The 282,370-nt window shown below is 50.8% G+C and overlaps 6 protein-coding genes and 1 long non-coding RNA gene across 33 annotated transcripts; 5 read left to right on the forward strand and 2 right to left on the reverse strand.

Moving 5' to 3' along the window:
- The first annotated feature begins 1,857 nt into the window (after positions 1-1,857).
- On the forward strand, positions 1,858-24,103 carry PPP2R2D (protein phosphatase 2 regulatory subunit Bdelta). Of its 2 annotated transcripts, XM_069020296.1 has the most exons (10): positions 1,858-1,974; positions 2,202-2,297; positions 12,439-12,536; positions 14,731-14,896; positions 15,948-16,060; positions 17,999-18,176; positions 19,312-19,476; positions 20,826-20,995; positions 21,075-21,166; positions 22,103-24,103. In XM_069020296.1, exons 1-10 carry the CDS (start codon positions 1,968-1,970, stop codon positions 22,380-22,382), a joined length of 1,365 nt encoding a protein of 454 aa, XP_068876397.1. In that variant the 5' UTR covers positions 1,858-1,967; the 3' UTR covers positions 22,383-24,103. The 2 variants fall into 2 exon arrangements, with proteins under 2 accessions (XP_068876397.1, XP_068876398.1); XM_069020297.1 differs by lacking the exons at positions 1,858-1,974; positions 12,439-12,536; positions 14,731-14,896; positions 15,948-16,060 and having other exon boundaries at positions 2,219-2,297.
- Positions 24,104-25,257: 1,154 nt separating this feature from the next.
- Positions 25,258-32,494, reverse strand: BNIP3 (BCL2 interacting protein 3). Its single transcript, XM_069020298.1, has 6 exons — positions 32,387-32,494; positions 30,043-30,226; positions 28,896-28,980; positions 27,120-27,226; positions 26,879-27,028; positions 25,258-26,199 (listed from the first exon to the last, which is right to left on the reverse strand). Exons 1-6 carry the CDS (start codon positions 32,421-32,423, stop codon positions 26,148-26,150), a joined length of 615 nt encoding a protein of 204 aa, XP_068876399.1. The 5' UTR covers positions 32,424-32,494; the 3' UTR covers positions 25,258-26,147.
- A 17,540-nt stretch (positions 32,495-50,034) lies between these two features.
- On the forward strand, positions 50,035-108,738 carry JAKMIP3 (Janus kinase and microtubule interacting protein 3). 19 transcript variants are annotated; one of them, XM_069020301.1, is made up of 26 exons: positions 50,035-50,178; positions 55,239-55,375; positions 60,792-60,938; positions 61,575-61,789; positions 62,904-63,401; positions 76,558-76,773; positions 78,373-78,492; positions 78,913-79,059; positions 79,486-79,617; positions 80,116-80,151; positions 81,207-81,266; positions 82,861-82,989; positions 84,396-84,524; positions 86,328-86,411; positions 87,074-87,136; positions 87,526-87,624; positions 87,925-88,023; positions 88,113-88,172; positions 89,766-89,831; positions 90,240-90,308; positions 90,401-90,478; positions 93,329-93,532; positions 93,859-93,924; positions 94,863-94,904; positions 95,631-96,847; positions 106,962-108,738. In XM_069020301.1, the coding sequence occupies exons 4-25, from the start codon at positions 61,655-61,657 to the stop codon at positions 95,793-95,795; spliced, it is 2,697 nt and encodes an 898-aa protein (XP_068876402.1). In that variant the 5' UTR covers positions 50,035-50,178; positions 55,239-55,375; positions 60,792-60,938; positions 61,575-61,654; the 3' UTR covers positions 95,796-96,847; positions 106,962-108,738. The 19 variants fall into 19 exon arrangements, with proteins under 19 accessions (XP_068876402.1, XP_068876401.1, XP_068876400.1 ...); XM_069020300.1 differs by lacking the exon at positions 50,035-50,178 and adding an exon at positions 50,193-50,367; XM_069020299.1 differs by lacking the exon at positions 50,035-50,178 and adding an exon at positions 50,193-50,288.
- Positions 108,739-109,829: 1,091 nt separating this feature from the next.
- DPYSL4 (dihydropyrimidinase like 4) lies at positions 109,830-122,299 on the forward strand. The gene is made up of 14 exons (XM_069020486.1): positions 109,830-109,908; positions 111,622-111,710; positions 111,991-112,175; positions 112,973-113,137; positions 114,515-114,576; positions 114,668-114,748; positions 116,242-116,310; positions 116,396-116,516; positions 117,163-117,319; positions 117,535-117,676; positions 118,694-118,864; positions 119,528-119,707; positions 120,694-120,865; positions 121,464-122,299. The coding sequence occupies exons 1-14, from the start codon at positions 109,870-109,872 to the stop codon at positions 121,553-121,555; spliced, it is 1,725 nt and encodes a 574-aa protein (XP_068876587.1). The 5' UTR covers positions 109,830-109,869; the 3' UTR covers positions 121,556-122,299.
- Positions 122,300-125,270: 2,971 nt separating this feature from the next.
- On the reverse strand, positions 125,271-194,475 carry STK32C (serine/threonine kinase 32C). Of its 7 annotated transcripts, none has more exons than XM_069020326.1 (12): positions 194,300-194,475; positions 153,598-153,653; positions 136,487-136,638; positions 134,745-134,918; positions 134,251-134,288; positions 133,494-133,583; positions 132,789-132,892; positions 132,581-132,697; positions 130,998-131,123; positions 130,718-130,849; positions 130,018-130,085; positions 125,271-126,796 (listed from the first exon to the last, which is right to left on the reverse strand). In XM_069020326.1, exons 1-12 carry the CDS (start codon positions 194,382-194,384, stop codon positions 126,607-126,609), a joined length of 1,332 nt encoding a protein of 443 aa, XP_068876427.1. In that variant the 5' UTR covers positions 194,385-194,475; the 3' UTR covers positions 125,271-126,606. The 7 variants fall into 7 exon arrangements, with proteins under 7 accessions (XP_068876427.1, XP_068876425.1, XP_068876426.1 ...); XM_069020324.1 differs by lacking the exon at positions 125,271-126,796 and adding an exon at positions 126,894-129,217 and having other exon boundaries at positions 194,300-194,470; XM_069020325.1 differs by lacking the exons at positions 125,271-126,796; positions 153,598-153,653 and adding an exon at positions 126,894-129,217 and having other exon boundaries at positions 194,300-194,453.
- A 6,764-nt stretch (positions 194,476-201,239) lies between these two features.
- LOC138112894 (uncharacterized) lies at positions 201,240-219,069 on the forward strand. Of its 2 annotated transcripts, none has more exons than XR_011151903.1 (3): positions 201,240-201,323; positions 215,887-216,463; positions 218,575-219,069. It is a non-coding gene; the product is annotated as an uncharacterized lncRNA (long non-coding RNA). The 2 variants fall into 2 exon arrangements; XR_011151904.1 differs by lacking the exon at positions 201,240-201,323 and adding an exon at positions 205,179-205,260.
- Positions 219,070-220,523: 1,454 nt separating this feature from the next.
- PWWP2B (PWWP domain containing 2B) lies at positions 220,524-239,036 on the forward strand. Its single transcript, XM_069020327.1, has 3 exons — positions 220,524-220,701; positions 226,746-228,393; positions 238,515-239,036. The coding sequence occupies exons 1-2, from the start codon at positions 220,535-220,537 to the stop codon at positions 228,373-228,375; spliced, it is 1,797 nt and encodes a 598-aa protein (XP_068876428.1). The 5' UTR covers positions 220,524-220,534; the 3' UTR covers positions 228,376-228,393; positions 238,515-239,036.
- Positions 239,037-282,370: the final 43,334 nt, after the last annotated feature.

A 282,370-nucleotide genomic window follows, 5' to 3' on the forward strand; every position in this document is an offset into this window, starting at 1 on the left:
AGAGACGATTTACAAGAGCCTGGAGTGCCAGGACAAGGGGGAAGGACTTCCCACTGCCAGAGGGCAGGGTTTAAAGACATTCTTTGCCCTTAAAGATGACCCTCCTATAGCTACAGAGGAGACAGCCAAGAGACTAAGTAAAAAATCATTTAATTTAAACACTTGATACACAACACACAGCATAAGGAATAAACACAAATCAAGTAATGAATTCATAAATGGGCACAGATGTCATACCAAGAGATTAAATAAGGAAAGCTTGAGTCAAACACATTTCTGTATCTAAATTACCAAGAAAAGGCTGCAAGCCCAGAGCAGAAATGTCTCTGAGAGGAACCATCCTGAACTCAGGCAAGTGCCAGACTTCAGTCCTTCCACAGGAAAGTCCCGAGGAACCTCTAGGTAAAATTCCATTCCGTAACATAAAGACTCCCAGCAGAGAGCTTTACTTGTCCCTAACAAGACTTTTACTCTGTAAGAGGATGTTCTTCACTCATCTGTGCTCAAGATCACAATTAACCATGTCTGTTCATCAGCCACTTTCCTTGCATTTTTTACAACCAAGAGGATTCAGGACACCACTTCAGACTGAGACAGGACAATGCAGACCTGTTACCTTTCCAAGCACTTAGGCCTTCCCTGGAAGCAGTTGGGCTTTAAAGTTCATTAAGCTGTACCACTTTCTGAGGGACTTAGAGATCAGGAATACCTCAACACAGGGATTTTGGGGCAAACAGAGAATTCATTTTGATTTCTTTCTGCTCTTTCAGACTTAGGGGCAGAAATTGCGTCTTCACAACTTCCAGTGTCCGTGCTTGGAAAAGAAGCAGTCGGTGTAAGAGGCCAAACTCAACGCAGCACCAGGAATATTCAGTTTCTGAGGCAGGAGATTCGGGAAAGAGGCAGTGCCTGCGCCCGGGGTTAAACAGCTGCACCCCAGGTGCAGGTGCCAGGAGCGCAGTTCCTGAGGGATCGCCCCCGGCCGTGTGTCCCTGCCCCGAGCTCCACACCCGGCCAGGCACAGCCCCAGCGCACGGTCCCGGCTCGGGGCTGGATCCCAGATCCGCCTCCTGCAGCGAGGGGAGCGGGCACGGCCTCGGGCTGAGGCACGAGAGTCAGAGCGGATCTTAGACAGCGCTTTCACTGACAGGGTGCTCGGGCCTTGGCACGGCTGCCCAGGGAGGGTTGGAGTGCCCATCCCTGGAGGTGTCCCAGGAAGGCCCGGAGGCGGCACTCAGAGCTCTGCGCTGGGGACAAGGTGGGGATGGGGCACAGCTTGGACTCGATGATCCTGGAGGTCTTTTCCAATCTCAGTGACTCTGTGATTCTGTGATAAATCTGCCCCAGAGCAGCGCTGACCCCCCTGAGCCCCCGCTACCCTCCTTCCCCTCACCCGGCTCTGGCGCTCGCTGAGGGCGCAAACGAGTCAGAAGCACGTTCTTCTTTATTATTATTTTTTTTTTTCCTCATCACAATTAACCCTTCAGGGAGCGGGCAGAAATAAAAAAAAAAAAAAACATCGGGAGGCACAGCGTTATCTCCCCGCTGTGGCGGTCCCGCCCCGTCCCTTCACGTAAAGCCGCGTGTGGAGCGGCGCGTGTGGAGGCGCGTGTGGAGCCCCTGCTGCCGCCTGGGGAGCGCCTCCGCAGCCGCACCACCAAGACCACCACTTCTTCCTCCTCCTCACGCTCATCCTCCCGCTGCCGCTGCCCTGCACGCCCCGCATCCCGCCAGGAGCGTGCCGGGAGGGTACCGGGACGGTGCCGGGATGGTGCCGGGATGGTGCCGGCATCACCGCCCCGCTCGCTGCCCGGCCCGCCCTCCCTGAGGGGAGCCGGCGGTGACGTCACGGCCGGGCCGCCCGGCAATGGGCGCCATTTTGAAACCGCGAACCCTCCCGCGGCTCCGGGCGGCTCCGTCCCGCTCCCGGCCCCGCTCCCGGCCCCGCTCCCGCGGCTCCCCCCGCTATGGCAGGTCGGTGTCCGCGCTCCGCGCTCGGCTCCGCGCTCGGCTCCGCGCTCGCGCCGGGATGGGCCGCGGGCCGGCTCCGTGTGGCCGCGGGAGCCGGCCGCAGGCCGGGCCGCGCCGGGCGGCACCGGAGGGTGATGCGGGAGCGCGGCGGCCCCGAGGGGTCCGAGCCGGGGGTCGGCGCGGGGTCTCCTCTCTCACTCCCTTTCTCACCGCCCTTTCTCCCTCTGCAGGAGTGGCGAGAGCTGGAGGCGACGGCGGCGGCAGCAACGAGGTGCAGTGGAGCTTCTTGCAGGTGAAGGGGGCGATCGACGAGGACGTGGCGGAAGGTGAGGGGAGCCCCGACACGCTGAGCCCTCCCGGGCGGCCGAGGGGCAGCTCCGCAGCATCCCTGGCCGTGCCGGGGGATGTGTGCCATGACTAAGCGAGCTCCCACCCGTAGAGCATCACAGACCAGTCACGGCGCTTTTCTTCAGGTCTTTAGCGCGAATCCCAGAATCCCTAGAATAGCTGGGGTTGGAAGGGACCTCTGGAGATCACCCAGTTCAGGGCGCTGCCCAGGCAGGGTCACCTGGAGCAGGTGACACAGGAGCGTGTCCAGGAGGGTTTGGGATGTCTCTGGAGAGGGAGACTCCAGCCCCTCCCTGGGCAGCTGTTCCAGGGCTCTGCCCCTCCATGGAAAGAAGTTTTTTCTCATGTTGGGCTGCAACTTGCTGTGGTTTAGTTTCTGGCTGTTGCTCCTTGTCCTGTCTCTGGCACCGCTGAACAGAGTCTGGCACCATCCTCTGACAGCCCTTGAGGATATTTGTATGGATTGATGGGATCCCCTCTCAGCTTCCCTTCTCCAGACTGACCAGGCCCAGCTCCCACAGTCTCTCCTCATCTCAGAGATGCTCCAGTCCCAAAATCATCTCTGTGGCCTCTGCAGGACGCTCTCCAGTAGCTGCTTGACTTTCTTGTCCTGAGGAGCCCAGAACTGGGTACAGTTCTGGGCTTAGGATAACTGTCTCCAGTTCTGGGCTTGGGATAAAAGGTAACAACAGTGATACAGTACAGGGAGAGGAAAAAAAAAGAAACACCAGTGGAGTCTGTCAGGCTTGTCAAGTTTTGCTCTGACGCACAGAGAGTGCAGCTCTGTCATTTGTGCTGCATGAAAAGTGCAGTTTAAAGGGTTCCTGCAGCTGTGGAGAGATTTGATTCCCACTTGTTAACGTTTGGGAGCTATAAATAGGGATATTAAGCAGGGAAAAAGGGCACACCTTCACATTTCTCTGAAACTTTCCAAGCGTGGCGTGTTTTGGACGGAGTAGAAAACAAGAAATGTTTTAACTGGGAAAAGTGTTTTCTGTAGTGTGCAGACCAGGGTGGAGTTTTGCTTGACTCTGATGAGAAAGTTCTTTTTTTGCCCCTAAATTTCCTATGTTCTAACTGGGCTGGCAACGCTCCCTTCTAAAGTGTGAATTGACTTGCAGCGCCGTGTGTGCTCAGCTTGGGTTTGGGATTTTTTTTTTTTTTTTTTTTTTTTACTGGATGCAGTAAATATTTTTCCTTGCTGCCTGCTATGGGGAAATTGTGCTGACAGTGTTTTCATTTTCATGCCACTTGTTTGGCATTCCATTTAAAATAATGGCCATGGGAGGGATAGACTGGAAAACTGCTAGACAAACTAGACTCACTCAGTTGTTTTCTTCCTTTTCCCCCCTCTATATATTTTGTAGCTTGCTCTGAAGTTCCCAGAATTCTTGTAAAAATAGCTTTTTTGTTTTTCACATGGTTCTTTTTCCTTGGGTCTGTCACCTGTGTGACTAAATTCTCCATGTGTGAAGGATGTCGTCCTGGGGGCACCTTGCTTCCCAGGTAATTCCTGAGCAGTGTGGATTTGTGCAGAGCGGGAAAGTTCTAGGAATCATTCAGTGCCTGGTTTTGCAAAACTACCACTAAAGTTTCATTTTCCTATGGGAATACCAGAACTATTTATAGGCTTTGTGACTTTTTGGTTTTATTTTGATTTGTGGCTTTTTTCCTCCTGTAACATTTTGCCTTGAAATTGGAATTAAATATTAAAAATACTCTGTTTATTTGCTAATAATTGCCCAAATGTAATTCATTAGTAAGAGTACAAATACATTGCTAGATTTTGGGCCTCAGTTAGGGACATACTTACCCGTTACCATCTTTTAAATCCTCTCTTACCAAACTGCACACCTAAACCTGCTTGATGGGCAGCTGTTGCCTTGAAAAAGCCTTCAAATTGCACGTAAGTTTTTGCAATAGTGGAAATTTGCTACTGCTTTCAATTTTTGGTCTGTTCAGTGAAAAATCAGCTCTCTAGAGGAAGAGGACACCATGAAGTTGCTGTCCCACCTATTCCATGCGGAGTGTTTTGCTGAATTTTCTTAGAGGTTTATTCAGGAGTTGAAACTGCTCAGCCAGGCACCTTTGCCAGTAAATCCTTTCTTTTACAGTGCAGTTCTAACATACATTTTATATTCCATAGTTGTTTCTCAGGTGTCTGGCTTTAACACAAGCACTGTGATAAGTGGCTGTATTAGATTGGCAGCTGGATTTTCCTAACTGGGTCATTAATACAGAAAAATCACTGTCTCCTCTTTGTCTTGTCTGTGCGCTGCCTTTCCTCAGTGAGTAATCCGTGACCTCTCGACAGGCTCTGTGTCACGAAAGAGAAGGGCACTGTTCAGTCTGACCATTTCTGAAAGACCAGGATGATCCATCACTTATTGAATATGGATTTTGTAAAGGATTGGATATGACTTTTCTAGAATGGGAAAGTTTAGTTGGATTCAAGGAAGAGGACTGGAGGATAGAACAGAGATTAAGTGAAAGATTTAATATTGGGGATGGCAACAATCATAATTTAAAAACAAAGCTAATTAAAGATTGTGATGTAATTTTTTTGTTAGTGTTAACCATGTGACTCCAAAACTTGCACTGATTGCCCATGGAACTTGTAATTCTTGGGTTGCTTTTTCTGTAGAAAGACCTTTCTAAATAGAGAATACAAATGCTGCCAGAGACTTTATCACTTCCATGATTTCAGTATTGAATTTGTTCTGCATGTTCAAAATTGTCCTGTTTTGGCTTTTTTTTGGGGGGGGGTCCCAAGTAAAATATAAATCTGTTTATTAAATAATGTACAGATAGGCCCAAACGATCTGCATCTAATCCATGACCACTTCTGGGTGCAGTTCTGTATCTCCAGTTAATGATCCAAGAAATAAACTTTCTTTTTTTAAATTCTCCAGATAGTGACTGGTGTTGATTGACTGCCCTGACAAACTGAGAGATCCCTTGTTACCATCACTTCAGCCAACTCTCCTCCTGCTTTTGCTGCCTGTTAGGTGCTGGGTCAGACACCTCACCACTTTGCCAGGAAGCAGAACACAAGGAGCAAAGACAACCACAATCTAATAAAAAAATACTAGCCTGTAATCCTGTACCTGTTTGAAAGTGCAGCTACAAGTGATTTAGAAATGTTCTTAGTATTAAGTTGCCTTTACAAATCAGTGGTTTAAAACATTCTTGTGCGGTTCAGGAACTCACTTGGCCTATTCTCACTGTTCTTAAAGGAAATTTTGGCATGATTCTGTGCTTTTAAAAAAACTCCAGCAGTAGAGGTGCAGCTCTGTGACATCTGGTTCAGTTGCATGAAAGGAGTTGCAGAGCTGGTTGGTAGCTTTAAGCTTTAATATTGTCTTTTTTTCTGAAAGAACTGGAAAATAGGGAACTGATGACTACAGAGCCATGTGTGCTGTTTGCTGTCACTGTAAATCACTGGTTGTGCCTGGAGGTGACACTTGCTGCTGCAGTGGGGCAGAAGTTGGGGTGTAAGCTGAGTTTTGGGCTGGGTTTTTTCCTTGAAAGCCAGTGCTTTGCTGTGAGCAGGACTGCAGATGCCTCTTTGCCCTCCCTGAAACCTGAGGGTTGCCCAGAGAAGCTGTGGCTGCCCCATCCCTGGAAGTGTCCAAGGCCAGGTTGGAGCAGCCTGGGACAGTGGAAGGTGTCCCTGCCCATGGCAGGGGTGGCACTGGATGGGCTTTAAGGTCCCTTCCAATCCAAACCAGGCTGGGATTCCATCATTGTATTTTGATGAAATATGAAGCTTTGGTAAGATGTGGTTTATGAATGGTGAAGAGTTTGAGTAAGCAGTGAGTATCAATTGCAGAGTTGTATGTGGGAATTTACAAAACAAAGCAATTGGAGTAGTGGGAATACAGGAATTAGTGCAAGTCTTCCTGTGTGAGCAGTGGGACCCACTGGATTTGTCCCTGCAGAAGGGCAGGCTGGGTGCAGAGGGAAAAGCTTAATGAAAAATGACAAAACCCAGTAATTTTTTAAAGGAGAGGGAGGTGTGAAAGCTTCAAGTGTAAGGAAAATTTTATTTTCTTACCATGTTAAGACTTTTATGAACTCCTAATAGAAGTACACCCAAAACCATCACAGTGAGCTACTTAGAAAAAACTAACAATAGCATGAATTAATTAAATACACTTCTAGTAGGAGAAAGCTTATTGGAATTAGTCTTCCAAAGGTTAAAAAATAATACCGAGGCAGTAGATTTGCACAAAGAATCCTGGATTATGTCACGAATCTTAGAAACAGCCTCCGTGATTCTCATGGCTTGTAGGGAAGGCAGGGCAAGCTCTGCAGGCAGGAGGGGAACACATCTGTGCACTGAGCTCTAGCTTTGCTGCTCCCTTTTCGTGCCATGCTCCCTTTATGCTGGTCTTGCTTTCCTTTGCAGTGACACGTGCAGACAGCTCCGTGCACTCCAAACTCAGAGAAGACAGCTTTTTCAGGATACAATTCAGAGGACTTCAGTATCAAGTCACAGTCCGGTTCCATTGACAGGAAAACACAAATTTAGCTAAGTGAGGGAATGGCACTCGTTGTGTGTCATGAGCTGGAGCTCTGGGGTGCTGTCACCCCTGGGGGGTTGGCTGGGGGTGCTGGGCAGGCTGGGAGCAGGGTGGCACCTGGTGCTGCTGCCTGTGCACCCTGGTTCAGCGCTCCCAGCAGAGCGGCCTGAGCGCGCCTCCAGGAGCCAAGTGGCTCAGCTCCAGGCATCCAGGACACACAGGAGCTGGCAGGCTTTCCCACAGAACTCCAAACAAGATGTTTGGAGTTTGCCATGGCCTGTCAGCAGCAGCACTGACCTCAAACAGCTTCTGCTTCCCGGCTGGCTGGTGCCCTGCGCGTGCTTTCCCTTAAATCTGCTCAAGGATTTAAATTAGTCCCAAAAGGAGAGTTATTTTGGACTAAGTTAAACCCTGCCAGGTGCCTAAAGGCACTTTGAGCCATTTTACAAGTGATTTGAGTATTAGGACATAAAAAAATTGTTAGACTTTATGGATATTTTAGATTGGCAGAGTGTTTAGCATTGTAAGCTGGGAGGGGTTTGGTCTGGGCAAAACCATACCCCTTGGGTTTATTCTCCTGATTTCTGGTACACATCACTCCTACGTTAATTCTTCAAAGAAACCTAAAAGTGGAAATGTAAAAACTGAGTATATAAGGAGGCATATTCTTAAAAACAGGTGATTTTGAGTATGTGTTATGTATACTGTCAGGTGGTTATTGGCAGCTGTAAAGTTTGGCTCGTGTTTCAGTACAATTGTGATTTCTATCAGCTGTTAAGAAACAGCATTTTAGGAGCGCTGACAGCAGCAGTAGTCGGTCCCTCCCTGCTGCAGAGTGACCCTCTCTGTTCCATTGGCTGTTCTGGCAGCTGAAGGGGACAGCCCTCCTTCACCTAGAAACAAGTCAGTGACATGTACAGGGAGGGGGGAAGGCTGAGGGGTGGAAGTGAGTGCTGGACTCAGAATCCTGCAGTGGCTGCAATTGCAGCACTGCCTGCCTGCCAGCACGGGGAGGGTGGGGAAGGGTCTGCTGGGAGCAGGGTGCTGCCAGCAGCTCCCTGCGCTTGCCTGGTGTGGTACCTGCAGCCATCCCAGCTGAGAACTGTCAGACTTCACACCTCTGGTTCCCTCTGCCCACCCCAGAACCTTCCCGTGCAGCTGCATATCCGTGGGAATGTTTGGGAAGTGCAATTACTGCCAATCAGTGACAAGCAGTTCTGAGGCCCTGTGGGTCTGGAACTTGTTATGCTCCAATAGGATTTTGGTTTTTAAACATTTTTTCTATGATTTGCTCTTTAGCAGGTGTTGGTCTGTAAGTTGCTTCATTTTCTTTGGTAATCTCTTCCCTCTAAAGGGGCTCTCTGTTTTTTTCACTGATCTTATTTGCTCCTATTATATTTTTTATTTGAGGAGTCTTTCCTGAGTCACTCTGAAGTGACGGTTCCTTGCTGTTCTCCACTGCCCACATTTGTCACCTGTGGTCCCTCAGAATGGTCTGTTGTCCCTGCCTGCTGCAAAGAGAGTTGTGTTTGTTGTGATTCATGCCACGCCATTCATCACAGCATTCCAGGGAGATCCCAGTGTCTGCTTTCTGAGTTAGGAGCACATAACCTCCACTGATCCCGTCTGCACACACTGCTTGCTTCCCATCCACTGTGGGAGACCTCTCCCACAGCTTTGTCCAGCCAGAGGATAATTCCAGCTGTGTAGGATAACAGTGTTGGAGGGAAAGGTGTGTCACCTTTGAGCTTGATCATAGGCACAGGAATACTCCGTCTGTGCCCGGTTCCCACTGACAGTCTGTGGCAGCCTTCCGCCTGCAGGCCAATCCAGCCATTTCCTCTCAAAGTGGAGCCTCTGCAGAGAGTTCCCTGGGCCTCACTGCAGTTCTTGCTTTGGTCCCAGGATGGGTCATGGAAAATGGGGCTGTGCATTCAGACTCCTCTCCGGGGAGCACGACAGGAGCCAGGTTTGAAGGCAGGTGTTGTTCAGGCTGGGTGTTGAAGTGGTACACTATCCATTACATACTTGGAAAATTCTAAGTTAAAATCCCCTGGAAGCTGGAGCAGCCTCCTTTTTAGGTGCTGTTGGAGAGATGTGAGTGTTTGGTTCCTTGTTCACCACAAGTCTGAGGAGTGGGTTTGTGGCACAAGGTTCTGAGCAGCTCAGGAGGATGAGAGAGGGGCTGGTGTTGACCACGTCTCATTAGTGTTGGTCCTGAACATGAGCTGCAGCTGCAAATTCCTTCTCTCCTGCATGAGCCATCAAGTAATTCCATGTTTTCAGGTTTGGGTTTTAACCAGAGCAGCAGTGCACAGCCAGCTTAGAGAGGAAAAGTTCACAGGAGCTAATTTTAGGCACCTGATGTAGATGTTGTGGATCTCTTTGCATTCTCCATTACCTCAGTGGAGAGCCCGGGCGTTGATACCGGTGTCAGAAATACCCAGGATGAATCCTGGAGGGATTAAGTTAGTTTGCAGGTATAAGCTTGCTGTCATCTCCAAATTCTAACAAAAGCTGGTCTCTGCCACCCCAGCCCCCTTCACTCCCAGCAGACCTTGCCCAGAAGGCTCTGGAGGCTTCCCAGAATTCTGGCAGGAGTTGTTTGTAGGGAGGTTCACACTCAGCAGGGATGGTGAAAGGCTCAGAGCACTCAAACTGAACTTTGACATCTGTCAGGGCTTACAGGGCTGTCCTGACTCGGGGAATGGGCTCCACCACATTACTGTAGAGCTGGATATTTGTGGCCTCTGATGTGTTGGGGTGGCGTTTCCTACCCATGGGAGTGCTCAGTGCTCTTAAATTTGGGGATGCTACAGAATCACAGTGTAGTTGCCAGCAATCCTTTTAATCCTTTTAATTCACCAGCTGTGAAAACAACTCGGAGTTTCTCCTCTGGATGCAGAGTGTAACCAAGTTGGAACTCATTTCCAGAAGTGAGGCTAAACATGAATTTTTCATGTCTGGAAAGAAATATGCCAGCCTCGTATCTTACTGTGAAGTCCCAGGGATTGCTGCCCTCCCTGGTTACAGGAGGAGGATTTACATGGATGCTTGCAGAGCAGGTCCCAGCCCCACAGGAACAGAACTGGAGGGACAGTTGGACAAAGCCCTGATTCTAGAAAAGCAGTACCTGAGAAGAGAGCTGTGGGATGCTGTCCATGAGCAAATATCACACTGGTTTGGTTTGGCTCACCCTTTCCCACATTCCATTGGGAGTTACTCTGCTGGCATGGAGAAAAGGCTGAAAGTAAGGCAGGGGAATAAGACTGGTGCTTGTATACCTAGGGAGGAGTTACAACATCTAATAAAAAAGCTTAGAAATCCCAGGGTTAATGTGATGATGAAGAATCTGCAGAGGTTGGCTTTGTTCTTTCCTAAAAGTTTTAAGCTGACTTGAAGTGAAGAGCAAATGTAGGTGGGTGAAGTGTTGAGCAGAACAGGGATGGTTTGGAATTCATTCTGTGCTTTACTTGGAGTCTTGTAATTTTTTTTTTTATTTCACCTGCTTTGAGCTGGTAGAGTGCTGAGGATAGTGGGTGGAATGATTTGGGGGATTGATCTGCTTCAATTAAACATGCTTATAGGGAAAACTTTATAATTCATACATTTATGTATAAAACAGTTACAGTGCTCTTGAAAGAGGTGATTGCTCATATTCCAAAGTTTGTTACTTAGCAAATATTTGAAGGAAGCTTCTCTGTCCTGCTGTGCCCCCCCAATTCCCTCCTCCCTAGAGCAATGTTGGTGGCAGACTATTTCAGTGCATGTTTTTTACCCTCCTATCCCTGCACTTTTTGTTTCAAGCCATGGAATTTGGGTAGTGTCTGTGTTTTGATGTGATTCCACCCAAGAGTGTTTGTCTGGATAGCACTGCTGGGGAATAATGGCTGTCTCAGCAGCTGGTTTGGGCATTTTTGGGAAACAGAAATGATACACAGATTATTTTGAGCAAATAATTGTGTGAATACTCCAGTAGAAGATGGGAGACGCTAATAATAACTTTTTTGCTTTCTGAAACAAAATGGAAAAGTAGTTTTTGTGACTTCAAAAGAATTGCATGTGTTAAGGAGGCATTTATTCCTGCTAGGATGGTCACTGAGTCTCCAAGGGTAAAAGGGATCCTTGCTAGAAGGGCTTGCAGATGGTGGTGGTAGTGGAATATTAGTTTTGCTACTAATAAACTTTCATAACTCAAGGGCTTCTTCATATCTGAGCATGGAAAATGTCATAAAATTGCTCTGTGAAGTCACTTCACTGATTGCTTACCTTCTCAGTTTGTTTCTTTTTTGTGGTTTGCTACTTTTCCTGGATGTCTTCTAAAATCCCTGTGTGTAATTGATAATAACTGGTAATTGACTGGTAATTCCCTTTAAAGAAAGGTGACTATAAAACTGGATGTGTCCAAAAGCTGGTTAGTAATGTGATACTGAAGGCTGGCATAAATCTGCAGAAAGATGATATTTACTCATTTATTTAGTTGTTCTAAATAATTATTTTTTTAATCCAAGAAGGTAAATCATTATCTCTACATACTAGGAAAAAACTTTTAAGGGCATCATTGATAAGTGATGAAAAAGGAATTTCTATTGAGAAAACTGGTTAGGGTTTCTCATAATCTTCCTTGTGAGAGTGGGGTGTTACTGAAAGGAATTTCAAAGATAGCACATGAAAATCAATACAGGAAAGGAGCTTCCAGGGAGTCTCCAATTGCACACTCTGGAACTAATTGATATCATACACTTCAAACCTCAGAATTTTGCTATCTGCATCATAAATGCAATATTTGATGTGAGCAGGCCCAGCAGGAGCAGTGTTTGCTGAGTGCTTTGTTGTGTTTGTTACCATCTGCCCCAGCCCCTGGACAGACATCTCCAGCTCCTTATCTCAGCACCCCTTGGCTGGGGGTTGTTCAGTGGCAATTAGTTCTTTATTGCCCAGCAGGACTGAGGCTGCACTGGGGGATGAACACCCCCAAGGGCACTGAGGCACTGAGCTGTGGGTCCTGAGGGCTTTTCCTTTGCTCTCCTGCTTTCCTCTGTCCTTGCTGCTGCTTCTGCACGGAGCTGATTCAAGAAGCTCAGCTGGAAGAATTTTATTTCCATTTTTCCCCTTTGGCTGAGGGGAGCTGCCTGTTGTGGGCTCCTGAAGTAACTCCCTGAGTGCTCAGCTTGGGAAAGGCAGGTGTGCCTCTGCCTCACCTGGATCAGGGCACGCTGCTCCATGGGAACACCACACCTGGCAGGATGCACACAGTGGGGTGGGATCCCAGGGGGGAAGCTCAGAGCGGGGGTATCCCCGTGGGCACTGCGGCTTTGCTGCCCACAGGCAGCACAGACACCCTGGGTTCCTAAGCCAGTGTGCCTCTGGTGACCAAAGGCTCCCAAAGCCTGCACTGAGGAATGAATAAGTGTTTTATCTTGTCAGTAAAATTGTGTTAGGCTTTGAAACATGGCTGCATTTGGGGATGTAAATGAAGAATTGTGTCATTGCATTAATGCAAGTTGTAATGCTTTTTTTTGTGCTCAAGTCTTGGAACTCCTTGATTTGCTTTCCACATTACAGTGCTGGTTTATTTCTGTTCTCTTTACAGCTGATATAATTTCAACAGTTGAATTTAATTACACTGGTGATCTTCTTGCAACAGGAGACAAAGGTGGCAGAGTGGTTATATTTCAAAGGGAACAAGAGGTCAGTGACTCAAAAAACAAAAGTGTTGTTACTACACTGTTCTTGTGTTGCACAGTCTCACTTCATCTGTTCATGCCCTGAGGTTTAAATGGTTTAAATGGAGATTTTTCTCAGAAAACCCCAAGTTAGCCAAATTTCTAAACATCTGCCTTGTGCTGTACTTGGTAAGTTGGTCTGGTGAGCGTTCCCCTCCCTCCTTCAAAAAAAAAAAGGTCCCCAAAATCCAAGTGAGCTCTTTATATGTCCCTGGTGTGCTCAGTGGCACTTTGCAGAATTTGGACATTCTCCTGAATTTTTCCACTGGGTCAGGCTGATCTGAGATAAACCACAATGCTTTGGGAGAGAATGTAAAAGAAGTTCAGAAAATAAGCTGCAAGGACAACAGGATAAGGTGGTTAAAAATTGTTTGAGGACTCAAAACCAGTGGGAACAGCCACTTCTCTGGAAGCACTTGAGCATTTGCCATCAGGAGGGTGGGAGCACTGTCCCTCCTGCACTTTACAGCTCCTCTTCATGGACATCAGCTGTGTAACAGTGCTGTAATGTTCCTGTGTGTTCGTCCTGAGCCACATCTCTGAGCTGGGATACCCCGAGCAGCATTGGGGATGGGAAACATGCACCAAGTGCTGAAAACTAATTGTCATGTCTGGGAGGAATCCGGGATTGTGTTCTTTAAAAAGTCGGTATTCCACATGGCAGTTCTCACCAAAGTGTCTGCTTATCCTGTCCTTTAAGGAGCTGAGGGGAATTTGAGGGTTTGAGCACTCTCCTGGATCAGAAATACCAGAATTGATCATGGAATTTTAATTCAGCTTGTCTGTGCATGAATATTACAGATCTTCAGGTACTGTGGGATTTCTCCAGCAGAACCCTCTGCTCTCCTTGTGGGGCTCAGATGATGCTCTGTTCATGAACACCTGACCAGTGTTTTGCATTTCTCCTCACCGTGCTGCTGTTCACAGCCCCCTGTCCCAGGGGTGCCCCACTGGTGGTACTGGGAGGCTCTGGAGCAGGGCGATGCCAGCACTGCTGAAATGTTACCCGGCTGCCCCCAGACAGCTCCGGGCTCATTCATCTTTTACTCAGGGTGACCAGAGACTTCACTAAGGCCCAGAGATAAGGTCAGAAGTGCCTCAGGAGCATCCCAAGCTTCTCAGGATCTCGGACTTGCCTGACGTGGAGGCAGACTATTATGGGTTGGCTCTCAGTTGTTCCCTAAGGCAAAACCCACCTGTCATGGCACTTCCTCGGAGGGTGGGGAAAAACAAACCCCAAGTCAGACTATTCACAGGAATATTCAGCTGTCTCCTTGGGAACACATGGAAACTGAGGGAAGAGTTGGGAATGAGGGACATTTCTTTTGTCATATGCAAAACTGCAGGAAAGAATCTAAAATAAGTGTGTAATACTGGAGCCTTAAAATCTAATAACCACATTTTTTACCCAGTTTGGATTTAAGGCTAGATTAACTAGGTCAGTGACAATATGGGGTGGTTATACAGTTCTTCAGACACTTGGATTTGGGAAGGCACCCTGGAATGCTCTAAATCATGCCCTGGGCTCATATGACTTGACTTCACTTGCAAGCAGCCAATTACTCCAGCCAAATGTGTGAGTAGAGAGGAAAAGCACCAGTGCCAAGGCAGCTCACTCCGAGTGCAGGGAACTTCTGGATGGGGTCAGGTGAGAGGATCCTGCCCAAAATTCTTACAAGTCAATGACATGTAGGGAGTAAAATTATGTAAAGTCTCAGAGTTAACTGAGAGTATGGAAACTCCACAGCCGTGAGACACTGCAGGGCAAACGGCACCCCTGGGGCTGTTCTGCAGCACGAACCACCAACACTGACTGACTTGGAAAGCCTGATAACAAGTTGCCTCAAATCTGATAATGCAAATCTGGGGAACCTTGGGACTTTGCTCTCTGTTCCTTGCTCCCACACCCACCACACGAGGATAGCAAAGCCTGAAGGGTGCACAGATATTTATACATAAAGCTACATTTTTAAAGAGGAAGGCTGTGTGCGCTGTATTGATGCTAAACTGGGTACAGTATCACGGAGTGAAGATGTAAAGTCCAAGACCTGTTGTAAAAGCTGCCATTCTGATTGACAATTTCTAGTCATTGATTTGTATGGGCCATTTCTGAGGGACCTGGTGACATCAGCCTCAGGAAATGCTCTGTTTTCTTGCAGACTAAAAGCCGTCCTCTCTCTCGGGGAGAATACAATGTTTACAGTACCTTCCAGAGTCACGAGCCTGAGTTTGACTACTTGAAAAGTCTAGAAATTGAGGAAAAAATTAATAAAATTAGGTGGTTACCACAACAGAATGCTGCTCACTTCCTGCTGTCTACAAATGGTAAGGGCCCTTTCTTTTGCAAAGGAACTTTGTCATTGGAATATTGTCTCACCTGTTACACACTTGGGGTTTTTTTCTGACATGTTTTGGTGTTGTTTTAATGTCTTCTCTAATTACATGCAGAATATGTTTTGATTGTAATGTTGGGTATGAGGGCTGTGTGAATATTGGGTCTGTTTAGTTTTGGTGCATCATGGAGCATCTGTAAAGGAAATTGAAGAACTGGGGACATGAGTTAGTGGGAGCAGTTGGACTCGTGTCTTAAAGGTACTTTCCAACCTAAACTACTCTATGGAAAAAACTTGCTCTTGTTATCAGGGGAATACACTTACTCCTAACAGTTTGGATCATTTTGGGAGGTCATGATGAAATTTTAAAAGCAGGAGTGATTTCTGACCGCTGGTCTGTGCAATTAAAATCATTTCCTCTGATAGAAGTCCTAATAAAGCATCCCTTAAACTGTGTCCTCTTAAATGCTCTGCAGGAGTTTGGGGAGGAGAGGTTTGGTGCCAGTTGGCCAGGGATCTCACTCTTGGGTGATACAAGTGTGCGCTCCCTGGCTGCACTTGGAACACTTCCCTGGTAACACCTGGGAGGTGCATTCCTTTGGAACCCTAAACCATGGGGCAAATCCTGATCTCTGCCTTTGGTTGGCTCTGACCAGGTAACTGGGACAAACCTGGTTTCCTTTAGGACAGTTAGTGCAAGGAGTTCATGTGTTTGTTGGGTTTGGTCCCTAGCAGTGGTCTGTTAATATAATTGAGGTAATCGTGCAGGGCTTAGTGGGGAATTTGGGTAATTGGTGTGTGAAACTCCCCCCCCGGCAGTGGCATTTGGGTGAGTGGGAGGCACAGGGCCTTACTGCTCAGGCACAAATTGGGATTTTATTCAAACTGCACTTCACATTGTCAGTAAAGAACTCCATAACGATCCTTCTGCTGCAAGCAGTGGAAATCCAGACAGGTCACTCACGTTCACTCTGCTGAGTCCATATTTAGTGATTTGATTTTGTATTCAATTCATTCTTAAGCATGTGAATTTTTGGTTTTAGATAAAACTATTAAACTATGGAAAATAAGTGAAAGGGATAAAAGAGCCGAAGGTTATAATTTAAAAGACGAAGATGGAAGACTTAGGGAGCCTTTCCGAGTAACAGAACTACGGGTACGTCTCTGCTCTTTGACTTCGTGTATCTTTCTGCATGCTCTTCTCTACCTTTGTGCTACCAAACTGAAATGTGCTAATCAAAAATGGTGTTTGGGTCAGGGTCATTGAAAACTTTCAGAAAAAATGGAGACACTTCATTTTCCTACATATAAAAACTATTAAAAAAAGTTCCTCTGGAAAGCTTGAGGGAAACTTCAGTCATTGCAATATTGTATTTCTAAGAGGATGACTCAGAAATTGGAACAGGGTATTCTGTGGCTGGGTAAAGGTGTGTTTGTTAGAGGCAAATCCAAGCATTTGGATAACCTAATGTGCACTGGAATAGTCTTGGACATCATCCTGTAGTGGTAGGGGTAGTGCTCCAAACTTGGAGACTCATTCAGAGCAGGAGCCCAAGAAATGAAACCTGGGGTTGGGGTTTCTCCTGAGGTTTTATGTTGTTCACCATCAGCAGGAACAGAACTGAGGCTCTCGCTGCTCTCAGAGCCACCCCTCCACTGCAGGGATTTCAGCTGGGGGCGTTTCTTGGGGTTTTGTCTTGCTTTGGCTGAAATTGAACAGAAGCTTTGGGTATATGTAATATGTTGGGAAAGGATATCCACTGCTGGAGCAGCCAGGGAGTTGGTGAGAGCAGGCACGGGCTGGAGCACTGGAGGAGCACCTTGGGCTCCTGAAGGCACTGTCCTGCATGAGGGGAGCAGTCAGTCCCCTGCACTTGCTGCTGCTCTGGGACAGGGAGGGTGGGCTGGGCTGCAGCCCTTGCAGGCACTGCAGCCTGGGAGAAGGGCTGATGGATGAGCCAGGTCTGAACAAGAGCTGGCAAGAGGAAAAGCCTCACCTGGAGGTACCTCCGTGTGTTAAAGTGCTCAGGGTTTGGAGAGCCAGAGTGTACCTGGGGCTTTGGGGCTTTGTTGGCAGGTTTTATTACAGATACACAATGCCCATGTTCATGGGGAAGTGGCCATGGAGGAGAAGCAGCACTTTACACAGAGACCGTGGCATTTCCAAGTCCCATTCCTGATCTTTCCCATTAGTGCGTCTGTGCTGCCACAGCCAGGCTGGGAGCACTCTGTAGTGAGATAGGACAGTGCCTGATAAAAAGTAATGGATTAATTGTAGTTGTTGGTTGGTTGGATGTAAACAGACTGGGAGATACAAACCGGGAGAGCAGTTAGGGAGCTCCGGGATGAATCAGTCCCTGTTCCAGGAAGACAGGTTATCCTGGGCACTGCTGAGCTCAGCTGGTTGTGGGAGCAGGACATCCAGGTGTGCCTGAATTCCTGCTGGCTGTTCATGAACAATTTGGGAATTGTCTTGGAGACTGTTCTTGCCAGTTTCCTGAGCACCCGTCTGAGATCTGAGGCATTTCTAAGGGCTTGTTTCTATAACCTTTGGATGTCATTACAAACATTACAAACAGCCCATGTGCTGCTGGGTGAGGCACCAAGGGCTGCCTTTGACAGGGGAGGTTTTCTGTTGGCAGTGTCCAAAGTCAGCATCCATGCACTCTTTCAGTATTTTTCATGCTCAGTGGACTTCAGAAGTGTTTAGTCACCGAATCAATACAGAAATCTGTGCAGTGCAATTAATTAATTGCCATTAAACCACCTGTGGGGTTCAGGGCTCAGTGTTGGCGCCAGTTTTGTTTAAGGTCTTTATTGATGATCTGGATGAGGAGATTGAGGGGAGCCTCTGAGTTCACGGAGCATGGAAGGTGAGTGGGATGTGGATCTGCTGGAGGGCAGGAAGCTCTGCCAGGGGATCTGGACAGGCTGGATTCGTGGGCCGGGGCAGGGGTGGAGGAGGGGATAGTGGTGGCCTCAGGAATGCCCAGGGAGTGGACTCGATGTGGAGGGTCTTTCCTAACCCAGCTCTGTGCGTGGGTGGTGTGTGGTGGGTCAGCAGGGAGTTGTGCCCAGCTCTGTGTCCGTTCAGGTGCCAACGCTGAAGCCCATGGACCTGATGGTGGAGGCGAGCCCGCGCAGGACCTTCGCCAACGCCCACACCTACCACATCAACTCCATCTCCGTCAACAGCGACTACGCCACGTACCTGTCTGCAGACGACCTCCGCATCAACCTCTGGCACCTGGAAGTCACCAACAGGAGCTTCAGTATCCTTTTGTGCCCTCTGCACAGCGGGTGCAGCTCAGCTGCCTGTGTTTAAGAGAATCACTTTAATGTTACTAATTAGAGTGGGCGTTGGAATCCAGGGATTAAAAGAGGATTTTGAAGTCTGGAGGTGTAATGCAGTGAAAGCAGGCTTTGGGATGTTCAGTCATTCCTGAGGGCAAGCATGCCTCCAGCGGAAAACCATCAGTAGAAGTATCAGAGAAGGTTTGATTTCTAAGGAGAAGTTGAGGAAATGTGGAGTTCAGTCAACTTAAAAATAAGAGTTGTTGGATATGAACAATAGGTCCTTTGTTACTGTGGATGCTTCTTCCAAAGTCTGTGGTCTCTTAACCAAGTGACACTTCTTTTGAAACCAAATCTCAATATTTTTTCATGCCAAGTGACATCATTAACTGCAGAAGTACTTTCCAGATCTTTTTGCAAACCTGTGCATCCAGAACTAGCAATGTGTTTTACATTGATAAATCTGCAGTAAAATAAAAGTTGTGGTACTGACTCCAAAATAGGTGATTTTCTAAAGTTTTAGGTCAGGTTTTTCAAAGCTTTAGATAAAGAGATGAGGTTTATTTGGTGTGCAGTAGGAAGCACTGAGAAGGAGGCTTGTGGAGACTTGCTGGACTTAGATTCTTGTGGGATATTCTTTTCACTCTGGGAGTCTGAAATTGCCCAGCATCTGTAGATTTGAGATGGAGAGAGCTGGAGAGACTCTTTTTAAAGAGCGTGTAATGACAGGCCAAGGGGGAATGGCTTCCCTCTGTCAGAGGGCAGGGCTGGATGGGATATTGGGAAGGAATTGTTCCCTGGGAGGGTGGGCAGGCCCTGGCACAGGGTGCCCAGAGCAGCTGGGGCTGCCCCTGGATCCCTGGCAGTGCCCAAGGCCAGGCTGGACACTGGGGCTTGGAGAAATCTGGTCCCTTCCAACCCAGACCATTCTGGGTTTCTGTGACCTGTCAACTCCAGACTTCCCCAGGCTCTCCCCCACTTTGTGTACCTTGCACACGGTGGAAAGGAAGCTCTTGCCCCAGTTTCCTCCCTGGCGTTTTTAAGCTCTGTCCCCGATGAGCTGCCAGAGGGGCTGGAGTGCGCAGCGTTGCAGGCCTTGACCAGCTGTGGCAGACATCGTGGACATCAAGCCGGCCAACATGGAGGAGCTGACGGAGGTGATCACGGCGGCCGAGTTCCACCCGCACCAGTGCAACACCTTCGTGTACAGCAGCAGCAAGGGCACCATCCGCCTGTGCGACATGCGCTCGTCAGCGCTGTGCGACCAGCACTCCAAGTGTGAGTGCCCTTCCTGCCTTCCTTCCTGCCCTCCTTCCTTCCGTCCTGCCCTCCTTCCGTCCTGCCCTCCAGCCGTGCTGCTCCGTGTGCGTGGGACCCCCCGTCCCTGGGGAGCGACAGGGCCATGCTGGGAGTGCTGGGGGCATCTCAGTTGTCTTCTTCTAGACCAGCACTGAGCACGAGGGTAGCGTGAGGCACCACCTGACCGCTCCTGTTGGCCCATTCTTGCCTCATAAAGTGATGGGAACGAGTGCTTTGGGCACCAGTGAGACCTGTCTGCTGGCCACACTCAGGCCTGGTGCCTCTCAAGGTGTCTGCTCATCATGTGCCAGTTCAGGGCAGCTCTTTGATCTCTGTGCATTGGAAACTGGGCAGATGGTGCCAGAATTCCGTCGCCTGTGACCAGTGCAGCTGCTAGGAAAGGATGAATCCTTAGGAATATGTCCTAGAAGATTCCAGTGGTTCAGGGTGGCTGCTCCTTAGGCTGCTGAGCCACCAAAGCACGAGCAGGTGAGGAAGGAAAGCTTTGCTGTGGAAGCCATGAGGATCCTGCCCAGGCCTTGCACACAGCCACGTGTTCCCTGCTGGCAGAGCTGTGCTTTAGCAGTGTGCCCAGCCCTGGGGGGTGCCTGCCACACTGACACTGCCAGGCCAGCTTCCTGCAGTGCAGAGAGGGGTTTCTTGGTGCTAGAAGGAAATATTTGGGCAATGGGAAGTGATGAATGTGAGGCCACCCCACTGACCTAGTTCAGTGTTGCATTAAATCACTTAAAAGCACTTTAACTGCTTGTGACTGAATCACGTCCTGTTATAAGGGGTCTGTCAAAAATGAACAAGATCTGGGTAGCCTGGGTCAGGAATCTCTGATTTCAGAGGTTGCCTTGTGGATTTAAACAACACATATGCTGATCTGCTCTCTAAAATCACACAAATTGTGTTGCAAATGTAGCTGCTCACATGTCAGTAGGTTGTTTAGTACAGCTGTGGTTCAGATCTAAAGACAAGTACATTGTGCAGTGGTGTCCTCGTGTTTGGGTCCTGCTGTTTGCATCTGCTCCTGTTGTGTGTGATGTGTCCATCAGGTGTGATACAGTACCCACTGCTGTTGTCGCTCTGTGACTTGTGGTTTGCTGGTGCTGAGCACCAGTTAAATGTTGGAGATGGACATCTGGCAATCTGATGACCTAGAACACCACATTGCTAAAAAAGATTATTTCTGAAAAGCGTCTAACAGCAACTTTCTTCAAAAGGAAGCTAGTCAATTGATTTAAAATTTTCCAATACTGCAAACATTGGAAGCTGTAAGAGCTGGCGTTGGTTTCATGTGGAACTGTGTGTTCTCTCTGCAGTTTTTGAGGAACCTGAAGATCCTAGCAGCAGATCATTTTTTTCAGAAATAATATCCTCGATATCTGATGTGAAATTCAGCCACAACGGGCGATACATGATGACAAGAGACTACCTGTCTGTCAAGGTGTGGGACCTCAACATGGAGAACAGGCCCGTGGAGACCTACCAGGTACGGCACTGGCGTGTCCCGAGCTGTCCCTTGTGTCCCTGTGCCCCGTGTGCGTGTCCAACGCGTGTCCTGTCCCCAGGTGCACGAGTACCTGCGCAGCAAGCTGTGCTCCCTGTATGAGAATGACTGCATCTTCGACAAGTTCGAGTGCTGCTGGAACAGCCCTGACAGGTGAGGGGCTGAGGGGGCTCGGGGTGCCTCGGCACCAGGAGCTTGGGCTCCAGCCTGGAGAGGGCCCCAGCTGGGGACTCTGAATGGGAGGGTGCAAACGGCTCCAAGTCACCGAGGGCAGAAACCCAGAAATGCTGCTGGAGCAGGCAGTTTGCACAGACAAGATTGCCAGGGCTATCCCTGCCCCTGTGCTCAGAGCTGGGGCCCAGCACAGGAAGGAGCTGGAGCTGCTGGAGCCAGGCTCCAAATGTCAGAGGGATAGAGCAGCTCTGCTGGGAGGGAAGGCTGGGAGAGCTGGGGGTGTTCAGCCTGGAGAGGAGAAGCTCAGGGTGGCCTAAGTGTGGCCTCACAGCACCTGAAGAGGCCAACAAGAAACATGAAGAGAGACTATTCACAAGGGCCTGGAGTGCCAGGACAAGGGGGAATGACTTCCCACTGCCAGAGGGCTGGGATAGATGGGATATTGGGAAGGAATTGTTCCCTGGGAGGGTGGGCAGGCCCTGGCACAGAGAAGCTGTGGCTGCCCCTGGACATTGGGGCTGGGAGCAGCCTGGGACAGTGGGAGGTGTCCCTGCCCACAGCAGGGGTGGCACTGGATGGGCTTTGAGATCCCTCCCGACCCACACCAGTCTGTGACTTCTGTTGACATGGGACAAAGGGGTAGAGGGGCACCAGGAAAAACCTGCTTTGCTCATGTTCAGATGAACAAAGTGTAACTGCAGCTGAGCACCAGTGGCAGGAGGGGAGACCAGGGAACACCTGCTAGAAGAGAAGTGGTGCAGTGGAAGCAGTGCTGAAGTCCCAGAGGAATTGAGCAGGTGTCCAGAGGAGAGGAGAGGAATGCCATGGAATGCCATGAACGTGGTCTGACAGGTGTGAGAGAGAGGAGTGGGTGGATTTTATTTCTAACAAGATCTGCCTTTTTCCTTGAACCAGTACAATCATGACTGGATCTTACAACAACTTCTTCCGGACGTTTGAGCGGAACACGCACCGGGACGTCACCCTGGAGGCGTCCCGGGAGAGCAGCAAACCTCGTGCCATCCTAAAGCCACGCAAAGTGTGCACAACTGGGAAGAGGAAGAAGGACGAAATTACCGTTGACAGTCTGGACTTCAACAAGAAGATTCTGCACACAGCATGGCACCCCTCGGAGAACATCATCGCTGTAGCTGCCACCAATAACTTGTATTTATTCCAGGAAAAGATTAACTAAGGATGGCTGCCCGCGGACAGAGTCTTGTCTCGCATAGTTCAGCTCAGTTGTTTATCTGTAACAGAAGGCCTTGTTGTCCTGTCAGTGAGGAACATTGATGCACTTACTTCCCTTGAGCTATCGGAGAGCATCTGGCCTGGCTTTGAGTTCCTGGCATGGTTCTGCCTTCGGTGGGGTGGGAGCGTCCACGCGGCTTTTGGGGAGGACCCTCCGAGGCAGAATTGGTGGACAGTGCTCAATGAGGCCAACACTCAAAACAAATGTATTTATTGATGTCTGAGCCTTCCTTTCCAGTTTATAGACCAAAAAATTTAACACCTGAGAAGAAAAGTTGTCATAAAAGTGTAATTTCTCTCTCGCGCGCTCTCTGCTGTAATATTTGGGCCTTCCAGAACATTTCTCGTGCTTGATGCCTGTACATTCCTCCTCGGGCCTGGGGCCAGGGTCTGCCCTCGGAGCACGGCGGCAGGGCTTGAGGTGGGGTCTAGGCAGGCGTCCCTGGCTATTTACTCACCAACTGTACCTATAACCACACCTTCGGTGGAAACCACTTAATAAATAACAGCCTCTCAAACGCGTTCTTAGAGCTGGAGGGATGTATTCAGTCTTCTTTTTGTATTGCATGTCCTGAGCTGGTGCAGAACAGTTCTGGTGGTACCTCTGACAGGGTTTGCCCCAAAACACCGAGTTTTGGCAGACTAATACAGACTTTTTTGTGTAGTATTTCAGATTCTAAATTTAGAGTTTCCATGGCATTGTCATAGAGTTGGAGTTGCACTGGATTTGTTGTCAAAGGCTCTGTGTGTGCCAAGTAGGAGATGGAAAGGGTCCTAGAAACATCCACAGCCTTAACCAAGTGTCGGCCTTGCACGGAGGGAACCGAAACATCGACACCTTCTCTGCTTTGAGGATAAAAATGCAGCTTCTCTGGTGCATCTCACCCACAGCCAGAGACAGACCTGACGTGCATTATGGTTTTTAACCTTTTTAGTATTTGTCACGAAGGGAACACTTTTATTTTAAATATTTGGCGTAGTATCTTGTATTTCCCACTGCAGCTCTGGAGCCATTCCGGGCTGTGCCGCGGCACAGCCGGGCTGGGCTGCCCAGGGAGGGCCACGCCGAGCCCAGGCTGGCGGGACAGCGGCTGCTGGAGCTCTCTTGCTCACTTGTTTTAAGCCTTAGGTACTGTTTCTTTTTTTGTTGGGTTTTTTTTTTCTTCCAAAGAGGCCTAAATCACATCCCCTGCCCCCGGATGAGCCCGGGGCCAAAGGGCCCTGGAGCTGCCGGCACGTCCAGCAGCCCCCAGCAGCCAGAGGCTGCACTCTGCCATGTGCCTGCAGCCTGGGAATTCCTTCCCAGAGCCCCAAGCTTTCCCCCAGCAAGTCCCACGTGTGGTTACACTCCGTTTCCCTGGAACAAAGGCGTGTTCCAGTCCCAAGAGCAAACCGTGGCCGTCCCACCCCTCCCGGTACCGCCCCCCGAGCCGCTGGGTCCCCAGAAGGTGGGAAGGACAGACCCAGGAAAGGTTCAGTTCAGCCAGTCCTATGCTGTACAGTGGTTGTGACACTTTGGAACGCTGGAGATGTGGAACTGGGGGGTTGCTGAAGCGTTGATCCGACCGCATTCCCAACGCCCGCTCGAGCCGATCCGTGGGGTTGTACATAATTGTTCAGTTCTTTTGACCAAAAAGTTTAATAAATTTTAAATGTTTACCTGGCCGTGCTCCCTGTGTTTTGACGTTTCCTTCTGTGGGGGAGGGAGGTGGCTGGATGGGCCGAGCCAGGGGGGGTGTGTTTCCAGTTGGGATGGTTGGTTTGGAGTGGCCAGAGCTGCTGCCCTGCTCCAGGACACAGCAGCGCTGGCTGGTGTGGATCTATTCTTTCAGCAAATATAAGTGGAATATCAGTAAAAAGGATATGATGGAATCTCCTATTCTATAGCCCTGTTTGCTTGTACCACTTTCAATTAGTTTTTGGCTATTCTCATGGAATTTTTATTTTTCATTTTATCTAAAACCAGATTTTAGTGTCAAGTTTGATAAAACTGCTGCCTAGTGGAGCACCCTGGTCTAGTGAAAGACTGTGCCCCCCATGGCAAGGGGTGGAACTGGATGGGCTTTAAGGTCCCTCCCAACCTAAATCCTTCTGGGATTGTGTTTCTGCCCCATGGCTTTGGGCAGTCCCACCCGCAGAAGGTCAAGGACGTGGGCTCAGCCCCTCGGTGGTAATCATGCCATGAAATTCTAATTAAAATCCACATCAGTGAGGGACAGTGGCAGTGAAAAAGGGACACTGTAGTTTGTTTAATCCCTTCCCATCTCCAACCAAAGCCCACTTTGCTCAGCAGCGATTTGCTGCTCTCAGTCCCACAGGAAACTGAAGCAGCACTGGAGCGCTGGGGGGGTTCTGATCCCACCTCTGCTTTTGGCTCCAGCCTCAGGGGCAGGGTTTGGATTGGGGATCCAGTAAAATTCCTTCCTGGAAAGGCTGCCCAGCCCTGGCACAGCTGCCCGGGGCAGCGGTGGAGTCCCCATCCCTGGAGGGATGTAAAAGCCCTGTGGCTGTGGCACCTGGGGACGTGGGGCAGTGGTGGCCTGGGCAGTGCTGGGAAAGGCTGGGCTCGATGGTCTCAGCTATTCCAGCCTCAACAATTCCAGGGTTTTCAGCTCCTCAGGAGCATCACGCCCCTGTGTGTGTGAGCAGTGAGTGCAGGTTGCCCAGGGCCTGCTGAGGTTTGTTTGATGCTGTTTCTATGGAAACTTCTCAATTCCGTGTCAGTGACGTGACCAGTGGGAAAGGGGCAGGTGGAGGCCAAAAGCTCCATCAACCCCTTTCAGCTGTTACTGGAGAAAAAGGAATGAGGAAACTCTGAGTTCACCAGGAACCTTTTTATTTAAATATATAAAACATGGTATTTTGGCAAACATTCATTTTCTCATTAAATAAGGTAAAATCACTGAAGGGAAAGGCATTGCTTCAGTAAAAACCAAGGAGAAGCCACCCTGTGGTTCATCTGCCCAGGGCTGGGGTCAGGTGCAGACTTACATGGGACAGGGAAAGCCTGTGAAGCGACAGCCTGCGGTAGGTACAGCAGAGAACTCGGAGTAACTTCTAGGGGTGAAATAAATGTCCTGGCAAAAGCAGCTTTTAGTAGGCACTAAATCCAAATTCTACCTCTGAACTAGGACAAACTGATGGAGTTTTTACCCATGTGCTCATCTCTCTTCCCACTGTGTCTCAACACTTTACACCTCCCACCGAAGTGAACTAAGCAACAACTACCAGAGGAAAAACTGCCCCAGGGCCAGTGACAGCCCCTGGGAATTCCTGTATCGATCTGTAAGGCCACTCGTAGTTTGGGCTAATCCCTCCCTGTGGGGACTGCAGGAGCAGTGCCAACGTTCCCACCCCAGGCACAGGAACAGGAGCGGGCAGGATGGACACGGCCCAGCACAAGGGCTGCTGAAAGCTGGGATTGCTTTAAACATGGAGCTGCTCTAATTCTCAGGTACTTCACTACAAAGCACTAAGGGACATTACAGCATCTGCCACGTGCTCTAGGGATTGATCCAGCAGGGATTGATCCAGAAGGCTCTATGTGACACAGGAGCTCCAGCGTCTCCCTTCCCATTTTTAGACTAAACTAAAACAGGACACGGACAGGACACACACACGACGGCGCCACGACCAGCTCCCCCCTCCTCTGCACCTCCTGCGCTCCAGCTGAGTCTGCCTTGCTCCAATTCCTCGATCCCGGGTGCCTCTAGAAGGTGCTGCTGGAAGCTGTGGTGGTCAGGCGCCTCCCGATGTAAATCCTGCGGGGCAGAGCACACGGTCAGCCAGAGCTGCAGTTTCTCTCAACCAGGTCACTGCCTCTGGAATTCCCAGCAGGAGCAGCACTGCCAGCTGTAACCAAACAGGGACAAAACTGCCCTGGAGCCCAGTCCCAGTGATTCTGCCCCTGCTCTGGCACCGCTCCCCAGCCCCAGGGCCAGCACGTCCCCCCACACTGATGCTGGAAAGGAAACCTCCATCGTGTTTAATTGTCTCAGTCACATGTCCCCCATCCTTCCCAGGAGGGAATTTAAAAATATATTAAATAGTTTAAAATAATATTAAGTATTTTTAAATCTGTGTCAGTGGAATTTTAAAATCTATTAAATATTAGCTTTTTCCTTTGCTGATCTCCTAATTTTGAGATTAAGAGTCTCATCTCCAGCAGAGCCAAGTGTTGTGTGACTACAGTTCCAGTGTATAGAATTCCACATTTCCCTGGCGCTTAATTGTTCTGAGAAATTCCCAACCAGTGAGAAAATCAGAAAACTTCCACCATCCAGCAATACCACAGGCAGGAAGCACTTCCTGAATAACCATCTCTCCTCCTTCATGGAGAAAAGTTACTCTTCTCTTGGGCAAAGAGGGAATTGGGAATCAGAATCAGGACTCGAAGAAAGCAGGTAAAAAAATCTACTTTTTTTTTCAATTGAACCTTACCCCAGTCCAATGGCCAGCAGGTGAGAGAGCAGCAGGGATGGGAGGAAAACCTTCAGGAATTCCGCCGAGAATATCCCCCCTTTCTTCATGACACTGGTGTTCCTCATGCTGAGCGTGGCTGTGCGCCGGGGGTGTTTGAAGAGGAATTCCCTGGATTTGGGGAAGAAATGGGAAGTGTGTGTTCAGGCCTGGAGAAGGAGAAGCTGCACAGAGCTCACCCAGCAGCTGTGCCAGCACTCACTTGGGTGGGATGTTCTCGGGCCGGCTGGACCAATCCCAGATCCAATCCGCGTTCTTCCTCAGCAGCCGCTCCACCTCCCTCCTCCTTTCCAGGAAATCCTCCTCAGACTGAAACCAAGAGCCACCATCAGACAGCACCCAGAGCCAGGACAGCTGAGAGCTGCCAGAGCTCCTGCTCTGCAGCCAGGACCACTGCCAAGGCCAGCTCTGACTCTCACCTTCCCACCCTTTCCCATGTCCCTTCCGTGGAAGTGTTCACATCCCAGATCAAGATGGGGAGCAGGGAGATCCATCTTCAGAGTGGGATGTGAATGGCAAAGACCATATCCCATATCCCATATGTGCCTACAACAAGACTGCCCTGGCAATGAAATCCCAGAGCCCAGCGTTTAATCCTCATGCACAGACCGAAAATATCCCCAGCTCCCAGCTCTGATGGACACTGGGCACAGGGATTCCTGCCTTATCCCAGCCCCCAGCTCTGATGGACACTGGGCACAGGGATTCCTGCCTTATCCCAGCCCCCAGCTCTGATGGACACTGGGCACAGGGATTCCTGCCTTATCCCAGCCCCCAGCTCCGATGGACACTGGGCACAGGGATTCCTGCCCATGCTCAGAGCTGGCAGGTGTCACTGACTCCTTGTCCAGCTCCTGCAGGGAATAATTCCAGTCCCTGGGCCATCCCGAGCAGGCAGGTGGCCCTGGCCAGGTGTGTGCTCACAGAACAAGCCCCCCAAGCCAGGCTTTGGTGCAGTTACAGCACAAACGCTGAGTAAGGGCAGAGCTCCTGGCTCAGCTCGCTCCATTCCATGCAGCCAAGGCCTTGGGATAAAAATAGATCCTGCTCCCAGAATTCCAACAGCTCTTGATGCACAGACACACGGGACAGAAATAAAACTGTCCAGGCAGCTGCAATTCTGATGGCTTTCTAACTTGGGGTTATTTCTTCTCAAAGTCTAAATAATGATCTTTAAACAGCTGAAGGGTGTTTCTGACAATATAAAAATATTCATTTCCAGTAATAATTAACTTGCAGTACCATATTTAGCTAGCCTAAAGCTGGGTCCTCAAGAGTCTGGCAGGAGTTGTAGAGATGATGCAGAAAAATTCACTTCCTTGAAATACTTCCCTCCTCAAAATGTTTTTTAAGTAATTTTTTTCATATTAAAAACTAATTTATTACACTGAAGACTTCCGATTTCAGCCTGTCATCCTGCAATAAACCCAGTATTGATAAAATATGGTCAATGTACGTCCTTTCCCCCACTCTTGTTTCAAATGTGTTTATTCACTTTCCTTGCAAGGTAAACACACCTACAAAATGAAATCAGAACAGGGAGTGTTCCAAAGCAGCATGTACTCAGGTTTGGTATTAATTGTTAGAACACCTGGAATCAAAGCTATGGCAGGGCTTGGAAATTGTGTATTTTTGGCTTCCATGTTTAAGTGACTCTAGAAATTCTTGCTGCTGTCAAAATAACTTTTAAAATTCCTACTAAATTGGTGGAGGTGCATTTAAACATTGGTGGGGGATGTAGGAAATGTACCCAGTCAGCAGCCAAAGGGGGAGGGGAAATCCTTCTGAAAAATCTCAGTTACAGACTGGAAAGACCAAACCACAACATCCCCACGTGTCAGGAGCAGACACAGCCAGCCCGGCCCTGCCAGGGTTACTGAGAGTTATGGAAGTCTCTGCTTTAGCAGCTTCCCCTGTTACTCGCCAGCAGCACAGAGAGCCAGAGCTCCCCTCTCCCACAGCAAGGTGAGGATTTTACCTGGAAGCTGTTCTTCTCCCCACTGCTGTGGCTCTCTACCTCCAGAGCTCTGTGACTGTCCTGGGGGGTCTGGGAGCGAGGAGGGCTGGAGCGAGACAGAAGCACAGGGAAGGAAGGGGGTGAAGCTTTCCGTGACACAGATCCTACAGCAGCAGCCACCCCGGGAGCTGCTGGGCTCGCTCTGCCCCCGAGTGCCCTGACCACGACCCAAGGGCTGGATGGGGCCATGCTGCCACAGCCCAGCCACCACAGTCACATCAGTCACAGCTGATTCCCAACCCTCTGCCCACACTCCTGGTGGGGCCCTGGCACTTCCACAGACACAACAGGCAGCAAACTGGAGTGGAAGCGGGGTTTGGTTTGAATCCCCACCATCCAGGCCAGACCAGGCCAGACAGTTCCACATCCCGCTGTGGAGTTTTGAGTCCTGGAGTTTGGGTTTTTCTAAACACGATTTAGGCTGGAGACCTCACAGTCCATCAAAATCCAAGAAATGCATTAATGGCACTGCCTCACCACCTGCCCCAGGGCTGAGCTGTTGCGTGACACTCCTGGAAACCTGCTCTGGTTTCTCAACAAGGCACAGGACAGCTCTTCAGCCAGAAGCTGTCTGCCCCTCTCCCTGCCCCTCCTGTCCCAGGCAGCAGTGCCCAGAAGGGCAGCACTGCCAGCGCCAGGCCTGACCCACAGCTGGCTCTGGAGCGGTTCATTCCCCAGGAGGAGCTGCCTGCACACACTCCCAGGGCAGGGCAGCTGCTGGGAGCCTCAGCAGGGACACAGCAAAATCCCTCCATGACACGGGAGAAGGATTCTGGAGTCAGCTTCCCTGTAACTCCCTCCCTGCAGGGCAGGCCTGATCCCAGCACTGCTGTGGATTTACACACCAACCTTTGCAGGAGAAGCGTCCCTCTGTGTGTGCACACGTGTTCACGTGTAAACACACATGTACATCTCTAACACTCCCCCCACGTGGACGCGCGTGCGTGCAAACACACACACACACACACACACACGTATGGAAACGCACACACACGGGAATACACCGTGCACCATTTCCACCTTTGCCTCTGGGGCATCCAGCTGTCCTCGGGACCCCGCGGTGACCTTGGCAGGGCCCTCCCTGTGCCCGGCAGAGCTCCCTGCTCACCTGTCACAGTGCGAGCTCTCCCTGGAGCTGCTCCTGCCCGACTCGTGCTGGGCGTCCAGCAGGATCTTCTCCATGTCCCCGTTGTGGATGGAGAGGGAGGCCGGCACCTGCTCCTGGCTCCCCGCAGAGACAGAGCTCCCACTGCCACTCCCATTGCTGCTGAAGTGCAGTTCCACCCAGGACCCTGCTTGGCAGAAAGGAGAGCTGAGCCCCAGGAACCTGAGGGGTTTGCTACGGGCACGCGAGCAACGACCCTGGGGCTCCGGAATGACACTGCAGGGACGCAGAGCCAGCCCAGCCTCCCAGCTCATAAACAGCATGGAATGCAAAGTGCAGGGAGCCAGGAGCGAGCTGGGAAGGCTCACAGGGCTGGGAAGCAGCTGCTCAGTACATTGTGTTTCTCTCTGCACATAGAGATCTTTTATGTTGGGATATATTCAGAATTTATTGTTCAACACAGGTGGCAGTCAAAATAATCTCAAGGACTTTTGCTGCCAAAGTTCAATTATTCATTTATTGAAATTATTTTGTGCTCCAGAGCCCAGGGACTGTCTTGTTCAGCCTTTTTTCAGTCCCATTTGTAGGTGTTGCTGTTAAGCAACAGCAGGAGTGTGGCAAGGGCTGTCATGGGTTTGCTCCTCGCAGTATATTTAACACGGTCACATGGGCTTTGTTTTCCTAAGGGAGGGAATAACAACTCCCTCCTGGGCAGGGACAGCTCACTGCAGGGGCTGGAGCTGTTCCCTCTCCTATAGAATCCTGGAATGGTTTGGGTAGGGAGGGACCTCAAAGCCCATCCAGTGCCAGCCCTGCCATGGCAGGGACACCTCCCACTGTCCCAGGCTGCTCCCAGCCCCAATGTCCAGCCTGGCCTTGGGCACTGCCAGGGATCCAGGGGCAGCCCCAGCTGCTCTGGGCACCCTGTCCCAGGGCCTGCCCACCCTCCCAGGGAACAATTCCTGCCCAATCTCCCATCCAGCCCTGCCCTCTGGCACTGGGAAGCCATTCCCTGTGTCCTGTCCCTCCAGCCCCCTGTAAATGAGCTCAGGGAACAGAAAACATCTGAATTACACAAATGCCAGAGGAATCCTGCTGTGGAACACGTGTGGCCCAGCCACAGGAGTGCACAGGGAACAGAGCAGTAAGGACAGCAGGAACTCCCCGAATTCTGGGGAAGGATGTCTAAGGAATAAGGAGGCAAAGGAAGAGACGCAGGTAGTGGTGCTTGGGCTGTTCCTGCCCGCCGGGCACAGCTCGGGGAATGAAGCCATAGCAGGAACAGCTGGAGCTGCACGGTCTGCAAGGTCCCTTCCCAGCCATCCATGGCTGAAGGAGCAGCATCACAGGAATGCAGGTGGGGAGAAGCCAGTGCAGGGATTTAGTGTGAAGCAGGAACATCACACGAGCAAAGATATCCCAGACATCCTGCCTGGGAGGAGACTGAGGGCTCCAAAATTAAATGGGAACAGCACAAAACCAAACTGCCTCATAGCCATGAATAACACGACTATCTCCCTTCTAAATACAGAAACCACCATCTGGACAGCCAAGGTACCACACAACCTGCTGGATAAAAACATTCCAGGCCACCGAGTTTGGAACAGACACTTTTCTTCAAAAACCCTTTTCCTTCACAGCTGGTTTGTTGTTGTTTGGGTTTGTCTGGGAATCTTCCCCTCCACATGACAGTGCCTGGTATGTGGCAGGGAGTGTGTTTAGAGCCAGACAAATCCTTCCCTACCCTTTCCCCCGAAATTTATGGAAGCTCAAGCTGTTACCAAAGAACGATCACAACCCCCGTGTTTTCACGAAGCTGGAAACACAAGCAGACGAAAGCCCACGAGAGGCGATGCAGCCCGGACAGGGCAGTGACGGGGATGGACTCAGGACAGATCTGACACGGCATCCCAGCCCAGCACACAGGTGCGGGCACAGATCGGCATTACCAAGTACTGGATCAGCACTGGAAAGCCTCATTTCCTTAAGATACAGCTTTCAGTGCTTGAAATAAAGACGGGGAATGCCACAGAGAGTGAGAATGTCCCCATGAATCGCTACAATCACCGTGCCAATCCCACTATTTGTGGGTGCGCTCGGATTTTTCCCTTTCCCGGCGAATTCGGTGCTATGTAACACCTGATCCCTACGACGGACCCTATCCCTCCTCACAGGCACATCCACCTGCCCTCTTCCCTGGGACAAGGGGGGATGGACACGCACTGCAGCGCACTCATCTATCACAATATCGAATATCGCGACCTAGAAGGGCCCCGCGCTGGCGCAACCCGCAGCGCCCGGGCAGCGGCGCGCCCCTAGCCCCCAGCCCGTGTCCCGGCGGCCTTACCCTGCAGGTTCTCCTCCTGCGGGCTCTGTCGCGACATGGCGGGCGGGCGGCGGGGCACGCACTGACCGCGACACCGCCCGCGACACCGCCCGCGCGCGCCCGCCGCGCCGCCCGCCGTGACGTCAGCGCCGCGCCGCCCTCCCATTGGCCCGCGCGGCGGGGCGGGGAGCGCGCGCTCCCACAGCGCCCCCGGGGCCGCCATGATGGCGGGGCAGGCCCGGGGGGAGGCCGGGGGAGAAGTGGGACAGCGGGGATGGGACAGCGGGGATGGCTCCCGTGGGAGAGCCCTCATGGCCCCAGCGGGACAGCGGGGATGGCTCCCGTGGGAGAGCCCTCATGGCCCCAGCAGGACAGCGGGGATCGGACAGCGGGGATGGCTCCAGCGGGACAGCGGGGATGGGACAGCGGGGATGGCTCCAGCGGGAGAGCCCTCATGGCCCCCGCGGGAGAGCCCTCATGGCCCCCGCGGGAGAGCGGGGATGGGACAGCGGGACAGCGGGGATGGCTCCCGTGGGACAGCGGGGATGGCCCCAGCGGGACAGCGGGGATGGCTCCAGCGGGAGAGCCCTCATGGCCCTCGCGGGACAGCTCTCATGGCTCCAGTGGGAGAGCAGGGATGGCCCCCCCGGGACAGCCCTCATGGCCCCGCAGGAAATCCCTCGCCCTCCCGCTCTCCGGCCGCTCAGCGCCCGCCCTCGGCCCCCCGCCCGGCGCTGCAGAGTCACACGGGGCGCTCGGACACGGAGGGGATTTCGGAGGAGACACGTCGGGTTGCAAAATCACAACTTGTTGCCGCTGAGCCAGCCCTGACGGCGAATGGTAGATGGCCTTAAAACAGATAACGATCACAGAATGGTTGAGTTGGAAGGGGCCCACAAGTATCATCGAGTCCAACTCAGCCCTGCTCAGAATAGCCCCAAGAAAATTAATAAATAATAAAAAATAAATGATAAATAAATCTTCTCCTTTTGGTCTTTAATTGATGCGATGCCATCAGGGCTCTCGATAGCAGGAACCTCTTGTGTTGTCATCTGAAAGCAGATACTGATTCACTGCTGGGACTTAAGACAAATGCATAAAACCTGATTTTATTTAGCCAAAGTACAACTTAATTAAAGTATGCAAGCTTTTTGTCTTGGCTGGAGTTGTTTTCACTTGTGCCTTTCTGCAGCCGAGTCACAAAGCCCAGTGAAATACATCATTAAATTGTCCGTGAATTACTGCAATAGTGAGGAATATTGCCTTATAACCTTCCCAGAAGGACAAGGTCAGGATGTTGTGGATGTGGGCATTGCACTCTGCATAGCTGACGGATTGTTGGATAAAGACAAGGAATGGTTTAGCCCATGAAGACATTTTCAGAGTCAGTTCTCCAGCTTTTAGTCATCCTTAACACACCATTTTTCACACCTCAGTCTTAGGCCCCCTGGGACTTTAGTTTATGGCCAGACACTAAAAAACAAGAAATTTCACTTCAATAGGAAGAAGTTCTTTCCATGGAGGGGCAGAGCCCTGGAACAGCTGCCCAGGGAGGGGCTGGAGTCTCCCTCTCCAGAGACATCCCAACCCTCCTGGACACGCTCCTGTGTCACCTGCTCCAGGTGACCCTGCCTGGGCAGGGAGATGGACGGGTGATCTCCAGAGGTCCCCTCCAACCCCAGCTCTTCTGGGATTCTGTAACAGAGAGCTGTAAGTGGGACCTTATTCTTCCTTTCCATAGAATCCCAGACTGGTTTGGGCTGGAAGGGGCCGTAAGGACCGTGTTAGTTGTTCCAAGCCCCAATGTCCATCCTGGCCTTGGACACTTCCAGGGATCCAAGGGCAGCCATGGCTTCTCTGGGCAACCTGTGCCAGGGCCTGCCCACCCTGGCAGGGAAGGATTTGTCCCTGTATAACCTCAGGGCAACTCTCCAGGCTCCCGGGGCAGAGGCCCTGGCAGCCTCACAGGTGGGCACAGACATCCTGCTCGCAGGTGGGCAGGCACAGTGAGCGATCATGTGCATAGATCCTCTCACAGATCTGCCCCTCCAAGCATGGAGTGTCTAAATTATCTTCCCTTGTGCCCAAGCAGAGAAAATCTGCAGAGAAAATTGTATTTTGTTTGGATCATTAAAAACCAATTCTGTTCTACAAAGGAACTTAGGGAAGAACTGTCCAGGGCAGAACAAAACACCTACTGTGACTGTCTGACTGTCCGAGGAGCAGGCTCCTCGTGTCGGTGTGTTTATTCCCGCTGTGCCCCGCTCCGTGCTCATCCCGCAGTGCTCTGCTGCTCTCTGCTGCCCACCAGCCTCCCCTCCTCCGGGCACGGAATACGGGGCCGCTCCTCGGGAAGGTACAGCAAGGTCTCCCTCCCAGAATGTGCTCCTGTCCCCAGTCAGTACTAATCTGGGTGTGTGAGGAACGGGAGGCTCAGCACTGTGGTCACATAACAAGGGCTGCCTGGCCCAGGAGGGACGTGGGGATGACAGAATCATGGAATCACAGAATCCCAGAAGGGTTTGGGTTGGAAGGGACCTCAAAGCCCATCCAGTGCCACCCCTGCCATGGGCAGGGACACCTCCCACTGTCCCAGGCTGCTCCCAGCCCCAATGTCCAGCCTGGCCTTGGGCACTGCCAGGGATCCAGCCACACATTCTCATCAGTCATTGGGTGAATGATTTTATTTTCATGTAAAATTTGATGGCAAAAAGTTTGGGGTTATTGACAGAAACACTCTATGCTGTGATCAGGAAAAATTGTAAATTTTCCTGTTGTTGGATGAAGTCTTTGCAAGGTTATCGATTTGTTACACTGCGATCCTCTTCACATCTGGGACTCACTCTAATCTTATTTTCTTGCAATCTTATTGACTTGCATGTCACAGACCAATAATGTATTGATTAATTCCTTTTAAGCCAGAGACAGTGACCCGTCTCCTGCACAGACTAACAAAGGCGATGATTTGGGTACAAAGTCACGCTTGCTGCTCAGACAGCTTCAACTTTGTGTTTGGTTTTCAGCCTGTGGGTTGGCCTGACACGAGGGCTCAGCCCAGTTGTGAGGGACAGGTATTTCAGGCATTGCACAGAAATTATTTGTAATCCCAAAACGGTGATAAACTTGCATTAATTTAAAAAAGGATAGTATTCATTGAAGTTTTTTTGGTTTCTTACTAATAAAAATCAAAGTAATCTACCCTCTTCCTAGCAGCACAGTGTAAGACAGCAGGAATTTCAGGACTGATTTGGGAAAATGTGCCTACAACTCCCTGGCAGGAGGGGGCAGCCGGGGGGGTCGGGCTCTGCTCCCAGGGAACAGGGACAGGAGGAGAGGGAACGGCCTCAGGCTGGGCCAGGGGAGGCTCAGGGTGGGCAGCAGCAGGAATTTCCCCATGGAAAGGGAGGTCAGGCCTTGGCAGGGGCTGCCCAGGGAGGTTTGGAGTGCCCATCCCTGGAGGTGGCACCCAGGAATTCCTGGAGGTGGCACTCAGGGCTCTGGGCTGGGGACAAGGTGGGATGGGGCACAGCTTGGACTGGATGGGCTGGGAGGGCTTTTCTAACCCAAATGATTTGGTGAGTCCCTGATTTTTGCTCACCTGTGCAGACACAGGTCTCAAACCCTGCTGAAATCTCAGCACCTCCTGTCTCCATTGCACCAAGGCTGGTCATTAACCTTCCTGGCTGCCTCTGGAAATTGAACCGTGTGTGTATTTCATGGTGTGCATTTCTTGGAATAAGGTTCATCATTAACCACCCAGCTGCTCTGGTTCCTTTCTGAGCTGCTCCTGCTTACCCCAGCTGTTGACATGGGGCAGTGGAAGGTGTCCCTGCCCACAGCAGGGGAAGAATGGGATGAGCTTTAAGGTCTCTTCCAGCCCAAACCCTTCTGTGATTTTCTGATTCTGTGCTTTTGTTCTGTTTGGAGAGCTAATAAAGAAGCCGTGTCTGTGGTGTGGCTGCTGCCGTGGCAGGGCTGTGCTGAGTGTCCTGGGCCAGGTCTGTCACATTCCTCAGCAGCCCCCGCACACTTTGTGCCCTGTTTCTGTGGTGGCTGCACAGGGGGATCCCTGCCCTGCTGATCCCTGCCTCCACTGTCACAGTGAGCTCAGGACCGTGTGCTGGCACAGCTGAAAGGGGGCACAAACCAGGGTTTAAACCAAACCTAGGGTGCTGCTGGTTTGCTTTTCAGTCTTACAGTGGAAGAAACTCTGACCACTTCCAGTGTGAAGCAGAAAAGAAGAGCATGAAAATTCTTTCAGCTCTTCTTTACTTACTAGCTTTAAGCTTTTAAAGTCCATTCCCATTTTTGTACAGCTCAGCCCATGGAAGTTGCCAGAGGAATGCTTGTCCTGAGCACTTGCCAGCTGAAAAACAAACCCCAGTTCTTCAAGTGATGCAAACCATTGCTGGGCTCTTGCTGTAGGTCGGTTACAACATTGCCTGCAACGTGACTTGTTTTGCTTACAAACTCCTACGAAGTGTTGCAATTCAGTCCTAAAAATAGAAAATAGTTTTATTTATCCCAAAGCCGTTGTTGTCACAGCTCTCAGAGCCACAGCCAGTCCTGCTGTCTCCAAGTGCCGCTACATGTCCCTTTGGCAAAGGATAACTGAACCACCGAGCAGGGAAGAGGCAGGAGAAACACAGCATTGGTTATCCACAAACACAGGAACAGGTTTCTAAGGAATCTGGGTGGCAGTCACATGTTTCTTGTCCTGCACAGTCGTGAGCTTTGGATGGAGGGAAAATGAAGATTTTCAATGGAAAGTGCCAGATACTCAGCTACTGTTTAAGGGGAAAAAAAACCCCAGACCCTCCTTTCTAAAACTGAGACTGTGCTCCAGGGGAGGTTTCTCCTTCCCAGCCCTGCACTCAGATCCCTCTGTCATTCCTGTCAGCAGTTCATGGATATACACTGGGAACAGTTCCCAGTCTTCTTCCCAGTCTTCACTGTTTCTCATGTTAGGAAAACACAAAATCAAACAAATATGCCCTATTTCCTCTTTGCTTGTAGAGAACTTTGTGGTGTGGGGCTGTTAGAAGTATCTAGTACCCAAATGCATTTATTTTATGTGTATTTGTGATTTGTTCTGATAGAATAGGGAATTTTCAATGGGCAAGTGTGAATATTGGCAATGGTATTTCCTCAGGTATGAGGAGTACTGGGACACAGCACACTGGGTGTTACAGACCTGCTTTATATCAGTGAGTTTTAGTCCTCATTTCGTACCTTACAGGGCTTTGGAACAACACCTGCATTTTCCCAACTTCCCACCACTCCCACGTGACTTCAGAGCACGCTGGTACCCAGGAATGCCATTCCCATAGAAGATAAACCCCAGTGCCTGGCCCTGCACTTCCACAGGTGTGGATTTCCATAGAACATGGACCTGCTGAAGTGAGTCCAGAGGAGCCCCTCTGCCCTAGAGCCAGGCTGGGAGAGCTGGGGGTGCTCACCTGGAGAAGGGAAGGCTCCAGGGAGAGCTCAGAGCCCCTTGCAGGGCCTGAAGGGGCTCCAGGAGAGCTGGAGAGGGACTGGGGACAAGGCATGGAGGGACAAGGCACAGGGAATGGCTTCCCAGTGCCAGAGGGCAGGGCTGGATGGGAGATTGGGCAGGAATTGTTCCCTGGGAGGGTGGGCAGGCCCTGGCACAGGGTGCCCAGAGCAGCTGGGGCTGCCCCTGGATCCCTGGCAGTGCCCAAGGCCAGGCTGGACATTGGGGCTGGGAGCAGCCTGGGACAGTGGGAGGTGTCCCTGCCCATGGCAGGGGTGGCACTGGATGGGCTTTGAGGTCCCTTGTAACCCAGAACAGCCTGTGATTCCCTGATTCTACAGCTTGATCCCATCCCCTTTGCTAGGAGCAAGTGCAAAGGCTGGTAGCTGTTTTAAATCCAAATGCCCTTCAATCCCTCCCTGCCCGTTTCAGCAATGCAGCCCTGCTCGAGCAGCAGCTCCGAGCGGGCTCCAGCTGTGCTGGATGCAGAGCTTTGGCTTCCTCGTTCAGCTGGAAATGCCGATCCTTGCAGGCGCCCGGCGGAGCGCGGGCCCTGAGCGCTGGAGGAGCGGGTTTCCAGCAGCATCCTCGCCGAGGCTCGGCAAGGGAGGGCTCTGGAGCCAGGAGCGGTGCTGACGTGCTGCCGGAGCTGCAGTGGCTCCGCAATGGCTGAGGCTGCCGGCGCTGAGCTCAGCCCGCCGCCCCGCAGCGCCCGGACCCCGCAGCCTGCCGGGGAAACCTGTCCTTAGCTCCTCCGCCTGCTCGGATCCGCGCTCGGGGGTACGTGGTGAGCACATTTTACTCTATGCTTGGGGGATTTTTAGTATTTTTTATTTTGTTTTCCTTCTCTGTCCTCTCAGTGCTTCCCTGGACCAATCGATGCATCACTCCTCCTCTGATCCCACTGTGAGAGGACAGAGAGAGAAAACAGAAGCATATATAGCAGGGATGGCTTATTTTTTTTAGCCTTTTGCTGTGTGAATCGTAAAAATCGCTTTAAATTTGTCTGCTCGAGCAGCCTACAGGTTTTATCTGAAGTGCGCTGCAGGCAGGGACCGGCGCTCCCTCGGTGTGCGGCATGAGGGAGTGAGTGAGGTTTGTGCCTAGCTGTGCTCCTTAATGAGTGTGCTCCCTAGTTAGTGCCTACCTATGCTCCTTAATTGGTGCCTACCTGTGCTTATTAATCAGTGCCTACCTGTGTTATGTATTTATAAATATGGGCATCTTGTGTGATAGATAGACAGACAGATTTGTTGCACATGACCCATCTGCTGCCTAAAGGCTTTGTAGGCTCCATTTTCAAATCTGTTGTTTGGCATTCTGTGTTTGAGGTTATTTCCCCCCCTTTTCCCTTCGGTGTGCTTATAACCATGGCTCTGATTTGCAAAGCTTTGCTCTCGGGTGCCAGGAAGGGGATGGCTCTGCCTGGCACTGGGGCCCAGCTGCACCTTCCCGCTCCGTTTATTCCTCAGGATTTTATGGAGTCTCTGTCGTGTGTGATGCAGTTGAAATGCCAGGGTCAGTAATTGCTGCTGAATCTCCTCTGCAGCTGTAAATGTTGGTGTTTGGGGTAACCCACGCCCTGATGAAACGCTGTGACAAATAATCTGTCTCTGTGCTCACCGAGGAACTGATTCCAGCATTTCCTGTTCGCTGAACTCCATGCACTGCGTGTCTCAGAAATGCTTCCCATGACAATCTTGTTCTCATCGGGAAATCATGCTCCCCATTCCTGGAAGTGTCCAAGGCCAGGCTGGACAGGGCTTGGAGCAACCTGGCATAGTGGCAGGTGTCCCTGTCCATGGTAGGGGGTAGGATGGGATGAGCTTTAATGTCCTCACAACCCAAACCAGTCTGGGCTTTTGATTATATTCTGTGCTATTTAACCTAAAAAAAATAAAGTTCTGTCATTTTTCTTTCCCAGATGCCTGCTCCCTCAATCATTTTAAATGTAATTTATCTCATCCAGATTCCTTTTCCTTTCAGTTCATGGCATGCCTCTAATGACACTGTTAAAAATGCAGACAGAAATTAGAAAACACACTGGAGTTGGGTTGACTTTTGCCTGTTATTTCTCACATTGTGAAACATCCACAGAAATGTGTCTAGTACAAAATAATAATTTCATGGCAGGAGAGACTCACAGCTGTCAGCCTGGGCTCTCAGCTGACATGCAGCATCCTTAACCTGCCACCTCTCCGCACTTGGGCTCCTCCCTCTGCGTAAGGGCTTGCTGGGTGCTTAACATACGCTCAGAAACTGGGAGTTTCTCAGGGACTGGTGATTACTTCACTTTGCAGTGAAATTTCTGTCCGGTTTGTGTTGGCTCTTAGCAGCTGTCTGATTCATAACCCCTTGTTCCCCACCTGCAAATATCAGACTGGTAGGAATTTTAGTGTTTGTAGAGGTGATTAAAAGGCCAATGACACCAGTACGAGGCCACAAGAATGGCCTGACCAGAGGAAGGTGCATTTGTCACCAGGGCCCTGATGGAGAAAATAACACCCCACTTGAATAAGGCTTTGAAGAACGTGCTGAAGGCTCATGGCTTGTCTTGACAAATACCAGTCTGGGATATATTTGTGGAACTGTGTGCCTGTAAATCCTTCCCTTGGTATATGCTCAGTTGTCAACACCTCCCACGTGGTGAAGTTTCACCAAGTTTCCCAGTGCACTGTCAGTTTACATGAAGAGTAAAACTTTGCTTCACTTTTTTTTTCCTAAAATGCATCTCTAAAATATTACTTTTTATTGCAGATGGCTTGAATTCAAAGTAGCATCAGAAAATGAATGTTAACAAGTGAAGGCCTTTAAATAATGATCTTTAACATCTTCCCTTAAAGCATGTGTTCTCAGCTTGTCACCTTCTGTGCTGCAGCTCTTCATGTATGATCAGGAACAGAGGCTCAGCTTATATGGAAAAATAATTTAAAAAGCAAGTCCTGAAAATTTTACACATCCTGGCTGACTGGGATGTAGGATTCGAACCCATGCAACCACTCTGGGAGTGAGACTCTAACAGGACTGAACAATTTTAAGACACATAACAGCATTTGTATGAATACATTTTATGGTAAAAGCAGACAAATATTAGCCAATACTTCAGAAATCCAAATGAAATCACTCCTGGGATCCTGTCTTTATTTGCCCACAGTGGGCCAGGGGCATGTACCTGCATGCAAAGGAGAAGGGAGCCTCCTCATCCCCAGAGCATCGAGTGATGGCTGCTGTTAGTGGCAAAATGCTAATCCATTTCTACCAATCATTTAACCTGGAAATGTAATTCCTGATTTTCCTTTGCCAATTACAGCCAAATGTGCCGTGCCCAAATAAACCCCCAAAGGTCTCAGGAATTGAGTAGAGTTCTGTAGAAATGAATCTAATGGAGAATGACATCCCGGTAGATTTTTGAAAATCTCTCCAGTCCTGTGCAGAGCCGCAGTTATTTCCAGGCACACGTGATCAGGGATTTGTTATTCACTGCTGGTGCAGAATCGAGATGAGGGTTCAATGGATTTCATCTGTGGAGCAGAGGCAGTGCCTGAGGAGAGAGAGTTGGGAAAGGCTTGAGAGAATGTCTGGAGGATAAATAGGTTTCCTCAAACACACAGTGCAGCAGCAGGATGTGGAGTCTTGGCTTTCCTTAAATCCAGTAGAGATCCTGGGGTCTGAGCTATTGCACTGGTGCTGTGGTCATTCGACCTTGAGCAGGTCATGTGCAAATGGGGACTCCTAAGAAGAGTCACTTTAAGCTGCAGAAAGTGTCATTTCTATCCCCTTCCCTCACGTTTCTGGCTCTCGTTTCCCCTGTTGGTGGTTCCAGCCCAGCTCAGCCAGCCTGGAGACACCATCAGGGGCTGCGGGCTGGGCTTCCAGTGAGGCCTGGGGCCCCTCAGCTTTCCCACACTCCCTGGGATGGGATCATGGAATCATGGGATGCTTTGGGTTGGGAGGGTCCTTTAAGCTCATCCTACTCCTGTAACCATCCAGGTTTTACCGAGCGTGAGGCACAAAGGGTTGAGATATCATGAGATTTGAGCAGGGTGTGTCGAACTGAGTTTGTTATAAGCATTGATTAGATCAGGGCAGTAGTCGCTGGTCACAGCGTTGGTTTGTTTGCTCTCAGGGCTGTTGTGCTTGTTCTCAGTGCCACTGTCGATGTTCCCTGTTGTGCTGGTTGTCCCCTCTGAGCGCTGGGTGTTGTTGTGTTTGAGTTTGTAACACTTGTTTATGATACAATGGAATGGTCTTGAAGGAAAATTTATTTGCTTGATGTGTAGTATAATAAGCAACTGGGAAACACACTGACTTAATGGTCAAGATTTATCCGTTCTATCCCAGATAATGCCTGCAGTGGTAAAAAGCCTTTTCTCTCCAATCAAAATGCTTTGGGGATTTCTAGTGCTGCTACTCATGACTAATTAAAAATTTGCTGTACTGGTGGATCCCAACTTTTCCCTGCCTGAGCTCTCCACGTTCCCAGCTGTCGCTGAAGGAAGCGGGATGGGTTTTTGGTTTGTAAGCCAGCCCCGGTACTTCCCAGAGCCGTGGTGGGAAGAGCTCGGAGCATCTGCAGGAGGTTCCCCTCGCCCTGCAGGGCTGGCCCGGGGCTCAGGCAGCCTTGTCACACCGAGAAACTGTTCATTGTTCGTGCTGCCTCTGGAAGGACTCCTTACGCAGTTCGGCACTTCCACCTTTGCCTTGTGTCCGCGCTTTCCTCGAGTTCCATGCGGGGCCCCTCCGGCCGCTGCTCGGGGGGCCCAGAGCGGGCGGGGCCGGGGAGGGCTCCTGTCACCCACAGCCCCATCCCAGCCCCGCTGCCCTGCCCGGCACCTCCGGGGACAGAGGCAGCTGGAAAGGGGCTCAGCCTGGAGAAAGGGAGCTCAGGGGGGACCTTGTGGCTCTGCACAAGTCCCTGACAGGAGGGGGCAGCCGGGGGGGTCGGGCTCTGCTGCCAGGGAACAGGGACAGGAGAGAGGGAACGGCCTCAGGCTGGGCCAGGGCAGGCTCAGGGTGGATATTGGGGAAATTCCTTCTGGAAAGGCTTGTCCAGCCCTGGCACAGCCTGGCCAGGAAGTGTTCAAAAAGTGTGTGGATGTGGCACTTGGGGACGTGGTTGGTGGTCAAATGTCAGCCTTGGCTGTGCTGGGATGACATTTGAACTCCGTGATCTCAGAGGTCTTTTCCAGCCATAACGATTCCAGAATTCTGTGATTTAGCAGCACAGTCAGAGACAAATCAAAACAAGCCTTTGGAACAAAGGGTTATCTTTGGGTTTAGTTTTCTCTCCTTTCCTGAATACACAGCTGATTCCAGAATTTGCACACGCAGAAATTCCAATTCCACGTATTGCCAATCCCAGTTTATAGGGACAAAACCAGCACTGCGAAAGCTCTGGACTTTGATGTCTTGCAAAGTTGCAGTGGGAAGGAATCTCATTAGGCTTTATTCCCTTAGGATACACTCAGGCGTAGCAGGAGTTAAACGAGCTGTTGCTGGCGTGTGCCCCTTGTTACCTGTCAGTCACCCAGCAGGCCCAGCAGCCTGACCTGGTTCCAGGCTGAGGGAGCTCTGCCAGGCAACACTTCCTAAAGAAAGGTTATTTTTTGCTTTCTTTGATCTGGAAATTTTTTATTTCATTCCCCTCTTACTAAAGTATCAGTGTGTGTCCTAGGACTGACTTATGGGTTTGGCCTGATAAGGCTTTACAACCACAAATCACGTAAAAAAAACATAGTGCAGAAACAAGCAGTGCAGCAAATAGGATATATCGTGGATTTGAAGAGGAATGGAAAAGATGGGGATGCCTTCCTGGAGTTGTCCTGCAGGAAATAAGAAGTGGGTATGGATGTTGAGACAGGAAAAGCAGGGGGCACAGGGATGGGGAGAGTCACTAAGGCTGGTGTCAGAGTTACCATGAAGAGCAGGAGCAGACAAATATAAACATGGTCTTTTTCCCTCAAAGCTGGTTTTTGGTGTTTTAGGAGTTTTGGGGATGTTTTTTGTATTATTTTGTTTGTTCGAAGGGAAAACATGAAATGGGAGTGTGTGAAATGAGTTTCTTCAGCAGTGCCCAGTGACCAGCAGGATCCCAGACTGGTTTGAGAGGGAAGGGATCTTAAAGCTCAGCTGATTCCACCCCTTGCCATGGACAGGGACACCTTCCACTAGCCCAGGTTGCTCCAAGCCCTGTCCAGCCTGGCCTTGGATGGCAGGAGATGGTCAGACTCAGTCTGGTGTTGACAGTGGTGGCACATCCCAACAGTGTGAAAAACCCCTTGGAATACCCGGAGGGAGCTCTGTTGTGCAACATAAAAATCAGTAAAGAACTCGTGTAAGTTTGGGGGAAAAGTCTTAGTGTAAAGCTTCTTTTCTCCTCCTTCCCTTGTAAATTTCTTGCCATTGTGGTGTGAAGGTTCTCTTTCCTTCCAAGAGTTGAGCTGAAGTTTGGATATGTTTTACTGTAAGAGCAGTAACAGTTACATGAGGGGCACAAGTTGTTGGTTCTGTGTTCTGCATAAACATGTGAAACTAAAGAGAAATAAGTGCTCTGCTAAAAATATCATTGCTGTCATTTAAAAATAAGCCAGTCAACAACTGAATTTGAGACTGAAGAGTATTACACAGGCACGAATGTTTCGTTTTTTGCTTCTATTTCCGTGTCAATCATCACAGGGGTATCAAAGAGTGTTAGTGAGCTCTGGAGCAGACGTAGCTCCCGGGAAGGAGTGTCTGCACAGGCATCGATGTACTCGTACATCCCAAATCGGGAGTGAAAGGTAGGCAGTGAAGATCCAAGGGGTTGTTAAAACAACAGCTGCATCTTTGGGACAGAGTTTGAAGGTATTGCTGTATACCAGCACTAAATGACACCGAGTGATTCAGTTACTAATGAACCCTGCCCTGGGAATGGTGAAATTGCTCCTGCCCCTGGCCAGCCCTCAGGCGAGCGCCTCAGCTTTCCACTTCCTCAGCATCCTTCAGCTCTCTGGCACTTCTTGAAATTCCCTGTTTCTAGGAATGCTCGAAGTAATTCAGGGTGGGAAGCAAGGGCCCTGTGACCCCCTTGTGTCTGTTCAGCATCACTTTAACTGAGGGAGCTGGGAAGGGTCTGGAGCCCCAGGAGCGGCTGAGGGAGCTGGAAAGGGGCTCAGCCTGGAGCAAAGGAGGCTCAGGGGGGACCTTGTGGCTCTGCACAAGTCCCTGACAGGAGGGGGCAGCCGGGGGGGTCGGGCTCTGCTCCCAGGGAACAGGGACAGGAGAGAGGGAACGGCCTCAGGCTGGGCCAGGGGAGGTTTAGGTTATACATTGGGAAAATTTCCTGCTGGAAAGGCCTGTCCAGCCCTGGCCCAGCTGCCCAGGGCAGGGGTGGAGTTCCCATTCCAGGGGGGATTTAGCAGCCCTGTGGATGTGGCACCTGGGGACATGGTCAGTGGTGATTGTGGCAGTGCTGGGGGAACAGTTGGACTCAGTGGTCTCAGAGAGCTTTTCCAGCCTGACCAATTCCCTGATTCTTGCTGTTAGTGACACGCGGGGTCCTGTGAGCATGGACCTGCTGTGCAGGTGTGACACAGGTCCTGCAAGGTGAGCCCCTGGCCCAGCTGATTCTGACCATGCTCCTGGCTCAGGTAGCATTGGTGCTGTGGCTCCAGCATAGTGTGGGCTGAGCATGAACTAATTAAGGAGTGAACTTTGAACAAATATTTATGGATATTTAATGTTGTGGGTCAGGACCTGCTCCTCGGTGTGTAAACAAATGCAGAAGTAGCCTCAAGGCATTGTTCCCTGGGGTACCAGGGAGCATTTTGCCCTTGAATGTCTTGTCAAGATAATCTTTAGTGCTTGGATAGTGCACTGGGGTGTGTAGGGCTGGCTGTGACCGGGGTGTTTCAGGTTTACTGAGAAGTGCTGTACTTTCAGCTGTAGGAACATCATTTCATGCCTGCTTATTTCATATTAATGAGACTCCTCTATTTAAAGTAACATGCGTGCAAGCTTAGGTTCCTCCAGTTTCCCTGGAGTTCTGAATTCCAAGCTAGCTTGACTCATTTGGAGTAAAATTTTTTGAGAAGTTGTTTGGTTTTGTTACATCTAAATTTAGGCCATCAGCCAAGCAGGGCTGGTAGGAGGCATTTGTTACACCAGTTGTTATTCCATTGCTGTTGTGTTTTCACACGGAGGCTCAAACCCATTTTTGGGTCTGGATTGTGTCCTGTCCACTGCTGACAGTAAAGCTCTATTGAACATCAGAAGTGTGAAGTGAAAACCTGCATGGGCCAAACTTTCTCCTGGAGATCAGAATCTTGTGTCATTTCCTCTCCAGCCCCTAACAGGTCCGGGTCACTGACTTCCAAACATGCCTTAGTGCAGTGAATGCTGAGCACTCGAAGTCAGCCTGCTCTCAGAAATGTGTCACTGTCTCAATTGTCTCCTTGTGAGCAGAGGGCTGGGAGGGAGCTCAGAGAGAAAAAGTCTGTGTGAAATGCCTCATTTTGCAGCCTTGCAGCACCTCTTCAGAAAGTTTCATTTGAATGCTGAAATATTTGTAATATTCTTGCTGGGATGTAGGATTTGTTTTGGTTTTTTTAAAAAACTCCAACACATCAACTTTGAAGATGAAGCATAAAAGTTATTTTTAGCACTTGCTGCTAAGTCATCAGAGATGATAAAGGAGAAATAACAACATTTATAGCTCCCTTCTCTTTGGCAACAGCAGAAAAACCCCATTCTCCTTCCTGGCTGAGTAAGGAACTTTCCTCAAGTTGACCTTAAAGCCCATCCAGTGCCACCCCTGCCATGGCAGGGACACCTCCCACTGTCCCAGGCTGCTCCCAGCCCCAATGTCCAGCCTGGCCTTGGGCACTGCCAGGGATCCAGGGGCAGCCCCAGCTGCTCTGGGCACCCTGTGCCAGGGCCTGCCCACCCTCCCAGGGAACAATTCCTTCCCAATCTCCCATCCAGCCCTGCCCTCTGGCACTGGGAAGCCATTCCCTGTGTCCTGTCCCTCCATGCCTTGTCCCCAGTCTCTCTCCAGCTCTTCTGGAGCCCCTTTAGGCCCTGCAAGGGGCTCTGAGCTCTCCCTGGAGCCTTCTCCTCTCCAGGTGAGCCCCCCCAGCCTGGCTCCATGGCAGAGGGGCTCCAGTTTCAAAATAGGGCTTTAAAATTCTTGATTTTAATTAAACATAAGTGCTTCTAAAAATTCAAATGCCATTCTAAAACATTTCAGTTTCATTTCTGACAGCATCTTGATTTTTCATCTGAATGTTTTGACTAAAATGATTGAGATATAAATCCATCATAAAAAAATGTTCCAGGCAGCAAAGTTTGCCACAGCATCTGTGTGAGGTGGTGGAGTGCCCATCCCTGGAGGTGCCCAAGGAAGACCTGGACATGGCACTCAGTGCTCTGGGCTGGGGACAAGGTGGAGCACAAGTTGTACTTGATGGTCTTAGATGTCTTTTCCAACCTAAATGATTCTGAGATCCTGTGTGTGAGATATTGCCTTGTGCCTGCAGCCTGTGAGAGCTCACTGGAAATCTCAGTTGCTGGTCTGCAGCAGTTATTGCCCTTTTTTTAAAAAAAGAAAAAGAAAAGGCAGAAGAAGAGCGGGTACGGCCTCCATGGCAACGGCAGCGGCTGCCAGGCTGCTGAGCTCTGCTCTGGAGCCGCTGCCTGGGGAAGTTGCTCCTGAGAATATATTTGTTTTCAAGATCTGTTTGGCTACAAGCCCATTTGCCAGCGAAGAAAGTCGTCTTTTCCTTAATCCAGTCAGGAGAGGGATGGTGTCGCTGTGCAGGGACCGAGCGAGTCCTCTCGGATCCTGCTGGGGGCTGCCGGAGAAACCCCGGGGAGAGGCCTTACCCTGGGCGTGGAGGGGAGCAGGGAGGGGAGCAGGGCAGGACCGGGCAAACTTTGAGCACTGAAAGCGTCTGTTCAGCTCAAAACAGGATATTTCATTTCCATTCCCTCCGGTTTATTTCCTACTCTACTGGAAAGATCCCAGCCCATGGTATGGGTTGGAAGTGTCCAAGGCCAGGTTGGACAGAGCTTGGAACAACCTGGGATAGTGGAAGGTGTCCCTGCCATGGCAGGGGTGGAGTGAGAGGAGCTTTAGGTTCCTCTGCAACCCAAATCAACCTGGGATTTTAAGGATGTAACAAATACAAGAGTCAGACTGCTGAAAGAAACGGCTGAGTTTGAGATAGAGAGGTTACAGCCTTTCCTCAGGTCTGTCCCCCCCTGCCAGAGGCATTGCTGCTGTGTAATTAGGGGCAGTCTGGTGGATTCTCTCCTTGGGGGGGTCTGGGCTGCTGCCTCCCTTCCCTTTGAAGCCAGGGCAGTGGCTGGAGCTGCTGTGAGCAGTAACTCTGGCAGCAGGAAGACAGCCAGCCATGGTCTCCTGGGGGTTTAGAGGCTCTTTTAAATTAGGATTCCTTAGTGCTTGAGGCGAATATTGATTTTTTTTTTTTCTGTTTTTATTGGTTTTTTATTCAAGTATTCACCTCATGTCTCCTGCGTGACATGAAAATGTCATTCTTCTGTTTTCTTACTCATTCACTCATTGAATCCATTCTAAAACTCAACTGCACCTTGTATTTCTATTTTAAAGAAGATACTGTTCATTGGCTCACACCTGAAAACTGTACCTGATGGTTTTTAATATTTTAATTGTTTAAAACAGATCTATGTCTGCAGAGATGTCAGAATTCTGTATGTATCTCTTCTATACATATGTCCTCTGTATCTCTTCTGCACCAACTTTTGGCTGCTTCTGAAGCACCCTGTATCTCAAAACCTGATGGTCAGAAGCTTTGTAACCTTGAGGACTTTGTTAAATCCATGGAAATTTGCAGGATGTGTTTGGGATTCGGTGGTGCCAGCACAGGAGGGAAAACAAGACAGTCCTTTTATGTAAATGGCATCTGCATTCTTGCTTCTAATTAAAAACTCGAAGGGAAAAGCTTTCTGTAATTAAAGGATGTATTTGCTAATTTGTCACAGGCTGGGTTCTGGAGCACTTCTGGTTGGATCATTCTGGAAGTAACTTCCAGCTTTCCCTCTCTGTAGGAACAGGCACCTTTCTCATGGCCATAAATTCCAAGGGCAGGGCAGGGGTGAGCAGGGACAGGGCAGTGTCCGTGTGTCCAACCTGGATTGCTGGGCCTGGAGCTGTGGGTGCGGCACTTCTGGAGACACCCGCACACGTGTAGGGTGGTGTAAGAGCCTGGGGGTTACACTGGGACAGGCTGGGGATTTTGTAGTGTGGATCAGCGTTGGCTGCTGAGCTGTTGGAGTTCGGACCTGTACCAGTGACAGCCGCAGGTTGCTCAGCTGGGTCGTGCCCTGTACCTGTGGTTCTGCCCGCCCAGGCAGGCTCAGCCTCACAGAGGGGGATCTCAGCCCTTCACAACTCGCCTGAGACCCCACTGACAGATTCCCTGGGCTGTTCCTCCGTGTTCTGGGCAGGGCAGAGCCGAGGGAAGCAGTGGGGTCTGGCCCGTGGCCCAGGGCTGGGGTGAGGAGCTCTCTCCCTGCCGTGAGCCGCGGGGCGCAGGGGGAGCCTGCGGCCTGTGCAGGGGCCGGAGGGATCCTCCCCGAGCCAGCCGGGCAGCGGCCTCACTCGGGGGCACCTGCCAGCCCTGCCAGCCCCGCCAGCCCCGGGCAGGGGCTCCCCGGGCAGGGGCTCTCCGGGCAGGGGCTCCCCGGGCAGGGGCTCTCCGGGCAGGGGCTCCTCGGGCAGGGGCTCCCCGAGCAGGGGCTCCCCGGGCAGGGGCTCTCCGGGCAGGGGCTCCCCGGGCAGGGGCTCTCCGGGCAGGGGCTCCCCGGGCAGGGGCTCCTCGAGCAGGGGCTCCTCGGGCAGGGGCTCCCCGAGCAGGGGCTCCTCGGGCAGGGGCTCCTCGGGCAGGGGCTCTCCGGGCAGGGGCTCCTCGGGCAGGGGCTCCTCGGGCGGGGGCTCCTCGGGCAGGGGCTCCCCGGGCAGGGGCTCCCCGGGCGGGGGCTCCCGTTCCGAGCTCCAGCTCAGCACAGGCACTCGCACATCCCAGCGTGTCCGGCTCGGAGCAGCCGAACTCCCAGGCTAGCAATGAGACGTCACCTTTGCTTTTCAATCCAGGGTAGGTAGAGGCTGGGAGTCTTTCCTTCCTCGCCCAGCCCGGTTCCCATGCAGGCTTTGCATTTGATTTTTTTCCCCCAAGAAACCGTTTCCTGTTGTCGTAACGTAACCAGATGGGGAGGGTTCAGTGGAAATACCTCGGGAGAGGCTGGCAGAGCGGTGGATCCAGGAAGCAGATCCTCCCCGTAATATTGGCACGGTTTGGTAAGTTCCATCTGAAAAATAAAAAGCTGCTCCCTTTGCTGAGTCACAGCCCCTCGGAGCTGGAGCCGTGACAAGCCGGGAGACGCCGCGCTGCTGGAGTTGAAGCAGAGGTGAGCAAAGGCGGTCCAGGATCCTGCCCAGGTGTTTTTCTCGCCTGAAATGATTTTTTAAATCTCATCGAAGTGCTCCGTAAGTTTAATTCCGTCTGCGGGAACGTGCAGGCGCGTTCGTGGCTCGCAGGGTGGGGGCTGATGGCTGTGCTGAGGCAGGTCCCGGCACATCCCGGGCACATCCCGGGGGAGCCCCGGCCCGGCCGCGGGCACGGAGCGGCGCTGCGGGCGGTGGCACCCGCTGGGGATGCGGCGCTGCCCCTCCCGTGTCCCGGGCACGGCGCTGAGCCCTGCCCGCAGGCTGGCAGCACACGGAGTGGCCCTGCCGGGCCGGAGGGGCCGGAGGGGCCGGAGAGCCGCTGCCCGGTGCCAGGGGCGGCTCTGCCGCCGGGGCCGGCGCGGAGCTCCCTCCCGCTCCCCGCAGCTGCAGCAGCGCAGCCGATGCTCTGCCGGAGCCGCTCTCCCCGGTCCCACGCTGTCCTCGCCGCTGCAAATCCCTCTGCAGCCGAGGCCTGGGGCTTCTGCAGGCTCTGCGCCGGGCTTTATCCGCTGGAGTTTAACAGCTTCGTTTGTACCTCCGTACCGTGTTTCAGTGCTTCAGATGCACAGTCCCAGGCTGTTTGTTTTCTGAAGCTTTTTTATCTTCTCAGGTGCACAGAACTGGGTGTCAAATCCAGAGGAATTTATGCAGGGAGGAGGGAGCTGGGATTGCTGAAAGAAAGACAGGAGGGTTCCCTTACAGCAGAGAGGCTGCAGGTAGGACAGGGACACAGCAGCATTTCCTGAGCACCAGTAAAATGTAGCATTTGACACTTGAAATTAATTCTGGTTCTGTTGAAATGCTGCCAAGATACGTATTATCTAGACAGAAAAAATGCTCTTGGGCTGCTGTTTCTGATGTATCTGTAGTCATTTCAATTGTAGATTTGTTTTTAAAAGCAAATCTGAAGTTGTTATGATTGTTAGACGCGTTTGCTATGTACTTTTAAATAAGTTTTTAGAAAGTTTAAGAAAACTCAGTATCTTTAGGAGCTGTGATGTTGCTGATCTGTGGGTAATCAGCCCACCTCCAGCTGCCTGACCACTGCAGGTCACTGTGGCCTGAGCTGACACCCCTGAGAGATGGAGCAGAATCATGGAATCATAGAATCACAGGCTTGATAAGGTTGAAAAAACCCTTGAAGATCATCAAATCCAGCTACTGACCCACACCACCACCATGTTCACCTCTAAACCATGTCCCTAAGTGCCACAGCTGCATTATTTGAACACTTCCAGGGATGGTGACTCTACCACTGCCCTGGGCAGGACTGGACAGCTCTTTCCTGAAATTTTCCTGAAATTTTCCCGAAATTTTCCCTGATCTCCAACCTAAACCTCCCCTGGTGCAACTTGAGGCTGCTGCTCTCATCCTGAGGAATTCAGCTGGGACCGCTCCTCCCAGCCCCTTGCCCCATTCCTGAGCCTCTGGGCTCCTTCCCTCTCCTCCTCGCCCAGCAGGGCTCTCCCAGACTGTGTCACCGGGACGTCTGTCCCATTCCTCTGGCTTTGCACAAAGCAAGACCAAAGCAGGGTCTGTGATTTCAATCCAGAAATAAATAAATGAGAAGGACCATGCTCTCCCCCAATGGCAGAGTGCAGACCCTGGGAGTGTCAGTCCCAGCAGCCAGCCTGCCCTGCCTGCTGCAGGTCAGGGCTGATGGGTGGGCTGGGCTGGAGGGGCTGACCTGTGGTGGCTGCTTTTGGGGCTGGCTGCTCTGGGGGCTGCACTACGGACTCAGCTCCAGCCTTTTCCTCCCCTGTTCAACCTGGCCAGCGGTGGTTTGACCCCAGGAGCAGCAGAATGATGGGCAACTGCTCCCAGGGTTTGTGGTGTGTGATCCCAAGTGGAAGATTCATCTTTCCACCGGAAAAATAATTTCATTTCCTGCCAGTGCCCACAGGGTGGTTTCTTGTTCTTGCATTAGTATGAAAAAGTAACTGAAACATCATTTTCACCTACACAGTATAAGTCATTAAATAAACTCCTGTTTAATGCCCCTTCCAAAAAATCACGGATCCTGACTCTTTTATTACCTGGTCACACCTATTATGTTTCATTTAGGAGAATTTGAGTGTATTAATGAGTGCCTATCACTTAGCTTTCTGCAGCATTATAATGCTTTTCCTCTGATTTCACATCTCCTGCCACTGTAATACCTTATTTGCATTGCTGTGTGCACAACAGATGTCCTCAAGATCAAGTAATGACTTGATCTTTCCTTCTAAATCTCTGTGTGCAGGATATGTCAAATTGTATTTTTAAATGTAGATTATCTTGTACTTTCACAGATTGAATTTCATGTTGCTAAGTTACCTGTTTTTTCTAGTTTGAGGTTATTGTTTTATTTTTTCTTCCTTTTGCCTGCCTTGTCCTCTCTCGTGATTGACCTACATAATCCTCTGTTATTGGCAGCTTTTTGTGTCCTGCCCTTTACTCTTTACCAGGTCACCAGAACACCAGACAGTGCCAGCCCTAGCTCTGGGCCTTGAAGCTGGCAGCTGGGAATCTCCTCCCTGTGGCAGTAACTCCTTTGTTTTGATCCCCCATCTGTGGCTGGAGTTTCTTACCCATCACACTGTTTGCTCTTCTCTCAGGCACAGGGTGGAATTGTTGAGGTGCCCTGTGCTGGCTGGGAGCTGGACTCGATGATTCCTGTGGGTCCCATCCAGCTCAGCCTGTTCTGTGATTCCACGACTCTTGAGCAGTTAATTACAGGAGTGTCCGACCCTGAAGTGTCCTTGTGAAACAGATCCAGCCTCCATTCTCACCTCCCCATCACCTTTCAGTGCCAGGATGCGTTGAGGTCACTCTGCCCCAAGCACAGCCCACGTTTCTGAGCCCCTCTGCCTGCTGGCAGTCGCTGGCTGGCTGGGCAGGGGCTCCCTGGCCATGGGCTTCTCTTGTGGATGTAATGAGCCATAGGAATGTGTGTAGTTTCAGTTAAAACTCTCAAGCTCGGGTTAGCCCCCAGCAGAGCAGCCACAGCTCTTGCTGTTCCTGATGCTGCCCCTCCAGGCGCCCAGAGCTCTGCAGAGCCACAGTTCCACCCTCGGGGCCCTGGAGAACGGCTGGCAGCGGCTGGAGGGACAGATCCCTGCAGGAAGCGTTCCCTGAGGCAGCCCGGCTGCAGGCAGAGCCCGGTGCCTGCACTCCCAGGGCAGTGGTCAGCCGGGAGGTCGGGAGCCAGATGGACACGAGCTCTTGGCTGCGGATCAGCGCAGAGCGGCCCGTGCGAGGAGCTGCTTTCCCTGAAGGAGTAAATGCAGAAGGCTAAAAGACTGGAGAGCCCTGAACTCAAATCCCAGATTACCCAGCTGCCACACTAACCCAGTAGCGAGGAAAGGGCTCCTCTGGAGCTTCTCCAGCCTGTAAATGGAGATGTTGGTGGGAGCGTTTCCCCGGATCATTATGTAGCACATTTCTCACAGAAGAGCAGGGCCAGTGCTTTTCCTGATCATCTGCACAAGTCCTTGACACGGAGATTCCTGCAGGGGAGGGGTTTTCCCGAGAGGAGGCATCAGCCAGGAGATGCCACTTGGGAATGAGTCACTTGGCCTCAGAGGTGAACTCCAGGAAGTCTGTTTTAGTGACCCAGTAGAAAGCACAAGCAGAAGCAGCTGCTGAAGTTCCTCTTTGCCCCCTTTCTTTTTTCCTTTTTTCCTATTTATTGTTAGTCTTGGTTAGAAAAGATTATAAAGCTCTTGTGTTGAAAATAAGATTTTCCCAGAGAAATGGATCACAGAATCCCAGCCTGGTTTGGTTGGAAGGGACCTTAAAGCCCATCCAGTTCCACACCCTGCCATCAGCAGGGACACTTTCCACTGTCCCAGGCTGCTCCAAGCCCTGTCCAGCCTGGCCTTGGACACTTGGATGGGGCAGCCACAGCTTCTCTGGGCAGCTTGTTCAGCCTGGCATCCTTTGACTTCAGATGTTAAAGTGAGGGTGAAACAGCCTTTTCTTCCCCTCGGCTCTGGGTCTGCCATGGTGCAAGGAGGCCTGAAACCCTCCTACTGATCCATTCAGTGAAACTGCAGGGAAGTGGTACCTGCATGCCAGGCAAATTGACTCCAAAGGTTCATGCAGCATTTCGAATCAAATCAGCTTTAAAAAATCAGATTACAGCTGCAAAGTCCTCAGCCATGTGCATGTGGTGCGTGCAGAGCCCTCCTGGCAGAGCTCCCCTGGCCAAGGGCAGCAGCACGGGGTCACCTCCGTGGCTGGGGGGCCTGGGGGGGCCATGCCTCGATACCTCCGTGCGCACAGGGTTTGGCTCATGCCACACCAGTGCTTCCCACTCCTCTCTGAGTGCTTTCCCATGTGCCTGCAGCCTTTTCCTTCCCACCTGTAGCTCTGCCTCTCCTCTGGGAAACAGGAGCTTTGTTTTGCCAGGTTGGTCAGGGTTTCTGGTTCATCATCTGGGAGGACATTCTACTTTTAAGATTTATTCAATCATCATCCAGGGACTGCTTTTGTTATAAAATCCTTTTTATAATGGATCTTTTCTTTATAGTTGGAAATATTTATTTAGCCAGTGCCTAAAGGGGCTCCAAGAGAGCTGGAGAGGGACTTTGAAAAGGGCCTGGAGGGACAGGAGAAGGACGAATAGCTTCCCACTGCCAGAGGGCAGGGTTGGATGGGATATTGGGAAGGAATTGTTCCCTGGGAGGGTGGGGAAACCCTGGCGCAGGGTGCCCAGAGCAGCTGGGGCTGCCCCTGGATCCCATTTTAACAGTTTATGTGTTCTGAACTCATTTGCCATATCTGGATTAGGTCTCTCTCTTCACCTTCCCCAACAACATCCGTGCCAGAAGCTCGACCTGGTGAAAGCAGCACAGTGTCTCTCAGTTGCTCTAATGTAGATCTCCCTGCCCCCAGAATGTACCTAAAGCTCTCTTGATCTTCCCCAGGGACCATCTTCCCAGCTGAGACCACGCTGGAGGGCTCGCACCTGATCCCATGAGAGTTCGTCCTGCCAGCCCTTGCCCTCGCCCTGCGGGTGTTGGTGGGAGAGGAATGGTGTTAATCCCTGGCACTGCCACCCCCGGTGGGTACCACCCCCTCACAGCACATCTCCAGCACTCTGGGAGTCTGGGCATACTTCTGCTTTCCTTGTAAATCAGAATTTATGCTTATTTGTGGGTATTGTTTATTTATTATTGTGTTTCTGAGCTGAGGAGCATCACGTTTGCTATTCAGTAACAGGACAGAGGTGGGCTGGCATCAGGGAGGAGACTCACAGCAAGTGTCACAAAAAGGTTGTTTAAACCAGGATATTTTGTAATGAAAAATGAGGTTTGAAATAATCTGATCCGCAGTGTTTCAGGCTGTAGGAACAGCTTTCCAGTAGAGCCTGATGGACATCTCCCAACTGTTTGTTTGCATTTGGGAGATTAATCGACTTTCCTTCAATTCTTGTCTGTTGCTGTGAAATGTCAGTTTTTATCTTGATTTAGAGCTGGGCACACACCTACTGAGTAATAAAACACACTGTAAAATAGGAGTGTAATTTCTGGATAGTCCTGGTCTATCTGTCTAGCCTAAAGAAAGGTTCCTGCTCCCATCAATGTCTTTTCCTGCTGTCCAGTTCCTCACAGCTGAATTTAATGATGATGAATCAGTCTGGAAATTAACCTTAATTCTGAAATCCAAAGCACAGTGGTTTTGTTGCCACTGTTGAGTCTGCTATTTTTCAAGCTCATTTATAAATTGAATAAATCCAAGAACTGTAAATCTTTTATAAGAGTGTAGCAATTAAATACTGCCTTTTCCATCCTCAAATCCAGCTGTGTTGTGTGTTGGTGCCGAAGAGGGTTGGAGAGGTAGCATTAAATAGTTATTTAGGGATGTTAATAACATGCTTAAAATGTTGCCATCAAGTGCTTTTGGACCGTGCGATGCCATCTGTGTTACAGTTGATTTAGTTAATTATACAGGCATGAATTCCTTGGAAGAAGGGATGGCATTGCTCTAACAGCTTGTTTGTGAGCAGGATAACACAGTGACACGCTATTAAACTCATGGAATTAAGTCTGAAATATATTCCTCACTAAAAGTCCTCCCCAAATTATGCTGAGTTGCTCCCATTCCACGGATAATTTGGATAGGTGTGTTACTGGAGTTTATTGCAGAAACTCCAGTGGAATTTTTTACCTTAAATACTGGGGGTTGTCTGAGAAAAAGGAGAAATTACATTCCTACCTACTCGCCTTTTTTAAATTAATTATTGCTTGTTCTGCAAATTAGCCATAAGAGTTGTACAGTTAAACAGGTACCTGTTGGGATTTAGCAGCAATTGTGTCTGCCAGTACTGCAATTCAGAGACTGTCCTGAGCGGGAAGGGAGCCACAGGATCATCCAGTGCAGCCCCTGGCCCTGCCCAGACCCCCCAACAACCCCACCTTGGGCATCCCTGGCAGCGCTGTCCCAACGCTCCTGGAGCTCTGGCAGCCTCGGGGCCGTGCCCATTCCCTGGGGAGTCTGGGCAGTGCCCAGCACCCTCTGGGGGAAGAGCCTTTCCCTGATATCCAACCTAAACCTTCTGACACAGCTCCAGCCATTCCCTATTAACCATAATTAGCTTCATAATTGACACTCAACTATGTTTTGCACTTCAAAGAAAACCCAAAAAACCCGTGCAAAACTTACAATGAGAAACAAGAGGATGGAATTTCGATCCATGGGTGTGGCACAAACAGGTAACTTCACACACAAGGTGAGTCTGTGTAGAGGAGTCTGGAAGCTGCAAATGTAGACCTTAAAAAGGACATGATCCACCCATCAATGAGTTAAAGCCAACAACGGTGGAAGGATTAATCCCTGAGGAAAAATTCAGGTCAGTCGGGATTTGACATGTGTCTGTTACAGCTGCTGCTGGAATTGATCTAATCCATGGCAAAACTTCGGCTAGACTTCCATCTGCAGGAGCTCTACTGGATGTCAGGGTTGGGGGGTGAGGGGCAGAATTATTTTGAATTTAAAGCAGATATTATTTCATCAAAGATAGGTTTCAGAGCTTACGTCACACTGGGAAGCGCTGGTTGGTTATTTATTTCCCTTATGGAAGTGGTGACTTGCTCTACACCAGCCGACTGTAGGTAATGGGGTGGGTTAACTCTGCAGTGTGGGGAGCCAGCAACTTCCTCAGCAAAAGCATGGACAAGTCAGATGTGCCTCTCTGGACATCTGGGTTGAGTTACCCACATTGCTTGTATTTTTTAAAAAAATAATTTTATCAGATTAGTCTCAATCTAAACAGAGCAGAGAAAAAAACCTCATAGAATGTCCAGAGCAGGGAACGGAGCTGGGAAGGGGCTGGAGCCCCAGGAGCGGCTGAGGGAGCTGGAAAGGGGCTCAGGCTGGAGCAAAGGAGGCTCAGGGGGGACCTTGTGGCTCTGCACAAGTCCCTGACAGGAGGGGGCAGCCGGGGGGGTCGGGCTCTGCTCCCAGGGAACAGGGACAGGAGGAGAGGGAACGGCCTCAGGCTGGGCCAGGGCAGGCTCAGGGTGGGCAGCAGCAGGAATTTCCCCATGGAAAGGGTGCTCAGGCCTTGGCAGGGGCTGCCCAGGGAGGTTTGGAGTGCCCATCCCTGGAGGTGTCCAAGGAATTCCTGGAGGTGGCACTCAGGGCTCTGGGCTGGGGACAGGGTGGGGATGGGGCACAGGCTGGACTCGGTGATCCTGGAGGGCTTTTCCAACCTCAGTGATCCCGGGATTGGATTCTGTGTTCTGTGTGTGAAGGAAATGCACAACACAACCCTGTATGCAGGACAATACATCTCTTGGCCATTGTTTCTTGATCTCAGCTACCTGCTCACTCCTTTTCCCATGTAATTTCCAACAGGTTTTCTTCTCATGTTGCAGCTGAGTGAGTGATGCACTATTGTGACAAATGTTTATATGGATAAAGCCCAAAGCACAACTCCAGCATGGGAGATGATTGCATTGGCTTAGCATGAAATTCCTTTTCAGAGGAAAACTCATTTTCTTGCATTCAGATCTATAGGCTGGTGCAATCCTAAATGGAACACAGACATATGAGGAAGTGGGAACTCAGCCATGGACAATATTACATTTTCTTTCTATTATAATATTTTGCGGTGCACCAGAGGCTCAGAAAGGTTTGTTTAAACTAATTCATCAGAACAATTTGTCAAAAATAGAGAACACCAGTGCTCACAGGGCTGTGGCAGATGTTGGAAATGTTCCGTATTGGTAAGATCAGTGTTCTGCTTTCAAATATTGGTACCTTGGGTAGGGATTAATTCACTTATTTTTAAGCATGGTGAAACATTCATTTCAGCAACTATTACCTGGAAAACACACTTCCCAATTAGTCTTGATGTCTGAATTGCAAGTCAGGAGGCAAAGGGAGCGCTGAGCCCTGCTCAAGGCAGCTCTGATGCATTATTGATGCTGTTTTCAAGATCAAACATGCCAGGAATCAGATGCATAATCTATTCTCCCAGCATCAAAAATATGATGACCTTTCTGTTCTCTTAAGGTGATGTGTCTGATAGCTGCCCCTTCTATATAAGTCCTTGGAAAAATAAAGGAAAAATCCAAAGGCAGGTGACTGGTTTTCCAGGGAGTGTCTCGTGTGCCCAGCGCTGTGGGGAGGGGGTGCCAGGGAGCTGCTCTGTTCTCTGTAGGGACGGGGCTTGTTGAGGGTCTGTGCTCAGTGCTGGCACCTCGGCGTTGGCCTCCCGAGGTCCTCGCGAGTCCCCCGATGTCAGAGCAGAGCCCTGGGAGCAGCAGCTCTGTGTTCCCTCAGCCCGGGATGAGCCACCTCCTGGCTGCCTCTGTATCAGCACAGTGGTGCTGGCTTGGGAACGTTTTTATGGAATGTTTTTCTCCCAGTATTTGTGATAAATATTCTTTCAAGCCCGGCCTGGCATTTGGCCCCGGGTCCCAGCTGGCTTCTCTGCGCGGGGCATGCTCCAACAGACACGGCTGCTCCCGCTGCAGGGCCACACTTCTGTGAGCACAAACGACCACTTTCATGGCTCCAACAATGACACTTGTCCCCGTGCACACACACAGGGTCATGGTTGTCACTGGAGCTGCCTTTCTCTGTCAGTCCTATTTCCATCCTTATCCTGGCAATAACAACCCAGAGTGTACATCTCTGCTCGCTGGGGCAGCTGCCAGGGGCTGAGCTCTGCTGTCTCCAGCATCAGCATCAGACCTGGCTGCAGCATCACACACGGGCACTGCCACTTCTTTGCCAGTGCTCACCTCCCCACTGGTGTCCAGAAGGGAAGGCTCCACCCCTCCACAGGCTCCTTCCCTTCACTCCTCAAAGGAGGGCTGCACGTTTGTGATGTGGTTTAGTGCGCATGGTGGTCATTCTTGGACTATCTGTGCAGGGCCAGGAGTTGGATTTCGAGGATCCAAGCAGATGCTTGGCATGAAATGTGTCAATTCATACCATTAACCCTTTGTAACATTTTAAAGAAAATTAAAAAGCTGCAGCACCGTAAGTATCAGGATATGCAGTTCTACAAATTGACCTCAGACAGAATTCCCACCAAGTGAACTCTGCTCCACAGTACCAGCTCCTGAGTTTTCTTTTCTGTCAGCACACAAATGTAAATTCTCACAGCCCTCGTCTGTCAAAAAGAATCCTGTGAGCAATTACTCTCTCAAATCCTTGTACCATTCAAATTATGATTTGTCTGCCATTCATGTGGAAGCGGTTAAAGCTTGTTGGTCGCTGCTTCTTGTTTCCTCAGGTTGTGAGCTAACCTGGCTCACTGCTGCCTCTGCCTTTGGAGGAAATCCTCTAAGAAAATAATTGTAATGTGCACAAAGGCCTCATTCGTTGCAGCAGGTAGAACTCTGTGCCTGTGGCTACGTGCTGCCCCATTTTTTATCAATAAAGAAAGAGGGTTTTAAACATCCATTGGTGTGTTGTGTCTGCCTGCACAAAGCAGCAAGAATCTTAAATGCAAAGAACATCTACTCATGTTACAGATTTTTCAGGCAATATCTTTAAAGTTTAATTTATTTCTATTTCTTTGCCCAACCAAACATGTTTCTTTTTATAGAAACTTCCAGGCTACAAACTCAGGCACCAGCCTGAGAAACAGCAGAACTGAGACTGTTTGTACCACCTTGGTTTGGACAGTTAATACCAGGAATGTTATTTTATTCTCCCACTTGTTTCTTTAAGTTTCAGCCTCCCCCCTCTCCCTCTGAGCCAATGCAGATGTGTAGTGACTCTCAGCAGCTCTGCCCTCCCAAACTCCAGCCCCTCTCCCAGATGCTCTGAGCGCTCTCCCAGCTCCATATCCCATTTTTATATCCCCAGAGCAGTTGCCTCTCTCAGCTCTTCACTCCCTGATAGGTTCAGGCTTTTGCTCTTAGCATTTAAACCGGGCTATTTTTTATTACGATGTTGTTGTGGAGGTTGGTTTTGTTGCTATTTTGCTGTTATCATTTATTGTTACTCTCTCATTGCAGCTGCCCTGACCTGTTAAGCCCCGTGCCCGGACAGGGGACGGTGCCTCCGCTGTGGTTTGGCCGCGAGTCATGAGGGACAGACCGAGGCATTGAAGGTCATCGGCCAAGAACATTGCTACCCACGTTAACAGGATTAGTATTAAAAAGGTTGGAAATATTTTCCCAAATTTGAGCAATGGAATTTTGTAGCATAACCATCCCGTGATTCCATGGTTCCTGATTCTATGAAAATAGTCTTCCCAGCACTTTTTGTCTCCGAGCTGTGGCAGTGGCAGGGGCTGGTGCATGGATGTCCCTCCTGAACACCCACATCCTCTGCACTGTGTGAATCTCAGTGCAGATGAAAGGATGGGACACTGCCTGGCAGGAGGGTGCAGCCAGGGGCGTCAGGCTCTGCTCCCAGGGAACAGGGGATGGGACAAGAGGAAACGGCTGCATCAGTGGAGGTTCAGGTTGGATCTTGGGCAAAACTTCTCCATGGAAAGGTCTGTCCAGCCCTGGCACAGCTGCCCAGGGCAGATGTGAAGTCCCCATCCCTGGAGGGATTTAAAAACCATGTGGATGTGGCGCTTGGGGATATGGGTCACTGGCGGTGCTGGGGGAACAGTTGGACTTAATGGTCTTAGGGGACTTTTCCAACCCAAACAAAGCTGTGATTCCACACTTAGTGCAGGGAATCCCACCCCTTCAGCTGCTGACACATGCCTCGTGCTCCTGGGAGTGCTGGGGGTGGTGTGTCCCCCGCTCTGACAGGGTGTGTGGCTGTGCTGTCCATCCCTACAGGCCGCAGAAGATGTAGAGCGCGGCGGGCGCGGAGCAGCCGGAGCGAGCGGGGCCGGGGCCCTCCCTGCCGCGGCCTCACCATGGCCAAGAGGGGCTCCAGCAGCCGCGCCAGGGGGGACAAGCCCGACGCCTTGGCCGCCCTGCAGGCTGCCAATGAGGAGCTCAGGGCCAAGCTCACCGACATCCAGATCGAGCTGCAGCAGGAGAAGAGTAAGGTGGGCAGCTTCCCTTCCTTTGAGTGCAATTTGGTGTTATTCAGGAAGTTCAGAAATGCCAAAATTCTCTTTGGTGATTCTTCTCTTTCCCTTTTACACTAATTTCATTTGGATTTTGAGCTCAAACTCCTTCAAACCGGCTGCTTACCCACATGTACAATACTAGATCTCAGCTCTGCCTCCTGTGCTAATTCCCAGATTCCAAGGAGACACAGCTTCTCCCTGAGCCTTTGGGAGAGGGACAGCTGATGGGGCTGGAGCCTCAGCTCCAAGCGTTTCCAGCTCTTGCCCCCAGATTACTTCTCAGCAAGAGCACGGAACATTCATTTGCTTTTCCCTAATTCCCCGAATCAGTTTCCACTGATAAACTTCAGGGTGTTTTCGGTTCCAGAATAGAAATGTGTTAGCATGCAGGGACACAATGATAGTCTGCATTTTCCCATTAATTTGCATCATTATTAGGCATTTTAGACTATGAATCCAACACACACGTACATATAAATAGAACATCTGTTAATCCTTTTGCTGTGAAGCAGCATTTGCAGCTTTAAGGCTGAGGACTTGGTTTTCCTTCTCCCTGTCCTTCACAGCCACTTCTGGCCATGGCTTCTCTAGGGTTTATGGCATGGTTTAAAACTGAAACATCATGTGAGCCTTGTGTGGTCAGGTATAGTCAGTTATCTCTGCTGAATAATTCATTGCTTAAAAAGCATCTGGTAAAATGCAGCTGTTTGGGGCTTCACAGGAGCTTGCACAGAGCTTTTTGTGTCTTGCCTACACATGTGCAGGTTTGGTCTGCATGCCTGAGCGTGCCAAAGTGACGGCTTGGCATCTCATTTTTCCCATATTTTGGGGGGAATGTGCTGTGAGAGCTTCTGCAGAATTAAGTAAGGACTCAGACTTACTCACAAGGTACTGACTGGCTCCTAAATGTGTATTAAACACAAGCCTGCAGTGAAAGAAAGGTCTTTGCTACCACCAGTTTGTAGACACAGACATACTAGCATTGAGGTGTAATACTGTAAAGTCACCTGCACCATTTAAAAATAATATTATGATATGTATTCATTGTTTGGTTGATTGAAAATACTGTATTTTTTTATTTTCCTTATAGGTCAGCAAGTTGGAAAGGGAGAAGAATCAGGAAGTGAAGCAGATCAAGGAGCACGAACAGCATAAAAGTACAGTGGTGGTCACAGAGCTCAAAGTCAAACTTCATGAAGACAAAATGAAAGAGCTCCAAGCTGTTCGAGAAACACTTCTGAGACAGCACGAAGCTGAACTACTCAGAGTCATTAAAATTAAAGATAATGAAATCCAGAGACTACAGACCCTGCTCAACGCCGTGCGCGACGGGGCCCCGGACAAGGTGAAAACGGTGCTGCTCACCGAGGCCAAGGAGGAGGCCAAGAAGGGCTTTGAGGTGGAGAAAATCAAAATGCAGCAAGAAATTTCTGAGCTGAAGGGGGCTAAGAAACAAGTGGAGGAGGCTCTCACTATGGTCATCCAAGCTGACAAAATCAAAGCAGCAGAGATAAGGAGTGTGTATCACCTGCACCAGGAGGAGATCACCAGGATCAAGAGGGAGTGTGAGAGGGAAATTCGCAGACTGGTACGTGTCGCTCTCTGCTGCTGTAACTTATGCTGTTGGTAGGACATGATCGGTGCTAGACTCAGCTCAGTGGATAAGAATGGGTGTTGACACTTTGGGGCTTGCTCCAGGTCTGTTTTACATTTACTAGCAGAGGGAAACTGGTTTTTAAAAGTATTAGGATGTTTTGTAAGAAACTTCTTGATCCGTGTCAGAGCCTGTTAATGTTGTTCACATTGAAGGTATCAGGAAGAGCCCTCAGGTTCCTGGCTGGTCAGGGGAATCCTACATCAGTTAAGTTTCTTGGTTATGTCTCTATTTCCTCACCAAGCATTCCTTCCTGATGCACCTTGGTCCCTCCCTTTCCCTGCCTTTGCTAGTTCCTGTGAACATCTCATAGTGAGGCTTACACAGTCCCAGATGCTCTTTTTCTGCACCCCTCAGTCCTACACACACAGCAGGGCATTCAGGGGGAATTCCTCTCCATACCCAGTGTGGTGGTTTTCCCCAGGACAGGGGCTGGTTCAGCTCCTCTGGTGGTCCCACGAGTGGAGACTCCGCAGGCTCCCACCTGAGCAGGTCACTGGGATCTCACCTGGCCCTGCTCACCTGACCCTCAGAGACCCTTTGTGCGTGGCTGCTCAGCCTGCCCTCACCTAATCCAACATGCAATCCTCAGGTGCAGCAGCTCCAGTCCCAGAGGCAAGAGCTTCACACCTCTGGCTTTGGAGTTTTCCTCTGGCACGTGTGGGAACTGGTTGGGGAGGTTGGAAAGGATCGTGGTGCTTGGAAAAGGGGGGAACTCCCTGTGGGAGGGAGCTCCCTCCCAGGGAAGCCTTTGCACCAGAGCCTGGCAGGCCACCAGCACCTTCTGGGGCTCAGGGGTTTATTGTCTGCTGCTCTCTCAGACCTTGCCCTGTGATCCACGCTCCTGAGTGCAGGGAGTGTATCCCTGAGCTGCTGCTGCCTTTCCCAGGGACATGGGGACACATCCATGCTCTCATGATGTGTGTTTTGGGTCTTGTCTCAGTATTTATGTGATGTCACCATTGTTTTGTGTTTGCTATGCTGCTTTACAGCACTCAGTGCCCCATCAGGGCAAACCCATCCAGGACTCTTTTACGTCATTAACCTCAGCTGTTATCCCAATCCTAAAAAAAAATTTTAAAATGCCCAAAGAGCTTGCAGCCTGGCCCCAAATCAAAGGCTGGCAGTGTGACCATGCTACAGAGACCACCTGCAGAACCTCCTCCCCTGGTAGGATGTTGGTACAGCATCACCTGAGCCCTGACAGCCAAAGGGCCTGCAGGGACTGACACACCAGCAGTGGAGTGTCCCCGACCTTTATTTAGCTGCTTCTTCTCTCACACTTCAGGTTATTAAGGTTTTTTCATAGATTATTTTATTTTTATGAAGAGGATATTAAAATAATTTATAACCAACTGATCTATTGATGCTGTTCAAATATCCTGCAGTGTAAGTACCTTCTTCTCTAACCATACATCACTGATGCATTGATTTCATACATCACAGTGAATGGGGGGCTAATGGACATCCTAAATAAACTTGCTGCATCTCATGGAAAGTCTCCACTAATGGCCTTTAATGTAGAAGATGTAAAATAAATATGGTCTTAGTTATAGGGAACAGAGTGGTTTGATGGGATGTTTTCTAAATTGCCTTTGAAAATCAAACTTTTTTAAAGTTCCTGCTTGAAAGAATCAGATTGGCTCACTGCACCAATGAAATTACCTGATGCCATGATTTTACCAAGCCCTGAGTGCTTCCTGGGTGGCTTCAAGTACTCTCAGCTCAATGGACTCCCCCATCAGTTATTTTGGTGGGAGCTGGTGGCTCCTGGCACCTTGTGGGGAGGGCTCTGATGTCTGGGAGGAAAGGCTGTGCAGTGCCCTCGTAAAAGAGAATCAGGAGTTCCCTGACACAGCTTTAGGGCAGTTTTTGTGCTTACATTCACTGGCAATCTGTGACAGGACGAGAGGAAACAGCCTCAGATTGTGCTGGGGGGGGTCAGGCTGGACATCAGGAGGATGTCCTTTCTTCATGGAAAGGGTGCTCAGGCCTTGGCAGGGGCTGCCCAGGGAGGTTTGGAGTCCCCACCCCTGGAGGTGTTGAAGGAATTCCTGAGGGTGGCACTCAGGGCTCTGGGCTGAGGACAAGGTGGGGATGGGGCACAGCTTGGACTCAAGGGTCTGTGATTCTGAATATTCACCAAATAAAGCCCCCAGCTCTTCACTGTAGTTATTTCCAGGGCCAGGGTGGATGCCAATGGCTTCGGCCCATTCCCACGGAGCAGGGCTGAGCATCTTCCAGCACCGTGGGCAGCACAGGAAAGGGAATAACGTGTTTTTCAGAGTATGTGCTCAGGCTGTTCCGGGCCCGTGTGCTGTGCTGGCACATATGGCTCGTGCCAATTGTGTCTGTACAGTCTGTGTGACGCTCCCTGAGACGTTCAACTAACCCAGTTCAGCTGTCCCTGGCTCACGACCTCAGCAGTGGGACTGCAGCAGATGAAATCCCCTTGCAGATGGTAACGAGTACGTGTGGCAACGGCCTCCTTTGGAGAGAATTTCTAATTTTAGTCAACCGTTTTTAAATTTCAATTTGTGCGTTTTAAACTGCCTTAAAATACTGCACGGCTGTGTTTAATTACATTTGTATGGGCAGGAGCACTCCCTGCTTAGTGTGTGCACAGCCAGGGGAAGCAGGGAAAGGCCAGGGGTGTTCCCCAAGCTTAACTGGCCTTGATGCTTGCTAAGTGGGGGCCAAAATTCAATGTGGTAAAGAGCATTTAAACTTTAATTAACTCTGGGTTGGTCAGGAAGAAGTTCTGCGCAGCCATGGCCACTGCAGCCTCCTCACTCCTGTCTCCTCTATCAGGGGACTGAGAAATCAGGAAAACTGAGGAAATGAGATTTGTTAGAGCCTGGGGAGTGGTTATTTTCAATCTAGATAAATTTTAGTTGATTACCAGTAGCAAAAGCTTTAATAACCTGCACCAGTCGCTCTGTGAGACCACTGGACATGGAGAGCTTCACGGCTTCCTCATGACAATGCCACCCCACAGCCAGAGGGGATCAAGGTTTTGAGCACCATTCTGAACCTCTGTGTTCTCAGAGACCCTGAGCTCTCTGCCAGACAGTGGTAAATTAGTGAAGATGTCTGATGTAAAGGGTGGGATCAGAAGAAAGGGTTGGAAGCTGACTTTTTAAATTTTAATTTTATTGGTGATTGACTTAGTCTTTATCTTCTCCTTTTGATTCCTGTACTAGTTTGAAAACAAACCAGTGAGAGGCACCAAGTCAGAATAACAATTTAATGGAAATTAAAGAAAAGGAAAAGAAAGTAAAAGAAAACACTGACAGAGTCAAGATACAACCTGAGTCCCTATTAGGCAGGGTAGTGGTAGCAGTCTGGTGGAATGGTGGCTGCAATCCTCTGAAGTGGTGATCCTGTAGTAGAAGGGGTCTGCTCTTCCTCAGAAAATCCAGCGGTGGCTGTGTAGCTCCTGTCCTCTGGAAATCCAGTGGAGTCCCTTTGATGCTCAGAGTCCCAGTTATATCCATGATGGGATGCTTGGTTCCTCCCTCTGGGTGGAGCATCTCACAATGGGGTAATGAGTCATGAGGCCAGGTGTTGATTAGGCTCGTTAACAGAAGATAGTCCAGAGGGAGTTATCTCTGAGTCATGCAGCAGGACAATGATGGGCCATTAACAGAAAGATAGTCTGGGGGGAGGAGGCAAGGAGACACTGCCCCACCTGATTTCAACAGCTCATGAGGATGGTAATAGAATACACCTCAACCCAGGACATTATCCACCCCTTATTCTATTACCATCTACATCATCCCAAATCAATACCTTCTTAAACTCTAAATACACATACATATATATATATATATATACAATGAAACCCTACACACCGTTCTCACCTAAGATTAGGTCTCCCTGTGGTACACAACGGGTTTCCCCATCTTTTTGCATTACCCACCAAGTGCAACCAGGTCCTTGAGCAAAGACAATCCCACGGATGGGTTTGCCTTTGCCTGAGGTAGGATTAATCCAAACAGTCTTTCCTAAAATACCTCTCAGGTGTACCACAGGGACTCTATCTCCATCCACTGTGTGCAAGGGTTCGGACTCGGCAGGACCAGCTCGATTGATGGACCCTCGGGTATTGACCATCCAGGTAGCCTTCGCTAAGTTCGCTTCCCAATTTTTGAAGGTTCCCCCACCAAGTGCCTTTAGGGTAGTTTTAAGTAGTCCATTGCAGCGTTCAACTTTTCCGGCAGCTGGTGCATGATAAGGAATATGATATATCCATTCGATACCGTGTTCTCTGGCCCAGGTGTTGATGAGGCTGTTCTTAAAATGAGTCCCGTTGTCTGACTCGATCCTGTCGGGGGTGCCATGTCTCCACAGGACTTGCTTTTCCAGGCCCAAGATGGTGTTCCGGGCTGTAGCATGAGGCACAGGGTAGGTCTCCAGCCATCCAGTGGTTGCTTCAACCATGGTCAACACGTAGCGCTTGCCTTGGCGAGTTTGGGGAAGGGTGATGTAATCAACTTGCCAGGCTTCCCCATACCTGTACTTTGACCATCGTCCGCCGTACCACAGAGGCTTCACCCGCTTGGCCTGTTTGATTGCAGCACAGGTCTCACAGCTGTGGATGACCTGTGAAATGCTGTCCATGGTAAGGTCCACCCCTCGGTCACGGGCCCATTGGTATGTTGCATCTCTCCCCTGATGACCAGAGGCATCATGGGCCCAACGAGCTAGGAATAATTCTCCCTTGTGCTGCCAGTCCAGATCCACCTGTGATACTTTCACCTTGGCAGCTCGGTCCACCTGCTCGTTGTTGCGATGTTCTTCATTAGCCCGACTCTTGGGTACGTGTGCATCCACGTGTCGAACCTTCACGGTCAGCTTCTCTACTCGGGCGGCGATGTCCTGCCAAATCTCAGCGGCCCAGATGGGTTTCCCTCTGCGCTGCCAGTTGGCTTTTCTCCAGCGAACCAGCCATCCCCACAGAGCGTTAGCTACCATCCACGAGTCGGTGTATAGATAGAGCCTCGGCCACTTCTCTCGTTCAGCAATATCCAAAGCCAGCTGGACGGCTTTAAGCTCTGCAACCTGACTCGATCCACCTTGTCCCTCGGTAGCTTGTGCAACTCGTCGTGTGGGGCTCCATACTGCAGCTTTCCACTTCCTGTTAGTGCCTACAATTCGGCAGGAACCATCAGTGAAGAGGGCATAACGTCTTTCAGTCTCCGGTAGCTCATTATATGGTGGGGCTTCCTCAGCACGAGTCACTTGCTCTTCCTCTTCTTCAGAAGATAATCCAAAAGTCTCACCTTCAGGCCAGTTTGTTATAATTTCCAGAATCCCAGGGCGATTCGGGTTTCCAATACGGGCACGCTGTGTGATGAGAGCAATCCATTTGCTCCATGTGGTGTCAGTGGCGTGATGCGTGGAAGGAACCTTTCCCTTGAACATCCACCCCAGCACTGGTAGTCGGGGTGCCAGGAGGAGTTGTGCCTCTGTGCCGATTACCTCCGAGGCAGCTTGGACTCCTTCATAGGCGGCCAAGATTTCCTTCTCTGTGGGAGTGTAGTTAGCTTCAGATCCTCTGTAGCTTCGGCTCCAGAATCCCAGTGGTCGGCCACGAGTCTCACCAGGCACCTTCTGCCAGAGGCTCCAGGACAGACCATGGCTCCCGGCTGCAGAGTAGAGCACATTCTTCACCTCTGGTCCTGTCCTGACTGGGCCAAGGGCTACCGCATGAGCAATTTCCTGTTTGATCTGGGCGAAGGCTTGCTGCTGTTCGGGGCCCCAGTGGAAATCGTTCTTCTTGCGGGTAACCAGGTAGAGAGGGCTCACGATCTGGCTGTACTCAGGAATGTGCATTCTCCAAAAACCTATGGCGCCTAGGAAAGCTTGTGTTTCCTTCTTGCTGGTCGGTGGAGACATCGCAGTGATCTTGTTGACGACCTCGGTGGGAATCTGACGTCGTCCATCTTGCCACTTTACTCCCAGGAACTGGATCTCTTGGGCAGGTCCCTTGACTTTGCTCCTTTTGATGGCAAAGCCGGCTTCCAGGAGAATCTGGATGATTTTCTCTCCTTTCTCAAATACTTCCTTTGCTGTGTTTCCCCACACGATGATGTCGTCGATGTATTGCAGATGTTCTGGGGCCTCACCCTTTTCCAGTGCTGTCTGGATCAGTCCATGGCAAATGGTGGGACTGTGCTTCCACCCCTGGGGCAGTCGGTTCCAGGTGTATTGCACACCCCTCCAGGTGAAAGCGAACTGGGGCCTGCATTCTGCTGCCAAAGGAATGGAGAAGAAGGCATTGGCAATGTCAATAGTGGAATACCACTTCGCTGCTTTAGACTCCAGCTCGTACTGAAGTTCCAACATGTCCGGCACAGCAGCACTCAACGGTGGTGTGACTTCATTCAGGCCACGGTAATCCACCGTCAGTCTCCATTCTCCGTTGGACTTACGCACTGGCCATATAGGGCTGTTGAAAGGTGAATGGGCCTTGCTGACCACCCCTTGGCTCTCCAGTTTACGAATCATCTCATGGACGGGAACCACAGAGTCTCTGTCTGTGCGGTATTGCCGACGGTGTACTGTTGCTGTGGCGATTGGTACCTGTTGTTCTTCAACTCTTAGCAGTCCCACGGCAGACGGGTCATCTGAGAGGCCAGGCAATGTACTCAGTTGTCTGATATCTTCTGTCTCCACAGCAGCTATCCCAAAAGCCCAACGATGTCCTTTTGGGTCCTTGAAATATCCATTTCTGAGATAGTCTATGCCAAGAATGCACGGGGCCTCCGGGCCAGTCACGATGGGGTGTTTCTGCCACTCGTTCCCAGTTAAACTCACTTCAGCTTCCAGTACAGTCAGCTGCTGGGATCCTCCTGTCACCCCACAAATGGAAATGGGTTCTGCTCCCACATACCTTGATGGCATCAGAGTACATTGAGCGCCTGTGTCAACCAAAGCCGTGTATTTTTGTGGGTCAGCTGTGCCAGGCCATCGGACCCACACAGTCCAAAAGACCCGATTATCCCTTTCCTCTACCTGACTAGAGGCAGGGCCCCTCTATTCCTGGTTCTGGTGCATGTTGCTCCCTTCCGGTGAATATGTTCCTGAGGTCCCTTCAAGAGGATCAGTCATACTATCATTCTGGTATCGTCTGGAGTTCTGTGTGTGAGAGACCGGAGCAATGTTGACTCTAGATGCGCTTCTTGTGGTAGTTGTCCCTCTTTTTAGTTCACGTACCCTGGCTGCTAAGGAGGAGGTGGGTTTTCCATGCCACTTACTCATGTCTTCTCCATGTTCCTGAAGGAAAAACCAGAGATTACCTCGTGGGGTGTATCCTCTCTCCCTGGTTGGGGAACGCCGGCTCCTAATGGCAGAGACTCTTGTTGGTTCTGGCGAGATCTGGTAAATCTCTTCCTTAAGTTCCTTTTTCAATTTCTGATGGCCTTCTTCAATCAAACTCCGGACTTGCTCAGCTGAAAGACTTGTTTCCACGGATGAGACATGGGTGCGAAATGGGGCTGTGACGGTGTCCTCGTAAATCCTCAGTTTGTTCACCAAGACGCCCACTCTGTCCTCGCCTTCCCTCCATTGCAGCGTTGCCAGGTAACGGGAGTATATCTCTGGTCCCAGGCGTGCGAACCTCAACCACATCTGTGACGTGCACTGGACACCATCTGGGCTCTTAGGGAATCTCTCGTCTTCTGAGAAAATTATCTCCAGCACAGCCAATTCCCTCAGGCACCGGATACCTTGTTCCATTGTGCTCCATTTCCCTTGGTGCACCTGGAGGTCTTCTTTACAAAGGTACCTGTCCCTGACACTTGTAAGCAGTCGCCGCCAGAGGCTGAGACTTTCTTGGGTTCTCCCGATCCCCTGGTCAATGACCACATCCCGGGACAGAGATCCCAGCTGCCTGGCCTCACTTCCGTCCAGAATGGTGTCATTGGCTGCAGCATCCCAAATGCGGAGCAGCCAGGTCAGGATGGACTCGTTTGTCTGGCGTGTGAATTCCCTCCGCAGGTCACGCAGCTCACCCAGGGATAGTGACCGAGTGATGATCTCTGGCTCTGCCTCTTCTGCTGGGTGCGAAGGTCCTGCTGCATCCTCATCAGTCACTATGCGGACTGACTTGCTTTTTGATTTCTTCTTCTGCACGGGGGCAACTGCAATCGGTTTGGGCTGTTCTGGTTCAGTGGTGGCTTGCATGGGGACGCTGACAGTGCTTTTGGTTCCTTTCTCCTCTGAGTCAGTCTGCATAGTCATGGACGCTGTTGTTTTGTATTTGGTTCCTTTCTCCTCTGTGATAGTCTGTGTAGAGATGGACGCTGTTGCTTTGCATTTGGTTTCTTTCTCCTCTGTGACAGTCTGCGTAGAGATGGATGCGGTTGCTTTGCGTTTGGTTTCTTTCTCCTCTGTGTCAGTCTGCGTAGAGATGGATGCGGTTGCTTTGCTTTTGCTTCCTTTCTCCTTTGTGACAGTCTGCGTAGAGATGGATGCGGTTGCTTTGCTTTTGGTTCCTTTCTGTGTGGCAGTCTGTGTAGACATGGTATTTGCTGCTTTGCTCCTTTTTACCTCCTCCTCAAGCAGACGTTGCACCACACCAAGTAGCGTTCTGTTTCTAAGCATGGTGTACACAATGCAGGCCATAGAGAAAAAAGAGAATAGAACTGACAAGAAGATTATACCATCCTTAACATCCAGAGGGAACTCAATATTTTCAAAAACTGCTGTGCCTGGCCTGAAAGGCTGGAAGAAACCACTCTCTACTCCTCCCACCAGGGGCTGGGTGCGATTGTTGAAGAGATCCCAGACAGAGGAGCCCAGACTAGGACAGCCAAACAAAACTGAGTATATATTCCGAATGGTATTCATTGCCTCGCAGGTTATTATGCTATAGACATAATAAACCAATAAAGCAATTCTCATACCAGTCCCTGGTTTTAACAGGAGTAACACAACAGGCAGGTAGTTCCCCATGTGAGGAAAAATATAGAGAGCAAGATACAGAACCCATGCAGACAAGCTGAGCACCATGGTGAATAGGTTTCTGATTGTAATTCTGACTTTCTCTCAGAGCAGGCCCCACGTTGGGCGCCAAATTATGTACTAGTTTGAAAACAAACCAGTGAGAGGCACCAAGTCAGAATAACAATTTAATGGAAATTAAAGAAAAGGAAAAGAAAGTAAAAGAAAACACTGACAGAGTCAAGATACAACCTGAGTCCCTATTAGGCAGGGTAGTGGTAGCAGTCTGGTGGAATGGTGGCTGCAATCCTCTGAAGTGGTGATCCTGTAGTAGAAGGGGTCTGCTCTTCCTCAGAAAATCCAGCGGTGGCTGTGTAGCTCCTGTCCTCTGGAAATCCAGTGGAGTCCCTTTGATGCTCAGAGTCCCAGTTATATCCATGATGGGATGCTTGGTTCCTCCCTCTGGGTGGAGCATCTCACAATGGGGTAATGAGTCATGAGGCCAGGTGTTGATTAGGCTCGTTAACAGAAGATAGTCCAGAGGGAGTTATCTCTGAGTCATGCAGCAGGACAATGATGGGCCATTAACAGAAAGATAGTCTGGGGGGAGGAGGCAAGGAGACACTGCCCCACCTGATTTCAACAGCTCATGAGGATGGTAATAGAATACACCTCAACCCAGGACAATTCCCTCGTGTGGTGAGAAACCCCCATATCTGGGATTATAAAGGTGGCTCAGCACGCATTCAGGGTGAATCCTTTCTTTTTCCACCTGTGGATTTTTTTAGTCATTTGTGGTTTGACCCTCATTTACAACAGTATTTCTTCCAACTAAACCTGGGCTGAAGGATTTTGTTGTATATAAAAGCCAGACAACACTACTACGCTTAGGAGGGTCAGGAAACCTCCTCATTCTGAGTGATTCCTTTGGTGTCTCACAGGCCAGGTTTTACAAACATTTTTCTCTGTGGACCTAAACAAGGAGTTACTCTTTTCTGGACTGTAATGTTGTCGGTGTTGTTGTACTACAACACAGCCAACACAGGGCTTGGGCTGGGGCCTCGTGGCCTCTGGGAGAGCTTGGAAGCTGTTGGCACTGGACATGGGGTTTCTGCCTCCAGCAGGAGGTGTGGGACACCCCGTGCTTCATCCATGGCATTTACAAGTGGCACTGGATGGTTACTCTGGCGTTGGACCAAGCTGAGCTTCCAAGTCCCTCCCAACCCAAACCTTCTGGGATTCTGTGACTCTGAGGCAATCTGGTGCTGCTGCTGGGTGTCAGGCACCCCAGGACAGGGAGGCAGTGGGGTTTGTCTCTGGAGAGGGAGGGTGAACGAGCAGGGCGTGTGTCGCCTGTGCCTGAACCCCTCTCTCAGGGGTGTCACACCCCAGGGCCGCCCTGTCTGCTCTCACCAGGGCACCTCATCAGCCGGCTCACAGCTCCCTGGCAGTCCCATCGAGGCGGGACAGGTCTCCTCACATGTGCTGACTGCCAGCTCAGACCATGGGAGCTGTGCGTGCCGTGGAGCAGCTCCATCGGACGGGGATTCTCCTCCGTGCCCCCTGCCTGGGGGACTGCCTTTGATGCCAGGCACCGGCAGCTTCAAAGGCCATTTTTGACAGCATCTGGCAACTTGCAAAGGCCCCGGGAACACTGCAGGGAGAGGTGTTCCAACCAGGACCCTACACTTTGGATTTGAATCAGGACGGAAATAATAACTTTTTAAAAAGCCGCCTGCGTGTGGGACCTGCGGGCGCTGCCCCGGGAGCGCAGGAGGGAGCAGCCGATCTCCCTTTGCACGGGCTGCTGTTCCTGTAATTGGCACCAGCCGTGCTCGGGGCTGGTTACGAATGAGCAGACACATAAATATTCATCCCAGCTCTGGAATGGCAGCGGGGCGTCTGGCAGGTGGTTGGATGCTCCTGCGCTGCCGCCCCTTCGCCAGCTCCGGAGCCACCAGGCAGGGTGGGAGCGGGAGAGGAGCCAGAGCCCCGGCACAGCCCAGCACTAGTACAGCACAGCACTGCACAGCCCAGCACAGCACTGCACAGCACTGCACAGCCCGGTCCAGCCCAGCACAGCCCAGCACAGCCCGGCCCGGCCCAGCCCAGCCCAGCACAGCACTGCACAGCCCGGCCCAGCCCGGCCCAGCCCGGCCCGGCCCAGCCCAGCCCAGCCGAGCGCAGCATGAGGCCGGGCCGGGCCCGCCCGGGGGCTGCACGCCTGCGGACCCGCACCGCTGCCAGTGAGTTCTGTGGGCCCCGTGGCCTTGCCTTTCCTTCCTTTCGTTCGGTGCTGAGGGACGTCTTTCCAGAGATGCTCCCTTCCATTTGCGCTGTTTCTACACTGCCTGTGTCTAACAGCAAGCTGCAGGCACCAAACTTGTGCGTGTTTCATGTATGGGAATTTACTCAGCTGGAGGAAGATGTCAATGCTGATATTTCCTTGTGGTTCATGAAGGTTATGTTTAGGGATTTTTTTTTTTTTTCTGGAAAACAAACCATTAGTGAAATGCTGTGAAATGTTTTGTGTTTTCTCGTCTCTTTGTTCCTCCCAATTTCATGTGTTGCCTTTGTTGTAATGTGTCTTTGTTTCCATGTAAATAGGAATCAATTGTCCGATATTCTGCTTATTTTAAACAAATAATCATTTGATGATGTGTTATCTTTTCATCTGTACATCCATTTTGGTTTCTTCTCATTAGGCATTTAGCAGAAAGACCTCAGGTGCTCAGGAGCATCTACGTCTTTGTTTCATTCAAAGTCAGCACACGCTGCCTTCATGGACATTGTTGAAAGGATCTTTAGTCAATGCCACCCAAAATACCTTTCATTTGCTCCATTTTGCTTTCCTGATACCTGTGTGACCTGCCAGCACCTGCCCTGGGTGGACCACATTGGCATTTACTGGAAACAAAGTCCTTGGAGTGACTCTTGATTCCCAATGTCATTTTTTTCCAGGTTTACAGACAAAGCAGAGATAAAAGTATTAATGCAGCTCTTAGAAGGCAAAATGTTCTTATTTGAAGCAGGCCAGCTTGAAGCTTATTTATTACCAGTTTAAAAACTGACCATTGAAATTAAGTGTCTAAAGTCTCAAAAACCAGTGGCAAAAATCTTGTGTTTCTGGTGTCTGAAAGCAGCTCACAGACACCTGAGGGGATGGATGTGATGTCTGCCTGTCTGTGGAATCCACGTCTGCCCCACACACGGCGTGTGGGTGTCATCAGTTCTGCAGCCGTGGATGATGTGCCTGTGTGGGTCCGGCCAGGCAGAGCCCGAGATGCCAGTGCAGGGTGTGCAGCGCCCCGGGCCAGCTGGGCTGGGATCAGTGATCTTCTTGACTAGGCAGGGCTCAACCACCCTTGTGAACTCCAGCCAGACTCCAGGGGTCGGGTCCTGGCTGGTCCCACGGGATGTGCACAGGCCCTTGGCACAGGCAAACAGGGAAGAAGAGAGTTAGAGGTCACTGGACATTTGTTGTTGAAGCACTTCTTGATTTTGCATAATGTTTATTATGTATAAGTAAAACCTCTCATGGAAAGGGAATTGCTCACACGGGAGACTTTTGGAAAAAAGAATTTTAAAAAATTCACATTTCTTCTAGGAATTTTGAAAATTTAAAGGATACTGAGGTTTCAATATTTTTCTTTAAAAATTATTAATCCAAATTTTCCAAAGGCGACATCCAAGCGAAATACCGTCGAATCATTAAAATGTTTGAGCGAACCAATCAAAGTGTGATGTGAATGTCAAGTTTTAACTTTTCTTCGGTATTCTGAAATGGTGATAAGATTGCAGGCTATTTCCCAATCATTTCAGTGCCAAACTGCCTGCTGAAGGAGAGGTTTCGTGCTGCGCGGCCCGGGGAGGAGGGCAGCGCTGCTGAAGCGGTGCAGCCGGGCGTTCGCTGCCCGTGCCCGTGCCCGTGCCCGTGTCCGTGTCCGTGCCCGTGTCTGTGCCCGTGCCCGTGTCCGTGCCCGTGCCCGTGTCCGTGTCCGTGTCCCTGCCCCTGCCCCTGCCCCTGCCCGTGCCCGCCGTGGCGGCAGGGCAGCGGTGCCGTGCGGCCGTGGGCGCTCCGGGTGCGGCCGGGCCGCTGCTGCCGTGCCGCCTGTGTGATTGTGTTCTGTTCTCCTTGTAGATGGAGGAGATTAAGTTTAAGGACAGAGCAGTCTTCGTGCTGGAGAGAGAGTTAGGGGTGCGAGCCGGGCATGCTCAGAGACTGCAGCTCCAAAAAGAGGCTTTAGATGAACAACTGTCCCAGCTCAAAGAGTCTGACCGGCATCTGAGCAGCCCCAAGCGGGAACTTCCTTATGCAAGTGGTGCAGGAGACGCTTCAGATCATTCGGGAAGCCCCGTAAGCACTTTCACGTGGTTTCACCTAAACGAGCGACCAAATGGCACCAAGTGACAGAATCTTGATGAGTGCACCCTGGAGCAAGAGCTGTCCCATGGCTGTGCAGGGGAGCCCCGAGGCACCCGCTCCCTGCTCTCGTTTTTATCATGCCCAAACCGTTGAGATTTCCAATCAAACCTCGCCATGGGGGAGCTTTTGCTTTCTGTCGTTTTGTTTCCCGGTCGGTTTGGTTTGGTTTTGTCAGCAGGGTGAAATTCTTCTGTTCTTTCTCTCCTTTTCCTCACTGTACCATGCTCAGCCACCCGCCTTAGTTTGACAGTTTGACACGATTCTGCCAACAAACGATGCAAATGCATTTCTCACCAAGTGCTGTTTGTGTGCAAGCTCTCGGAGGCGCGAGCTGGGGGCTTGGGGAGCAGATGTACGAGGCCAGTTCCAGAGGGAATGGGGAAGGCAGCTGGTGCAGGGCAGCAGAGAAACCCCACAGCCTCCCAGGGCACCACTTTCCTGCTGCTCAGTGCTCTCGCCGTCAGCAGGACACAAAGTGAACCAAAGACCTCCTAACCTGTGCTCTCCTGTGTATTCTCTGCAATAGCCAGAACATTTGATTTGAGTCACCCCTCCACAATGGCTTTTTCAATGTAACTCTGGCACCTCCCTGCTTTGGCCTCCCTTTGCCCAGAAAACCCCTCGGGTAACTGCCCTCGTGCCTCTGACGTGTGCAGGTCGTCCTCATTGCTGATCCTCATCAAGATTTCTTTTGCAACAGCCTTGATTGTCTCAGTGCAAGTGTAAAACAGGCCTGAGCAAACCAATCTACTTTATTCTTTGGCCCAAGCCTCTCCTGCACCTGTTGAATGAGGAACCCTAGACCTCCCAAAAGTGCCACTAGCACTGCGGGCACTAAAGTGCCTCTTTCTAGTTGTACTCAACTTCTGCCAAAGACCAGAACAAGTCGTAGAGAAGGGGAAAAGTCTGTCACCTTTGTCAGTAGCTGTAACTCCTCTCTGATTCTGAACAAGAACACATCTACCTATATCTCTATTCATTTCTAATTCAATTTAAGCATTTTCACTCAGATAAGTGCTACCCCTGTGGCCTTACACGTGACCCTTCAGGACCCCATAAAGGCCACAGCTTAGTGTCAGAAGAGCTTATTCAATGCACAGTTGCATGGATTTTCCCCATTCAGTAATTCAGTAATTTTAATACCAGTTTCTTATGACCAAGTCCTCAGAGTGGGCGATGTGTCTGAAGCTCTCAGTTCAACAGTGGCATCATTGGAACACGGCCTTCAGTTTTGATATTTTCTGTTCTGTTTCCAAGTTTCCCATTTGTGGCTTTGTATTTGCATATGCATACACATATACATATGCATATACATTCCTCTGCATTTGCATTCTTTGTTACATTTCCACTCCTGACTTTCCATTGGTCTCATCCTGCAGCTTTCCATGGTCAGTTGGGTTCCATGGGTTACCCTCTACCCGATAACATTTTAAAATGTTTGCATTTGGGGTAAGAAAAAGTTTGAGCTTTGTCGATGTGCTCTTGCGTGTACACTTATGAACAGTTATTTGCAGTTGATCTTTGTTTTAGGAACAGCAGTTGGATGAAAAGGATGCCCGGCGCTTCCAGCTGAAAATCGCAGAGCTGAGCGGCATCATCCGGAAGCTGGAGGACCGGAACGCGCTGCTGTCGGAGGAGAGGAACGAGCTGGTGAGTGCAGCGCTGGCGAGGGCTTGGGGATGTGCTGCCTTGTCCCAGAAACACCCGGGTGTTTGCTCCTGTGCTGTTTGGAAATCCTGGCAGGAGGGACTGCCTCCTTCTCAGCTCCATGCTCGGGGCTGTGCCACGTCACTCCCCTCTTGGCTTGTACAGCAGTGGATTTTTAAAATGGCATTAGCTCGGATTATTTTTATTTCTTTTTAAAAATAAATACATTCCCCACATTGGACATTTGCTGCACAGATAGAATACCTCCTCAAGTAGGAATGCTCTCTTCCCAATGGAAAATACCAAGAGCTTTTGATCAGTTCTGCTTTGTATCAGGAGAAAATACTGCTAGTGTGATAATTAAATAGTTAATATATTTGATGAAAAAGCTCCAGAGGTGTTATTTTTCTGTTTGTCTTTCAGTTGAAACGTCTCAGAGAAGCAGAAAGTCAGTATAAGCCCATTTTGGACAAAAACAAACGCCTCAGTAGGAAGAATGAGGAGTTGTCACATGCCTTACGTCGAATGGAAAATAAATTGAAATTTGTGACGCAGGAAAATATCGCGATGGTGAGTGTGTGTGCCCCTGGGAGAATGTGGCATGTGGAGCTGATGGGGCTGAGGGAGTCAGGCATCGGCCCAAACTTGCAGTTTCCATGGGAAACTGTTACATTCTGGCAAGGTCCCTTCCAACCCAAACCCAAAGGTCCCTTCCAACCCAAATTCTATGATTCACCTTCAACTTTCCTTCCAGATTCACCTCATAATCCCTGGGAAATCTGGACTTATGACTCTGCCCCTTTTTCCAGCTGGAGGAGCAGGACCACCTGGCACATTTGGAGCCCGGATGTGAGGCTCAGCAAAAGGGGAGCAGGAGAGCTGCCAGGACAACCATTAGAGAGATGCATCCCGTGCTGTAAAGGGAAGGGCTAGACAAGTCCTTTGGCAAAGCCTCCTGATCATTTCCTCCTCTCTCCTGTGGTTTTCGGGTTCCAGAGGCAAAGAACTGGAGCAATAAGGAGACCAAGCTCCTTAAATGACCTTGACCACAGCCAGGAAGAAAGAGAAGTGGATTTCCTGAGACTACAAGTTATTGAGCAGCAAAACATCATTGATGAGCTCTCCAAGGTAAGTGGAAGGCTGCTGTTCTCACATGAGAGTGACCGAGGGAAGAGCAGAGGAAGCAAGGAAGGGATACTCGAGGTTCTGGGAGCTGACTGGGCTCTGGGAGCTGATGGGCACAGTGGGCAGCAGGGGAACCTGGCAGGCATTTCTGTGCTTAGTAGCAATGCAGGCTATCTGGGGTGTGCTGTTTGGGAAAACCCTTTCAATCTGCACTGGCCTGCCATGGCAGAACCATGTCCTTAGATGTGCTGGTGGCCAGATCTGGGAGGGAAAGTGTCCGAGCTCCTTCAGCTGGAGACACCACTGGGGCTAAAGGTTCCTGTGTACAGGGGGTGGTCCACAATCCTGGGCTTGGGGTTTTGCTTCCTTGTTACCATGTTCTCAATCCTTGGAAACAGAAAACACCAAAATCATAATACATCTCTAGAAAATAACTTCTATTTCTTTCCTTTCTTTTTAAGCCTGTCCACTTACTGACATTATTTCATTCTTTTTCATCAGACCCTGGAGACTGCTGGCTATGTGAAGAGTGTCATGGTAAGAGTGAACTTCATCCTCATCTATGTATGCTTTCAATTGCTGTTCATGGAAGGCAGGCAGGGTACAATAATATTTATTCTCCCTTCCATCTGCGCTCAGCAGTGAGCTGACACAGGGATTTCCTCAGAACAGACTTTTTATCAGCAGTTATTCACCAGAGAAAAGCACAGTGATAGTGGGGAGGAAAGCTTTAATCCCACCACCTGCCCTGATAGCCGATAGCAAGTGTCCCCATCTCCGGGACAGCTCTGTCACCTTGGAACTGCATTTTTTCACTCTGGCTACCCCTGGCTTTGTGTCACCCCTGCTGGGGTGTGCTCAGCCCTGCCCTTACCCGCCCCATCCCTGTGTTGTGATCAGCAGGGCTGTTGTGAGTTACACCACTGATGGGTATTGATGGGATGTGCTGTTCCCATTGCCAAGCAACGAGTGTTCGATTGTCCTCAGCCACTGCTGCTGGCTTTGGGATTGGCCACCAGGCTGTGGGAGCAGCACACTGTCAGTGTCCACAATGTCACCACATCCTTGTACCAAGCAGGTAAAAGGAAAGATCTGAGGGTTTCCCCTTTGGAGCCTCCCTCTCTGCAGTCCTGGGCTTTGCAAGTCCAGAACAGAGACTTTTTTCTGAGTACTGTAAAAAATCAACCTAACTCCATAAAGAGAAGGAAATTCTTCCCTGTGAGGGTTCCAGAGGCACCTTCCAGAGCTACCAACAGCCACCAGAGCCAGGGGCAGGAGCAGAGCCAGAGCGAGGCCTGCAGTGCCATGGTCACCCACTGAACAGCTCCAAGGAGACACCCAAGCTCTCAGTATAAAGCTTATAATCAGCTTTATTTTAGTTTGATTTTCATGGACATAAAGAGCAATTTCTAGTTGTCTATGGCAAACCTGAAAGATGTTGGAGTAAATAACCCAGGACTGGTGACAGTGTGGGACAGTGGCCAGCAGTGACCTTCCTGTTTGTTGCTTCCCCAATGGCTCCTTGTACTGACATGGTTAATTTAAATAACTGCTCTCTGCAAACAGCTAACACATATCTCTGACTCTTGCAGGAACGTGATAAGCTGCTAAGGTTCAGGAAGCAAAGGAAAAAAATGACAAGAATTCCTAAGGTAAAAACCAAAACCTTCTATGGTGACATGCTGATGGACAATGCTGGGGTGCTCAGAGCACCTCAGGGCCATGGGAAGGTTCTCCTTAAGGGCGTGCAGCTGGGTTCTAAACTTAAACGTGGGTGATGCAGTTCAAGGACATTCACAGACTGTATTGGGATATTCAGGAAAAATCTGGGAGGGGCAGGGGACTTGTTTGCATCGAGCATTCTGAGCCTTTTCATGCTCTGCATTTACCCTGTGGGACTTTGGTGGGATGTGGTTGTCTTAAGAGGAGACAAATGTTATGAATTAACACATCTCCAAATGATCTTCTAATGGTGCTGCCTGAAAACATGTGTATGCTGTAAATAATTCATGATGGAGTTTAGTAACATGTGAAAATTGCTGGTTAGAGAAGCAATGGTTAGAGCTCCGGGAAAAGGGAGTGCTGGTTAATGAGGGCTTGGCAGGGTGTTAATGTAAATATTAGCTCTAAAATGACACAGTAAGGTTTAATGTAAGGGACTGCCAGCATGCTGTGATCCACAGATGAAGAATTAGAGTGAGGCTGGAGCTAATGAATCGATGAAAAACTAATTGAGGTCGATGGGAGATAACTCCTGTCATCCTGAAAGTCACATCCAGGCCTTCCAGGGAGTCACATTCTGTCTCTCTGAAAGCTGGGTGGGGCTTTGGACAAGGGCCTGGGCTGCCAGGACAAGGGGAAATGTCCTCCCACTGCCAGCAGGCAGAGTTAGATGGGATATTGGATAGAAATTCCTTCCTGTGAGGGTGGGCAGGCCCTGGCACAGGGTGCCCAGAGCAGCTGTGGCTGCCCCTGGATCCCTGGTAGTGTCCAAGGCCAGGCTTGGACAGGGCTTGGAGCAACCTGGGATGGTGGGAGGTGTCCCTTCCACACTCTGGGATTCTGTGATTTTCCTTCAAAAGTTCGCCACTGCAAATTAAAACCAAAGGCCAAACTCTATATATGTTTTTTTAAATCATCAATTAAAAATATCTTTAGATTTGTGAAGTGTTGTCTTTGACTTTAAAGCATTTACAGTAAATCTTTCTTTACCACCATTCTTTTAAAAAAAAAGCACCTTTGAGTGGGAAACTGGATTTCTTCAAACCATAGACACATTGCTGTGGTGATTAACTTCAAGTTTTCAAGTAAAATACTTTTCGAAGATCTAACTTTTCATGTGAAAGTTGTGGTGCTGATAGGAGGGACACCATTGGTGATGACAATGGATTAAAAGACATTTCAGTGCACAGCTCTCACCTCATGTTGAGGTGAACACTCAAAAAGGTGCTTAGCCATAGAGAAATTTGAAGGAAAACGTGTTTAAAAAGGCAGAGCCTGGCAGGTTTCACAAGTATACCATTCAGGGATTCAAATAGTTTTAGGTCCCATTTGAGCTCTGCGGTGGGGTGAAGGATTTTATAAGTACATATGTAAAGGACTGGGCTCGTTGTCGAAGAGCAGCAGAGCCAGAATTGCCAGCACCCTGGAGCCGAGGCCGCGGCGGGTGCCCGTGTTCAGGCCCCGGGGTGCAGTGTTTTGGGTGCCAGGGCCGCTCCCTGGGCCCCTGACCCTCCTCTTCGTCAGAAGCCGGTGGTGGAGACGTTCTACGGCTACGATGAGGAGGCTTCCCTGGAGTCCGATGGCTCCTCCATCTCCTACCAAACTGACCGCACTGACCAGACCCCCTGCACTCCTGAAGACGACCTGGAAGAGGTACTCCTCAAAAATCTCTCTTGGTTTGGTTGTAACCTTGCTACTGATTTTTAAGGAAATTCCTGGTCCGTTCCATCATTTCTGTCTACCATTTCTGTTCTGTCATACTGTTCTAGCATTCTGTCACCTCAGACCAGAAAATTAAACATTTATGTTCAATTTGGTACTGTGCATGTTGGTCAGTATCTCTAAATCTCAGGTCTTCAGTAACTTCACAACTTCTAGCCAAGCTGGAAATGTTGTATCATAAGAATATTAAATTTATGGCAGGTTTGTAGGTCTAAAAGACTGAGGAATTGGACAACCCTTGGGAGATGTGTTCACTCTGAGGCTGGCTGCAGATTTTGGCACGTGTAGTTTGGGCCAGGCCGAGCTCAGCACAGAGCAGTAAGGTCTGTGTTTGTACAAGGAGAAGGGAACATTCCCCTGAAGCTCTGGGCTCCAGGGAAAGGCTGGTTCCTGGCTGGGTTGTGGAGGCTGGGGCTGTGAGAGCAGAGCACACAGATGTAATACAAATTAAAGGGATTATTCCGTGTATTTGCCAGGGCTTCCCTACAAATGCATTCCCCAGTGTGTGTCAGATCACTGGACCATTACACAGCTCTGGGCTTAACAAGAATCTTGTAATAAACAAAAATTGCCACTGATGATGTGCAGCCTTTTCATGGTGCGCTGGCTGCAGGTGTGTAATTAGATCTGCTAAAAGGGAGCCTGCAGAATTCCTAGCTCCATCATGAAAGATACATGATGGCTACCAGGTGTGTGCTGCACTGCAGGAAATCTGAATGTATTTGTGTATGTATGAGCCTGTTTATTTTTCATTCCTATATTGACATTCTTTCCCCTGTTCAGCTAGTGGGAAGTTGATGCATGCACCCAGCAATGTAATTCCATCTCATGTTGGGTGAAATATTCCGGCCAGCCTGACATGAAAGCATTCCATACTGGATATTGTAAGGATGGTGAAGAAGATGAAGGGCTCCTTTCATGTTGCTGTCACTACTTCTACAACTATTAACTCTGGAGTCGTGTTTTAATAATTGAGTAAGGCTGTCAGGCTTGGCTTCCTTTCCAGATTGGAAACCTTTTGTTGTTAAAGAAAGCTGCATTTTCACCTTTAACGTAATGACTTTCCCTGTTATGGTAAGAAAGGGTGGTGCAGTCATTAGTGTGTTATATGAGGTAAGCTTTTATCTTTCCAAGCCAGGGATTATCTTTTTACTTCTATACTGCATTTCCTGGAGGTAAGTGTGTGCAAGAGATGTGTAGAGGACAGAGGAGAAGCAGCTTCAGGGCACTTAATAAAGATTTTTAGTACTGTGCTTCCAAATTGCATTTCAAAAGTGGTATTTTGGCACTTTTAAGAGAAAAAAAACCTAATCCCCTCTTTTTTTCTTTGCTTGCAGGGCATGGCCAAGGAGGAGACGGAGCTGCGTTTTCGGCAGCTGACGATGGAGTACCAGGCCCTGCAGCGTGCCTACGCCCTGCTGCAGGAGCAGGTCGGGGGCACCTTGGATGCAGAACGAGAAGTTAAGGTCTACATGGCTTATATTACATGGAAATAAGGGGTTGGATTTGTGAGGGTGGGGGGGGGGGTCCAAGTGTGCTTGCTCAGGTTGTTCTCCAGCTCACCTGGGGCTCGGCCAGGTGGCTCTGGGCGCTCCGACTCCCACCAGCCTCCCTGGGAAGGGTTTGCTGAGAATCCACCGCTGCTGCAGCTGGGTCTTTTCACCTCTGATCAGTTTAAGGGAAATCCAGGGAGAATTTTTAATGGGAAATCCTTGAAATTAAGCTCTTTTTCTGTAAAGAACTAGGACAGATAGCCTTAAATATATAATGCATGGTCTTTAATTCCTTCTGGGCTCTGAGAGATTACATGATTTCTCATAAAATGTTTAGAAGGCTTATAGCTGAGATTTTTCTGTTAATTGAATTGCAAAGTGCCCTGTGCTGTTCTGTCTGCTCATCTGCCTCACACAGTCCCTGTGGCTGTGGACAGCTGGCCTGAAGTGTTGCTTTTGTTACGAGTTTGTTGTGTGTTACAAGGAGTTACAGAGGAGTTGTTGCCTGTGAGGGTGGGCAGGCCCTGGCACAGGGTACCCAGAGCAGCTGGGGCTGCCCCTGGATCCCTGGCAGTGCCCAAGGCCAGGCTGGACATTGGGGCTGGGAGCAGCCTGGGACAGTGGGAGGTGTCCCTGCCATGGCAGAGGTGGCACTGGATGGGCTTTGGGGTCCCTTCCAATTCAAACCATTCCATGACTCTCTGAAGGGCTGGCAGGATGTGTCATGCCCAGCCTGCAAGGGTGAGTGCAGTCAGGAAAGGGACAAATTTCCTGTTTAACAGGAGAAATGTGCCTGAAGAGGTTTAATTTGTTCCCACATCTGTTCTGTGAAGATGTTATCCAGGAACACTTAGAGTGGGTCAGGGCATAATGCATGAAAACTGACATTCCCAAAAGTGTTCCCAGAATGAACATCTACTCTGAAACATTAGGGATTGCACTTGGAAAGAAAATCACAGTGAGCCAAGGCATGCCCAGCTGTAAAAGTGACCTGATTTTAGTTTTTCCATAGTAAGCCAAAGGAGGCAGCAGTGTAGGTCATGCAAACAAGATCATTTTCCATGTAAGTAATAGGATAAATAGCAGAGAAATGGTTGAAGGAAGGAAAATGTTCTATGAAAGTATGTAACAAATAAAACAGCTAACAGTAATTACATTTATTCTCCAGAAAACACATGTAGGAATGTGGTGTCTATTTAAATAAGCAGGAAGCAACAAATGTAGTAAAAAAATGACACATGGGTATGAAATAGATATGGCACTAAATCACTAAATCATAGATAAGGTTCTTAGTCATAGATAAGGCACTAAAGGCACAAAGATCAATGAAATTTACCAGTTTGTCATGTGGGGTCTGTTCTGAGTTTTTAACATGCCGTGAATTTAAGGGAACCAGGTGTGCCCAGAATTGTGCCATAATAATTTTCATTTGTTTTCCTAGAGAAGGGGAGGTTCTGGCTGCAGCCTGCCATGACCAGCTGTGAGGAGCCAGCCCTGCTTTGCCGTTTTGTTAATCTTGACTTAAATCTCAAAATCATTAATCCTGTCTCCCAGACTTGATTTGATTACATTTGATTATTTGATACTCTGTGCTCAGCTGCAAATTTCTTCTGCCAAAATAATTTGTTAAAAAACATTTGGTGTTTTAAATATTTTCTGTATCTGCATTAGCTTTGGTCTTTTGGAGAAAGTTTGATTTATTTCTGTTTTTCATTTATTTTTGAATTGTTATTTATGTTTTTTTGGTTTGTTTCCTTTCTCCCTCATATCCCACAGACACGTGAGCAGCTCCAAGCAGAAATACACCGATCCCAGGCTCAGATAGAAGACCTGGAGAAGGCTCTGGCTGAGCAGGGACAGGTAATGCTGACTCCAGCCCCTTCCCCACCTCTCTGCTGGGGAACCAGAAATGTTCCCAGGTCACAGCTTGTGTAGCACTTCTGCAGACAAAAAGAAACCCCAACAACCAAACAAAGCAAAAAAAAAAAAAAAAAACAAAAACAAATTAAAAAGAAAGAAGTAAACAGAAAATAGTTTTGAGAACTATAAAATTATATTAAATCACTTCATCATTGCCTTCCCAGCTTAACCTCTTATTGTTGCTCTTGCTGATAAACAATGTTCTGGGGTTTGTGGGTTTTATATATTCCTCAGACTAAGAGATTAGCTTCCAAACAAAGTTTAGTTTGCCTGATGTGCAGAAATATGTCACTTGTATTTAGCAAAATAGAAATTTGATAGTAAACACATAGTTGGAAATATCCCTTTTAATGCAAACCAGATTTTACCTGAAAGAGTTTTTTAATCACTGGAATGTTTTTATTCCATTTATGTACTACAGAGCTGTTAAAATTATATGGGCAAGTTTAGCTTAGGAAGCTATTTTAGGAAGTAATGGACTTAAAATTTCACACGTAACATTATTCTGTCTCTCTGTATGTGAGATTCAGTGAAATACTTGCTGCTGTGCTGGTGCTAAACGTTGCAGCTTCACTTACAGTGTTGTTCATTTCCTTCCCAAGGACATGAAGTGGATTGAGGAGAAGCAGGCGTTGTACAGAAGAAATCAGGAACTGGTGGAAAAGGTGTTCAGCTTTTCTATTTGTATTATTTGAGTGATATTTGTATTTGAGGGATGCCGAAGGTTCAGTATTCTGATCTGTATTGCACAGCCCTGCTGGAAATAATTCATTTTTAATACAAGATCCGTATAAACCTGCTGGAAAAGTGGGGTTCTGGCATTCCCCGTTGCCCCATGTGTGTCCTGCTGCAAGGTTGCACGAGGACAGTGGCCCTGGGGGCCAGTCCTGTGTCCCCCCACAGGTCAGGGTGGGCTTGGACCCTCAGCACTGCCACTGCCCCGGGGTGGTGGGCTCAGCCCTGCAGCTCCCCCTCCCAGCACGGCCCCCGTGCCCTGCCTTGGGAACACTGCTGCCCACAGTGCTAAGGACGTGTTGCTTTGTGCACTTGGCAGATTAAACAGATGGAAGCCGAGGAGGCTCGTCTCAAACACGATGTCCAGGACGTGAAGGACCAAAACGAGCTGCTGGAGTTCAGGATCTTGGAGCTGGAGGTGAGCACGTGTGGCACCCCCAGTTCTGCCCAGGCTGTGCGGGCTGGGCACAGCGGGTTTGGGAACGGGGCTCCTGGAGAGGGGCACTCTGCAGGGAGGGAGGCCAAAGGGCTCTGTGCAGAGTCCTGATAAAAGAGGAAAGCCCCAAAAACCTACGGGCCACCACCAGTGCTGTTGATAGGCTGTTGTGGCAGGAGGGTGGAGTGGGGTGAGCTTTAAGGGCCCTTCCACCCAAACCATTCTGTGATGCTGTGGTGTGACACCCCAGAGTGGGTAACCAAGGAATTACTGTCCTTTCAGGAGAGGGAGAGACGGTCCCCTGCCATCAACTTCCACCACGGCCCCTTCACAGAGGGGAAGAGCCCTCTGCAGGTGTACTGCGAGGCAGAAGGTGTAACAGTAAGGGATTCTCCTTTCCTATCCTCCTCTCCCTGAGCAAAACCAGATGCTCTGTGCTGACTCCTGCTTCTCCATTTCTCTCTTGTCAGGACATAGTGGTAGCAGAGCTGATGAAAAAGCTGGACATTTTAGGGGATAACGCCGTAAGTGTATGTTCCTTTAATAAATTGTGCATGCTTTGGGGAATACCTGTCCTCATGTGAAGTGAGCAAAGCTGCCTGGTTTGGTGCTGCACAGCCTGTCCTGCCTCTGGTTTGGGCTACGAGCAAAGCATCTTCTGGCTTTTTAAGGTTTTGCTACCACCTGAAGAGTGAAACGCAGGGGCTCGGTGTCACCATATTGCTTCTCAGATTTCTGTTATTTGGAGAATAATGTTGGTGTTTGGTGTTTTCTGGCCACTGCTCACACACGGTTTCTTCATTTGCTTGCTCTGCATTTGCTTTGCTTTTGCATTTCAGCAGCTGTGTGCTTTGAGTTGGTCTAATAACCCATAAGCCCTTGATAGTAACCGGGATATTAAACAAGAAGTTAAAACAGCAGAGTGAAAAGGAGAAGCAAATAATAAGAAACTTGAAAGGGCTTCTCCTTCAGCTGGTGGCAGTGAATAATTGCACATCCAGTTAAGTACATGGAAGGCACATATGTCCCTGTGTGTCTTTTCCTGGGCTCTCCTCTATCAGCAGAGCCCCAGGGCTGTGAGGGCCCAGGAGAGCAGAGCCCTCAGCCTCTCCAGGCTCCTCCTGGGAGACCCCACACAGCACCGGGGCTGCAGAAGGGTCCCCACTGTTCTCACAGCTCTGCACCTGGGCTGCCCCAGCTCTCCCTCTGGACAGGTTGGGTACCAGCAAAACACCATCCCCAGGACCAGGGGACAGCCTGGAAGTACCAGAACTATAAATACCTGAGGGTGGGCAGGCCCTGGCACAGGGTGCCCAGAACAGCTGGGGCTGCCCCTGGATCCCTGGCAGTGTCCAAGGCCAGGCTGGACATTGGGGCTGGGAGCAGCCTGGGACAGTGGGAGGTGTCCCTGCCATGGCAGGGGTGGCACTGGGTGGGCTTTGAGGTCCCTTCTCACACAGATCATCCCAGGATTCCCTGATTCAGTCCCTCCTGAACAGCACTGCCACTGTCCCAGCAGTGCCCTAAACTGAAGCTCTCCACAGTCACCCTCAGCAGCACCTTCCCTGACTCCGGCTCCCCACAGAAGCGAGGCCCAGACGAGGGGATTCCCTTCTGCTGCTGTACCTGTGGTCACACTGAAGCTTGGGATGAAATGCAAAGCCCAGTTCCAGTACTTCGATTTTTTTGAGAAAGCAACAGAAGATGGATGGAATAGCCAACATCTCAAAAATGCTTCCCAAAATAATGACTTGGCTGCACAAAGTGAGGACTGTGCATGGGAGGAACACTGCATCTCTTCTCCCCATGGCTCTTTGTGCTGAGCTTGATCTTGTCCTGTGTAAATGTGTGTTTATTCCCTGTTGGGTAAATATAGATCCAGTGTCACTTCTTTTTGGTACATATGAGAATTTTGGAAGAATTATGTGTGATAAGGATTGGTAATGAATAGTGACAATAGCTTTTACAACCATGTTGCATTACAGTATTAATTTTCTCTGCCTTAGTTTATTTTTCCTCAAACATACTTAATTTCAGATATATTTCATACAGCAGTGGCCCAAGTAGTGGGTTGATAACAACACACTGGGATTTGTTGTAATTGTGCTCTGCTTTTGGTGCAGAACCTGACCAACGAAGAGCAGGTGGTCATCATCCAGGCCAGGACTGTCCTCACACTGGCTGAAAAGGTAATGACCACAGCATCACTCCTGGCACCTTTGTGTCTTGAAAGAAAGATCTGACCCCTCTGAGCAGACACTGGTGAGGGAGGTGACAGCTCCACACCAAAGGCCGTGGTGCTTTATGTGGGATTAACTGGGATTTGTCCAGCTAAAGGTAACAAGCCAGCAGTGCAGACAGACCATGCTTCATTTAAAATGTTACTGAACTCGCAGAGCAATGTCAGAAGGGAAGGGCCAGGCTTTGAAATATGGCTTTTTTCCATCTCCAGCATATGAAAAGAAAAATACAATGATCTAGTAAATTTTGCTCTGTTAGTTAAGTAGTACTTGCTGTGTGCTGACACATCCCCAAGTCCCAGGGGAGCTGAGCCCACGGGCTGTGCTCAGGCTGGGCTCTGCTCTCTGTTCCCTCAGTGGCTCCAGCAGATCGAAGTGACCGAGTCTGCACTGCAGCAGAAGATGCTGGACCTGGAGAACGAGAAGGTACCAGGGAGGAGCTGCCAGGGGAGGGGACAGGGAGGGGACATCACACTGGGGCCATGGTGGTCACTGACAGCCTCTTCCTTGGTCCCCAGGAGCTGTTCAGCAAGCAAAAGGGCTACCTGGATGATGAGCTGGACTTCAGGAAACAGTCCCTGGACCAGGCTCACAAGGTGAGGGATGTCAGTGTTGACTGAGCTGGGACACCTGGATTAACTCACTGACCATGTGCTCTGTCCCCTGTGGAAACTCTGCCTTGGGCAGTGCTGCTCGTGGAGTGCCCTGAGAGTTGCATGGGATGAGAGTTCAACAAATCCTCTGCACCCTGAGCTAACCACGACTTCCTCGTGAACAGAATTCCTTGGGTTTGGGTAGCCCTTGCAGGGTTAGGACCTGAACATTAACTTACTCAACACAAGTTTTAATTCAGCCAAAGTTTCAGTAAAGGACTGATAAGGAAGAGATTTTCAGTAACTTGTCTTACTTTTTAAAAAATTATATTTTAGCCTAGACATTCCCCTGGATTTTGGATTGCAGCCTCTGTAACCAGAGCAGCTGGAGGTATTCTGGGATGTGTAAATGTGAAATGAAACTGCTCTTAAGTCAGGTTCATCATTAGCTGATCCTAAGGCATTTCACCCATCTTTTCAGTCTTTAGCCATTTATGTTTCCATCAATGAGAGAAAACTTACATATATATTCACAAAAGGCATAAAGTTTCCTCTCAATTTATCTCATTTTTTCAGTTCTGTGTAAACCTAGAGCACAGTTACACTTTCTGAGGAGCAATGAGTATTTATGCCTCTGTGTCTGCATCCTTTGTCTACTTGTGTCTCAAACCATTTGGGGGAGCTTTTGCTCCATACATTTTCTGTCCTGTGGGTGATTTTTAAGACTGATTTTGCCAAATGCTGAGCTATATCGGGAACCAAGGCACAGTGGAAACCTTGGAAAGCACACAAGGCTCCTTACCCATGGTCTCAGCCCTGTAATACCTTACAGTGGGTTTTCCCTGCCCATGGCAGGGGATGGAACAAGATGGTGTTTAAGGCCCAGTCTGGGACCATGATCTTCTGCCCTGAGCTGTCCTGAGAAGCAGTTTGTGCAGCTGAAGGCTGAGTCTGCTCATGGGAAGCAGGGAGTGCAAAGAGTGTGCAGCCCATGCAGAGGGGGCTGTGGGTTATTTACATTTCCCTGTATTTTCTGAAGGCATCACGCGTGTCCCGGGCACAGCTTTTCTCCAGGGCACAAATGCAGCCTGAAAGCAGCAAGGAAGCTTTGTTCTGCCCTGGAATTTGGGTGAAAAAAGCTCTTTTGCTTTATAAAATTCGCTTCACTTCCATGTTTCCTTTGTGCCCCCGGAGATGAGGAGCAGCTAATCATGATCCCCCCTGAAGCAGAGCCAACAAGATTAGCAGCCAGAACCACTAAAGCCATCTGCACGCTCTCTCTGCCCTTGGCTGCTGCAGGGGGTTCTGCTCCAAGGAGCACTTGGCTGACACTGCTGCTGCTCTGGAGACCAGGAGGGTCCCCCTGCCCTTCCTCCTGCACAAGTCAGTATGTCCAGAGAGGGCTGATGGTTGTGTCCCTGAGGTTTGGGGCCCAGCAGAAATCCAGGTCTCCAATAGCAGCATTTTGCTGGGACAAGGTTAGTGAGGTGTTGGTGTTGTTTTTTAAAGGAAAAGCGGAATATTCTCCTGAGCTCTGAGGTGTTCTTCCCCACGGAGATGCCACAGTTACCATCAGCTACCATCAGTACCACAACTCCTGCCATGGTGCCACTGTTCTGCTGGGAGCATTCTGCTGTCCTGGCTCTGCAGAGACCCAGTGAGCAAACACCAGCAGCAGCCTCAGCTGGAAAACGTGATTTTGAATTGAGCTGAATCATCACAACAGACCCAGCAGGGATTTAAAAGCCCTGTGGATGTGGCACTTGGGGACATGGGTTAGTGGTGGCCTTGGCAGTGCTGGGGGACATTTGCACTAGAGGACTTTGAGGACTCTTCCAGCCTCACCAGTTCCATTATTCTGTTGCAGTGGGGTTCTCCTGAGGCCATGGAGAGCTCTGCAAGATGCCACCAGCTCTGGAGGGGGTGTGCAGAGGTGCCACCAGCTGCTGCCTTTTCTTCTGCTTTGTATCAAAGTTGCTGAAATATATTTCAGCTCGCTCTTGGCTTGCCTGGGGGAATAGCCTTTATCTTGGATTCCAAGGCAGGAGACACTGTCTGGCAACACCACCTGCCCTAGGAGGGTGCCAGGCTCAGTGACCCCAGGGAAGCGTGGCCAGCCCATTTCCTGCACATTTCTCCATCTCAGGGAATCCAGAGGGTGCATCCATCTGCCTGTGGGGCAGGAGCAGAGCCCAGCCACAGGACAGGGTCGTTTTATTGGGCACAGACCCCCTGGGAGCTGACAGCTCTGCCAGAGGAAGTGCTGGGAATGTCTTCCCAATGAGGCATTTTCCACTGGTTGGTACAAAATGCTGCACACACATGGCAGGGAGTCTTTCCTTCTGGCAGGAGCATGGGCTGATGCTGCTGTGTCCTCTGCTGGATAGCAGGGTAGCTGGGAAAGGGGAACTGAGGGACTGAAAACTACATGTAAAAATATCTGTAACTCAAAAACGAGTCTTCTATGAACCTCTTTCCTTTTTCCCTTTTCCTAATTACATTTTCCCTTCTCCCCTGCTCCTTTTCCCCTTCCATTACTTTTTTCCTTTCTCTCCCCACGGCCTTCTGCCATCCCCAGGAAGGAGAAGCTGACTCCCACATGTTTGAGGGGCAGACTAGGCTGGGCCTAGAGGCTGTCCCAGTTCCATTGCTGCTCGGAGCCCCACAGGATGAAGGCAGCCTGAAGTATTTTCCCTTTGGATGGAGTTTTCTGTATTTCCCCTGCGGAAGGCTCAGCACCCAGCCCCTCCACTGCTCCCATTGCCTTTCAGGGTCAGATGTTCAGTTCCTCACAGACTCCTCACCCGACCAGGGACAAGGTCGAGCTGACAGCTTTATATTGTTTTTGATTAGCAAATTCTGGAATTAGAAGCCATGCTCTATGATGCCCTGCAGCAAGAAGCTGGAGCCAAAATTTCCGAACTTCTTTCAGAAGAGGAGAAGGAGAAGCTGAAGAGCGCCGTGGAGCAATGGAAGCGGCAGGTGATGAGTGAGCTCCGGGAGAGGGACGCCCAAATCCTGCGGGAAAGGATGGAGCTCATTCAGCACGCACAGCAGGTGGGTGCCGGGCAGGGCGGGGCAGGCGGGGCTCGGGGAGGGACGGCCTTGTGAGCACCGGCCTCTCCCCCTGGAGCTGTCCCAGACTGGCTGGGCCCGGGGTAGGCATTGCTTGGCCTTGGATAACCCTGCACACAGGGCATCGTGCTTTTCCTGACTTTGTCACACACGGTGACAATCACAGAGGACTCACCTACAGCTTAATACCCAATTTATTTTTGGTAGAAGCACAGCACATACAATTTATATCCCCCAAAGTAATGCATCTTCTGGGTACATCTGTATTTGGTTGGTTAATAAATATTTTTTTATTTGAAATCTGACAGAGAATTAAAGAGCTAGAAGAAAGAATTGAAGGCCAAAAAAGACAAATAAAAGAGTTAGAGGAAAAGGTAAGGTCATGCAGACGGAACAGCTGCTGTGTGTGCACATGACCATTCTCCATTTCACCTGGGCCAAGGAAACAACCTTAGAGAGAGCTCGTGTGTGTAGTGCAGTGAGAAAGGGGGACAGCTCCAGGAAAACAGTTGGCATTTGCAGCAGTCCCTCTGAGGAGGAAAGGTGAACTGGTCCAGCTGAGTCCTTCCTTCCTGTTACCCATCGGTGCCGTCCCACACACGGGACTCAGCAGGGACGGGGCCCATCGCCCTGGGAAGGGACAGAGCCGAGGGCTGAGCTCCACGGGAGCTCTGGGGAGGGAGCTGGGAGTTTTGCTCCCTCCCTCCCATCTCCAGCCCCTGGACATGCAGCTGCATGGAGCAGCCTTTCCCAGCAGGAACGAGGGGCTTCGCTCTCCTCCCTCACCTGCAGCCACAGCCACGGTTCGTGTCACTGAGCTGTCTCCAGTCAGCCTGAACTGTTGTGTTTTACCCCAGAACTGCCCTCAGCTGAACACACCCCTTTCCAGTGAGATGGCCACGGTCAGGTGAAACAGGGGCTGAGCTGGGCTAGTGCCTGAGACTGAACCCAGACCTCAGCAGGGCTGGGCTTGGGGTGTTTTGAGGTGTCAGGAGAATTCAGCTGATATTTCTCCCCCCACCATTTGCCCTGAGCCCGTGGCTGTGCCTGGCTGGGCTCAGAGGGTCAGGGACTGTCACCAGTCCAAGGGACACAGGAACTCTCATGAGCCAAGTTGAGCCCCAAGCACTTGGACTTTACTTCACACTCCATATTTCTTCTCACCTGAGAGTTTTGTTGCACTCTGTCTGTAACCACAGCCTATTTCTCAGCTAAACACACTGTAAACTCTTAATCTCTTTCTTCTCTTCCATTTTTTCCTCTCTTCCCTCCCCTTTTCAGTTTTTATTTTTGTTTTTATTTTTCTCTTTAGCTTTCATTCTTTGGTCATAGTCCTTCAGGCCACATGCACAAGGTAAGCCCTCGGGTCTCCTCTCGTCTCTCCTTCTCATAAAGCATCAGAGCCTTCCTTTTGCTGTATCAGCAGGATTGGAGGGTCTCTTGGGCATCCCAGAGAACCCAAAAATGGAAATCTCCAAATCCTTTAAAAAACCAGGAAACCTGGGCACCAGCAGGCAAAAACTTGTCAAACAAAATTTCCTTCTTTGGAGGGAAGGACAAGCTAAAATTAAGCAGGCTTAAAAGCAAGGAAACATCTAGTAAGCCAGGGAAAACAGCCAGTCCAGGGTTATTCCTCTGACTACATCAGGGGTTGCTCCAGCTGATCCTTGCTGGAAGTCCATGGAAACCCTCAGCCCCTCTCCCTGAGCAGCCAGAGAGCCTGTCCTGCCTCCAGGACAGCAACCAGCTGGGTTTGGGGGAACATGGCAGTTATTAGGGTGTGTTCCTCCAGGCTTTGTGCCATAGGGCCCCAGGTACTCCTTAAATCCCCCTTTTTCCCATGTAAATAGGGGATAAATTGCCCAATTTCTGTGTGTGCTGCCAGAAATGACCACGGCATGGATGGCATGGAGAGAAACGCTCCCCACTAACCAACATAAATGGAATATGTCACAAAACCTTTTTTATCAGTTGTGCAGTTCAGCAGATAATTATAAGCAGGTGCTCACCGAAGTTTTGTGAATGTTATTTTTGCCCAGGTGGGCTTTTCTCTGAGTGCTGTTTTTCTGTCTTGTTTCAGCCTCCTGAGGACGCTCCAGCTGCCCCTGCTGTTCTTCCCAGGAGTTCAGCCCTGCTTCCCGAGACCGACACAGAGACTTTGCCCTTTCCACCCCCCCAGATCTGTCTCGTACTTTGCTCCTGGCGATGGGAGGTGCAGTCTGTGGGACCCTTTCACTGGGGCTGAACCAGGCTGTGTGGGAGTCCCTGCACCACTGAGATCCCCAAGGGAGCGTTGGGAAAGGACAGAACTAAGCCGACAAAGGAAGCCAAAAACTCTGCTCCTCCCTGTCCTACAGCCACAGGCTCCTCCCAGGGTGCCAGCCCTGCTGCTGGACAAGCCCCGGGCTCTGCAACAGGAGCACCATAACTAATTCAGATACACTGAATTTATTTTGGTTCCCTGCTAAGCAGGTGGCACATTGCTTCTGTGTAGAAGTGCCCATGTCCTGTTTGTATGCCACACATTAATGTTTGTTATCCATGGTTCTTTAAAAATCTGTCTTGAAAGAAGATTTTAAGAAGAGTTCCAGAGGAGTAGCTCATGAAAAGATGAATATGAATGAAAATCAAGTGGTTTGTTCCAAGGTATTTCGTGGTTACACTGGGTATGTTCCATGCTTTGTCAAATATCCCATGAGCCCAGTTTTAGGAAAAAACGTAAAGCTACATTCAGGAAATCAAGCTGTAATTTTTTTTTTTTTTTTGAGTTGTCAGTAAACCATGATGAGAAAAACGATGCAATAATTTATAATTGGCTGTCCCTGAACAATGACAAAAGGCTTAACACTGTCCCAGCAAATAGTACAACCTGGAAAAGAGTGAACTAAACCAGATTATCCCTGATTCTCATGCACTGGGCTGGGAGAGGCAGCAAGATGGAATAGAAGATGTCACCTGGAAAATGTCCTCACCTTGGGGAAAGGGAGCACAAGTCCCACAGAGCCTGAGCCTGGGAGGCTGGCACAGGAACCGGGAGGAAAAAGAATCCTCTAGAAAAACAGGTGAAGAGGGGAAAATCCAGAAGAAATTCCAGAGTGTGATTTACCACGTGGGATCCACGGCCGAGCACAGAAAGGCAGGGCTGTGGGACGAGGCCAGGAGCAAGGCCAGGAACAAGGCCAGGAGCAAGGCCAGGAACAAGGCCAGGAACAAGGTCCTGTCGGCAGCCACGGCCAAGGTCCCACAGCGCCCATTCCCTGGGAGCGTGGGGCAGGAAGGGATCAGAGCTCCGGGCAGGTAAGATGGGCTGATCAGCTGGAAACCCCTTTATCCTGGGATTCTGTGTCCTCTGGAACTCCTTCACCTGCTGGTGTCTCTCACCTGGGTTAAAATACTTCAGGTGATAACAGAGGAAATACTGAATTTGGTATTGAAATGACCAGAGTCTTTATGTAAATATTATTTAATTATTGCTGTTTTACTGAAGTAATTTAGCTGTTAAATTTCAGTGTGATATAATAACAAATGCTGATTTTATGTTTTAGATCAGTGGTCACTCTTAAGACAAAATTTTTGGGAGATCTGTCAGATTTGTGTGGACAGCAAGCAGTCATGCTGCTTTTAAAAGCACTTGTTTTAAATGCAAAAGATGAAAATATTTTTCATCTTGCATAGAAAAGACAAATAGTAATTGGAAAAGTATTTTAATTCACAATTTCACTCACTTTTTTGGTAATTTGTGCTGATAATGAGTTACTTGGCAGATAAACACAATGGGGACAGTGGCAGAGGAAGCTACAGTTGCACGTGTTACAAAAGTGTTACTTACACACCAAATTTATGTATTAATTAGGCATCAAATTGTAATTCCACTACAAGATGAAGCTCTCCTGTGGGTCAAAGTGGACAACACCCAGGTAGGAGTGGTGGGCACCCAGGGGTGCCCCACAGCAGAGAACCCATCAACGGGCACCCCACTGAAGGGTGCTGCAGCCAAAGGGAGCTGGGAACTGTGTGTCCTGGAGGACCAGAAACTGCTGCTTTACAGGCCATTTTATTGTCTCAGGCAGGTTTAGGATGGTATTTTAGTTACGTTTTAGTGTGTGTGTAATTTTGGAGACTGGAGGCTCACAGGGTTGGGTAGCACTTGCCTGTCTCCAAATAAATAAGTTTTTTTATAACAATAAATAAGTTGTTAGTTGCCTAAGAGAAATTTTTATAGATATTAACTCTTACATTTATAGAAAAGGCTTGAGCATCCATATTTTTTGCCCTGATTATCTTAGTTTAATTAAAACCCCCAGCATTTATTATAACTCCATTTGATATTTGTTTATTCAAAGGAAATAGCATCTGGAACGTGCTGAAGCCCAGGTCTGCATCAGCAAAGCTGTGCTTGATGCACCAGCTTGTACTGGGATGCCTTGTACTGGAACACCTTAGGAGTTCAGCAGCATGAGTCCAGTTCCATCAAATCCTAAAGGAACCCCTGAATGTTGTTCCCAGATTTGATTTCTGTGTGTGTCCCCACACTGGGAACAGGGAGAGCTCGGAGCCTCTGTGTCCGCAAGCGCTGCATCCGAGGGGCAGGAGGCGGTGCCCACCTGCCACCCAGTGCCCTCTGGAGCTAAATTCCTTCTGATAAATACACACCAGGTGTTACCCTGGGCTGCCTGACACAGAGAGGATTGGAATGACCAATGATCCCATGCAGGCCCTGACAAGGGAACACTCCCTCCATGAACAGGGGCCTTGTCTGGGGGATGGGATCCACTCAGACCCATGTAGAGATTTCCTGTTGGTAACAAAAGAAGTCATGTAATTGCAATTTAATTACATCAATCTGAATTAAAACACTGATAATATTAAATTATTATTTACAATTTTTCCAGTGATAGAAGGATGGGGAGAAGACCGTGGCAGAGGGTTGGAGCTACGTGATCTTTGCAGTCCCTTCCCACCCAAGCCAGTCTGTATTCCATTATTCTAAAAGCAGATTGCCATGTTTAACTGGTGTCTGTGGAGCTGAATGTGCTCTGGGGTCACGGGGAGATGCTTCTCCCCCAAAATGCCAGTGGTAGTCACCAGCAGCAAGCCAGTTTTAGGTTCATGGTGGACCCATCCTCCTCTAACCCTTGTATTTCTTACAGCAATATAAATTCTCTTTAGAAATGGCCTTAACATTTTTAATTAAGAATATATAGCGTATTTCCTACTGTAGGCAGCAATTGGAAATACCAGTTTAAAGAGTTCAGAGCTTGATGTTTTTATTTAACCACGGATAGCAGGTGTGGTGGGATGGGGGCATTTCTCCTAGGGGAACCTCCTTCAGCACCAGAGCAGGATCTGTCCCTGTGAGCCTCTCAGTTTTGTAGATAATTCCTTTTCTTTAAATGAGTTTGTATACTGATCAAGTGAACAGTAAGCAAATTGTTCTGTGTTCCTGGTGTGCTCTGGCTGTCAGCAGAGGGTGGGGTTTTTGAGGTTTTTTTCTTCCTTCCAGAAAGGATCCACAGGGGAGGTGAGGAGCTGCTGGAGCTGAAATTCCCTGTAAGGCTCCATCAGCAGCCCTGTGTGTGTGTGTGTGCCCAGGCACTCTGGAAATGACTTCTGCACAGGGGCACCAATGAGCTCTGTCATCAGAATGCTAATTGGCAAGTCTTTGCTGAGCAGGGTGACCCCAAACATCCTTGTTTAAAGTGAAGTGTGGGGAAACTCAGGCCATCAAGGAGACTCCCATTGAGCAAAGGCATTCCTGGGAAGGCACAGAGGGACTGACTCAAAAGCTTTGACTCCCTTTTACCGTGCTGTAAATCTTGCGGGTTTCTCTCTCTCCGTGAAGAGCAGGATTGGGCTCAGCAATAATGAAGAGATTTCCAGTGGGTTAGTAATTGTCAGTTTGTATAAAAGCGTGGGGTGTCTCCTTGCACGCTGTTTCTGCTCCGCTGTCTCCGGCGCTGTTGCAGACTGAAGTGCACGGAAATGACAATGTCAGTCTGAATTTACGGATGAGACGGGGTGAGATGGAGGCCCTGGGGCAGGAGTGCGGGGCTGCTGCTGAAGGACGGCCTCAGCCAGCTCTGAGCATGGCTGGGACCTCGCTCATCCCACTGCTTATCCCAGACATCTCTGGCTGTGCAGAGGCTGCTCCTTAATGTTTTTGCCAAATCCCACGGGAAGACACTTTGACACAGACCTGCTGGGATTTTGCTTCTAAGTAAAACATCTGGTTTATTACAGCAGGAACTTTGGGTTGTGCTTCCTGGGCACATTCCGAGGGCAGGACATGGGACCAGCCTTCCTTTTATCCTCTCTATAACTAAAAAACTCGCATTCCTGTGTTACTGTGGGGATATCACACAGAGCACAGAATCCCAGATTCCCAGGATGGTTTGGGTTGGGAGGGGCCTCCAAGGTCATCTCATTCCCCCCCCCTGCCATGGGCAAGGACACCTTCCACTATCCCAGGTTGCTCCAAGCCCCATCCAGCCTTCCCTTGAATCATTTATATGGGTGTTCCTCTTTCTGTGGGAAGTAGAGAAAAGCTTTTTTGGAGTGTAAATTTGTGCAGCAGCAGCAGCAATTCGGTGTCCTGTGTCCTTCCATCCTCAACTTGCTCTCAGAAAGAAAACTCTGCCTGACCCTCCACAGAGCTGGGACTGGCAGGGTAAAAGCCTTCTCCACCAAGCTGGTTTTAAAGATAATCATTCATTTCACCATTCATTCCCTAGAACACTCCTGCGCAGAGCAGGTTCAGTTCTCATCACAGCTGAAGAGCGCTCCCACTTAATTTGGGTCTTGCTGAGCTCTCGCAAATAATAAAGACACGTATTTTTGTAATTTATCAAACTCAGTGTTAGCCTGAAGAATTAATTAGCTGGAAAAATCTATTATAAAGTTAGCTTTTTAAAAAGAATGCCTTCTGTTTGTAAATTAATGTTTGTGTAAATGGCCCCTGCCATTTACAGGGTTGGGGTGAGGGTTGGGGTGCCTGGAAGTCTGCACTTCCAGGTCAGCAGAAATCCCAGAGAAACCTCCCCCAGGGAAGGAGAGCATGTCCAAGTCACTAAGACTGTCCTGGCCTCATGCAGATCTGTAGAGGCAGACAGAGGAGATGCTGTTCTGTCAATGGCTTTTTCTGAAGACACATTGCCCCGGGGGGCACTTTGCTCCTTGTTATAAATGAGGATGTTGTAAACACCCCCGGGATACAGCAAATTGATGAGTGGAGTGTCAGGAGGCTGTCACGGAGGGGCCGGGGGGGGCAGCACGTTGGCAGCGCTGGGATGGTCGTGGAAGGGGATTGTGAAATACTCACATCAACAAATCAAAGCCGCTTTTCTCCCATCCTTAAACACACTGGGAGAATTATCACGGCTGTTAAATTCATGAAGTGCCAGATTCTGAGAGGGCTCTCTGTAGCTGTGTTTCCTAAAAGCCACTGTGGTGAGGTGGTCCAGGCACCAGCAAGATGTTCCAACGGGATGGAGCAGTGCCATCACCCAGAGGCCCCGCGTTCCTCGGGGGTGGGATCAGGGCTGATGTCCCCCCGATGTCACCCCAGGATGCCTTTCCCGGGAGCAGGTGCAGGGGAGGCTGAGGTGTCAGCCTGCATTTCCTGCCTCAGCTCCTCCTGTTCGGCTTGACTGGGCACCCATCCTGCTGGAACTGTCCCCCCTGAACTGTCCCCCCTGAACTGTCCCTGCTGAACTGTCCCCCCTGAACTGTCCCCCCTGAACTGTCCCCCCTGAACTGTCCCCGCTGAACTGTCCCTGCTGAACTGTCCCTGCTGAACTGTCCCTGCTGAACTGTCCCCCCTGAACTGTCCCCCCTGAACTGTCCCCGCTGAACTGTCCCTGCTGAACTGTCCCCCCTGAACTGTCCCCCCTGAACTGTCCCCGCTGAACTGTCCCTGCTGAACTGTCCCTGCTGAACTGTCCCTGCTGAACTGTCCCCCCTGAACTGTCCCCCCTGAACTGTCCCTGCTGAACTGTCCCCTCTGAACTGTCCCCCCTGAACTGTCCCTGCTGAACTGTCCCCCCTGAACTGTCCCCTCTGAACTGTCCCCTCTGAACTGTCCCCCCTGAACTGTCCCTGCTGAACTGTCCCCCCTGAACTGTCCCCTCTGAACTGTCCCCTCTGAACTGTCCCCCCTGAACTGTCCCTGTGCCATTGCTGCAGCTCCTCCCTCCCCTGAGCCCAGGGGCCTGCAACAGGAAATGTGCCAGGGAGCGACCCTTCTGCACAGACTGTGGTGGGTTTAGGATTCTTCTGTCTCTTGGAGCTGTTTCTTTGTTTGCGTGGCCCTGCAGAACTGATGTGCAGAACAGGTGAACCGGGCGTGCCTTGTTCCCCAGTGTGTTGTGTAATTATGGTTTCACACTGCAGGGAAGACTTGGCCCTGAATTTAGCAGCAGAGCACACGTTCTGCAGGGCACCAGGAGAAGTCCTGGGAAGGGGAGTGATCATGTCCCCAAGGCTGCCAGAGCTCCGGGAGCGTTTGGACAATGCTCTCAGGGATGCACAGGGCGCGATTGTTGGGGTGTCTGTGCAGGGCCTGGGGTTGGACTCGATGATCCTTGGGGGTGCTTCTGACTCCAGGTGGGCTATGACTCTGTGGGTCTGCAACACCTACCCAGGAGCAGCTCTGGACAGGGAGGGCTGCTGGAGCTGAGCCCTGGGCAGATGCCATCCCTGCCCCTGCCCCAGCAGTGCCCGATGCCATCAACTGCTCCGGTTTCTGCAGGTCCGTTCAGAAAGGACAGAAAATCCATTCCTGCCAGGCGGAGTGGAGCTGAATGGCTGCTTTGTCTGCAGTTCTCCCAAAAGCCCCTCAAACACGACATTCCTGATCCCAGCTTTCCCCTGGAGACTTCCCAGCCCAAGGATTTATGTCCTCAGGGGCATTCCAGCCCTTCCAGCTGCAGCAGCAGATGGATGCCTGTGCTCCACCAGGGATTCCAGCCATGAACCCACTGCCTCTCTAAGGGTTAACTGATAATGACATTTATAAAATCCCCATTTTTGCTAATATAGAAGACAAATATTTTCAAGTAGAATCCCAGACTGGTTTGGTTTGGAAGGGACCTCAAAGCCCATCCCACCCCTGCCATGGCAGGGACACCTCCCACTGTCCCAGGCTGCTCCAAGCCCCAATGTCCAGCCTGGCCTTGGACACTTCCAGGGGCAGCCACAGCTTCTTATTCTTCTCTTATTTTCTTTAGCTGGAAAACAATTTGATGTTATTTATGTGTGGAAATATTAGTGATACTGCCTATATTTTTAGATAACACAACATGTAGTAATATTTTGTAGCTATCATAGCATATTTTCCATCACCATAATGACTCGCTTCTAGTAGTTTTCTTTTTAAAAAGCATTCTAATGTGATTTACCAATTACATGAAAAAGATATGTAAAGGTACCATGTTCATTTGTAAGCACCATGTACCCAGGTGAAACACCCGCAGTCATCAGGGGATGTTACCAGCAGTTAACCTAAACCAGGTTTCTAAAGGGCAAAGCACTTTTCAGTGCAGAATCAGGCGTTTTTGGAAAAACAATGCAGCATTAAAATAGATGTATTTAACCTGTTCTTGTGGGAGCACAAGAACCAAGGCCATGCTGCCACATGCTGCTTTCTGTGTGGTGTAGGAGTCATGAAATATTTTTAATTTTAAATACTCTTCTCATTTTTTATTACACACTGCTTCAAAATCCAGTGTGAAAAGAAAATGCTGTGGGCTTCTATGCACATTTATATATATACGTGCGTGCGTGCGTGCGTGTGTGTGTGTGTGTGTGTGTGTGTGTGTGTAAAATGAGTACTATCATGATTTTATCACAAGCAAATGATTTGTAATGGAAGGAAACAGCTTTTTAAAGCCCTGCTATTAAGCCTCGAGGGAGCAGCCCTGTTTTCTGCTGTAGCAGAAGCAGTTTGTAGCGTGCCTGTGTCAGCATCCCCCGTCTCCGTGGGGGGAGGATGGGCAGAGCCTGACTGTGGGGCCAGAGCCGCCGGGTTCCGCTTCCAGCACGGGAGGTGATGCCAGGGCCAGAAACTGCCCCACCTTGGGTTGTTCATGGCATGAGACTGTGTAGGAAAGTGAACAGGAGTGGTTGTGCTGGTTGTTCCCTGGCAGTTGTTCCCTGGCAGTCCCGACCTGGCCGAGCAGTGCTGGGAGTGGGGGCACCAGCTCCGGTGATGCTGAGCATCACCCGCCCGGCTCCAGCCTCCCCCCAGGCTCCTGGAGCTGCTGAAAAGCTTCAGGGGGCCCAGGAACAGCGTTTCAGATTCCAGTCTATGAATATTAATGAAGTGAAATGCTTTTATGCTCGTGGGTAGTTCCTCTGCCGCTGTACGCTCACAGCGTTTGTCAGCATAAATGGATACGGTCGGGAACATTCCTTCCACTGGTAAATTGGACTGGTTTAAGACAGGAAAACCCCAGAATTTTCCAAGTCAGTATAGACAGGATAAAAATACATCACGGACATGTTCACTGGGATGTCCTCTTAATTCTTAAATTAAAAATGAAGAATTTAGTAACAAACTAAGTGGACAGTGAGGGGCTGCTGATTGATGAGATTCTCAGGGCTAGTAGCCCATCCTCCAGCCACAAAAACCATGTGACTGTGGCCTGAAATGCAATCAAGAATCTGAATTTCTGCAGAGAATTATTTTCACTCCGTAGAGATTTGCCTGAGTGTCTTCACCCCCTCATCCTGCTCACAAAGGCAGGTGTTAAAAATCCAGCATCTTAAAAAAGAAGGTGCACTTTGTCTAAGCTGGGGGTGCAGGTGAGATTTGTGTAAGTACAGAAAGATCCGTAACTAGTATTACCCTGATCTTCGGCTGCTTCATTGCAGCCAGCACAGTTTCCTCTTTCTCACCAGGAGAAAAGGGGAAAAGAAAAAAGAACTTCCTCTTCGTCCCCAGGGACCTGCCCCATCTTCTCCCCTGACAGCAAATGTTCACCTTTCTGGGGAACCTATTGGAACTAAATGGCCACCGTTTTTAAATGGTTAGATAACTCCCCTCTGTATTTTATTCTGCTCATGATTTCTCATCTTTCTGTTCTCTGGGCCCCCCTCCCTGCCCTGCAGTAGGTCCCAATGGGTTATTTGCATTCGTATTCAATGCAAATATGTGTGCACAAGAGGGGTTGAATATGCCGTAAATGCCCTCATGTGAGTCCAGTGGGAGAGGAAGGGGAAAAGACAAGGAAGCCAAGTCTGGCCCATTGTTCTTTACATGGACATGAAATTCCACCTGTTTATTCTCAACGTGGGGCATAAGTGGGAAGATGAGAGATTCTGCATTCGCATGTCCAAGGGGCTTGTGGGGTCCCAGGTGAGGATGGGATCCATCCCCTGAGGCCATGGTGTTTGTGCAGGGGCTCTCTGATCCACTCTTTCCCACTGCATGGATCTCAGGGGACTGATTCATTGTCCCACGGACAGCTCACAGGCTGCAGCAGGATCCCAGGGTGTGTCCCAAGCTGGATTCCAGGCGGGATTCAAGTTTAGCAGGTGATGAAGAACCTCAGGCTCATCCTGGCAGACTCTTCTTCGGGAGAGAGGGGTGAGCTGCCTTAGAGACACCTCCAGCATGGCTTCACCTGCTTGGTAACTCTGCTTAAAGGGCTCAGTGAGGCGTTAACTTGGCCAGTCCAAGTATTTCCTGGTGGTTTTGGTGCCTCTTCCTTACTCCTCAAACATATCCCACCTTTTCCCAGCAGCCCAGGATGCTGTCGGGTGCCTCCCTCAGCCATATGGTCCCTTGTGATATATATAACATATAAACATAGATATAGATATAGATATAGATATAGATATAGATATATATACATAAGGATAAATATGTGTCTCCTTCCATTGCAGCCTTGGTAAGAGGCTGTGCTGATGAAGGTGATCATTCTTCATGAGGAACTGTAGTAACAGGACAAGGACTAATGGATTCAAACTGAAACGGGGGAAATTTAGCTTAGATATATAGAAGAAACTCTTCCCTGTGAGGGTGGGGAGGCCCTGGCACAGAGCAGCTGTGGCTGTCCCTGGATCCTTGGAAGTGTTCAGGGCCAGGCTGGACATTGGGGCTTGGAGCAGCCTGGGACAGTGGAAGATTCCCTGCCCATGGAAGGGGGTGGAACTGGATGGGCTTTGGGGTCAAAGCTTCCCACCTAAACCATTCTGGGATTCTGTGATTCCTTTCTCACATGAAATTTGATCCACAATCTTTGAGCAGTTGCATTCCTGCATTGTACTATTCAGCAAAGCTGCTGTTTTCCATAAGCCATGAATGCTCCGATGCACAAATATTAGCGCTCCATCCATTGCCATTTTTGAAATGCTTTTGTCCCACTTTTACAGCTTCCTGGACCAATCCGCTGTCTGTGGCAGGAGGCGGCGGGGTGAGGGAGCGGTAACTGTGCCTTTTTCCGAGGCGCCGCAGCCGCAGCCAGCCCCGGGCAGCGCTGACCGACATCGGCAGTGGCAGCGCCGCGGTCCCGGCGAGCGCCCGGTGCTCCGCGGCGCCCGAACGCGCTGTGACAGGCGGGGGGATAAAGCAGAGCGGCATCTGCAGAACCCCTGTGTCGTCTACTCTCGGTTTCTTTTCTGTCATTTACTTCTCGGTCTCTTTTCAGGAATTGCTTCTGGAATTCTTGGGGTGCTGCTGTCCACCTGTGAGCCGCAGCCCCTGTCTCAAGGCCTCGGGAGTGGGGGGTTCGGACACAAAAGAGCCGCCTGGCCTGCAGGACCTGGCAGGGGGTTGGAACGAGATGAGGTTTAAGATCCCTTCCAGCCCAAACCAGTCTAGGATTCTCTGCCCTGCCGGCCGGGCGGGCTGGGAAGGGTTAATCCTTTCCCTGCACAGTGCAGGGGCTGCGCTGGGGAGCGGCATTCAGCTGCTGCTAAGGTCTGGGGGTGAAGAGACGTGGAATAGGGGATGGAGAAGGGACAAGGAATGGGGGATTCTCTCCTTCCTAGCACTGGCTGAACTGTTCCGCTTCCCAGGTGTGTGCCCCAGGAATTCCCCTTCTGCCTGGCGCTGGTCTCGTGGCCGAGTGTGAAATGGAGAACACGGACACAGGTCCAAGGAGGGTGCACGGGAAGGGTCAGGGCAGCTGCAGCAGCCCCCTCCCACCTACGGGCACCACGTCCTTCGTGCCGTCTCTCCTCCCCTGAGGAGGTGGATTTTGGCTCCGTGGTACTTAACTCATCCTCCCGGAGTTTGTCAGATGAGGCAAATTGTAAATTCGTCATTTGTCACTATCATCACCATATTCTGAGTGTTACTCAAAACTGTTAGGGGAGTATTGCTTAAGGAAAATGAATGATTTGATGTATGGCACAGCCTGGAGAAAGCAGTACATTTAATATTTAATAAATTATCTCTTCTTTTTTTCAGGGAAAACACAGTAACTGGCTAAGCCTACTCAGACTTAACAGAGAGCTGCTTAACACAACCCAGCACAGCCTATGGAATGGAAATGTTGTAGATTTTGGGACTAAAAATCCCATGTAGAGGAGAGGACCACAGCTGTAGTTAAACCTTGTGTTTATTTTACCCTGTAGGTACCTGCACCGCTGGAGTTTATAAAGCTATGAAGAAAACCCCTTGATACTGAAATTCTACAACCTCGTCCTGCACTTGTACATCGACCATGTTTTAACCCAGCACAGGGAGCTCAGCTGCAGAAACAGAAGGAAGTGAGTTGATCAGAGAAGTGTGGTATTTGTACTGGAGGGATGCGATGCTTCAAGGCCAAGGTTGTGGATTTTGATATCAGCATATGATTATATCACGGAATTGATTTAACAAGCTCCAATTCTACCAGATGCCAATACCAGTGCTGGGATTCTGGGATGAGCTGCGTTTTTGCTTCTGCATTTCACGCCTAAAATGAGTCCATTTTGAGTTCTACTGAAATACTTCTTGTCTTAAAATACTGTATTTGCTGGAAGCCCTGCAGGTGGTGGTTGAGGTGACAAAGAGCACGTTAGGAAATGTCTTGAGTCCATCTCATGGCTCTTCATTCAGGATGTGCTCTTGCCTGGTGTGTTTGTGTGTCTCAAATATCGGTTTGCTTTCTGATTAACTTCCTTAATCCTGGGGGTTTTAAGTACAAAGACAACTGTACAGGACAGGTCTGTGTGTAAATAAGGGATTGTGCTTATCTATGTGTCACTATAAATATGTAAGAAGTTTTGTACATAGGAAAGAAAAAATGGCTCAAAGAATGTTTTCAGAACTGTTTCCTCCGTTTAAATGCACAGACAGGAGATTGCCATCCATGTGCTCCCTCCCTCTCCGTGAAGGGATCCCGCTGGTTCCGCTCGCTGCCCGCATCCCGCCGGGGTCTGTGAGGAATTTGTTCCCGGCTCGGGGCCGGGCTGGGGCCGGGGCCGCCCTCGCCGGTGAGCTGAGCTGTGTCGGGTCTCGGCTGCTGCTTCCTCACTCTGGCTCCTGTGCATCTCCTCCAAACACAGTCTCCAAGCCCCGGGACCGCGGCGGGCAGTGCCCCGATCTGGGGCGTTCCTGCAGCCCCTCCGTGCCCGGTGCGGGGGTGCAGCAGCAGGAGGAGGGGGTGCCACGGGCCATCCCTCACCCCAAACCCGCGTGGACTTCTTGTTCAAGCTGCTGGAGGATGTGGCTGTTATTTCCAGTATTCTGCTCTACAATATCTGTAGCCTTCAGTGATTCCTTGAGTGCCTTACGTGGCTTGTGGACAGAATTCCTGACCAGGAAGAGAAAATGCCCCTGGACCGACGCCGGCTCCTTCGCACTCCTGTGCCCCTCGCCCCTCGCTGGCAGCGTGGGTGTGCACAGGAAGAGATTTAGCTTCGACTCAGGAAATCGCCGTGTGCATATGTGTATTAAACCCTGTATGATGTGCTGTACAGTTTATAAAAAGGGACCATTGTAAACTTATGCAAAATGTAACGCAGAGAAAATGGAGGTTTTTGGTCCACTGGCTGGCGTGCCATGACCCGTGTCCTCTAATCCTACTCCAGAATCATATCCAAAACACAGAACATTGGGTTCAGTGCTGCGACAGCAACCGACAGCCCGAAACCAGGGGCTGGAGCGATCGATTAGAGAATTTTACAGATATTTTTGTATTGTGATTCCTATGATATATATCGAGAGACTTTCTATTCCTTTGTAAAATACATAAATTATTGTGAACTTTTAATTAAAAAGATCTGTTTTAAACCTTCAAATTAGATGAATTGGTTTGGGGTTGAGGGGAAGGGGAAGCTGGACAGTGACACCGTCCACCCTGGGGGACCAGGAGATGCCCGGGAGGGCTGAGGCGGGGGGCGTTCAGCTGATCCCCGGGCAGCCAACCCCGCGCTGTCTCTGCCATCACAGACGCTGGGAGATGTCACCTCCCGGTCGTACGTGGGGACGGGCACGGGTGGATGGGCACCGGGAGGGGCGGGGGGTCCTTGGGCGGCTCTTAACGCGGCGCTGGGCTCTCGTCCCCAGGGCGAGCGGCTGCGGGAGCTCAGCGGCAGCGGCGCGGGGAGCGCAGGGGGTCCCGGGCCCATGTCGGGGCGGCAGGAGGAGGCTCTGCCCGCCTGCTTTGCGGGGCTGGGAGCGGGCAGCCCGCGGCCGCGGCAGAAGCGCGGCGGGATGTTCTGCAGCGTGGAGGATGCCTTCGACAACAAGACGCTGAACTTCGCCTCGCTCGCTGCCTCCGGAACAGGGACACCCGTCGGGGGGCACCGCCGCGACACCCACCGAGGACCAAGCCCCGCCGCGGGACCGAGCCCCGACCCCGACCCCGGCCTCGGCCCCGATCCCGGCCCCGCCGAGGCCGCGCCGCCCCCGAGAGCCGCCGCTCCGGCTGCGCTGCCCGACGGCAGCGGGCAGGTAACGGGACTGCGCCGGGACAGGGCCCGGGGCGCCTCTCGGAGCCGGCCTGGCCGCGACCGCTCCGGGAGGGCGAGCGGGGACCTGTCCGGCTGTCCTCCTCCCGTCCCGTCCCGTCCCGTCCCGTCCCGTCCCGTCCCGCCGGCCCGCGGAGCCCCGCGGAGCCCCGCGCCGGGAGCGGGCGCTGGGACCATCCCTGCGGAGCGGGTTTGAGGAGGGCACGGTCGGCGGGCGCCGAGCGGCCGCTTTTCTCTCGGGGGACAGGACTGTCTCCAGCCCCGCCACCCGGGCTCCGCTCGCCTCCCGCCGGATGGTCTCTGTCCGCGGCCCCGGGCGCGCGGCGGGGCGGGCGGGGGCGCGCACGCAGGCGGGGACGCGCGGCGGCGGGCGCGGGCACGCGCGGCAGCCCCGCAGACGCGCGGCGGAGGCGGCGGCGATGTCGCACCCGGGCAGGAAGAGCGTGACCCGCGCCACGGTGAGGGCTCCCTGCGGGGCGAGGGCTGCGGGACCCCGGGGGCTGCGAGCTGGGGCCGCGCCGGGGGCCGGGGGTCCCCCCGGCCGGCGGAGATGGAGCGGGGCGGGCGGTCTCGCACACCGGGGAGCGCCGCGGGGTCCTGCCCGCCCCCGGGGCGGTCGCCCGGCGGTGCCGGTGCCCGGCGGTGCCGAACCCCTGCCCTGTCCCCGCCGCGCAGCCTCCCCGCTCCTCTCCTTTGTTGCGCGGCCCGGCCGGAGCCCGGCGGTCCCAGCGCTTTGTCCCGGGGCCGCCCCGGGGGGACAAAGGCGGGCGCGCCCCGCACCGCGGCCGCGGGGCTGCCCCGCCGTGCCCCCGGTTCCCTGTGCCGCCGGGGCGGGAGATGTGCTTCGGGAACGCTTTTATCGTGGGGTGGGCTTGGGAGTGTGAGAGCCTCTCGCAGCCGTGTTCTGCTCCCCCGCCTCAGCCCGGGGGTCCCCGCCCGCACTCCCCGGTCCCCCGGCGCTGCCCCCCCCCCCCCCCTCCGGAGCTCCCCGGCCGGGCTGCGTGGGAGGGGATTCCCTCCTCCTGGCGCCAGCGCTTCCCAGCAGGAGTCGGGACAAATCCCTCGATTGCGATGCCTTGTGTTTTGGTTTTTCTCCTTTTCCTGGCTCGTGGCAGAACTCCCTTGGGAAAATCCCGGTGGGTGCGGGAGCCTGGGACCAGCCGCGTTACTGGGCTGCGGAAGCGGACCCTGGGTGTGGGGGGCTGGAGCTGGGCTGGGGATGGGGTGAGGATGAGGGTGAGGACGGAGTGAGGATGAGGATGCGGTAAGGATGGGGATGGGGTGAAGATGGGCCCCACAAGGGGAGGGCCGTCAGGCTCTCCCGTCGGGCAGCAACACTGAGGCTTCCTTTGATTGATGTTATGGGACAAGGGAAAACAACAAAGACACGATAAATCCTTGACAGTTAAAAAAAAAAAAAAAGGAATGCAATTCTTTAATTTTCCTTTTATATGCCAACGATGCTCTTTTAAACAAGCCCCAAAATGTTTCTAGGCAGTTCTGCCTCAGGACCCGGCGCTTTGTGGTGCAGCATCTCCAGGCTGTGCTGCCATGTGCTCAGGCGTCCCTTAGCTGGTTTTGTGCCCAGGCCGTGCTCTTTGTGTTGCCCACTTCAGCACTGGAAATAATTTTTCAAGCAACACCAGAGAGCAGGACAGGAATCCTCTGAAATTAGGCTGCAACTCCACATAGACATCAGTGCTGCTGCTTCTTAAATTTTCTAGTTAAAGATTCTGGGTAAAGATTCTGCAAATCTGAAAACTGTGCCAGTGTCTGGCTTTGAAGTGAGGCAAGTCCTCGAGGCTTTATCTGACTCTGCCTCGCAGATAATGAATGGCAATAAATTACCAGGTTAATGAGATGCACTGAGCTAGCCGGAGCCGAGGGAGGAGGCAGGAACACAGCTCAGCCCTTGGAGCTGGGGGTACCCAGGGCTGCCAGGCTCAGCGATGCACCCCTGGCTCCTGCCACGCTTCAGAGACCTGTGCTCATCCAAGTGACAATTTCATAATGTTCCTCTTGCAAATGTAGTTGTAGAATAGTCTGGATAGTCACTGAACTTGAGGGATTGGAGGGAAAATATTAATCCTAGATTTAAATAAAGCTCCAAATGAGTCAAGTGAAATCTAAACAAAAGAATCTTTTAAAAACTGTGGTTTTTTTCCCATTAGAGTGACCAACTTCTAATCAAAGGAGGAAAAATTGTCAACGATGATCAGTCATTTTATGCAGACGTTTATGTGGAGGATGGTTTAATAAAGTAAGTTAAAAATTTATATTTGCTAATGTAATTTCTTAGAATGATACAGTGCCTTGGCATTTGAACAAGGTTCCTTCCCATCATTTTTTTCTTGGAGATCTTTTTGAAAAACAAAGGCAGCATTCTAGAGTAGTGTCAAGAAAGAGCTACACTGGTGTAGTTCTGCAGCTGGAAAGACTTGCAAAGCACTGGCAGCCTGGGGAGGAGCAACAGAGGTTATTTGGGCATCCTCACTTCAAAGTTGTTGCCAGTTAAGAGGAGGTCTTGATTTCCTTTCCAGACAAATCGGAGAAAACCTGATAGTTCCCGGTGGCACGAGGACCATCGATGCCTACGGGCAGCTGGTGATGCCGGGGGGCATCGACGTCCACACGCGGCTGCAGGCGCCCGTCATGGGCATGAGCTCGGCCGACGGCTTCTTCCAAGGCACCAAGGCAGCGCTGGCAGGAGGCACCACCATGATCAGTAAGAGGGAGCACATTCCAACAGGCTTTAAGTTTTTTAGCATAATACACCAGGCCTTGAGTCACTGCAGGGATATTTATTTACTTTCATAGCACAGAAATGTCAATTTCTGCGGGAGAAATCAAAGCATCACAAGGCTAACTGAAGGTGTTGTGTACCATGCAGAACCTCCGTCCCTTGCTGCACACTGATATTAAAAATACATGTCTATTAAAAATACGTGTCTGCTCCTGCCTCACCTCATCAGAGAGCAAAACAGAAGAACACTTTAAACACCTTTTGTTTTTAACAGCTTTACAAGTATGGGGGTATTTTGAGTTTGTCGGCTTTAAGCACAGGCTCAGTTTTTGTGTTAATGTAAAATAATTTTGCCCTGTTTTGTTCCTATTCCATTTCCAAGAACCACTGTAGTATGTGGCTGCAGGACCAGTCTCAAGAGTGCTGGCACAGCTCCCTGCCGAGCCCACAGCCAGTGCAGGGAATGGGAGCAGAGCTGAGGGAAGTGATGGGCAGTGGGTGCTGCCCATGGGAAATGCCCCCGAGCAGAAGTGTGAGGTTTGTCTCCAGCCACTCACAGTGCTGTGCTGGCTGAAAAAAAGATGAAAAAGCCATAACTTGGGGTTTGCTTGTTCCATTTGTATCACTCTCTCTGGGAGATTCCTTGTCCACTGTCTCTAAGCAGAACTACAAGATGAGCTGGCACCGCGACGTCTGTTCCCACAGCAGCAGGTCTCTAGCCCGGGCTCGGTGCCCGGGAGTGTCCTGCCCGTCCCTAACGCCGCGCGGTGTCTCCGCAGTTGACCACGTGTGCCCGGACGCGGGGAGCGGCCTCCTGGCCGCCTACGAGCAGTGGCGTGGCCGCGCCGACGGCCAGGCCTGCTGCGACTACGGCCTGAGCGTGGACGTCCCGCGCTGGCACGAGAGCCTGAGGGAGGAGCTGGAGGCCCTGGTCAAGGACAAGGGTAAGGGCAGAGGGAGCCCCGCCGGGGTCGGGGTCACTGCAGGGCCCCGGGGGAGCGGGGACGGCGCTGCTGCCCCCCCGGCACCCCGCGCCGCAGAGGGACCGCGCTCCTTCCTGTGAGCTGGGGCCTCCCCGTGCTTGGCCGTCCAGGAGAGAGCTGTGGATGGGGACACTGGCACCAGGTTCCTGCCATAACATCGGGGTCTGTGCCCTCACCTTTGGGCAATTGGCAGCCTGGTCATGGAAGGGGATTTTGGAAACTAAAGGAGTAGGGTTGGCCGCCCTGACATGAGCTGCCGGATATACAAAAATACATTTAAATAAGAACCTCCAAGACAGGGCTTATGGAAGAAAACTCAGCTTTAAGCATTCAGTAGAGATTCCGTTGTGCCTGTAATTCCTGTGCATCCTGAGGTATCCGCAGGATGTGGCTGGCTGGAAAGCAGGAAAGTAGACCAGCAGCAGGGATTCATGCATTCATTAATACCTATTGCCATGTTTGGAACTACGTTTTCCTTCAGATATGCTAATGCAGAGCTAAGTGTCTTCAGTGTAATCTGTAGTCTTGCAAGCAAGGGTTTAATTGGCCAATTACCATAGAAATTTGCAGTGAATTTCCTATTAAAATGCAGAGTGGCTGAAGTAATGGAGCTATTCCTTGGAACACATGAAATACAGTTGTAATTTGATCAGTATTGCTTATTGCCTCTATCTGTATAAAATACAGCAGCAATTCACAGAATCACAGACTGGTTTGGATTGGAAAGGACCTCATCCCATTCCACCCCTGCCACAGGCAGGGACACCTCCCACTGTCCCAGGCTGCTCCCAGCCCCAATGTCCAGCCTGGCCTTGGGCACTGCCAGGGATCCAGGGGCAGCCCCAGCTGCTCTGGGCACCCTGTGCCAGGGCCTGCCCACCCTCCCAGGGAACAATTCCTTCCCAGTCTCCCATCCAGCCCTGCCCTCTGGCACTGGGAAGCCATTCCCTGTGTCCTGTCCCTCCAGGCGCTTGTCCAAATCTGAGGATAAACCATAGACTGAAGCCACCACTGGAGGAAAACCAGCCTGGGAGTGAGGCAGCTGAGTGTGCATTTGGAGCCAGTCACCAAGGGTACCTAAACCCAGACATGGACCACAGGGGTTTCTTTTTTTGGTTCAGGTGCACCAAAAAGTAGGGGTTTATTGTCATTCACAACTCCCAAGCTTTGGGGTCAGTGCTTGTGGGGACATTCCTCACATCAGCCCTTGGCTTTGCTTTGCTTACAGTCTAACCCTCACCAGCACAACCCCCTGGTTCAACCACCCCTGCCCAGCCCACATGAGGGCAGTGAGTTCTCAGATGGACAAAGCCACACGTGTCATTTTCTTTTTTCAAGGTGTGAACTCCTTCCTGGTGTTCATGGCTTACAAGGACAAGCTGCAGTGCACTGATGGCCAGGTAGGACACCAGCATGCAGGGAAAGCCACAGCCTCACCCTGAGCGTGGGTGGTGGTGGGGCTGACGCTGGGGACCTGCTGTGTCTTGGCAGATGTACGAGATCTTCTGCATCCTCCGGGACCTGGGGGCCATCGCCCAAGTGCACGCGGAGAATGGGGACATCATCGAGGAGGTGCCGTGCTTGTGTCCACTGAAACCCAAGGGTGACCAGGGCCCTCGGGGAGGAGAATCCCTGCCCCTGCCCCTGCAGGGGAAGCTGGTGTCCCAAAGCTTTGGAGGGAGGGGGCTCATGGGACCCTGTGCAGCAGCATGTGCAGGCAGGGTAACGTGCAGGAGGATCAGTGTCCTGTGGAATCATCAGGGTCCTCATGGATCTTCCCAAAAAGCACTGTGGGGGTTCCTAAGGGATGACTGACTGCCTTAAGTGATGCTTTATCCCATTAGCTGTCTTGTGTAGGAGTCTGGGGTACTTGAGAAAAGCTGGAGGTTGGAGGCTTTTACAGTAATATCCATGACGTGTTTAACTCCACCATCAGCATTTCCTTGGTGTCAAAGCCTCTGCTCATGGGCCTTATTTTTCCTTTTTACCTGTAGAAAAGACAGTCTTGGCTCCAGCCTCAGTCAGATGCACAAGGTGGAGTTAGATTGGCAGTTCCTTTAGCTCATGGTCACGCCAGTGTTCAGTCTGGTGTGGGAGGAAGGCTAAACTGAAAGCCAGAGCCAATCCTTCAAATGGGTTTATTTGAACAAACAGGATAGAGGCTAATTCCCACCTCCTGGGATTTTATCTAGAAACCTGTTCCTCAGGCTGTGGATAATAACGTGACCCCAGGCAGCTCATAGCTGCAGCAGTGTTTCTGTAAGCTGCCAATGTGGTGACACTTGAGCTCTGGGGACAAACTTGGAGGAGATCTGTGACAAGAATACAGACAAATAAGCATCCTCTAAGAGCAAGGTCCTTTAAAGGATCCTGTGGGATCTGCTCCGTGGTGTTGGATAACATCCTTGCATTAGTGCCAGCTGACTGGGAGGTTACATGATACAGAGCAGCACAGAGAGGACAGGGTGAGGTGTGTGCTGGACATCTGCATTCAGGTGCCACATGAGTGACCTTGGACGTCCCAGAGCTCATCTCAGCATCTGTCACCACGGGTTCCCTTTCCTCTGCCACATGGCAAAGTGCAAAGGGACAGAAATGTTCAGGAGAGGTGGCACTTGTTGCACCCCAGTGACAGTCTCACATCCTTGTGCCCATCCCTGCCTCCTCCAGGGGCTCCTGAGCAGCTCCAGCAGGCTCAGGTGGTGGGAACCCCTCTCCCTTGCTGTAGCCATGCACCAGGGCTGGGGCAGCCTGGGGATGAGCTGTGATGGGTTTGAGTGCCCTCCTCCAGATCCGTGGGTTTGAGGGCTGGGAAGGTCCAGAGGGACTGTTGGGACACAGCAGCTCCCACTCAGGAGCATTTCTGCAGCACAGGATAGGTCCTTGGGAAGTGGCCCCGCAGTGAGGGGGGGTCCCAGGGACTCGTGGTACTGCTCAGGTGGGTTCATGAATTGTCCCCAGCCCTCGGGTGGCTCTGGACAAACGGTGCTGTGTCCCCGCAAAGGGTGCTCCAGGCAGGCTGTGCCCGTCACTGACTGCTCTCTCCTTCCTCCTTGCCCACCCAGGAGCAGAAGAGGCTGCTGGAGCTGGGGATTACGGGGCCGGAGGGGCACGTCCTCAGCCGCCCTGAGGAGGTAACGCCGCCAGCCCTCGCGCCGAGCTCTGGGCCCCACCGTGCAGAGGGGCTGGGACACCTGTGCCGTGTTCTTGTGCCCGCAGGTGGAGGCGGAGGCCGTGTTCCGTGCCATCACCATCGCCAGGCAGGCCAACTGCCCCCTCTATGTCACCAAGGTCATGAGCAGGGGCGCCGCAGACGTCCTGGCTCAGGCGAAGAGGAAAGGTAACGCGCTGGCCTGCGCAGACAATAACTGAGCCTCTAAATCCAGCCAGGATTCTCATTCTAGCGGTGAGGTCTGAGATGTCCTTATCTTCTGAGCTCCCCCACACTCTGAGGGCACTGAGGCTCATGCTGGTTTTCATGGCAGGGGTGCTGGAGCTAATTGCTTGGAGCTGGGAGGATTGGAGGGGATGTGCTGGAAACTCTGACACCTGCACCTCGGCAGACACAGCTGAGAAACGGGAAATAATCCACTCGTGATCCATGTGCGAACTGAATGAAAAACAGATGTGGAGCAATCTCCAAATTCTGGCTGGGGGTGGAGTGGGAAGGGCTGGGATCAGTCTTGTGGGGAGCAGGATGGAAGGGGTAGCACAGTCACCGCTTCCCCCAGCCTGGGTGCTGCCAGACAGACACAGGTTTGGTTTAAAGGAAGGCATGATGGCTTGTAGGAATGTGTGTCTGGTGTCAGGAGATAACAAACAGATCCAGAACTTGCTTTGGCAGTGTCTCCCACTCATCTGAGATAATCTAAAGGATTAAGGAGAATCTGAAGGGCTGGGAACGCTGAACGAAGTGAAACTGTCGTGTGTGGTTGCGGCGGTGCCGTGTCTGTCCCTGCTGCCCTCATTCCCGGCTTGCTCCGCAGGCACCGTGGTGTACGGGGAGCCCATCACCGCCAGCCTGGGCACCGACGGGTCCCACTACTGGAGCAAGAACTGGGCCAAAGCCGCTGCCTTTGTCACATCCCCCCCCATCAGCCCCGACCCCAGCACGCCGGATCACCTCAGCACTCTGCTGTCCAGGTGGGCCCCGTGTCACACAGGCACCTGAGCACACCTGCCCTGTCTGCATCCCGCCCACACCCACCCGGATGCCATTTGCAGCACCAACGTGGCCTGTGGGGCCCTAAGCCCGCGAGCCGTTGGTGCCCCCGTGGTCTGCCCAGCAAGGGGGGCTTTGCTGGCCTGGGGGTGCCGTCAGTACCCCCCTCCCTGACCCCTGCCCTGTCCTTCCCCAGCGGGGACCTGCAGGTCACTGGCAGCGCCCACTGCACCTTCACCACCGCGCAGAAGGCCGTGGGCAAGGACAACTTCACCCTCATCCCCGAGGGCACCAACGGCATCGAGGAGCGGATGTCCGTGGTCTGGGAGAAGTGTGTGGTAGGTGCTGCAGTGGTGGAGCTGGATGGGAGCACACGTGAGCTGTGCCTGTGCTCGAGGCTGTCACAGCCTCGTTAATTCAGACAAGCCAGAGAGGTGACACTGTCTAGACACTGCTGCAGCTTCAGAGAGCTGCTAACAAGAGACTGAGACACACAAATGCTTTCCCAGTGTCTTCAAAGGCTGCTGTGTAGGGACCACCCTCCTCTCTCGCTCACAGTCACCAGGGAGTCTCTCCAGCACTTTTTCCCGAGGGTGATGAGGTGTTCCCATCCCCTCGTGCTCACCTGGGACGAGGATGGGGAGAGGGTGTCTCTCTTGTGGGATGTGACCGTGGCCATACTTCCCACTGCCTGCTCACCCCCGGCCCCACCAGTGGGACAAGTCTCTGTGTCACCTCAGTGTCTGCCAGGCAGCAGGGCTCTGATCTGAGGGTGGGATCAGTCTGTGCCCTGGCACCCCAGTGCACACTTCCCTGTTGGCAGCATCCCTGGGGAGCTCTATCCTGCATCCCACAGAGCAGATGTCCCTGTGCAGACTGCAGGAGCTTGGGAGCCGAGCCATGCTGAAACCTCTCTTAGGCTCTCTTGGGCTTTGTTCAAAGAGAAATAGATTTTTTCTTAAGATGGCAAATGAAGATGATAAATAGCACTTGTGTAGGTTCACTTCCAGTCTTTCTTCACTGAGCTTAACCCTCTTCATTGACCCTGAGATGCCTGTACAGGAGTTGGAGCCAACCAGTGAAGGTCTTGTTTATGAGAGACTTGAAGCTTTGGAGTCAAAGGAAAATAAAACCTGTCTCTCATATCCTTTAGCCCACAGGGACAAGGTTCAGGCCCCCATCCCCGTTCCCCTGTACCGCAGCCCGGTGGCAGTGCAGGCCCTCACCCCACATGGGCACAGAGGTGTGTCTGGCCGCTCCTGCCAGTGGGACAGCACAGGTCTGGCCACAGGGAGGGACCGTGCCCGCTATGGAGCTGTGTCCATCTGTGATGCTCCCTCCCCTCTCCGCCCCAGGTCCCCGGGAAGATGGATGAGAACGATTTCGTAGCGGTGACCAGCACCAACGCTGCCAAGATCTTCAACTGCTACCCCAGGAAGGGGCGCGTGGCTGTGGGCGCCGACGCAGACCTGGTGGTGTGGAACCCCAAGGCTACGAAAATCATCTCAGCAAAAACCCACAATTTGGTAAAATATTTTAAAAAATCATTTTCTGGAGCTGGTTTCAGAGTCAGAAGAGATCTGGAAAGCAATGCATGTCCTTATCAATCAAATCATTCAGCAGGGGAGGAGTTGTCTGTGTGGGTTAAGTGACCTTGCATTTGCTTTTAAAAATACAAGGAAAATACCCTTTTGTTGCTGTAAAGGGTGGGATTGGTACTGAGTGACCACCCCAAAACAGTCGGCAGCTGGTATGGAAATCTTAAGGTCAATGTATTTGCTGTGGACTAGAAAAATGCAAGTGCTGCACTTAAGTATTGAACTATTGCTAAACTGTAATGTGTATTAGTTATAGTTTAATTTGTATTAAACTATTTCTATAATTTAATATATAATGGTATTAATATAGTATATAATTTAAATATTCTATAAAGACTATATAAATAATATAATAATATAAATACAATTTAATATAAAGTATAAAATTACTGCTGTAGTTTAATATGATGGTTTTTAGGGTTTATTTTCTCCACTCCAGTTTGCTTCCCACTGGAATCTTGTTATTTGAAATATGAGGCGTTAATTAGTTCTGACTTATGGTGCATGAGGAGCAGTGTACAAAAATGGGGGGCATTGTTGGCCTTTTTTTAAATCCTACAGGCTCTGAATATCAGGGTTTGCTTTTTCCAGAACGTGGAGTACAACATATTTGAAGGCACCGAGTGCCACGGGGTCCCAACCGTGGTCATAAGTCAGGGAAGAGTTGTCCTTGAAGATGGAAATCTGTGTGTCACCCAGGGCTCAGGTCGCTTCATTCCTAGGAAGACATTCCCTGACTTTGTTTATAAAAGGATAAAGGCAAGAAACAGGGTAAGGAGAGTTTTATTTGCCATAATCCTGTTTTGATCACAGTGTCTCTGCTTTAGTGAATTTGGGGCTGCTGGGATGGCAAACCTGCAACAGCAGCAGGAATATTATTAATGCTATTTCTTTCTGTGTGTTGTCGTGTAACTGCCTGGCACCTCAATCAAGAATTCTTAGTATTAGAGCTAATAATGACAGTTTTATTAGCCCATTATAATGTTACAAAGCATAAATATGGCTTCTAGCAAAAGGTTTTTTTGGTTTGTATTGAAGTAGAGTGAGGAATTCCTCTCCTGTCTGTGCTGGAGAAGTTTCTGTTGCTGTATTCCCAGTGCCTGCTCTACAGCCCTTGGAGGGTGAGGGGTTGACGTCCCATAGGTACTGGAAATACAGCAAGATAAATCCTCCTGTGTGCTGGCATAGCTTTTTAAAGAGACACAAAGACATGCAAATATGTAAAGAGCTTCTTAACAGCTCTGTCCTCCTTCCCTTTTCCCTGTGCTATTGCAGACACTGTAACTCTGCATCCTACACAAAGGCACAGCAGGAATCAGTAACCCAAGTTAACTGCAGAGGCAGGAGCCAGGACTCTGGTGTGCCTCAGGGTGCCTGGGGTGCCTGGAGGGCAGGATGGGGATGTGCCAGCTCCCTGCAGGGGGATGATGGGACCCAGAGAAGCTGTAGATGCTCCATCCCTGCTGGTGTCCAAGGCCAGGTTGAAAGTCCTTTTAAGACCATCGATTCCAACCATTCCCAGCACTGCCAAGGCCACACTGACCCATGTCCCCAGGTGCCACATCCACATGGCTTTGAGATCCCTCCAGGGATGGGGACTCACCCCTGCCCTGGGCAGCTGGGCCAGGGCTGGGCAGCCCTTTCTATGAAGAAATGTTCCCTGTATCCAGCCCGAATCTCCCCTGGCACAGCTGGAAGCCGTTCCCCCTCGCCCTGTCGCCCGTCCCGCACCGTGCCTGACCCTCTGCTCCCCGCAGCTGGCCGAGGTGCACGGCGTGCCCCGGGGGATGTACGACGGGCCGGTCCATGAGGTGCCAGCGAGTGTCAAGGCCGTGGCGCCCAGCGCGGCACCGCGAATCGCGCCCGGCGCCGGCAAAGCCGCGGCCCTGCCCGTGCGCAACCTGCACCAGTCGGGCTTCAGCCTGTCCGGTACGTGGGCCCAGAACGGGGGCGGGGCGGGGTGAGTGTCCGGGCAAGGCTGAGCAGCAGAAACTTCGTTTTTGCTCAGTAATAAAGCAGTTTGTCCTGTGGCAGCAGCCAAAGGACCAAGTGCAGCACAGAAAGCTCTAGAAGGTTCTACAGTGTTTCTGTCCGTGCACAAAGCCTGTTGGGGGCTCTGTTTCCAGGAGCCAGAGCAGGCAGTGATTCAGCAGCATTCATTCTGCAGAAACCTGCCCAGCAGCTGTCAGGACCTTGGAAAGCCAATGCTCTGCCCTAAAATGACTTCCGTAGTGGCTTTTTAGCTGGTTGGATCGGATGGGTCCCATATTGTTTGATAAATGTCACAAGGCCCCACATTTTATTATACACAAAATTTATTTATAGGAAAGCCATTTATAACATTTTCCAGAAAGAAGCAATGAAAAATGAAGACGTTCAGGCAAATACAGCCATTCCAAACTGGGCTATGTTAGTAGAGTGTCCAAAATGACATATAATGAAATTATTAGTATTTCCCCCTGAGGAATTGTTTTATGGTTGGAGCGTTTAAAGCAGTGGGACTGCCCCGCTCTCTGCTCTCCCCCAGGGTCGCAGGCAGACGACCACATTGCCCGGCGCACAGCGCAGAAGATCATGGCCCCGCCGGGCGGGAGGTCCAACATCACCTCGCTGTCCTGACGCTGTCCTGACGCTGTCCCCGCCGGGCCCTGCTGGGAAGGGGCCAGCGGGCCGCTCTCCGTGCAGGAGGACAAGCGAGCGAGCGCTTGTCAGCTGTGCCAGCCCTTCCCTCGTAGGTAGAAAGTAGAGTGATCCCTGAGGTAGCGCTCCCAGCTTGGATTCTCTGTCAGTGTTCCTCCACTAGCTGCTTGGAAAGCCCTTCCCTGTGCATGCGGCACCGCGACGTACCCAGGGCTGCGGGGTCAGCCGGGCCGGCTGGGGGCCGGGGCGGGAATGAAGGCACATCCGGGCTGGATCACGCTCTTTTCCAGCAGCACCCACTGCCCGCTCACATCAAAGGACTTCCAGCCAATGAGCACTTCCACGGTTTCCAGTCAGTGGCCTCTGCCCTGGCTGTGCTCCTGGAGCCACCGTCACCGTGTCTGTCCCTCGGTGGTCACAGCTCAGGGGCGGGTGCAGCCCCGTGTCCTGGGGCAGAGTGGTGCTGGCTCTCCAGGACCCGGCCATGCCCTGGGCCGGTGTCAGCCTTGTTTTTTAAAGATTATTTATACAGTTTTTCAAGAACCGAGTGTGAGTCCAATACCCAATACCAGGGCTCGTTTGGAGGCCGGGTGCGTGCGACACACTTTTTTATAAAGATTATTATAGCCCAGTTATTATATTTAAAGGTGTGTACATAGAGTGAACCTCTGGCCATAGAGCCATGCATGTACCTCCAGGAATGGCTTTCCATTCCTGTCTACTCCTTGCTTGGAATAAACTTGGTTGGAAACCACAAAATGGTGGAAGTGGTTGATCCACCCGAGTCCATTTTGTTGTTTTCTTGAGCTTTTCTGGGTGAGGCTTGTACAATCCCATCCTGACTTGCAGGTTACTGTGCTCCCCTTGGAGCGGGGGGAGCCTCATCATCCATGGTGTGGGCAGAATCCCACCCTTCTCCTCAGCCGTGCTCGGGGCCGTGCCTGCCCCCGGAGCCGCTTGGTTTGCAGATAAACCCACAACCCCAGGGGTGGGGGCTGGTTTCCCACTAGGCCCACGCTGGTCCCAGGGCTGGTGAGATGTTGTGATGCATCCGTGAGACATCGAATTTCCCTTGGGCACTGCTGGACTTCAGTCTCCAGCTCTGTCTGAGCCAGGCATGAGAAAGGGAACGGGTTGTGGTGGCACAAGCAGGGATCTGATTTGTGAGTGGGAGCTGGAACAACACATATGGCAGCTCCAGATACACAAATCCATGAATTAGGAATGAACCCACAAATGTAAACCAGGGAGGGATTTAATTTTTTGTTGAATTATTTTTTTTTATTATCTGATATGACCTACATTTCACAGCTTAATGCTGCAGTAATTTCTGCATCAAGCATATGGCAATGCATTTGTTTGGGTGTTTTATATTTAATTTTAACTTAATTTCATTTGTTGATTTTCTGATTTTCCCTGCAATTGCACTGAAGCAATTAACATCTAGTGAAAGGTGTCCCTGCCATGGCAGGGGGTGCAATGAGATAAGGGTCTTTCCAACCCAAACTGTTTATGATTCTATGATCTCTTTTCTTTCTGAATAGAGGTTAAATTACATCAGTAGGACCTCCATAAGGAATGGGAGAGATAGAAGTCACAGTCTGATGGCAGTGACCTCCCCATCACCCCAACATCCATGGGGTGACAGGGACACCCCAACACCCTCAGCTTGTAAACACTTAGCAAAGGAAGTTCTGAGGTCTCTGGGCTGTAAATGTCCCTTTTCCCACAGCTGGCCTGGTTTGTACCAGGCCCCTGGGCCGGTGAGGACCCGGAGAGACACCATTCCCTCTCCCCCATCACCCGGTTTAGGTCCCTGCACCCTCTGCGCCAGCCCAAGGCTCAAACCCTGCCAGCCCTTCCCTGATGGAGGGAGGGTTTGCATTTATTCCCTTTGTCAGGGAACTGTTGGAACCAGCACAGCTGCCCCAGCCTTCTCCTAATGCAGGGATCAGAGCCAGCAGCATCTCTGCAGCTCTCCCGGTGCCAGGAGAGGCTGAGCTGAGTCCCACAGCTGCCTGCTAATGGAGCCAGAGCCTCCGGGAAAAAACCCCCATGGAACCCACACGGTCTCTGGCCCTAATTCCTTTGGACAGCTTTCCTGCAGGCTCTGGGTCAGGGACACTGAGGAGACGCTCCATGCCCTTCCCAGCACATTCCCAGCTCTGCAGCACCGTGGCTGCAATGGAGGAGCCCCAAGTCCCCACACTTGTGCCTGGAGTGGGGATGGACCCCTCGATTCCCTGCAGAATAGCAGTACTCCTAAGGGAGCAAATGAGCTGGCAGACTGGCACTGAACTATCCCTGTGCTTATCCCTGGCTTTCCAGGCTCACTGCATCGTTTTTCTTTATTTTTATTTTGCATGGCTTCCCACTGCCATGCAAAATAAAAAAGAGGGCAGGGTTAGATGGGAGATTGGGAAGGAATTGTTCCCTGGCAGGGTGGGCAGGCCCTGGCACAGGATGCCCAGAGCAGCTGGGGCTGTCCCTGGATCCCTGGCAGTGTCCAAGGCCAGGCTGGACAGTGGGGCTGGGAGCAGCCTGGGACAGTGGAAGGTGTCCCTGCCCATGGCAGGGAGGAACAAGCTTTAATGTCCCTTCTCAAGCAGACCATTCTGGAATTCTGTGGTTCTGTGATTTCCCTCACATCCAGCACTTTGATCAGCAGCAGGATCAATCACAGCAGGTAAGAAAGACAAGGCTGGTTGATGAGCCCGGGAGGGTCGTTCCCTGTTTGTCCCCAGCAAATTCCAGTTCCCATGGTTTAGGCACAGTGATAAGGGCACGGGCAGGCAGGCACTGAGCACTCCCGGCTGCTGCGGGCGTTTCCATCCCGCAGCTTTTCTTCCCCTGTATTTCAGGGCTGTGTGTGGGAAACTGCCCTCACTCTGTGACCTTCACCTTTTCCCCCTGTAGTGAACAACCCGGCTGGGGGTGCCCTCGGTCCTTCGGGGACAGCCGGGAATGCCGCCCCAGAGGCATCGCAGCGGTGGCGCCGGGCTGCGCAGACGGGACCAGTCCGGGCTCACACATCGATTCGTCTCGTGCCTTCACGGCTCCTTTGAAGTGAGGAGCAGCTTTTGTAGCGAGAGAAATCATTCCTGCACTGAGGGATCAAAGAGAAAAAGCAGAGATCTCCTGACACTTCCAGGGGCTGCTTTTATTGAGGTTAAGATGCAAAATCCAGGGCTGTGTGAGGAAATACCAAATCCCTGTGAGCCGTGGCTGTTGTGCCCTGCTTGTCACAGCGAGGTTGGGATCCTGCCGCCCTCCCCTCCCACCTCTGCCTCACCCTGGTGCTCCCAGCCCGGCCACCAGCCCCAGCACCGATGGCAGCGGGGCCCGGTGCGGGCAGAGCTGTCCCAGGCCCGTGGCCATGCCTGGGGCTCTGGTCCCCACCAGAGCCCGCAGCCCCGCCGTGCACAGGTACAGCCTCCCTAGGGAATTGCCGACAGCGGCTGGCGCTGCAAACGGGACACGGAAGCGCCTGGTGCCAGCTGCTCCCCTTTTCTGCTCTCCCTGTTTCTGAGGCACTTCATGGCAGTGTCCCGCAGCTCTCGTCCCACACGGCTCTGCAGTACCTGGGAGCATCCCACCAGCCCAGAGTCCGGCTGGGTCCCAGAATTCCAGCATTTGGATGCTTCCGTGGTTTCATGCATCTACAGCTCAATACCCTGGAAATGACACCAAATCCTTGGCAATGTTAAAAATACACATTTATTACTCCACATGTGCAATGGCTTCCGGCAGTATCTGCAAAAACACAACCTTGTCATAACTTAAATATTCTGTGACGTGGTAAAATTATCATGCAAGAAAATTACAGGAATGTATTAACATAAAATACAAAGATATATTTACATATATCTGCACTGAAATAATTTTTAAAAATACCCTCCCAAGGCAGCAGGATTTCAGCACTGTCCAGGGTCAAGTCCATGTTACTGGCATTTTTACTATTATCTTATTACTCTTAGACTCTTTTTGGCAAGCTCTGGAGTATTAGAGAATTGGCAACAGAAGAAACATCAGGACCTGACATGGCATTTGTCTTCTGCACAAAATTCCCAGTGAAGGCTGTGGAATTCAATGCAAACACTTAAAAATATGCAGAGTAACACAACAGAGATAAGAAAACAATCTCATGGCAAGTGATTAAAGGAGAATAATTTATAGGTGCTGTAGACTTTTCACAGCAGATAATGGCACACACTGTATAAATCTGTCATACAAAAAAATACAGGTATTTAAATATTTATGTACAGAAAATTCCTGTGTTCTGGCTGTCGTGGAGGTGTAACCCAGAGCTGCTAGTGACATCCTCCCAGCTGGGATTTGGGACCGGGGCTCTGCCACAACTTCACTGTGAGGTTTGCTCAGCAGCAGTAGCCAGGGCTCAGCCAAAACGACGGCACCAACATGGGCACCAACATGGGCACCAACATGGGCACCACAACCCTGCCATGCCCCCACACCTTTCTCCCCATCCCCACCCCAGCCTGTGCCATCGGTCAGGGACAGGGAACACCCACGGGAGTGGCACAGGGAGGAGAGAGGATCAAATGCCCAGGACTCCATTGTGGATGGGGTGAGCCAGACATGGGACACGCTGGCAGGAGCCACAAAGATGTGCAGGGCCAACAGGAGCGAGCCCGGCGCAGTGGGCACAGGCTCATTACAGGGACACGGCAATGGGGACACAAGAGGGGCCCAGAGTGGGGCACAGGGGGGACAGGAGGCCCCAGAGCACTGAAACCCAGCACAGGGCTTCTGACAATGAAAACAACACAGAGCTCTTTCCCATCATTTGTCCCTTTTCCAGTTGCTCTTTTCTTGCCATTTCTTCTCCAGGGACTGAGTGCAAACAGGTGTCAGTGAAAGCCTGGCTCCGACAGGCTCTGGTGAGGTTATGCCCAAATATTATTTAAGATCAAAACCAAGTGCTTCAGTGATGTGTTCACAGCGTCTCTCCCACTCAGCACAATGAGCCCAGAGCTCTGTGTCCTGGTGCTGTTCTCGGGGATTCAGGTTCAGCAATGTCCCCAGCACAGCCCTGGAGCTGCAGTGCTGGAGTCCAGAGCTGCTTTCCCAGGCAGCCAGGATCTGCCCAGAGTGCTTCCCCTGGGAAGGAGCCATTCCCAGGCATCCCCCCAGAAGCTCTCCTGGTTTCTGCTGGGTGCCGCTGAGCTGTTTTGCACAATGCACTGAAGAAGAGGGGTGCTGCAAGGGGAACAGATGACGGAGAGGGTTTGGGCTGAGAAAACTCAGTTTCAGAAGTGAGTCACCTCCTTCCCACACACACCCACCCCCACTTCAGGGCCCACTTGTCTCCTGTCCTAAGGAAAGCGACGAAAACATCAATTACACACGTCCTGTAACTGCCAACACCTCTCCTGACTTGAGAGCTTCCGGCTGAATAGGATTTATCTTCATCACTCATCTATGGGATCATTTGGTCAAAAAAATCAGTGACACTCATTCTCATTCCAATAGTCCAAAATTTTACTGTTATTTACAGGAAATTGCTAAATAGTGCAATGGAATTCACTGTAAAACCCTACCCACACCAGTGGAGTAAATCACCTGTAATCCACAACTAAATGCATGGTTTGATCCTCATCTGCTGCGCCAGGATAGAGCTGGTGTTCCAGCTGAGAGATGTGGGATGGAGACACGAGGTGAGTGCAGAGCCCCGGGCAGAGGACAGGCTGCCCGTGTGGAGAGCAGGGGCTGCTCAGCACAGCAAAGGGGCCAGAGCACGTGGCTCACCTGCACACAAAGGCAAGCTCTGACAGGTGAGAGAAGGTAATTAGGCCTCGCTGGGGCCCAGTAAAGAGACTGGAACTTACTGGGGGCAGAGAGGGCAGGTTCCTCCAGCACAGCCTGGGATCAGAGCCAGCATAGGTGCCCTCCTGTCTCTGGGAGAAGGAGCAGGAGGACACGCCGATTTCAGCCCTCGCTCACTGAATGGCCACAGCCCCTGAGGCGTCATTAACGCAGCTCCAAACGAGGCACGGGGTGTGCAGGACCCATGGCTGACACCAGGGACCCCCGGTGGGATCCCAGGCCTGACAGCATCTACTGGCTCTGCCCTGAAAATAACCATGCAACTGGACTCAGAGCTTTGGCTCCCCTCCTCCTGCACACCCTTAAAGACTTCCATGAAAACGTCTCGGCACAATTTCAGCCACACACTAATTCCCACATAAAACTGTCGGAGACACGCACTGTGTCCTTGCTTGTGTAAGATCACTTCGCACCATTCCACCTTTCTGGTTTTTTCATGGAAACCAAAACCACAACAAAACTGGTCCTGACAGAATCTGACCTGTTAAAAACATCTCCCATCCATTTTTGCATTAGGAATATCCAGTACAGATGCAAACACTGCAGCCTCCCAGTGTCTGGCAGCAAACAGCTGCCGATGGTGTGACGGTGACTGCGGTCCCACCGCACACCTGGGGCACCACAGCAGTCGTGTGGCACCACAGGGCTCGGGTTTAGCCACAGTAACCAAAAACCACTCTGCAGCAGGTTAAACAACTAATATAGTGAAGGCCCCTGCAACAAGAAAGGCAACATCACAGCTGCAGCAAGGGAAGATTTCCCATCTTATTAAGAAGTTAAGACAGGTATTGGCAAATTATATACAGTACTTGTACTTTACACTGAAAATAAAGTAAATCAAAGGGTGAAATTTGATATTCCTGTCTTTCGTAACCAAGCAGCCTTGCAAGGCCACCCTATCTGCCTCCAACAAAATCTCAGCCCGTGATAAACTGTGTCCTCTGAACCTGGCCACATGGAGCCAGACCCTCCGATCCATCCCACTGCTCCTCACTGCCTGCAGCAGCCACATCAAGGAAGAAAATATTTTAAATGCATTCTGCATCTCAAATACACATTTCCCAGCCCCTGAAGAATCCATGGAGTACACAAAACCCATTTATTTGCCTTGAATCGGGAAAGGAACTGACAGGTGACGCAAGGACAAGGAGGTGCCTGGGACATCCTTGAGCTGCAGGACCCAAACAGCTGGAGGCTGCCAGGAGCTGGTGCCAGGGAGGCCTCGGGGCTGCTCTGGTTTACGCAGGGACTGCCCATCCCCAGAGCAGCATCTGTGAACAGGGAATGCCAAAGTCAAACTCACACCACCTCTCTGGCCTTCCTCCCTGCTCCTTGTCTCTCCCCGTGGGACCCGAGGACATGGCTTCTTTCCCTGTCCTCTCACTGCATTATAAACGTGTAGATCAGCAACTTGACATTAAAACAGAAGGACTACGTCAGTTGATCTCCTCCCTTGACAAGTTGCATAGGCCGTATCTTCCCCCGACAGGCAGCCATGGTGCCGGGCTGGCGGCCCACGGCCCGGGAGGGCAGTCCTGTGGGAACTCAGGTGTGCTCCAGCTCTGCAAGGGGAGCTGCCGGCGCTGTCCGGCGGCAGCGGGGCGGGCTCGGGTGCTCAGCGCACCTGAGGGCAGGTGAGGGCGCGGGCGGCCTGGCCCGGCGGCCCCAGCCTAGCTGCTGCCCGAGGAGCACACGGAGCTGCACATGTGCAGAGGCTCGGCCTCGGCCTCCGCTTCGTCGGTGGTCTCGGAGGCGGACGCGGACTCGCTCGGCTGCTCTTGGCTCTTCTTCAGCCTGTGAGAGCAGAGCAATCAGAAGTCACACAGCCAGCCCCCGAACGAACACCCCCAGGAGTGGGCAGGGTGGGCTGCGGCCCTGGTGCCTCCTCACTGCTCGAGAGGTGCCTACGGCAGAGCCACGGAGAGTGAGGAGTCCTCGCAGAGCACACAAACAGGTCGTGACAGAGCCCAGCCTATCAGCAAACCACACTGAACTGCTCTGAAACGCCCCACAACAGCCTGCAAGGCTTCAGCCACCCAGACCTCAGCCATGAGTACCCACACCACAGCCAGGCTCCTGCCACCCCTCCTCCTCCATGGAGCCTGCCTCACGCTCGGCTTATGGAACAAACAGCACCAGACTGGGGAAGTAGTGGCTTTAACCCAGTGCTTCCCCTGCCTGCTTATTCCCACCAGAGACTTTAACACATAGAATAGATTCATAGGATCATCATCTGCAATCACTGGGTCCAACCTTCCTCACCTTCATTTCCCAAAACATCATCTGCTAAAAGCAGGATGGGTGAGGAGGTGCCATGGGGGAACTGAAGCAGTGTCACACACACATGTTCAATCCCAGAAGTCTCTCTATGGCATATTTTATTTAATGGCGGTTAATAATCCCCGATCTGGTCTCCCTTTGTGGCCAGAACCATTTTTCATACACAGCCAGCACCTGAGCTCCTCTGCTGACACCAGTCACCTGGGGCTAAGCTGGCAGCAAGGTGCTCCTAGCTGTCAGGCACTGGCACTGATCCCTAAGGGAAGCCAGAAGAAGGAGTATTTTTCCCTAAAAAAAGCACCCCACACACTCACTTCTCTCTGTTGAAGATGACAAAGTCCTGCTGGATAGCTTCAAGGCATTCCTGGAGATAGTCATTTTCCTATTGAAGAAAAACAAAACATACATAAGCAGCCCCGTTTGCATCTCACTGCTGCCTGCAGCCCCCAGCACTCCCAGCTGTGTGCAGGAGCCTCCAGATGTGTGAGGGAGCCCCCACCCCCTGAACCTCAGCCCAACAGCTGGAGGCAGCAGGGCTGGCTGCCTGTGGCTTTCACCAGGGGCTTGTGCCATCTACGGCAGCAGTTTTCCATAAAACACAGATCACACTGTTCCTGACAAACATAACGCATTTATCCATGTATCCTGTATTTTGGGAGTGCTGTCAGCCGAAAGGAAGCACAGCCAGCGTGGGGAGAGCCCAGCACACAGCCCACATGTGGGAGCCCCTGCAAAGGCACACAGGAAGCTGCTGCCTTGTGCCCAGGCTGGGCAGAGGCTGAACACACCGGGCTGCCCAGACCTCTGCTGCTCATTTCCCTTTCCAAAGCACCCACTACTGTGAAAGTTTGGTCAAACTTCCATACAAGGAATACTTGGTTGTTGAAAACACTCCAATGGGCAAATGTTTTAATCAAAATAAACCTGTGGCTCCTGCAGTGTGGCAGTAACAGCTGCAATACCCGCCCAAATCCAGCCTTTTCCCAGCTGGATGTTACCCCAGGGAGCACATACAGACTGGGAGCTGTCTTTGCTGTTATCCCTTGACTTGTTCTTTGCGAGCCTCTTCTTCTTCTTGTGCAGGGGCCGCGACTCCAGAATCATCTCCTCCAGCTCGAAGGTGGGGTCGCAGTGCAGGCGGCCCTTCTGCCAGGACACACCACACGACTCAGGTCAGGCACAGCAGAGACTCAGAAACCACTTCCCCCTCAGGAAACCTCTGCTCCCACAGTGGTTCCTCCAATCTGAGGAGCAGCCCCTGCTCGGGATAGGGACACGGATCACTGCCACTCACATTGGGGACGAAGCCCGGCTCCACGCGCTTCTCGCACACATCGCTCCAGACCACGCCCGACAGGTGAGCCGAGGCCTGGATGTGGGCCAGGCAGGAGAAGCGATGCTCAGGATTCACTGTCAGCAGCTGGGGAGGAAAAAACACTGGTGATAAAGCACCGGAGAGAAGAGCATTCCCACAAGAGGAGGAAGACAAGGCACCCAGCAGCAGCATGCCTGGGCCAGCTCCAGTGGTTCAGCCACGTCAAGGAGCCTTTCTGCTGTGGGAAACAGATAACTGACTACAGGAAAAATACCTAACACAATGTTCTGGAGGTTGTGAAACCAGGTACCACTGGTTCCTGGATCAGCATGGGTTTGCTCCCTCCATGCCCAACCCTTCCCCACAGCACCCAGCACTGCCACACCGCATGCTCCTCCCCCTGCCAGGGAGGCATGGATCCCTGCAGAGGCTCATCCTTTCAGTCCAACCTCTGTGACACCAGGGACACCGCTCCATTCATCACACACACGGATTACTGAGCACAGAGAATAAAGCTCTCAATGCTCACTTGTTCTGCGAGACAGCAGTCTGAGGGTTTTCAAAGGATTCAGCACCTGTGCCCCACTGCTGGAGGGATGTCTAATGTGAGGGTACAAACAACATGGAGGTGCATTAACACAGGGTGTGGGCAAGGCTTCCAGAAAATTCCATGCCTGTCTCTCCCATGAAAACCTTCCCCGAAGTTCAACTGATGAGACCTTTGCAGAGCACACTCAGAGCCTCACATATATCGCAGCTCTCCTGAGAGTGGGATGCTCAAGGCAGCTGAGCTGTGTCCACCCTGGCCCCTCTCCAGGAGCCCCACCTTCACTCTGGACCAGTTCTTGCCATTTTCCCAGAGCACACAGGATTTGAGTCCTGACCCCTCGGTATGGGCATCTGCAGCTGGTCTCCCGACTGATGGGCACCTACAGTGGGACCTCCACAAAGTGCCCATGGAGGACGGTTTCCCTTAAACTGTGGCACAGTCCTACACACACTGGTCCTAGGTGGCCACACCTATTTCCAGAAAATACGGTCAGCGCTGGGTCTTTTTCCAACGCCAAAGGTGACGATGCACGGAGCAGGTGATGCTGGCTGCACTTGCAGCTCCCGAGCACAGGACTGCTGTAAAGGGCATGTGGGCAGGACACCGGGCCGGGGTACCCCAGCGCTTTGGGGGGACGTGGGGGTCCCTTCCCGGCTGAGGAGGCTGCTGGCACCTTCCAGGGAGAGGCTGGATTCCCTGGAAGCTCGGCTGCCCGGCAGATGGCAGCGCAAACCTGCCGAATGCGCCGGCACAGCCTCTGCCAGCCACGCTGCTCCTCACTAAGCGGAATCTAATTATGCAAGTTACCCACCCAACATTAACTCCTATCAGACGCACTTATTTGCTGCCAGCACCGCGTGTATCTTTCCGACAGCAAACTCACCAGCTATTCTTCTGAGTCCTCAAGCAAGCCAGAGCTAAACCAGCTGATATATGCTGGTAACTTCCCAGCTAGTCCTGCCCACACAGCAGCTACCATCCAACCCCAGCCCGGCCCAGGAGGACCATTCACCTTCCGCAGCAGCGCGACCATTTCCTTGGACCAGGCTGAGGAGTACTGGACGCTGACGGTGCTGAAGAGCTGCACCAGGGACTCCACGGGGTTGTTGGAGTGGATGTCGTACGGCCTCTGGGGACAAGAGCACAAAGGTGAGGAGTCCCCTCTCCCTCTGGGTCAGCCAGAGCACACGATCCGAGGGCCAGGACGGCCGGAGCCCTACCCAGCCCCGCAGCAGCTCGTACGCCATGATTCCCAGAGACCACCAGTCCACCTCGAAGGAATAGCCCGTCCCGCCGCTCAGGAAGGAATGGAAAATCTCCGGGGCTGAGCAGAAAGGGATAACATGCAACAGGTTATTTCTTGTTCTCTGTTCCAGTATTCCATGTCAGTCAGTGCACAACGCTTACCGAGATTTTTGTGCACGACTGCCCAAGGGGAGGCTGCGTGAGGCAGGGGAGCAGCAGCGGCAGCAGCCCTGTGCCTGCCCTCACTGGGAACTGGGATGTCAGCCACCTGCAGGGACAGCCCTCCCAACACAGGACAGCAGAACCATGGGGACCCCAGGAGACAGCAAGGCCAAGGCTGGAGCCAGACAGGGAGAACAGAGAGGGATGGGGAGTGCAGGATGGGATGGGGAGGGCAGGAGGAGGAGGCTGGACAGGATGAGGAGGACTGGGCAGGATGTAATGCAGAGGGCAGGACAGGACGGGACAGGATGGGACGGCGTGACATGCCAACCACACTGCCTTCACACCAGGAGCTCCTTCCCCTTCTCAAACAATCAGGCTCTGCTGAACAACTTGGACACAAGCATCAATGTCCTAAATTAACTCGGGGCCCCTGCCCCACCCAGGGCCCATCAGGCAGCTTGTGCTGAGCACTCCCAAAATGTGGCACAGGCACGAGAGCAGCGATTGTTTCTTACCCATGTATGGCTTTGTCCCAGCCAATGCAGTCGCTCTTTCACCGTCCCTAATGATTGTTGCAATATTAAAATCTGTTAAATGGGCATGACCTTAAATAAAGACACATTTTAAGAAGGAATTAATGGCAGTGCAGTGGCAATGCAGAGTCAGAACACATTTGTTTCATAATCTTCTGCCCTCGGACAGGGTAGCACAGACACGGGCAGGTCAGGGTCAGATCCCATGGAATGGCCATGAGAGATCCCGAAGCTTTCCCAGGATTTGGGCTGGCCAGGTGATTAAAGGGTAGGGAGCTTTGGGTCTTGATTTTAAATGACACTTGGAGGTAGTCAGTAACCCCCAGCAGCCTCAGCACTGGCCAGAAGTTACAGGGATGAAAAACAGGGAAACACTATCATAGAACCACAGAAAGTTTGGGTTGGAAGGGACTTAAAGATCATCTTGTTCCAAGCTCCTGCCATGAAGCTTCCACTAGACCAGGGTGTTCCAAGCCATTAAACTGCAATGACTCCAAATTCCCAGGGCTGAAGCAGGGCTGCCACTCCATGCTGACCACAGCACACCAGACAGGCCAGTTGAGTGATCCTCCCCAGCATTACAAAGCACAGGGATGTTCAGCCAAACATGATCCAGTGAAAGGAGAGAAGCTTTTCCCACATTTTCCCCAGGTAAAAAGATGCCCAGTACACAGGACTGTAAAGAATCTGTCCCTGGAATGAACGAGGGAGCAAACAGAGAAGAGCAGAGTGATCCTACCTTGTTCATCGAGGAGGATGTTGTCTGGTTTTACATCTCTGGGAAAAGAGGGAAGATTACAGCAGATGGAATCTCAGTCAGACCAGGGATGAGACTTAATGACAAAAATCCTGAAACTGTTTATTCATCAAAAATTAGGAACAAATAACACAAAAATACTCTAACATGAGGCAAGTCCCTTTATGATGGACTAGAAATATGCTTTTCCTGGACAACTTGGTGAAAAACTGGAAGCATTAGACTTGTTCAGGCCTCATTCCCAAGGAAAATGAATAACGCAATACTGGAGATACTTGTGGGAAGCCCTGGATGACTTTGACACATGCCCTGGAAGGTTCAGCCCCCCAGTGAAACATCAGACTCCCTCTGAGTGGTGGGGGGCAGGATCAGCAGCCAGAGGGTGGCCAGGACCAGCACAGACAACATAACCAACCCCAAACCCAGCAGGGGCATGTCCCACCAGGCGCCATCTGCCAGCAGAACCGTGGACTTACCTGTGGATGATGTGCTGACTCCGCAGGTAGTCAAGAGCCAGCGCCATCTCACAGATGTAGAGTTTGACTGTTTCCTCAGTGAACTGAACGTTTTGCTGCAGGTGGTAGCGCAGGTCACCTCCCAGGAGCAGGTCCACCACCATGAACATGTCCTCCTCATCCTGGAAGGAATACCTGCGGGACCAGTGCCCGGAGAGCGGCTGAGCCTCACGGGGCTCACAAACCCAGCCAGGCTTCTCCCCTCCCCTAATTACACAGCTCCTGTGAGAACTGCAAATGGTCCCACTATGGGCACAGAATCCCAGAATCGTTTGCATTGGAAAAGCTCTCTCAGACCATCGAGTTCAACCATTCCCAGCACTGCCAAGGCCACCACTGATCCACGTCCCCAGCTGCCACATCCACAGGGCTGCTAAATTCCTCCAGGGATGGGGACTTCACACCACTGCCCTGGGCAGCTGGGCCAGGCCTGGACAACCCTTTTGGACAGAAAATTTTTCCCCAGTATCCACCCTGAGCCTCCCCTGGCCCAGCCTGAGGCCGTTCCCTCTCCTCCTGTCCCTGTTCCCTGGGAGCAGAGCCCGACCCCCCCGGCTGCCCCCTCCTGTCAGGGACTTGTGCAGAGCCACAAGGTCCCCCCTGAGCCTCCTTTGCTCCAGGCTGAGCCCCTTTCCAGCTCCCTCAGCCGCTCCTGGGGCTCCAGCCCCTTCCCAGCTCTGTTCCCTGCCCTGGACATGCTCCAGCCCCTCCAGGTGCTTGCAGTGATGGGCCCAAAACTGAGTATGCAGCTTTGCTGCTTGCACCTTCGCAATCAAGCAAATCCAGCTCAAGATGCTGGCTTGTTTTTTAAATGAATTCCTACACTAAGCAATGCTTCCCTGGAAGAGGTGAGTATCCCAGGGAACGTCCCCCTGCTCACCCTGGCACTGTCCCTGAGCAGCACTGCCGTGTCAGCCCACCAGCGCAGAGCTCAGGCTCTGTCAGCCACACACTTCAGAGAAACTTCACATTTTCAATTGCAAACAATCTCATAAACCTGCTTAAAATATCTCAGCCTATCCTGAAGATGAATTGGAGAACACAACTGCTAATTTAACCAGATAAACCAGAAAAAGAGATTTATATTTACTGTGGAGTAAACCGCCTCTCTAAATCTGCCGTGGGTCCCACGGGAGACTGACAGCAGTGGGGATACACCAAAACAACGCTCATTGTTATATTTGGTGACTGCAGTTCCAAGGAAAGAGTATGTGGGATTGTATAATACTTATGAATCACTCACTTCTGCTCCCATCTTAAATGTAGGTTTATTCTAAAACTATGAGCCGAAAGGGCTTGCTATGAGAACAAGTTCTATCCAGAATTTCATTACTTGTTGGGAAAAACGTTTACAGTTGCTAAAAAACTGAGAAGTATCAATATTAACTTAATTGGCTATTCTGGAGCAATTAATCAACAAAACAAATGTGACACATCTCCCACTTCCATCACTTCGGGTATAAAACTTTCGCAGTTTTTAGAAGTTCAATGTGATTTGAGGAGTGTTTTTTAAAATTAGACCCTAAAATGTCGCTCAGTAATGAGGATATTTCTGCCCGTGCACACACAGTGAACTCATTATTGAGCAACTTGAAATGTCACTATTTGTAGTGATCTGTTGCTGAAAAAGTTATGAGAGGCCTTCAAATTATCAGGTGTGTGGCCCTGCAAGCACTGGAGGCGCAGGGGGGGGAGCTGCTCACCAGAGATTCACCAGGAACACGTGCTCGATCTCCTGCAGGATCTCCAGCTCCCTGAACACATTGCGCACCTCGTCCCTTTCGATGCACTGCTGCTTGTTCATGTACTTCATGGCGTACATCTTCTCCGTGTCTCTCTTCTGCACAATGCACACCTGCGGTGGGGAGGAGAAAAGAGTCAGGAACGCGTTCCACATCCTCGTTTGCTGCTTTAGGGGCTGAGACCCACTCTGCTCAGCACCTCACCCCCCTCAAATATCCCTGATCCCTAGGCTGTGACTTGGCACCTACGGACAGCAGCATCCCTGCTCCCAGCGCCGTGCCCGACTGGGGAGTGCAGGCGCCATCAGTAAGTGCCGCTGCCTCCAGGGCACGATGGCCGGCTGCGGAGAGCTTTCCAAAGGGAGAGCTTTCCCAACAACTGTGTCCGGGAGCCGTGCGAGAGACCTTTGGGCTCGCTGTCTCTGGATGGAAACCGGCGTCAGGCAACCGCGGGGCTCCCTCCCTTCCAGCCTCGCCTCCCTGCTGCTCACAGCCGCGGCTGCCCAGCGCAGCAGGGTGGGTTTCACTTGCCACGCACATCGCTGTGCTCTGGAAGAGGAAAATAATCCCCTCTGGGTTAGCAGAAAGCGATTAAAATGCAAATTCGCTACAACAACAATAAACACCTGGCCCAGAGTGATACCCCGAGACTGCCCCCGGAGCCCGCCGGGCAGGGGCTCCCCACGGCAGGGCCTTAGGCGCCTCGCTCAGCTCCTCTAACGACACCTTAATTACCAAGGTAACTGTTTTTAAAAGCTAATTAGCTAAACGGTAACTATTTTTAAATGAACTAATGGTATGTCTATATCTGCTATAATTATGTGTGCCCTCTTTTAATTATCAGACCTGCTGGTAATTACGATGAGCTGGATGCATTCCCTTTGGCAGTTTGGCCACTGCCGCGCTCGGGGCGCAGGGCGGCTCACCCGGGCTGGCTCCAGGCCGAGAGCGGTCCCGCTCACCCGGGTGGGAACAAGGAAAGGGAATTTCTGTGGATGGCAGGAAACCGCAGACAGGTGAGAGCCGCGAACACTCCGCACCTCCAAACGCTGCCGTTAATAACCATTTGCAAGTGCTAATGGTGCTCAGTATAATATCATCAGGGACACGCTGCCGCAAGGAGGTGACAAAATAATGGCTGGTTATCGTTAGCCTGATAAACCCCGCAATTAGCGATGCACAGGAATTACCGGGATTATTTTCTGCCGTCGTTACAATTACGGTGAGAGCTGAAAATCAGGTGTTGCAATAATCTCTGCACACCTCAGCGCTCACGTTAAGGGCACTTCGTGGGCAGAATGACCTCAGCTGTTTTCCTGCGTCTGGACCCCTCCGGTGCCCATGGGCGAGCAGAGCTCATCAACTCCAGCTGTCAGGGACTGTTCCAGGTACAAACATTAGGGAAAACCTCCTTCATGCAGACTTAATAATGATAATAAACAGCCTACCTCAACGCACACCACCAGCAGGATCCAGCCCCCGCCTAGAGCAGGCTGAATTGGTTGTACATTCAATAAACCAGGCAAAAATAACTTTATACATTATAAATTCTTTGAGCAGCAAAGCCCTAATAATTTTCCTTTAAAACATGGTTATTGCTGTAGAACTGCTCTAAAAACAAACCTCTGGGTAACAGCCATCAAGGCACCAAGCAACATTCTCTCCTGATGTCAGTTTATTCCACATTGTTGCTGGAAGCTCATTAATTTCTAGGTGGTTTATTTTTTAGGTTGTGACTTGCCGTACCTCAATGAGTATTGCATGTTATTCTGATGTCATTTGTTTCTTGTTTCTCCATAGTGAAAATGGGAGCTCAGCATAACAAATGAGAAAATGATGAAAACTTCATGTACTCTGTAATTATAATAAACGGTTTTCTGCAATGGAACAGCATCACCTCCACACACAGCAGCACCAGTTCCGGGCACTCTGGGATTGTTTGTTCTCTGATTTCTGGGGAAAAAGTGGATCTCAGTGGAGAGGTCCTTCCTGCAGCTGAGCCCCGTGGAATGAGCGGGGGCTGCCCCGTGCCCAGGGGAGCTGCCCGAGGGCACAATGAGCCCCACGGCCGATGGACAGGTGGGGCTGGGGCTCTGAGTGCTGCAGCGACGCTCTGTCTGCACCACAGCCATCTCCAGGTACTGATCACATTACGGGCTCTTGGTCGGGGTCTAACTCAACACCCGGACCGGTGCCGGTGCTGGCTCGGCCACTCGGTGCCCCTGCCACAGGCAGGGACCATTCCCAAGCTGCCCGGGCTTACAGAATGCATCAATGTGTTTGTGTCACCCCAAAATGTCAGTGACACAAGACGTATCTCTCTCTTTTTGTGCTTCTCCGTTCATGCATCTGTTCCTGAGGAAGGAATAAACATCTATTTGGTAACAAGTCAAGAGTGCATTTTTTAAATTAATCCATTTTCAGGCAAGTCTACGATGCAGAGCGAGGCAAGAAACAGAAATGACTGTGTCCTCATTCTGCACAATGCAGCCACACAAAGGGAATGTTTGGTGGTTAAATACAGCCATTAGGAAAAACGAGTGGAACGGAGCCAGCCCTGCGAGGCAGAAGGCGGGCAGCAGCTGGGAGTGGATTGCTCAAGACACGGCACATAAAAGCTTTGAGAGAGTCCCAGATACCCCGAGCATTCCGGCGCTGCCAAGGGGTTGTGTGCAGCCGCCCATAACGCAGGAGGGCTGGAGCCCCCAGCCACGATTCCTGCCAGGAGAGGGGCCGGTAACACCTCCGGGCGCACCTCAGCCCGCGGGGCCGAGACAGTGACAGCGCCTGTGCTGTCACCGAGCCGGCAGCGCCTCTGGACCCGTGCCCTTCCCAGCCCGGTGCGCTTCCTCAAGGGGGCTTTGCCTTTTCTCCTTTAGGAATCCAGTAACTTTTCCCCCTGCTGATTCTGAAGGAATTAATCGGGCTGAAATCCCCACTCAGATGAGAGGTCACCTAATCATCATTAAATAGCCTGTCCTGACTTATCCTTGTTATACAGGGACAGCACAATCTTCCTGGGCTCTAACAGAAGGCAGTGTCTGCATTCCGGGCAGGATCCATGCAGCTGGTAAAGAGCGGGGATCGCTCTACCTCGGCTGCACAAAGACATTGTTTCCTTCTGGCCATGCAGAGGTCATCCAAAGTGAAGGTACTCGTGCCCCCTGAGGGACGTCACCGTCACGGCTGGTGCACAAACCCACAGCTGACTCAGGGATCTGTCTTTCGGGTCTGAACTGGGAGCAGTGGGTTTCCTTCTTGAATTTCTCTTTCTTTGGCTTCTGCCTTTGTAAGACGAGACCGATGCCCTGTAATCCTTGCACACACAGACACTGTTGACTTCGGCTCAGAGCCACTGGGACATTTCAGTGCACAAGCCTGGATTTCACTTTTTTTGTTTTTAGAGCAGAGTCAAGGCTTAGAGTCAGCCAACACTACACACCTACATCAAACACCTTAATCCCACCCAGTTCTGAACCGGGGCCAGACACTGCTCTAGTTTACAAAAATGCTTATTTGCAGTGTTTGCACCTTGCCCACATATACTGATTTCTCCTCCAGCTTCTGCTGGGTATTTATCCCTCCCTGTTTTCCCCAGTATCTACAGAACTGCCATTTTACCAGACAGGTTAGAATTTGAAATGCAGAGCATTAACATAAAATTGCCCACAGCACCCAGAAGCATCTGTAGGCTTTGGGACTGCCTGGGGAAAGAAGTCTCTGCTATGGGGGACGCACGGCAGCAGCCTCAGGAAGGGTGTTGAGGAAACAGGAGGTTTGCAGCCTCTGGAGCAGGAAGAACTAGGTCTTTAATTCTGAAGGACCAGAAGCAGTGAGAAGGCACTTACCATGATGTAGAAACAGCTCAAGCTTTTTTGACAACTGATTTCATTTTTGAACACTGAATTTTGCTTTGGAGACAGACTGCAAGGGCAAGGACAGGCTGGACAATTGTGTTCACTGGTTTCCTGAGCTTGTTGAGCAAAGCACAAAGCAGGTGAGAAGGGCTTTACTGCACCTATGCACTGCCAAAAGAATAACCTCAATATTGGCTTCCAACAAGTTCATCTCCTTTAGCCAAGTTCTCCTTGAATGGCTCAGCTCTTACACCAAGGTTTCATTCACGTTTCCCAGGGTTTTCATCCTGTCATCCCCAGGACCCCTCTGCTTTGCTCTTGTACCAAGAACTGCAGGCAGAATCTTGCCAATTATCTATTAAAAAAAAAAAATTAAACTCTCAGCTGCTATCAGCAAAGCTGCAAACAGGGATCACTCTGTTCTGGACATGGCCGCAGCTGCACAGGACAAAGAACTACTTCCCTGGCATTTAAATGCATCTTCGTATCCATCCTGTATTATGATGGTGCTGTTGGCAATTAAAATACAACCCTTCCCTGGTAATTAGCATCTGTGTAATACTGGTAATCAAAAAGTTCATCATAATTTGTTCTAAACTCTCACAAATATTAAGGATAAAATCAGCTAATCCAATTTCTTTTTAGGCATAGCCAAGAGAACAAAGCTTAAAGCTGCCTTGCAGGTGTATTTGCAGTGATATAATTGCAGTATCAGGGATCGTTAAGCACATGAGCCATGGGAACAGCTGGATGAAGCTCTGCTGGAAGCATCTGCCACGGGTACCCCCAGGAGCACCTCCCCTACAAGAGCAGGCCCAGAAGGGGATGCAGCCCCTCAAGGGAGCTGCCGGTCCCTCAAAGGGGCTCACCTTCCCCAGATGCTGACCCAGAGCTTGGTGCCACGAGCACGAGAGGCTGGAAACGTTAAAGGCTGCCAGCACCTGCAGGAGCCTGTGCAGACCCGCTCCATCCCTTCAGGGCTGGCCCCAGGGAGGGAGCTCTGGGCGAGGCAGATCCTTTCAGACCTACCCTTAGTGGGCAATGGGTCCAGTAAAGCTCAGCAGGGCCTGTGGCACCAGGCAAAGTCCTGGGCCAGGGCTGCAGCTGTACACAACCTGCCCGTGACAGTGGCACTCGCCCCGCATTCAGCGAGGACACGTACCTGTAACTTTGTCTGATCCTGAATAAAACCACACTTTGAATCAATCAAAACCCTGCACTGCTGGACTATGCAGCTTATTTAAGCAGCACTTTGTCCTGGAACAGCTCTGAGAGCAGTGTCTCTGGCAGTGTTTCTCCCAGCCATTATCTCCAGCACACAAAGACCCATTTGCAGGACCAGGACATCTGCTGCCATTCCCACGGCCACCTTTCCTGTGTGCCAGTGACCCAGCCCAGGGGACACAAACAAGTGACAGCCGCTGGCTCTCCTCAGCCTTTCCATCCAGCTCACAGAAGCACGGAATCACGGAATGGTTTGGGTTGGAAGGGACCCTAAAGCTCATCCCATCCAACCCCTGTCATGGGCTGGGACACCTTCCACTGTCCCAGGCTGCTTCCAGCCCTGTCCAGCCTGGCCTTGGGCACTGCCAGGGATCCAGGGGCAGCCCCAGCTGCTCTGGGCACCCTGTGCCAGGGCCTCCCCACTCTCAGAGGGAAGAATTTGTTCCCAGTATCCCACCTAGAACTCCAAAGCTGCAGTGGTAGCCAAGCAAGTGCAACCCTCAGGAGCCATGCTCTAAGTATGAGGTTATCAGCTCAACAAATCTGCCTTCACATCTTTAAGTGCTGAAGTTGTTTCCATTTCCAAACACCTTGCCACATTTCCCTCCCTAAGATATTTTTCATGGAGCCTTACAACTTTAGTTTTTCCCTGCTGAAAAGATGTGCTTCTCCACAAGATTGATGGGCTCATTTGTCAGAACACCATAAATCATTAAAATCTCTTTATGCAGCACTGCTATTTGCTGCAGCCAAGTTGTAACAGCAGCTGATGAAACTTCTATTCATAGCAAGCCTGTTGGTGTTTCCAGGTCATGTCAACACTTCCATAAAAAATCTTTCTCAGTTGCTTATGCTAGAACCAAAAAAGTCTTCTGACCCAAAATAACACCTGCTGTTCTCAACAGCACCTCAGTGTGCTGTACATCAGAGGATCAAAAAATCCCAGCCTGGTCTGGGTTGGAAGGGACCTTAAAGATCATACAACTCCACCCCTGCCATGGCAGGGACACCTCCCACTGTCCCAGGCTGCTCCCAGCCCCAATGTCCAGCCTGGCCTTGGGCACTGCCAGGGATCCAGGGGCAGCCCCAGCTGCTCTGGACAACAATCTCAATAGCTTCAATCTGGAATCCTAAGAATGTGTTCCTATGCTTCTCCCCTGCAGGTCCACAGACCTCCCTGAGGCTCAGCAGACCCCTGTGGATCTGTGTCACCTCTGGGTGTGCCCAGCACTCCATGTACTGCCAAAGGAAACCACACGGGCAGGTGCAGCTGGAGTGGCTCAAAACACAGGCAAAGCTAAGCTTGTTCATGTTTTTTGGTTTGGTTTTTTTTTCCCAGAATGAGCCTTATTCTGTCTTGCTCACACAAATGGGACAACCAGCACACTTAAACGATGTCAGGAAAAGCTCTCCTCATTGGTACCCCGCAAACAGGGAGCCAGGGCCTTCCAGCTGGTGTCTAACTGGGAACATTTCCTAATTTCCCTGCAAGAAATCATGGAAGGGGGGTGCAGAATGTTATCTACAAGGTCTGAATCCTGTGATTTAATGCAATTTAAGGTGATTCAGAGTAAGCATTTCCCCTTAATGTCACGCTGAGAAAATAAGGTCCCATCAGACATTAAGCAGATGTTTCTGTAATTGAGTTTGGATATGGGGGATTATTTGACTTGCAGCTCCAAAACACGTGTATTCTCTTCCTCAGGAGAGACACTGATCCAAATAAACAAGGAGAAACTGAAGAACTGACAGCAGAGAAACCTAAAGAACAAAAAGGAAAGAGGAGCGTTTTTCTTTGCTTTTACTTGTCCTGATTCTCCACCTCTCCCCCTGCACGCTGGCTGTGCGGCCTCATCACCAGCCAGGCACCCCAAACCTGGCATCTTCATTCACTGTTAAAACAAAAATGTAGACATTTGGGATCATCCTTTGGCCATAGCCTAGAGCACATCTCCGGTGTGGCACAGTGTGGACTTTGCCTCAAGGCCATGGAGCAGCCGCCCAGGGAGGTTCCGCAGGGGATGGGCTGTGCCTCCACCGTGCGGACAGCTCTGCCGAGAGCAGGGAGGAGGACAGCCCAGGAGATGTGTTCTGGAGCTGTCACACTTCCTACGGAAAGGCTGTTAGGCATCTACATTTTTGTCTGGCTTTAATCACATGCTCAGAGATCTCTGCTGGGCTTTTCTTTCCCAATAATTAAAGTAGAATGATGAAAATTCAGACCAACCTGCAGAGATCCCTGAAGACATTTTGACCCATCTTTCTGCCTTTCAGATGGATCCAAACCTGGATCCAGCATTTCCTCCACCTCAGCAGCACTTCACAGATCTACATGAGGACCTGGACCCCTGTGCACAACCACAGCTAATGAGTGTTTTCTGAATAAATTGTGCAATGTTTCCCTGTGGGTGACACATGTTTTGAGTTACGTCTAGCATTTGGAGCCATGTCTCCTTAAGGCCAAGACTACATTCTGTGATAGGCTGGTTAAAGAGGCAAAATTATTTTTTTTAGCTATATATTTGACAGATATTGGGAACAGAAAGAAATCTAATTACTTCCAATGAAGATTGGAGGGCCTTATTTAATCTCTGAATGTAAATTGATGTTGAAGTTCCCTGACCCCAAGGCAAGAACACTCGCTGTGCTATTTTGAAAAGCCTCATCACTCATCATGATCCAACCCTGATGGGCGCTGGCATCGAGACCCAAGTGGCCCCAATGTCCTCGTTTGTGCTGCTGCCACAACACGCCCCCAGGCACCAGAGTTTCCCTTCTGTGCTGAAGGAAATAAACACAGGTCTTTCTTTTCAGCCAAGAAAGAAGGGGATACTCGTGTTTCACAGTGCAAAACCCTCAGGAGGAATCAATGCCATTTGCAGCCAAATGCTTAATTTTCCCTTGGCAGAAGCTTGCTCCACTGAGCTGGCGTTTACCACCAGGCTGCACAAAGGGACTGGCCCTGGAAGAGCAGCTGTAGAGGCTGGGGCGGTGGAGATCCGATCCCTTCCAGCGTGGGGGCACAGGGGCTGTGATGTGACACAGACAAAACCCCTGCTCCTCCTGGCTGGGCTCCTTCCTCCCTCACTGCAGCCGTCCCACCCGCCACGCCTGAGCAGTCACCTTCAGACAAGGGCAGCCTGTCCCCAAGGAGCCTTCACAGGCTTCACAAGCCTCTCTATCAAACCTACCAAACAGCACTTAATTACATCAAGTTACCAAGGTAAAGGAATAAGCTTTATATTTCTCCATATTTCCAGGGATGGGGCTCCTCTGCCCAGGAACACCTTGAAAATCTTAGAATCACAGAATCCTAGAATGCCTTGGGTTGGGAGGGACCCTAAAGCTCATTCCATTCCACCCCTGCCATGGGCAGGGACACCTCCCACTGTCCCAGGCTGCTCCAAGCCCCAATGTCCAGCCTGGCCTTGGGCACCCATGGGCAGCCACAGCTGCTCTGGACAACAATCTTAATCTCTCTGACAAGCCCGAAGATCGCAGCAGGGGCTAAACTCGAGTTGCAGAGCAGAGCAGAGCAGAGCAGAGCAGAGCAGAGCTGATCTGAGAGCCCGAGGATGCAGCTGCCCAGACCTCTGCGAGGGGCACACGGGGCACAATCCCAACGTGGGGCAAGGGGTGGCCAAAGCTCCTGCATCCTGGCAAACAGCACTTGTCCAGCTGGCAGCCGGGAGAATGGGTTGGTGTCAGGTAATCTTCAGTGTGGTTTGGTTTAACTGCACCACTTGCTGTACATGAACAGATAAGTATTTCATCCTGCATTGCCCTTTATTGAGAGGAATTTTTAGCATTTACTTTTAAAAAGAATTTTTAGATCAAAAGTAATAATATGGCACAACAATCTTACTGCAACTCCGTGAGAGAGCGACAGGAACAGAAGGAATCTCAAAGGATTTTGGACATAAATAGTAAGTAACGGGAGGTGAGGGTGGAAAGCAGAGACACAAAAGGCTTCTGTTCAATAAGTATAGTTTCTTTCCATGCTTTTCCTTCTTTTAAAAAAATCTCATGGACTTACAGTCCAGAGTGTTTTCTGAAGGGAGGTAGAATCCCTGATAATACAGATAAAATATAGTCTATCCCAAATGTGATGGGTCAGTAAGAATAAAAAAATACTAAGAAAAAATAAGAAAAGCCAATTTGCAATTGTCAAAGTGATCCTGTAGTTATAGTTTTATTTCAGAGAACAAAACGGCCAGTTGGTATGAAAATGGAAAGCACTAAATTTAGAATTCACAACACTTTCACTCCTGATATTTTAATTTTATGGAACCATTGAAACAGACGTGATTTTGCTATGCACATTACATAAATAATGTTCAGGCCTTTCCAGCAGGTGACCCTCGCTGGGCTGCACCTGAGGGCCCCTCACCCTGGCCTTGGCAACAGCATCACTGATGGAAAGAGCCAGGGGGAAGGAACCCAAACCCACCAAAAATCACACCCTAATACCCATGCTGCTCACAAACATGTTCTGTATTTCCTGGCTATTTTCTCAGGAGCCCTTTGCAGTGACAGCCTGAGCAGCCTGACCCTTCCCTCAGCCCATCCTCTGCTGCCCTGTTTCCCTAGTGCTGAGAGTGGTGTTGAGCACAGAGATTCATCAACAGAGACAAAAAGAGCAGGTGCCATGAAAATTACGCATTTCTGTCTCTTGCTCCCAAATCAATCCACCAGTCTTGGGCAGAGAAGGTAGTGTGGAGCAGAGCAGTCGCAGGGCACAGCTCCTTAGGGAGGTCTCTGGTTCTGGAGAGCAGGGATCTATCTCCAGGCCGTGCGGCAGCGCGTGCCCAGCCCCGCTCCCAAACATGCCCGGGTGTGGGGGCTCTGTGCAAGGGACCTCCTCAGCTGGATGAGACACCCAACCCTCCTACAACCTTTCTGAACCACCTCCAAAGGTCTATCCCACAGCAGTTTTTCCTACATCCTCTTCTTGCCCATCTCTACAGTAGACCAACACTGTTCATCTGGAAACAAGGCAAATCACCACCTTGGAGGACAGGAAAAGAGGCCATTTCAAAGGAGAAAGGCTGGCAGGAAAAACTGGGAGGAATAAAAGCACCTGGTGTGCTCATCACTGGGAATGACACTTCCTAGCAAGCCGGGCCCACACAAAGGGCCTGTCCCATGGCAGTCTCGGCACTGCCACTCACTCCAGGTGCCCAACACGGGCTGCGGGTCCCTCCAACTGCGGCAAAATTATGTCAAATGCTCGTCACAACACTCGTTTCTATTGTTAGCTGTGCACCAGTTGCATCAGTTTCCGCTTCTGTTTTTCATGTTCCATCTTTAATTCATTGCTGAGACACAGGAAATCCCAACAGCCTTGTAGTGGCTTGTGGGCAGCTCCTGCCTTCACCGCAGGAAAACCAGAGCAGAACTGTATCCAGCCTTAGGGAGCTGTGTCCACACAACTCCCATGAGATTCAGATCAGTTTCTCAGCAGCGCACAGACACTTCAACAGGCATTCATGAACTTTAGACCCACAAGAAGAAATACATCCTGTGAAGAAGAGGAGAAAGTTCCTTCCACAGACACCACTGACTGATGGTACTGCCCAGAGTAACAACAGGGTACACCCATAAGGCTGTCGACAAACCCAGGCAGTATTTTCCTTAATAAACCCTATTTGCTGTATCATGCTGATGTATTCAGAATTTCATAGGAACTGAGGACATTGCTCCTTATAATTTATGACATTAAATGGTTTGTAATTGGATTGTCCAACCGTGAGCATTAACACAACATCCCAAACTCACAAGCTGCAGCTTCCAAGGACCTGTAGATGACCTTGATGTCCAACACAGCTTCAATTTTATTGTTGCCAAAAGCTGCATCTGACGCTGGAACCTTCCATCTCTCAGTTCCATTTACAAGCTGGTGGGGGTGTGTGCTATGATGGCTTGTCAGAACAAAAACAAGATCCAAATGCTGGTCACATTTCAGCCTCTAGAAATTTATAATTATCATTAGTGACAGAGGACAGATTTTTACTTTAAAAGTTAGAGTTTTTAGTGTTGGCCATGGAGAGCTGCAGTCTGGTGTGGCCGCGTGGGCCATGCTGAGGGCAGGAGGAGCCTCTGCCAGTGGCACACAGAGGAATGGGAGGTTCTCCTGAGGGCAGTGCTAACAGAACTATAATCAGATTTCCAATTATTAATCTGATCAATGCCAAAACATTCTGCTCTTTGTCCTTACAGATGGATGTTTATTGAATTCAGTAATGCATTTAGGCTTTGTCTCACAGAATCCTTTCAGTAGGAAAAGACCTCCAAGATCGAGGTTCAGTCTTTGACCGAACACCACCCTGCCAACCAGAGCAGAGCACTGAGTGCCACGTCCTGTCATTCCTTGAACAGAACCAGTCAGGGATAGGGACTCCACCACCTCCCTGGGTAGCCTATTCCAACACAGCCAGGTCACCATAACCCAGCTCCATCCTCCCCTGCTCCCGCTGCAACTCCTCTTCCTCCTGCTCCTGTAATACTTGCAGCTCTCTGTCCCCTTACCCACTGCGAGGCTGGCCCTTCTGACAAAGGGTCAGGGCTGGATTCAGGCACATCTGCCACTCAGCAGGCAGCATATGTTGATCCATAAAAAGGTTTCCTTAATCAAAGACCCCAAAATGAGATCTCTTTTGGGTTCAGGAGGGGAGGGGGAGCGGGGAGGGTGTGGGTGGATTTTGTTGTAGAATCTAATGCTGAAAAAACTCTCATCTAAGAGCCAGGAAGAACCTGAGCAGCCACCTGCTCTCGAGCCTTGATGCACACACAGGAATTCAGGTGAGGAAACACTCCTGCTGACACAAGCCACAGCGAGCTCTCCCCGCACCAGTGGCAGGAGCTGCCTTGCGGTCCCGCTCCGATGCCGCTCCTGCCTCCAGACTGAGCGGAGCCGCTGCCGGATGCTGAGGATGCAGCCCGTCCAGCCTGCCACCACAGGGCATTGACCACCTCTGCCACAGGCCGAGCCAGCCACCGTGGGGATGTCAACCACCTCTTCCCCGCCTGCCCTGAGCCACGGCCACGCTCCAACACCCGCTGCTGGCAGTGCCAGCCCCCCGTGGAGCCCTGCAGGGGTGGCCCAGGCCCATTGGTGCGTGTTTGGGTGGAGGATGATGCTTCTGCCTTCTGCTCTCACACCTCTTTCCTGTCCACAGGTCCCTGGCTGCTGGAGTGGGGGTCTATCCCACCTCCCATCCCACCTACACCCCCACACCAGCGTGACTCACCCACAGGGAATGATGGGGGCTCAAATAAACCCCAGGCACTTCCTAATGCAATGTTAATAAGGCACCGGGTGTCTAACAATAACCAAAGTGGGCAGCTTGTTTGATAAATCACTGTCTTTTGAAGTCTGATCTTTCAGAAACCCCAAACAGGTCTCCAGTGGGGAAGGGCAGGATAATCCCCGGCTCCTTGCAGCTGAGCATCCACAAAAGAAGAAAAATCACTTGGTACTACCTGGGAGATTGCATTAAAGGGAGGATCCCCCTGTGTGTGCTTTGTGCTTTCTCACACGCCTGCTCCTGGTCACTGTCCCCAGCCAAGGGAGCTGCTCCTGTGCTGGATGCAACGGTGGAGAATGTTGTGGAATCAGAGAATCACAGAACCATGGGATATCCTGGGTTGGAAAGGGCCCACAATGAGTCCAGCTCCTGGCCCTGCCCAGACCCCCCAACAACCCCACCCTGGGCATCCCTGGCAGCGCTGTCCAAACGCTCCTGGAGCTCTGGCAGCCTCGGGGCCGTGCCCATTCCCTGGGGAGCCTGGGCAGTGCCCAGCACCCTCTGGGGGAAGAACCTCTTCCTAATGTTAACGTCCTTCACATCACTCCTGCTGCAGTTGCCCATCTCCGTGGGCAGCCTCGGGGGCCAGGCGGGATGGGGCCTGACCACCACTGATGGCCCAACACCAGAGGCTCTCCAGCACCCTGGGACCCACAGACACCCCTCACCCAGCTGTGCCCTCTCCATAACCAGGCTGCCCTTTGACAAAGCACCGTTGTCTCCAGAGCCTGCCAATGACATGGCGCGCAATCGAGTGACAGGAGCTGCATCCAGCAGGGACGTGCGCCCCAAGTCCCTGCCTGTGGCTCTGGCAATCTCTCAGCCTCATGTGAGATCCAGGACAATAAAGGAAAAATCAAGGGCAAAAAATATCTGTGGCAGCTAAATATCAAGGGATTAAGTTTCCAGCCTTTCTTTAGGGGGAAAAATCCAACATTTATAAAGCTGCAAAAAAAGAAAATGGATCAAGCTAGTGTTGATGTCAAAGAAGGATTCAGTTGAGAATAGACTTGAAGGGAATTTTATTTATGGTGCAGCTACTGGGTGGGCATCTGTGACCTTTAGAAAATGGATTAAAGCCTTTCTATACCCAGCTCCAGGCTGTGTGAATTATTGAAGCACCAAAATCATGAAGTCGAAGTACTTGTGCAAAGCAACCCACACACAGCCAGCCTTCCCTGGGAGGGTCAGTGCGGAGCCGGGCACAGGGACCAGGACCCCTTCTAGAGGAGACCGGGGCCTCCAGCCCCACCCCACTGGTTCCCTCTGGAAGATTCCATTTCCTGCTGCTGCTCATTCCTGCCCCAACCCTGGTTTAATCCCCTATTTCCAATGGCACACAAAGACACAAATCCGTGCTGAAAAACTTCAGGTGTGTTCTTATTCCTTCACAGCAGTGAAGTGTAAATAATGAATTCCCACAACCCCATCCAGCTCTTTATCCCTTGGAAAAGGCGGCTGGGGCTGAGGCTGCAGAATCAAGAGGGAAGCCCAGGTGGGAGGAGGAGTACAGGCACAAACACCCCCAGCTGCCTCACAGATCAAATGGACGGGGACTGCAGCCAGAAGAGGCCAACTTTCACAGGGAGAGGTCCAGACCCTGCAACGCCACCGATGCCTTTGGAGATTTCTGCGTCTCATCCTGTCTCTCCTGAAGCACAATGAACTTCAGAGCATACTTCCCATTAAAACAGGGCCACAATCTGCACCCCATTCTAGAAACCCTCTCCTGGCTGCTGTTCCTCGGGAAATGGCACCAGAGCAGCCAAAACCTGAGCAACTGCTGCTGCTGCTTGGAAAGGAGCCTGTGCTACAGGAGGAAACTATGCTGATATTAAATCACTGAAAATCAAATAATACCACCTCTACTATGTGTGGAAAATATTACACACTTGCTAATTGGAGTAAACATGGAATTGAACCTGACCTTCATTTGATTAACTGTACCTTAAAGCTGATTAAACCCATCTCTAGACATCAGAAATTGGCCATTTATTTCATGTATGCCAGAGCCACAGCTCAGGGGCTCTCAGGCTTCTCAAAAGGGATTTCTGAGTTCCTTTTTCCTTCCTTTCCTACAGCTCCCACACCGAGGACCTCACAGTCTGTCCTGAGAGGTGCACAGTGACCGTGGAAGGAAATGCTGTGCCCAAGGCCACCAGAGACGCTGCTCCCAGGTCCTGTCACCATGAGTCACACGGTGTCACAGCTTCCACAGCCTGCTCATGCACACGGACAGTCTACTTGGACATGGACACTGGCCCCTAAATATCTTCCTGGATGCAGGCAGAGAGTGGTTATATCAAACAAAGCAACTAAGTCACTCCTCAATTTCAAATACACTTGCCAGGTAGAGAGTTTTATGTTTTCTATAATTAAATGTGAGTTGTAAATGACTTGGTAAACGCAAAAAGCTTTTCTCAGTGTCAGAGGAAATTCAGCATATTGACATAATTATCCAGAAAGATGACAGATGAATCATTTCAGTATTTTGTTGAAAGTGTATGTACAGTTCTGATGCCTGATAGACTGCTACGTGCCAGACTTAACCTTTCTGCAACACAAAGCGCAGAGCGAGCAGCCACGGGGAGCAGCCACAAGGAGCAACTCTCTTCAAAGCCAAGAGGGTCCTGCCCTGGGATAAGAGTGGCTTTTTCTCTGTTTCATGTTCTGAGCAGAATTAATTTTCCAGGTGCTGCTGCTTAAAAGAATAAAACCTCCTTCTCTGCTAAGTTTATATCTGAAGTATGAATCTTCTCCTATCAGTGCAAAACAAAAATGTGAGCTGCTCTTTTTCACCAAGGTTTTGAGTTGGTGTTTGGTCTTTGATTGTGAGCTGAAGACACAAGACCCTGAGTGTTCCTGTTCTCACCAGGAGTGTCTGGGGAGACTTTCTTCTGCTGTTTGCCTTATCCTCACAGCACAAGGACTGAGGTGGTATTTAATCATTCACCCACCATCATTCAACAGAAGCCCAGAAATCTGACAGAGCTCTGCTGCAAGCTTTCACCTCTCCTTGCTCAAGGGACGTGGCTGCAAAGAGGGGTGAGTGTTTCAAACCACCCCCTCAGTGACTTGCACACTGCTGGCAATCCATTTTCATCAGCCCTGAAGTCCCAGGCAGATTTACATCGAAGCCCAGCAGGAATTCACGTGGGTGGGTTGTGCCAGAGCAGGGTAATCGATCTCCTGGTGCTCGTCAGGGAACTGAGGCTGTAATGAAACGTCTTTGCTAGGAAGAAGCACTAATGGCAGCACTGTGACTGACAGTGTCCCCTCTCCTGACTCTCAGAACAGCTGGACCCTCCCCACACAGACTGTGGCTGGTTTTGTGCTGCTGCCGTTACTCAGCGCTGATGCTGCTTAATACATTTCAAGTATTCAAAAAGAGATTTTCAGTAACTGGTAAAAATTTGGGTTCTTCTGGCCAAACAGGTCTCAGATCTCCTGGGAAATTTCTGCTTTTGCAAAGTTTCCATCTTCCAGCCATCCAAGCACAGCAGGTCAGGCTGCTCCCGAGGCCGTGGGAGCTGTACCACACAGAGGGAGAAGGCAAAGGACAGTGTGGGTCATCTCCAGAGCCAGATCTGGATCTTCTCACCCTCATGGCATCAGCTTTTGATCAAAGTACGATGGGAGAAACTGGCCTAGATGACCCGACCAGAGGGAAACACGAGCAGGTGCAGCCTACCCCAAGCACTTGGCTTGGCCTGTCTCTCTTACCAGTGTGTGGGGACACTTGTGTCACCCTCTGAGCTGGGCTGGCTGGGCTGTTCCACAGGTTTGACACTGCACAGTTGCACACTTTCCAAGGCCATGTCCCCACCCAAAGCCCCAGTCCTGGCACACGACCCACAGCACACGAGAGTCACCTGAGCAGGTGACACACCCAATTCAGCAGTGTCCAGGGGTGGCCACGGGGACTCTGCTCCCACAGCTCCCGTCCACCACACACAGGGGACTCTGCTGCACAGAGGGGCACAGCTACTGCTGGTCACAGCAAAACACAGGTGACAAAAGGACTGCAGACCTCCCAATGGACCCCCTGAATGCTGTGCTGGCCTTTCCAGCTCAGGGGGAAATGCTGAGAGTCACCCGCACAGGGATGGAGTGAGAGCCAGCGAAAAAGGGAATGGAAAAGGACTAACACCAGGAAACCAACCAGTAACCGATTCTCAGAGATACACAGCTTTTTGATCATCACCTCCCACATCCTCCCACATGCTTGGCAAGAAAAAACAGTTAAAAATAAACAACAAAACCTCTTCAGCATAACTGATTTCTGATTGGGAAAACAGCCCAGGACTTCACAGAACCCTCCTGACCGGTGTGCCAGCTCAGTCAATCACCAAGGGCAACTTCCAGCACCTTCCTGACTCACTGCCCCCCCTCACAATCCAGACATCCCCACAGGAAACTGAAAACATAAATAATGTTTGCTGTAAAATGGTCACAATTACGCTGGTAATTTAAAATGCATCTGTTGCACCAAGATGCCAAGAATTAAAGCAATGCCAAATGGCAACAAGGTATTTTCCTGAGCATTTTTCCTGTGTTGACTGAGCAGCCGTTGTAAAAAAAATACAAAAATAGCCAATTTTGGCCCTGTTACTGTTCCAGTAACACACAAGTATATAACAGCAGACACCTGATAAACCATGCAAGACCAAGTGCTCAAGCCTACCTTGCCAAAGCTTCCCTTCCCAATTGCCCGGAGAATCTGGAAGTGGTCAAAGTTCACTACAAGATAAAGAAAAAAGAATTTACATTTGTAAATGCTTTACTACAAAGAAGCTTGCATTTAAAAGAAGACAGGGAAACAACTACAGAGCATTGGCCAAGCTTTTATTAAAAGTTTGCCTCTGGGGAAGCTGCAGGACAGCAGCTGCTTTCCTTTCAAGTCCCTTTTCACCTGCTGGAGGGAACTGGCAGAGGGTTGGATGAGGTTACTACAGTAGTGGTGCAGCCCAAGTTAAAATACAGCTTCGACCTGTATGGACCCAGGGGGAGCCTCACAGAGCTCAGAGGCAAACTGCAAGTGTGACAAAGTGGGGAGTGTGGAGTGACCCTGCCCTACACTCTGCCCCTGCCCTTGTCCACTGCCCCACAGCCCCTGCCCCACAAACACTGCCCCTGGCCCCTGCCCACTGCCCCCTGCCCCATAAACCCTGCCCCACAAACACTGCCCACCGCCCCCTGCCCCACTGCCCCCTGCCCACTGCCCCACAAACACTGCCCACTGCCCCACTGCCCACTGCCCCCTGCCCCACAAACACTGCCCCCTGCCCCCTGCCCCCTGCCCCCACAAACACTGCCCCACAGTCCCTGCCCCCTGCCCCCGGCCCTGCTCCCTCGCCACCCGTGCTCAGCCAGCGCTGGGTGTGCTGGTGTTGGTGCTGCCAAAGGACAGCAGCATTCAGAGGGCAGGGACAGCCTTCCACTCCCTTCACATGCAAACCCATCTGGACCAGATCCGTTGTTTTTTCAGAGCCAGGGGGAGGAGCAATGACAAGAAATGATCGTGCGGCCGTAACACCTCAGCCGCTGCCTCGATCAGCTGGTGCTGCAAATAAAATTATTTTTATACCAAAGTACTGCTGCGATTTAATTTAACATCAGTTTTAAATTAAAAAGACGAGGCAAGGAGGAGCTCACTGATGGACTGAGCCCACCTGCTCAGATACAGCTGCCAGCCCTTGACCGTTCTACCACGAGACCCTGACCGTGCAGGGGACCCTCAGCATTCCTCGCCAGATGTCTGGGTGAAAAGAAATGCTTGGCGTGGGCTCGGGGGTTTGCAGCTCAATATGGTCAACAACGAGCACTGACCCTGTTGACTGGCCACAGAGACCAAAATCAGTTAGGAAGAGTGGGAACAAAGAATTCACTATAAATATTATGAGTCCCACTCCCAGATCTTAAATAAATGCACATCTGTCATCTCTGAGGATGAATCAAGAGCCCACGCATGCCCATTGAGCTCCTATTACCCTTTTGTGCTAGGCTTATATCCAAAATATTGTTATTGTCACTTTTGTGGGACATTTTCTGTAGGAGAGCCCAGAAAACTTTGCCAAGTGAAACTGAAAACAGAATCTGGGCCAGCTCGTACTCTGTACCTCCCTGCACTCCCAGTCCCCTCCCTCAGTGACGCTGAAGGGCAGATGCACCACGACTGCTCCACGTTTAGTTGGTTTAGTTGACTTTGTGGTGATTGGTCAAAGGCTGGACATTGATCTTGGAGGCTTATTCCAACCTTAATGATTCTGTGATCTCCCTGAGATCCTCTGATCCCATGACAGACCCCATGGGGACACCAGTGTCCCCCCAGCCTTCTGACAGCCTCCCACATCTCCAGGGGAAGAGCTCAGCTCCACGGGTGGTGTGTCACCTCCTCATCACCTCCCTTCTCTGTGGGCCTTCCATTTTAGCAGTGATTTTATTGAGAATTTTCCTACCACCCCTACTAGAGGGGCTGCAGTGAGCAATGCAAAACTGCAGCTTCAGCTTCATAAACACTCAGTCTGAAATCTTCTGGCTGAAGCATTTGGAGCACCAGATCAAATGTTTTCCACATGCAGTTAAATCCACTGACTGACCTCCCATCACCAAGAGCATGCCCAGCTACAGTGAGCCCCTTGGAAGGGCAGCATTTTTTTGGCAATTAAGCCACATGCAAGTGCTCATGATCTGCCATCACTCCATGAGGAGAGCTTTTGACAATTCTTTGTTATAATGTTTGCAATATTGTGTAAAAAAGCATTGCCACTGAGAAAACAAACCCCAAAGTGTCATTTCCATGTATCCATGACTACAACTGATCTGGGAAGCCTGCTCAAGTCAGCAGGCAGGAAACAAACCTAGATATGAATATTCACCAGGCCCTTGAACCTATCAGCAGAGATGTCACTTTTAATAAATTAATAGAGAGTTCTGCTGATGGGAAGTTCAGATGATGCACTGACTGGTCTCCCAGTTCCACTATTTTCTGCAGGATTCAGTAAGCAATCTGATTCTATATAAGTAAATGATTCTATGATTCCATGATCCCAATAAAGGAAAAGCAATCTCAGCATTTGAAGAAGAAAACCATAGTAGCAGTGTGTTGCTTTTTGTGCACAACACGCTGGATTACTAAAAATGTTAACTTATCACTACAGAATATGTGATTATCCCTAAAATAGAAACCCTGAACCTGCCTGGAACAATTGTGTATGCTCCAGAGGCTCCACTCTCTGCGCTGACAGGAGAAAGCTGTCATTCACCCACAGCCAGAGGAGCTGATTATCTGGGGGTGACTGGTACGAGCCTGAGTCACAGACGCCAGTGGAGGCTTTGGTGGCAGCGAGCAGGAGGTGACAGCTGCTGCCTTTCACAGGCCCTGCTCACCCGCTGCTCTGACTCCAGCACGGCTCCGACAGCCACAATCTGGAGAAGCAGAAATGGCCTTGGCTCGAGGACGAGCCGGAGTAACTCATGAGAGGGGCAGAGGGACCTGGAAACCTGGATGCTTTGGGAAGCATTTCTGTACCGAGAGACTGTTCACGCCCTGGAACAGGCCTCCTGCAGACACGGTCGTGATCCAAGCCTGTCAGTGGTCAGGAGGCATTTGGACAATGCCCTTAGTAGCCTGCTTTAGCTTGGGGCAGCCCTGAAGCACCAAACTGTGGGACTAGGTAAGTCTAGGTGAGTGGGACTTGTAGGTGCCTTACAACTGAAAGTATTCTGTTCTTCCGTTCCGTCCCATCCCATCCCATCCCATCCCATCCCATCCCATCCCATCCCATCCCATCCCATCCCATCCCATCCCATCCCATCCCATCTGCAGTGTGTAAACGTGAGGAGCTGCCTTGCCCATCACACCCAGCCAGTGCCATCTGCTGTGCTGCAATGCCCTCATGGGTATTTCCTCAGCTCCTCACAAGGACAGGACACCAATTGTTCCACTGGCCCCTCTGGCAGCTCCTTATCAATGTAGCACCTTCGCAGGGGAGGGGAACCACGGGACCTAAGACCTTGGCATTTGCCATGTGCTTCTTCCTGGCTCTCCCTGGCACCAAGTGACAAACCATGAATCGCAAATAAAGATAAATACCGTAGCCTGGCTTTGCTCCGTGTGCTGGGGCTTTGTCCTCCAGCTCCAGGAACGTGTGACAAGCAGGGTGGCAGGGATGGCAGGGGTGGCAGGGATGGCAGGGCTCCATGTGTCCATGGGACCTCCCAAAACCTCACGCAGCCCAGCCTTGCCCACCGCACAACAGAGTGCCAGGTGGTGCCCTGACATCCCTGTAATTAAGATGTCATTATAATCACAAGATGTGCTGTGGGATAAAGCAGGCTGGATACACAGCTTCCACGTTCCAGTGAAACTGAGAGAATGAAGAGTCCATTTCCTTGCAAAAATTCATTATACAGAAGGATGAGAGATGCAAAAAAGAAAAAAAGAGGGCTTTGTCTTTACTATTTTGAAATTATGAATGTTTTCATTATTTTTTTCTGTTTATTCTGCATTTATTTGCAAGATACCTGAAAGTAAAACTTCAGATACACAGTGGACTCCCACTGAGGGTTCAACATCAGGACCTGATATTAATCTCCAACAGCAGGAGAACGACATAGTAGGATGCAGTTAGTAAACCTGGTCTACAATACCCTCAAATCCAGGGGAAACCAGTAAATTAAAAATCACATTTTAAGGTTCAAGTCAACCTTTTTATCTGCATGTTTTCCAGCTTCATTAATATCAATAGGGACATTTAACTCCAAGAATGATTCTCTTCAACACTAAAGGCCTAAGAAATTATTTTTTAAATCTTGTAACACCAAATGTGTTGGGGTAGTATGACATGATCCACTTTCTATCAATGTATTTCTACACACTGGTGTAATTAATAGCATTTCTCTACCCACTGTCCTTCTGCAATGGAGCTTGGAAGAAGCACCCCAGTAACTGACTTAGAAACATTAAATTGTGGCCACAGAAACCACGAGTTTGCTGCCACAAAAGGCCATGAGTTTCATCTGGCAGGAAGGAGAGCTCCAGCTTTGCTCCAAAGCCATCCCACACATGGAGTGACACAGAGAGGGGAGGCCACCCCTGTGAGCCGCTGGGCAGGGACGGAGGGGACATCACGGGACACGGGCACGGCACCGGGGAACGGCGGGGAGGGCAGGAGCGAAGGAAAGGAAACCCGGCAGGATGAACAGATGTGGGGATTTGGGGCAGCTCTGGAGCCACAGGGTGGGGCTGGGCCGGGCAGGGTGACGGGGCAGATGAAGGGAGGGACGGCAGAGTCCACTCGGCAAACAGCAGCACCACGGCAAATGCAGAGCTCCGAGCATTCCCAAAGATGGGATGAGCCTGCCAGGAACAGCGTGGGACAGAGGGGCAGGACAACGGGGGGGACGGGAGGACTCAGTATGAAAAGCGTTCAAACTGGACAATCAGCCTGGGTGAACTGGGAAGACGGGGAAGATGAAAAGTGGGATTTGTGTTCAGAGATGAGGCAAAGCAACACGGGGGGAAACGCAGAGGTGTTGTATGGAGAGGGGGAGCAAAGGGCAATGGGGTGATGTCAGCAGTCCTTCCCGAGCCTGAAACCCTCGGAACACAAGGCATCCCATTTTCTCTAACCAGAGGGCTCCATGCAGTGCAGGAAACCACTGCTTTCCCTTTTGTCCTGGAGAAAGCACAAGCAGCATGGTCTCCAGCATCTCGGGCCAATCTGTTTTGCCTTTTCACATCCACAGAGAAGATTACACGGGTGAGGGAAATGGAAATGCAGTGTAATATGACTGTCAGGAACCTCAAGTGAGCATTAACTACCCAGGAATCCAGGGAATGCTAGTAGATAATGGAAGAAATTAAAGGTACAATGCCAGCCCAGTGCTATAAATGAGCCCCTCTAGAAACCACAGACTCAAACCTACTATTAGAAAGCAACTCTAAAGTTGTGTAAAAACAGAGAGTTATTGTATAATTAAAAATGAGTCCCTGCAACTCCTTAAGGAATCAAATGCACCGAGCAAAGCAACTGCTAAGTCAGCTTAGGCAGAGTGGGTAATTGATACAGAATACAAGAATGTTTGCATTGGCCAGAAACCATTCCTAATTAGCAAAAAGATACCACTTGTGTTGGCCAGGAGCCCTTCCAAGGAGTGTGAGTGCATTGCATTCATCTGATCTCCATCAGTGAGCTCAGGAGGCACCAGAGACCGAGAGGGAAACCCAGCAGCCCATCCCTTGTGTTCTGTGCGCTTGACCAGGGCTATTCCTGTTAGAAATACATGTTACTGTGCAACAACCACCCGGGGAGGCCAACAGGTCACTCATTAACCAGCTGAGCCCTGGCTGGTGCAGATTAACGAGCCCTAAATGAATTCACAGCGGTCCTGGCCAAAAGCACGGGAGATGAGGATGAGCTTCACAGACGCAGGCTGGGCACCCAGCGCCGCTGCACACACAGCCCCGGCAGCAGTCAGCCTCCCCGGGCTCGGGGCACAGCGTGTTTCGGGGGCTGGCTGCAGGGCAGCCCCACGGCCGGAGCCCTCGACCACCCGGAGTGAGTGACCAGTGCCCCAAGGCCAACACGGAGGATGGTTCTATTTCCCGGTGCTGCCACGTGTCTGGCTGCTATTTCCAGAAGGGCACTGCCCTCGGCAAAACTCCCTGGTAAAATGGTCCATTTCACAGTGGTACCTCCCGTTAAACAGCTTCCCGGGAAATTAGAGTGGAGCTGTTGGGAAAGCAAAGGTTATTCACGCATTCGCCCCCGCCCATGCGAACACCCCGGGGAGCCTGCAGGGCTCAGGCCAGCCTCGCTCCGTCCCGCAGCCGAGGGGAGGAGGCGGGTGCCGGGCTGGCAGGTGACAGGGACAGCCCGCACGGCCAACCTCCTGCCCCGGAGCACGCAGGGCTGGCAGGTGACAGGGACAGCCCGCACGGCCAACCTCCTGCCCCGGAGCACGCAGGGCTGGCAGGTGACAGGGACAGCCCGCACAGCCAACCTCCTGCCCCGGAGCACGCAGGGCTGGCAGGTGACAGGGACAGCCCGCACAGCCAACCTCCTGCCCCGGAGCACGCAGGAGTCACTGCCCAGAGCACAGCAGCCACAGCACACCGGGACACACCTCGTTCACCTGTGCCGGGAGCAGCCACTGCCGGCGTCCTGCGCCAGAGCCAGCACCAGCCTGGATGGAAAACTTCATCTGCAGCTGGAACAAACCCTCCCTGGCAAACAATCAAACCCTTCCGGCGCCCCGAGTATGAAGCAGAGGAGAGCTGAAGCCGTTTGATCACAGAATCGCGGATCTGGGCTGAAAGGCTTGCTAATCAGAGCCCTACCAGGAGCGACAGGAACACAGCGGCTCCGTCCCGGCTCCGTCCCGGCTCCGTCCCGGCTCCGTCCCGGCTCCGTCCCGGCTCCGTCCCGGCTCCCTGGATGTGACAAAGCCCCGGGGCAGAGCCGGGGAGTGCGGGCGTTGCCACAGGAGCACCGCACGGATGGGCTGATGCGGCAGCACAGTCAACTTCTGCCTCACAGCAGCAGCCCCAGCGCTGGACTTTACTTGGATTCTTGCTTTTTTCCTTGCTTCTACCGATGAGAAAATTTTATTTAAAGGAACTAAAATTCATTTACAGAAACAAAAGAAAAAAAGCCTTTATAGCACATGTTTATAGTAGCATAACGTTAGCAATAAACAGCTGCTGGATGTTACTTAATATTTCTGCAGCACATGTTAGAAATGATAAATGGCTGAGTTTTGGTGCCTCATGAAAGACTGAGGCTGTACCGTGTTCAGGGCTTGGCTGGGACTGCTAAAATCCCCAAAGTGAACAGAAGCACCTTTGTAAAGCTACGTAATTTTAGACAAATTAATTCCAACAAGGATTGTAAAGCTGGCTGGACCAGGACCCTGAACTAATTTCCTCCATTCATTTGTTTACAACGTGTAAAATTGTCTCTTCTGGAGCGTTTTCAATACTGGCCATGCTAGCACTTTTTATCACAATAAAGACTCTTTTGCAGTTTTATTTTAAAAGGTAAAAAGAATAAAGAGTTACACAAAATTAAATGTTTGACCTCAAATGAAGTTTTCATTTCTCCTCTGAAAAAATCTGAATTTCAGGTGAAATACCCAGACTGGGTATTTTTCACCACTCCTCTGGAATGCTGATGAAGCTCCAGCCCTGCTTTCAGCTCCTCGCCCAGCTCCACATCCTGACCATCCAGGCAGGGATCCTCCAGCCCTGGTCAGCACCCCCCATGGGCCACAGGGAACACACTTTGGTTTGGGGGAAAACACTCTCATAAAAAAAGGGGGAAAAGTTTAAACAATCATAGAATCACAGAATCATTAAGGTTGCAAAAGACTTTTGAGTTCACCCAGTCCAACCACCAACCAGCACCACCATGGTCACCAATAAACCTCAAGTGCCACATCCACTCAGTTTCTGAACGCTTCCAGGGATGGGAACTTCACACCACTGCCCTGGGCAGCTGGGCCAGGGCCAGACATCCCTTTACATGAAAACTTTTCCCCAATATCCACCCTGCTCCTGCCCTGGCCCAGCCTGAGGCCGTTCCCTCTCTCCTGTCCCTGTTCCCTGGGAGCAGAGCCCGACCCCCCCCCGGCTGCCCCCTCCTGTCAGGGACTTGTGCAGAGCCACAAGGTCCCCCCTGAGCCTCCTTTGCTCCAGCCTGAGCCCCTTTCCCAGCTCCCTCAGCCCCTCCTGGGGCTCCAGACCCTTCCCAGCTCTGTTCCCTGCTCTGCACACAATCCAGTCCCTCAGTGCCAAAAATAAGGCTGAGAACAAAGTTTGGGGTGTCTTTGCCATTTCCATTCAAAACTGAAAGCTGACAACCAGTTTTGGTCAGCACAACAGGATGTTTGGGGTTTGTCAGCCTGGGTTCACCCCCATCCCTGGGAAAACATCCATGGTTTTATGTTCTGGCTCTTCAGTGTCAAGGTTTGCTGAGCAAGCCCAGCTTAAAGACAATTAAGGAACTCTCATAGGGATGTAGAAGCCTTTAGTAATCAGAAAAAATATCCAGCCAGCAGACATATACTGTTTCCAGGAAGAAACTCATCACTGCTACTGTAAGCCAGCTCCAGTCCTACCAGTTCTATGAGACAACTGTTACTAACATCTGATGAAGCAGAAGTCCACAGGGGACCCTTGTGATGAAGAACAAAGCCTGAGGAGGAAGAAAAGAAGAAAACATTGTTGAAATCTGTAATAAAATTCAGGATATGGAAGTTCAAGAAGCATCTCCAATATTAAGTTGAAAGACACATGACAAAGATGGATCACAGAGTCACAGCATTCCAGACTGGACTGGGTGAGAAGGGACCCCAAAGCCCATCCAGTGCCAGCTCTGCCATGGCAGGGACACCTCCCACTGTCCCAGGCTGCTCCAAGCCCCAATGTCCAGCCTGGCCTTGGGCACTGCCAGGGATCCAGGGGCAGCCCCAGCTGCTCTGGGCACCCTGTGCCAGGGCCTGCCCACCCTCCCAGGGAAGAATGCCTCCTGTATATCTAAACTAAATTTAACCTCTGTCAGTTTAATCTTTTAAAATCAAAGAAACTGATTTAATTAGAAATCCCTTTGAGGCAGGATTTTCCCCCCTTTATGGGATGTGTGTGTAGCCTCATGGGACCTCAGTTCAACAGCTCATGCCCTTAAACACAACTCCACTAAATGCTTTTTAGCAAGAGAGGGTTTATGTTACTACAGGAGAAGTCCTCCCTTAAGTACAACTGCATCCTTGTATTTTACCATCAGCCACAGCCCCCGGAACACACAGCAGGTGGAAAGGGAAGATGCCCAAGTCCTTGGCACTCCCCTCCTGGCCAGGGCTCTGCAGAGGCTGGATCGGACCCTCAACTCATTCCTTCATCACAACCGTCCTCATCAGACCTGTCACTCATAAAATATGGATACTGCAGCACTCCTCAGCCTCCTCACTGGAGCAGGAAGCCTGCCCTGCACCCTCGAGCTGCAGCTGAACTCTAAAATATTTAAGCCCATCCAGAGATGCTGGATGAATTCTGGAGGTGGGACGCTAGCAGGGCTGCCAGATGAGCTTATGCAAACCCAGACTGAGGTGGAAGGAGGATGTGTCTGAAGACCTGCTGGAGAGCTGGTGCCTCTGGATTCGCATCCTGAGGACACCACCAGCACCATTTTCCGTCCGCAACGCGAGAGAGGCCCCACAGCCAGGAGGACCAGAACCAGCTGCTCCTGTGGCAGCCTGTCCAACAGCCACTTTCCTGTTTGGCTTTCCCTTTGGCAGCCACTCCAGTGTGACGTGGGATGGATTCCCCAAGAGGGAAGGGAAGGATCAGCATCCCACAGCCTGTGGTGCAGGGGCAAAAGCCATGACAGGGACCTGCCAGCCAGTGTGGTGCACCTCACCCCGGGTACACACAGCGGGAGCTCTGCTGGCTTCTCTCCTAAACACGAGCAGGAAACAATTAATGGCAGGTTTTACTGCTCTGTGGGGAAGCAATTCCACCAGCCAAACTCCATTGCCTTGTCTGAAGTTTCCAGAAGGCACAGCACTGGAAGGCAGTGGTGCAGGACCCTCTGGCTACCTGAGCCGCCAGGCTCCATCTTGCCCCATGCATCCATCCATCCACCCATCACTCCATCCATCCATCCATCCATCCATCCATCCATCCATCCATCCATCCATCCATCCACCCATCACTCCATCCATCCATCCATCCATCCATCCATCCATCCATCCATCCATCCATCCATCCATCCATCCATCCATCCACCCATCACTCCATCCATCCATCCATCCATCCATCCATCCATCCATCCATCCATCCATCCATCCATCCATCCATCCATCCACCCATCACTCCATCCATCCATCCATCCATCCATCCATCCATCCATCCATCCATCCATCCATCCATCCTGTGCTTTAGTGTTTGAGATAAGGTTTAATTCTATCTGTGCCAATAAGCACACATCACCTGGGTGAGGGGCAGATTGAGCTGTGCTGTTCTGGCACCATTTTAAAGCATTAACCACGGTTCAGTCCTGTCCAATACAACAAGGACAGATTTTTTTAACATTTATGGCACAGTAATAGTTCCACTGAGTGTCCCCAACTTGCAGAGTAATAAGTACAGGACTTATATCAGAAATAAATCTGCTTATTTCCATGAGCTTGGCTCACCCTGTGGTCCTGACTGTACAAGGGAAACCCTTAAACAAGAAGTTAGTTCTTTAAATCACTTCAGCCCACAATTTAAACAAAAGTTGCTCTGTGACAAAGCCCCCTCTGAGGGTCTGACACAAAAACTGCTCCCTGCCCTCAGGTCTTCAGTTCACCTGTGCCCTGAGGATAAGACAACCTAAATCTTGGCCCTTCTCTCAGTAGGAACCTTCTTTGAGTGAATTCACAGAACTAGAAGGATGTAAAGGGTTTGTGCTGCCATCCTGCCCAGGAGCGTGTCTCACTCCGAAAGCACTCCACCTTCCATGCTCCAGCCTCTCCTCTATGTTAATCACTTCAAAGTTGCTAAATTATTCACTGCTCAGAAAATACATTTTCATTTCTTAGAGCTGGCAGCCAAGAATGACTTACAGAAATAGGTCATGCTCATCCCATAGAAGAATTACCATACACTTCGTGTGCTCCCCTCCCCAGTTTCCATTTTTAAGCTCTGCTCCACGTGACAATGGGCCAAATTTAAACCGTCTGCATTTTTCATGCTGCTCCCACAGTCTCCACCATGTGCCCTGACTTTCCATTTTTAATAAACTGCACCCAGTGAAAATACTAACAGACCAACTTCTGTCTGGTGTTCCTGTAGACCCGAGCAAAGCTTTAATGATAACTGCAAAGGAAATAACCCCAGTTTTCCACTGCCACTACTCTGGCTTGGGAAAACTCCATCCTGCCTGGAGCCCAGCCACCACGACCCTTGGCCAAGTGGGGTTTGCACCTGCCTTGAAAGGGGGAGCAGGTTGTAATTTTCCTTCTTTTCATTTTCTCTACCTAAATATCTCCAAAATAAACAGATTTTAATGTGACATTAAAAAAAAAAAAAAAAAAACCAAACAACTTCTTGCTGGCACATTTAATTTTCTGGTTCTACACATCCCCAAACAAAACACAATTGGCCAAGGCCTGTTCCCAGCAAGCTGTCAGCCAGGATATGCCCAGGCTGCTGCTGTCTGTTTGGTCCACGGGAATTTTTCCTCACTGAGAACCACAGAACAAGGGCCCTGTTCAAGCTTTGTGCTCCTGTTGCATTTTGCACAGGCAGTGCCAGCGTTGGATCACTTGGAGAGCACACTGGTGCCTCCAGCCTCCAGGAATGGGATTCAGCCCAGGGGAAACAAGTGGCACATGAAACCAAAGTACAAAGCAAAAGACCTTTAACAGAATCAAAGAATCGCAGACTGGTTTCTGTTGGAAGGGACCTTAAAGCTCATCCAGTTCCAATCCCTTGCCATGGTGGGGGCGGGGGGGGATTCCACTATCCCAGGTTACCCCAAGCCCTGTCCAACCTGGCCTTGGACACTTCCAGGGTTGGGAATATTCAATACCTTCGCTAGAACTGATGAGACAGAGGAAAATCAAGACTAAGCCCATCATGAAGGCAGGGGAGGGAAGGAAACTGAGTGTGGCAAGTGCAAGGGAGGATGGATGAGACCACAGCACCTTGACGATGTCACCGAGGACGTGGACAGCCACCAGCCCTGTGCTCTGTTCCTGGTGCCATCTCTGATCCAGAGTGAACTGCACTGCCTGACTCTCTGTGCTGCTCATTGAACAGCCCATTCTGCAGTGCCAAGTGTCCCCATGTTGTGCCACCCATGGGAGCAACACAGGGGCTCTGGATCCCCACAGGAACTGTGCAGAGATGTTGGAGCAGAATTGGCCCCAGGCTGGAGAGGTTGCTGCTCGTGGCACAGCGCCTGCAGCTCTCAGGGGAAGAAAAAGCAAAAACAATGAGAAGTCCTCTATGCACAAAGGCAGAGGCAGAGCTTGGGGATATTTTGGCCCTGTGGAATCTTTTTTGTCTGACTTTAATTAGACACAGATTCCCCCAGTAAAGCTCTGGGAAGTGCCACCCCATTGTACCAGCTGGGTGCTCAGTTTGGTTAAGCACCAGGGACCTGCCTTAAGCCAGACCCAGTGACACAGGCCAGCACCCTCCAGCACTGTTACAGCCCTGCAGTGGCCCAGTCCCTGCAAAGCCCAGTCCCTCCAGCCTGACTCTGTGCTCCAGGATGCTGTTTGTTTGTGATTCACGCCACGAGAGAGGGATGCTGACCACAGAATGCAGCTGCCCTGCCATATGCAGCGGATTAATTACTGCATCATTCGTTCCCATGGCAGGTCGAAGAGATCATTACCAACTCAGGAACATGAGTGCTAATAATAGTATTGCTCCCAGTCGTATTCCAGCATTCCGCTTGTTCTGATTGTTCAGCTCAATAACAGCTTACACTAATTCCCACCAACTTTTAACACCCATGTATTGAGAAGTTCACACTCAAATGGCACAAATTCTAATTCACAGTAGGATTAACTCTTCGTGCTTTTAACTTAATTACGTGCAGTCAGGTGGCTCTTGATGTTCCTTCCTCCTTAGCTAAACCCAACCACACACATTTAATGATTCCTGTGCACATTCACTGATGGAGCTAATTAGGACTCCTGGGGGGCCAAGTGCAACTTTTTCAGTGTTGTCTAAACTGAAAACAAAATGTTCCAGAAGCCACGCTGTGCACCCAGGCTCTGCGAGACAACTCGCTCCTGTGAGTCTGCAAAACCAATTATGTTTTCTGGGAGAAAGGAAAAAAGCTCAGAAAAGTACTGCCCACAGAATCACAGAATTGTTTAGGTTGGAAAAGCCCCCTGAGACCATCGAGTCCAACTGCACCTCCAGCACTGCCAAGGTCACCACTAACCCATGTCCCCAACTGCCACATCCACACGGCTTTTAAATCCCTCCAGGGATGGGGACTCCAGCACTACCCTGAGCAGCTGTGCCAGGGCTGGACAGCCCTTTCCATGGAGAAATTTTCCCTTATACCCAATATAAAGTGTTCATAGTGATGTTAGCACCCCATGCAGTATTTCCGTGGGCACTCCCAGACCTTGTGTGAGCCCTTCTGCCCTGGCCAGAAGATGCAGGAGCGTAGTCACAGCTGCACTCCAGAGCAGGCAGGGCTGGGATGGGCTCAGAGCACCCTGTGCCCATGCCCTGGTGGTGTGTCCCACCCAGGCATGCTGAACACGAGGAGCAGACAGTGGGCACACTGTGGCCGTGCTGCTGGCAGGCAGGAGCCAGAGCACACTGTGCTCCTGGAAGCTCAGCAGACACCTCTGATCACGGACCAATGGCCCACGTGAACAAACATCTGCAAGGCTGAAGCCGCTGAGAAAAGCGAGGCAGGATCAGCATGTGCCCAAGAGCTGATGGAGTTATCTGTGAAGCACTGGGCTCTGTGATTGCAGTGCTAACAGTGCCCATTTGGGAACAGCGTCGGGGAATCCTGCGCTGAGAAACTGCTGAGCTGCCTTACGAGTCTGCAAAAAGAAATACTTCAAACCATTAAATTGGTATCAAGATACTGCTGATTAAAGGATGACTCCAAACTCAGGGACCTCCCTAGCAGCTGTGCACCCATCTGGATCCCCGCCACAGCCCCAGCTCCTGCGCACGGCCAGAAAAGCAGCAGCAGCCTCCTGTGCTGTTCCTCAGTCAGCCCAGCCCGCTCCTCCTCCTGGCAGCTGACCTGCTTCCCAGCATTTGTGCCAACAGGAGTTTATTTTTTTCCCCAAAACTTTGTCACCTAAAAAATATCTTTACTATCGTACTTGCAAGAAAGAAAATAAATGTCCTGTAACAGGTGTAAAGGTATAAACCCCAGAACCCCCCCGCCAGCTGATGCAGACACCTCAGCAGGGATCCCGTGGGATCCTATCTGATGAGATGCCCATTTTTGGGGGAGATCTCACAGACCTGCTCCACACCAGGTACCCCAGAGTCCACTTTCCCATGGGCACAGGTGTGTGTGGGTATGTGTGCACGGCCCCAGGGACGGGGCCAGCAGGATGATTCCCGTGAAGTCAGTGGGGAAAGGATTGTTGCTAAAATTCCAATTCTTAAAAATCTTGGCTGTTTTTTCCTTCAGCAAAGGTTCAGGAATTGTGGATGGCTGTCATTTTGGAAACTTAACAGCACAGCTGAGGCTGACAGCTTTACCCAGTGCAGAAAACCTTTTCACAGGGTCCTGCACCTCCTGAACCGCTCTGGCTGGTCCCGTTCTGCTCCCTCCCACCAGAGTGATTCCCAAGGAGCAGGCAGGTAGGAATGGCAGGATGCTCTCTGAGAAAGAAGTTGGTGCTGCCCACAAGCCCTATCACCCCTCTCCCTCCACACCTCCCCCACCCTAGCAGGACACGAGCATTCCCACAGCCTCCCCACCTTGGAAAGATGGGACCTGTGGGGCTGGAACCCCCAGGAGGGGCGGCGGCACCACCCCACTGGCGCCCGACGGAGGTTCCTCCCTGTGCAGATGACACAGGCGCTATTTCTGGATCTCCAGACTCCCACTTCGCATGCCAGCAAATCTGCATCTCCAAAATCCATCCGCTCTTGCCCTGGCACGCAAGGAGCATTCCGGGCAGCTGGGACGGGAATCGTGCTCCCTCACTGCAGTGCCCCGCCAGGGACACCGAGCACCGCCCCACACATGGACCCAGACCCCCTCCTGCCCCGCCACCGGCCCCACGCACCCCCCGCCGCCTGCTCCAGACGAAGGCATCGCTGCCGGATGCCAGGGAGCCTTCCAGGCAGCACCTGGCCATCAAGTTCGTACAAGATGATGCCTCCTGCCAGTACAGAGGCACTTCCATCCCTAAAGGAGCTTCAAAACCAAATCCTTTTCACAAGCAACTCGGTTGTAACCATTTCTGTATCACTGCTGAAGGACTGGCTGCAGATCCTTGAGGTCAGTTTCATCAGATATTACTCAGGACATCACTTCGGACTGCAAAAGCTCATGCCTGTTCAGAAGGCAGTTTCTCTCACTGGAAAACCTCTATTTCATGCTTCTGTCATTTTTCAAAGCAGAGAATTCACATCATGAAATTATCACGGAATCACACACAAAAGGAAAATACAGGTTACGCCAGATCCTGACGCTAAACTCTCTCTCCTTCTCCATCCCCTACCTGTACTTATTCCTCTTCTCCTGTTTTGTTTCACTTACAAATTCACATTTCTTTCCTCCCACTCAACTACTGCAACAAACTGGCACCAGCTTCTGCTGGAAACACGCTGATTGAGATGTACCAATCCATGTAAAATCCTCTTCACTTCTCTACATCAGCAAGGCAAAGTTGGAAAGGATCCTTTTGCAGTTTGAGCTAAGTGACTACGGTGCTTACAGTAATGGTTCTGCCACAGCAGGTGACACCTATTGCCACACTACTGCAAAGAGCCAGTCAAACTATTCATTATCAAATTATCCCCTTTCTTGTCTAATAATTGTTTAAGGCTCACTCCTGCTTCCCACAAAAGTGTTGGCCCCTGCCAGCAGTGGCTGGTCTGGCACAGAAGGTGCCCAGAGCTGCTGCCATTACCACTGGCTGTTACATGGAAAACAAAACTAGAGGTATTCCAGCATCTCACAACAAGTCTGCTATAATGAAATGTCCTTGGAATACCAGTCAGCTGGAAAATAAGGATCCTCTTAATGCTTGGAATGTATATGTGAATATATATTACCTAGTATTAACGAATATTAACAGGAAAGCATCATTGTCTATTCTGTAAGTGTGACTCCAGTAAGCCTAAGGACACCCAGTATATTCTGTACATTCTGTAGCTGTCTTAGACCTCACACAGCAGAACAAAACAATCCCAGGACCCAATAAAAGCACTGGTGCAATGATGCTGGACCGTGCCTGAGGTCTAACGAAATGTGCAGTTCAACCAGTGGACATGACTGAAATTCATCCAACAAATCTTAGTAAATACAGTTGTGCAATTTTATTTCCAGGGAAAGAGAGGAAGGAACTACTTCTATGCCAGGATCTCAGTGTCTGGGCGGGAGCACGGCCGTGTGTGAGGGAGGAGATGCCCGGGATCACCATGTCCATGTCCATGTCCATGTCCATGTCCATGTCCATGTCCGGGCGGGAGCGCTGCCACCAGGCGCCACATCCCGGGGAGCGGAGCCGCCCCACATGGCAGAGCCCGGTGCCGGAGGAGCCAGCAGGGAACTGTCGGGAAGCCACCCGGACCCTCTCCCCAGCGCTCCTGGCATGGCAGGGAGGCCACGGGAAGCCGAAATGAAGACGCATTAGGAAAAGCCCACGATCAGTGTGACGGTGACAGACGAGCAAATGGTGTAATCTGGAGCTGACGGGCTCCCGGCTACATGTCACCGCGATTTATCCTCCAGATTATGCGGCTGCTGATGCGCTGGATTTACAGCAGCTCCTCACGTGACGATGTCCCTGTGTGGCAGCTGACACTCAGAACCTGCACACTGGAGATGTTCACAGATGTTCACAGATGTTCACAGATGCTCACAGAACCAGGGCAGCCCTTACAGCTGGGGACGCTCGGGGCTGTGCCAGGGGCTGGTGTCCCGCGCCGGGCACAGACTGTCCCATCCTCGTTATCAGCAACCCAGAGCTATTAACCAACACCACTGTCAGCTCAGGGGCTCTCACTGTCACCCAGCAGCCTCTCAGCCTTGTCACGGAGGCAGGAACCCCATCTGCCTGCCAGGAGAGTGCACATGGAAGCCACACTGTGACTCACTCCCAAAAATAGGAAAAACCTCAAAACCCAGCATCTAACTGATGCCAAAAGCACCCAAGTAAATAGACAAAGGAATAAACTCCTATGAAACCTCATAAATATAACTTTGAAATACTGAAAATGCCAGTGAAGCCCTGCCTTTGTTCAAACTAGTACAATTCCCCCAAGAAAAAAAGGAGGGGAGGAGACAGTCTCAACAAGCAGGTGGGGACAACACTGGGGGCTATCCAGTCCTCTCACCTGCCTGTGACACTGCCCCAAATCCCTCCGCCATCTCCTCATAGTCCATCTGGTTTCCCTACAGCTGGGCCACATCTTTTGTCATGCACCTCACTATGAACAGCAGTGCGAAATATCAAATTCAACAAACTCCTGATGAACTGTACAATCAACTGAATGAAATCAAAACCTTTCCCTTCTCTCAGCCTCTATCTTCACACTTGACATCTCGAGCACTTTCCAGTTAGATTTAATGAACAGAAAGTGTTCTCTTTTATTCCCTAAAGGCAAATACTACTTTTCTACCTCCTGGGGAAAAAATTGTTCAAAATCTGCTTCCTTTTGATCAAGAAACAGAGAGAGAAAGACTAAATGTTTCTTAAATTAGCCTACTAGTATCCAGAAATATCAAAAAGTCACTATAATGGATATATATATATCTTCATACAATGGAGAATATGTACATTTACACCATAATTGATCACTGGGAGGAAGGGATTTGTTGCCAGAGGAGGGGCCAAGTGTTGTGCTCATGGTAAGGATAGAGATCCAGTGTCTGACAGGCACACAGATACACCCTTCCTGGAAAAGCTGTGAAGAGCACAACCTGCTTTGTTCCTTCCAGCTTTAAAATCAGTGTCCTACCACAGCCTCATCCCAGCACAAATGGGGAAAAAATCACGGGAAAAAGAAGTTCTGCATTTTTTTCTTGCCTTTTCCTCCTCTTTGTGTGCTGGTTTGCCAGGAGGTATTTAAACTGTTAGCCCTTGAGCTGTGCTTATCCCCGCGCAGAATGAAGCCTGTCAGTGCCTGGCGCTGGGGATCAAAACAAGGCGCTGAGTGCTGAGTGACTCGTGCTCCCCTCCCACCCAGCTGCACCACTGAATTCCAAAAGGAACAGAAACAGTCTGTGAAATCAGAGCTTGGTCACAGCACTGTGCTGAGCACAGGAGAACCTCCCTGCCCCGAGTGCTTCCCACCCTTCTGGGATGTGGCCACACTCCTGCCCAGCAGAGCCTGCTCATCCACGCCAGAGAAGCCCAAATCCCATCCAGCAAAGCAACATTTCAGCCTTCTTCTGTAAACAATACGGGTGTCTCAGCTACCTGTTTGGAATTCCTGCAAAGCATCTCCAAGGGTAACAGAACCAAGTGCTGACACTGAATCATCCCCAGACAGTAACCTCTCCACAGAAGGCCCTTCCCAGCTGCTTTAGGCAAACCAAGGTTGACTTTGCATATACATAGGCATTTGTTTTTCCTTTAAAAACTGCCGTGTTAATTGCTGGCTGACTCCACTGGCTCTGGCAGGAGTTGGGGAGTCCAGAGGCAGCAGCTGCTGCACCCCGGTGTGGGAGGAGATGCTGGTCCAGCTGATGCCTGTTATTATTTTTTTAAATAAATATGTAATTTACAATATTGAACAAAATATGGAATAAATGCCACTTGTCACTATCCAATGCTACAACTTCCCTTAAGCCTATAATTATTTACAAAAGCCTTTCACTACTGTACAGATCTCCCACAGATTTTCCCTCAGTAAGTTCAGGCTGAAGCTGATCACTGTCAGCCGAGAAACAGGAGTTGATTTCAGCCTATTTATCCTCCAGTTTGATCTATCCCACAGATGAGAAGAATTAGATGTTACTCATATTTACTGAAAGTCCTCCAACAGCTCCAGCCCAGGCCGGCGTGGCCGTAGAGGTCACACTGCCCACGGTCCCCTCTGGTGATGGCTCTCAAGAGGATGCCAGGTGCCAACAAGGAGAGGGAATGAAAAGCATACGGCTCATCTCCCAGATGAAAACTGGCGAATGGTCCGTGAGTCAGAAAGCTGCTGAGCCCCATCCTGCCCAGCCCTGGGGACGCTGTCCCCAAGAGCCCCCGCGTGTCCCCAGCCAAAGACACCTCACTGGAAATCTCCACTCTGGTGGCCTGGCCACTGCTAACTAAAAGGCCCCTACATTTCTGAGATCACTGCCCAGGTGAGACGAGAGAGGTGCCCGGTGCCGTTCCACGGCGCACACCCACGCCCCAAGTGCCACCAGCCGCGGAGCCGCCGCGGCTCTGCCTGCCGCCCGAACAGCTGCCAGTTTGCATCTTTAAACATAAGGTGTTTTTTCATGTCTTTTGGGCAAGAAGTACTCAAAATGCATTAATGTCTTGTTCTGTTAACAAAGAAACTATGGCAACACACACAGAGCTGCCAAGAGAATTACTGAAACAAAGTTTAATAGTTAATAAGCAGCCAGATGATGTCAGACTCATCTATTAAGACCAGTTTATATCTGCCTATTAGAACTTAATGTCCCAGAAAGTTGGGTTGGCCAGGATTAAATAGTCTTCCTTTTAGCCTAATTATCAGCAATAAAACCAATTTTCTAAAGAATAGGGTAGCGTTATCCAAAATGTGGCCAGACCAAGCCTGTATTTTGTAGCATGCCTATAATGTTCCTTTTGTTAAGGAGCAATTTTCTAGATGTCAGGGATGTGAATCAAAATTTAATGTGTGTGCATGCGTGTGTTATGGAAATGGCAATTGCAGCAGTTGCTCGCAGCACACCCTGACTGCCAGGCAGCACAGGAAACCAAAGGCTTTTATTCCCATTTATGCCAGTGCATTTCTGAGTGTGCTAGAATTGTTCTTCTTTCTAATTGAGGTGATCGAGAATTCTTAAGAAATACTTTTCAGTGAAAATTAGTTTCTAAAATGGAATAATAAATATTTTATGGAAAAGCATTAAGTCACAGATACACCTGCAGACGGTTTTGTTTACCTAGCTGGGTATATCCACCATGAGGAGACCCTGTGGTCCCCACAGCTCCACATGTGATGCTGGCCCTGGGAGCCTGCCCCACGGAGCTGGCTGTCCATGCCATCAGGAAACCTTCCACAACCTCCAACCACTGTTTTCTTCCTGTTTATTAAACCAGCTACTGCTTATTTGGCTGCTGATGGAGATGGAGAAAAAGGTGCCTCCCTCCCTCTGGCACTACTGCCTGATCCCAGACCAAAGGCCAACCTTCTCAGCTCGAGGTCACCGGACAGGGTCCACCTCCAGTCCCTCCCCAGGCTGCTGCCATGTCAAGGCTTTATTATGGATCAAGTGCTCCAGTTCCAGGCACAACTTCTATTCTTGTAGATCTGCTCTCTAACCAGTTTCTCCCAAATCCCTCATCTCTGCTGCTGCTGCCATTGCTGGAGATGCCGCAGCTGCAGGAGCATCCATCCCCTCAGACTGCCTGACACTCTTCTCTGTCTCTGGCGTGCTCTATTCTTAGCAGCTCTCAGATCACCAATCCTTTAAACCATCTCATCTCTGACCTACCATATCTTCTGCAACTTTCCTTCATTTCAGTCTCCAGTGCTGCTTCCCCTGAAATCAATCAGAAACTCTCAAAGCTTTCAGAGGGAAAGACAGGACATTATTTCTGGACAGCTCCTCGCTCTCTCCTGATTATGTCTGACTCCTTCCACTCCCCTTATGCTCAATGCAAAATTAAAATCTCTGGCAAAAAGCTCCTCCTCCACTTCCTAAAGCTTTTTGTACCATCCATCTCTAACAGTAGCATCCAGCACTAGAACTTCAGTGACCCCAGAGGAGCTGCCAGGCATTTGGAGCCAGCCCAGGAGACACCAGGGCAACGGGGTGGTTCCCCCAACACCCCTTGGGATCAGCCATCACCTCCCCAGGCAGGAGCGGAACCAGCACCCAGCTCCCACGGCTGCCCTGAGCCTGGCTGCACTTAAACATGATGGCTCAGCCTGATTTTGCCCAATTTCAACACCTCTGGCACCTTCACACTACAGCACGGTGACTGGAATAGAGGCGTTGAACGCGTGCTCCCACCCGAGCTGGCTGGTCACGGGCAGGTGGGACAGAGAGGCCACCTGAGCCACAACAGCACACACAGCTGTGAGAGCCCGGGCTGCACTCCAGAACCTGACACACCTGGGCAGCCCTGCTGTTTTGGGAACACAAAGTGCAAGGTTTAGTGGAATTTCTCATGTGTACGGGACCCCTCAGCAAAGAAAAACATTAAACAGCTTTAAAAGACTCAGCTCTTCATGTGAACATCACGGGAGAGATATGGAAACGTTCTCTTCTCTGTGAAGTGAACAGCTGAGTAACTCGTACCAGATGGACCATATTTGGATCTCTCCCTCATAAATACAATACTCACCATTTGGAATTAAACTAACGGAGCAGCTGTCCATTGTCCCACTTGGAGGGGTTTTGTTCATTAAATAAGCAGAAACCAAGTGTCTGTGGAAGAAAATTCACAGAATCCCAGAGTCACTGAAGTTGGAAAAGCCCTCCCAGACCGAGTCCAAGCTGTGCCTGATGCCCACCTTGTGACTGAGTGCTGTGTCCAGTCCTTCCCTGCACACCTCCAGGGATGGGGACTCCAAACCCCCCTGGGCAGCCCCTGCCAAGGCCTGACAACCCTTTCCATGGGGAAATTCCTCCTAATGTCCAGCCTCAGCCTCCCCTGGCACAGCTTGAGGCCATTTCCTCTCATCCTGTCGCAGGCTGCCAGTCAATGCAAGCACAAAAAATGTGTCAGTGAATCCCTGATTCTTTATTACCACAGCATCGGAATAATGATTATTGGCGTTTCAAAACCAGACAAGGTTCCTGCTAAGCCAATAGTCCTGTCATTTTGTCCCATGAGCAGTGCCACTGGAAGGGGTACAGCTACTCCCCTAATCCTGCAGAAAGGAAGGGCTGGAATTTAAGGAAGGTTGCTTTTCCTGTCTGTATTTTGCTACACAAACCCCACAATAGCTACAAAACAAACAATAATTAAACTGCAATCTAATCTATTGTCTTTATTTATGATAAATTATGAATTACTGTATTATGGATACTCATTAAATTCAGAAAGCTGCTAAATAAAATGTATCAATATTCATAACTCCCCAACCTAGTGCCCACATAATTTAATGCCAGACTTCCATGACTCCAGCGAGGCCAGCAGCAGGCTGTGCCAGGAGGATTTGGGTCCTGCTGGAGTAGGCGTAGAAAGAGCATAAATCTAAACTAGGGATGAGATGACTCAGTTGAGACCGTTCGAATGAGGCAGACGATAAAAATACCCGAAAGACGTAAGGCAAATCTCAAAAACACTCCTTTGGTTCTAAACCAGCAAGGCTGGGCCATGTTTTCTTACTCACTGCCAAACCAAGCTCTGCAGTGAGACGGGGATAAGGCTGGGACAAGCCACAGGGTGGCCAGCAGGGCCCAAACCCACACGGCTTCCCCAGCTCGGCTCTGCACCCTCCCGCCACTGCCCTCCTCGCACCCCTCTGGTGACACGGCTTGTTTCAAGGCTGATTGGAAGATGTTGAGAAAGGCTCTGAATGGCTGGAGAAGAACTGCAAAGCCAGAGTCAGGTCTGGGGTGCTGGCACCCCAAAAGCACTGACAGGTCCATCGGCTCCACGCCAGGGCAGGGAGAAGCTGCGAGGGCGGCTCTGTGGCGGGGCTGCTCCCACAGCACACAGAACGATACCGCCAGGCCTCTTCTCTTTCCAAATTAAATCCCTCCAAGGATATACATTCATTTCTTTCAGGCTTCAGTTCTGGAGCAGAATAAGCCATCTTTTATTATTTTAAAAACTAAATTTTCCATGGGAAAGTGGACCTTCTCCTTGTTCAGAAGTAAGGATTTTTTCTCCATAATTGCCATTAAGTAATGGACACTCATTTAATTAAAGGCTTTCTGTAATTTGACAAGAATCTCTAGAAATAATTTCTCTCTTGACTTGCCTCTTTGAGAGGTTTTCTGACAAGATGTAATTGAGAGACTGACCTTCACTGGGAGTGGGGGGAGCTCACAGAGCCCTCTTCGCAAGCTTAAGGATAAGGGTTGGAGGGATCTGAAACACAGTCAATGTCTCTTCTGCCCTCCTGAATAACCCTGGAGTCCCAAAGTAGTTTTCAGAAAGAATTTCAAACCCTTGCTTTAATTCAGCCTTGTCCCTGTCAATGGCCCAGTGGAATGAGGGGAAATAGGAGCTGCTGCCAGAGAGCATTTGGAGTTCCTATTTTTAATTAATAACGTCAAACATGTGCTGCACATTTCAATGGGGTTTGAGAGACGTGTGCATCGTAAATGATTCCTTGTCAGATAATTATGAAATGCAAAGTCATTGCCAATTTACCATTGCCAGACAATGCCACAGCTGCTTTCACACAACACAATAGGCTCAGGCTTTAAGACAGATTCTTCAAAGGCAGTAAGTGATGAGCAAGAAAATTGGGCCCTTTTCATGATGGCAATTGAGACTCCCCACTGTTTTGAACAGAGAACTTACTCAAAGACTGAAATACTGTATTCCTGCTACGATACCTGAAGCTGCTGCCTCAAAATCATCGAAGACACAGACGCGGTTTTCGCTCTTTTCTTATTTTTCTGTTTCCTTGCTCACTTCCCCACAGCTCACTCAGTCACTCTCAGTGACATCTCTGCTCAGCATCTGCCTCTTCCTCACAAACAGCACATGGACCTGAGAATACAGATGCTGGAAGCTGGGCTCCAGCTGACACCAGTCTCGGAGATGAGGCTGCAGGCTGACAGTGTGTCTTTAATAACCATATCTCATGTTGGCAGAACATCTTTGTTTACGCCTAACACACCACATGACATTCAGCAGTATATGAGGAAGGAGTGTAATTAAATCTCTACTGTAATTGTCAAAACAAACAAGCAACGTTTATTTTGCTCATTTGCTGATATAGATTTGCAGTGGAAATGGGAAAATGCAAGTGCTGGGTGGTGGATGTGGCGGATGGAAGGAGGCAGAGGGGGTGGTGGGGTTGGGGGACGAGGCAGCACCCTCGGAGCAGCTGCCGGCGCCTCCTGCACATCTCGACTTCCATCGGGGATGGAACAGCCATGGGGCAGAGCTACATGGGGTCAGACAGAAATGGTAACGAGATCAACCCAACAAGCCACCCTGTGCCCTCGCTAGCGTCCCTCAAAGAGCTCTCCTCTTAACTGCTTTTTAATTAACTGCCAGCAATTAGTGTCACCCAAGCAGCCTCAGCAGAGCGCCTCTCAATGGCATCTCGCTGCCCTCCAAACACAGTGTGCTTTAATTAGGAGCTGATCCTGGCCAGGTTGTTGGGTCTGTGTGGCACCAAACACACTGCCCTGGTGTTGACCCATGGGTCACGCTGCACCAGGGCAGCCACTGGGCTCCCAGAGGGGAATAAATGGAGGATTTGTGTGTGTCTCCCTACTGGGGGCACACTGGTCCCTCAACACCACTCAAGGCAACTCCAACCACCAAGGCTGGACACACACAGGTTTGATGTGCAGTGGGCAGCCACAGCACTGCACTGGGAGAGCCTCGGTGTCAGAGAGACCAACAGAGAGGGATGAGTTTCAAAAAACATTAAGTGATCAGTCTAAAAGAGGCAGAAGCTCCATCAGAAGAATCAGGTATCATTTTCCCGTTCCATCGGTCTCTTCCCCCAGTTCATGTCCCAGCACACCAGCATGGGTGCCTACCAGGACACCCCACATGCTCCTGGTGCCAGATGCGTGGAGCACAAGTCCAACACAGGGGCACAGCACAGCCTGGAGGCTCCCAGCCCAGAGCAGCAGGTAGTCCCTACACCACTGAACAGGTCACTTCCACCTCATCAGTCAAACTGGCAGCTATAACACCTTGAGACTCATGTGCCTGCAGAGAGGACTTTGTGACCCAAAGGGACACTCATGACCAAGGACAAACGAATATGGCCTAAGCAAGAGCATCAGTGCTGAGCGGCACTGGGACCACCTGGGCAAACACCTCTGTGTGCTCAGAGCCAACAAAACAATTCTGAGTTCACCTGCAGGCAGAGGCATACCACATCCTGATGTACCAAACATCCCCCTGGAAGCACCTGCAGGAAGGAATTCAGGTATGTAGGGCATGGATCTGACAACACTGTACAGCTCTACTCGAGCCCAACGCCAACGAATGCTGCTGTGTTGAGACCTACTTTACAGCAAACCTTGTGCTGCATTTGCATCGTGTTGAGACACAAAGAACTTGCAAGCAGTGGGGCTTCACAAAGAAGTTTAAAATCAAACCTGGGGAATGGAGCTGCCACTTAGGTCACACATGGGAAATCTGATCTTGGGCCGGTCAGAACAGCCCCAGTCGCACTCCCAATGGCAGATCCTCATGAGGAACACCAGTGTGAGACAAGCTGGGGGCACCTGGGGGCCATAAAGGGAAGCTGTTCAGATAGGTACATCCATGTTACATCCCTATCCTAAAAAAAAAATAATTACTTATTTTGCAAATGTGCCTGTAATTGTGGCACCATAGGTAATTTCCTACGTTTAATGATTATTCTGGACTGCAGTTACAGATCTGACCTTTCCCCACCCAGTGAGAAGGCTGCTGTTGGTGGCAGGGAAGAGGCTCTCTGGTCAGACACACAGAACACTGGTCAGACCGAGGCCCGTATCCAGAATGATGCCCGTATCCAGAATGATGCCCGTATCCAGATTTTGCCAAGGCCAAGGAGACTGACAACAATCTGTGTGCTAATGAAACCTGAGGGTGGCTTCCCCAAAACATGGAGGGGGCTTTCAGCTCCCCCCCTGGCACATGGCTCTGCTCCTGCCTGCCTCTGGAAAGGCCACATCCCATGCCCCACTGCAACCTCAGCAGTGCTTTGCTCACCTTCGTGTTCCTTTAAAAATTCTGACAATGTTGTGTTTTCCTCAAAGCCCGAGCCAGCTGCCAGGCACCCAGAGCAGGGTGTCTGGGGTGCAGACAGGCACACACATGGGTGACCTGACAGCCTCGGGTACCCAAACAGAGAGAGGTGCAAACACAGAGCACCCAGCCAGCCAGCTGGGCACGGCCACCACTGCCTGCTCCTGCACTGCTCCCTGCCTGAAATGCCAGTTTATTGTTGCTATTTTTCTTTATGCTCTGTGACATTAACAAGGTAAATTTAGAAACAACAGACTATTTCTTTATATAGCAACAGCCAACCTGTGGAAAACAGCGCCCCGAGACTGCAGGAGAGCAGATTCTCCAGTTGGGTTTTTTCAAGAGTTGTCAGGTTGTATTACACTCACAGGCTGACGAGCTCAGGGAGCAATAGGGATGCTCACACTTTGTCAGGGCATGCACCAACGAAAGCAGGAGATGTTCCTGCCCAGCTGGCTCCCATTGGTAGGCACTGGTAGGACCACACATGGAGACAGGGCTGGGATGGCTCAGGGATCTCATCTGGAGTAGGTGTGGCACAGAAAGTTAAGGAGTGCTGCAGTCTGGTCAGGGAAAAGGAGAACAAAATGAGTCAGTAGCTTTACACGAGATGAGCACAGGGGTGCTGGAGCTCTGCTAAGGGAGAGCCCAGCCCTCTCCCCGCGGTGCCGGGGCTGTGGTGGCAGAGGGGACCCTGCCCTCACCCCCACGCCGCCACCACGGCCCCGGGTCCCTGACCAGACCTCCCCGTTGCTATGGAAATACAGATAATAACGAACAGCACAAGTCATCGTAGATGCACCAATTGCTGCCGTGAAATCCAATGCACTTTATCATGCTGTAACAGTATCCCACCCTCCTGCAAGCGCACAACTGCGTCCTGGAGAGAAGGAGCCACCTGGGAGAAGGGAAAACAACAAGACTTTGTATTAAAAGATCGGGAAACGGCTTACAAGGACACAGAAAGACCATGGCTAACCTCAGTGCCACAACACTTGGGAAGGCCCTGACACTGTATTTGGAAGATTTAGAACATTAATTAATAGAAAAACTAGCAATATTAATAATTAAGAACACTTTTCTAAGAAAGAGCCACATCAAACCCAGTCACCACAGGTAATTGAAGCCCTCAGACCTGGCATATTTTTTCTGTGCACCCAAGGAGAGCCACAAAAGCTGCTCAGGGCAGAGAGGAGAAGGAGCCGCCCACTTCTTGTTTAACTTTGTGTTCTATGCAGCAATAAACAGTGAGGTATTGTGACAAAATTGCTGGGCTCACAGCAGCAACCAGTGTGTGATGGATCACATGTGAGCATTTTTGAGTGAGAACTTAAAACTGTTGATAACAAAACAGAATTCAGCATTACCTTTTTTTTTAAATTAAATGAGAGGATTTAAAAGGTCTGAGACAAACACAGGTCTTTTGGGGAACAACCTCCCTCATTCTATTTGATATCCCATATTCTATCATTTATTTTATGTCTCCTGATCATCACTACTTTTCCCAAATCAAGCCAGAAGCATGGGAGTTTCCTGCAGATTCAATATGTAACAGCCCTGTGACAAGAACTCTTTGTAACATAGAGGGCCCAAGAATATTTTCTACAATCAGCTGCTTCTGGTTTTCAATCAAAAGAGGCTTTTACTACTTGCCACACCACCAAATTTATTGTGGGTCATGAACGATGGTCTTGTTCCTCTTGCTGTGTCACTGGGGCTGGTGACAACTACCAGGAAGCTGGGAAAATACACCAAAAAGTCAAACTGTGCACCAGCCATATTGCATTTGAGCTGCAAGAGATGCAACAGAAGAGACATTTCATTTTGAAATGCCATTTAATTGTTTTCTAGCACTCCAGCACTCCTGCACACACTGCAATTACAGCACTGAAGGATGGTCTCTGCTGCAGCATTTCATACCACTGGAGCACCAGAAAGAAAATCAAAAAGAATAGAAAAAAGTGTCCTGAAAAGGGGCTGAACTGGCAGCTATGCTCATTTCTTGGCAACTGGATGGATCAGCACCATGAAAATATAGTGATGTCTGGTTTGGAGTTGTGGTTTTTAACATGTGCACATTAATGAATGTACACTGTCCACCATGAACTCTTCCATGGCCTGGGAGCAGACCGGCCGTGCTCTGCCCGCAGGGAGGGGCCCTGGGCACAGCACCCCCAGCATGTCCACTGCCCTGGAGCACCCACCGCTGCCACACATGTCCTCGCACACAGGAGCCCGAAGGAGCCCCTCAGCAAACAGCTTGAAAACGGAGTAGGCACTGAACCACAACAGCAATCCATGTCTCCCTCAACAGGCAGCTCAATAGACTGTGCCAGGGGAGGCTCAGGGTGGGCAGCAGCAGGAATTTCTCCATGGAAAGGGTGCTCAGGCCTTGGCAGGGGCTGCCCAGGGAGGTTTGGAGTCCCCACCCCTGGAGGTGTCCCAGGAAGGGCTGGAGGTGGCACTCAGAGCTCTGGGCTGGGGACAAGGTGGGGATCAGGTACAGCTTGGACTGGATGGGCTGGGAGGGCTTTTCCACCCTAGGTGAGTCTGTGATTCTGTGTGCTATACCTGTTTCAAAAGGCAAGGAGTCCTTTCTGTACCCGCACTGGGCGGTGAGCAGTGCACGCTGTCTGTGTGTGTACACTGCACTTGGAGTTAATTCAGACATTCCCAGTTGAGACCGTTTTCCTCACGACAGCCTTGTCAACACAGTGATGATGACTTGAAAACAAACTCTGGATTTCCCTCTCAAGAGCAGCCACTGGTGGGGTGTGCAGGCTCCAGGGTGCTATTTCAGGCACATGGTCCTATCTTTGTCCCAGAGGCTCGTGAGCAGCAGACATGCTCCCAAAATACCTTTGGCTGGGATCAGTGGATGTGGTGCTCGGCAGAGCTGCTGCAGCAGCATTTTAACGGCTGTGGAAATGCTGCTTCTCCACTGACCCACACACCTGTGACAAACTCAGCTGTAGAGGGGAGACACGGGGGCAGCAGCTCACCAGGCATTCAGGCTAAGCACCGACACCGGCTCCGAGAGCCACCGGCTCCAAGGGTGGCGAGCACCAACACCAAGGCAGCACCAAGAGGGGGTTTGGTGTCTCTGGGCCCACCAGTGTCCCCACACGCAGGTCTGTGTTCTGCCACACATTGAGTTGGGCAGGCATTTCTCACAGTTCTGGCAATGGAAGAGGCTCTTTCTGGCAAGGAAGGAAAAATTAGGAGCAAGGCAAAATGAATGAGGGGGTATCACTCACACATGCTGGCAATGACAGTAAATCTGGCAAGGAAAAAAGAACCACAAGAGAGTGATGAATGCCTGAAGATATTTTGCTTGACCCCAGGTAGGAGCAGTGACCCCCTTTGGTGCTCCCTGTAGTCAAGAACAAGCCTGTTCTTTCTTTTGGAGGTGTCAGAACAAATTCACTCCATGGTCAGACCACACTGATGCACCCAAGTGCCCGAGCATCGCCGAGACTGAGCTGACCCACCTGGCACCTGCAGGATGGATGGTCATAACCACTCAGGATTCATTTCAACTGCACAAGAAGAGAGCAGACCCAAATTCACAGTGGATGTCAAACAGAATTATTCACCAAGTTCAAATTCTCTGGGGAAAGCAGACATCCTACTTCTGTGATAAGAAATTCTCTGGAGCACAGTAATGTGCAAGTCGCTTTGGAAAGAACAACTCCTGACAGAGAACCCAGCCACGGGGAGGAGGGGAGCCAGGTCTCGCAGCAGCACGTGGAGCAGGGGCACTGCCCTCCTCTCCGGCTGTGGTGGGCACCATGGGGGGCTGCAGGGGGCACAGAGCCAGCCCCTGGGAGAGCCCCCTCCTCACACTGCACAGCACCTCGGCGCGCTGCTGTCTGAGCACGGATGGCTTGTGGGGCCCAAGCACACCCCTGAGGCTGTTAGCTCGGCATCCCCACCACCAATACTGACCACTGGACACCGGGGCCACCCATCTGCCCACTGCCATCCGCCCTGGGATACCCTGTGGAGCAAACCCCCAGGGAATAACCCCTGTGCAGCCTTGGCAAGAGAGCAAGAGAAGAGCTGGCAATGGAAAAACCCCACTTCAGCACAGAGAGCAGGAGGAGGAGAGTGGCCTCTGGAGAGAGCAGAGGGGAAGGCAGGGTGCCTTTGGAGATGCCAAGCTAAGAGCATGGAAAAATCCAAACCAAGGCCAGAAGAAGCACTAACTAAAATAATTTCCCAAGTAGTGCTGAGGGGCAACCAGAGACTGAACTGTTTGTTGATGTTACTCAGCCTTTTGATAAACAGAAGCAATTTGTTCTGGTTAAAAGAAACCTGTTATTTTTTAAATAAATTCACAGATTGATCTTTACATCAGAAAGCCATGTAGAGAAACACACAACAGGCTGAAACTATTCATTAATCAATCCCTAAGTTTGCCTCGCTGCAGCTGTGCTTGTTTTGACACCTGCTTGCGATGCTCCTGCTGTGGCATTTAACACGGAATAAAACCCAGTGGAGCAGAGCAGCAGCAGCTGCCAGTGCCCCCGGCGCCTGCACTCGCCCCACGCTGCACTCGCTGCACCCGAGCGGCCACAGGGCTGCTGGGCTGTCACTGCTTTCGAAGGCACTACTGAGGGACCTCAGCAAAGCCCCTGTGCTGGTGCTCGAGCAGGAACTGACAGGTTGAGGCAGCTTCCACATGGCCCGTGAGTCTGGCTCCTGAAGGAGCTGCAGGCAGAGGACGGAGAGCCACGGCCAGCCAGGATGTCCGAGCAGCACCGTGCAGTGCCACCGCCTGCAGCCCGATGTGAGCACCTCTTTGTTCTTCAGCTCCACCCAGAACTCCTGCCTGTGCTGTCTGTACCTAAACCTCAGCACTCCTGAGTTACTCCAGAAATCCCGGGATGAGCCGATGGGCAGTGCCTGTTGGAGGGGTGAGCCAGGCACACCCACACACCGGGGCAGAGACCCCCAGCCAACGCCGGCTGCCCAGTTCCCGTTACTGCCCACTGCTGCCGTATCCACACCTCTTCCCACACACAACCTGAGCTCATTCCTTGAACAGGTACTGTCTGCTCTTTGGGGAGCTCAGAGCTTTGTGCTGAGCTCACAGCAATAGCCTGGACCCACACCAGCTCTCCCCAAAATCTTTGGTACTGGTTACAGGAGAAACAGTGTATGAAAGAAAACAAAGCACGTCAAGGTCAGGCTCAGGAGGCACTCGAGGCATTGAGCTCTGGACACTGTCAGAGCCACTGGCCAGTCCATCCGAGCAGGGATGACAGGGAAGCTCCCAGCCCTTAAGGAGACACACAGCCAGCACTGTCGGGAGAGGGGATTGTTTCATCCTGGGCTGAAGGTCCTGCCAAGCCTCTTCTGTGCTGGACACGCCACTAACCCATGCCAGTTCAAAGTTCTGTGCAAATCTAGAATCAGGCTTGAATATGAAATCATGGGGCCTGTTTGCATGTGTATGAATTATTCATGTGATTACCATATGCAGCATTGAGCCTTTAGAGTGAAAATTATTTGGGACCAAGCTTTGGCCCTATTTTCTGTGAAGCATAAAGCACGTTTTCCAACAGTGCAAACAATCCAAACATAATGTGTATCATTTTCTGTGTTCCCTGCTCGCTGGTCTTGCCTGCCAGTTCCCATTAAGACTGGGAACCAGTACATAAAAAGCCAACGTGCAGTACACAGCTTTCCCGTGGATTCTGTGGCATTTGTTTCACAACGCACTTTAAATAAAGTGCCACATCTCTCCTACAGGAGATGACCTGTATCCCTCTGACAGTGAAACACACTGAACCATGGCAGTAAAGTGGTGTCCAGCCAGCACCAGGGGCAAGAGGAGCTCCTAAAACTCATGGAGAACTGCCTCCTCAGAGGAGGAACCTGAGCTTTAGCCTAAGCCCTGTCCAGCCCACCCTTCTGACCTTTGTCAGATACCAGAATCAAAACCACAGGAATTCGTCAAGGAACCAGCAAGTGCCTTGTGCTGACTGTCCCACCTACACACCAATGCTATTCACTGCTGATGCTGGGAAGTGTCTCGGCTCTTGAGTTCCTAAACACCCCAACAGGTTATTCTCAATCTAAGTTTCCACCAAGTTTCCCTGCTCCTTTGCTTTTTTCCCCCAGCCCGGATATCTGAAATACTCATATGATGGCCTTTTGTTGCCACCATTGTCCCTCTAAAATCCCAGGACACAAATCACACCCCAGTATTTTAAGTGGTGATGGAAACTTTTGTTGTGTTGTGCATTTTATTTGGGTTGTTTCTTTGTTGGAGGGTGGGAGGTGGTTTATGGTTAGGAGAAATAAAAGAAAGGAGAATGAAGTATTTTTTCCTGAGCAAAGACGGCTCAGGGAAGAATGGGAGACCCAAAGTGACACACCAGTACCTGCAGTGCTTCCACAGCCTCACTCCTGTCCTCCCCACTCTGCTTCAGAGCTACTCCAGGCACTTTCTGCAGTGCTCCAATGCACATATTACCCACGGAAATATAGAATATCACTTGTATCTTTGGACTGCTCACCTGTAACCAAATGCAAACCCTGGACAAGACGGTAACTCTGTGTTGGGACAGCCCTTTGCAGGTTACCCTGAAAGTCACTCAGGCATCATCAGCCTCAGGAGCCCACCAGCTCTCTGCTGGAGCCACTAGAACCAAGTATTTTCTGGAAAAATAAATGAAATTTATCAGCTTCCAGAAACATCAGCAAACCTATAAAGACATTACATTGCAGTTTAATTTAATTTCACTTAATTACACAGCAGGGCTAACCATCAGCCTGTAAGGATTCATGGGCACAGGCAAACCAGCAAGCCACATAATTCTGAACATCATTCAGTGCCTGCATCTCCTCACCACTCCCAGGTACTGGGAGAGCCCCTGAACACCACCTGAGATGTAAATGAACACATCAACACTCGCACGCTATCACACCTCACTGCCTGGCAGTGCTCAAGGACGGCTGTTCCCACACATCTGAAGCACTTTTAATTTTCCATAACTGTCACCGAAAGCAATTTAATTCGTGAAGAACAGTGGGAGAGGGAAGGAGGACACTGACATTTATCTTCTCTTGTGCGGAGAAGCTGAGCCGCTCACAGGCTGTCCCGACGCTCTGTACTTGAGGAGATGAACACCAAAGCAGGGCCCAGCCAGCGCGGATCCCCTCCGCAGCACACAGCTGTGCAGGGCTGGCACACACCACATCTCGGAGGCACACCCCACCCGCCAGCCCTCGGAGCCTGCCACGGCTCCCTGTGGCCCCTCTGGGACTTGTGGCCACGTGCCACCACAGGAAGTTGCTAGCGATGATGAATGGGGTGGCTCAGGACAGGATGTGTGGTTGGGTGGTGGAAACTGCACCTTAACAGCTGCGAGAGGCTCCACAGCCTGCTGAGTGACTGTGCCTTCAGAACTGGAGAGCAGCTCCACTGAAAAGAGTGGGAAAAGTCAAGCCTGCTTTTACATCCCAGGCTGCCATGGACAATGGGCTCAGCAACGTGCCCTGTCCGAGTCCAGCTGGGCCATGCTCATAGAGACTCACCTGTGTCCACAGCGAGTGGAAAGCCAGGCCGTGACCCAGGACAGAACACCACTGTGGGGGAGCAACACTCCATTTCAGGCATTCCCACAAGAAATAAAGCAATATTTAAAAGGAAACACAGGCTCTCCCCAGCCCTGAGTGGACCCCATGGCACACACCAGCTCCACACCCCTCCTCCCATAATGTGACACACCGAGAACCCAGACAGCTGTTTCACCACTTCAGCAACCCGGTTTCAGCTGGTGAAAGTACCAAACTGCCAAAAGAGCTGCTTTTTTCATTTCTGGGAAGGTTTTTCTTGTCAAGTGCTGCTCACTGACATTCCACCAGGCACGGCACGAGGTGACCTTGTGCTGCCTCTGCAGCCAGCACTAACAGCACAGCTCTCCCGGCCGGCAGCTGCTGGTGTTGTTCTCTACAAGCGACCTAGTACCATCAGCTCCACGTCCTGGGACTTGCACCCCAGAAAGCACAGCTGCAGGGGGAATGCCAGCTGAGCCAGGAAGGTCACCACGCCAGCACTGGGGACATGGGGAGGAAGGTGGGCAGATCCATAACGTGCTCCTGCATGTAATTCCCAACTCGCAAGAAGCCCATTCCAAGCTAGTCATGAGGACTGTGGCCTCCACAGAATACAACAAGTATTAATCTGATTTAATATTTCACTTGAATGGTACTTCCAGTGACTTTTCCTTGATTGCCCTTGTCCCTCCCTATCCATCAAATGTCCCTCAAATTGCTGTTGTGTTTGTTTATTTTTTGTTACTCCAGCTCCATGCAAACAGTCTCAGCTGTCCTGAGGGCTCATTTCACCCTGACATCCTCTCCTCAGATCTCCCACAGACACATGAGCCCCTCGAGAATGGCTTTTCTTCAGATTTCAGCCAGCACTACAGCGCAGGGACCATGGCCACCAGTGTGGAGAGGGGCAGCACAGTCATTAACCAGTTCAGAGCCAGTAATCCCAATACTGCTCATGGTACCACACATCTCCATGACTTGACATTGCTGAATTCCCAGGATTTAACCTATTTCTGCATTACATGAAACACTGAAAAGCTAGGAAAGTTTTCCATTCTTGGCTGGAACGGCTCTGCCAGGAGGCCGGGGGCAGAGAGCCCATGGAGGGAGCGAGTCCCTGGGCAAAGCACAGGCAAAACATCACAGATCCGGGGGCAGCAGAAACAAAGCCCCGCCGATGCTAAACACAGCTTTGCTGACACCTCCTTGCAATTCCCACTCCCTCCTCTCCCTGCTTACTTACTTAGCTACCACTTCGATAATACACAAAGGCTTTTTCCCCTTGTTTTTAAATATCAGGGAAAGGCATCTGTGCTCCCAACCCACAGCCATGAAAGTCAGGCTATGGGAAAAGTTCTCATTGCAGCCTGAGCAGGGAATACTTTAGTCAGTGGTTTGCAGAGCATGGAAGCTTATCTGACCCCAAATAAGCAGTATTTGGGATTTCACAACTGTCTTACTGGGCACTAGTCCACAGATTTCCGATAAAAGGACAATGTTTCTTGCCCAGGGCTTGAAAGCCCTGCCCAGCGGAGGTGGCAGAGTTGGGTTCTGTGAGGAGCAGCCAAGGCAGGCCGGCAGCAGCAGGAGCAGGGACAGTGCTAAGGGGCAGCCCTGGCCCACAGGGACCAGGGGACACAGCCAGGCCACGCCGGCTGCCCCAAGACCAGCACGTGGTTTATGGCTCTGATCACCTCAGGAGACAGAGAGAAACTTTTCCTGGTCCCTGGGTTCATCTCGCAGGTCCCTCTCCCAGCAGCGCAGCAGGATGTCCCAGACCTGTCACACACCTGGCCAGAAGGGTTTGGGTCCCCGCAGAGGTAAAGGACACGGGACAAGGGAGGTCAGGCTTTGCTCCCCATCCTTCCATGTCCCTGTTGCCCCGAACCTCTGGATGTCTGGCAGCATGCCCTCGTTTCCCTGAAGGTCCCAAACCCTGGAACAAAAAGTTACGGAGAAGAATCCCAAGCTGCAAAACTACTGCTGAGGGTCGTGGAGAATGTTGGACATCTCACTCCCATCAGAGCAGGACAGAGGAAGGAAAAGCAGGAACACAAACAGCTTGCCGATCTGCGCGGACTGAACCCCTGAATTCCACGGGACGCAGATGACAAGGACGAAGCTGCGGCCAGCAGCCCCCGGCCGGGGCGGGCTGCGAGGAGGCGGCGCAGGATGCCGGGGGAGCCGGGCCCGGCCGGGCCCCGCGCGGCTCCGGCCCGGGCTGAGGGAGCGGGGCTGCCGGCTCTCGCTCCCGGCGTGTGACCCCCCGCCTGCCAACACACGGCTTGGTATGACAATGGGTATTATTTTAAGCAGTTCCCCCAGGTTTTGCAGCTTCTCGCCCGTTTCCATGGGGACGGTGCCATGCCGGGCGGGGAGGCAGCGCGGGGCTTCAGAGCCGCCTGCCCTGCGTGTCCCCAAAGCTGGGCCCTTCAGCAAATGGCACAGCCAGAGAGGCGGCATCAAGGCGTGTGAGAGCTTCCTGGCTTTCCACATGACCACATTTTACAGACCAGAGTCTCTCCGCTCGGAAGCTCTCAGCGGGCGATCGCTGAGCGGCTTTGAGACCTCGCAGCCCCACACGGAGCAACACCCGCAGCCACAGGGCACAGGGACCGCAGCACCTCACACCTCACACCCCCGAACGCTGCTGGGCTGTCCCTGCAGCTGCGTTTCAGCCCAACCCCAGCCTGGTGCCTCTTCCCAGTGTGATCTGAGCTTGTTCCTGAGAGGGGACACCCCACATGACACCCATGGACACTGCACCCGACGCAGACTAACCCTGAGCACACACTTCTCAGTCAGGCTGGTGTACTGGGACAGCTCCACCCATGAGCTGCAGAACTGGAAACTTGTGTTTAAAAGTTGATTTTGATGCAAGTAGGATAAACACAGGAGCCTGCACCTGACCCCCTTACGAAACACAATCTGCATTCTGGCAGAGAGTCAAACAAGGGATAGGGGGAAAAGTGATTGAGACAAAATGCTAATCATGATGAAAGTCACTGGGCTGCAGCATTAAAACCTTGTACATCAGCTGAAAAACTAATTCAGTATCAGGACACGGACAGGAACCCTGGACCACTCGTCTCGTGTCAGCGAGGGGAGGCACAGCAAAGCAAAAAGCAGCAGATGGCTTCACAGATTCTCATGTATATTTACACACAGTTTTTTTAGTAAACCACTTTGATTCAGGAGAAACCACATCCAAAATGCACTCTTGAAATTCCTCTTCAGACATAATTGCATAGAGAGATAAATCATGCTGTGGTTTTCCCCCTCTCTCATGTAACACAACTGTGGGCAATGCTAATAGCACTAACTGTGCCCTGTATTTCCTCCTGCTCAGCCCCGTTGCCCAAGTCCAACAACTCTGCTAAGTATTTTTTAAATATCTGAGTTGAAACATTCCCACTGGCTTCACAATGACAGGTTTTCCTCACTTAGTATAAAAAAATCAATTTTAAAGAAACTAATAAAAATTTTAAAAGGAGGGAGGTGTCAATAAAACTTGCTTGGCTGTTTCCCAGAATGAGAGCACAATTCCTGCCCAAATGACAAACAAGACTCATGACTTCTGTGCCTCCTCTCACTCTCCAACTCCCTGACAGGAGGGGGCAGCCAGGGCAGGGGTTGGGCTCTGCTCCCACGGAACAAGGGACAGGATGAGAAGAAACAGCCTCAACCCGAGCCAGGGGAGGTTCAGGTTGAACATCAGGAGGAATTTCTTCATTAAAAGGGTTGTCAGGCATTGGCAGGAGCTGCCCAGGGAGGTGATGGAGTCCCCACCCCTGGAGATGTCCAAGGAAGGACTGGGCTGGGTGACAAGGTGGGGATCCCTTGGTGGGCACAGCTTGGACTCAATGATCCTGGAGGATTTTTTCCAACCCAAATGATTCTGTGATTCTGTGAGACACCCCAGTGCCTCATGCCCTGCACAGAGAGATGTCTTTCAGCCAGCAGACAGGCAGTGACCACCCTTTCGTGGGGCTGGAGAACAAATCTGCCCCCCAAGTGAGGAGTTTTTAACAGATTCTTACAGGTATAAATAACAAACCCTGAAAAGCCCCTGCAGACAAGGGCGTGTTTTTCCTCATGGAGAACAGCCCACAGGGGTAACACAGAATCCACAAGCCCACTACAATTCACTTCAGTTCACTGAGCCCACCTTACTCCAGCACACCGTAACTGCAGGTGCTCAACCCTGAAGCCCTTCTGTCCTTTTGCCTTGTTTTCTTCTTCCCATACTTTTCCCCTTACTTTTTTTTCCTCCTTCCCCTCCATTCATTAACTTTCTCTGTTCATGAACAGGGCACAACGCACCGCGCCAAAAGCGAGCTCTCACAGAGGCATCCCTAGGCAGTGTCTCCGGCTGGACAGGCTGGAGCTCCCTCCCAGATGATGGGTGTGCAGCTTGCCAGGTTTCTGTGGGACTGGAACCAGCTGGAGCAGTGGCTCCCACGGCCAGAGAAACCCATCTCCCCCATACCAGCGCTCCCTGGAAGCACACACGAACACGCAGGCAACTGTCCTTTTCACAGTCAGCTTTCCTGTTAGTTGAATCCCAGTTCTGAAATGCCCAGAAATGTCTCCCAGGCTGTGTGTGCAGACACGGAGCAGCACAGGCAGGGCACCCCAAGGGGGTCAGACAGATGCAGTGTACCCAACACACAGGACCAGGCACACCTGGCCTGCACCCGGCTTCACAGCCAAGGGAAGTTACCTGGACTAGGGGAAAACTGGGGGGATGGGGACACCACAGCGCCCAGGAAGAGAAGCAAGGAGGGAGCAGCATAGCTGTCCCTTGGGCATGGCTCTCCACAGCACAGCTCCACACCACCCTGGCCCTGAGTGGACCAGGAGCCAGCCACGCTGGCTGCACCAGCACCAGCTTCCACCTCCGCCAAAGAACAAGCCCAGCCACAGCACTGACAGAAAAGATGCTGAAAAAGGGGAGAGGATTGAGAGAAGATCCTTAGGACATGCTCTGGAATACTAAGTTTACCCTTGGAGTCACAGACTCAGAGAGCTCAACCCACAGGTCCCACCAACAAGGACACCAGCAGCCATGGCCCTGCCAGAGAGAGGGGTGTGACACTGAACTCCTGCGTTTATCCCGCTGAGATCCAACAGCAGGCAGCTGGGGTGGGACAGATGCAGGCTGAGGAGAAACAGCAATTCTTAATGGAGGGGTAAACAGTGGATAACTCTCTGGGGCCAGGTGTTCTACACCAAGAGAGCAAACACGTTACTGCCCACCCCCAGGACACCCCCATGAGCTGGCTCAGCCACAGCGGTGTGACAGGGACCAGTGACTCAGTGAAGTTCCAAAACCAGTCCCCAGGAAGTCAGGGACGAAGACTGTAAGGTCTGCAACGATTTGGAGTTGGATTTATCTGAGGGAAAATACTAGTTGTGTTACTACTCACTACAATAAACGTTAACCTTCTGTTTACATGCACCCTGACAAAACTAACAGGCACTACCTGCTGGATTTCAGCAGTCAGGCTCATCCTTGTGCAGAAGTCCATCACCAGGAACCACCTATGGGCAGAATTCCACATACCAAACGGTCTTTTTCCTTTTTATATTTTTAATTGATTTCTCATTAAATTGTTGTCACTAGTAACTCTTCCACATTATGTCACACACAAACCCCAGTATCAACTGGCTTCTTTATCTACGGAAGTTATTGGGATGTCTTAAGAGATCACCATAGCAACTGTGCCACGACAGTAAATATGAGTTCACTGGAACAACACTAATTGCTCTGAGCACACTCTAACAAGGAATTATGGAAAAGCAGGAGATATCAAGGCAGTGATGTCCCAATAATTGGGACATAGCAAAAGCACTGCTTGAAAGTACCTGATGAGGTGTTCCCAGGCTTCTGTCAGTAGTCATTCACCTGCAGAGCTAACTCTCCATAGTTGGCTGCACACAGGCTCAGGGCAGAATTAAAAGATTCTCAGAAAGAAATTTTGCTTTCAAAATGAAATTGCCGCAAAGCCTCTGATTTAAGTGTCTTTACTCAGCTTGCTCAGTGTGAATTGCTAATAAAAACATGTTGGAGAAATCAACCAGCTCCTGTGCCAGGAAAAGTTTGCCTAATTTAACCCCTGTCAGCTGCCAGAGCAGCACAGACAGGTCTGATCCCCTCAGCGAGGGAATTCCAGCAGACCCCGACCCACACATCACTGCACTCAGACTCAAACAAACACATCTAACTCCGGGTTTATCCAGTGCACAATTCCAGCACCTCACACACACAGGGATTTTTGCGTGTGCTCGGTTGGTGCCACAGGGCCAACGCAGCATTCAGGACTGCCCCGGTCACCTGGCACCCGGCTGCTGGCCCGATGGCTCTCCCGACTCTTCCCCCACCCACAGTCAAAGTTTTCCTTCCTTTGCTCCTCTGAAATTTCACCCTGCACCCGAGATTTCTAATGCAACGGTGGTATTTCATGGTGTGTTTCTAAAAAAAAAAACAACCCAGCTTGTATTTTGGGAAAAACCCCAAAGCAAGCTTTCTGCACTGACAGTGTTTGGGTGTTGATGGCCGGCGGCACTCGGCCCTTCCTTGGTACCACCGGGGCTGTTCGTGCACAGACTGAAACTTTGCTGCTGAACTGTCCCCTCACTTCCCCCTTCTCAGTCCCCCCTTGTTTTAACGGCGGTTGCCCCGTGTCCGTGGGGTGTCCGTGGGGTGTCCGTGGGTGTCCGTGGGGTGTCCGTGTGCAGAGTCCCCGCGTCCTGCGGGGAGGCAACGCCCGGCCCGACCCCCGCACCCGGCCCGGCCCCCGCCCGCAGCCCCCTGCCGCCCGCTCCGCCGGGGGCACCGCGGTGGGACCACAATGCCGGGCGGGGACAGCTCGGCACCCCGGGACACGGCACCCCGCGGCTGGGCACCGCGGCAAGGGCACCACCGGGGCAGGGCAGGGCAGAGTGCCCCGGAGATGGGCATCCCGGGCCGGGCAGAGCATCCCGGGCTGGGCAGGGCAGAGCATCCCGGGGCAGGGCGAGCACCCCGGAGCATCTCGGTCCGTACTCACCGTCCTCCCGCTCGTCGAAGACGGGTCTCTTGGAGGAGGAGGCGCTCGCTCCCATCCTCTTCTTCCACTTGCTCCAGTGAAACATCGGGGCAGGCGGCTGGCATGCCCTGCGGCCGCTCCCCGCCAGCCCGGAGGCTCCCGCGGGCGGCCCTGCCGCCGCCCTCAGCCGCCCCGCGCCCCGGCGCCGCCCGCCCGCATGGCAGCGCCCGGCGCCGCCGCCTCCCGCCCGCTGCCCGCGGCGGCCACAGCGCGGCGGGGCGGGGACAGCGGCGGGGCGGGGAGCGAGCGGAACGGGGCCGGGGGATGCGGGCGGGGCGGCAACAGCGGAGCGGAGCCGGGGGATGCGGGCGGGGCGGAGCGGCGGGGCCGGGGGATGCGGGCGGGGCGCAGCGGTGGGGCCGGGCAGAGCGGGGCCGGGAGCGCAACCGGGCCGGTGGGATGCGGGCAGTGGGGTGGGGTGGAGCGGGGCTGGGAGCCGGGGGGGAACCCGGGTGGAGCGGAACCGGGGAGGGCCGGGCTGCACCGCCCGGCTCCGCCCGCATCGCACCGGGGCTGCGGCCGCGGCCCTGCTGCGGGCGGCGGTCCGGGCCGGGGCCGTGGGGCGCGGTGGCGGAGCCGCGGCCCCCGCAGCTCCCCCGCGCTGAGCCCCGCCCGGCCCCGTGTCCCCGGCTCTGCACCGGCCCCGCCGCTTCTCTCCCTTCGGGCGCTCTCACCGCAGCAGCTCCCGCACCAGCCCCGTTATTTTTAATCTCGTACGCAAAGATCGCACCGGCAGGATGAGCTGCCGGGCTGTGGTGCAGCCCAGCTTTTCCCCGGCTCTCGGCAGTATCTGTGCCAGCATATACCGCTCATCTTGCGGCGCTCCGTAGGGCTCACTACCGGTATCGAAAGTCACTAGAAATCATACCCCCATGTCCTGTCATTCCAGGCACTTGTAAATAGTCTCTCTCCATCCTTCTTGTAGCCTCCCTCCAGGCACTGAAACGCTGCGATAAGGTGCCCACAAAGCTTTTTATTTTCCGTGCTGGTCAATCCCAGCTCTCTCAGCCTCTCCTCATGGGATGGGTGCTCCATCCATCAAACCATCTCCATGGCCTCCTCTGGACTTGCTCCAAAAGACCGATGTGCTGGCGCCCCCAGGGCTGAAGGCAGCTCTGCAGGTGGGGTCTCACCTGAGCGGGGCAGAATCCCCCCCTCCCCTGCTGCCCACACTGGGGGATCACCCCAGCACACGGGGGTTCACCCCAGCACACGGGGGTTCTTGCTCCCGGCACACACAGCTGGGGCATGGCCAGCTCTCACCCACCAGCACCCCAGGTCCTTCTCCCAGGGATGCTCTCGACCTGCTCACACCCCAGTCTGGACTGATACCAGAGGTTGTCCCAACCCAGGTGTAACACCAGCACTTGGTCTTGCTAAAGATCGTGAGAATGTTGAGCTGGAACATGCTCGTGACTTCGGTTTTCATGGCTTGCTGAACTGGAGTGTCTCGTGGAATGGCTAATGAAAAGCATCTCTCAGAAATAACTCCCAGTACCAGCAGACCACATCAGAAATGTCATGGCAAGGGACAGCCCTTGTGCCAGTAGACCACAGCTATTACACCAGCAGCACTTTCATGGTTCCTGAGATACTGTTTCCCAAGTTTTCATTTAAAATTGATGCTGTTTTCTTTCACAGCATGTTTTGAAATGGATACGTCAGTTATTGTGCTCCTCACAGAATGCGTACGGGGAGGCAATCATTATTTCAAAGAGCCTGGAAGTTGTAAAAGGATTACAATGGAAGGGTATCATTTAAGAACAGTTTTCCAATGGCAAAGAATAGTTCTCAAAGAATATTTCTTTGAAAAATCAGAAAGAATTTGCTCTCAAAAAGAAAGATAGAACACATACAAGGCAGTAATTTTAGCTTTGTTTAGGGATAGGTTTGTGTTTAAACACGCTGTGAATCTCTGAGCTATCAGCTTTCCTCCTTCCTTTCTCCTGCCTTTACATTCTGTAGGAAAAGTATGAAAGATGCCATTAAACAGCTTCAGTCAGTTGTCATTTCTTTCTCATTCTCCACTAATATTTGGACAGTGAAATCCAGAGCACAGAGTCCGAGTCTTTTCCCAATAAATTTTCAAGATGTAGTATAGGAACAGGATTGGGATATAAGGATGTGTTTGTCCTCATGCCAGAGGGGGGGTTTTATTCCACTCCATCTCCTAATTCCTTTCCTTGTGCAGAGGCAGACAGTGCAACACAGGGTTTGTTCAACTTATTCTTCACTGAGCAGCATAGTAAGTGGTTTTACCTTCCTAAAGAGGAGTCAGATAGGAGACAAATAAAAGATCTTGTAAGTTGGTTTGTTGGTTATTTTTAGTGCTGCATTATTTCTGTAGTAGAATTATATTCATTTTAATTGTAATGATTTTCTACTTCAAGAACTTGAAAAGTGTCTTCCTTTCTGTTCAAGGGGCACTCATGTCTGACACCAATTTTAAACCCAGTGAGGAATGTACAGTGAAAGATGTCGATCCCCTCAGCAACATCTGCATGTTGGGAGTCTCAGCACAGGTCACTCATCTCAGTGACACAACTAAAGTCACCTGAGGAAAGTGGCCAGTCATAATTAATGCCAGTCCTGCAGAAAGGAAAAGGGAAAATCCAAAGGCTGCTCTACAGTGGTCCAGTGTAGGAAAGGGAAATGGAGAGAAAATTCTGCCTTCTTACATATCCCGGTCTCCAGGGAAACAGAGAACCACTTTGTGTTTGAAATGAGGGAGTTTAAATAAAAGCTGACTTTCACAGTAATTTATTCCTCAAACATCTTTGGCTGTAGCTCTGACTGCACCTCTAAGGGGCAAACATACAACCTGGGTGGCCAAAGGGGTCATTGAGAACAGGCTGTCCTTGAAAACTCTGAGAATTCTTTACTCCTTTTTTTCAGTTTTCCCTCTTTGTTTTCCAGCCCTGTTTTTGTGTTTTATATTTTATGAAGAGACAATCAGGCATTTGAGCAGTGGAAGTCCTGGGGATACTCTATGCATGTCTGTCAGTCCTGGCAACTGTGAACATACAGCAGATTGGATGGTTTGCTTAAATCACAAAAGACAAGTAAGCTGTGAGAAGGTTCTGTTCCTTCTAGGGAAAGCAGGAGAAAACCCTTAGGGAAAGCAGACCCGCTGTGGCGAGCAGTGTGCAGTGCCCCAGCCCAGCCTGCTGGAGAGCACTGCCCTGTGCCAGGTGCTGCAGGGGCTTCGGGCTGGGAGCTCCTGCTCCCATGAGGGGCTGGATCCACACCTGGAGCGCTCCTAGGCTCACGGTGCTGGAAGATCGCCTGCCAGGAGAGTGTGGCTGCTGACCAGCCCGCAGGTCAGGTGCTGCGGCAGCCCTGCTGCAGCCCTGGGCGGGTGAGCTGGCACGGCAGGGTTTCACCTGGCTGAGAGCAGAGCCTGGCAAAGGGCGCAGCCACCACTCGCACCTTTGGAAGTTTGTCTTTTCCCATCCATGTTTACTTTTCTGTATTCACTCTTTTCTCACAGATTTAAAGAGATTAGAGTTTTCTTTCACTTCACCAGCCATGAAATCATCTCCAGCCTTACAGAATTGCATATGCTGAGCCAAACACACTCTCTGTCCAGTCAGAACCACCATCACAATCCACTGACATTCAGTGGGCAAAGTCAATGTGCATTCGTTTAACTGGGAGACATGATAAAGCCAAATAAATTCTTTATTAAATTCCTGGTTTAATCAAAGTATTTATATCAGTTATTATTTCATCCCACTTTTCTCAAATGCCTCAGTTCTGCAAGTGAATGAGTCTTCTTTGAAGAATGACTGATCGTTCTCATTCCCAAGCATTGTGAGCTGCATATTTCATATCGTGTCAAAATTAGTATGAGGGAAACGGAAGATAATATTTAAACTTTTACTGTTAATCTCACATTTCAATTAAGCAGCACGGATCCTGGAGTTTACCTCGTTATGCTGTACCCTACTGGGAGCTACTACAGTTCCCATTCTGTCGTGTTTCTGGTGGCACAGAATGATGACAATTTTCTCCTTTCATGGCTGTAAATCAGGATCAGGTTCCCTGGTATCAGTGAAGTTATCCTGAACAAAACCAGTGTAAACAGAAATAGAACTGCCTGAAGCAGCATTATGTTCTTCATGGTTATCTGGTCTCAGGGAGCTGATGAAGCGGTTTCTAAACAAAAATACCACCAATTATCACAAAACTGCAAAAGAGGCAAATATTGTGAGAAACTCCTAATTTGGGCATAGAAACGAGGGAGGCAAGATACCATGATATTAAATTCCTTAAAAAGCCCTATCCAGAATATAATGGCTGTAATTGCGACATGTTTAAGATGCTGAAAGGAATATTACTGTGATTCCCAAAATTCACATGCCTTCTTAATCGAGAAGAAAGCCTACAGAGAAAAGCGTATGTTTATTTTTAAAAGTTCCTCTAAGAGAACGCATAATTCTTTCAATAAACATTACATAAGAGGGAAATTTCACATATTTTCCTATCATTAGTGTTTCTGTAAATACTGCCAATTCTATTTTTAAAGATGCTAGTAGTAATGACTCTGAGCCAGCTTTTCAAAGTCTTTTAACAGCAGCACAGTTAACTAAACCCTGTTAGAAGACAGGGATTTGATGGATGGACCACTCAGTGGATATGGAATTGGCTGGATGGTTGCACACAAAGAGCTGTGATCAAGGCCTCTATGTCCAAGTGGAACCCAGTGAGGAGTGGCATCCTCGGGGGCTGGGCCTGGCACTGGCCCTGTGGAACGTCTTGGAGACATGGCCAGTGGCACTGATGGTGACACTGAGCTGTGTGAGGGGCCACACTCTGGAGGGAAGGGATGGGGCATCCACAGGGACCTGGACAGGCTGGAGAGGTGGGACTGCATGAACCTCATGAAGTTCAACAAGGCGAAGCACAAAGCACTGCACCAGCATCAGGGCAATCCCAGGGCCAAACACAGGCTGATGGTGAGCAGCCCTGGGAAGAAGGACTTGAGGGTGCTGGACATGCCCCAGACACGTGCCCTGGCAACCCAGAACCCCACCATGTACTGGGCTGGTCCCCCAGTGTGGGCAGCAGGGAATGGGGGCGGATTCTGCCGCTCTGCTCCTGTGCTCAGGTGGGACCCCACCTGCAGAGCTGCCTTCAGCCCTGGGGCCCAACATCAGAAGGAGGTGGAGCTGCTGGAGAGAATCCAGAGAAGGCCACAGAGATGCTCCAAGGGTTGGAGTCCCTCTGCTCTGAAGCCAGGCTGGGAGAGATGGGGGGGCTCATCTGGAGAGGAAACGGCTCCAGGAAGAGCTCAGAGCCCCTTGCAGGGCCTGAAGGGGCTCCAGGAGAGCTGGAGAGGGACTGGGGACAAGGCATGGAGGGACAGGACACAGGGAATGGCTTCCCAGTGCCAGAGGGCAGGGCTGGATGGGAGATTGGGAAGGAATTGTTCCCTGGGAGGGTGGGCAGGCCCTGGCACAGGGTGCCCAGAGCAGCTGGGGCTGCCCCTGGATCCCTGGCAGTGCCCAAGGCCAGGCTGGACATTGGGGCTGGGAGCAGCCTGGGACAGTGGGAGGTGTCCCTGCCCATGGCAGGGCTGGCACTGGGTGGGCTTTGAGGTCCCTTACAACCAAACCATTCCCTGATTCTGTGATCACCTGCAGTGGCCCACAGGAAGCAGGAACAGTGCTCATGCAGCACTGAAGTTAAGGCTTGAACACTCTGGCAGGGGCAGGCTTGCACCTTTCAGAGCAGTTCAAGGCTTCTGCCAATCCTACAGGTGCCAGCAGCAGTTCCAGGGGCATTACAGGGCCTTTACCAGCAGGTACTTAAAACCCAAGTGTGATAAAAATGCTGCCTCCCTCCCTGCCAAACTCCCGCCTCCCACACTGGTGAGGTAAGTGCAGCTACTCCAGTTGCTTGTTTTGGTTTAGCCTTTTACAGTATCAAATATATATCCTGCTTAATTTTCTCTATGCTGTAAGGCTTTCTCTTGCCTAATGCTGTGAAAGAGTGATTTTATTTCTGATACTATTTGAGCAATTCAGTTCTTTCATTTTTTGGGGAATTCTGCCTCCATTAAGTTTTTGTTGTTGTTGTTTTTCTTTTCATTCATGTCTGTTTGCTTTTCTCCTCATGTCATTCATTTATTTAGATTGACCAAATGTTTTGCTAAGAAATTAAGAACATATGCTGCTATAGTTTAATAAGATGCATTCTGAGAATTCAGTCATTTAATTCTGGCTGCTGCTTTGGGACTGGAGCTCATGACTCTGGCTTGCTGAAAGTCAAATGAAGCTATGGAGGGATGTATTTATTTTGATCTGCTATGTCTTTCTGCCTCATTAGGATAAAACCTTCTTAGATGGTGTCATGTCAAAGGAATGGTACTGTGTTACTGTGCTGATGCCGCAGAGAACTCAGGCTTCAGTGAAGAGGGTGAACTGGACAACTAGATTTGAAAAAGGAACACTGAAAGTCCTGCTTTAAGATGATTTACCTAAGTTATGGATCTTTCCCAATCCACTTTTTCTTCCTGAAATGTCAGTGAACTTGTTTCTCCATTACTGTTGTGCTACAAAATTCTAAACACAATGCTGAGATCAAAACTAGCTGAAATAATCACTGCTTTAATTAACGGAATGATGTAATTGCTTTCAATCCTAATGTATTTTCTTACGTAACCTTAAATAAAATTACCCTCAAATATTTTTTGTTTCATGTAAACAAATACAAAGGAATTCTTCTTCCAGCACTTCCTTGCCATTGATCCATTTGTAATTGCCATGAATGTTGCCCTCTGGTTTACAAATACTGCTTGTAATTAGGATTTAATTACCTAAGTAGCCTGAGAGAAAATCTATTCCCGGAAAAGCATGATACAATGACTAGTCATACCTGCTTTTTCTTAAGATCAGGTAATTGCCTATTTAGTAGCAGCTGTCCATTCAAAGGGGAGAGGCATCCATGCTGCAGAACAGGTGCTTTGCCTCATTCAGTCCAGGTAAGGGCATTTTCCAAGAGCTTGTGCCCCCAACAAAAAAAACCAAAACAAAACAAAGCAAAAAAAACCCCCAACATAAAAAACCCATGGAGATTTAGGCCAATTGAAGCCAAATGCTCTGTGAAACAGCAGCATGATATGTCACTGCAGGACAACATGGTGGGTTCTTTAAGAATTCAGAGGTTTCCTGTAAAATGGAACTTTTCAAGGTCCCACATGCTCTAATACACAGCAGACTCCTGTCTGGGTAGCCCGTGGAGTTCAGAAGTTCCTAAACGAGGGGACTGATCCAGTGAGCCAAGGTGGGAGCAGTGGGGGCAGCGTCCCCGGCTGTGGGAGGTGTTCAGCTTCCAGTTGCACATGCATGGGATTTAACAAGATGTTTACTGTCTGCCCAAAGATTTATTTGCTAGGCTGTCTATTTTGCCGTGGGATGGTTCTTACAGTTCCAAGTGTGCCCTGTGTGAGGGTGTTAGCTGTTCTCCCGTGCACAGGGGACAGATCTCAAGGAGCAGATAAGCAGGTGTGACCCTGCTTTAAAGTGCCAGACTGATTTGCACCCTTGTATTCAGTGTTTTGTAGAGTCTCAGGATGGTTTGGGTCGGGTAGACATCAAACCTCATCCCATCCCACCCTCTGCCCTAGGCAGGGACACCTTCCACTATCCCAGGTTGCTCCAAGCCCCTGTCCTTGGACACTTCCAGGGATGGGGCAGCCACAGCTTCTCTGGGCAACCTACAGATTCTCAGCTATGGTCTATGATTCCTGGATTTTTTTTTTTTTAAGAAAAAAATCCTTGAATAAATCACTTCTATGTGCAATTGATGCAGTTATGCATTCTTTAATGCCCTTTAGCTGTTCTTCCCACATAAACATAGAGCCCCTTACAGTGTTCACATGTGACATTTTACATACCAAGGAACACCAGCCCCTCTTTCTGGGTTTAAAACATGTTTGTGTTTTTCTCTCTCAGAACTGGCATCTGGAAGAAAATGTCCTATCAACAATTCCTGACAATTTATTTCAGAAGCTGCCAGATCTGCTTTGGCTGGTTCTCCAGTCTAAAAGGATTAAAGCTTCCCTATGCAATTGGTTACCACATGTAAAATCATTGCTCATACAGGCAATTTAATAACAATTGTATTTATCTTCCACTTGCCTGACTGTAATTTCATTGCAACAGTCAGACTTTGGGATGCTTTTTTTTTGGTATTGACTTTGGAGCAGGGCAATGGTAGATAAGCTTAATGTTGTTTGCTGAAGCTCAGATGAACTGAAAGGTCCAACTGATATTACAGGGTGAATCTCTAAACTCTTTTAGCTTCAGAAATGTAAGACCTGTTGCTTTTTTCATGTGAGATTTGTACCATTTTCATTTGGTGACTATTTTGATGGTGTTGTAGGGGAAGTGGAAATGTGGACCCACAGTTACAAACCTTGTGTCTCTCCTCAGTTACAGTGAAGGACAGCTCTGTCAGAGAGTTACCCATTAATCTGCTTTTGATGGTGGTCTGACAAGGTATTTATCACCTGTTGGGAGGATTAATTGTCTGTCCCTATTCAGATGAGTGTGCAAGGAGGAGGGTTCACTACAATCATGTCATCACCCTGTGGAGTGACACTTGTTCTCACCTTGCCATGACCACCAAAATTAACTTCTCACCAGGTTTGTTGATGTCCTTGGGCAGCTCCTTGCTTCTCACTCCAGAAGTGGAAGACAAGAAGTCCCAATATGTGGTAATTAACTGGAACCAAGAAGTTATTTTTTTACTGTAAGTAAAGACAAGACTGGCACAGACTAGCCTGCTGGCAGTAGTGGTACTAAAATAAACATTTCTGTGAGAATGTTGAGGAGGAAAAAGAGGCAGCCCTTGGTCAGTAGATGCTACAGCATTATCTGAAGTGAAAGAAAAAAAAGCAAAAAACAAACAAAACCCAAACAACAATATGATGGTGTCACTGGGGAAATTCTTCATGGACATTTCTCCCTGTGAGCGTGGAGAAGCCCTGGCCAGAGCACTGTGGCTGCCCCTGGATCTGTGGCAGTGCCCAAGGCCAGGCTGGACATTGGGGCTGGGAGCAGCCTGGGACAGTGGGAGGTGTCCCTGCCCATGGCAGGGGTGGAATGGTGGAATGGGTGATCTCTAAGGTCCCTTCCAACCCAAACCTTTCTATTCTATGATTCTGTCGTGTGACTGAAACAAGGTGCTCAAAGGTATTTTAAGATCTCTTGTTTGTGAATCACTACATACTCTACTTGTGATTAGACAAATGCAGCAAATGAAGGTTATGTCTCTAAAAATGGCTGGAAAATATCATGGTTTTTTGAAATGCAGCTCTCATGTACAATTTTTAAATTGGACAGGACTGATAGTATTTTGATATGGTTTGTAAGTTGTATGATTGTCATTGTATGAGGGGTTGAAATCCTTTTTGATTGACATTCTTTGTGTGCATCTTCCTCAAAACTAATGTCAGTTATCGGTCCTTTCACGTGTTGTGCTTTATCGCCTTTGTGTTTTTCCACTGACTTCAACCAGCAGCTCAGCTTTTAGGAAATGTCCATCAGAAATATCCACTGAATATTCCTTAGTTGCATTTTGTCCTTATTACATGTTGGTGCAAAAGCTGTATTCTAAGCTATTTGGAAATTCTGTGGGTATCCTTTCCCTCCTTTTTCTGCTTTAAAAGCCATTGAATTGCCCACTTCAAAATGTGAATGTGAACACAGTGCTTTCAGGCTTTGACTGAATTGAAATGTCTTAAAATATTGCCACAAATGTTAATCTGGTGTTGAACAGCTGCCAAAATGTTTGTTTCTCCTTCCTAGAGGTAATGAAATATTATGACTGAAACTACCAAGCTTCCTTAGTGTTTGTTTTGTTGAGTTTTAACAGTAAACAAGTCAAATTGCAATGCTAGGAAATAAAACCAGCCCTTTGTCTAGAGACTTTCATTCGAGCTGATCTGCTGCTGGATATAAAAGCGATTTAGAGGAATGTTATTGAAATGGTGAAATAGAAGCAGTGGAAAATCAGGAAATAGTTAAACCTGGTCTGTGTCTAGTCTCTATTTCGTGGCTGTGGGTACAGGGTCACCCTCCTTGTGCTGGGGTGAAGTGTGCCTGTACTCCAAGCACGTGGGAGCCCAGAGGAGATGCTCCAAACAAAAGCACACACAGCAACCCTGAGCATTTTACAGCTGAACAACAACTGTTTTCTGAGCCTGGACATGCTGACATTTTTCAGAAGCTTAGGGTTTGACTAAATGTTAACAGGTTTTCAGATAGATGAAAAAATATTATCTTATATGTGACATGAATGTCTTTAGTGCCCTATGCAAAGCTTCCAGGCTGCTTCCCAAGAACAGGAACATCAGAATTTTTCAAAAAAGGAAGTTGATGAAATTAAATAAAAACAGGGCATATTTCTTTCTAATCTTATTATCAAAAATGGCTGAGCAGCTTTAGCTCAGATTTAGCCGGAGGAAGGCACTCAGCAACCCAAAGAGCTAAAGCTCAGCAAAATTATAAACAACAGCAAATGCTGTGTTTATAACAGGGACAGTCAGTATCAGACTTTAAAGTGACAAGTAGGATTTGCAAAGATCAAATACTAAATATTGGAGCAGTGTATAATGAATGGGCATAAATGCAAACTTCAGATTGTCATGCTGGAAAGCTTTGGGGTGTGTTGTTTTCCAGCACTGATGTTAATGATGGAGAAATCTGGATTTGTCTTGTGTGCCTTTCCTACTCCTTTCTGTTGAAGGAAACAAAGGCAAGAAAAATAATTAAGGAGGAAAAATATTCTTGTGTTTCTATTTAACTCAGTGAACTTTACTTTTACAGTTGCTGCTCTTTTCTGTTTTATTGAAGAGGTAATTGAAAACTCTGCTTTTGGAAAGGAATCCTATAAATGAGCTCCCACAGAGCTTGGTGAGTGCTCACTTCTGGTTTGAAGATGTCAAAGACTTTTTTGGCTCTCAGTGTCGAATTCTGTGGTTTCGACCTTAAAATACTTTGATATTTATCTAAAGAATGAGATTAATTTATTGCAAACATGTTTTATGAGAAACGGGGGGAAATTACTTATTTATAATGACAGAATCCCAGACTGGTTTGGGTTAGGAGGGACCTCAAAGCCCATCCAGTGCCAGCCCTGCCATGGCAGGGACACCTCCCACTGTCCCAGGCTGCTCCCAGCCCCAATGTCCAGCCTGGCCTTGGGCACTGCCAGGGATCCAGGGGCAGCCCCAGCTGCTCTGGGCACCCTGTGCCAGGGCCTGCCCACCCTCCCAGGGAACAATTCCTTCCCAATCTCCCATCCAGCCCTGCCCTCTGGCACTGGGAAGCCACTCCCATTCTGCTCCCCCCGGGTTCTGTGCCAGAGGGTGAGGAGAGCTGTGAGGTGACCTGGGGTGTGCGGTACCTGCGCGGGGAGGACCCCGCTGGCCCCCGTGGGTCAGGTGCTGTTTGCCAGGACACGGTTCCCACGCTCCCAGCTCCGCTGGGCCAGCTGCTGCTGCAGCATCCTGAAGCAGGGCTCTTTCCTGGGGTGTCTGTCTCCTATAAGGATCATTTGAGAGAGAGATTTGAACAGGGAATCAAAGCACATCAGAGAGCAGGGAGGTGGCCTCGGGCTGGAGCTGGACTTGGTGGCCTCTGCAGTCCCGCTGTTGCCCATCTGGCTGCCAAAGTGGAATGACCAGTAGCCCGGCCAGGGGAAGGACAGGACATCAGATACTCCATTCCTGCTTCACATGAGCAGTCTGTTCCTGGAATAACTCTGTTCTATTTTTCCCAAGCTGAACAGTGACAAATCAAAAAAATATTTGGCTATTAAAGTATCTTTGTACCCCTCAGAGTAGAATGAGCCACAAGCCTACTGCCTTCCTGCAGTGGAACTGGTTTCATGCAACGCTCTTTTCTGGCCAGATCCTAGATCTGGATTTCTTTACTGTAATACTTTGTTCATTGCAGGTTTCCCAGGTTGTTGCTGAAATGAGGGGATTCCTGCCATATGTGGCATTGACCCATTTCTGCTGGCTCTGTGGGTGATAGCTCTAAAAAAGGATGCCGGTGTTCCTGCTGTGCAGGAGGCTTTGTTCAGGCCACAGCAATGGTTACGGAGCACTGCAGGAATTCAGGACAGGTTTTTGGGCAGCAGCACGGCGGTGACAGATGGCTGGAGGCACTGAGGCTTCCCAAGCTGTGTGTGTGCTCGGGCACAGCCATACCTGGCTGTGCAGAGGTGCCCATCCCAGCCGGCCCACACTGCCAGGGCTGTCAGCAGGGTTTGCCTCGACCCCTCTCACACATCCTCCTGGTATTTTTAGCAGTCACAGGGACCTGGGTAAGGCTGGCAGGATGGCTGGGCCAGGGTGCTGCTGTCCTACCCAAAGCCCTGCTTTGGCTGCTCTGTTCCCTTGGCAGAGCCCGAGGGTGTGTGGCATGGTCGGGGCAGTGACACAGCACAGCCACCACCCCGTCACATACACGGGGTGTATTTACAGCCCTGTCCCTCTGCCCCGGAGCTGTGTCAGACTCAACTCCTCCCACACTGGACAGGGTGAGACCTGGATTAGCACAGAGATCTGAACCTTGGCTAAAAGGAGATGGAATGCAAGGATTTTCCCTAATCCACATCACTAAAGGGATTTCCTTGCAGTGGAGCTGTGCCTGTGAGGGCTTCTAAGGCAGCCCACATCACGTTATGCAGTCACAGGGACCTGGACATTACCAGGCAGTCCACCTGGTACCTGGGAGAACACCTGGAATTGTGCCTGTGACATAGGGAGGCATTGCCAAAATCTAGTGTATTTTTACAAAACACTCATGTTTTCACAAGACAGCTTTTTCTGAAAAATATATGTTTCATGAGCTAATTTCTAGCCCGCTCCTCCTCCTCCGTTCTGCATCGCTCCCCAGGCTGTACTCCTGCCATCAGAACCACCTGGAGGCAAGGACAAAACAGGAGGTAAAGGTGCAGTGGCAGCACTAATTCAGAGGAACTGCCCTGCCCTGCTGTCTTCTCTTCTAGTGAGTAGAACACCAGTTTTATGACACTGGTACTATCGATGCCAATCAAAAATCTGTAAGGTCAGCTGAAGTCAGTTTGGAGGCTGATCCATGATAATTCTGCCTCAGCTGTTAGTCTTGGGCATGTTTTCATGTAGACCTGGAATGAATTCTCAGTGTTCACCTTTGTTGACTGAACTTTTACTTTCTGTTGTTGTTAAAAGTCACCTGTTCAATGAACATAACACCTTTGGAAGGGGAGCAGAAGTCTGAACAGTGACAAAGCACTTTTGTTATCCACCTGTGGCTGTTCCTTAAATCTGGTTCACCTGATTCATGTAGAATTGTCACTAAATAGCAAAGATGAAAATTTCACTGTCCAGGCCTCAGTCTTCTCTGCTGTAAAAGGGGATGAGAATACAGTTATCAACTCTTCAGCCCACTAAAGAAAGCCTAGGCACCAGAGAACTTTGTGGCTGCTTCTACCCAAGAGTTCTTTAGAACTGTGAGTGATTTAGGGACAATTCTAGAGTGAAGCTTCTCAGGAGGTGCTGTGGTTTAAAACTGAAGTGACTGAATTTGTGAGGGATGCTGAAAGGTGGAGTGCCAGTTTGCCCCCCCAGGCATGCCAGTGCAGCCAGAGCTGCAGCTGCTGGCCTGGACAACTCCCCCACTGCATTTGGACCAGAGTGTTCAAACCTCAGTGGCTTTCAGCAAGATAAAAAGAGATTGCATTCTTCCAGTAGGGAAGTCATCTGTGACTCATTTTGATAATTTCTGTTTAAAAATAGATTCAGTTTCTTCATAACAAACTATTTTAAATCTAATTGTATTCCCAAATAGTCCTTTACAAGGTGCATTTTCAAAGCCATTTCTGCTTGTTAATAACGCAACTCTTCCACTTCTGCGTTTGTAATTTATGATTATTTGAAGTGATTTTCTAATTTGTGACTCATGGCATTATGAAAAGGTGTTCTGGTAATTGTATCTTGCTTAGCAAACTTTTGGGTTTAAATTGTGGGAATACATTCAGTTTGCTAAACCCCCAACGCCGAGCGCTCCTGTCACCAACGTGTGCTGACAGCAGTCGGAGGGATGGGTTAGGGCACAGGGGATGCTCTCTGGTTTGACAGTGACACAGTCCTGTAGAAGCTCTGTAGACATTTTCATTCACAAAAACCAGCAGCAGGAATTACACAGCAGCATATTTAATCTGTGCAATGAACATGTATTTTCAATTTTATCCACTTTTGTTATTCTGTATCATAATTACATGTATGGCACTCCTGGGCTGGATTTTTGCTTTGTAGGCAAATTCTTCCTTTATGTGGTTTTTCTTGGCCACTTTGCCTGCCTGGAACATTTCCAGTGCTCTGTGGTCCCAGGTAATTCCTCTTTCCTGACCTCTCCTCAGAACTCCTGAACTTTTTACAAGAGCATGTAGTGACAGGACAAAGGGGAATGGCTTCAAACTGAAAGAGAGTACAGTAAGATTAGATATTAGGAAGAAATCCTTCCCTGAGAGGGTGGGCAGGCCCTGGCACAGGGTGCCCAGAGCAGCTGTGGCTGCCCCTGGATCCCTAGCAGTGTCCAAGGCCAGGCTGGACATTGGGGCTTGGGGCATGCTGGGATAGTGGAAAGTGTCCCTGCCCATGGCAGGGGCAGGATGGGCTGAGCTTTAAGGTCCCTTCCAACCCAGGCCGTTCTATGATTCTGTGAGACATTGGAGGTTGATTCCATGTTGTCCCTTCATAAACTTTAATTACAGTAAAATAAAATGCCTGTTCTGCAGCCAGTATGGGGCACATCTGCAGTGCAGTTAAACTTTCCTCTAAATTTCAGTGTAACTGGGACAAATCCACATTCCATGGCAGCACCAGGACTGTACATTCTTGGTGTACCTGGGGTGTAGCTCTGCAGGCAGCAGGGTGTATGTACCCTCTGCTTGGTGCGAAGAATCCATCTGCACTTGGGTCTCAGGTCTCTCTTCCAAGAGGATGGGCCCAGAGGGATCCAGCTGTTGTCCCCATCATAGTGCTTGGGAAAACTCCTTCACTCTCCCAGTGTCCCAGAGCACCCTGGTGCCTCCATCTGCTGCTTCTGGCCTGCAGTTTCTCTCATGCTGGGTTTTGTTTTTTCTTTTCAAGTGTACCTTGTCAATACTGCAGGAGTTGACATTTCTAGGGAAGCACTGTCAAATGGAGCTGCTAATCGCACTGGAAGATTTGTTTTGTAACATTCCTTTCTGCTTTAATTACTGGTAATTTAGAACCAAAGAGCTGTGCCATTAGCAATGTTTGTCATTTCTGCAAGGGAGGTTTTAGAGAAACATTCAAAAAGAGCAAATACATTATTTCATACTGGAATGAGGGAGGCAGACAAACACAGGCAGAATTTTAAGCAGCCAACCTGTCAAAGGTGAGGCAGGTTGGACTGTACAGTTGAGCTGGGAATGGAGATTTACAGTGACTGCAGCAGTACAACTGATTGAGATTGTCTCAATCAGTGGGGCTTTTGGTGCTGTACTTCCAAAGTACATCTTTTTAAACCATATGTCCATCTAAGATAAATGTCAGGACAAAGTATGATATTGCCTTTCTCTTAGAGGCTTGGTACATTTATTTTCTTAAAGATTTGCCAGATTTCAACTGTTGTGCTTTTGTTTGAATCAAAAATGATGGAAAGTCTTATTTAATTCTGCAAAATCTAGTTAGGAAGGGAAAATTGCTTCTTTTGTTTTACTGCTATGAAACATAATTTATAAATTTTTATAAATAATCAACAGAAACCTGATTTCTGAAATGGATTGTGCATCTTTGGCACTGTGTTCCCATCTCAGCAGGCAGCGAGAAAGACCTGACAGGTGACTGCCACCCTACCTGTCACTTTCTCTCTGGCTGGCTGACCTCTGCTGCACATATTTCTGCATATGAGACAATGGTGGCTCGTGGTTTCCTTGGGCAAGAACGGTTCCAGGTGATGCTGGGACTGAGAAGAAATATAGACCCAATGATTTCAGCAGCAGCAGAAAGTCAGAACAATGAACTAGAAAGAAATCATGGAAAACCTCAATTAAAAACTTCAGTTCCTTTTATTTCATATGAAGAAAAATAATACAGTATAAAAGATTATTTATCAAAATATTCCATTCATTTATGAGTGGGTGGTAGCACTGGGTTAGCTGACAGAGTTCATTTTGTCTGACTAAGCTGGAAAGGGGCAAACAATTTGCTTAGAGAAACAGTCAAAAATTTTAAAAACCAAATTTAAAAAGCCATGAAAAGTTTGCAAAGGTATTAAGCAACAGGACAATATAAGGCCCAAAAAAGGTAAAAGAAGAAAAAGCATGCAGGCAATCACTATAAGCAAGACTGTCTGGTTTGGACTAGCTGAGAATCACTGGACTTGGACAACTAAATAATTTAAGGTGGTATATAGTGTCTGCCTATGTACTACTGGTAATTATCATAGAAATCAGAAACACAGCAAATCCATGCCCTTCTCTTTGGCTCAGCTGCTCTGGGCCCCTGAGCACTCACCCACCTTTCACAGCCCTGGGTCCTTCGAGATCCCTTCAGCCTGGGCTGGCCCAGGATCACAGGTTTGCTAAATGTCCCTGGTCCACAGGAAACTTGACGGCATTGATAGCCTTCAACCTGAGCCCTTGAATTTCCACCTTGAGGTGTTGTACAAAAGGGACTAAAACCCTTTCTTGGGACGTTCTGGGAATGGAAAGCTACTCTGTATGGAGCCGGCCCCTTCAGGTGTGTTGGAGATATATTTGTGTGCCTTCACTGGAATTTGTTTGAAGGAAAGTGTGACCCAAGGGACAATTTTCTTGTGGCCTTTTCACTGAGGAGTGTCACCCAGCTTTGCAGCCAAGGGGATCTTGGGGACCGGGAGAAATAAGGAAAGAGAAAAAATGGTGTGATGAAATATCAACCATGGAACCTCACAGTCCTGGGTGGAGGAGAAGAGGTTGTGGGAGGCAAAAGCATTCAGTCCATGGAATGTGGTTAGAGAAACACAAGACAAAGTTTTCAGCAGAGGCTGTTCTTTGGAGTAAGGAGAGAAGAAACAGGAGCAGAAGGTTGGGCTGTTTTGTTGGGATGAGAAATGGTGGTTTGCATGGCAGGCACTTCGTCCCAACAGCAGAGAGGAATGTGTACAGGTAGATGACATTTTACAGGGGATACAGGGGAAATTGGGATATTAGGGAATGAAAGAGGACAGTTAATTAGCAGAAGACTTTGGGGAAAAATGGAAATACACTACTGGCTGATACATATGGAGGAAATGCCTTCTGTGTGCCTGTGTGTCCAGGGACATAATCATCACATTTGTGTACAACTTGATGCTCAGACCTACTACAAAAAATAATTTAGTACACTGTAAATACCTCATAAGTAATTTTTAGAAGCTGCTCGATATTGTGCATCCACACACCAGAAGCCTGAAAGTGTTGTCTGTGTTTACATGTGGTGTTTGAGCTCATGTTCTTAGAGCAAATTGTGTTTGTCTGTTCTCACACTTTCTCTTTTTTTCCCCCCAGTATTGCAGTTATAAATTTACATTAGGAGGGTAGAATTAAGAAGTTGTCAGCAGAGAGGGAAAGATGCATTATTTATGGTCTGATGGATTCCAGAAGCCATTAATAATAGAAATACTGGGCATATTCCCACAGAATGCCTCTTCTCATACTTAAGCTTTCCTGTAATGAAGGCTAATTACTGTGGGTACCATTACTATCAGACTGGAATTAGGGGTGTTAAAATGTGATATCATTCAAGGAAATGCAGTAAATTTGGGGTATAAATAAGCCACTTGAAATGCAAACCATGTGTTGAAATACTAAAATACAAAAATATCAGCTCAAAATATTGTGAGACTGGAAACGAAGTCACAATACTGATGTACAGATGACTCTTTTTTTTATAAATCTCAGTTCCATGTGTGGTATCATTGTAGGCAACCACATGCATTCCCAGAATGACACACAATTATTGTCTTTGTGTTTTAAGACCTTGGTTTTAATTCTTGTTCTTTTTTAATTAAGCAGTAGTGTTGCTTAATTACCACTATTTACCTTCAAATTTTACCACATTTTAACATGACCTGACAGAATGCAGTGCATTTTTTCTAAGGAGACACATTTTATCTGCCTTACCTGTGCTTAATGTTTGTATCATTTTTTCCATGTTAGTGAACATTTATTTTAGCACGCACAGTATGTACATGCCTGCTTACTTAACATTTTAAGTTCTCAGGATCTCGAGTGGAGTTCCAGACCAAGATACCATCTGTGTGACCCTCCTGACTTGGCTTTTTTACTTGCAAGAGAGCTACATTGCATGTGATCTGTAGAGAGATTGATGAGAAGGATTAGAGAATTAAGTTGTTCAGTGGTTTGCAAGTTAAACTGTTCTCTCAGAAGACCTAAAGCAAGGCTGTTTCAGACCACAGATTCCGTGAGGTCCACACGGACATTGATACCTCCCTCAGCAAGGCTCATGAGAGATGGGAACTGTGGTAGGTCAGACTGAAGCGGACCAGGAGAAGAGATCTGACTGCAGGAAGTGTTCCTCATACCCGCCTCCAGCCACAGCAGAATTAGTGTAAATTCATCATCTGGAAACATTCACCAAGTTTTTCAGGAAGGAGACCAGTGATATATTAAATGACCTCTAAAAGCATACTTTTGTGCTTTTAAAGATATTCTGTGGTTTTGAAAGTCCAGTCCTAGTATAGTTTTAAATCTAGTAATAATGATAGAGCCAGAACTCCAAAGTTCCCTTTCCCTTCTTCACAGAACTGTCCATGCACCAGTGCCTAAAGGGACTCCAAGAGACCAGGAGAGGAACTTAGGACAAGGGCTGGAGGGACAGGACACAGGGAATGGCTTCCCAGTGCCAGAGGGCAGGGCTGGATGGGAGATTGGGAAGGAATTGTTCCCTGGGAGGGTGGGCAGGCCCTGGCACAGGGTGCCCAGAGCAGCTGGGGCTGCCCCTGGATCCCTGGCAGTGCCCAAGGCCAGGCTGGACATTGGGGCTGGGAGCAGCCTGGGACAGTGGGAGGTGTCCCTGCCATGGCAGGGGTGGGATGGGATGAGCTTTAAGGTCCCTTCCAATCCAAACCATTCCATGATTCTGTGAATCAGCACAGGCCATTGCTAACCATAGAAATAAATCAGAGGTTCCTCTTCTGAGGAGGCAGCTGTAGAGGGTGTGTTTCTTTATGTGTTTCAGGGGTTTTGGTGAATACTGGCATTTTAATGAGTTATGTTTGGAAATGAGCAGAGTAGAGTTGAAAAGTGTGTGTTGCTTGTGTGGTAAAGTGGGCTACTCCTGTTGTTTTCCCAAGCTCCCTTACCATTTGTTACAGCCTTCCTTTCCAAGCAAACGTAGCATACTTGAATCACTCTAGCTAGTGATTTTGGTTTTTTAACTCCCCTTCAGTGATACACAATCACACAATCTTGAAAGTTTTCAGGATTTGATTACTATTCTTCAAAAAGCAAACCAAGTGTTGTTCCTGCTGATTTTTGTCTGCACGAGGACATGGAGTTGTGTTCTGTTCTGTTTAGCTCAAACCCAATAGGCTGGAATGACAAACCAAGTATGAATGATGATCTGGAACAGCATTTTAACTTAGTTCTGTGGCCAGGTTTAATGGTAGTTTAGATAGTGTATATTTAAAGAAAAATATTCCCATGGTCTTAATATTTAGAATCTGTGGGCACGTACATGAGGTTTGGGAACCTTCTGTAACAGGCGAGAGTTTTCTGCTCCCTCCCACGAGGCCCATCTGTTTGTGTTGGGTGGGAGCTGGGGAAGGAGTAGCAGCTACACACTGTGTGCAGAGAATAATGGAGTGTGACTTGGAATGATGCTTCTGCTCCCAAATGTGAGCAGAGGAGGGAGGTGGAATCCCAGTGTGTGTCTGCTCCAAGATTCAGGGAACCCCATAAGTCTGTAGTTCGGATAGAGCCAAACCCCTGTTTGGATAGAGCCAAACCTCACAATCTCTGGACATCACAGAGGTGACTGTGGCAGCAGCAGCTCTGGGTACAGACCTGCCTGAAAGGGTGGCTGAGTTCTGGGGTAGTCAACTATTGATCAGCTGGGCACTTCCATGGGCATCCAAAGAATTCCTTACACAAACACAGCTCCCAGTGAGTAAGTCAGGCTTTGGAGAACAGTGTCAATGTACCCTTGAATTAATCAGCAGCAGGTAAATATGAAAGATCATGGAATTAGTTCAGTTCTGTACCTATAAAGGTGTAATTCGAGATAATGCTCAGTTTGTTTAACCTGAGATGCCAGCTGGGATGAAATGCAAGGTGTGCAAAGGCTTTCATTTCTTTGTTGTCATCATGACATGACATTATGTCATATTTAGAATCACAGGATGACAGAAGGGTTTGGGCTGGAAGGGACCTTAAAGCCATGGGCAGGGGTACCTTCCACTAGCCCAGGTTGATCCAAGCCCCATCTAATCTGGCCTTGAAATTTAAATTGATTATGTTAAAAGATCTCTCTTGTTTTGACTCATAGATTGCATCTGGGCCCTTGTAGTATGTTAACGATTATTGTAGCTGTTTGCTTTGCCTTTTTGCTTCCTCTGAGACATGGAACATATTTTTAACTCGTATTCCTCATGCAGAGAGCTCCGTCTTCAACTCAGTCATACACAGCTCATGTAACACTTATTTATACCCCAGTCAGCACTGGCAGGCTATAAATGCTGCAGGCAAATGAAGCGAGAGAAGTTGGGGTTGTATATGGCTCTAACTCAGTCCTTATATGCACATTAATTACGTCAGTCTTGGCTTCCACTCTATTTTTCTTCAAAGTAGAGATCCCAGCACAGAGTTGGGATTTTCCGCTGTCATGCCCTGCTCTGTTTCAGAATTCCCTGTTGTTTATACAGTGGATTTGACACATTTAAACCTTGCTGGGGGCTGTGGTGGACTTTCCATCAGGTGCAGGGGGTTGGGTGAGCCCTGACAGCAAAGGCTCAGGCAGCAATGTGGGGTCGTGCTCAGGCCTATGTGTCCATGGTCAGGGCAACCAGGGACCCTCAGTAGGACTGTGGACACAATTCTGAGAACTTCATTTCTGCACGGTGTTAAGGACAGGGAGCTCTCAAACTTGGCATGAGTCAGAAATACTGAGCACTTAACAAAAATGATTGTAAGTTGGATTAGCTTCTACACGGTGGGATGGATAAAATCCAGGTGGAATGTTTGCCAAATGATGAGATCCATTAACTGTGTGAATCCATTGATGATGAGATCCATTAATTATCTGTCAGAAGGAAGCCACTGCTGTGCTCATGTACATCAATAGTTTGCTGGCTTCTTCCAGGACACAGATTGCTTTGTGAAAAATCCTTGAGAATAAAATATGTATTAAAAGAAAATAGACCAATGAACCCCATTTCCATTGGATTGATTGACTGACACTACAAACACCGTGTTTTGCTTAAAGCCCAAGTAGTTTAGTTGGTACACAGGACTGCAGCAATCTCCCTTTCATTCCACAGAAATGCTTCCTGCTGGGAAGCTGAACTTGAGTGAATTGTCATGGTCCAGTGTGGATCTGCAGGAGAGTGGCCTGAGGAAGAGGACAAGCCAAGAGTTTAGGAGCTGAAAGAAGAAACAATAAAAGTTGTAAAATAATTTCTTGCTGATTAACATGTTGGTGCAGCCCAGGATTTTACTGGAACAGGGAAGAAGAGCTCTGCACCCAGGCATCTCTTCTGTGCAGGTGACCAAGCCTCTGTGGTGTGTAATAAGAATCATGCAAGTGCTGGAAAACTCCACTTTTCTACTGAAAAACACAAAAGCAGTTTAATATGCATCATTGTCAAATCTGTATTTGATGAATGAATGGTATTTTTGACATAAGTATATAGAATACAAACCAATTTTTCTATTTTCTATTATTGAAAATATTTTTTTCTCCAGAATTCAAAGCACTAGCAGTCTTTTTTATTTTCTCAGTTGCTACCTTTTGTATTCCTATTTTGGTAATTGTACCCTTGAATATCCAGATTCTTTCTACAGAAGAACAACAGGATTTTATAATACTGAATAAAAGTGGACTATAAAATTCTACAGGTAACTTTTTTTCATTTCTAGTATATGTGATATGATAAATTACTATATATAAATACAATACGTTATGTTACTTTACATTTGCATAGAAAGCACTTAATGAATGTTTTATGTGTCACATTTTGCACTATGCAAATAACACAAACCCCATTGGAGAGAATGCATTGGTGAATCCTTTCAGAAACAGGAAAGTACCTGGTTGTATAAAGGAGAGAACAAACCCACTGGAGATGTTCTTAATTTTATTTTTTGGTCAATAATTGCCGTGGTAGCAATGGGTGTTTTTGCCCCATAATATTCACAAATATTTTTGGGGAATTGGGTAACGCCTGTAATTCTGCATCTTGTAAATCCTGTTCTGTACCTTCACTTCTCAGTTTTGTCTCTGCATCGTCGTGCTGCTCTTTGATACCTCTTTCAGTAGCCTCATTTAGTCACTACTATCTGAGCACCTTCCCTGGACTCAGGGTGAGGGAAGAAGCCGTGACAGCTCCCGCGTTCCCGAAGCGTCTCCCGCAGCAGCCCTGCAGCACAAGGCAATGCTGTCCTCTGCCGTTCCCCGGCAGGATAACCGGCCCGCCCGCTCTCGGGGGCACCGGGAGCGCCGGGAGAGGCTGCTGTCCTGGGCACGGGATGCACCCCAGCACCGCAGCTGGACGGGTGCTGTCCCCTTACACGCCTAGGTTAGGGTTGTTTAATGCCTGACAATGAAATTAATGAGAACTTTGCAACGAATTCTCATACTTTAACTTTCTTTTTGCTCTCGTGCTAAGTGTATTTCTTTGTTCTCTTGCCATGTGTTAGAAGCAGTTTTCATATTCGTCAGGCATGACAGAGAATATTCCTTTATTTAACCCCACAGATTTCAGTTTTCACATAGCTCTTGGAATGGGGGAAAAACCCACAAGGCAGCTGTTCTTACTTAATACAATTTATGATATATTTCCTAAAAATTACGGGATTGTCTTGGATTTAGAATCCTGTTTCTGAGCAACTGTGCTAAAGGCAGGACAGGTGAGTACTTGTGGTGCCATTGCACACCTTGGCTTTCCCCAAAGTAAATACTCTGTGCGTCAGATGGATGTGAGCCCCATCCATTCTGCTCTGTCACCACCCTTGGTGATAGTGCCATAAGGGAGAGTTCTGGAAATGGGTTTGTGCCATAGGATTCTCGCTCTGTGAGCTGAGTGACTGCAGCAGCACAGGCACTGCAGCTAAAATAGACTTGGCAGATGTCCCGTAAGCAGCACAGAGGGGAGCTTTGCACAGCCAGAAATGAAGTGTCTATAAAATGATTCAAATCTACCACAATAATTTCTCTTGGTGAAAAACATTGGGATTTATTAACCTGATCACGCGTGGTAAGGTGGTTGGTCTAGAAAATAATTTGCTTCACAGGATGTTTTTGAGGTTTTAAAGGCATTCAACCAGGCAGAACAAAGAAAATTTTTTTGTAGCTTAATTTGGAAACTGCTGAGGGAAGGGCCTAGCCCGGCAGCAGAGTGCCAAAGAGCAGAAATCTGGGAATGTGAGGAGTGTGGAGGTGGGGCTTTGCCTTGGCTCTGCCACCCATGACCCCATGAGGCTCCTGAGTCAGCACCCATCGGTGTTTCCCAGCAGAGCTGTGTTCCATAAATACCTGACTGTCCTCTGACCTGGGCAGCCAGAGGTCAGAACATCTGGCAGGAGGCCCTGGGGGCAGGCAGGGCCCTGCTGCCTTCCCCGGGGTGGAGGAGGACACAGCACCCGCCCTTCTGTAATCTCGATGTGCATGGGGAAAGCTGGAGATGTTCTGCTGGGTTTCCTGATGACAAGATGTGTTGGTTTGCTCCAGTTTGCACTTCTAAAAAGTAGTGTACCTGTATTTGAGGCTCTTCTCAACTCACTGTCCAGGTATGTTCCAGCTGATTCTCTCAGGACACCACTACTGAACAGGTGCCTGTAAATGAAGGGGAATTTTCATCAGCTTTAAGGGAAAATACACAACATTAAACCATCTCATAATAAGAGGTGGCTCCAGATCCCATGGCTGTGGCCAGAAAGGTCTGACATTCACAGAAAGTTAGTACAGTAAGCAAAGCAACTGAAATAATAATTTTACCATGTTTACTTAGGTCCCTCAGAGAAAGAAACTGGGAGAGCACATCAAACAGCACATGGGAATGATGAAAGAAGGAAGAGGAAAATGAAAAGGAAGATCCCATCAAATCCAATTCAATTCACTCTGGAAACGTCTCCTTTGAATGTCTGTAACATGAGGTTGTGTCTGTCCACTGTGTCCATAATGGTAGCTGGGCACTGATTCATTCTGTATATTCCAAGATGGCCCAGCTGCCCCAGGTACACCCAGAGCCACTGGATTTAGTACAGGGACAGGGAACATTGCAGGGATACCAGCTGAACTTCCTCAACACAATTGTCAGTGTTTGGAGGATGCTTCAAAATACCTTTTCCCTTCTGAAAACGAGTTCAGATTTCCCTGTCTTTGGGGACATCAGAACTTCCCTCTGTGCCTGTGTGCTACTCTCAACATATTTCCAAGGCAGCCCCAGCACTTTGGCTCATGGAGCCATCTTGATATGGTGATTGAAACACTAACAGAGTTCCATTAAAATGATACCAAACACTCACCGAGATTTTTTTGTTCTATTTTGCTGTTTACATTAACAGAAGCAAGGAAGCACAGTGCTGCTCATGGGAGTAATCATTTATTAGCCTTTCTGGCAAGTCTCTACTTGACACAGTTGGGTCTCAGCCCTTTGAGTACAACGAGAATTCAGCTTCAATAACAGCAGAGACACTGTATTGATTCCATATGGATCAGCCATGCTTCAGTCTGTCAGCAATTTGGGAAATCACAGGCTCCTTCCAGAAAGCATTGGTAAAAATAAACATGTTATTTGTAAATATTTGCATTGGGATGCATTTGGATCAGTATTTGCATTGGGAAGAGTGTAGCCAGCAGGTCAGGGAGTGATCCTGCCCCTCTACTCAACTCCAGTGGGGCACATCCAGAGTGCTGTACCCAGTTCTGGGCTCCTTAGGACAAGAAAGTCAAGCAGCTACTGGAGAGCGTCCTGCAGAGGCCACAGAGATGATTTTGGGACTGGAGCATCTCTGAGATGAGGAGAGACTGTGGGAGCTGGGCCTGGTCAGTCTGGAGAAGGGAAGCTGAGAGGGGATCCCATCAATCCATACAAATATCCTCAAGGGCTGTCAGAGGATGGTGCCAGACTCTGTTCAGCGGTGCCAGAGACAGGACAAGGAGCAACAGCCAGAAACTAAACCACAGCAAGTTGCAGCCCAACATGAGAAAAAACTTCTTTCCATGGAGGGGCAGAGCCCTGGAACAGCTGCCCAGGGAGGGGCTGGAGTCTCCCTCTCCAGAGACATCCCAAACCCTCCTGGACACGTTCCTGTGTCACCTGCTCCAGGTGACCCTGCCTGGGCAGGGAGATGGACGGGTGATCTCCAGAGGTCCCCTCCAACCCCAGCTATTCTGGGATTCTGTAAAGGGTGGTTATGAAGGTAAGTGGGTGCAACTTTTCAGAATGTCGGAATTCAAAGGAAGCTGGAGCTGAGTGTGACAGCGCGCCGAGGACGGGCACGGGCTGGGCTTGCCGGCTCCGCACATGAGGAGGCCGCGCTGAGGCGGCGATGGCCCCGCCCCCTGGCGGCCCCGCCCGGCGAGTGGTTCCGGGCCCTGCTGGCCCCGCCCCCAGGATGGCCCCGCCCCGTCCTGGCCCCGCCCGCTGGTGCCGGTGCGCAGCTCGGCCGCCAGGTGGCGCGAGGTGCCGGTGCCGCCCGGTGCCGCCCGGTGCCGCCCGGTGCCGCCCGTTCCGAACAGACCCCGCCCCCCGGCCACGCCCCGCCCCGTTCGCTCCCGCCCCGTTCGCCCCCGCCCCGTTCGCCCCCGCCCCGTCTCATGCACGTGCCCCGGAGCGGGGCGGTGCTGTGACGTCATGCCCGGCGGCGGGGCGGTGCTGTGACGTCACGCCCGGCGGCGGCGGGCGCTCCGTGAGGTCACCGCGCGGCCCGGCCCCAGCGGCCCCGCCGGCGGGGAGCGGCGGGAGCATGGCCGAGGCCGGGGCGGCGGCGGGGGACGCGGCGGGGGCGCCGCCGCCGCGGGTGGGCGCGTGGGTGCCGGTGCTGGTGGAGCAGATGGTGAACGACACGCTGGTGGTGACGCTGAGCTGCGGGGAGCGGCGCTTTACCGGCGTGCTGCTGGACTGCTCCAAGAGGTGCGGCCGGGGATGGGGGCACCGGGACCACGGCGGGGGCGGCGAGCGGGGCCGGGGGCGGCGGGGCCGCGCTGCCCCCGCGCCCTTTGTTCGCCCCGCGGGACAAAGCGGCGGGGTCAGGACCGGCCCGGGGCACGCGGCGGGGCCAGAGTGGTGCCCCCGCCCCGGGGCCGGTGGGGCCGGACCGGCCGCGGCTCCGCACGTGGCCCCGGTGAGCGTGTCCCGGACCCGGGGCTGGACCCGCCGACCCTTCGCGGCCGCAGCCTCGCTCACTGCTCTCCCCGTCCTCTCTCCTCGCCCGGCGCTCGCCGAGCTCCCCCTCCCGGACCCCCCCACCTCCCCGGCCGGGCCCCGGGGCCAGGCGGCGGTTCCCGGCGAGGTCCCGCGGCGTCGCCTGGGTTCCCAGGCTGCTGTGGCCGCAGCGGCCCCGGCCCCGGCCCTGGCCCTCGTCGTGCCGCTGCACTACCCGAGTTTCTGCGGACCCGAGAGGGGCATCTCTCCGAACAGGGCACCCACAGGCTGCGGCTCTGCCTGGCGGGGACCCCCCTCGTGTGTCGCATCTGCCCCGGCTCCGAAGGTGGTTTTGCGCACAGCCGGGCAGGTCCGGCTGTCCGAGCGCTGTGGCCGGCGCGGTGCTGGGCTGTGTTACTGTGAAGAACAGGTTTGGTGCCTGTGTGCTGGGTAAGGGACATGCCAGATCAGTGCTGCGTGGGAGCACAGCAGCCTCATCTCTCTGATCTTTCCTCCGAGATGTGTGGGGCAGGACTTATGAGCTTCATTTTCATCATTTATGTAATTTCACATGGCTATCCTGGAAAATTTGAGCCAGGTCTTCAAAAGCATTCAGGCACCTGACGCTGCACAGAGTCCACAAACCCACCCTGGAGTCTGCTTCCAGCCCGAGCAGTTGGTGTCCCTCCAGCCCCCTAAACCAGCTGTTTCTGCCTTTTCACATTTCAGTTGTCTTTCTCTGCAGTGACACTTCTTTTACCTGTTTTTTTTCACCCTAACCTTTTTCCATTATTTTTCTTTGTCTTTCTTCCTCCCTCTGCCCCCAGTAGGTCCAAGAAACAACCAGATGGGTGTTTTTCCCAGGCTTTAAGGCAGCTCTGCAGCCCAGTGCTGCCCCAGCCCTGTCAGTGGTGACACTGGTCTGTGCTGGGTGGGAGGGGGGCAGCGGATGACCAGCCCTCTGAGCATTGGGGCTGTCCCTGAGGGGTGATGCTTGTTCTGTGGCCGTCCCCAGGTGCCACATCCTGCCCGTGGTGGTGCCAAGCACTGGCTGGCCTGTGCTGACCGTGGTGGGGCAGGGAGGTGTGGTGGGCAGCACAATAGGAGAGCCACGGCCTCTGCTTGTGGCTCTCAGGAGGGAACTCTCTGTGTGAGGCAGGTACCTGGCTCCTGGTGGACCCTGGGGACTTGGAGTGAGCACTGCAGTCATCCCAGGTCTGGGGTGTGGAGGGGAGGAGAGATCTTGTTCATCCTACAGCAGAACACAGGAGTCGGCCTGGCAGTGATTGGAAGGTGAAGGTCAGGATATGTCCCAAAGGCAGCAGGAATTTATCCACTTGGTGCTGAACTTGGAGTGCTTGAAATGGATATGTGGCAGAGCTGTTTCCCATCCTGCTGTTGCCTCGCTGATGGAGCTGTGTCCCACCAGCTTGTCCCTGTGCAGGGGTCACCCATGCTCTACCTGTATCCCCTGGGCAGTGAGATGGGACTGGCAGGAGAAGAGCCACCAGAGCAGGTTGTTATACCTGCATAGAAAAAGATTACCCTAAAAGGGAGGGAGGGTCTGTATGGTGGTTCTTCAGCTTTCTTTTGTGGTTTAAAATGGTTTCAGCATCACGCAGTAGATGAATCTGTTTTACTTAGTTGTGGCTGCCGCATCCCTGAAAGTGTTCAAGGTCAGCTTGGACAGGGCTTGGAGCAAGTTGTCTAATGAATGACATCCCAGCCCATGGCAGGAGAATTGGAACTGGATGATTTTTAAGGTCCCTTTCAATGCAGACATTCTGTAATTCCATGATTATTTCTCCTAAGCTGTAGTGAGTGCTGTGGGGAGCTGAGCAGGAGGAAGGCCTGCCACCCTGAGCACCCAGGGCACCCCGTCCATCCAGGTCCCAGCTGGATGCCTCTGTTATTTTACCTCAAAGGCAGGTGCAGGTTTGAACCCTGAGCCGCCTGCCCAGGTTTGCAGGGGCTCAGCCCATGGGCAGGTGTGTGGGCAGCAGGACTGCCTGCCTGTGCCCTGCCCGCTCCCTGCCTGTCCCCCCTTCCTGCACTCTGCGCCTTTAGGACTGGGGGACTATAGAGAACACTCATGCCTGACCTTCCAACCACTGGGGAATTATTTGCAGAAAAAAGTGCTTGTGTCCTTCCTATGCGTGTCCCTTCCTGTCCCAGCCTGGATGATGCAGCAAGCACCAGGGCCTGCCCAGTGACTGGCAGTTATTTGCTTCCAATAAACTGGCTCTGCTCAAAGTGAGCTCCATAGTGTACATGCTTAAGTAGAGATTTAAATGCATTTTGACTGCAATTATAGTGGTTTTGATAACAAGATTTGGTAGTTTTACTGCAATTGAACTTACTTTAAAAGTTGGGTTTTAATTATGCAGGGGTATAAATAAAGGAGGATGGCATCTTCTGTACCAAGCAGAGACTAGATTGAGGTAACCAAGTCCAGTTGGCTGCAGCTGCCCCAGAAAGGGGGATTACAAGCAGGGTGAAATCCCATCAGCAGTATTTCCTGCTGCTTTAATCACAGAATCCCAGCATGGCTTGGATTGCAAGGGACCTTAAAGCTCATCCTGTTTCACCCCCTGCCTTGGGCAGGGACACCTTCCACTATCCCAGGTTGCTCCAAGCCCCATCCGGCCTGGCCTTGGACACTGCACACGGTGTACCTGCACAGCACTCCTGCCCCTAACCTTCACCTCAGGCACCTTCATCCCAGCTGGGTGGGGTTAGGTCTGCAGGACCAACAGTGAGTTGGCAGAAGAAATAACATTAACTTCGTCCTGATTTGCACACAGAAGTTGGGGGGTGTAGGGAAGGGTGGTGAACTTGGTGTTTCTCCTCGTGGGAAAAGTGAGCTTCTCCTGGAAGACCAGCTGTGTCAGATGAAGTGTCTCTCATTCTGCTGTGGATGGGAAAACACTGGCATGAAATCCTCCTACAAGGAGCTCTGCCAGCCATGAAAGGCAACGTTGGGCTGGGTGGTGGCAGCGCCAGGGCCTGCAGGCATGGCAGCTGGCTCAGGGTAGGATGGAACCAGGTGTAGTTGGCCTTCTCAGGGGGCTGCAGGAGCCTGATGAGCTTGGTCTGTCAGTGCATCCCCATGTGGAGTGTGCAGTGTGGGGCCGTAGAGGAACCCCTCTGCAGTGTGCAGTGGGGGAGGATAGAGAAAGCAAAAGCAGCCCTGGGTAGTGGCCGTGGTTTGCTCGTGCTGACCGGGCACTGCGGGTGCCTGGCAATAGCTGACAAGGTGCATGGCCTCTCTGGAGCTGTCTTCCTCCTCTTGGGCCTGAGATGTAGGGCTGGCATGCACTATGTTTCATAGGGAGGTGGGCAAGACAGCAGAGCTCCTCTTTCCTCTGCCTGGAAGGGGTGTGGAAAGTGTGGAAGAAGCATGGTTCCTCAATGGAACTGCCTCTTGGCCTTCAGAGACACTTCTAGTACAGGAGCAGTCCTGCCATGTCATGTGCCATAGTGGGATTTCACAGAGCTCATCTCTCCCCACCTGGCCATGGCCCCCCAAACAAGTCATTCCATACCTGGCCGTGTAGAAGGTGCTGCCACCAAAAATTAACTCTAAGTTGCTTTGATTTCCAGCATGTCAGTTTGTGTCATCCCTTGGACAAGGCAGGTCATGTCTTCTCCCAGAGTGCTGGCACTGGTGCTGCTACACAGTCATGGAGTCATTGAATGGTTTGGGTCCGAAGGGACCTCAAAGCCCACCCAGTGCCACCCCTGCCATGGCAGGGACACCTCCCACTGTCCCAGGCTGCTCCCAGCCCCAATGTCCAGCCTGGCCTTGGGCACTGCCAGGGATCCAGGGGCAGCCCCAGCTGCTCTGGGCACCCTGTGCCAGGGCCTGCCCACCCTCCCAGGGAACAATTCCTGCCCAATCTCCCATCCAGCCCTGCCCTCTGGCACTGGGAAGCCATCACTCCTCATCCCGTCCCAATAGGCCCTACTGAGAAGAGTTTGTCCCCATCTTTCTAGCAGAGCTCCCTGCTGAACTGGCGCCTGGCACAGGGTGACAGCTGGGGAGGGCAGTGGCCTGGGGTCTGCGGGCACGTTCCATGGCATGAGGCCGGGTCAGCCCAGTGGGGTTACAGTGTGCTGGTACATTAATGTTGCAGGCATAAACCATCCTGTGAGTGAACCTTTGGGTGCTCCAGTTGTGCCAGGCAAAGAGCTCCGTGCCACTCTGGAGGGTACAGCGACCTGCCTGCTCAGAGCCAGGCTGTGGGAGTGGACAGGGGCCCTGCACAAGCAGGGGGAGTGGGCTGTGTCTACATGAGGAGTAGTTTTCTGTTGTGACCAAGTCATGCAATCTCACTGCATAAAATAACCATAATTTATAGCCATCATTTCATTCAGAAATGGTCTCACTTTGGATTGTGAATGGTGCCGACATCCCTGTCTGGCTGTACGCACTGTACTGGCTTTCTGGGTTGTCATTTAAAGACACCTACATTTTTGGTTGTCTCTGTTTAAAAAAAGCCTCTTAGAACAAACATATTTTATTCCAAATTACATGATTACAACAGCTTAATCCTTTCCCGGTTAAACTGTCATTTAACAGCAGGTTCTTGCACTTTTCCAGTAATGGGGAAGGACTTTGGAGGCTCCTCTCCATCAGGAAACCCACGGCAGTGGCTTTGTGCTGCTCTTGGTCAGAGGTGTGGGACTGAGTGGGTGCCTTCAGCTGCTCTTCAGTGCCCTTCTGCTAACGCTTGCCAAAGTGTCCCTCTCTGTGACGCCACCAAGGAACTCCTCCCTTGCCTCAGGAAGGGTCCTTCCTTCCTGGTGATTGGAAAGAAAGCAATGGCTGGCAAGGAAGAGAATGGGAATGTAGCATCCAAAACCCACTGGTATTTGGTCTGTACCTGTTCTCCATTCCTCTGTCTCTTCTTCGTGGCTCTCCTATACAACATTTCGTTACTATTAAAGAAGCTCACATGCTTCACTGAGGGTGTGTTCTCTGCAGAAGTGTCTCTGGAAAGCCAAGGCAGCGAGCATTGCCCAGTCAGACTCAGTGTTTCAGGGCAGAATCTGTCCCAGTGCTGTGTTAGCGTAATATTTCTAATGCCAGGCCAAGAGCATAAATTCATCAATTTTGGAGACATGAATTGCAGTTGTGAGTTTCAGCATTTGAGAGGATTTACTTTTGCCAATATCCAGGCAAGATACTGTGTCCGGGCTTTGGTGGCCTGTAATGAGACTTGGCATTGAAGGATAGAATATCATCGTTGTTAACCTTGCTGCTCTGAAGGAGCAGTGGGTTCCTTATGGTAACAAATACAGCTGTGGGTGGAGAGACCAGGGAAGAGGAGCAGAGCTGTGTCTTGGTGAACCTGTGCAAGTTATCCACCCAAGGCAAGGTGTTCAGGTTTAGAATGAAAAGCTGGAAAATCAGCCATGCATCTACAGCAAGAAGGGCAGTTTCATAGCTCCCTAGGCTAATCCGTATCACATCCTTCCTCCGGCCTTGCCAGCCTGCTGATGCAGTAAACTGCTTTGTGGGATAAAACAACTTCTTAGAGCAAAACTTTGTGCAACGAGTTCATAGAAATACAGGGTTTGATCCCTGTGCCTTTTTTGGGAGAAGAGTAGGACACCTTGCCAAATTTATGCACTGATGTTATTTTTTTTCAGTGGCAGAATTGGCTGCCTGGTCTTAAAAGTCGAGAGAAAGTGTTGAGTTCTTAGTATTGAAGTTGTGGGAGGTTGGGATTTTTGGGTTCCCAGAGAAGCACCTTTCAAAGCTCCTGACTCTGTTTCCTTCCCTCCCTGTCTTTCTTACCCCATTTTAGGTCTGGATTGTTCTGTCTGCCATCCTCCTTCCCCAAGCATGAGGACCCCCCCTCTGACGCCTGCGCTAACGGAGCTGCCGAGGGCAGAGGTGCCGCTCAGGGCGAGCCGGAGCCGCAGCCCGCCGGTGACCAGCCTGCCAAGGGCAGTGGTGAGGAGCAGGTGCCGCCGCTCCTGCCGGCGCCGGGCAGCCTCCCGCCCTACCCGCCGTACTTCGAGGGAGCCCCCTTCCCCCGGCCCCTGTGGCTGCGGCACACCTACAACCAGTGGGTCCCGCAGCCGCCGCCACGGACTATAAAGAGGACAAGGAGGCGTTTGTCACGCAACCGGGACCCGGGGAGGCTCATCATGAGCACCATCAGGCTGCGGCCCAGGCAGGTGCTCTGCGAGAAGTGCAAGAACACTCTGAACCCCGAGGATGCAAATGTGCCGCGGCAGAACGCCAAAACCAGGAGGAAGCTGAGCATTCAGGACAAGGAGCAGAAAAAGCACAGCGACTCTGACTACATGGAGAAAAGGAACAAAAGAGAGAAGAGGGAGGATGACAAGTTTTCTGGGGAACTGGTTCATCGAACGCCAGTTATAAAAATATCCTACAGTACTCCACAAGGGAAAGGTGAAGTGGTAAAAATCCCTTCCCGGGTTCATGGCTCTGTCAAACCATTCTGTCCAGAGCGAATATTGCAGAACGGAGCCGGGGACCAAGAGGAGACCAGGGACTCTGAACGGTGTCAACAAACCAAATGTTTAATGGACAAGTCAGCAGGCAGCCAGCTTGCTTCCATTCCAAAACTGAAGCTCACGCGGCCAGTGCATTCCAGTGTGGATGTCCCACCCCCAAAGATACGGCTGAAGCCCCATCGCATCAACGATGGTCAGAGTGTTTCAATTTATAAGGCAGAACTGATTGACGAAATCAATGTCCTTCAGAACAGCAGGGACTCCAATCCTGGAGCATTTTACAATGATGAGTCCACCGACAGAAGTTTGGCTGAGATATCTTCAGGAAGTTCAGGTGAAGATGATGACTTTAAAAGGTTTCCCCAGGGTAAAGATGGACATGATAACTTGGCTTTCCTCATGAATTACCGTAAAAGAAAAGCAGATTCTTCTAGTTTATCGGTGTGTAGCAATGACAGTCTAGATGAATCCAAGTCTTCTAGTTCAGAAGTGACATCACCAGAACTGGGTGACTTTTTGCCTGGTGATGATGCCTCCGTCTCTTCATCTTCAAAAGATGAGCGTAAAATTGTGCCACCCCTGACAGTCAGACTGCACACCCAGAGTGTATCTAAATGTGTTACAGAAGATGGAAGGACTGTTTCAGTGGGGGATATTGTCTGGGGTAAAATTCATGGGTTTCCGTGGTGGCCAGCACGTGTTCTCGACATAAACCTCAGCCAGAAGGAGAATGGGGAACCTTCGTGGCGAGAAGCTAAAGTGTCATGGTTTGGTTCTCCAACGACTTCGTTCTTATCTGTTTCAAAACTCTCTCCTTTCTCGGAATTTTTCAAACTGAGATTTAATCGCAAGAAGAAAGGGATGTACCGGAAAGCGATCACAGAAGCCGCGAAGGCAGTCGAGCACCTGACTCCAGAAATACGAGATCTCTTAACACAGTTTGAGACATAACTTTGCCTCCAGTATCAGGTGAGTGATTGCTAGACTAATGCTTCCCATGAAAAGCCTCCTGATGCATTTTAAACTCTATTCCACTATTTGTTTGCATTTGTTTTCCCATTAAATCTGAGATTGACAACTGTGAAACTTAAATGCTTGGCTGTTAGTTGGTGAGGATAATTTCAGAGGTGGTGAGAAGCATTAATTTCAAACTCATTTGGGAACCGTGGGAATTGGAGCCCCTATTCCCAGAGGGAGGTGCAGGCCAGGCAGGATGCCGTCAGGAAGCAGCACCGCCTGTTCAAGGAACTGATAAACCTGTAGTCCTGTGCCGTTCACAGCTGGGATGTGGCAGGTATTGAAGTGCTTTGTTTGTGTCAGGACTAACCCTGTGTGCCTGGAAGACTAACAGCTCCTAGCCTTTCAGTTTCCTTGGGTCAAAGAACTAAAACTTTCACTGGATTAGGATGACATTTATCATGTGTATGTGCTGGTGCCCAGCAGTTACCTGTAACAATTCAGGGCCCATGGGGGCCCTTTGTTCCCCTCCCTCTGATCCCTCTGGCTTGGATTTCTTATGAAGGCCCTTTATGGCTCTTCAAAATGGTTGTACCAAAAACTGTCTTTGGGGAACAGTATTTCAGTATCTCTCACAGTACTTGAGGTTTGGTTTATACCTAAATTTTCAGTGTTTCTCTGGGGAATGGCCTGGATCAAATTAACTTTCTTTGGGCTTCACCTGTGTGAGGACATCAGGTGGGAATGGAAACATGAGAGCTGATTCTTTGTAATGGATGGGGATTGGTTTCCCTTTCTCATCAAACAGTCTGCCTGGGATGAAAATTTGGTACCTAAAAATACAGGATGTGGTGTGACTGGGAATAGAAGTCCAAGGGAAAATCCAGTGACTTGGATAAAACCTGGAATCATTTCACAACCTTTCAGTCATCACTGTCCAGACAAGACCTCATCTGTGATGGTATTAGACAAGGGTAGGGATGAAGTCTCTGTCAAAAAAACAGAGGTAACCACTAGGAAGAGCCTTGTGTCAAAAGCCATGCTTTATACAGTGTGGTTTGTTATGTTGTCCCCTTGAATGCTCTGCTCTGTTTCATGCTTGAAGGACCCTGAGTGAGCAAGCCAGTGCTGCTCCTGTAGACTCTGCTCTTTATCTAAACTGTCATAATGCAGTGGGACTGGGATGGCCAATGCTCAGGTAATCCTGATGGGAAAATGGGATTTTTTTCATACCTTCTGTCATGGGACTTCACCCCTTGCTTGGGTGTGATGAAGGACTTGCTTTGCTTGGGTTATGACTCCATCTCAGCAAGCCTGGCTGGAGTAAATAACCAGAGCGTGACATATTCGTGCTGCGTGCTCAGGGTGTCTGGACAACTGCAGCAGCAACATTTCAGCTTCCTTCTTGATCTTGCCTGTAGAACTGGTGCTTAACTCTGGCTAAAGATTTTATTATATCAAGAGTGTTTGGATTGGACCCAAATTCCTATTAGCTAGATCAGGAGTATAAATAAACCTGCTGCCCAGAATGTACTGTCCTTGCCAGTGGAAGAGTCCTGGCCAATCCATGGCTCCTGTCTGGACAGTGCTTTGGTTAAAGGAGCAGCAAACTGCGTTCTCTGAGCTTCTTCACCGTGTGTGTGAGCAGTTTGGGACAAAGGTGGTGAATGTCACCATCATTCCTGACATCTGTCCTTGCCCTTGTGGGTCCTGGGTGGGCTGGCACAGCCCAGCTGGAGGAGAAGGGACAACTTGAAGAAGCAGCTAATGCTTCAGATCAGACAGATTGGCTGTGCCTGTGAGTCCTTGGGGAGTAGGAAAGCTATGGCCAAGAGGAGTTCCAAGCCCAGAGCTGGAAGCCAGAATGGGAGGATCTTGCCCGCTACACATCAGCCCGCAGAGAACCCTGGCTGCTGGTACCAGCAGGACCCGGCCAGGATGGGGGTGACAAGGCTACAGGGCAGGGCCTCGAGAAGCAGAAGCAGCCCTTGCTCCAGAGACACAATGGGATCTGAGCTACAGGTACAGAGCAGGTCTGTAAACAGGGGGAAACAAGAACATCTGGAGAACATGTGGATAAGGAAGTGATAGGATGGCCTGGATTAGACCAAACCATTCCTTCCCTCTGTGCTCTCCAGCCAAACCTCTGCATGTGTATATGGGTATATACATTTGTCATATATCACTGCTCTGTTGGCCTCCTTCAGCTGGCTTTCCACAGGTGATTTCCTGCCTTACGTGTCTGAGCTGAGCTGCCAACACAGTCTGCCAGGCTGAAGACAACATGACAGTTGGATAAAGAACTGCAAAACCAGAAAAGCAGAAATACACAACTTGCCATGTTCCACGTGTCACATTTACCTAGATTCCCAACTAGACCAGCATGTCTGGAGTTTTGGTACATCACTTACCAAACTGCTTATTATTTCAGAGAATTGTCTGTACCTAATTCTCTCCATGCAGGAGGATTGAATTTTGTTGCTTTGCTTGATTTTCCATAAGATAGAACTGAAATGTTTCCTTCAGCTGCTCATTGACTGTCCTTTCCTGAAGGACGACATGAAATGGTTTGGGCTGGAAAGGACCCTGACGTCCATCCCATCCCACCCCTGCCATGGCAGGGACACCTCCCACTGTCCCAGGCTGCTCCAAGCCCCAATGTCCAGCCTGGCCTTGGGCACTGCCAGGGATCCAGGGGCAGCCACAGCTGCTCTGGGTCACCTGGTAATACTGGATGGGAACACTATAAAATCCATCATGCTGGGGCTTCACTGGCAGCGGCACAAAGATTTTTGTCATCAGAAAGAGTCCATGAGGTGACTTCAACACTGACACCACTCGTGCTAATCCTGGGCACAGCAGAGGTTTGTGACTGGTGACACTTTCTATTGTGAAACTTCCTGTCTTCTGGCATGTGATCTGTTCTGCAGAGGGTAGTTACTGGAAAAATGTACAAACACTGCAGGTCATTTGTGGATGCATAAAACCGGAAAAATTGGATTTTTTTTTAACTTGGTTTGAGTTGGAAAAGCTGGTAGGATCACTTCTTGTTGTTACTGCTTTGTCCTTGGGGTTTCTTTGCAAAGAAAGTACTAGTCAGGTAATGACGGGGTTTTAATTAAGTAAAACAAGTTTCTGGAGAAACAACAGGCAGAGTAGCAGCCTGTAGAACTCAAACTTGTAAGACTTGGTTTAGAGCAGTGCCAGGAGAGACATGTCCACTCAGCATCTTCTGGTGCTGCTCCGTACTTCACTGGTGCGTGACATCAAGGAGCCAGCTCCAGGCACAAGGAAAGCAGTTGCCCCTGGCTTGGAGCGACAGATGTTTGCCTTGCCCTTAAGGAAACCCCATCTGAGGGCTGGGAAGGGGGAGCAAGGACCCCTGGGTTGGTGTCAAACACATTTTATTGGGAATGAGCAGCTCCAGCTGTGCCTTGGGCCGAGGCACAGGAGGGAGGGAGACCTGTGCTTCCAAAGGCCACCCTTCCCTGCACCAGGAATGCATCGTGTGGTAGGATCAGGGGCTTTACAAGGAGCCTGTGTTGCTCCAACCCTGCTGTGTGGGGAGGGTGTCCCTGCAGGGATGGGCCCTTGGCAGGCGCAGCAGGTCCTGCTGTGCCACAGGGCTGGGCCTGCTGCTCTGTGATCCTCCTGAGGGGCTCCTCAAGGCAGATGCCCCCTCCCTGCACACAGACATGCAGTAAAACATCTAGGAAAAACTGCTGGTAGGTTTTCATCTATATCTCTGCGTGAAACAAGTTTACAATACGTGTATTCCTTTGCTTTTTCAGTCTGGAAAATCCTTTATTCCGCCTCTCTCTCCCCGTCCCCAAACTATGACTGTGGAACCATTAAACTTGCAAATGCTGAAGGCTTTTATTTTAACTGCTGTGAGCTTAATAGACCCTCAGTGTCAGTACATCAAGCCATCCATCACACTACTACTGTGTGCAGCAAACTCAGAGGTGGCTGCATGCTCGCTGTCTATAGAAGCCACCAACGTAAAACCTGGAACATTACATTGTGACCTCACCCTCAAAGGTGTTCAGGGTCCATGCAGCCAGTGCTGCTGCCAGCAGCTTGTGAATAACATAAATCACTCCTCTTTTCCTTTGACCTCCTCTCTTCTGCTCTACCAGTGGCACAAAAATACTGTACCTTGATAGAAAGTGGTGGGGATGATTGGTGTGATAGCTGTATTTTTTAACACATCTGCCTGGTCCCATGGAATGTTTCAGCACAGAAGATGAATGCTTGAGATTTTTCTTGGCCTGCTTTCTAGATGCTTCAGTCCACTAACACCAGGCATCCAACTTAATTACTGTTTCGCAGTCTTCCTGCAAGCAGCTTGGAGTCAGCGTCTCTGCATGCTAATGCAAGGTGGGAGAACAAGTCCAAAATAGACTGGGCTGCATTTTTGTGTGCCCAGCACGGATGGTTGGAGCTGCACAACATTGGGTGACATCCCACTAATCTTCCAGTTCCCAAAAGCACTTGCCCAGGGACTGCCTTTGGAGACACCTAGATCTGTGCTGCCGCTCCCTGTCCTGCCATCCGTGGCCCCTCTCCATCCACTGTCTGCTCCCAGGCGTGTTCTTTGGAAATGCCACCAGGCCATACATTGTGCTATTTCTGGCTGCACCTGCGCTGTGCCGATGCCCAGGAATGCGATCGGCTTTCAGGAGCTGTAACTTCAGCTGCTGGAGGAGATTGTATCCACCCAAGGGCTTAGCAGCTCCCTTGGGAGCACAGTGAGCTGCTCCCGGGGCTGAGGGTCTTCAAGCTCCAGCTGGAGCTCTAGGCCTCTGCTGGTTGTGCTGGCCCAGCGTGCCCACAAGTGGACAGGGCAGGTGGGTGTCCTACAGCAGTGTCATCAGCCCACAGTGCACCCAGTGCCTGTAGGATCCACATAGGATCAGGGGCTGTGCTGGGGTCTCAGAGCAATAAATGGGAGAGATGTGCAGACAAAGAACCTGGAAACTGGTGTCTCTGAAAACTATTACAAATAATGTAAAAACAAAATTTCTGTATGTTTTCCTGAATTACGTTTATTTACTCATTTGGTTTTTGAACTCAAGTGGAGGTGTCCCAATTGCAGCTACAATTCCCCTTTTCCCAGCAAGCATGGAGAGCAGCAGGGTGGGAGCTGAGGGGCACTCAAGGGAGTTCTCTGGCTTCCCAGGCAAGACTCGGAGCTCATCCTGCCTCCATGGTGCTTAAGGAAGTATTTGTACAGTACTAAGTACCTCCAAACTGCACTTACAGAAAGGCTACTTTGGGCCAAAAAGGAATAGGGGATTTTGGGGAACTTGGTGGTAGCTCTGTGTAGGGGAAGGGTGCCTGTGCTCTGCAGGTGAGGAACAAACAGGATCTTCACACAGCAGCCGTGCATTGCTAATGGCACATGCAGCTGCTGGACTCATGGGGCTGGGTGACACAACGGGGTGGCACAAATTGTAGAATCACAGAAGGGTTTGTGTTGGAAGGGACTTTAAAGATCATTTTATTCCACCCCCCTGCCATGGCCAGGGACACCTTCCACTATCCCAGGTTGCTCCAAGCCCCATCCAGCCTGGTGTTGAATATTTGAATATTTCTCATTTTCATGTTCAGATGTGAAAGGTAAGACTTTGATCCCAAAAATTGATGTGAAGGCTCCTAATATTGAAAAACATACAAGCTGTTGTTTTTCAGCCTTGACGTGTTCTGCTTTATCCATAAGTTGCCATCAGTGGTGCTGGGATCAAGGTGAGCAGGAGTGTGTGGGCTGAGTGACAAGCTCTGCCCCTGACTGTAAAACACTTAGGGAGCTGCTCGCCTGTGCCCTGCAGACTAGATGAACACGAGCTGGGGTGTGCGGGTCTTGGCTGGGGTAGAATTAACTTTCTTCACAGGGGCTGATTTGGGGCTGTGTTTTAGATTTGTGCTGAACACACGGTTGATAAAATAGAGATATTTTTGTTCTTGCTGAGCTTGCATAGAACCAAGGCCTTTCCTGGCCCTCATACAGCCATGCTGTGGAGGGGCTGGGAGTGTGTGGGAGGCTGGGAGGGGACACAGCCAGGACAGGTGACCCCAACTGCCCAGGGGATATTCCAGTCCATACGACATCGTACTCAGTAGATAAAGGAAAGAAGGAGGAAGGGGGGACACTTGGAGTGGTGGCATTTGTTTTCCCAAGTCACACGTGTGGTAGGGCCCTGTTCTCCTGGAGGTGGCTGAACACCTGCCTGCCTATGGAAGCAGGGGTCTAATTTCGTTTTGCTTTGCTTGTGTGCACAGCTTCTGCTTTCGCTATTAAGTTGTCTATCCCAGCTCATGAGCTCTCCAGCTTTTGTCCTTCCAATTCTCCCCCCAGTCCCACTGGTGGGGGAGAGAGCAAGCGGCTGCGAGGTTCTTGGCTGCTGGATGGGGTTATACCACCACATGGGACCTGATCTATTTTATTTAAATCTGCTTGCTGCAGCTGTTTTGTGTGCTGTCTCTACCTGTACAGAACACATGGGCTCTGCATTAGCCAGATAATGAACTCTGTACATCCTGAGATTACGTGCGGCTGAAATAGGCTTCTCATGTCCGGCAGCAAGGACGCAGATGGGGCTTAATACCTCAGCTCCTGGAGGGCTCGTGCTCTCCATATCCGCAGCCCTGTGCCTGAAGTCTGCAGCTCTTCAGTCAGCTGCAAGTGCTCTCTTGCTTCTCCTGGTGCTTTCTCTGACAGAGCAGGAGCAGCAGGACCCTGCCACGTGCACGGGCTACGACGTCTCTCTGGTGTGAGGGCTGTGGCTGTGTCTCCTGCGTGCCCCAAGGTACCCGTGGGCAGCAGAAGTGCTCCCGTCCCTGCGGACGCAGCGTGAGGTGCAGGTGCCCGTGCAGGTGAACGTGAGCTCACCTGAGAGGGCCACTGGTGCCGGAGCCGTTCCCACTCGGCCCTGTTGCTGCCCCGCATTAGCCGTGTCCTCATGGCCTGGTCACTGCCTGCATGTCTCTGGCAGGGAGGAGCTGGGCAGGTTTTAGTGACGGTTCTTCTCATTAGGCTGATGAGTTTCTAAAGGAGCGAATGCCTTCGCTGACGTACCAGTTCCTGTTTCATCTGCATTAGTCCGTGCTAGTGCAGGATCAGCCAGCCTTGGTTTCTTTATAAAGTACATTTCCTGTGTGCTCTGCAGCTGAAGAAATGAACTGTAGCAAATTATTAGTTTGACTTCCCTTGTGAGTGATGACTTGCTCTGTTTTGATGCAAGCCAATAACCTGAGCCATTTATTCATGTAGAAAACAGTCCTTTCCAAAGGCAGAAACCCTCAGTGCAGGATTTGTCATAGGGATGCTTGGATGATGGAGTTTGAGAACTCCAGTGTTGGAGAACGTAGCTGCCAGCCTGCTTAAGTGAGATGGATTCTGGTGCCTTGAGAGCTGGAGACAGTTCCAAAATCCCATCCAGTGGGCCAGAGATGGGGATCCCACCTGCCACCCTGTTCTTTCTCCTGCAAGAGAAAGGAATGGGAAGGAAGCTGCTAGTAGCAGCCTCTCTGCACTTCCCCCAAGGAGAGATGGCTGGAGGAAGACTGATTTGGTGATGCTCAATTACAGCCAGCTGTTAATTGCTTTATGATTAGAAAATAATCCTCAAAATAAGCTGCTTGGGCACACTTGGGGTGCAACAACCTCCAAAGATAAATTGTCTTCTGCACTCTACTGCTGCTGTTAAATCTGGATTTATGAATGGCTCTATTTGATCCAAAACTGCATTTTTTTAAATTATGAACAAGCACTTGGCTTCAGGAGCGCTGCCTTGGCTCTCCTTTGGACACCCAGCCTTGCACCCAGGCTGTCCTGAGTCAGCCCACGTGTGTTGTGTTAGTTGCTCAGACGTGGACTGAGGCGGCAGCGATGCCTGGAACGTGGGGCTTCAGCTACTGCTCCATGCTGGAAAGTGGTTTTTTAAACGTAAATTTCTGAAGTTTTCCAGTGATGAAGTGAGAGTGTACGAGGGGCTGTCACTGTGTGGTCCTCTTGGACACACAAAAACTCCTGCATCTGCACAGACATCAGAGCTCGCTCGGGGGGTGGCCATGCCCCTCGAGCCCAGCTGCAGAGCTCTGCTCCCACCTGGCTACAGGACCCCGAGCTGGATGCTGAGGTTCCAGCCTTCCAAGCCGAGGAGCATCCAGCTGTTTTAAAGCAGCTTGCTCTGTTGCTGGTAGTCCTAGCTTTCTGCTCCCACAGGACAGAATCCCTGATATTTGCTCTTGGGTAGTTCCTGGAGCAGCTGAGGTTTGGCTCCAATCCCTGTCCCCATGGAGGAGCCTTATCTGCCCTGGCAGTGGCAGGACCCTTCCCCGGGGCCTGTTTGGCATAATACTTCTGGTGTGATTCTTTCTTCCTCCCAGTGAGAAATCCCAAAGAATCCAACCACCTGAGGGCTTGCTGTTACCTCCTCAGCCAGGAAATGCATTTGTTTCCTGTTTAGACAAGATCTTCTCACTCTGTAATCTGTCTCTAAAGGGTCAGTGCTTTCAAAGCCACTTGAGGGATATTGTTCCAGATCCCTGGGCCTCAGGAAGGCTTTCCTAGGTGTAAGGTGATAAACCTGCAAGTGAGTTTGTTCTGTGCTCTTGAAAGTCTCTCTGTTCATCAGAAGACAAATGAATAGATTCTCCTGCAAGATTAGGTAGGAATTTATACTCTGTTGACTGCAGGTAATAGAGCCCTACGGTGAGACCTCCCAGTTTCTGCTAAATACTGAAGGAGTGTATGAAACCTGATTGCAGTCCTTCTCTGGAATACAGCTTTTGGGACAGATGTTCCTGGTGTATTGAATCAGCTCTTTGCATTCTCCATTGTGTGGGCAATGCTGCGGATCATTCTGGATGCTGAGTCTGAGGGAATCAGTGTCACTTTGGGTCCCCTGCCTGCAGAAGCAGTGCCGCTGCCGTGTCAGCAGCTTTGGAGATGTGATCCTTTTTCTCTGTTTGGTGGTCTTGGTTCATTGTGTTCTGTAAGTCACAAACCTCAGCTGGGGGTGGTTTGAACATCTTTGGTCTGCTCTTCTGTAGTGTTGATGCTGTGTGCCAGGAACACAGATCCAAGCTGGTGTCTCCTGCACTTCCAACTCAGCTGGAGTTGATGTGGTTGATGTGGCACAGACTTAGGGCTGGTCATATTACTGGGCTGCATTGCATTGGAAGCGAGGTGCAGTGATGCTTCTGCAGCTGGTCAGTGTGGGTGGAGGTCTCTGTGCCATTCTCTCACTTGGTTCTGTATCACCAAGTTGTTCCATGTGTCTTCTGGTTTCTTCGCTTGAAGGCAAGTGGATTCTTCCCTTGAACTCTTCCAAGACTTCCACATTGTAACCTGGCTTACAGGGCCAGTGTAAGTCCCTCCTGCATGCGGGGTACAGGTGAGGACTTGCCTAGTTTTTGCTGGGCATGTCATTCTCCAGGAGTTGCACCTTTCCCAGGTCAGTAGCCCTAAGCCCAGGGGAATGGGAGCTGTTTCGAGGGCCAGTGACAACAGTGTGGCACGTGAGGCCGGCGAGGGACGCTGGCTGTCCCAAGGGCCCTGCGGTGCCGCGGCGTGTGCTCCCTTCTGTGGGGCAGGGGAAGGGGAGCCTGCGGGGCCCTGCGGGGCAGCAGCTCCAGGGGACGGCTGCTCTGCCTCGCCCAGCACTGGGGCCGCGGCACTGCGGCCACGGTCAATGGCTTGAGCACTTGCAGGTACTTAGAAAAGCTTCTGTACGGCTGCTCTCAAGGGGAAAATAATCCTATTTTGTAGATTGTGTTCGGAAATGGAGGCAGATGTTCTTCACGTGGCGCGCTCCATGGGGACTTGTGGCAGATTAACCTACAGTAACCCACCCGAACAGGGACTTCAGAGTCCTTAAGCCAGACTGAAGATTTATTATCGTTGCTAAAGTTCATATCGTGTTGGTCTTGGGGAAAATTCCCACTCTTACTTTGGGTTTGTTAACCTGGCAGCTTCCTTCCCAAGCTGCAGCCGCTGCTGGTTCTTCCTGCTGGGCCAGCTGGGAGCAGGAGAATTCCTGGCTATATTTAGAGGGAAGCCAGAGCATGTGCCTCACCGCTTATGCCGGCCCATCACAGTAACCTCTCCCTCTCTGGCTTTCTTCAAGGTAACAGAAGACGAGCACAGCTGTTCTCCTAGAGGGTCACCGAGTCTGTAACACCCTGACGTGCTCCCAGGAGAACCGGGAGGCCGCCGTGCGCACGGCACGAGGACGAGGCTCCTGGTCAGAGTGCTCCGCGTTCCATCCGGGACAGGTGACAGGCACCAGGATGCGGAGCTGGGAGGCTCTTCTGGTGTGAGGCAGGACAGGCTTAAGGATATCTTACCCTAGTATGAGATTTCGACCAGTCAGACAGCAATGAACTAGGAGAACAGCAAAAACCACAACTCGGAATGTATTTATTACTTAAAAGTTAGCTATTCTTGATAAAATTCCCCAGATTATTGCTGCTGCTTATTTTACTTACAGATTTCACACACTTGTTAATTTTAAAGCTACCGAACTTTTACTCAATACTGTACTCTGAGAAATGTAATTGGGTCAGGACATGCAATAGAATGAAATCATTGTAGTGTCTTAAGTACAATGGACTCACTTTGTGTCTATTAAACCTTGGAGGATGTGCAACACACAACAACGTGGCTCTCATTGCATGTTAAAGCTTTCTCGTGTTGTTTACTGCAGAGCAGAGAGAATCAATGGTTTCAGGTACATAAATAAGCAGTACTGGTGACTTGGATGTCTTTGAGTCCTACCCCTGTGCTTTCCCAAGTCACCTGGAAAAGCAGCACAGCCCGGGCCTGCCCTTGCTGTGTGCGTAGGGTTAGTGCTGAGCTGCTGCCTCCAGCCAGGGAGGGAATCTGTGTGCTGAACTGAATGTGAACGTGAAGATGAACTTGCATGCTCACACTCAGTGGGTGTGATTTAAGGCCCTTTGAACATGTTGTTGGACAGAAGGATCCTCTCCCTACCCACAACCAAGAGGTGATGCACGATTCTAAACCAGCAACCAAACAGCCTTTTTGCCAAATTCAGAGTTCAAACAGTTCACAAACTGAAGTGACCTATGGACAGGATTTTGGAACTGTATCAGTTAATTTTTTGGGCTTCTACTAGTCTAGCCTTTCCTTGGATTCCCTCAGTCCAGAAACATTAATTTGAGGTGAACTGTTGCTTCTGGTGCTGGAGAAAACAGTTCCGAGTGTCCCTGCTCAGTGAAGTGTTGTCTGGCTGTCAGAGGTTGCCTTGGAGCTGCAGGATCTCTGCACCGATCCTGCTTCCTGTCAGCTGGATCTGCTGCAGGGTGAACTCTCGCTGAGTTAGAGCGAGCAGGTCGGAAATCACACAGGCCCATGTTTTCCTGGTTTGTGCTGGTTCACATTGTGGTCTTTGAACAAGAGAGGTCAGAGCTTCCCGTTTCAGCAACAAAGTGTCACAAGGAGAGCTCAGCACCAAAACCCTTCTGTGCTGAGTCTCAGTCCAGCACTCACTGAGGGAAATCTTCATCCCTTAGAACAGTGGGAAGGCTGTGGTGTACAACAAGAAACGTTGAACCAGGACAGCTGTTTGCCGAGGCCCATTTTGGTCACCTCTGCAAACAAATCAAGGACCTTCCTGTTTTCCAAAAATAAATGCAAGAAGGACAGCAGTATATAGCAGGAGATGTGTTCCTGCACCTTGTGTGAAGCCTTTGTGCAGTGGTGTTTACCCAGGTGCCCGCTGGGCCCATCCCAGGCTGGCAGAGGAGCTCCTGTGCTGGGAGTGCTCCTGCTCTGGGAGGAACAGCTCTGCCTTTCTTAGCTCCTGCCTGTCTGGCCTCAGGGGCTCTTTGTGAGGTTTTTCTAGCATCTTCTCAAGCTAGGCCTGGGCTGACCTGATGGCTGTGAGGTGGTTTTTGTGTTTTCTGCTCACACAGTTGTGCATTGTACAGAATTCCTGCCCAGAAGTGCTGCCAAGCGTTTGGCTGTAGCATTACAGCAGTGAGCTGCAGGGAGGTACAAGCAGCCTTCTGTTCACTTAAAAAGTAATTTAAAGAGGCAAACAAAAATAACCAGGACCCTACTCCTCACTACTCCCAGGAAAAGCACTTGTCTGCTCCCATCTCTAGTGAAGGGCTGCTCCATCCCCATGTGGAAAGGCTGCTCCCAGGTTGAAGGAGATGCCAAGGACGGTAGGTGAGTGCTGGCCGCATTCCTGAGCAGGCAGCCCATGGCACTTGGGTCCCATGAGCAGGCAGGAGCATTCTTCAGACCAGCTGTTCAGTCTCTGCTGGGTGTAAGGGAATTGTGGGGCCACTGATGTTCTCTAGGCGTGGGTCATGAGATGGCTTGGGAGAGTTTGCTCAGGACTGGTGTCCATCCTGTAATGCTGGAGTGGTCCCCAGGGTGGAGTTGTTTAAGGGGATGTCCAGTTTTTCCCCAGTGTCTCTGCACTAAAGCCCCTGGTGCACATCAGCCCTGCCAGCTGTGTGACTGCACAGTGAGACCTGCTGGCCTCGCTCTCTGCCCCAATGGATGGGCACAGATTGGCACTGGCAGCTCATGCCAGCATCAGCTCTGCTCCTCAGGGCCGATGGGGGAGTGAGTACCTGTATCCATGCCAGAAACCTTCCCTGTCCTCCCCTGCAGGTTGCTGTGTCCAGGCAGGGCTCCTGCTCTCCTTACACCTGGGTGTGTGACATTCCTGACATTGCTGTGCCCTGTGGAGAGCAAACAATGGGCTGTTCCTGCCCTAGGCTCTGCTGCTGAGAGGTGAGGGGAAATGTCTGTGTCAGCAGGCGGGAGGTTCCAAAGCTGGTTTGCTGCCCTTTGTGCCAGGGGCTGGGCAGGGACCCTCCTTCAGAGAGCACTGGACAGGTGGTGTGAGAGGTCTCCTTGTTTTTCCTGTGTCCCTTGTGATGCCCAGTGGTCTGACAGTTGTCTGTCTGTCTGTCCTAACACCAGCTGAAAGAATGAAACAGAGGAGTGGCATTTCAGTGCTGCATGTGAGTCACTGGATTTTTGCCACATTACTAAGAACTGCCACAGAGAGTTCCAGTAAAAACATGGTAACAGAGAAAATGTGCTTGGGAGGCAGGTGAGTGCACGGGACAGGGTCCTGCTCGGACTTGGCGGCTCAGTGCCACAGGTGGGTTAAACCCTGGCCTTACACAGCACCAAACCAAAGCCTAGCTATGGGTCTGTGTGGGGGCTGCTGGAGCTGCCCCACTGCTCCTCGGTGAAAAGATGACTCAGGTTTTGGCAAGGCTGAAAGGATGAATCTTCTAGCAAATTGCTTCTTTGCCCTGGCCATTATGCAGATAAATGAAAACAATTTCTCAGCAAATGCAAATGCGTAAACCAAGAGTACAGTGTTGGTTCATTTCTTAACTGGTTTAAAAAAGCTAATGTGGAAGATTCTAAATATCACTTTTAATAATGTGAGGTTGGATGGCTTCATTCAGTCTTTTACCCTGACAGAGTAAAAGTTGCATTGGGTTAAAAACCTGAATGTAACATTCAGGAATAGTGAGTGGTCTACAGCATTCTCTGTGCTGCCCATCCAGTCCCACCCCCTGCCACAGGCAGGGACACCTTCTGCTAGACCAGGTTGCTGCAAGTGTCATCCAACTTGGCCTGGAACACTTCCAGGGATGGGGCAGCCACAGTTTCTCTGGGCAACCTTTGCCAGGGCTTCACCTCCCTCACAGGGCAGAATTTCCAGTATCCCATCTGACCCTGCCTTCTGTCAGTATGAAGCCATTCCCCCTCATCCTGTCCCTCCAGGCCCTTGTCCAAAGTCCCTCTCCATTATTCAAACCAATACCAAACCTATCAGTATTTTTGGTAATAAGGCTCTTTGCTAATATTCTAAATCTATAGATTAAATTTTGGAGTGGTGGTGGGCAAACCATCATAGCACCTGCTTCTGTCTAAACCTGTGATGCTTCCCTAAAGCTTCTCTTGCCTCTCTTCCAGCTGCAAGATTTCTGTTCTCTCTTCCCTCTTTGGGCACTTCCCAGGGATCCTCCCCCTTGCCATTGGAGTGGTCAGGGAAAGCTGAGCTCTGCGAGGGGCTTCCAGTGAGGGGCTGCCTGCACCCCAGCACCATCCTGCTCTCTTCACTGAGGTGCCTCTTGCCTCTCAGCTCAGGAAGTCCCCACACCTCCCTAAAACACCTCATACAGCAGAGCAGCCTTAAAAATAAGAACAAGTGGGTTTTGGGAGCAGTGTCCTGGCTCTCAGGTGCACAGGCATCTCTGTAGCTGGAGCTGGGCACCACTGCCCACAGCAGGGCTCCTCCTGACCTTCCTTCTGCAGCATTAGCACTGCAGTTTCCCAGGCTTTCCCACTGATCTGACATAAATGTTTGTTATAATCTGAGTTTGTGACATTTCAGCTTTCTTCCTACCCCAGTCCTGAATTGGGGAATAAACGTCTTAAAGTGAGCAGGATGAGAATCCATCTCCTGAAGAACTCTGCCTTTGCCACTGACGAGGCTGCGTGCAGGGAGAGGTGGTGCAGTGGTGAGTGTCTGGGTTCATCGTTCCTGACTGTTCCTCACTTCTTTCCTAACTGAGCTGTGGCCAGGAGCAATGTCAGCATCTCACACATTTGAACCGTGGCCCTCAGACTGGCCCTTCCAAGCACATCCAGTGCTGCAGGAGCCAGGGCAGGCAGGTTGTGCGAGGACAGACAAAGCAGGTGCCCACTGGCTCAGTCCCGTGCTGAGGACTGAAGGAAAGGCAGAACATCTCCATGGGGCTGTCCAGAAAACCAGAATCAACCAAGGCTCCTTCTCTGGTTGGGCACAGCCCATGACAGCAGCATCCCCCCCATGTCAGTCCCTGCTGGCCCCATCTGGTTTCTATGGGGTTTCCAATCACTGCCTCTGGAAAAAATTGTTCTCACAGAGAACATGCTGAATTTTAGCAGCAGTTTTGCCTTGATCTGTCCTCCTTGCCTGGCTGTAGCCTCACTGCAGTCATCCTTCCTGAGGCTGAAGTGTTCCTTCATGAGGAAATTGAGCTTTAAATGGGAAAATAGCTTCATCCTGGCTAAAGAGATACCTGCTCTTCTGGAATGTGAGAATTTTCTTATTTTACTAGATCTTCAGATTATATACTGTCCATTTTTCTATTCCTGCCTGTAGCAGAGGACTTCCAAGCAGCCTCAGTGGTTTTTTCTCTGTGTCTCAGGATTTATGGCTCTGCTGTTAGACCAGGGAGCGACCTCAAGCATCAGTAGCCAGGTGAGACCTGGGGTCCCCCTGCCCCACACCTTTCTCATCCCTTGACAGGGACCCCCGAGGCCAGGGTGCCTGGATCATCACTCCAACTGCCCCGGCTCCCCACATCCTGGCATGTCCATCCCTGCCTGCATCCTGGCGGGGTCCAGCCAAAGGCTGCTGGGGAGCCCAGCTCTTACTGGAGTTGATCCAGTTGATTCTGTGCCTCCAGCCTGAGCTCTGGCTGCACAGGAGGGACCAGCCTGGACACAGGGAATGGGGTTGGCTAAGCATCGCAGGGAATTAGACCTGGGTGCCCAACTCTCCAGGGTGGCTCAAGCAAGCACCATTAAAGGGCAGCTTGCTTTAATCCAGTCAAACGTCTGTCGTGTATGGAAAATATTTCCTTTCTCCTAAGCGCTTTTTGTCTTAAGTGCATCTTATAAAACACAAAGTTGGGCAAGTTGTTTTTAAAGCAGATTTCTGAGGAAAAGCACTCAATAAACTGCAAGCTGGTTTGCATTAGACACCAAAACCTGGAGCATTTGGCTTTGATAACCAAGGCCAAACATGGCTTGAAGCAGAATGTAGCTGAAACAGGGAATGCTGAGGGCAGCTGAACTGCCTGTGGAGCAGCCCCCACCACCGGATCTAGGTAGGGAAATGGCGCAGGGGTCTGGTTTGGGGGAAGGAGCGGGGGCCAGCCGTGCCAGGGCTCAGCCAGCAGAGCCCATCCCTCTCTGTCGGATTTCCCAGTGTCCAGCCTGGAGCCGGGAAACCATCTGGGGCCAAATCCCCTGAAATACAGCATCTTTCCTGTGTGCTTTTGCCCCTGATTCGGTAGAGGAATGTCCGTGGGACTTGCCAGGTGATGCAGGGGAGACACTGGCTGGAATGGAGCTGCACTGCTGCTGCTGGCAAACCTGTCATCATGGGGATGGTGACACCAGGTCACTCGGGCCACGTGTGGTGGCTGCTGCAGGTGAAGGTGGCTCTCCTGGTGGGGAGGAGAGCAGAGGGGATGGACAGGGGAACACTGGTCCAGTGGGAACTGGAGTGATGGGGGTGCCAGCCCTGTGGCCCCACACAAGCACAGGGGACCGGGGTCTGGAGCACGTGTTCGCTCCAGAGTGGGAACTCGGTCTGGTTTTGTGGCTCCCGGCTGGCGTGGGGGTGGAGATCCTGCCTGCTTTGATTCTGCTTATGACTCTTCCGCCACCCCATCATTTTGCTCCACGGCGTCGTTCGCAGGAGCTGTAATGGTTCTGCATGGTTTTAATTTGCTGCTGGGTGTGAGCTAATGAGCGGCTGGGGATCAGGCTCTGCTGGTCGGAGCGCTGTTACCACGTGCTCCCGCCCGTCCGGACCCGCTCCCGCCCGGCACCACGGCTCTGCCGCGGAACACCAGCACAGTCCTGGCTACGGCACGAGACCGATGATGCTGTTGATACAAAGGCATCACAGGCACCAATATCTGTATTAGTGAGGTTTAAGTAAGAATCCTTATGTTACTGCAGCCTCTCCAAACCCTAATTATTTATAATTTCCACAGTTGAACCTCTGTTGCTAAAGAAAAATTGAATTTTCCCAGCGGCGCGGAGGCTTGGCTGATGAGTCACAGCGCTTCATTAGCTAATCTTAGACCCACTGTGAATTACTCACTGGCTGCTGATACAGAGAAGGCTGAGAAAATGCTCATTTGAAGTGGATAATTTTGGAATTTGGGTCTCTTCCCTGGCAGGAGAGGGTGTGAGTGTGTGGGGGTTCAAAGCCATTATGTAGGTGCGTGCTGGTCTCCCAAGGGGGTCTTAACACATAAAAAACTCAGAGCCTGTGCTGCTTTCTTGAGTCAGATCCATGGGTGAATTTCAGTGTGTCAGGACGTTTTAAATTTGGGAACAGCTCAGTGTGAGTCTGTGCTGAAATAGATGGGTCATGTAGTTGGGGTAATGGCCCTAGTGAGAGGGGTTTGAGGAGGACAGGGTTTATTTTGGCAACATTAAATGTTGAAGTTGGTAATGGGGGAGCACAAAGTGAGTTTGGGGTGGGATTCTTGGGGGTGTCCCATGCAGGGCCAGGAGATGGACTCAATGATCCTTGTGGGTCCCATCCAATGTAGGAGATTCTATGATTCTGTGAATTCTGTGGGTTTTAGCTTTTCTCTGGAGATAATGTTTTCTTCTGAAGTCCCCCATAAAGGTGCCTGAGGAAGCAAGATCACACATGTTCTCTGTGAAATGTCCATGTTCCCTCTGGAAAACATGATGTGATCATAAACCCAAAATCCCTGAGTGCTCCCTGGCCAGACACATGTCCCTGTGGGCGGCACCCGACAGGCTCTGGCAGCCACTGGGCGATGCCCGTGGGCAGCTGTCAAACTGCAGGACCTTGCAGGACCTTTTAGGGTGGTGGGAGGCATTTCCTGGGGGAGCAGCAGGGAATAATTCCTGCTTCTGTAATGATTTTTATCTTTCTTTTTATTATGGCTCGTGTGTGTGTGTGTGTGCAACAAAAATTTCATCAACAGTTTCCCAAGTGGTTGTTCCCACCATGGCTTGAACTAACAAAGTTTATTACAATATACAGGTAATTTTTCTCCCTGGTGCCAGACGCTGTCAGCTGCTGATTTGTGCTGCCAGCTCGGCCTCAGGGGATGGTCCCTGACACATGAAACAGCGCTTGGTATGAAAATTGCAGCAATTTCAAGAAACAGGAGTAGGGGTCTGGGCAGGAATTGCCTTTGGGAACATCTGTTTCACCTTTCTGTCTATGACCTCTTTCTGAAAGCATCTTTTCAATAGAAAAAAGAAAGCTTGTTCAGTATAACCCAGTCTTGGAGTGACTCACAAATAGCTGTAAGAGCTACATGAGTGCAACTTCTCCTGTACAAATGGTGGGAAAAGGGTTGTCAGGCTTTGGAAGGGGCTGCCCAGGGAGGTGTTGGAGTCCCCATCCCTGGAGGTGTCCAAGGAATAACTGGACATGGCACTCAGTGTTGTGGGCTGGGTGCCAAGGAGGCGATCAGTCACACGTTGGACTCCATGGTGTTGGAGCTCTTTTCCAACCTCAGTGATTCTGGGATTCTGAGAGCTGCCTGGCCTCTGCTCACAGGCTGGTAACGCCAGTTTCTGAGTTTCATGGAGTTGTAGCTGCACCAGGCTGGTCGCATTCAGAGTCCTGAAATCCATGACATTCCCATGCAACACGTTGCATGGGAAGGGCCCAACTCCGTCTCTCCTCTGCTCTGCAGACCCCGGCTGTCTCTGATCAGGCTGCCATGCCAGGCAGAGCCAGCACAGAGCTGGCCAAAGGAGCCAAATTTGGCTGCATGGTGCAGTGGGGAGGGGCACTGAGACACAGGAACCCCCCGTGCCCTGGCCCCTGTGGGTCCAGGCCCTGGCCCTGGCCCCTGCGGGTGCAGGGGCTGCTCCTGCCCAGCAGCCCTGTGTGGGGAGAAAACCAGCAGCTCCTGGATAAACTGGTGTCCCCTCCTTCGTGCAGGCCGCAGAAGATCCTGGAGGAAAGCTGGTGCTTGGCTGAATTAATAAACCTGTTCCATAGCATTGTTCTCTGCTGTGCCTGGTCCCAGCCTCATTGCCTGGGCAGGAGGGCCTGTCCCAGGGGCCTGCTGCTGCTCTCACCAGGGCAGCTTTGCACCCCCATTTAATTCATCCTTGTTCCAAGGTTAAACTGTTCTTCCTGTGATGGATGTTAATTATCAGCTGTAATTAATGGGTTTCCCACCCCGGCACTACAGATACTGGGGCTGAATTATGACCAGCAGTTCAGAGCAGCTCCTTGCATGGTGGTGATGGATGCTCTTTCTTGGGTGGTGCCACCAGCATTTCCTTTATTAGGAGCCACCAATGTCTCTCTGGGAAGTGTGGAGCAGCATTCTGTTTAGAAAAGCATTTTTTGTGCAGGGCTTTGGGCTTTTCCCTTTGCTACAAGTCAGCAAACAAAACTGCTGTTTACCAGTGCTGCCCGTGCAAAACAGGACCTGTAGCCCTCTGCGTGGGGGTACAAGTGGCTGTGGCCAGAAGTCAGGGCCTCCATCCTTTGGGAATTTACAGGTGCAGTAATCATGCCTTCTAGAAGTAATTTGCATCTGCTGCAGAAGAAAAACCCAGACACATTTCACGCCAAAATAGGTTACCCAGACTGCTGTTCCTGCTGGTTTTGGTTGAAGCTGAATGTGGAAGGTGCAGTGCTCTGGGCTGGGGACACACAGCCATAGCCCTGTGTCCAGCTCAGCTGGACCTCCCCGGCCCCATCCCCCTGTCAGTGCACAGGGAGCCGTCGTGGCTGGTGGATGGGGCGAGCGCAGAGCACGGGCCGGGAACTGCAGCAGCCACAGTGCCAGAAGGGGAAGGGCTGGGACGGACGGGAACCGAAGGTGCAGCCTGGTCTGCAGAAACCGACCATAAAGAGAAATGAGGTCATGCTGAGACACATCCCTGACCAATTGTGCTGTTTTCCTGTCTAGAAAATATGTTCTTACTGCTCCCATCCGCTGTTGGGGCTGGCAGGAGTGTTGTCCCGGTGCCAGCACAGGTCCCAGCCATGCCTTCTGTGCCAGTGCTGGCACAGAACTCACAGGAAGCACGGAGAGCTCGGCTCAGGGCCTCAGCTCTTACCAGAGAGTCCACAGCAGATTCAGGGCTGTGTTACATCACACGGGGGCTGTGTCATATCACATCTACAGCAAAAAAGCGCTGACAGAAGGGATCAGACAGGATCTCTTGGAAACTTACTTGTCCCTGAGAGATGGAAAGCAACTCAGCAGTATTGCAAATATTAATGTCTACAGTGGCAACATACCCTCGTCTCACTGAATTGCTTTAAAATACAGCAATGAGCCATCACATTCCTCATGTCTTGGAGAGGAAGTGCCACTTAGGTCAATAAACATTTGTTTGCAGCAGAACTGAAAAGCCAGACAAATACAGGGAGCCTGTTATTCCAGTGACTCTGATCTCTGAATGAAAGGCAATAAATGAACTGTTTATCCACTAGAAATTGGGCATTTCAGACATTTTGTTTTGGCCTTTCAATTGCACTTATTAGGCCTTGTTAACTAAATCCATGTACTGGCAATAATTTGTTGCTGTTGTTTGCAGTTGTCTCTAGTGGAGTGTTCTGGGTCTGGCTGCCGAGGCAGCACAGCCCCCTGTCCTGGGGAAGCCCAGCACCATTGGGTTGGATCTCACCCCAGAGGAGATCCTGACAGGTGGAGGGAGAGAAAAAGGGGCCTGGAGAGGCTGGAGGGCAGCAGGGGAAAGAGTCTGTGCTTCTCCAAGAAGGAGACCAAATGGTGGGGTGTCCTCAGAGCCGGCACAGCCAAGTGCTGGACGCTGTCCCCTCACCAAGGGCTGGCTCATGTGCTGTGGTCAGGGGCACAGGAGGGTGACTGTCTCGGCAGGCAATGGGCACTACACGGTGGCCTAAGGTAGGGCTGCCACGAGGCCAGGTCCATGCTTTCCATGGCAACATCCAGCTCCTGACCCTGTGGGACTGAAGTGCAGCATGAAGCCAGCGAGAAGCTCCACTGTATCTCTTCATGGAGCTGATGGATGTTTCCGTGCCTGGCGCAGTGTGCGTGGATGCAGCAGCCCAGGATGGCGGGAGCATCCCTGCTGTGTTGTTTCCAGCCAGGTGACAGTGGTATGACCTGGGGGACTTTCGCTGTGCTGCATCCGACACGAGCCCAGCCCAGGACTGAGGGGAAGAATTCAGGGGGATACTGAAATTCTTAGCATCAGTAGTACTGTTTCCCTCATGACACGTTTGGAGGGGTGAGCAGGAAGGGACTCGGGCAACACAGAAAGGAGCCGTGCTGCAGAAATCCTTTCCTGCGTTGTCTGCTGAAGCTCCTCCGTGTGCAGGGAGGGCAAGGGGTCCCTCGGGGTGCTGAGGTGGGCTCCCCTCGATCCTCTGATCTTTTTGTGAGACCTAAATGATGTTGCCAGCGAGCCCTGTTCCCGGGAGGCCGTGGGCGGGACGTGTCCGAGCACGGGGTGCTGGTGCAGGGTGTCAGGGCACTGCGGGCAGCTCCGAGCGAGCTGCCAGCCACTGGCAACCTGGGGCCGGGGGAAACCTGACACTTCCTCCAGAGAGGGAATGAGGTGAAGAACTAAATTTAGATGCTGTTGCTTGGGGAGCATGGTAAATGGATAGCTGTGAGCTGCTGCTCCACATGCAGCCTGTGCCGGGCTCCTCCCGGGGGCGGCTCTCTCGGGGCCGGCAGCCAGCAGCAGGGAAACCCCGCTGGAACCGTCCGTGGGCGACAGGAGCAGCGGAACATATGGAGTTTCCATAAATCACAGGGTGTGCAGTCACCGTGCCTGAGGAGAAGAGTCCCCTTCAATAAATCACGAGCAGAAACGAGCCGGGAGCCGCGCAGGAGCTGCCGGGCCCTCCCGGCGTCGCGCTGGCACACGGCGATCCGCGGGCGATCCGCCGGGCAGGGCCAGCACGGCCACTGGCTCCGGGGTGATTCTCCCCTACCCTGGAACACGGACAATATATGCCTCTGGAGTTTCGGGAATTAATGCATGAGGCTGGCAGCTTGTTGTGCTCCGGGCCAGCTAGGAGATCAACCTTGGTCTCAAAACTTTCAGAGGTTCTAACCAGAAAACCTTCTTACCTTCAGCAAAATATTCCCTGCCTTTCTTGTGCTTCTGTTTCTTTTGCCCCGTTTGCCACTCACTGGATAGGCTGATTGCAGCTGGCCGGGGGCTGTGAATCAACCAGTATTTCAGCTGAAGCACACACAGGACCTGTTTTGTGACCAGATCATGTTTTCTACTTAGTTTTCCGGTCAGGAGGGTTGTGCCACACCCAGCAGGGCAGGAGTGCTACACCGACTGGGGCAGCTCCAGCGGGAGTGCCCCACAATCCCCACAGGAACACAGTCCCGTGATGGAGTCAGTGATGGCAGGTGCTGCAGGCTGATGCACAGATGTCTTTTGAAAAGGAAAAGAAAATCTCCTCTCTCGGTCCTGCCCACCTCAGCACTGCTCCAGCAGTAATGAGGTGGGACATGCTGACAAGCCAGGCTGACTAGAGGTACCTAAGCTGCTAGCAGGACATCTTTCGTGGTATGCTATGACTGGAAGTCCACTTGCTCCAGTGTAATCTGGCTTTGCAGATTTCCTGGCTTTGGTTTTGAGCCTGAAGATAATGGAATGAGTGGGGTTTTCTGGACAGCTGTGGCTGTGCATCCATCGCGTGTCCACATGACACCTCGGAGTGCTCCCAGGGCACTCTCTCGTCTTCTGTCAGTCTGAGCCCCTCGGGGGCAATGGTTGGTAGCACCCCAGGACATCTCCGTGCTTTAAAACACCCCTGGTGACATGTGGGGCTGCGCAAGAGGATGGAGTGGCTGTGCTCATGCCCAGACTGCACAGCCACAGAGTCTCCGCTGAGTCACACCAGGTGCAGCTCTGGGATCAGGGCCCTCACCCCTCCCAGAGCAATCAAACCTCACCCAGAGGGAGCAGAGTTCTCCCACCAGTCTTAACCTCTTCAGGGGTAGCAGAAGCACAAACAAGTCTTGTTGCCCTGACTGGCAAAATAGAAGGGCAGAGGAAGGGCTGGGTGGCTGGAGGCAGTTGAGTGGTGCCTATGGGAACAGGGATTGGGGCACTTGCCTCAGGCTGGGCGGGAAGATGCATCCCGAGGTCTGTGGCAGAGACCCCCGGCTCTGGAGGCGGGTGGCCACGGGATGCCATGGGGCTGTGGGAGGTGCACGGGGAGGAACCCCGGGAGTTCGTGTCCAGTCAGTGGTACCCCAGAGCAAATGCAGCTCAGCAGAGCCACAGCTGATCTGGAAAGGGAAACTGTTTACAAACAGGGTATTCATGGCTAACAGAAAAGCATCAGCTGTGTGTGACAGGAAGTTCAGGGATGAGCCACCCGAGTTAAATGCTCCATAAAGCTCTAGCCAAGGACACGGTATCTACCAAGGTCCATGCTCCTGTTTGGGACTTGGGCCTAGGCATCTTGGCCGGGAAGTTTCCAAGGGGGAAAGTGTTACACTCTTTAGTTCTTTGAGTCAGTAGAGGAGAAGTTTCATGAAGTTTAGGACAACGTGTGAGAGTTGATCTCTGCTGGATCTGAATCTGATGGGCGATGTGTGCCTGGCCACTGGCACATTGCTGGCTGTGTTACGTTCCCTGTCATCTGTGGGAAGCACAGGTCTTAAGCTTAAGAAAAGGAATTGGAGAAGGAAAAAAAAAGACATTTCTATGCATCAACAACACAAAGATTTCCTTTGAAAGAATCCAAGCAGTGGCCTGTCATCTGCTTTGAAAGGGAAGAGTTTTCCTTCCTCAAGCAAGCGGTGGATCCCGCGGCTCCCCTGCCACCCCGAGGGCAGAGTGCTGTGTCTGGGCTGGCTGGGGGTCTCAGGGCCATGGCAGCAGCTCTCCCCTCGCTGCCCATGCCACTGCTTCCAGCTGGGGTCCCCGGGATTGACCCTCACACATGGAGCATGCTGCTATGGGCTGCTGCAATAGGGAACCATTATTTACTTGGTGGTGCTCTTATCTGGGGCTGTCTCACAGCACGTTGTGTGCTTTGGGTGACTCATTGCTGCACTTCAATAGACAAAGGAATTAAAGGGATAAACAGGAGGTGGTAACCCATCTGTGAGTGGGGAGAGGAAAGGAGAGCCCTGCTTGAGCTTGAGCAGTTTGCTGACCAGGCAGGGTGGGTGCCAGGGTGATAGGAATGAGCCTGTGCTTATTCTGCATCTGGATGAGGCAGCTCAAGAATTCAAGGATTTTTTTAATTTTCTGTGGCCTTTTATTTTCCCCCTGCTTGTTTTTTTCCGTGAGATGTTGAGGTTTCATCTGTCCAGGAACTCAGTATGGAAACTATAAATAGCTATGACAGGGTCTGAAAGCTGAGCAAGTGAAAGTAGAGGAGATTTATGACCAGCCTGGTTAAACCCTTGGCTGTTTGTGAGCACTGACTGTACTGCGGTGCCCTAAAGCCATCCAGGAGGGGCTGCATTCTGTGCAGCTCCAGAGGTGCAGTCCAGGGAGAAACCACCCACTGACGCTCGAGCTCGCTCCTTCTCCACTTGTGCAAAGTGGGGGACAAGCCACCATTCCCAATACTCGTATTCCAGCATCCAGAGGTCAAGAGTAGGGTTTGACATCCCTTGTTTGGCCTGGTCATGATAAGTTTTGTGATTATTGCACGTGTGTGCACAGCCCACTGCACAGACTGTGCTTCATTTCCCATAGAGGGATGGCTGATGGAAGGAGCCCTGAGTGCCTGCGGGGGCTCTGGGATCCTCCTCGTGCCTGGGCACAGGTGTTGGAGTTTGGGCCAAGCCACTGCCCCACGCCCTGCTCTCTTCACATCGCTGTCCCTGTGGCAAACCTGGCGCGACAGGGATGGGTGCAATGGTGAAGCATGGCCAGGGTGCTCGGACATAGCTCACCCCACTGCTGAAGAATAGGGGCCTTAAAGTCTGGTTTATTTTTTCTGCAAATTCATCAGTTACAAACAGAAATGTCTATTTCGAAACAGGCTGTGGGCACTTGGAACGGGAAAGGGACTGTCTTTTATGTACTTGTTTATTTATTTATGGGTGAGGTTTATTTGTCTCCTGGATTTATCCCAGGCCATAACCACCCTGTTTGTTGCAATTTGCCATCAGATGTTATATTTAGCCACTTGTATGTGATGGCAAATACACTGTGGCTTCTACTTTCAGCAGTGGCAAGTACTATTTCTAAATATTGCAGATCCTCGAGACGTATGAGAGTATTGGAAATACTCTGGTTTGGGGGAAAGCTGCAGCTCTGCATTTCACTAGCGAGTTTCCACATGTCTCTTGCTCAAAGCTCAGTGATCTGCGATAGCAATTCCTGAAACTGGACCTGACGTCACTTGGCTCTTGGGAGTGTGAGCCATCAGCAAAATGCTGGGGTTCAAAGGACACACTTTCAAAGGACATCAAAAGAAAGATTTTTCTAGCAATAAAAACCAGAGTAGCCATCCCTCTCCACGGTACCAGGAATGTGAGACTGGAATGTTTGCTTTCCTTAGGATTAATTTTCCATACTGGTAGGATGTGTAAACAGACATACGAGGCACCTGGGCCAAGCACTGCACAAGTGTGACTGTCCCACTGCTAAGCACACATGTGCTCTACACACTCAGCTTGGGATTTGCTTCATGCCAAGCTATAGAATAACCCAAAAGTAATGGGTGTTGGTATTTTTGAACCTTGAGGCTGCTCACCCACGTGACACTGACTGTGCTACAGAGTTTGTGGTTGGTGCTCACTGTGCACCAGACCCTCCTGCCTGGGCAGAGACCCAGTGCTGGGACAGGAGCAGCCTGTGCCAGCACAGCCTCCCCATACTGCACGTCCATGCTGGTAACAATAATTAAAAAAAAAAAAAAAAAAAGGTAATAAACTACCGAGTAGTTTTTATTGAGAGGCCACATAAAAATGGAAAGGTCAGTATATTTAGAACTAGTAGAAGAAATGCTCTTCTCATAGAGTATTGTATCCCTTTGGAATTCATGTATGAAAAAGATTTAAGCACATAGCTTGGCTAGAATAAAAAGAAAAACTTTGGCAGGATTGCTATGTGTCCATTTATAGCATCTGGGGCTGTGCAGGCTCTGGCCAGATGTATCTGCATAACCAAAGAGCCTACACCGGGATGAGGAGGCTGCGATGAGCAGGATGGGCAGGGGATGGGAGCAGGATGGGCAGGGAGCCAAATCTGATGGGTTGACTGCCCTGACTCAGGCAGCTCAGGTCACAGGGTCACTTGGAAACATAGCCAATCCTCAGGGAAGGCGTAGGTTAAAGGCCAGGGAAATAGTTGGGCCACGGCATTTGGATGAGGGTGAAAAGAGAAAAAGGAAAAAAAACCAACTGGGTTATATCTGGTCACTCACCTCCATAGTATTGTGTAAATACAGTCTGGGAAGGGCTCACAGCCAAGCACATCCCAGCTCAGCCTCTGCACTCGCCCAAGGGAACATCCTCCTCCTCCTCCCTCCTGAGCCGCTCCTGCGCTGGGCACACCGAGTGCTGTGGATCAGGAGGGAGCCTGGTTGGTACTTTCCCAAAGAGGAGAAGATGGCACATTGTACTTGCAGCGAAGTCATTGGTTTTGTTACAAAAAAAGAATACATCTGCTGTTCTGCTTTTGTCCACAGTCCGTCCATAAAAATATCCAACTGGTATATGGGAAAATATGGCTTAGCATGTCCGAAGCTCTGTGACACATCAAACCCCCTTTGGGAAAGGATGGGGCATTCAAAGGGCTCCCCACAGCCCTGTCAGTTCCTTGGCCTCTCAGGTTTCTGTAGCCCCATCATGAGGGGGGAGAGACACCCACGAGGCACACAGGAAGCTCCAGCTCACGTAAAGTTTCAAGAAATTTTGATAAATAAAAGAAAGGCTTGGGAATTCCACAGGCTTCCTGGGGTGGCCAGCTCAGCCCTGCCCAAGTGCCCAGCTGAACTCACCAGGACAGGGCACGGTGCTGTCCCTACCCCTGGTGACACCCCAGACACAGCCTGGCACTGTCACTGTTGCAGATCATCAAGACTGGCATAAAATTTCTGAAATTAAACGCACTTTGGGCTTCAAATGGTGAAATGCTCCTCGTGCCTCCAGCTGGCAGAGGGGACAGAGTGTGGCCCCTGCAGTGTTCCCGGTGCTGCCTTTGCCCCACAGCACAGACAGACCCCACACCCAGTGCCCTGGACCTGCTGCCACCCACCCCTGCAGGAGCCTTGGGGTGCTGAGGTTCATTTTGGGCCTCCAGCTTCCCACCAAGAGCATCCGGCACTGTTTCCAGTCTGCTGGATTCCTTGTGTAATTATTATCTCAGCCACCCCTCACTGTTCACAGTTTTACTTATGAGTCACTAAATATTGTGTGATTTATACAGCTGTGTTTTGGGTTTGCAATAAGCACCCAGCTGAAGGCCTAAACCTGGACTTCTGTGGAATCAGGGAGTCCAAAAACTGCTCACAGGCCATATGGAAAGGGCAGGATGGACTCAGAGCCCAGATTAGACTGAAGGATTGGCTTTGCACTCTTCAGGAGCACTTTATTTTCTCCTGGCCTTCTTCCTTCTCTTCCGACCCATAACATAAAATATTTTGAACATGGAAAAGATGATCCAGTTCACCTCATCTCAGTGAAGTTGTTGTTTACAAGTACAGAGACAAGACGGCTGCATGGAAGGGTCCCAAAACGCCAGTTCCTTGCAATAAAAATAGAATTTAGGGGACGCGCTGTGTAAAGTTGTTTTTCATAGCTATAAAAAGAAAATGGAAATGTTTCCCTTTGGTACCTCTACATCCTTCCCACTAAATAAGCGATTTCCTTTTCTCCTTGCTGATTAGGAAGCTCTCCTCTGGAGGTCGACTTTGATGTCTCAGGAAAAGAAAAATCAAATTAGCAAATCTACAGGAAAGAATTAGCATGGCCCATTCCCTGGGCCTGGAATGAGGGATTAACCCTCTGACTGATTCCTGCTGGCTTCAAGCAGGCCGAGGAAATGGGAGTGCAGTTGGCTTGGAGTTCCCTGAGGGCAGAACAACGGGGCAATCAGGAATGCTGCCAGCAGCATTTGGGGATGTCGTGTGCAGAGAGTGTCACACACTGCTGTCACTGCTGTGGGACGGGCACTGGGCATCCCTCCATCCCTCATGGCTGGCCCCCCACTCCCACCACCTCAGCCCCCCCAGTGCAGGACCTGACCCCACCTGGGCCATTTCGGTGTAAAACAGGGGCCCAGCGACCAACCCAAACTGCTGTGACAGGAGCTGGGGGAAAACTATGGTTAGAATGTATTTGCTGTGTATCCCTCCTCCCTGGAAACCTCAGCTGGCATAGTTCTACCTAATGCATGGCGGGCTGTTCAGCGTCGATGTGGCACGGACAAGTCGATGTGCTCTGTGTTTCACTTTCTGGATAAGCACCACTGTTCCCAGCCATGCCCTGAGCATCCCCTGCAGACCCTGCCGAGGGCAGCCTGAGCCCCTGCCCCGAGGGCTGGGACAGGGCATCGCTCTCCGCTCCCGGCCACGTTTCAGGGCACAAACAGAATTCCCGCTCAGATTTGTGTGAAACCAGAATTGCCCTTGACAGCCAAGCCCCCACCGAGTGCCCAGGGGTGGCTGCACCGCATCCCCATTTCCAGCCACACTGCTGGGATCTGCTCCCTGTCCCGCTCCCCGTGGGCTGGCACGGACGGCGGGAGCCGTCAGCCCTCCCGAGCCAGGCAACGGCAGCGCATTCAAGGGCTATGTGTGAGCACTGTTCTTCCATTTCCTCTCATTAAGCAAAGCCTCTGCCTTGTTTATCTGAGCTATAAATAGTGTCCCCGTGTCTGCATTTGCTCTCGCTGTGGTCACTGACAGGCGGAGTTGGGGTTTGGGGATGGGGTTTTAAACCTGATGGGGTTTTTGCCTATTGCTGATGTCAGAAGGGAGTGCAAAACCAGATTAAACACACAGAGATTAAACAGAGAGATGTAGAAATGCATCTAAAAATAACCAGGCTTCACCCTGGGCTGCGCAGGGCAGCAGGAGCCAGTAATGCACAGGGCAGCCCAGTGCTGCGACAGTACCGAGTCCCGTGATCCCCACTGGTGACAGATGGGACGTGCAGAAATCCCTGCCTCCGTGAGGCACCTCCGGGACACTGCTGGCCCATCCGGGCGGGACCCACCGTGGGCCCAGACACACGGACCGCGCTGCTTACTGGCAGCTCTGCAGTGCCAAGTCAAACCTGGTCTGACCTCCTGCCCCAAGCAGAAAACATTGGGGTGCTGCAAACCCACCCTGAGCAGGGCTGGTGCTGGTGCTCAGGTGAAACCCAGGTGTTGTGGCTTTGGTGGGTGCTGATTTTCTGGGTGCATTTTCTGCCTTCCTGGCCGGGGCCAGGGCTGTGGCTGTAGCAGCTTCGGAAGCGGACACCAGCAGCTCCCAGCACAGCGGGAGAGGATGTCCCGCCCCAAGGGCTGCTGGCCTCTGCCTCTGAGCACCTGGAACGGCTCGGACAACACGGACCCTGTCACACAGATGGAGCCACTGTGGAGTCATTGGGCAGGAGGTGCCGTGAGGAAATGGAAAATCCCAGACCAGAGGAGGCCAAAGCCGGTTCCTGCACATACGGCCATGCCTGAGTAGTGCAGAGGAATTTTGGCTGATTGGTGCTGCTGGGTGGGGGGAGCCGCTTGGACAGGCCCGGGTACGGGATTAGCGTGTCGGTAATTCCCTATCAGGTATTAGTAACATGTAAGGGTGGAGTAATGGAAAATGTGGAGAGCTGGCACACTGGCTCGAAAACCTGCTTGACGAGAAATAACCTTGGGCTGCTGGAGATGGATCATTGGGAAATGTCATTTATGGACGGGGGCGGGGGGCACAGGCGCATTAGTGCTCTGTGAACAGCCTCTTTGTCTGGAGAAATGACTGTTGATAATGGAGATATTCCCCTCCCTCTCCGGTGTGTGTCTAAGCACCATTGGTGTGTTTGCACTGCCTGCTCCCTTCTGGAAACAGACCCATGTTCGGCATGTGCGTCCTGGCACTGCCAGCCCTTCGGCTGCTCCACTACTGCTCCTCACCTCCACTCCTCACCTGTGCCTGGCTGCCACCTCCCTGCCACCTCCCTGCCACCTCCCTGCCACCTCCCTGCCACCTTGCCGCCTCTGACTCATGAGCTGTTTCTGCAAATCCCAGCAGCAGGAGGGAGGAAAAAACCAGGGCCCACCTATGGGCCCACTATTCTTACACCTGTCATTGAACATGCAGTGTTAAACACCTGCCATGAGTCACCCTGAAAATCTTTCAATTCACACTCTTATTCCCAGGAAGAAAGGTGATCAGTTTGGCCACAGCTTGGCACATATTTTTCACAAATAAAGGCTTTGGCATTTACTAACATCCAGGAGTTTGTTGAGGGACACTATATGACACATGGGGAAATGGAAACTTTTAAATGCAGTGAGTCTTAGGGAAACTAAGGAAGTGCTTCCTGAGGGAATTTTCAAGTTGCTCTCCTGATCTCTTGGAGCACTTTTAAGCACTAGAAGGAGCTCTAAGGTCTCCGTGGAGCCTTCTCCTCTCCAGGCTGACTAGCCACAGCTCTCTCAGGCTGTCTGGTGTCTTCATTGTCTGGTGATGCCTTGAGTTTTTCGTTAATAATTTAATTTATCCCTTCTGATTTGCCCAATTTTTGTTCACCACCAACACAGGTTTCTCAGGTGCCCTGCCCTTGAGAGTGTGAGTTATCCCTGCCACTGCTCCCTGTGCAGCCACAGAACAGATGAAATCACACTGAACACCATGACTTCCCATGATGGCACTGAATCCTCACGGCAGTGTCACATTTCCACACAGCACAGTGGCAAACTCCAGGTTTTTATGCCACGGTTGTTTTTAGTGACTTGTCATGATCTGAAATTTACCCTCCAAGCGCAGTGGGCACTGGTGGGCAGGGGGGGAAGTGGTCAATGTTCCCAAGCACTGGGGCCTCCTGCTCAAATGGTACCGGGGGCTGGTGGACACCGGGGCTGTCCCAATTCCATCCCGATTCCCAGTGTCCCTGCTGCTGACTGAGGGAGTTGTGACCCACATTTGCAAATACTTTTAGTTTCAACCTCTTGGATGCATATTTCTTTATATCTTCATATTCCATCAAGCTAACTCTGAATGTTACCTTTCCTTGGATTTAATTTAATTCCAGCTTTTAGCTTTGTGTTTTGTAGTTACCTTACTTGCAGGAGAAAGGCTGGAAGAGGACAATGCCGGGAGGAAACATACAGCATCCAGCAGCAGGAGCCACATCTCTGCCCTGACAAAGCATCCCTGCAAGGGCAGTGTCCTGGGACAGAGGAGAAAGTCACAGCAAGTGTCAGATTTTTCTGCAAGCTAAAAGCAGACAGATTAACAACATCTTCAGAGAGAGGAAAAAAAAGGAGCTCCGAAACATATAATTCAAGGATGAAGTTTCAAAGTCTGGATGTGAAAATGAGAGCTGAAGGCTCTGAGAGGCTCATCTGTCACTGAAACCCTGCTGGTGACTAAGGAAAATGTCCGACCCAAAAATGTAAAAGTCATGAATCATTCCTGAAAGTCAGAACATGTTTCCTAACTTTCATGACTTCAGACCAGCCCTCAGCATCCTGTTTGCCACTGGCCTTTGTTCCAGGACTGTGACTCAGGATCCGTTGGGAGACTCACCCCAAGAGTATGGAGGCACAAAGCTTAAATTTGAAAAAATGACTCTGGGGAGACACGATTTTTTCCAAAGTGTATGTGTGTATGTGTTTCTGTGTATTGCTGCTTGCCTGTCACTCGTCTGGGAGAGGGAGGAACATCCACAGCCCTTATTTCCCAGGGCCCTGGCACGTGGCTATTGAGGTTGGCATGGCACTGGTGTGGAGCAGCAGGTACTCACTGGGCACTGTCACACCTCAGCATGATCCCCACTGCCAGTCATTGGGTTAGCTTACCTATATATGTATTTTTATGTGTGTATATATATATAAACACACATACAAACAGCTGTGTTTGTGTGCATGTGTATGCATATCTACATAGACATATAGCTCACTGTGGTTTTACAGAAAAAGGTAAGAGCTCCTGGGCACAGTGACTTTGCAATTTCAAATATACCTATTCAGAGATGGAGGAAATAACTTATGGCTAATTTGATGGGAGCAGAATGGGCCTTCAGTTTCCTGCAGGAGTTCTGGGAGTTAGGATTGGCTCAGTGGGTCTCTTCCTCCCCCTGCAATCCGCACTGTGATGGTTCAGACCTGGGAAAGAGAAATCACCAGTGGGAACTTGGGCACCAGCCCAGTGTCTCTTTCCTTCCCAAGGCCACGGTCTGCAGCGTCAAATAACCCCTAAAGCAAAGGCACCTCTTCTGCTGTTGGTTTTCAGTATTTCTTTCCTCATGCAGAGCACTAGAAATTCTCCATTGGAGTCAAATGAATTCTAGGCTGCTGAGGACACTCCTGCATTTTGTGGGCCCTTTGGACCCATGGGGTCTGGGAATCCCAGGCCAAAACCCAGTAACTGCTCATCCATTGGGAAAAATCTCATGTATCATGATGACCCCAGCTGAGTCTCTGCTGGGCTCCCCGTTTCCAGACACCCTGACTTTACAAATGCCAAGAAACTGATATTAATTATGAAATTGCGCTTTATGAGAGACATGAGAGCATGTGATTCCTGCCTTGTCTTTCAGGTTGAGAAATAATTGCTTCACATACCAGATCCTCCCCTGGGAATCACATATACATTTCCATTTGCTGCAGCTGCAGGAAAATCCAGCAGCTCCACAGCCTCGGTGGTGCCACACAGCCCTGGGGATCAGCAGGTGGGGAGTTCTCACTTGCGGGGCTGCTGGCAGCCCTCGGCGGCACAGCCCGCCCGCTGACCCACTTTCATTGCCCCCAAAATGATCATTTTCCTCCTGCTCCCCACCAAGACCCTTGGTTTTAGCTAAGAAAGCCTTGCCTGGTTCTTAACTAAAATCCCTGGAGTCCCTACCCTGCTCCTATGGATGACTCCAGGGACCCCTGGGCATTGCTCAGGTGATGGACCTGCCAGGTCAGGTGTGAGTGGGTAATAAAGGTCCCTGTGTGCCCAGGGGGAGCAGGCACAGAGCCCCCAGTGCAAAGCCACATCTAGGGGTGAGAAATGCCTGATCCCCTCATGGCCACTGCCGGGTACATGCCCTGGCACCCCGGTCCCCCCACGGACACCACCTCATGCTGTGATAAATATGAACAGAACTTATCACCCTGCAGCCGGCAGGGCGAAGCATCCTCCTGGGGAATTAATTAGAGGAAATGTGGAGGCAGTGACCATGATATGCAAATCAGGATGAATCACAGTCACCAAAGGGATGAGTTTTGTGCTGCTGCAGCGCAGGGAGCGGAGGCGCAGGTTCCTGGGGTCGGGGTGCCGGGGTCGGGGTGCCAGGGTTGGGGTGCCGGGGTCGTGGTGCTGGGGTTGGGCAGGATGGAGTGAGTCAGGGTCACCAGAAGTGTTCTTTCATCAGCTCCATATAGTTGAAGACATCTGCTCCATCCTTTGTGTGAAGACTAGGGGGGTTTCTACCTTCCCACCAGCTTTTACCTGATGGTTTATTGTCATGCAAGGAGCCATTGCTCATAGTGGGTTTCCACACCGAGAAATGCAAATTTTATTTCTTGTGGAAGACAGTTAATAAATGCTCCTCAACAGTTACCCTTGTTAATAGCTCTTTAATTCTCTAATGAATATTTATGAGCAGTTGCCTGAAAGCAATGAACCTTGGACTGTATAGACTGATATTGATTGTGTTTGAAATTAAAAGAAACTGATTTTTTCTCTTTTGGTGGAAAAGCTGAAACAAGAGGCAGACAGCCACAAATTCAGAGTGGGGTTTTTAAATTTTGGCAGGCAATGAATTACTGAAACATCTCTTTCCAGAGAAGTGCCTTAAGGAGGGTGATTTGGTGGCATATCAGCAGCCTCTGCCCATTTCGGGGACCCAGTTGTGCCCCTGCCCCTGTTGTGTCCCTGTCCCTGCCCACATCGTGGCAGTGGCACCCCCAGGCAGCCCCACTTTGCCCCCGCAGAGACCCCTCTCCCTGTCAGAGCCCTGTCCTGCTGAACTCTCAGCACCGCTGCCGCCGGGGCTGCCGGGGTACCTTGTGACAGGCGATAAAACCTGAGGGTCCCGGCCCCTGGGCCTCATCTTTGGCTGGTGGTTGTGACTCCTTACACAGAGCCCAGGCATTCTCAGTGCACCGTGTTCCCAGATGGATTGTGTGCTCTCGTCTGACTGCATATCCAATGGACTGTGGAAATCTCCTTATTAGTATGACAGTGGCATATCCCTGTGGCTGTGGTTCCTGCCTGCCGTGTTCCCGGACTGGGGCCTCTCTGTGAGCCCTGCACAGAACACAGCACTTCTGCTCAGGAGAAATTACTCAGCTCCAGCCACGCTCCCACAATGGATCGGGTCAGACAAAGGCTGTTCATCCCCTGCAAGGAGAGAGCCAGTGGGGACGGGCTCTGGGCATCGCTGCCACTGCGGTGCAGGCTGTGGGCATTGGTTTGTCTGGGCCTCCTTTTGCTTCAGTTCTGTTGTTTTTCTGGGTTTGAGCATAAAGAAAGCAAATAACCGTGGATTTAAGGAGCAAAACATCGAACACTGGTAATGCTTTTCTCCGAGCGATGCCAGATGAGCTCACTTGCAGGAAGACTTCCAGCAGCTCACCCTGCTGGTTGCAAACCAGTTGGGTGGGAGAGCCAGGCCCCAGCTTTCCCAAGGGCACTGCTGGGGGCACAGCACCCTGGGGGCAGCATTCCCTAGGGCAGGGTCCCCACGGCCTGGGGCTGGGGTCAGACCCCACAGACACTCAGCCCCATGCCCGTGCTTTGCCCCCAATGTGTGGACATTGGCCTGCTCGCCCCGGCATGCTCCAGGTATTTCCAACACTCTCCTCTCCAGGGCTTCTGTTACCTGCTGGGCACCCTCTGGCTGACATGCAGAAGATCCTAGGGTAGAGTTTTGTCTCCAAAGCTCTTATAAAATGGTAGAGAAGCTGATGTGAGGAATTATTGTCTTCCATGCTGGATCAGCTTTAAAAGAATAGTCATTTAAATCACTAGTAAATGCTGGGTTTGGTGCTCACTAAGAAAGCAAGCATGAGGGATGAAGGAAGCCTATTTGTTCCAGTATTCTATTCCAGAATATTCTGGAGCATCCATATATCAGAATATTTTATTCCCAGATTTTTTTTTACCCTTGAGGACATGAAAATCCAGCATGCTGTAAGTGCAAAGTGGCTGTTTGCAAACAGGAGCAGCACAGTTGGTCCAAAACCCATGTCCACATTCATGATCAATGCAAATTAGGTTTGAATGGGAGTTGATTAAAGGGACAAAGTCAGTGTCCATCTGAGTTTCAGACTGGGTTTCTGTCATAACATCCATCTGTATTTCCATGAAATTTACTTTATTCTGCATAGGATTTAACAGAAAGGAGATAAGAAATAGCTGCTCTTCCAGTGCAGAACAGCACACACAGGCGCAGTCACATTGGTTGTTACATATTAAGCTCCTGCATGTTCAGTATTAAAGTCAGTGGAACATTCCTCCCTGGAATAGTTTCAGTGGGAGAGTGAATCTTTCGCTAAATTGTGCTTCTAAAACGGTAATGTGAAATAAAAGTTTTTAAATCAGAGTTTCATGCTGAGATTTCCGACTGCTGGGACAGCTCGTTTAGCTGTTGTTGAGCTGAAATCTTGTGAAACTGCACCGTGTCTCCACTTCCCACCCTCATTTTGGATAAAATTGAATGTCAAAATGACAGTATTTCCACGGGAGATTCCTCTCTGGCTGAGTTAATTCCTTGCCATGCATTAGCTGCTACTGAAGGTTGGTCACCACATGCCAATGACAGTAATCCTTCCAGGGTGATGCAGCTGCAGTCCCTAGCACATGGTGCTGACCAGCAGCACCGGCCTTCAGTCCATACCTCCAGTGTTTCCAACACCTCCAACTCTCCAGCCCTTCCAGCACCTCCACCATCTGCAGCACAGGTTAGCACAGACTTGGGTAGCCCTGGGTCCCCAAGTGGGTGACACATCCTGCCATCAGAGCATGTAGGACACCCACCCTTCCCTGCCCAGATAGCACATGGCACAGCATTCACTGGTGGCTGATTTTACAGAAATAAATAGGAAGTAAAATAACCTCTCCAAGCTGCCTGACCTTGGGGACGTGAGCACTGATGAGCCCTAATGTCCCTGGCCAGCCTCACTTGGGCCCTCCTCCACCGGGAGCCCATTTCAGCCTAGCCCAGGGCTGGGGTGAGGTTCTGGGCTCTGGTTGTGTCTGACACGCCTGGGAGAGATGGCTGACCCAGCTCGGTCACTGACAGGTTTCTGCAGGGAGTTGGGTGCATCTTGTTTTACCCAGGTAAGGCTGAGCACAGCACTTGAGTTTGTCATCTCTACCCCACCGTCCCCAGTTGCGGATCCAAATGTTTCCAGGCTGGTTTGTCCTGAGCTATCTCAGTTCTTGCTGTTGTGTGCATGCAGGCAGGCAGCCCTGGCTGATGGAGAATGGCTCCTGGCTATAAAATGTAGGTCACTTGGAGCTCTGCAGGTCTGTAAACCCAGGGGTTTGTGCTTTCAGAAACCTGGGCTGCAGAAGGCAGAGCTGCTGGTAGGTTCTTCTTTATCTATTATCAAATTAACTAAATAATAATTAAAATAACAAATCGGGAAATACAAGTGCAAGAGTTACAAGTTCTGTGGAACCTTACAAGGAAAAGCTTTTGCTTTCAGGCTGCAATGGAGTCAAGTACCTTCTTGGAAGGGCTCAGGGTCCTTGTGCAGTATGTTTCTATTCAGAAATCATGAAGGCTACCAGGGAGGCATCTCAGGGGGGGTCCCAGGAACTGAGGGCACCTCTGAAAACAGAGCTTAGACTCCAGTAACAGTGTGTGCCTGGGATTGGGATGGACTGTAACCAGTGAGGTCTGCAGCAGGTGAGCTTATGAAACTGAGAAGATCCATTAGTGAATTTCCTTTGTCTGATTTATTTATTAACACACTGAACCTTCATATGAACAGCTGTATTGATTTCTGAAAATTACCAAATAACATTTAAACTATTTCCTAAGAACAGAAGAGCAAGCATGGAGAATGCTGGGCTGTGCATGGGCAGGCTGTGATGCAGGTGCCAAGCAGCTTTTGGACATGTTTATTTCATTTTCCTTTGTTTCTATCCTTGCCGCTTTTCCAATGGGAGACTGAATTTACCTAATAAATATTTTTCTTTTCTTAAGCTCCATCAAAGCTGTCTCAGTGGTTCTTGATATCACTGCTCAGAGTCAGCACTGCCAAGGGCAGGCTGGACCCCTTCTCACCCTGCCTGGTGTTCCCTTGGTTTTCCCTGCCCAGAACAAATGCCCAAGGAGCATTAGAGAGCAGCCGTGCCACACTGGAGGCAGCATGGGACCTGCAGCTGGAAACAAGGCCAAGAGCTGATCTGCCAAAGGCGAATGGTGAGGAGAGGTCAGTGATCCACAGAGCTATCTGGGCACTGTGCCACCCTCGTGTCACTGCTGATGCGCTGTCCTGACATCCCCTGCGCTGGACGAGCACAGCTCTGAGTGTGTCCCTCATCCCCACCGACTGGCCAGAGCCCAAACTGCCGGGTCTGGGGGTGAGCTTCCCCCGCGGGGCTGAGACACGATTTGCTCAGTGGGGCTGGCGCTGTGTCCCGGGCAGTGAGCCCAGGGCAGCGGCTCGAGCAGCTCGTGGCCTTTGAGCGACCTGAAGCCATCCCGAGCAGAGGAAGGTGTGGTGGGGGCCTGTCCCTCAGCGCTGCCCGGTCTCTGTGGCTGTGTGTGGGATGGCAGCAGCGGGATGGGACGGGGACAGCCCCTCCGGGTCCCCGGCACCGCGGTGCCGCCGCAGCCCAGCGCTCCCTGCCCAGCGCACAGCTCGTGTTGCAGCAGCGCTGCGCCTGAAGTGCTGCTGTCTGCATATCCTTCCTGTCGGAGAATAATCCAAATGTGCTGATGAACTGGAAAGTACTGGATCAGGAGCCCTGGCCGGTGTCCCAGCAAGAGGCTGTGTGTGACCCGAGGCACCCGGTGTCCCCTGCCCAGCTCCCACCACCTGAGCAGCAAACCCTGTCTCCCCTCAGCGTGGGGGTGACTGCCCCCCTGAGAAACGCTGACAATGAACACTGATGGATAAAATACTCCCTGCCCTTCAGGGATACCTTTCTGAAGCAAAGATTAGTGTTTTAAGCACCTAACAATGTTCTGACCCTGAATAGGGTCACACCTCCTGGTGTTTTAGCTCTCAGGATGGGATGGAGACACATTGGAGGGAGGAAAACAAAGAAATCAAAACACCCCAGAATTTCAGAGCAGCTGTTGGTAGCTTTCTGATGGTATTTTACTTGCTGGATTCTGTAAAAGGTGCAAGGAAAGGACCCCATTTTTATGGCATCATGAGGAACCTGCCTCTTCCTTGTGTTTTCAGTGGGTATTCAGCTTTTGCAGTTGTCTGAAATCAAGGGACTGTGGCAAAGGCACAAGGCTGTTTTTTACAGGTTTTATCACTACCAAAAAGATCTGTAGAGGGAGAACTTGTCTCACTAAATTCGTGGTGCTCTTTGTCCGGGAAGGAAGGGCCAGCCCTTGGGATTAAAGCCTGGATCAAATTGTGCCCCGACTCCAATTTGGTGCAGTAAAATGCTAAATATACTGAAAGGCTCTTTTTCATGGAATACATGACAAACCCCTTCAATCCTGTCATCCGCTCTGTCACTGTCACCATTTCCCATAGCTCATTTGGGTCAGTCTGAGGTTTCTGGTGCAGGAAAACATCCTGTTTTTCCTTTCAGCTGGATCACTGGAGGGTTTCCAGCCTGCCTGGGAGCTGGATGGGATGTGAAATGGTGGGTTTGTGCTGCTTTGACTCTTCCTGGGTGCTGGAGCAACTGGAGGCTGCTCAGCTTCAGGTTTGCTTTGGTGTGCCCTGAAGGCATAAATCAGAGTGCTCTGGGTGCCTGGCTGCCAGAATGGCCCTGTCAGGCTGCGGACAACCTGCCTGACCCCAGTGAGGAGAGGTACAAAGCTGCCACCAACACACTGTAGATCTCACAGGGGGTCTTCAGTGGTCTCTGCAATCTCAGTTTTGATTCTTGGCAAGTCCATCCTGCTGGATTTGGGTTGAACCCCTAATGTCTGAAGAAACATGGTTCTGCTCCAGTGGCTCATCAGAGCCAAACTGCAAGGGGCTGGTGGTCTGAAACTTTCTCTGTGCTCATGAATGTGCTGTCCTGAGAGCTGTGGTTCCTCAGTTGTAAACCACCTCAAGCCCACATACTGACCTGCTCTCCGCAGTGAGTGGGAATGCCAAGGACTTTGTTTTAAGAGCTGTTCCACTTGTGATGGTTTTGTGCCAGTGTAGAAGGAAGGGATGGGGGAGTAGCACAGACAGGACAGATAATCCTGCAGTGTGGCAAGGCTGGGGGATCCATAGAGCAGATCCTGGGATTTGCTCATGCTGTGAGCTCTGGGATAAGAGCTTGTGTCAGGGCAGTGCTTTAGAGCGATGTTAATGTGACCTTGTGTGAGATGGCATCGGTCCTGGGCATGGGTGGGCAGGGGGAAGGTACAGAGGCACAGAGGCCCTGCACTGGGGGTCCCTCCCCAGCCCCGGGAAGCTTCTGCAGGGATGCAGGAATGCGCACTGGTGATGCTCCACCGTGGCCATGTTCCCTTGCCCTGATCCTTACTGTGCCAGATGAGTCAGGCTCTTTGTGCTGCAGCAGAATTCAGTTGTCCAAAGAAATTTTGTTTAACCTTGCCATTGTTCAGTGTGTTTTCCCTTGGTCCCAGTGATCCACACCTCTCCAGCCCCCACTGGTCCATCCCCACCCCAGCGACTGCAGCCTGCCTGGCCACCCTGGGCTGGGAATGGAGCAGGATGGTGAAGGCTCCATGGTGTCATCCCCAGCATTTCCCAGCATGAGAACATTCTCCCAGGACTTCCCTCACAGCTTTGGGGCTTGGTTTTGCTGCTGCTCGAGTGCGCAGTGCTGAATCCAGCCCAGCAGACACAGCCTGCATTAATTTTGCTGCAGTCTGGTGCATTAATACAGTAATTATTAACCATTATAAATCATTTTTATGAGATTTTGATCAATAACATCTCATATTCTAAAAATAGACCAGGAATATAAGAAGGCACAAAAACATGAGTGCCAAAGAAGCTACTTTAATTTCCTAATATATTTCATGCTGTTAATTTATAAGAAAACTGTTGCTGTGGGGATTGAAGAATTAAATTGCACCTGCAGGATGAAATTTCAAATGAGGTAACATTTTTCTCCAAATGGGTGCTCCATGTTTGGAGCAGAACCTGTGCTGGCTCTTCTGGAGGATGCATTTCACTTGTAAAATTCAAGTATGCGTGCAAAGAGCAGCACTTCAGTGCTGTCTGTGTCACAGCCGTGTCATTCAACCACTGAGAATCTGGTTTGTATTCATGGCTGAACTGAATGAGTGCAAGGGACAGTCGGGAGCAGGGCCGGGGGTCGGGGAGCTCCACAGTGGGGATGAAACAGGGATCCCATGCAGGGGAGCAGTGGCAGGGGGCTGTGCAGCTCCTGGGAAGCCGTAGTATGTGTGCCTGCAGCACTGCCAAGCACTAACCCGTGTCCCCAAGTGCCACATCCACATGGCTTTTCAATCCTTTCAGGGATGGGGATTCCACCACTGCCCTGGGCAGCAGTGCCAGAGCTGAACAGCCCTTTCCAATAAAAAATTTTCCCTAATATCCAACCTAAACCTTCCCTGGCACAACTTGAGGCCATTTCCTCTTGTCCTGTTGCCTGTTCCTTAGTGTCCAGGGGTTTCCTGTGAAATCCACAGTGACCCCAGCGAGCTGTTAAACCAGTGAGAAACCAAGCAGTGATGGAAACTTAAAGGAGGTTGCTTAATATCTCTAAACAGAAAGTTTCCGGGGTGTTGGACAGGATTGGTTAGAGCTGTTGGACAAAATCCTTGTTTTCTGCCCAATAATCGAACCTGGCTCTGAACAAATGGCTGTTTGGAGCCGCCGGGACTGGTGAGGCTGCGGGGCTGCATTTGAGTTCACGCTCATAATTCTCAGCAGTTCGAACACAGGTCACGAATTCCAGAGGAGAGCGGGAAGATGCTGCCCGGGGCTTGGCCGGAGGTGGCGGCTCCTGGAGCCCGGGGCTCGCGGGGCTCCTCCCGGCCGGGCTCCCGCGGCCCCGCGCTGTGCCGCGCATCCCATCTCCTGGCCGCAGCCGGGAACAGCAAGCGGGAGAGCTCGGGAGCGGCACAGAGCCTGTGGGGATGCTGCAGGAAAGCAGACTCCACTTTTTGTTTTATTTGCACAGAATGTTAATCCTTTGGAAAATTACGGTTTTTTTCGTAGCGAGGGAAGGGTGGTTTGACTTCCTCATCTGACTCACAGGTCCTGGAGAAGAGCTCGGGAGCTGTCAGAACGTGTCCCTCGGGATAGTCGAAGCTGCAGAGCTCAGCCAGGGTACTGCACAGGGATTTCTGTCCTGGGGAATTGTTTACAACAGCAGAACTGCAGCTGAAGTCCAGGGGTCTGCTCGTCCCAGCACGGAGGGTGGTCGGGAACCCAGACCCAGAGCAAATATTTCCCCAGAGGGTCTCCAGGAGCTCCTGAGGACGACCAGGGCACCTCCGACCTTGCGAGCACTGCTGGGGCTGTGGTGGTGCCAAGTCCCCCCGCGCTTTTCTTCCCTGTCAGCTTTGCTGCTGGTTTGAGCTCTCGGCTGCCGGTGCACAGCCGGCACCTGTGGCCAGGTGGTGACACGTGGCCGGTGGCCGTGTGGGTGCCTGATGTCACACCGTGCTGCCCGGGCTGCTCCTGCTCCCACCCACCTGCCTTCAGAAGGTGCTTGGCGGCTACAGTGCCACCCCTTTGAGTGGAGGTGTGTCCTGGCTCAAGGAAAATGTTATGTTCCGGCAAAATTTTGAAAGAAAATTTTGACATTTGGTGAGTTTCCAAGCAGGAAATACTTGCCGCATCTCATCTTGTCCTGAGAAGAAAGGTTCACAGAGCTCCTGCCCTCATGGTTGTGTGATTTGTTATACTTGAGTGTGACAGGGCACACTGGATGCATCCATAAAGACAAGCCAGACACTCAGCCATCCAACACAGGGGACAGGGAAGCCTTCAAACGACGTGGTCTAAGCTACTCAAGCAGTGTGGTGTCAGCCAGAGGTGGGCAGCAGCAGCACTGCCTCTTATTGACATCACCTGGCTCTCGTACACCTCATCAAACATCACACACAGTCTGGCAAAATAAAACGAAATCACAGCCAGCCATTGGAGCCTCTCTGGGACATGAGTGACGCTGCACAGGGACCCACAAAGCAGTGATTCACCAGCGGCTCAGGACTTGCAGTGTTGACTCAGGAGTCTCTGGAGACTCACATCTCCCAGTCAAATGCTCTGGCTCTTCTTCCTTGGCAGCTATGGACTGGTGGCTTCTCTGAGCACACGGGATGGACTGCTTGGAGCCTACGTGCCCTCTGAGTCACGTGCCAGAAGGACTGAGCTAGACATGATGCGTGTTTTCTACAAGGCAATCATCCCTTGCTGTAGCAGCTCTTGGTACACAAAGCCGACAAGCTTTTCTCTCAGCCGGAGAATGCTGGGCACAGGCGAGATGGGCACGGAGCCCCTTGGCAGCGGGAGGTGGGAGGTGCTGCCCGTGCTGTGAGGATGAGAGCGCTCAGTGAACAGCGCTGCAGCTCCACAGTCTGGGATAAATGCTGGAGAGCTTTTGACAGTCCAGAAGAACACATACACCAAAGGAAGTCGTGCTCTTTAGCTAAGCACACCTTGGCCTTCAGAGCTGCTGGCAAAGCCACCTGTGGTTGTCTGCCCTCCCGCTCCAGCCTGGCAGCCCAGGAGCGCTTGCCCTCGCTGTGGGCGCGACGGGGGCTCGCGCCAGCCGCTCCAAGCCTTCCAGAACACGTGTGAATTACTGGGGCAGATGGTGCTTCACCCACATGCCAGCTGCTTCTGCATGAGGACATGTTTGTGAAGGATGGGGAGGGTGTCCATGGCACAAGGTGATGGGACAGAGCTGCTCTGATGGCCAAGCACATCCATGTTTTCCAGCAGAGAGATGGAGAAGAAGAACACAAGGTATTCTTGGCTTTCAATCTTTCAAGGCCTGTTTCTATAGCCATAGAATAGCAGTTTTCCTTGTAATAAAACACCACAGTAGCTTGGGAGTGCCCAAAATAATCCATTTCCTAGTCCACATCTTAGAACTGAGTAAGCAGGTGAGCCACAGAGGGATAAAGCCTGCCATGAATGGGATGGTGAGCTTGGGATATCAGGGCTCACCTGCACACTAATGAGGGAGGCCCTTGTGGCAAACAGCCTCCCCTGAACTGCTCTAAATTGCCTCCAAGATTCTGCTTCCCAGATGACACCATGAAAAACAGTTTTGTGAGCAGAAGTGGAGCACTGGGTTGCCTTCAGCAGGGGTTGGGGTGGGATGAACTCACAGCATGTGGGGAGAGAAATGCTCAAGGGATGAGGGCAAGGATAAGGCCAGGGCTGTGACAATGGCTCTGGTGGTGATGACTCTGGTGACAATGGCTCCAGGGATGAAGGCTCTGGTGGCAATGGCTATGGTGGTGATGACTCTGGTGCTCACCCACCCACCACCCCGTGGGAAAGGGGAGAGCAAGGCATGGATGGGTTCAAGGCTGGGACTTGCCTTGGCTCTGCTGGGAGCTGGTTTGCTCCACACTACAAACTGATCAGCAGCATTTAGAAAGTGCTGAGATGGATGTGGTGCCTACAGCTGCGTCTGCCAACACAGCACTTTGTTCGTGCAATCCCTAATCAATGCCTCTGCAGGCTGCTGCTCATTTGGAACATCCACCCTGGGCCTAGGGGTAAAACTGGATTGTACATGTGTGGCTTCATCACCGTAACTTTGCTCTGGCCTATGAAGTAGGAGCAGAAAGAACTCCCTCAGGAGACCTGCCTTTTCTATTTTTCAGGCATGAGTCTCACAGCCACAAGGCAGAGCAGATAATTAAAAATTAGCTTCTGCAGGCAAATGAGATACTGAAACCCACTAATTACGCATCTCCACCCAAACCCCCCACATCCTGCAGCCAAGTTGCACTGGGTGGCTGAGGACAGCTGCTGTGTGGCACGGGCCCTTCCCAGGCACATACCCACAGAGAGGGTTATGACTGCTGTGTCATTTTGGAAAACCCAAAGAAGTAAAATTACACTTGAAAGCATTTGCAAGTGGGAATGGGGAGGTTTGAATCCACAGCAATTTCTGCTGTGAGGACACTGCTGGAGAGAGATTGGCAATGGCACAGGGCTCTACCCACACGTGGCACCACACATGTCCCTTTGCTTTCTGATCCCAGGGGCTTTGGTGCTAAAAACATGTTGTTTTATGTTCCTCTGACACACAGGACTGAAAAGCTTCAGTGAAATCCCATATGACATTTCAGATTAAAACAAGGAATGCTGCCTTTCTTATACACAAGGTTTGGAAGTCAGCAGAGGACTTGTGGAGCTGTAATAGCAGCTCTGGGTTCACAGAGAGCTTGCTGACCACACCAGTAGCACAGACACTGGCGCCAGCAGCTCCCAGGTGGCTGAAGAGACCCACCCCTTGCAGCTGGCTGTGGGTCACCAGCTCGTGCAAGCAGGATTCCTGTGATGCTATTAATGATGCAAAGGAAGGACCTGAGCAATCCTGGCAGCAAGCTGCACCGTGCCCATCAGGCACAGCCTTCCAGGAAAGTCTCCTTGCACAAAAACATGGTTTATTAAAATAACTCTGCCCATGAGAGGCCAATATAGCCAGGGAAAATCCAGAGGCTGGCTGGCTGCCAGGCATGCTGCCTGCCCACAGGTGGGAACAGCCAACCTGTCCCTCAGTGCCTCTGCCCACAAACCAAGTGGCCAGGACAAGGAATGAAGCCCCTGGGGAGAATATGAGAGTCTTGTTCCAAGGGCTGCACAGATTGGAAAGAGAAGCAACAGAAATAAGGGCTCACTTGCATGCCACTGTGCTATTTACCCATGGTTCAGGAGCCAGAGTGTTTCTGATGATGACAAATTCCTTCCCTGAAGCAGTGCAGATCACTGCTCAGCTGGGAGTCAGACAGCTCCGGACAGCCATGACCCCAGCTCCCCCCACCCATCACAGTGGCCTTTTCTTGTGGCTGGCCTGGCAGCTGCCTGCACATCAGAAAACAATTTGGGGATAGAGCTATGTGCTTTTATGCCATGTTTGATATAATCAGTGTACACTTCCTTCTATTTTAGAAAATAATTTATCCTGCTGTTGGGTTGACTTTTCCTTTAATGTCCTTCCACAACCAATCCATTGGAGGGATGGATCTGATTTGAGAAACCAATCTGTCTGAGAAAAACCACCTCCAGTTCCTGTTAGATGTGATCTGCCCATCCATTATCGTATTATTTCTCACTTACATTATCACCAAATGCAGATGTGTATCAGTAGCACATGGTAAAGCAAATGTGCATCTAAATCTCTCTGTGAAATGTGATCCCATTCAGGCCCAGTTACTGGGTGCAGAATGATGGCAGAAATGGGGATTGCTCACAAGTGTGTGGGGCACACACACCTCAGGGCTGCTGCACTGCGCTGCAACTCCAATGCACCATGTGCTGAAAGAGCTGTGAATACAACTGGCAAAAATGGACTCACCAGAGCCAGGGAAGAACCAGCTGGATCAGGAGTAAAGTAGCTGCTTCCCCAGCTGGGATGTGACGTCTGTATATTATTTATATGTACAGTCATATACACAGCACTCTAAGAGCCCACCATGATTTATCAACATGTACTAATTAACCCCATTCCTTCAGCCCTCGAGCATGCAGAGTGGTTGGGGAAGCTGTAAAAGTGACTCCTGTGAAATGAGACCCCATAAAGAATTCCCTGAGCAAGCACGGAGCCGCTTCCTGACGGAGGAGTGACAGAGAGCCCGTGTGGTCACTCAGGCTGCTGGCCACTCCAGAGGGTGCAGGAGACCGGGGTGAGGGAGGAGCCATAGGAGCGTGTGCCGGGAAGGGGCAGTGGGAGAAGCCGTAGCTCCCTTCTTCAGTACAGAAATTGCACTTTGGAAAAGGCCTCTGCTTTGAGATGCAGCTCCAAATGGTGAACATTTAGAATTTTCTTTCTAAGTTTTCTCCTTGCTAATGGTTTTCTAAAACCCACGGGAACATGCAGCTGCTACTCCAGCAGAAAAAGGACCAAATGAATAAGCATTTTAATAAGAATTTTATCCCGTGTCATAAAAATAATTACATTAAAAACCCCACCGGTTTATGTGCAGGTACTGTATTTACTATGGGCAATTGAAGAAGAAATAAAATTCAGCTTCCACCTCATTTTGATTTGCAAGTTATGAGAAATGTTTCTGGAAGGAGCTAATAAATGTGATGAATGCGCCCAGCGGTAATTGATCATTTATATAAAAAATTCTGGCAAACATTTTATTCCACTATTCATTAAAATGTTGCCCTTGTGAGACATAATCCATAAAAATGATCTATCCAATAACCAAGATGTCAGGGAACTGAGATTGAGGGTGAAGGTAACCTGGGATTCCAGGAGGCAAATTCCAAATGCTGATTCTCTGACGGGTTAATGCAAGTGGTCCCTGCGTCTGCTCAGCCCAGTGTAATGTTCGAGGAACAGCCTTTCTCCCCCGTGTTTGAGTACATTATTTTTAAGCGCTTCTGTACAATAAAAGCTTTAAGGTGTTGGAAGAGCAAACACAAGTGCTGGACACGTTTGTCCTGGTCAGCTGCCGGGCTGCATTGTGAGCAGTGGCACGTCCTGCCACAGCCCTTGGCTTGGCCCCAAGCCCCCACTTCAGCCCAGTGTGACCTGAGAGCCCCAAAATCACTTGGGTGCATGTCTTGTCACGTTCCCCCTTCGTCCTGGGAAGGCATGTTTGGCTTCTCAGGCGGTGCTTGAGGGGCCTGTCCAAGCTGTGGCTGAGGAGATCCACCACCAAACCACTCCTGGAGCTTCAGGGTAGTCATGGGGGATTTAACATGCCAAATCGAGGTGTCCTGCACATGGGGAAGGAGGGACTGTGTGGGCAGTGTGGGCAGGGTAAGCAGTATGGATGGCACGGGACGTATGGATGGCATGGATGCTGAGGGTGGTGTGGGCAGTAGAGACAGGATGGGCAGGATGAGTGGGGTGGGTGGTGGGGGCATTGCTCAGGGCAAGGCTGATGTCAGGGCACAGTGTTGGGACAGCACCAGCTGATGCCAGGGCAGAGCTTCTCATCTTGGGATGTTCCCAGGGGCTCCAGATCCCCCCTGTGTTCCCAGACCTGGGGGAGCCCTGGGGTGCGCCAGGCATGCCCTCTGCCCTTACCTAAATCAAAATCCTCTTTAAGGTGAGCAAGCCAGACATTGCCTGGTAATTCTAATTAGTTTGAATGGTAGAAAAAAAATAAAACCAATTAAGGACTAATTGCAGGGTTGCCCTAATTTAGGGAGTGATGATCTGTTTCTGAGCAGATAAACAAAGGCAAAGAGTTTATCTTTGCTGGGAGGTGCAGTACTTTGGGGAGGGACAGATCCTGTAGCCAAATCAGAGAGGAAATGCAGCATTTCAACATGAGGTTTTTGGCCTCCTGTTTGTCCTTGTTTTCCAGTTTGTCTTGTAGTAATCATAAAAGCCATGTGGATGTGGTGTCTGGAGACATGGGTAACTGGGATCCTTAGCAGGGCTGGAGAACAGTTGGACTTGATGGTCTGAGAGGGCTTTTTCAACATAAACAATTCCATGATTTCCTACAGCATGCCAGTGCCAAATGCTGGGCTTCCCCCACATTAGATCTTCCCAGGGAAATGTATCTTCTCACGGGGCACAGGGACAGTGCTCACGATGCAGGGCCTGTCTCACCAGGTACTCCAGCACTGGTACTGATGCTCTCTGCTCCAAGGCTCTGACACTGCAGGTCTACCTGTAAAAAAAAGGAAGGTTCAGGCATCCCAGTGACCTCTGCCCATAGGTGTGTGTCAGCATGACCCTGGTGCTTTTAATTCCTATTCTAATTTCCACTTACAAAGCCATATTGAGAGGGTAGAGGAGCAGGAGTCCAGACACAGAGAGAGAGTCGTGATCACGGCAGAATTCCAGGCTGCACAGGAGAAGTAAAACCACCATGTAGAAATGTCCTCCAGAGAATTTATTTCAGTAAGTTTTTTCTCAGTTAGTGTCTGTCTCAGGGCAGATTTTCTTACCTTTCAACTTCCCAGGGCACTGGAAACTGGCAGCCCTCACACAGGCCCATCTGTCTCTCGGTGGCCCCAGTGGCCCTTGGTCTCATGACAACACAACCAACCTGCCAGTTGCACTTGGGACGTAACTCAGGCTAAAATAAGGCAAGACAGGTGGATTGTTACTGGGCTTGTTATTTTTCAGTTAGCATGGGTCCCCACCATTAGCCAGCATGGGAGCAGGTGGGGGACTGAGGTGATCACAGCCTGAGGCAGGGACAGGGACCACCCACCCAAAGTCAGAGCTGCATCCGGGGGAATGAGCTGAGGAGGCTTGGGGGGCCAGGATAGGACAGGTGGGTGGCAGGAGGGAGTGGTGCTCAGAGGTGTTCAGTGGTGCTCAGTGGTGTTCAGTGGTGCTCAGTGGTGCTCAGAGGTGTTCAGTGGTGCTCAGAGGTGCTCAGAGGTGTTCAGTGGTGCTCGGAGGTGCTCAGTGGTGCTCAGAGGTGCTCAGAGGTGTTCAGTGGTGCTCAGTGGTGCTCAGTGGTGCTCAGTGGTGCTCAGAGGTGCTCAGAGGTGTTCAGTGGTGCTCAGTGGTGCTCAGTGGTGCTCAGTGGTGCTCAGAGGTGTTCAGTGGTGCTCAGTGGTGTTCAGTGGTGCTCAGTGGTGCTCAGAGGTGCTCAGTGGTACTCAGTGGTGTTCAGTGGTGCTCAGTGGTGCTCAGAGGTGCTCAGTGGTACTCAGAGGTGTTCAGTGGTGCTCAGTGGTGCTCAGAGGTTCTCAGTGGTGCTCAGAGGTGCTCAGAGGTGCTCAGAGGTTCTCAGTGGTGCTCAGTGGTGCTCAGAGGTGCTCAGAGGTTCTCAGTGGTGTTCAGTGGTGCTCAGAGGTGCTCAGTCATGCTCAGAGGTGCTCAGAGGTGTTCAGTGGTGCTCAGTCGTGCTCAGTCATGTTCAGTGGTGCTCAGAGGTGCTCAGAGGTGCTCAGTTGTCCTCAGAGGTGCTCAGCCATAGTGGGCAGTGGAGAGGACACTGCAGGTGTGATGGGGCAGAGTCAGCACGAGCTGCTGTGAGGGGGGTCAGTGGGCAATGGAAATCAAGGAATCAGAGAGCATCCTGAGCTGGAAGAGACCCCCAGGGATCATCGAGTCCAGCTCCTGGCCCTGCACAGGACACGCTGTGCCTGAGAGCCTTGTCCAAGCAGTCCTTGAGCTCTGGCCAGATGGGCCTGTGACCACTTCTGTCCTCATTTCTCATTAATGAGAGGGCAGGTTTATTTTAACAAAATTGGTTTTTTCTTAGTTAATTCTGTTATTTCAGAGCTTTATGAAAAGCTAACATGACTGCCCTTTTGAAGCCACTTTTATATCATTATGCAACCGTGTTGCAGAGCTCTGTTACAGAGATTTTATGGTTTTCAGGACAAATCCTTCCATACGTAGAGACATGCATTCCCAAGGAATGCATTTGTTTGAAGTCACAGTGTTTTCTGGAAAACCTCAAGTCTGTTATGAGGATTAAGTGAATCATTATCATTTTGAAGTACTGTGTGGGATCAAGGGGTGTAAAAGACATTCTCTGAAGAAAGCTTATTCCTGGGGCATTTCAGGCCGAGGTTGCAATGAAAGCTGACCTAATTAGACAATTTATAGATATTCGGTTACCTAATTTAAATTGGCTGCAGTATAAGTGCCAAAAAAAATCCCTTTTTACCTCCCCTCTGCCAAGTCTTCTCTTTGGATATTGTTATGTTTTAAAGCACCACTAGAGCAGCATTCCAGGTTTATTTTTCAAGGCTCCTTCATTTTAAAGTCATCACAGTGCACTTCAAACAAGGTGGAATTGCAGTCTCACAGAAGTATTTCCAGGTAGCAGAGCAGCTCAGGAGATCAGCTGCCACAGCTCACCGTGTGATGAGTGAAGCACCTGAAGGCACACCTAGGGGTCCCAGGGGATTGATTGTCTTAAACCCATTTCATTCAAGGATTCTGTGGAATTCCAGAATAGTTTGAGTTGGAAAGGACCTTAAAGACCACCTACTTCCAAAACCCTGTCACAGGCAGGGACACCTTCCAGATTGCTCTAAGCCCTGTCCATCCTGGCCTTGACAGCCCTTTCCGTGAAGAAATTTTCCCTAATAACCAACCTAAGCGTCCCCTGGCCCATCTTGAGGCCGTTCCCTCTCCTCCTGTCCCTGTTCCCTGGGAGCAGAGCCCGACCCCCCGGCTGCCCCCTCCTCTCAGGGACTTGTGCAGAGCCACAAGGTCCCCCCTGAGCCTCCTTTGCTCCAGGCTGAGCCCCTTTCCCAGCTCCCTCAGCCTCTCCTCATCAAACTTGTGCTCCAGACCCTTCTCCAGCTCTGTTGCCCTCCTTTGGACAGGGGTTTGGGATCATGTTAGCCCTGGGCTCCTCCTCCAGCTCTACAGCTGGTCCATTAAGTTGTTCAGTTCCCCTTTCCAGTGCCTCTTTGTTCATTTGTGTTTAGGGAAGTAAGCTTGGAAGTCAGGCTGGAAATGGGCATTAGATATGGAGTAGTTTAATTTGGAAGTCCTGACAGATATACTCGATATTGTGAGCTCTGTGGTTTTATGCTGAGCACTGGCACTGTGACTCTTCCAACCTTCTCAGGTAAAGTGTGTGCAAAAGGGCATGAGCCATGAGAAGGTGAAACAGGTTGTCTCACTGGGGGAACAGCCTGGTGCAGATGTAAGTTATGTGCCTCTCGTTAGTCTATTCAGTGACCCTGTTTAAAATCCAGCCTTTTTCTCAGCAGAAGGAGCTGGTGGGGTCATGCAGTTGCTCCAGCTGCAGGTTCTGCGTGAGCAGCTTCGACAGCAAATCCTGCCAGGGACCTTTCTGATAAGCAGCTATTCTGTAACATAATCTGTAACATTTAAATGCTGCAAAAGCAGCAGCTGACAGCGTGGATTAACCCAGCGCTGAGGAATGAGCATTATTTCCTCTGCACTGCACTCCATGGGGGGCCAAGGCCAAGCCTTCCTGTGGGCGCCAGCCCGGGATGCTTGGATCCACGTCCAGTTCGACTGGCCAAGGAGGAAAATAAAAGAAATCCTGGCTGATGTTTTACTCCAGTTCTCCCAGAGTTTGGAGGCTGATGGGATCACAGTGAAACAACAAAGGGCAGCTGAGCAAAGGGCAGCTGGGTTGAAATGGGATGGAAGAGCTGCAGCCTTGGAGCGTCAGGAGCCCCTGGCAGAGGCTCCTCTGTGGGAGAACAGGCAGGAATAGGAGACACCCTGCAGTCCCTGGCTCAGCGTCGCTGCTGAACGGCTCCAGGGGCTCCCAGCCCAGCACTGCTCTGTGTGACCAACTCCCCAGCACTGGGGTGTCAGCAGCACCTTGTGAAAAATGTGGCTGGTGCTCTGCCTGCCTCTCACAGCCAGACTTCTCGGTGCCCAGGAGTGGGTTTGGGATAGGGATGCACTGGAGGCAGGAGGATGCTGGCAGTAACCAGCCAAGCCAGAACAATTGATTTTCTGAAGCTGCCCAGCAGCTTGCATGGAATCTGTGTTGTTTGGAGGCATTCTGTGATCAGGTGTAATTTGCCTGATTTTAGTAAGACACTTTAAAATTAGATTTTGTATTTGACAGCTGGATCGGTTGTGCAATTTACAGTGGAAATATCCCTTTTATTCTGAAAAGTGCCTTTCTAGCTTTTATTTGAGGGCTTGGTACATGGCAGCCCCTGTGGAAGATTTAGAAAAGACCTGGAAATTTTGCTCTGTCCTTCAGCCCCGAAAGAGGTGCCTGTCTGAGGGAGCTGAGGCCAGTGGGATTGGTACCCGCTTGGCCAGAATAACAGGACACAGCGAGAAGGAGCTAAAAGCAGGCTTAATGCTGAAATATGCAGCTGGTGTTTCTAATCTGCAGTGTATTATATTGATCCCCTGAACAGCGTGTGCGGGTCTGTAATCCCTTTATGTAACTCTTGAGGAGGAAGCAATAACCCCTGAGTGGGGCTCTGCCCCCCAGACAGGAGGAAAGGGCAGTATCAGATCCTGGGTGGGAGATGTGGTGGTAAAGAGGCAGCAGGTGGTTGTGGAAGGAAACTATTCCCTGTAAGTCTGAGGTCTCTGAAAGGGTCAGTGGGAGAGAGGGGGTGCTCTGTTCGATAGTGTGCACCTGAATTTCAAACAGCTTTTAGTGGTTCTGCATCCAAAGTCCATAGCTGATGTCAGCTGCAGTTGCCAGTGGGGAGAGTTGGTGTTAAAGGAAAAAAAGGCAAAATAAAAAACCAAACCAACCAACCAAACAAACAAAAAACCCACCAACCCCCCAAAACAAAACAAAAACCACAAAAAACAACTGTAAAAGAGTGGGAGTGAGGTGCCACTGCCTGCTGACCTTAGGACAGTCATATGGTACACAAGCAAAAAAAAATACTGAGAAACTGCTCAAAGTGGGCAAAAAGAGAGGCAGAGTACAGGACGATGAGAGAAGTTACAGGCAGAGAAGGCTTTGTGGGGTGGCTGTGGCCGGTTGTGGAAGAGGTGCTGGCATCGCTGACAATGCTCTGTCAAATGCCAGCTTGCTCCTGACCCATCACTGCAAGGGCAGGTGAAATGCCAGGGAAACGCTGACTGGGTGGGAGCCGGACTGTTCCCTCTTCTGTGCTCCAGGACATCATAGGGTCACAAAGTCATAAGGTGTCTTTCCAGTCCAGCCTTCAAAATGCTGTATTTTATCCCAAAGTGCCAGTCCTGGGGGCTCAGCTTTCTGTCCTGTGCCCCAGCCAGGGGCTCTGTGCCACGCACAGATGCTGTCACACGTCCTTTTGTCTCCTGGCGTGTGCCATCTCTACCCCTGCGATCGTGCTGAGCATTCCTGGTAGAATCGCCCATGTAGCCAGTTTGCGCATTCGTTTTTAGGCCATTGTTAACAACAAGTTTGCTCCTTGTGTAATATGTCCCAAGTCCTTCACTTCCTTAAAAGCCTGGAGGACACTCACAGTAATGTCGGTGTGATCCGAGCCGAGACTCTGGCAGACCGTGGTGCTTTGATTTCTTGAAATCCTTTCTGGAGCACTTTACGCTGACACCGTGTGCAGGTGTCTGCAGGGACAGAGTTGTCCCGTGCCGTGGCATCGGACAAGTTCGGGTCACAGAGCTGCTGGAAACAGGCGGCGGGCGGGGGCGAAATGAGCTTTTCCATGGGAAACTGTTTGTGTTTCTGCAGGCAGAGGGAGTCTGAGCCCGAACAGCCAGAGCCTTCATTGGACTGACTTACTTCATTGTTTTGCCCTGATTTGCAAAGACTTCTGTAGGAGGAAGAGAGGTTTACGAAAGCAAGCAGAGCCAAGGAACCGGCCCGTGCTGTGCTCGCTGCCGCGGCCGAGCCCCTCGTGCCCGTGCCGGGCTCTGCCCGGTGCCCCCGGCCCAGCCCCGCACGCCTGAGCCGGCCGGGGCTGCCCACCGGTGCCCGGCCCATCTCCCCTGCCCCTTCCCCTCTGCCCACTACGCTGCCCTCTCCGTGCCCCTGTCCCCAATTTTTAGCTGTAATTTTTAGCCTCTGTAATTTTCAGCCTCTTTTTGTTCTGCTTCTTCCCTACGGGGAAGTGGGGACTTAGTAATATCTCCCTGAACTGATGGAAGGTCTGATTCCACCCTTCAGCAGAGGAAGAGTCGGGAGCAGCGTCCCGTCCCCTTGGAGGACAGAGCTGGTGAGAGGATGCTGAGAGATGTCTTTGCAAACAGAGCACAACCCCATGCCCTCCCCACTACACATCCCATGGACGTAGGAGAAGTTGCTAAATAAGTATGTCCTTAACCTTTCTTTTCTTGAACGGAACTGCATCCAGGTTTTATCTCCAAGGATTTTCTTAGATGAAGAGCAGCTACTGCTGAGCTGCCAGGAACACGTTTGAGCAGTAAGT

Source organism: Aphelocoma coerulescens, chromosome 6 (genome assembly GCF_041296385.1).
Source record: "Aphelocoma coerulescens isolate FSJ_1873_10779 chromosome 6, UR_Acoe_1.0, whole genome shotgun sequence".
In the NCBI taxonomy this organism is placed as follows: domain Eukaryota; kingdom Metazoa; phylum Chordata; class Aves; order Passeriformes; family Corvidae; genus Aphelocoma; species Aphelocoma coerulescens.

Excerpts from the sequence above, each read along its gene's own strand:
- PPP2R2D (XM_069020296.1), top strand. Across the intron at positions 12,537-14,730 it reads TATTTCAAAGGGAACAAGAG|ACTAAAAGCCGTCCTCTCTC; the intron begins GTCAGTGACTCA and ends GTTTTCTTGCAG. Across the intron at positions 18,177-19,311 it reads AGTCACCAACAGGAGCTTCA|ACATCGTGGACATCAAGCCG; the intron begins GTATCCTTTTGT and ends CAGCTGTGGCAG.
- BNIP3 (XM_069020298.1), bottom strand. The coding sequence starts at position 32,423 with ATGTCGCGACAGAGCCCGCAGGAGGAGAACCTGCAGG. Across the intron at positions 28,981-30,042 it reads GAGAGCTCGCACTGTGACAG|CCCTCCTCGCTCCCAGACCC; the intron begins GTGAGCAGGGAG and ends GTCTCGCTCCAG. Across the intron at positions 27,029-27,119 it reads CCCGAGAACATCCCACCCAA|GGAATTCCTCTTCAAACACC; the intron begins GTGAGTGCTGGC and ends CCCCAAATCCAG.
- JAKMIP3 (XM_069020301.1), top strand. The coding sequence starts at position 61,655 with ATGGCCAAGAGGGGCTCCAGCAGCCGCGCCAGGGGGGACAAGCCCGAC. Across the intron at positions 61,790-62,903 it reads TGCAGCAGGAGAAGAGTAAG|GTCAGCAAGTTGGAAAGGGA; the intron begins GTGGGCAGCTTC and ends TTTTCCTTATAG. Across the intron at positions 93,925-94,862 it reads TAAAAGAGTTAGAGGAAAAG|CTTTCATTCTTTGGTCATAG; the intron begins GTAAGGTCATGC and ends TTTTCTCTTTAG.
- DPYSL4 (XM_069020486.1), top strand. The coding sequence starts at position 109,870 with ATGTCGCACCCGGGCAGGAAGAGCGTGACCCGCGCCACG. Across the intron at positions 114,577-114,667 it reads TGCAGTGCACTGATGGCCAG|ATGTACGAGATCTTCTGCAT; the intron begins GTAGGACACCAG and ends GTGTCTTGGCAG. Across the intron at positions 117,677-118,693 it reads TGGTCTGGGAGAAGTGTGTG|GTCCCCGGGAAGATGGATGA; the intron begins GTAGGTGCTGCA and ends TCTCCGCCCCAG.
- STK32C (XM_069020326.1), bottom strand. The coding sequence starts at position 194,384 with ATGTTTCACTGGAGCAAGTGGAAGAAGAGGATGGGAGCGAGCGCCTCC. Across the intron at positions 153,654-194,299 it reads CTTCGACGAGCGGGAGGACG|TGAACTTTGACCACTTCCAG; the intron begins GTGAGTACGGAC and ends TTTATCTTGTAG. Across the intron at positions 132,698-132,788 it reads ACGAGCTGCTGCGGGGCTGG|AGGCCGTACGACATCCACTC; the intron begins GTAGGGCTCCGG and ends TCTTGTCCCCAG.
- PWWP2B (XM_069020327.1), top strand. The coding sequence starts at position 220,535 with ATGGCCGAGGCCGGGGCGGCGGCGGGGGACGCGGCGGGGGCGCCGCCG. Across the intron at positions 220,702-226,745 it reads CTGCTGGACTGCTCCAAGAG|GTCTGGATTGTTCTGTCTGC; the intron begins GTGCGGCCGGGG and ends ACCCCATTTTAG.